This window comes from Xyrauchen texanus, chromosome 1, assembly GCF_025860055.1.
Source record: "Xyrauchen texanus isolate HMW12.3.18 chromosome 1, RBS_HiC_50CHRs, whole genome shotgun sequence".
Classification (NCBI taxonomy): domain Eukaryota; kingdom Metazoa; phylum Chordata; class Actinopteri; order Cypriniformes; family Catostomidae; genus Xyrauchen; species Xyrauchen texanus.
In genome coordinates, this window is record NC_068276.1 from 24,514,586 (window position 1) to 24,802,943 (window position 288,358).

At 40.6% G+C, this 288,358-nt stretch overlaps 1 protein-coding gene across 5 annotated transcripts; it reads left to right on the forward strand.

Annotated features, from left to right (window-relative positions):
• Nucleotides 1-2,085: 2,085 nt before the first annotated feature.
• Nucleotides 2,086-168,587, forward strand: LOC127629095 (transcription factor SOX-6-like). Of its 5 annotated transcripts, XM_052106349.1 has the most exons (18): nucleotides 2,086-2,384; nucleotides 3,933-4,058; nucleotides 23,129-23,199; nucleotides 33,320-33,370; nucleotides 55,084-55,330; nucleotides 63,956-64,166; nucleotides 84,891-84,980; nucleotides 96,252-96,424; nucleotides 97,785-97,853; nucleotides 121,311-121,431; nucleotides 126,729-126,808; nucleotides 137,677-137,826; nucleotides 139,666-139,843; nucleotides 140,503-140,690; nucleotides 150,255-150,360; nucleotides 158,319-158,492; nucleotides 162,120-162,336; nucleotides 163,342-168,587. In XM_052106349.1, the coding sequence occupies exons 4-18, from the start codon at nucleotides 33,327-33,329 to the stop codon at nucleotides 163,649-163,651; spliced, it is 2,358 nt and encodes a 785-aa protein (XP_051962309.1). In that variant the 5' UTR covers nucleotides 2,086-2,384; nucleotides 3,933-4,058; nucleotides 23,129-23,199; nucleotides 33,320-33,326; the 3' UTR covers nucleotides 163,652-168,587. The 5 variants fall into 5 exon arrangements, with proteins under 5 accessions (XP_051962309.1, XP_051962389.1, XP_051962452.1 ...); XM_052106429.1 differs by lacking the exon at nucleotides 33,320-33,370; XM_052106492.1 differs by lacking the exon at nucleotides 33,320-33,370 and having other exon boundaries at nucleotides 55,087-55,330.
• Nucleotides 168,588-288,358: the final 119,771 nt, after the last annotated feature.

Sequence of the window (288,358 nt, forward strand, 5' to 3'; positions counted from 1 at the left end):
GCGGTGGCCTTTGCATTGTTGTCACAAGACAACCTAAAATGAACTTAATTTCAAGTGTAAAATATTGTTTTGCAAATCTATATTTTGAGATGAAGACGCGTTAGATAAATAGACGCTTAACATTCTTATAAGCAGAAGTAGCTACATTAATCACCTTTGATAAAAGCGTTTGAGAGCCGTATTTTAATTTCCCTTCTGCAGTAGTATAGGATTGTTTTATTTAAATGAAGCGATGACAAAGTGTTGAAACATAAATATCATCGAAGTGCCTGTAGAGGAGTTTCTTATCAGCAGACAAACTGATAGAGTCAACAATTAACATACATCAGTATGTTTTATACATAGGCTCATTTCTGCATCCATTCCCACCTGTAAAAATAAAGAGGCAAAAAGTGTGCCATCACTTATTTTCTTTAAAAGTTAGGCTAATAAAAAAGTAAAGGGATACCCAAAAGAGTTAGTAACGCAGAGGAAGAGATCCACACCTTTACATGCTCACCTTCACATCTTCATGTCTATGGGCCAGATTTATGGATGGGCCTTCGTTACAAAATGTGCAAAATATACAGAAATCCGCGCAAAGGTTTAATACAATTTTGCACCAAATCAGAACTCGTTATGAATGCAGTGTAGCCTACATAGTTTTGATTGTAACCAAATATTTAATGTATAGAAATATACAACTTTAACTCCCTGATTATTGCAAAAATGCATTTAAAGTTATGTTTTACATACTTATGCATATAAATATGTTGTACTGTATAGCCTATTGCTCCTGATAACTGAGGTGAAAAAGTATCACCTGAGCTCTGGCTTTTACCCCACATTCTCCACTACTTAAAGTCAGTCTCTCTCTCTCTCTCTCTCTCTCTCTCTCTCATGTGTTGTCTGGGAGGGGGAGCCCTGCCTCTTCCCTCAGATCAATGCCCTGGCCACTCACTTTCTGATGTTGCACGACGGGAAATGCTTTGAATACTTGCGACATGGCCGCTTGCATTGATTGCCAAGATTGACAGCAGTAACCATCGTCCTCTCTCGCTTCTGTATTAGAGTAGTGAGCGCGATAAATATACTTACATGTGCTCTCTGCAGTTTTGACAGTTGAACTTACTATAGCCAAAGCGGGATTCCCTCTCCGGTCAGTGGAAGCGAGACACTTTAGTTTTTTTTTTTCTTTTTCTTTTTCTTTGCTTTACTATAGCATAGGCTACTATAGCACTTCATCATTTCTAACCCTTTTCAAAAGCAAAACGGGATACAGCGAAGACGAGCGTTTGTGTTTGGTGCCCTGCTCACATCAAGGTAAACTTTTCTCATTAGTAACCTGCCGTCCGTGATTTCTTGTCTTTTCGTTATGTTGTGTTGATCGTTATTCAGCGTAGTAACACCGCTTCTCACTGTTTTCAGAGGAGCGGCTACTGTTTTAGGCTATATTTGGACGTTTCCTTTACCGTTGTTATACATTAAGGCTCTAAAGTATTTGAATGTTTGGTTTGTCTTGGATTTATATTTGACGGAACAGTAGTTATCAGATAAAAGAGATGCGTATCACTCCGTATCACTCACATGGCGCGAGCGACTTCTATTGCTTCTTTCTTCAAATAAACTGCTAAAATCATGGTAATTAGCAAAAACTATTTATCCGACGATACACATAATGTTCTTCTTTGTATTCCCTGCAGTTATGATGTTTTGTTTTTACTTCATTGTCCGCTATTGCAACAACTATTGTTGTCATGTAGCTACGCACGCGCCGAACTGAAACGATAACACAACTATTGGGCAATAATAACGCGCTGTGTCTGTGTCTAACAATGTTGCTAAGACAATTCCTCCGTATGCAGTGCCATTGTACAAATCCGTACTATTTTAGAGTTGTAGACGTAGCTATAGTTGTCATCCGGACAACGGGAAACTTCCTTGCGTAGGAGGTAATTTCACTTTTGTCCACAGAGCGGTACTATTTATTGACAATAACGGGGGAACGGCCGCTATAGCTACAGCACAGGCAAGAGCCTCTCTGGTCCGTTTTGGATGTGTTTTAAGTTTCTCGCTATTAAAAATAATAATAATAAATACAAATAAGCATGCTTTGTCTATTTAAGATCGGACACCGCTTATATAAGAGATAGCTATACAGGTGTATGGTTTCTATCAAAAGTGTAAGGCCAAATTGTCCTCTCTGCGAGCCTGGGAATTGTTTCTTAACTTTCGCTTGAGGTCAGGCATACTGACCCTTGAAGAATGCATAAGCCATAAATTAAAATGAACACCTCATCCAAAGCTGATCCATTTAGAGACAATATGCAGCTTGGACAAGCAGACGCTTTTTAGTCTCTGAGCTCGAAAACGGTGCAACGAAATACACGACGTTCAGACTGAAAGTAAGTGAACTGCGGGAAATGTAATGTGTGCATTTGTTTGATCAGAATGATTGCTATTTTAGCAATGAGTGGTTATAGCGCTCATTAAAATGATCCGCCTCTTGCTCAGTGCAGCAGTTGACTATATGAAATGTATATATTGTTTTTATATTATTTCATTGTTTGTTATTTTTTTATAAAAAAATGTCATGTGGAGAAACAAACTTGAACTTGAGTTGTTTGAGTTTGCACTTACAATAGCTTAAAATGATTTCAGTAAAATATTTTTTTTTTTAACATTTGTTTTCCATTGTTTGCCATTTAATTGAGATGAGAGAGCCCACTTTGCATCAGTGTGTCTTTGCCATTTGTTTTTGTTATGCGCTACATGATGCTTTTGACATTTCCAGAAACAGTGCGAAGACGTTTTGAGAGGACAAATGGTGCGCAAAGTGTGTGAACTCCGTCTGTAAGACACAGATAGTCCTTATTCTCATGGGTGTTTCCCAAAAGTAGACTCTCACAGACACAGATAAGCGCTTTTACACTGCTGGACGCGTTGTGATAATATTTCATTAAGAAATACATCACATAAAGGAATTTAAACTCCAAAAAGAGTCACCTCAGGAGAACCACGTGTCTAACGGGAAATTAAAATAAAGCAAAACTCACGATCAGGTTTTCCACTTATTTCAGTTAACAACGCCAGAAAGCGAAACGCCTTTTAAAGCCCAGAGCAGAAACACAAAAGTTTTGCTGTTCCCGTGTAGGGACGCAACCTGACACCTTAATTAACCACAGCTTAACTTTGCTAGTTTTTCTCTCCTGAAATTGTGTCCAGTCTGTAAGAATAACAGGGTGTCTAATAATACATTCTTGTCTTAAGTGAGAGGGGACTGTTTGAAAAACAATCCCTTTGGCTTGTCCCTCTGTTGGGGTGAAGTTGAGCCCGTAATGGCATTTTGTTTTGAGCAGTTGCTGTTCCCTCATAAGGTAAGATGGCACTGGAGCCCATTGGAACATTTATAATTAGACTGCCAGTTCAGCACATTGTCCTGATTGCTATACAGGGATAGACTTCTTCACTGCCTTTGAGGAAGAGTGTCTCTTGATGGACAGCATGCGACTGTTTGCTTTACATGCAGCCTCTTTTCTCTTAAGTCACACACTCAAAAGACAAATCATTTAAAAACTGAATCGAAATTTGAATAATAATAAAAAAAAAAAAACGTGTTATTTAACAATGCACATATATAATAAAAATTAAAGCCACTTTAATAATAGTGAACCCCCTCTTTTATAAAAGCACCTCTCAAATGCATGTGCAGGGTTTTTCCTACTTCGCGGGGTGTTTAAAGTTTTTTTTTTTTGTTGTTGTTGTTTTTTTTTCCATTCCAATTTTTTCAAGGCTATGTTGAATTTTCTAAATGTTTTTTTATGAGCATAAATTAAATATGAATCAAAGTTTATGCGCAGTTTTTTTTACGATTATCATCCGATGCACTTTCATAGTCCACGAGATGAAAGCGTCCGAGACTGAGATAATGACGATCTCTATTTGTTTTGCAGGACGTTCTGCCCGTGGATTTGGGGAGGAACCTGTGTCTTTGTGAGAGTAAAGAGCATTTCCTAACTGGATCCTGCAAGCAGAAATATAGACTACCGACAGATCGCAGACGAACGCTTATGGTGCCAGTAAGTTTGAGATTTGCACCGCATTCTGCTCCGCGATGTCTCGTTTGTGTTTGAATCTCCTGTTTGATATCCCATTGGTGACTTGACAACTGAGATAGGTATTTTGAACAGTTTAGCCAATTGATATGTAAAGAATCCGCTTGTAGCAGGATTTTTTTTTTGTCAGCCCCTGACATTTGTGTGTGTATGTGTGTGTGTGTGTGTGTGTGTGTGTGTCGGCATACTCCCCCGATGAAATATTATATGCAGTGATGATAGTTTTGCATACTGTATTTAGGATTGAGGCAATGAATCTGTCCAGCTCTCGTTGTTTAAACACTATTGCAGTGAGTCTGTTAAACTATCAGACTCTATGCAGAGTGTTTCAAATACAAGCCAAGACTAATGGACAATAATCTAATTGAGAATCTTCTAAAATCTTCTGATATAAATCTTGAAATGCTTTTTTTATTTTAATAATAAAAAAAAAAAAAAAAAAAAAAATACAAATACAAATAAAAATCAACGAGGAGGTGTTTTGTAGGTCCTCCTAAATTTAAGGAAAAGTAATAGGAATAGACACTCATGTCATACCTTTATATGGGCACTAATTTTTTTATATTTGATATTCCTGGAATGAGACAATCAAAAACTGTCCATAGTTGATCATAAGTTGTGTACAGTATGTATATATGTATATATGAATGTGAAAGGACTGCTGTTGGCTTCTTCTGGGACATTAATTGCATAGCTGCCTGGCATCAGTCGAATGCATTATCACTCCTAAAATCTGGACAGTAAATTATCTTTAAATAATTCCCTTTCATGTGATTTGTTAAGCCATGCAGCCACAGTCTGTTGTTTCCAGACGTTGTCTGTCACATGTCTTAGCACTTGTGAATTATTGTCTCAGATTTCCCTAACTCTTATTTTCAGTTTTAATCTGTTTTCATTGAATTTACACGGCTCGGGCATTTACACAATTATCATTGGCTTCATTTCATTATTTACATTTTTAACGACCATATTTAGCTTATAATATCATTACTTACCCTAGTAAAGCTAAGTTTACATGGACGCCTTTTATGTTTAAAGAACATTTATACTTCTTAAGTGGATGTATATCTTAAAGATACAGTGAGGGATGAAGTGAGTAGAGAGATTTTTTTCTTTCTTTCTGACAGCGCATGGCCACTTTTAGCTTACAACAGGTTTATTAATGAATAATTTCAGAGTCTTCAAAATTATATTAAAATGAAAACAAAGACTTTTATTTTAAGATAAAATTGATACCGCTCATCATATACACCTGTTTAAAAATGTGAGTGAATATCTTTTATTGTCGTTTTGCGTATGGAATGTATGAGTGTATTATCCAACACATACACAGACAGGTATTTAGTGGAATAGAGCATGTTGAAACAGAGGAAGATGCTCAGGTGCAACCCTTGTCTGGCTGTGCCATGTATCGGAGAGGTTAGAACAGTGCCAGCAGAATTCTAATGATAAACAACACTGGAAGTAAACAACAGCAGGCCTGGTAAAGGTAAGCAGCACGCCAGCCGTAGGGGAGGAATGCATGAGGAGGAAATGTGGCAGCACATGTTGTGACATCTGTCTTTATAAGTGTTAGCTAATTTGCTGTGGAATATTTCAACAATGATCAAAACCGATGGCAACATGTTTATTAGAAGGCTTTTTTTCTTTTGTGGCAGAATCTCACAAGTTTCTGCGATGTGTTCTTGAAGCTTTGCAGCACTTTTAATTATAAGAAGTTAGGCTACTAATTAGCGAAACGAGGAAGACATAAGGAAGGCAGCATTTGCTTAAAAACATTTTTTTTGTAGTTTTGTCATGCTTAAATTGCAAAATCTTGAATTCATACACAAACTGATGTTTCATTGTGTGTAAGCAGTTGCTTTTCTCAGAGCTAAGCACTGCATTTTTGAAGAAAGACACATGCATTGTCATCAGTGAAGATGGCACACTGACAGCTGCCCAAGATCCCCAGGGTTTCCAGCATCTCCTAATGAATTACATAGACAGGAATACCGACCCTGGATGTGCAGAAACAAAATCAAAGCTGTTATCATGTTTCAACAATCAAACGACTGATAGTAAATAAGTATATTTGTAGTCTTGTGAAGACCTTTAACATTAGGAACTAAGTATTTCTTTCCTCCTGCGCAAGTACATATTATCCAACCTATACTTATTTGTGGCTTAACAACACGCCCAAATTGCAGTCTTGCCTCTGAAAAATATATGTGAAGCTATAGTTCAGGAGGCCATGTGAAATACCAATACAGTTGGGCATGTCTTTCAGCGACAGTCTAAACTGCAAAAGATTTTATTTCTAAGAGGTTTTATGTTTTTTTTGCCCTTTTGCAGCCTTAGTTCTAGACAGTACACTCGATCAAGAATAGAAAATATTATGTGTCTTTCAGACAGTCTTTGTAAATAAATGGCAGCTCTTTGACCTGTGTCAAAATGTTCATTGGTTGTCCAGTGCTGCACAATGAACCTGTGAGTGAGAAGCTTATCAATCCAAAATATTACTAAATGCATTCTTCTTCTTCTCTTCTTTAACCAGATAAAAACATTGACTGCGAGCACAGGTATAGAGCTGCTCTTTAAATTGATCTCATCAATACACACCATTGCCCAGACCATCAAAATCACATTTTCTTGAACTTGCCGACAAGGTGCATAGTGTGCCTTCAAGTCTTTGAAATTAGGTGCATGAAAAAAATGCCTTCTACATTCTTTAATATTTCTCTTTTGTTGTCTCTCCCCATAGTTTTCTTCTAAGCAAACATTCATATGTAGGTTTAATGGTAGAGATTTATGGGACTGTGAGTTTTTTTGACACTGGTTTATTTGTGGTTATAATCAGCATTATCAGATCTCGACTCTGGTGTAGCATATTGTTTTTTTTTTTTTTTCAAATCAGAAGAAGATTTCTGCTTGCAAAAGAAGATTCGGGGTCCATTTCCATTTCAAAGTTGTTCGCTGCTTGCTGCAGTAATTAAAATGCAGTGGTTTGGAGCCCGTATACACATGCTCTGGATTGGAGGGTCTGCTGGGAGAGAGTGAGGTGGTTGACTCCTGCATGCGTCTCCAAATGCACTTATAATTTTGTACAAATGTTTATGCCAATCCATGCTCTTTTGCGGAGAGCTTGTCTTCTGGCCAAAACCATTTCAAGACAAAGTTAGTTGCTTTTCCCTTAACCTTCATGTTGTGGCCTCCTCTCTCGCTCTCTCTCTCTCTCTCTCTCTCTCTCTCTCTCTCTCTCTTGCTACAGCTGCTCTCTGACACACAGGCTTTGGCACGTGTTTAACCTTTAATTGGTGCATGAATAAATAATGTGAATCAATCTTTTGATATGGACTCTGTGTTTAGGACTAGTCCTTCTCTGCTCGTGTTTGCCCTTGCCGTGAATGCTTTTTTATTTTCCATTTCACATTTTTCACCCTCTTTCGGTTCTGACCAGTTTAGTTGCAAACATTGCAAAATTGTGCAGATCAGTTAGCAATTTTTTATGTTTTGATATTATGGCATTCTTAATACTTTAGAATTTACTTGAAGATTATAAAGTGTGTGGAGGAATTTTCTATTAAGTAAATTGCTGGTTTGTGACAGATGCATGTGTCTAACTAAACATTTTATTTCTTACATTTATTACCTTGTGCCGTGTTATAAGTGAATCAAAGAAGCTTCATACATCATGCACAGTAACTGGACAGTCTGTCACAGTAGTTGTTTCTTTGTGGGACCGTTGAACTTTAGCAGCTGGCTATGGAGTCATCATGCTTATTGTGGCATAAAGAATAAGTATCGTGTACAGTTACATATTCAATTGTTATAATTGAGGCTTTGTAATTGGCCTTAACGTTTATATCTAAAACTTCACTGAACTAAATCTTCAGTTAATTTTTATTCTAGTGTTTATCAGTTTACTCATCAAATGATTCCATCTGCTGCCATAAAAATAAATAAAGTAAAGGTTTTTACTAAGTTCAAATTGTAGACTTCACTTAATGTAGTTTCATATAACATCGTCTTGTGATGGAATTCATTGTCAAACACAGATTAAGGGAATCAGGGGTGAGCTGTATTAATATACATTTTGTGGCAATTCGGGTCTTTCGTGGTAGAAAAATAATTGACCATTAACCTAAGATGCTAAGTTTGCCATCACAAAGGGATCTGCATGGTGCTCAGCAGAAAATTCTGCATTCTCTGAACACTCTGCAAATAGAAATGAGCCAGTTATAGATCAAGCTGGCAGAGAGCCTCTCTCTGTACTACTCGTAATTTGACTATAACATACAGTACATTCGGCCAAACAGATCTATATGTATTACTTTAAAATCTTGTGAATCTATCATAGAAGGAATCTCACAATGAGTTAGTTGGTCTGATTACTTGATCTAAAATGACATGGCACACAGATTTAAAAGGCCATGTCTGAAATGAGTATTGCTTTTAGAAATAACAAACCTGGCTGTTTTCCTCATTTTCATACAAACACATTTTAGTGCACACAATTGGAGATGGAATTCATCTACAGCTCTGTAATTATATAAAATACAAATTATATGTAGATTTTTATTATTAAGCTTAAAACCTTAAAGTCCCAGTGTACATAGGTCAGGCATATGAGGTATCATTTGAAAACTTAAAATCTGAACTTTTCAGAGAATACCATCCCGTTTGCATTTATGCTGCACAAAATGAGGCCTGAATATATTTGTCTCGTAAATTAGCGCCCCCTAAAGTTAACGGAGTACCCTGTGAACTCTAAAGTTGTCATTACTGTATTAAGTAATACTTTAATTTAAATTTTGGACTCATAACTCAAATATTTAAGTTCATTTAACCAATTTTTCTTAAAAATCCAGTGACATAAGATTAGACGTGTAAATAACTCAAACTATTGAGTCAAAACTGAGGCTATGGGGAATACCCACAATCCCTTGCTGCTTGAATTGTTTTTCCTTGGTCAGAGGGAAAAGATTGGGGAATTATTTATTTAATTACTAGTATTATTTAATAAATAATTGTTATCATAGACATTTTAGCTCTTTTGTTGTATTATTTATGCTTTGTTGCAAATAGATGTTTGGTGTAATGTCATTAGGGTGATCTGTGTCTCTCTGGTCAAGTTGGTCCCTGGTCACATTATCTCAGTTCTCTTTGTGCATGTGCAGCTGAAGTGCATATATGCATTTCTGTAAATAATTATTTAACAACTGATCAGTTATCATCTTTATTTGAGCTTTGCTGTTGTTTGATCTAAAATCAAATCAATTCATTAAAAAAGTAGAAACAATAACATTTATTTCAAATCTGAGTAAAGTCTACTTGTATGTAGTTAACTCAACTTAAATAGTTAAGTTCACTCTACTTGAAAACCAAGTTAATTTAAACTTAAATTTAACTTAAACTTAAATGCACAAGTTTTGGGAGACCCCATTACTCAATGGAACTGAGGGAATGAGTTTACTCAAATTAGTGCAATGAACTTATGTTTTTCAGTGTTGAAATATTAATATGAATACAAATGTTTTCATATGGCACTTAAATGGACAAGTCAAATATCAAACGAAAGCCCTCATTCTCAGGAATGTGATTGAACAGTTTGTTGCCCTAATACCACAGTTCAAAAGATTTTCAAAAGAATCACAAAATGAAATATGATTTCCATAAGTCATCAAATACATATGTCTCTTTTATGCAGCGGTCATTGCTGCTGTAAGCCTCAAATAGCTAAAAACGTTTTATCTGCTTTTACCATAGGCAGTTGTCTAAACGTTTAGCAATTTTGTACTTGTCTGTGAGCTTGCTTGGCTGAATAATCCAATATTATATCTAAGATGTACAGAAAAAAATATGCCATCCAGCAGGAAAAGCATGCTAAACAAATCATCATAAATTAATTAATGCATCAATGTTAGATATATCGTTCCAAAGATGAGGATTTCAGCTAATGATTGAGATTCTAGTCCACTCAGAGGCCAAAATATTCAATGAAACAATGAGGGTGGTGCATAAACTGAAAATGACACATTTTTGCAATTAGTTCACAGTATGTGTGAATGGTGTGCTTCTAAATTTGAGTGTGAAAAACTGCAATGGCAGCACAAAAATGTTAAGATTTAATATTTAACATTTAAGAGTTAAGATTTGAATACTGCAACGCTTATGATAGAAAGCATGGTTGTGTTATCTTATAACACAGAGATACAAATGTGTTAAGAACTGTGTCAAACAAATATCTACCCCAAACCTCAGAGCAGAGTTCATCTCCAGACAAAAGGGTCTTTGAATTCCCGGGGACTTTTCTGTTTTGTGAAAGAAAGCCGGTTGTTGTCTTCTTAAATGGTATTGTAATTGCTTTGGCTCTGGATTTTGTGATAATGTGAATCTTTTAGAATGTGTCTTGGATATTTGCTGCTCAGAAACCAGAAACTGGTGGTTAATTGCAGGGGAAACTTGTTGTTATGCAAGACTTTAGCAATAGCCATAGGACTTCTAAAAGTCTGGAAAAATATATGGAAATATTAGAAGAAATGATGCCAAAATCGTATCACCCACAGTTCTTTTAGTGGGAACTCAGGATGCAAAATAAAATTTGCAATAAAAAAATAAATAACGCAACAAAGGAGGGTGGCGTTAAGGGGGGGAGAGGTATACTGTGGCTGTGTTTCTGACAGCTGTTAAGCTGAAGTATTTCTGCCACTCTAAATCCAGCTCTTTTTGTTTCCTTATACCAAGATTATGTACACACTCGCAGTTTTAAAGGATTTTTGCTGTTGGTGAACATGTGCGTCACAAGAAAATGATTCAGCAGACCAAACCACAAGTTTGTCTCTCTCTCTCTCTCTCTCCCCCTCTCTTTCTTTTCTTTCTGAAGAATTGAAAGCCTCTGTTACCTGACTGTCAGTGGAGTAAGATGTGTATGTACACTGTACAGCAGCAAACAGACAGACTGACAGAAAGCACTTGACTGCCTTTATTGATGTGTCCATGAACAGCCTTTGATGATGGGGCAAGTGGTGACAGTAGCTGATGTGATGAGTGTGTGTGTGTGTGTGTGTGTGTCAGCGTTATCTGCCATTTTTGCATTCACAGATTAGAGAGGAAGAAACAGTGGAGGAGAGTGGCTTGTCTGACTTTGAGTGGTCTTCATGTGAAGAGACTCAGCAGTTAACGTTGTTAGTCTTATTTCAAAGCTAGGCCTCTTTGTCAGGGCCGTATGAACTTTATCTGTCTCATGAAGCTCCAGTAGGGGTCATCGTTCCTGGAGTCATAGCACTAGCAGCTTGAAGATAGTGGACAAGCAAATGCATTCTTAAACAAAGCAGTATGAACTCACTAATCATGTGGTTTATCCAAAGTGAAGTCTTTTCCTCTCTTTCTTGCTTTGCCAATATATATTAACCACACCAAAGTAAAAACACCAAGCTGGAAAAAGTGAATCTTTTTTTGTGGAGGATTGGAAAACAAATTGTAATTGAATAAAATACCATCCTCTTTTTCAGTAGTTTGACATGCTAAATCTTTGGGGCAGGAAGGGCTAGGAACATAATTCAAAGCGTTAATTTTTCTTGCAAGTAGTTTTAGTGTCACGGGAACTGTGTCAAAGAGATGTTTTGTAATTAGTAAAAGCCAAGTCAAGCTGAATGAGTGAGCTACAATGTTGTGATCTCTCTCTCTCTCTCTTTTTTTTTTTTGAATAGGATGACTGCAATCTGTTAAAATAATGGAGAAAATCTTGTGGCTTTGACTTTCATGCATCTCCTTGGAGCCTCTTCGACAATCTTTCAGTCCTGCAGCTGAAAAGAGCTCACTCATCACACACTCATAGCCTCCCTACCATGAAAGAAACCGAAACTATGACACAGGGCTAAATTAAGCCCCTGGGCCTGCCGAGATGCAAATTAGACATTTTATCAGTGCAACACTGATCGTCCAAGAGCCAGGGCTTTTTCAACGAATTAAACAAATTGTTCCATTTGACACTGGAGCTGAGAGCTGTGGATCTAATCCTGTTGTTACCTTGAAAGCACTTGTCTCCTCCCGGACCATTTTTAGCTGCTTCTACTAAGAGGATGATGTTTTAACATTATTTAATCATTGTATAAATATTTCAGGGCCAAGTCAGAGCGACACATGTCAGTGATTGGGGTTTGTAAAGGAGTCTTGGTGCGTTGAGGTGTGTGTTTATGTCTAAAGGGGATGCAAGCTTGAGTGATAATGTCACATGAATGACTTGTGGTGCAGTGTCAGAGGGGAAGAATGCTTTCTGTCTCTGATCGGTGGTGGAAAAGAAAGAGAAGTTGTAGGGGAGGTGGAGGAAGGGAGCAAAGGATGGCCCTACTCCTCTTCACTGTTGCTAAATTTACTCCATCTGCAGTGTGGAAGAGTTTGGGCTGACTCCAGACCAGAGAGAAGCTTCTAATTAAACTGTCATCATTATCAACTTGTGGTCACCGATCATCCCTGAATCTGATGGAATCAGAAAGGTTTTTCCTTCAAGTGCTGTATTGGACATAATTAGAAAGTGAAGAGCAGAATGGGAAAGTGCTACACAAGGCTGTTTTTTTTTCTTGTTGGAGTATGTCAAAAAAAGGCACTCAAGCCATTTCCACTCAGGTTTAAACAATTACTGCACATCAGAGGGAAGCAGAGGAATCTTAGCTGAGTCTGTTAGACTCATTGCTTTTCCTTCGAATCACTCTATTTCAGGGGAAACATTAGCCGTAGCTTTAGCATGTTCAAAACTGTAATAATTTCAATTAGAGCCGATGGGTATGTTTGCCATATTCAGATCATCGCTGTTTGGGAAGTGCTCCCCTTAAAGGCTGACAGCTCTTAATATGATATTCCAAGCATAGATATGTGAGTGACACTGAAGAGTGCGCTAAAATGCCTTATCAAATCATAATTACAACCCCAGTGATTAAAGGGGAAGTGACTCTGATTAGAAGAGTTTCTGGGGACATGGAAACAGGATGAATATTCAGATGTGAAAGGCAAGGAGACATATTATTTGGAGTTTTGTTCTCTCTCTCTCTCTCTCTCTCTCTCTCTCTCTCTCTCTCTCTGGAGTGATGTATGTGTCTGCCAGACTTCTGTGCAACCACAGTGCTATGATATCATCTTTACCACACAGATTTCATCTGGGCCCATTCAGCTCTGGCTATTGAGCAGAAAATGTGCATACAGATATCTGCCCATTAATGTTAATCTTATTCTCTCTCTCCCTCTCTCTCTCTTTCCGCATCTGTTAACCTGCTCATTGAGAATGTATCAAAGAATATTTCTTCTCTTGTGTTTCTCTTACTCGTTTTGCAGTGGAGTCTGATTTACCGCCACATGGGCACTGTATGACGGAAACTATGAATAGGGAAAAATGGGTGGGATGGACAGAGTTTGACTCTTGTTTTCATATGCTATCAAACTGGCATGCAGGCTTCATGCAGAGGACTTTCAGAGCAAATTGGACTTGAAACGGTGAGGAATGTGAAGGGGGGAAATGGCAAGGCCTTGCCCTCACTCTCTTTCTCTCTCCACTCTGGTGTGCTTGGAGAGCTTGATGGGTATCACACGTTTTTGTGAACTTCAAAGTATGCACTGTTTAAGCAAAGCAGATAAAAGAGCATATTATTAGCACTCGTATTCAACAAGAAGATTAGGATTGCTTTAGCCTTTTCTCCCCTCACCTCTGAGAGCCTCAAACACTGGCTGCCATGTGATAACCTCTATTTTATAAATCATTTCAGTGAGCGTTCATAAAATGTAGGCTGTGAAATAGACAGCGAGAGCCTCTCAATTTTACAATTTCACAACCGACTTCCCTCTTAGAATGACAGTGACTAACCTGACTATTACCGCTTTTGATTTCAGCAGGGCTTGGTTTTGCGCTCTGTGAGCTATACATAAAAAAGCTTAGGCCTGTCTGAATTTATATCTAAATGCTGCTTATCTTCCAGCCTTTTCACAGACTTTAGAAAGGAGTTGTATATTCGCCCTACGTCAAAATAAAATCATGGCTGTGTTATGCTTTTGAGCCTTGGCTCCTATGTGAGCAGCACAAATAGAAGCAGAGCACCATCAACTTTTTTTTGTTGCCATATTTCTCTCTAATATGGAATGTTTTACAGATGGGATTCTTTCAGCGTCGACACACACAAGCATGTAAACTGGGCACACACAAAAATTCAGATGTTGCAGGTGAAGGGTCATTTCGTGTTCTAATTATCCACATTCCCAGAGTTCTCCAACTTGTGCATGATTTAGAGAACACCCGAGCCCATAAGACTCTAAGAGTCTCCACAAATCCCCACATTTATTTATTTACATTTCTGCTTCCCTTACTTTTCTTGAATTTACCTGTCAAAGCCCATGCCGGGAAAATTTACATTGCTGCGTAATCTAAGATACATTTGAAAATAGTGTGTGTGGTGAACAGTAGTGGCGGCGGAACCCTCCTTATATTTTAATTGGAGCGTTGTCAGTTTTGCTGGAGAATAATAAGAACCATGTGTTCTGCCGGCGAGAGAAAATGAGAGACCTTTCATGTGACCCACCTGTCACGCTTTCAGTGCCGATAATGCTAACCTTATGTCACCATCGTCGGCCAAGCGAGCACAAGAACGTATGTATCAACACCAGGGGAGTGCCCAATCTAAACTGGAGCCTGGCACCTGGCTTTGACACACATTCAGAGACCTTGCAGGGAAAGACTGTTTATCATAAGAGCCAAGCATTAGTAAAAACACATCTCAAAAACATACAAACAAACATGAATGGTTCAGGCATAATATCTCACCATTTCTTTTGTTCTTTAAATTTCCTCTTTAACATTGTTTGCTCCTCAACAGTTATGAGCTTCGACTTTGCTAGGTGAGGCATTCCAAAACGTTCTTCAATTTTCACAAGGTCTTTGCCATGCTGTAATAGGTTCCCTGGGCATGACTGGAATATAATAATCATTTTATGGTATTTCTTTTACGCCCCCCCCCGTGCTGAGAAAATGCTAAACGTGCACAACCACAACTGAGCATATTGTTGGACCGTGATGTCAGTTGTTATTGCTGGATACGTAGAATAGGAAAAGTTAGATTCTTTTCCCAAAATCCACTGTGTGAGAAGCATTATGTCACAAAGGCAACATTGTAGCCAGTTGGGTGTGTTGGATGTATGTTTCTGTGTCTCCCTTCTACCTCCCTTTTTCTATACCTTGTTCAATCACCCTCCAGCCGACACTTGCGTCATGGCACTTCCCTTCTCCTATGCTGAAATCAATGGAAACAGTTCCTATAGATTGGCTGTGTAATGGAAAAGTAGCAGCATAATGGGGAAAATATATATTGCTACACATATGCCTGTCAAAGTTTAGACCACATTCTGTAAATTATATACAGTATATGAAAACATGTTTTTTCCAGTAGCACCCTTTTTTCCAGAAGTGCCTGCTTTCATATGTAGAACATCTTCTTAACATCCATTTCAGCACTGGTTGGATCATGGCTTTCTAACAATATTAGGCTTGGTAGATTATAGCTGGCTGGCTGGTTACATGAGGGCAGTGATAGAGCAACAATAATCTCACTCTCTAACTTGCCTGCACTGTCATGTGACACATGGAATTTCGCTAACAACCAAGCAGTCGCTTGGATGGAGAGGATTTCTTTAAAGCTGCCCTCCATCAGCTGCATACTGCAATCTGATTGCCTTGTGCAGAATAAGAGCATCATGGGAAAGGACGTGCATCTAATAGCTAAGTGAAGAACCGCGCATCTCCTGTTTTTCACTAATTGAATTCTGCACTAAAATATGCTGGCAGGAGCCCTTACCTTGTTTGACTTATTTATTGCCTGACTGGAGAGGTAATTTGACCTCTTCATTTAAAAGACTCTTTTTTTCTTCCTGCAGAAAAAGAGTGTTAAACTCAATTACACCACCAATCAGTGACTCAAACACTGCATTTACTTTCTTAGAGGGGGAAAGGGAACCATGGAGAAGAGAGGAGCTCTTTTGCGTGCACTCTCACTTTCTTTTTAGTCCTTGTACTATCTGAGCAGCTGTAGTGTATGAGGCTAGTACCAGAGAGAGAGAGAGCGAGAGAGAGAGAGAGCGAGAGAGAGAGAGAGAGAGAGAGAGCACTCAGGCAGCTTCCAGCTGTGTCAGCTGAGATTTTGTGTCCATTTTTAAATTATTTTTCTCTCTAGATAATTAAGAATGCCGAAAAATTCTTAAACTGACCAAATATTTTCTATTAATTTGCATTATAATATATAAAGAACATTTGTGATTTTTGAGCCAAGAAAAAAGAAGAAAAGATAATGTTATTTCTTAATGATTAAAACGATACATTAATTAAGATTTACATAAAGATCTCAGTTTTAAAATTCTTGCTGTTACTTACATTAGAATAGATGCTCAATGAAAGGCTTTTGTTATGAATTATTCCATTTTGTTCAGCTGGAATTTATGTGCAAGCTCTTGAACTTGAAAAAAGAAAAGAAAATAATATTAAGGTTTGAGAGTTTTTTTTGTACCTTTGCTCTGCCTGAAAAAAAAAAAAACATGTCAGAATGCTCCTGGATTTTCATGAAGCCACCTGACAAAAACCCTAGAGCACAATGTGCTCCTCCCTGCTTGCTGGTAAAAGAATTAAAAGGGAACTTGTGCATGAAGTATGCAAGTACCGATGAGTCGTGACCTCTTTTTTGTTTTTCCATCATTCATACTGAGAACTGAAATATTTTCAGATTTACATACCATTCAAGCCATCCTTGGGGAACCAAGGCTTCTCCTGGCGTGCTTAACCAAGGTTTCTTCTATTCTTACGAAAGAGAGCACTGAACACAACTATTTTTTCTCCTTTGTGATCTTGACCATGTCTCTTCATTTAAATTGTATCTGTTCATTCATCGAGAATGCAAACTGTGAAGGTTTCAATTAAATTGCAAATGTAATATTTTAAAAATTAGACACTCCCGTGTCTGAGCAAGAACAACGCAAATCATTTGCACACAACCAGCAGGCCTGGTTGTAACCTGATCTTTTCTGGATCAATTGAGTCCATTCTGGTTTAATTCACCATATGATTGACTTTCAGCACAGCTTACCATTGGAAAAATATCCCTGTATAGACTCAGGCCTTAAATAGCACAGTAATTTGAATACAGATGCCTGCTGCCTAAACCTTGTCACTAGAAATGATCAGAGTCAGGAGACAATTGCAGGTTGATTATGTAGCTACTGACAGAAGTTGCAGGTTCTTTGTGCATCAGATATATTTGCATTTAAATGCTCATTGTAAGCAGGCAAGGCATATGCACTCTTGATTGTCGTCTCAACCTTTATTTTTGTGGTGATTTCTCAAAGACAAACTAAAATGAATCGCAAGAATGGATAATCTAAATGGAATTATTTTTCCAAAGGTAGGATGCACATCAATCTATGTGGCACCATTTGTTAGCTTGTTTTCATATCAGTCACATTTTTCTTTCATTTCTGTCTGCATAATCCATCCTGATGTTTTGTCATCATATTGTACAGTAATTTTCTCTCTGAGTGAGTCTGTGAGGCTGCGTTTGAATGTTTAAACATTCAACAATCCTTTGTTGCGTTACACCACATACTTGACCTGTGTGTGTATGCCTTATGCCTTTATCAGTTATATATGCCTCATGTTTGGTCTGTGTGTATTGTATCATAAAAGCGTGTATGAGGCAGGTGTGTGTTTGTGTGTGTGTGTGTGTATGTGCTCCTGCTGCTTCAGGCTCTGGGTTCTTTGTCCTGCAGCACTCAGCATGTCTGCCTCCTCAGGAGAGCCAGGGCTCTCTCTCGTCTGGCCACACAAAGGCACTGCCTTTCTTTGAGGTGTTAAAAACGTCCATTTATGCATTCCCTGGACAAAAAGCTCCTGGACCCATTTTCGAGGCCATTGGCAACACCGGCAGATATTGTGCCACGCTTCTTCGGCACTCATTTCACAGATTTTAAAACTGGTATGTGGTGAACAGGATTTCAGCAGCTAAAATGCCCTGTGAGAATATGGGCGATAAGAGAGAGAGAGAGAGAGAGAGAATGGCCAACAGCCACATAAACTAGGAGATGAGACCAGGAGAATAAACACATTACCTGAGAGAGAACCAGGTTTGCTTTCATAACCCAACTCAATATTTGGGAGTGAAAGTACCATGTGCCGTGGCTAGGGAATAAACTCTCAAAATAGAATGATGCCAACTTGTCATTGTCAAAAAAGACAAGGCCCTGCTCCCTTGGTTTGCTCTATTCTAATCATGGACTGGAGCGTGTGTAGTTTGTATCGAAGAGAACCAGCGCTGTATTTTACTCGACTTGAATTCCTCACAGGCTGGATTTGAGGCCCTGAAGTGGTCGGTCAACCGTTTCTTCCCCTAATACGGAGTTTCGCTGTAGTTATTTCACAGCAAAGTAAATCACATGTAATGTATCTGCAGTGTCGGACATGAAAGTCTGGCTTGGTCACAGAGCTGTCTGCAAGTCTAAGGAGTGGAGATGTTTGATTTAAATACAGCACCCTCCCCCATCCACGGCTTTCTCCAAGATGAAAATAGTGAAATGCGCTTTATAAACACAACAGAAAACCTGCGACTGTAAGCAGGCCCTCTTAAGCAAGTGCTTTTTTTTCTGGGTGAATGGCAGATTCAAAGAGAACGATCAATGCTATATGACATCTCTTTTTTATTCCTGTGAAAGAAAGTCTTTTTGGTTAACGCTGCTCTTTTTAGTGTACCCTTGTGCATTTCTGCAAACATGGAAGGTCCCCACATATCGGGTTATTATTGCTCATCTGTGGAGAAAATCAGACACACGCACTTACTGTCAGCCAGTACTTTTCTCCCTATGTTTTTACTAGATATGTACTTAATAGCTGGTACCAAGCGTTTACATCCACCGACCTCACCTGTCAGCTGTGCACAGGCTGATTATATTCAGACAATAGGCATGCATGGAGGTTTTCATAAAACTTTGCTATTCCGCCACTGCCTTTGGCTCCATTCTGCCTTATTTTACCCTCCTCTGCCTCATCTCCCATCATCCAGTCCTGCTGTTAGTACAGAGATAACCTGTCCTCTACCAGGTAAAAGACCGTCCTGCTGATGGAGGATATTGCCTCTTTTGTCCCAATAACTACTTCCCCTAAATCCCCTCTTAACATGTTCTGGACTTGGGGAGAGTAACGGAGGAAATAGTAAATTTAAAGTGATTTTTTCTCTGAAGGATGCTGGATAAGAAGAAACCGAAGGCAAAGTTGATGCAAATGAAAATATTTCATCCTCTGTTGTACAGCACTGGGTGTACAGCATGTTCACGGTCAGAGAAATGAAGAATTTAATCTATATTTGACCCATCTGAAGCACTTTGCCTTACAGTTCGGTTGCTTAAAAACCCTAATTATCAGACCACATACTGTATGCAGCTTATTATGTAAAGCACACTACTGTATTAAACCCCTTTTTGAAAATATATTTAAAACAAGCTGCTTGCTTTAATCGAGTGTCAACAGTGGGAGAGCGTGACTCTGTTAGATTGTTATTGTGAAGCCTTGTAACTGATTCAACTGCCGTCATATGATGGTAAAAGGCACAGTGCTGTTATGCACATGATTGATTAAATCAGCCTGAAATCAGCCTACCGAAGATGAACACATGCCTGGAATTTGAAAGTTCGTTGGATTTCTGAAAACTCTTTTCTGGATTCCTCTGGATTCTTTCTCCAAGGGGAAAAGGCAAAGAGTACAATTTACAAGCTCAAGGCTAATTCACATTCATCCTGGCAAAACTAAGCAGATGAAGAAGGTGTGGCCGGATATTAAGTGAGTGTAAAACCAGAGAGAAAATGGGAGAGAGAAGTTATAAATCAACTAAAATTTACAAAGAGATATTTCTTTGCCACCAAAAGTACAGAAGGCTAAATTCCAGTTCAAGTGGATTCCCATTGAGCTTACTGTATTTCTCCGGCAAAATGTGCTCAAATTATGTCTCAGTGCTCGTTTCCATAATACTTATGTTCTGCCACATATGGATCATGGAAACATTATAGGAGAACTATGGAGGACTTGTGGAGGACCTTAATTTCTGAAGCATCAGTTCAAGTTTTACATCATGTCCTGTGTGTGTGTAGCAATTGGCTCATGCTCTTGGAGTCAGATTGGGGTAGTGTGTTCGTTGGAGGCAATAGCTGGAGTCACTGTCATGGTCGATGGATTGGCTTTACCAACACCGGCTTCAAGCACCCCACTTAACCGCTTTGAAAGATTCAGCACTGTTTTCATTAAAGGAACTCAATTCCTCATTTGATGTGGTGTGGAATATGACTAAAGGATGGTTTAACAGGAAGAAACCCATCATTAATGTTTGGGTGCCCCCCTGTCTGTCCTCATGGGGTTTAATGGGCATGAGCTTTCTGTAATTTGCCAAGAAGCTTGGCTTAGCTTGAATACTCATACAGTTTGGCGACTGGTGATGTCTCTCGTCTCTCTTTTGCTCCCGCCCTTCCTTCCTTCTTAATTTCTCTTTATTTCAGCTCCCATTTGTACAGCCACAGTTACTTTATCACCACAGTCATTGTAAAGAGGAGAGAGAACACAGGGCTCAACATGTGAGAAAGCCATAGTGGTTATTTTATATTGAGGACACAATGAATCAGTTATAAACTGTTGGGTGACTAATAAAAACAGGCTGGTGCTGATTGGAATCCTCTTTAATTAATTTATGATCAGTTTGTGTGAGTGCAGTCCTGCTTGCACATATACTGTAATGTGTGTCAAAGTCGCTTATATCACAGGTCAAGGTTTATCTCATTGGTTTAATTATTTCTATTTTTAAGACAATATCATTGTCTTATTAATCACAATAGAAATGATTATCTTCAATGAATCATGAATATGAAATTGCACCATTGTCTTGAATGCAAGCTTGTTACTTTCATCATTTTTCTCAATTAGCATCAAATTATAATTTCAAATTCCTTTTAATTTTTTTACCCCCTGCATTTGAAACAGCTTCCTATGAATTAAAGCACAACAGGAATTTGTCATATGTTGTATGGCTCACAAAGAGAAAAGCGTTTATAGAATTACCACCCCTGTCAGGGGTTTGCGTGTGTGTGTTTCTCTCTCCCAAATGAGAGCCTGCACTAGCTTTGTGAAAAACGTACGTGAGTGCACACACACAGACAAATACACTGTGAGTGTGTGCGGTGTGAACGGTGAGACAGTGTGGGGACACAGGCAGGCCATGGCATGGTCCTTTGAGAACGTGGAATAGACTGTCAGCTCAGAGGTGCTATTAAGATGACAACAGCTTTCCATTCACACAGGGTCAGACCTCCTGCCTCTTTTCTCCCATTGTCACCTTCAGCCTCAAGGTTGCCACATTCAGATCCATTGGAGACCAAAGATCTCTAAGTTTATTCTATTAACCCACCCTCCCACGCAGCCATTTACTTAGTCCATGCAGTTTGCATAGTTCTTCAACGCTTGGATGAAAATGAAGGACACATATAGATGGTTCTTGGCTTGCTAGCGGAGACAAAGATGGCACAAATTATAGGCGAATCAATTAGCTGTGACCTCAAACCCTCGTGTCTTTGTTTAATTGGTGATGCTGAGGCAGGCTAATTGTATAAATCAGTTGGTAATAAGATTCCTGCTTGTTGTGAAAAACAGAATAATGTGGAGAAATAATGTGTGAGATTTGTGCAGCACTATTTTCTCTCTCCTTTCCTGTCTTCTTCTACATCTCCTTCTGTCACATGAAGGAAATATAACGATACACATATGGTTGGATGATGGTGAAACTGGGTTTGTCTCCGTCTGTTTGTTTGCGTTTCCTTGGCAGTGCTGCCGTAGCTGGTGGACCTCAGAATACCTGCTGGAACTAGCTGAGCGTGTAACTAAATAAATCATTAGTGCTCTGCAGTGTAATAGACGTGGAGAGAGAAATTAGAGAAAACAAGTGCTTTGTATGAAAGCCATTTATTAGTAGAATCAAACAGTGCAGGGACAGATTAATGAGGTATTAGAGAAGTGGACTCTAAACATTGTCTAGGACTGAATCCCTCAGGGAGAGCAGAGTCTAACTGGAGTCCATACAGCGTTATGACTGTTTAACTTCATCTGCCGGGCCACTGACTGCCTGCCAGCACTCTCTCTCTTAACTCATCTAACATCCTGTCTCTCTCTCTCTCTCTCTCTCTCTCGCTCTCTCTCTCTCTCTCCCCACTCCACTCTCTCTTCTGCCTCCTTGTTACTCCTAAACGAATAGTTCACCCCAAAGGAAAATTCTCCTAAATTTACTCATCCTAATGGCATTACAGATGTGTATGACTTTCTTTTTTTCTGCTGAACACAAAGATTTTTAGAAGAATATCTTAGCTCTGTAGGTCCATTCAATGCAAATGAATGGTTACCAAAATGTTGAAGCTCCCAAAAGCACATAAAAGCAGCATAAAATAAATTAATGACTTATGTGTTTTAATCCATGTCTTCTGAAGTGATCCAATAGGATTTGGGTGACAAACAGACCAAAATGTAATTCCTTTTTCACTATAAATCTTGACTACAGTAGTCTCCTCTGCGATCATGATTTCAAGCTTGATTACACTTCCTTGTGCCATCTAGCGCTCTGCACATGCGTCAAGCACTAGAAAGTGTTATCGAGCTTGAATTCATGATCAGGCTTAGAGACTGCAATGGTAGAAAGAGTTGGTTACATTTTGGTCTGTTCTCACCCAAAACGTATTGATTCACTTTAGAAGACATGGATTACTTTTTTTTGCTGCATTTATGTACTTTCAGGAGCTTCAAAGTTTTTGCCATCATGCACTTGCGTTGTATGGGCCTACAGAACTGAGATATTCTCCTAAAAAGTTCCTATCTTTAGTGTCCTTCACAAGAAAGAAAGTCATATACATCTGGGATGTCATGAGTGTGAACTATTCCTTTAAAGAAGGTACAAATATAAAGAAACTCATACCAGTGTAAACCCTCATGACATTTTCTCTTTGTTCTGTTGTAGGTCATTTTCATGCATTCAGAATCAAGTCACCAGTGATCTTTGGGAGCTGGGGATCAAGTCTTTCTGTTTACGTAAGTTTAATCAGCACTTTATATTGAAATTTGTGTCTTTTCCTGCATCACTTCATTTCTTCATAAACCCCACACAGACTCGCAGACACGCATTATGTTTTTCTCCATAGTGCTGTATTATCCATTCTCTCTCTCTGCTATGATTTTAAACTCATAAAACCATTGTACATGCTTCGCTACCACAGGAAATGGTGGCCTCACTCAAATGATTAAAATGAATGAGTGTGTTTTTCTGTTCTGTCTCACTTTTCCTAGAATTAAGTTTGCTTGAAAAACAGTTGAATACCCACAAGCACAAATGAATGACTTGTAGTATATACCTCCCCAAAGTTTTTTCACACTTCCTCCCAACCAGTGACATCCATGTCATTCCTCATTTATGTGTAGTTAAAAGCTAAATATCAATGATTAAAAGAAGCTGAAACATATGATTGTATGGTTTGAATTCCATTTTAGTCCTTTCAAAACATTGAAAGTAGTCTTTTAGAGAGAAAGAGAAAAACAACGATTTGCTTGTTAGCACCTACCTCCACGTTCCACTCCAACACACACTTACATTGGCGCATATAGAGGGAATCTATTCTCTATGTTAATACCCACTATGTTATTGGTACTTTCAGGCTGCCAGTTTGCCCTAAATAAGAGCATTCAGAGTAATGAAGAAAGAGCCCCTTTTAAAGAAGCACAGACAGGGTCTTAGTAAACAGTCAATATACGGCTGCAGATTTCTGCCACAATATGTCTTAAATGGGGGTTCTTTCTTTCCAGCGTAGTAATAAAGATCATATCTGGCAATTTGTTGCTCTTGGAAATGTTGAGCAAACAAGCCTCCTGAAAGTTAAGTTCATATTAATATTTTTTCAAATGTCACTTCGATATGAGGTGCAGGACAGAGTTATTTTAGTGTCAGAGAGTCCCACTGTTGGCCCTGCATAATTAGGCCACTGAGAATGGCATAGTCTTGCTCAAAGTTCAGGGCCTCCTGCTAATGCGGAAGCTTTATCCTGTGATTTCAAGTCAAACACCGGCTTCATCTCAGATCAATATGCCCTATTACACCGGGGCATGCTCTTTTATTTTGGCTGCGGCTGTAGTGTGTCACCAATGTGTTAAGTCCATGTTGAATGGCTGTCAGAGGAAGGAGAAGCAGATCAGTGAGGTTCGCTCAGCTGAGCTGAATGGGGAAATAACAAAAGGGGCCAGGAGTGATTAAGGCTTTTATCTGCCTGGCTTGTCACACAAGGCGAGAGTCCGAATATCTCTGTCAGTCTGAAATAAGCGGCAATGGGAGCCGACACAGAGGAAGATAATGCGCTATGATATTTTTGGGAAATTGTACTTTGACAAAATATGATATTGAATATGACTATTTGTTTTTGTGATTAACCTCTGGAGGCATACCAATTTTTTCAGGGCTTTGAGTAGTAATCTCAGCTACGTTTAAAGGACGTTCTTTGTCATGTTTGTTCTAACTCCATTGGTTTTGGTAGGTTGGAATGAGGTTACATGTTCTGTGTTATGTACAATCATCCACCGCTACAGAACATCTGTGGTCTGTCCCATTCTAGGTCCTGTAAACACAGATATTCGCATTGATATGTCGCAGGGTCAGGTCTCTATTTAGGGAATGAAACGCTGATTGTTAAGCTGAATGAAGGTGAAAGGACCACTTGAGGTAGAACAGTAAACATCAGGCCTATGCACTGGCCCAGCTCCAGCACTGAGGGTAACAGTGTAAGCCTTGTACTGTACATCAGGTTGGCTTTGTGTCAGTGTTCAGGCTTGTGTGTGTGTGTGTGTCCACGTGGGTGGGTCAGTGGGTGAGAGAGTGAATGTTAATTGCTAGTATTTTATTTTCCCATATTGTGAAAAAATTATACATTTGATTGATAAATTAAAAACAATTCTATTTGTTTTCAATGCAGTTTGTTGAGACTAATTTTTCCACAAGTATAGTCGATTTAAACGACATCTAAACTATTTGACAGAAATCTTTTGATGTCAAAACTCATTTCAGTAATTTAACAGCCTTTTCCAAAAGCTCAATTTCGTATCTGTCTATATGTATTAAAAATCACAAGCTGCAGGGCATGGCGATTCCAACTAAACCAATGTCAAATGTCTCCTTCAATTCACATTGTTTGCAGTATGATGTCAAAAGAAGAACTGGGCTCATCTCTGATGCTTATGGGACCTATGAGACCTAACGCACTCATTAATCTAAATTCCTTTGCAACTTTAATCTGCATGTTTAATTAATCACAAAATGAGGGAGTAAGTAATTTGGGCATACGTGTGGAATGCGTGCGCCTGGCGTTTAATCACTCTTGTGCAAACTCATTTGAAAACACCTGAGGATGAAGCGACAGCATCTGTTTGAACAGGCAGAATACACTCTTTGTCAGTGCGTGCCATTCATCTAATAAAGCTGCCGGAGTCTGCCTTCATTTTGCATTTAGCGTGTCTCACGGTTGATGTCTCTAATGGGCCGGTGTCTCTGGGAATTATTTTCTGTAAAATGTTTTTTAAATAAATAGCTTTCCTTGACCCCTAATGAAAATGAATAACTTTTGGGTGGTTATTTTACTATCTATTAACTGTCGCTCCCCAGCTACGGTTCTTCACTGACCCTGTTCTTGATTGTTGCCAGAGAGGCTGTTCAATAGGGGTCGGCCTTTTAATTTCATCAGCTCTGTTCTCTTCTCTCAATCCAGCAAGCCCAATGGAATAAAAAATTTCATCTCTGTGAATTTAGAATCAGAATTAATTGTTGGAAATTAAATTATTGTCATGAAAGGAAGTCCTATGGACTTCAAACATCTGCAATGTTGAGATCCTTGCTAAAGTATTTAGGACACAGGATCCATTCGTTTTCTCATTAGTTCTCATGAGGTTTCCTCTGGGAGACTCCAAGAGTATCATAAGTTATTAGTTGAGGATTGCTATTTTTGTTTTTGAATGCGTGCAGGTGAGCCCTCTCAACCCTCTGAGATCTTGGGTGATTGATTTTTAACATGAAGTTCACCTCATTTGTTTGTGTTACTTTTGGGAAGTTTATTCTAAAAGACCAGATTGGCTTTTTTGGAGAATCATTGTTCATCTGGAGCATGACATTTTCAATCGTCTTCAATCACCCCGCTGTGACCTAACGTAACAAACACGCTGTCACTGCAGGGGCAGTGGCTTCTGCCAAGGATTATCCAATATAGTATTTCGTCCTTTTGATGGCTTTATATGCTTAATCAAATTTTTTGAAAAATGAAACATAATTTAGCACAGAAAGGCCGAAACCCAGTCTTCAAATGTTATGTCAATGTGTCTAGGCTAAGAAAAGTGATTTTCTCAAAGCTGTTATTATATTTAAAATATTAGTATATGCACACAAAAAATCTTGTGGATGAATAATAATTAACAAAATACTCCCTCTAAAAGAGATATAAGAAAACTTAATTTAAAATGTATTGTCAATTTATGTATTAGATCTACACAGACAATCCTTATAACATTTATTGAGAAATAGTTAATACTTAAAATGTTGCATTAGCTTCACTTGTATTACATATGTTTAGTTTCTACTAATTACATTGGAAATATAAAGATGACAGTGCAGGGACTTTGTACTTAATAGCCACCTGCATAAAGCATCTGAAAAGACAACTTGTTCTGTTGTCTTGGACACATAGCAACTTTTACAACTTTATTAGAAACAGTGTGCATGTCATTGTTGGGTTTGTCATTGATGTATCTTGTCTTATCTCATTTTTTGTTTTTGGATTGCCAAAGTATGAATATGACTTCCTGTATTCGGATGTATTTTTAGAGTTTTAAAGGTACAGTCAGTATTTAATTAAAATAGATTTACTTCTAAAGAAATGAATTGTAATTTTGAAACATATGTATAAAATCACTACTACTCAAACAAGATGATGTCAGTAACATTATAAAAGCTGTTTTATTCTACATGGGGGAGGGGCACCCTCATGGGGGCTCCTATTTTATAATCACATGACCAGATGAACACTACTCGCTTAATCTCAGTAACCATCTTGTTATCGGACAATTTCACTCTTGGATTAAATTAATCGTGGCTGGTTGTGAATAGTGAATTTCTACAAAAGCATCTGCAACTTAAAAGTATGAATGGTGCTGCATCCACCCCACTATGTGTCACTGTAAATCCAAGATGACAAGAACATAAAATTACTGAGTGCACCATTAATGGGAATCGTAAAGACTACTAGAAAGATGAGTGTGTTTTGTTAAAGAAATATAATTTTATATATGTTTAATTATACGTGCCCATTAATCTGAAGCTATCTGATTACCACTTGACTCGTAGGAATACTGTGAATATAATTAGTGCTTATGTTTCTCTGCTGCACATAATGGGGTATTTTCTCCCACTTGGTTTCTTTCACAAGTGTGCTGCCCATCCAAATGGTTAGTGGGTTAGTGAGTGTAATTCATCTTGAGTCATTTTTAAGTTTTAACGTTTTGTAAAAAAGCTTGAAACATAATTTTAAAACAAATGCAATGTTTTCAGGTTACAATGCAGCAACCTATGTGTCTTGCATTAGACAACATAATGGCCTCGACATAATCTAGCTTTTAAATTATGCTAGCTGATGCATTCGTAGAATGACCTGCAATCATATGACTCGAAATCGTAAATTTTTTCTCCATCAACTAGCCCAAATGTTGAATTAAGTTTAAAGCTGCAAGACTAAAAATATCCACCGAAGCTTCTTCAAAATGAGAATCTGCCATGCTTTAATTGATTTGTCTTTCAGATGTATGTTAAGAGAGACCTCACCTTTTGCGGGTCTTGTAAGTTTGTAAGCATGTGGTAATGTGTCCATTAGGGGAGGCAGATGTTCGCTGGTTGAGTTGTAGGGGAAAAGTGTGCTCTGTCTAACCCACTAAGTGGCTGTTTCTCTTTGCTAATATAAAGGAGACCGTGAGCCCTCATTAGCAAGTGCTGTCATTCAGACACAGAGTGTCGGTCTGATAGTTCTTTCTGGTCCAATGGCTTCACTCATTGCCATAAACATATGCTCTGTGCCCTGCTTCTTTCCATCTTATTTATGACTTTAATTTGTTGTGTGGGCTGCGCTGGAAATCAAATTTAATACAATCCTCCCAGGCACCCTGTCATATAATAACATGGTAATTTCTGTGTATCCTTTTGAAAAATGAGAAAATTAATTCTTCCTGACATGTTCTAATTATTCCAGTGTGAACAGGCAAATCCAGTCTCTCTCTCTCTCTCTCTCTGCTAAGTGTCAGAGGCAGGCGTGCAGCCTCGACGGCATCTAGGTGCTAATGCTCACCAGCAGTGCGTTTAATTTGAAACATGACCAGACACCTTTCAACACACCTTCCTAATGTTGGGTTGCTTCACACAAATTAATTCACTACTAATCAGGCGGCGCTGAGTGGGGTGTGAACGGGGGGTTGAGACTAAGGGATGGGACACCGCTGCTATTAGAAAGGGTGTATTTAATCGATGGAGGGGGGTAAGCCTTTTCTGTCACATCTTTTTTTAATGCTGTTTGGAGGTGAGTGTACACATGTGAAGGGAGGATACCCATGAGACATGTTTGGATCTGCGGACCAAGCAATTTTTTTTTCTTTCCCCAGCGTTCCCAGCACTGTCAAAACCTTTTCACACCTTCTGTGGTGCAGATGAGAAGAGATGAAATGCTAATTTAATTAAATTGTCATCAGTCACTTCAAAATAAGTGTATTGCTTTACTATAGAAATTATTGATTTCAGGATCTATGTTCTATGTCTTTTTTCTCTCACTTTTGTCAAAAATGTGTTATGCGTCTACTCTGTACAAAGCAACAATTACTTTAAAGTTTTTGGATTGTCCAGCCTAATGTTGATTATAATGTATAATGTAGACTGAATATTTGTAGGTTGGTGACAAAAGCCTGAACTCCCTATTACACATTTACATAAATGCATTTGGCAGATGATTTTATCCAAAGCGACTTACAGAGCCTTTATTACAGGGACAATCCCCCCGGAGCAACCTAGAGTTGAGTGCCTTGCTCAAAGACACAATGGTGGTGGCTGTGGGGATCGAACCCACAACCTTCTGCCTAACAGTTTAGTGCTTTAGCCCACTATTCCACCACCACTCACATTACATCCTCAATTAAACCTTGTGCATTGAGTGTCACCCCAGCACAGTGTGCTTTCAGTGAGTGCTCAGGTGCAGGCCAGCCAGCACTGGAGATCACATGACACCACGGGCCATTAATTTCATAATTTAATTTAAGCCGGGCATGAGGGTACAGCCATGCCTTTGCAATTTTTGATTATGAGTTTTACTGCGTTAATAGTCAAGGAACAGTTTATTAAACAAGGAAATGCACAGAATGTGTTTTTACATCATGCCTTTTCCGCTAATACCTGTCAGTGTGCGGCACTCTGAAGAAAAATATGCCCTTTTTTCCCACTCTAATTATGAACAGTGTCTAAAGGCCGGTGACAGGGGAAAAATAAACAAACAGAAATGGAGTGAACCTTTGGGTCGGGTTAAAACCACAAAGGCCTAATTGATTTGGTGTGTGCCCTATATGTGTGAGCGGGAGAGAAGAGAACCTCCAAATTATGACGTCATGTGCATTGAAGAATAGAAGCGCTTTATAGTCTGTGGGTGGGGTCGAGTTAACTATGCTTCCCTCCTATTCGCTGAGGAGGGGCGTCGCCACTGCAGCGCCATGGCGTCGCATTATCACATCCCACACCCTCGAGAATTAATCAGTGCCATCTTGGCTGCTGTAGGAAGATGTGGTCATCTTCACGGAAGAATTGATATGCAGTTTTGTGCACTGCAGTTCTTACGCAATTAAAAGTCTTTAGACTAAAGATGTCAGTCATTAAAGTTGGTTTGTTGCATTTTCTCTCACAAAGGCTCCGTAAATAAAAAGTAGTCAGGGAGTAAAGATGGAGCAAGTCTTTCCTGTCATCCTAAATAAAGTTCTCCGGCTTTCAGTTCCTCCCTGCCGCCTGCAGAACACCTACAAAGCAGATTGTAATAGCAGAGAGGAGCATAGGAGCAAAGTTGAGCCTGCTATAAGAAATATCTCCGGGATTTCCTTCTGTGCCTGAGCCCACCCAGTCTACATAGCACTACATTAATTCAGCCAGTCAATCTAACTGAAAGTTTTAAATGTGTGCCGCGTTAGCGAGGCGGGCCGTACAGAAGCCGTGTTAATAGCTAGGGCTTGTTGTCCATATGGTACTGTTTTAATGGAGCACATTTGTTGCAGATGGTGGGAGACTCCACTTGGGCAGAAGCGGTTCTTGGCAGGTCTTCGGCTCTTTGGAGAAAAAGGCACATGGAACTCAACTTTTTACACTGATGTCAATCTTCCCTGTTTTTGCAAAGTGCAAAAGTGCCAAATTTAAGTCTTGCCGCTTTATTTATTACTTGTAGATATGCTGAGACAATACAGAATGGCTCAGTCACTTTTTCCTCAATGCCCCCACACATGGATCATAGTTTTTTTTCTATTTTTACAATGTTTTTTTTTGGCTGCAGGGGATGACTGAGGTAGTAACGCAACAATTAGAGGGTGAGAAAATGTGGGAGAGAGACTTATCTCTTGAACGCTACTGTTTCATGTGAACTCTTACTGTATTTCATGCAACACTAGATATCACTGCTGAATCACTACTGTTATCACTACAGGATAATTCCCTCTACAGGAGGGCGAATCTTAGGAAAACTGTCAAGAACGTATCCTGGTTGTTTCTTTCAACCAAAAAATCAACATATGTACAGTATATGTATGTAAATGAAACCTATTTTACAACCATTAAGATTTTTTGTATTGAGCCCATATTTTCATGCTACAAAATTAAGAACCTCTATCAATTCTCATGCAATTCAAAATGCAAAACAACAACAATAATAATAGTAGTAATAATAATAATGCTAAATTTAGGCTTTAATTTTATATGCAACATTTTTATTTTGGAGTGAAATGTGATCTCAACATGAGTATATGAGATTTACTTATTGGACAAATGAAACAAAATGTGTAAATCACAATCATTATTTCCTTCTCAAAGTGCAATAGATGTGTACAGTATGGGCCAGTTATGAGTTTTGTGTCAGATATCTCTCCTGACACTTGTAGTTTGTTGATCAGTTGTATACAGGGCTGGACTGGTAATTTGGCATACCGGGCATTTTCCCGGTGGGCCGACGCACTTTGGGGCCGATCTGGGGTGGACTGGCCATTGGAAGAACCGAGCGGGCTGGTGGGACCGAATGGGCCACGATAAGCTAAAATGAGCTGCTGCGTTATGCAGAATAGAACACAAAATGGTGCCGCGATATGCATAAAAGGACAAACCCCCCCCCCCCCCTTTCTCTTCCCAGTCCAGCCCTGGTTGTATATAGATAAACGCAATAAAATTTGTATATGTTTACTTCTTCTCCTACTTTATTCTGCATATTTTCTTAAAGTAGAACAAACAGACCTCACATTCAAACTGCACTTCAATCTAACCTCTCTTCTCTCTTTGCTCTGAGTACACTATCCCAAAAAGACACAGTCATCTTGCATGTGTTTTTGCTGTCTTCTTGCTGCCCCCTAACAAAACCAAAAGTTGCTGAGAGAGAGGTGGAGAGTGTAAGAGGAGGGTGTGCAAGAGTGTGTGTTTTTTTTTAACACTCTCTCAGAATGGTGAGGAGACACGCTTGATTGCCTCTATTGCGTTTTAACTGTTGTTTTCTCGCGTTGTCACTGCTATGGCAGCACTGGGTATTATGTGAGCAGAGCGCCCGTGGCCGAAAACACTCCTTTCCCATCCCTCCAGACACCTGACTGTTAGAGAAGTCTCAGTGGGTCTTACGGGTCCTCTGCCCCGCTAAGTGCTGGCTGGCCTGAAAGGCGCAATGTCCTTGGGGTTCTCTGATCTCACTCCTTCCATTCTCTCAGTGGCTTTGTCTCTACCCAAACCCAGCAGCACCACTCGCCACAGTGCATGAGAGAGAGAGAGAGAGAGAGAGAGAGAGAGAGAGAGAGGAGAGGGAGAGAGACAGAGAGGAGGCAGGGGAGAAACATGGGGCAAATTACACCCATGTCGCAGAAAGCGAAAGCATTTAGGAGGCAGAAGACTGGATGTCTTTTGACTCTGATGTGTTTCTTATTTATGATGATGATGATGATGTGAGAGAGGGAGTGGGGTGTTAGCATGAGAGAAATCGCTAATTAGTTTCAGAACTTGATGAATTCTGCTTCTGCAATATTGCATTTTTAAGAAAAAAAAAAAAAACAGCTCTGGAAATGCACCATCCAGTCATCACACCAGGAGGAACTGAGATTAAGAGAGAGAATCCATTCAGATTGGGAACTTTGTACTGTTATGACTCAAGCATTTTTGTGTTTGATGTGTATTCATGGCCCTTTTAAACCACATTGTGCACTTTGCATTGCCTTTTGTGTAGCGGTTTACTTAACAAGACACACACACACACACACACACACACACACACACACACACAGAGAGAGCGAGAGAGAGTACTGTATGTGCATGTCTCAAAGACTAAAAACAGATACTATTGGAAACCTTTTGGACACGATTTCCAAACATGTGCTCCCAAATTTGCAGTGTTAGGCTTTAAGAACTGCCTCTGTGCATGGTGATATCACGACCACACATGCTCCTGCCTCCCCGTTGGGTGCGTAGCCCAGCATTGGCGCAGATTTGGCCCTGTGTGGGCCCCTATGGTCCAGCTGCTGTGGCCCTGCCACACATGGTGTACAGCTGAACCACCACACTTTGTGCTTTGGGAGGAGCAGCACCCCAGGAACCACTGTCATACGATAACATATCATCAAAAACAGCACTGGAAAACCATGTATGATAATGACAAATGTCTGTTTCTCTGAAAAGATGGATGAAAAGCTATTAGTGGAGCTGTGGGGATTGTTCCGGTTTTGTTCTTCAGTTCGGTTTGGAAGTGAAAAATGTTTCGGGGACAGTCAAGGATGTTCCGGCGGTTTTGTCTGTTTCTGTTTCTGTTTTAAAGTTGCTGTGCTAACGTGTATTCGCTAAGTTACAATGGCTTTCTGTGTATTTCTCCTGCTACAGAACCCAAATGCTGAACATGGAAGGCTTTCTTCGTAGCAGCTTTTTACTGAGGTTAGTTGCTTAAGTTCCTCTGTCATTTCCTTGGGAGCTTTCACAGCTCCAGATATCACACCACCTAGCATTAGCAAACTTGTGAGATGATGTGTTGTGTACATCTGTGTTTGTGTGTTTGCTTAAAGGGATAGTTAACCCCAAAATGTGATCTTTATTTATTCAGCCTCATGTTGTTACAAACCTGTATGGCTTTCTTTCTTCTGTGAAGCACAAAAGGAGATGGCATAATGACAGCTCCAATCACCATTCACTTTCATAAAAATGAAGTTTCTCCATACGATGAATGTAAATGGTGACTGAGAGTAAAATACTGCCTATTTAGTGTCCAACAGAAGAAAGAAAGTCTTATGGGCTTGGAACGACTTGAGAGTAAATAATGACAGTATGTAGGGCAAACTATCTCTTTAGACTCCCTGACATGTTCACACTGCCACTGTGCAGATAATCAAACCCTTCTTACACCCTCTGCCTCCCACACAACCCCTGTCAGTCAGAGAATGATAGATAGGTTTTACCCCTCATACTGCATGCACATGTCTGTCACTTTCCCCTCTCACTGATCGGACAGGTCAGGGTGGGGTAGCACTCATTTCGTGATTCTCACCATTTCCTGTTTTGTGTGTTTGTGTTATAACTGCAGTCAAAATGAGTCAGAATGCCCCTCCACCCCCTCCACCTTCCTGTGCTTCTAATTAAGAATTTCTGCTGTGTGTCACTGCACAGAGGAAGTAAATAACAGTGAGTGTGTTAGCCATTGGCTGTTCTCTCTTTGTGCAAACTACCTTCTCCAGACTTGAATTGCTAGCAAGCCTAATTAGTGATCTCTCATTAAAAACGGCAGCATCTGCCTTTCAAAGCTGCTGTCAGCCAAACTTTGCTAAAGCTAATGAATCCCCTTTTATATCTTTTCAAAAGGTAATTTATTTGATTAAATAAAAATAATATTTTATTATCTTTCTAGTTTGTTAGAATCCATACAAATGTAACAATGCTATTCAATAATTAATGTTTCTTCATTTAAAGATTATTTATATATATATATATATATATATATATATATATATATATATATATATATATATATATATATATATAAAAAGTCTTTAGAATCTTTCATCAATATAAACCCACTAGCTGTGCTGCTAAAATGACTTTCCTTTTCAGTTACCATCGCCTAGGCTGTATGGGCAGGGAAAATAGTGTTCACCAATTGCCAAATAGCTATTAAGGGATTGTTTTCAGTTACTTTGAGCCTTTCTAAAATCTTCAATGGAGCATTAATGCTGGTTAACATTAATGTAATAATAATAGATTTTTAAAGATTATAATGTGTGATACGTGTTACCATTGGGATATGTTGAGCCTCCTCCAAAATGGGTTCTGAGTTGAACACTAACATCATGATCTAATAAATTACCAGTTGATAAAATCAAGCCTGCCCCACATTTTTGCTTGATGAATATTCTATTTAATTTACAAGTATGCCACATTAAAGAAGTGGTTGTGTCATATTCGCAAAACCCATGAATGTTTTTTAAAACAAAACAAAATACAAACAGACTTTTGTTTAGTTCATATTATGTTCATACGAATATGTCTGTTCTTATTGTATATACACTATCAAGTATATTTTAAAGTGCTGAAAATTAGAGGTTATTAGAGGGAAATGTATCCTAGAGATCCCCATTGTAGTATTTTGTTGAAAGATTATTGACACTGATTGACCCTCACTGATCCTGAAAAAGTGGAAAGGAGGATCTTTGATACTTTCTGTGTTGTCACATTGACGTAGTGTTCTTCTGTGTGTTTCAGAATAATCACATGCTTTCAGGACAAACTGTGGCAAATATAAATGCATTCTTTATCGATTTGCCAGTTATATAATCTGTACAGAAACATCACTCGAGATGTTTAAATTCTCTTTATGGTTATGAAATTGTAAGTGTCCATTCAGACATCGCGGTTGCTGCTGCAAATTTGTTCGAAGACACGTGACCCAATTGTATCGCCCTCGGCAGTAGGATCTGCCAGAGCATGCTGGATTATTGTCAGCAAGATCCACCTTTTATCCACCCACCTTCCTCCTTTAATGCTGCAGAATGGAGGTTTGTCTTTGACCGTGGCCACCTGTTGAAGGAGGATAACTAGATACATTGGGGCAGGGCTGAAAGGGAAGGGAGAGGGCCGGAGGTTGAGACAGGACAGTAAGTGACACTTTATCACTTCTTCACTAATCCTTCAAGATGTTCAAACTGTTACCAAGAAAAAATTAATTGGAATAAAGATGGCTCCATATACAATAGTTCATTGATTTATCACATTAATCTGGAGTAAATGCATCATTACACTCACATAATGCACTAATCTGTTATGGTTGAATGTAATATTACATGATTGGAGGAGAGATATGTTGCCTTAGGATAGCCCTTTTTGCTTGGATATTGGTAACAGAATCGTCTTGTTTGGAGGAGTGGGGATAGAGTGGGGTCTCATGCAATTAGTAATAACAGAATCTGTAAGGAGTTTATGCAGATATTCATCTATATAAAAATGTTCCTTCTTTCTCCCTAGTTCTGTTCAGAACGGGTGAGCAGAGATAAGTCAAATTTTTTTTATCAGTCCCTAGAAAGGATTTTTCTAGTAACTATCTTTATTTATTAATCATCATTTGTGTCATTAGTCAGAGTGAGACTCTCCCCAGCAATCCATATTCAAATGCACATAGCGATTATTGTAGTCATTTCATTCTGTGCTCAGAGAATTAATCTTTAAACAGCTTTAACAATTGTCTTTCTATGAATTTTTTAAAAGTTATTTAAAGTAATCTTTTAATGCTAAAATTGTATTTCACATTTCAATTTTTTACTGAAAGTGAAACATTAAAGCCCTGTTTTCCAAACAAATATTAATGATCATTTTTAAAAGAAGTAGAATTTATTTATATTGGGTTGAGTTGCATAATGGACACTGATGTTTTTTCATTGATCACGTCAAAGAATTGATTGGCTATTTAGCCTGAGAGTGGGCTAAATAATGATAGAGGGAGGGATATATGAAGAGAGAGAGAGAGAGAGAGGGAGAGAGAGAGAGATGTCTCCAGCACCTCCAGGCTAATCCCAGAGGAGAGGACCTCCTCCTCCATCTCTGCCATTATTTTAAGTAATGAAAGGAGAAAGTGTGTAACAGCTAGATTGTTAATTAATTTACTCTAACAAGATGAAGATAAATGAAGCACACTGAAGGTTGACTAGGCGAAGGGGGGGCCCACTTAGCATCCCCTCTCCCCTCGGCCCCTGCTCACACAAACAAAGAGCCGTTCTCACACCAGTCAGCACATAAGGATTCTTATTACTAAATGCCTTCACATCACTTTCGAAAACTCATTTCAGATTTTATTCAAACTTTCAGACCCATAATGACCTAGATCTGTAAAGGGAAATAAAATCTCTTACGTTTTTAATGTGCTGTGATTTAATCGGATTCCAGCACTTCTGGCTCATTTGCTATGCTTGCTGATGATTTATTGATATTATTCTCTATGGTTAGTTATTTTGTTTATAGCCATCAGTCACTTCATTGACATTTGTGTGTTCTGTTTATGAGCCTTATTTTGTGACTGAGCTGAGCCAAGAAATTTAAACCAGGCCCTGTCAATGTTAAGCTTTAGTGAAATAAGCCAACACAAGAAGTGTGAATGGATGATTCTAGGTCATTTTTGCCTCATTCTATATAGAAACGAAGATCAACATAAAACGCTTTCTTTATTCTGTGTAAACAGGCTCAGATCTTTATGGGTCTAGCACACGGAGGCTACCTAAGCTTCCTGAAAGATGTTCTTCTGTGGCCCAGCCTCATTCACTGTATGAATAGTAGTGGTCTAATGCGGATTGGTGGTTATTTAAGCGGTGAGAGAAAGAGGCCCTGACACAAAAAGAAAGAGAGAAAGAGCATTTTTTCAAAAAGCCAGGCAATTGTCTTCATCCAAGCGCTTTTTTTTCAGGGCAAGCAGTGGTCTATCAAGGGCTTTCTTTGCCAGACAATTCTGCATGGGCCCTGCATGGCAGAGCAGACCAATCACCGTGGCACCCATTCTCTGCACCTTAATTTTTTCAAGTCACCAACAATAGGTTGTTGATTGTGTGGACAATACCAGTACAATTACCTTTTTCTGTTGTGGTGGCAGAGCAGCATTTTAATGTTCGCTCCTCGATAATAGAATCATTATTGTTATTCTTACAGCGGGGCCTCAGGAGAGGGAATAGCTGCTCCCGGTATGTCATTATTTTGCAAATGTTCGATTAGCTCATCATGAACTGTGCAGCAAGAATCACATCTAATTAGACAGAGGGAGCATCGCCGCTGGCCCCTCTAGCTCCTGAGTTAAAAGGTACCACTTGATGGGCCAATAATATAAAGAAAGGTGGTAAAAAGAGGGATTAGGGCTGTTGCCGTAGTAACTCCAGCTTCCATCTGCGAGAGGAATAATGGACTTGTGTTCCTCCACCACCCTTGATTGAAAAATAGAAGCGAAAGAGCGAGTACTCTGAAAGGACAAGATCCTTTTTAACAACAAAGTGGAATTTTGGCCTAATAGGCTCTTTAGTTAGAGTTGTTTGGGAAGACTGCTGGAGGATAGAAGAGAAGTGAGATCACCATGTAATCCGAAGGGCTGCAAAGGTCGATGTCCTCCTGAACAATAGCAGTTAGTTTTGGGTGTCCTGTTTTTTTGGCACAGTGGTGGACATGGGACCTGCAGATTGGCTCTTCTCAACACGTCTTGAAAGGAGAAAGAATAAGAGAAATGGGAGGTGCAGGGAGGTGGAGCCGAGAAAAGTGGTAAGGAAGCTGGAACAAAAGTGCTCCACGGCCAAAAGCTTCTTGTTCCTAACTGACTCTGAATAAACACCAACTAGATTAATACATTTTCCAATTTGAAGGAGCTGTCGGATGATGTTTGGACAGCTTCCAGTCATTCTCGTCTCTGTTGTCTGTGCAATGGATAGAGCGAACAGGAGAAAACAAGTTTTTGCACTGCTCTGTTTGTTCCTGCTGCTTTTTGTTCAAAGAAAACCAGGGCCTTAGCAGTTTTTCTGCTTTCACATCTTTCTATATTTACCGTACTTGTCAAACATACTGTAAATATGTGTGTCCATATATAATATTCAGGGAACACAAATTTCTGTAGTGAATATAATTTTTTTTTAGTTATGCTTAAGTCTAAAATGTTTAATTGGCTTAAAATTGCTCTTTGTGAATGTAATCTCTATAAAATAATTTCTAAAATTGATATCCAATAATCGCAGAAAAGGTCAAGGAAGTTCATTTGGTCAAAAGATGTGGACAGCCTGAATATTATTCTGACATCATACAATTATGCTAGTCGAACATCAGGCAGCTTATCGGTGTTGTCGTATCTTGTCTTTTAATAAATAGTATGAGAGTGTGACATTACTAAGTAAAATTAGACAATAAACGAGTCAGTAGAGATAAAGTGTTACCGTTTAATCCTAAAATATTTATACGTTAGTAGTTATCTAAGTTAACATCGTTATTATTTTTTCCAAACCCTTTGATGTCCTTCCAAAAACATTTGTCATGCAGTAAAAAATGAACAAAGAGCCATTAACACTTTTTGTCAGGGACAATATGTTCATGATCTACAATCTCCGTCCCTTCGTGTTCCTCGCCCATTTTATATCCCCTATTAGTGGTGGAATATGTCTGCTCACATTAACTTAATTTATGGTTAGGGGCACTGTAACAGCAGCACAGGTTAATGAATTTGGCATTACTGAGTAACTGTTATTGAGGGCTGAGGAGGAGCCCAGCAAATGCAAGAGATTATAAAGCTCTCTGCTTTGCATGACGACGGTTGAGAGGGGGATAGGAAAGGAAATGATCTGAGCACATAATGAACTCCTCTACCCACCTGCAGGACAATTGTAAGAAGCTCTTGTTTTCTGAAATGATGTCTCTGCACCATTAGGTCATCATTAGTGAATCCAGCACAAAGCCTGAGAGATATGAATGGCATTTTGATGTGATTATCGTTAATATCATTTTGGTATGGAAAACTGTTCTCAGTAAAGCCAGCCTGGGACACAGGTGTTTAGTACTCTTTGACAGTACTCTTTTTTTTCAACCCCAACCCCCTTTTCTGGCACATAGCAGATTTGCATCCTCTCATACTTTCCTACATTTTAAGCTGAACCTCAAGAGGAAAATGTTATTGGTCTTTCCAAGCTCAGAATACTTAATGAGGTTCTCAGAATTTTCATTTAAAGATCTGCTTACAAAGTTTCTTACTAAGCATCTGTCATATACATTTCTCTTAAACTTGCTTGGGGTAAATTAAAATAAAGTTGGACAAATGTTAGAATACAGTAAAAGTATATATGTGGGTTGCATAGCCCAGAAAATGTGGTCTTGGAGGAATTTGATGAACAATATTTTTCTATCTAGAAACATTTGAAAAGCAAGAGAAATTCTCCATTTGCTTTTCATGTATTCTCATTGCTATCTAGAACAAATAATTGCGATAAAAACTAGATCTTATTTGTGTTTTTTTTCTCTTTCTGGAGGGCTTCACCAACATACGAGTTCTGAAAACTTTAAGTGGTCTCAAAGGAAACTTGCATTTACAGAAGCTCTTTCAAAAGTAATAAGATGAAGAAGGTAAGAAACTTTTTGACTGAAAAGAAGTCAAATTGATGTCTTCTAAGCGAATTTGCCTCAGATGTTACCTTAACATCTATATTGTTTCTGGCTCACAATAATATGGTGTGACATGCCAAATGCTTGATGATTGGCCTTTGCATTGTCCGACACAGTGAGGCTTAAGAAAACTGCCCTGTGATGACTCACTTGTCCTTGAGCTTGTCTTCCAGCCATTTCATTTATCATTCTCTCCCTTTCTTTTTCCCTCCATCAGCATCTTTATGCCTCTCCTCTGCTTTCAAGACATGAGTACTTCCGCTCTCTCTGCCTTGACACTGTTGTGCATAGCTCACCAACCCTTTCAATTTAGATTTCAATTATCATGTTAGTTTTATGATTAGGCTTGTGTCCTCCAGGAATCAACCTCCTCTCTCTCTCTCTCTCTCTCTCTCTCTCTCTAACTCTCTCTTCCCCTCTGCAATCAGATTGGATCTGATGAATTGCTCCTGTAATTACGGAAGTTATTGAATATGCAGATCGCTGATGACTAGCAGTGTATCTGTTCATAGTGCATTAACTCTAACTGTATCAAACGAAAGGCTTGTTCAAGACCCACTCAAGTAATGAGACAGGGCCAGTTGGATGCCATTAGCCAGAAATAATAGCACGCTTGAAAGGGGCGAACTAAATTAAGACACACTCAGCCCCATTATGGTGCCTTTGTTTTATTCCCTGAGTGTATATTTGTGTGTGTGTGTGTGTGTGTGTGTGTGTGTGTGTGCGTGCATGTGTGTTATATGGAGTCTCTGGCCAGGTCAGCTGACGAAGTATTGTCACCAGTGCTTGACAATACTGGATACACAGCCAATGGAATTCTCTGGTAGCTGAATTGCTGGGACTTCATAAATTGCTCAACATGAGGTATTTTCTCCAGCTGGCCCGAACCTTGGCCAGTGACCATGATGCAAACTCTGAGAAAAAGGGGTGGGGATAAAACGAGGAATGGTGTCACAGAAAAAGACTGAAGTTCTGTTGTGAGCTTAAAGTGAGTACTTTAGCATTGTTGCTTGTCAACCCTGCCTGATGGATGAGCCTTTAGACTACTTTAGATGTCCCAACAAATCGATTTTCACTATAATTCTGAGGACATTTAAAAGTTAAAAAAGACCTAACAAGTATAGCCAAACCTGTACATACAAACTGTGGCAGAATGACCTGCCCTTCCCGTTCTTTATTGTCATTCCGCTTCTTCAGGCTGTCTTTCAGCCAGGTTTACAATGGGAGTGGGACGGAGAGAAGTGAGGTGCAATTTAATGAGCTTCGTTTGGGCAGTGGATGTCAGTGGAGCCTCATCACCACTGCCATAAAAATGCAGAGCATGCCTATCCTCTGGGAGCCGGCTTCTGTCTCCTTGTTTTTACACACTAGCTTCCTCGCACGTCTAGGAACAGAGTGGGAAGGGTCCGGTGCGATTTAGATGCATCGCCAGTCCCGCACCCTGGCCCCTCTTGCTCAAATTAGAAACGCCACTGAGGATTGGAGCATGCTTTGCGGCTGATGGGCTAGGATGCCGTTCTGCCTTTTCCTTACATGTTGTGTCCTTGGGAAGAGAGGCCACTAAATAAGCCACCTGCCCTTGCATCCCGGAAGAAGGGGAGCATGTTGCGGCCACCGGACACCACCCATTTTACATGGAACTTACCCTGTAATCAACACCCATCCTTCCCATTCACCACAAGGGTGCCAGATCCCACTTTATTTTGGACACTTATTCCCATGGACACTTTCTTCCCCATTTTAAACATGTTATGTTTATTTTTATTTCCAATAAATGCCTCTCTGAGGCCTGACGCCAAACCCACTGTGTCTGTCTTGCTCACCCGCCACAACACACACATACAGAAATACAGCTCATTCTGCCTGTCAAGCTGCTCTCCCAACAGTTTAATGGCAAGGGTGCTTACAGAGGTACTTGACTCCTGAGCTCATAATGTGACATACCACATTACAGAGAGACTAAGAGACAGACACATGCCCACTAACTGGGAAAGAGATGCTGAGTGGCTTAAAAGTGGAGGGCCCAGTGAAGTGGTAGCATTAAATTACCTAACATGTCACTCACAAACTTTCTTTTTTTTCCTCCCCCTTTTCCCCCCATGTAGCAAAAGCAGTGAGCTTCTGATAATTTAACTTCAGAGCTCTAAGCCTGAGAAGCCCCCTATATTTTAGCAGTGTTTATAACCTACAGACTTATTCCTGGACTGCCACGTCGCTGACGTGCAGAAACACCGGAACACTGTCACAAAAGGAACCTCGACTCGAGGGGACCTTACATAAAAAAAACTGTACAGTATTACATGATTTGACTGATTTATCAGCCTTTCAAATAGCTCAAAACACTTCTAATGTCCTCAAAAGTCAGTTTTTAACACGTTTCACTGTATTTATAAGGACATTTTCACTTACAGACTAATATAAAAGAATACAGTGCGTGAGTTGTCAATGGACCTAACACACACAAGTACACATGCTTAACATGTGTAGACACACTCCTCACATGCTTAAACTGTATCTGGCTAAATGGCACACTGTTAAATATTTACCTGAAAACTCCAGTCTCCATTTGCTACAGAGGTGATATCAGAACAAAACAGAAGGAGCATCTGCCAGCATTATGCTTTTATAACGCTGCATAAAACGTGTTGTTTGTCCCTTTAAAATGCAGCACTTTTATGAATAATGCAGCTCTCAATTTCAAGAGGAAACACTTAGAAGATGGATTCATAAAAAATAAATCCCTTAGTGTGTTTTGTTTTTCCTCTGTGATGACGAGAGGAACAGTTAGAAAGTTAAGTGCTGCCACATGAAATGAAGCCAGCTCGTCAAGCACAATTGTTTAGCTAGAGCGCTAGTATAGAGTTACTGTAGTCATTATCTATGCTTCTCTGTAACTGGGAGGGTCTATTAATACTCTAATTAGAGTTCATTTCAAGAGTTTCCTGCTTTAAATTTGTTTTAATGTAACGACAAAGGACTTGTTTGTTTTCAGGTGTCTAAGTGGAGAGGGTTGATGCAAGCTATCTAAATAGCACCTCCATTCTAACAAGTGCTCTGCGGATTAATTTATGACCCTATTCGGGAGCACAAAGTTCAGAGCCACAGCACTCGGTTGCTCAGAGAGCCAAAACTTGCTGTAGTTAAGTCTCAGAGAGGCTTTAGCACATGATCTCCTGGCCGCAGCAGCCTGGTTCCGTGTATATTATTAGGTTAATAGGATTGCACTTGTTTACACCAACTGTTAGCTTAGCACAGGTCAGAGAGGTGGCTTAAACTTGTGTAATTGGCTTATTAAGAAGGCTCAAGTAGCATTGTAGTAGAAAGATTAAAACACAAACTGAACCTCTCGCACAGACACCAGGGTGCCGCGCGATTCCAGGCCACGTGCGGCAAGCATGGGCTAGCTGCGTGCTCCCTGTTTTTCAGCCTCAGATAACACGCAGATTGAGAAACATGACCTTTGTCAGTGGCTAGCTATTGTTTGCAGATCGGTTGCACACTCCACAAGCTGTGAAAGACACATCTGCTGCCTTGCACACAGAAAAAGGGAGAGGAGGAGAGAGAGGGATAAAGGGAAAGAGGGAGGAGGGAAGAGCTGTGCCACACGTCACACACTGCCACAATACCTATCCACTTATCAAATATTTGTCTGGCCTTCACCACCTATTTACCTTCTGTCTTTTGGCTTTGCTTATTTAAGTCTCTCTGTGCTTGATACAATGTTAGCAAAGACTAGATGCTACAGTCTCTGTATCCCCCCTGGATTATTCACCTCCTCTCTGTCAGAGAGCACATGCTCTTTGGGGACAGTATGTGGACATTCACTTTTGTGTTTTGTCATATAGTTTGCTTTCAATTTTCTCTTTCTTATGGCCTCGTACATTGTGCTGTACATTGCCATACTCTTGGCCAGAAATACATTAGTTTTGTGGCTTGCTCTGTGTTTGATGACAAATAGAATTGGTGTTAATTTGCTCACTGCTCAGTCACTCTTCCCACTAGCCCTCTGCTGAATGGCTTCAGTTGCCAGCTCAAAACGTGTGTTTGTTTAATATGTTTTTGATTGATTCAGCGATGATGATCCATACAGTCAGTATTGAGCACACACACACACACACACACACAAACAAACACACATGTTGTGTTTCCATGTTTTATGGGGACTTTCCATAGACATAATGGTTTTTATACTGTACAAACTTTATATTCTATCCCCTAAACCTAACCCTACCCCTAAACCTAACCCTCACAGAAAACTTTCTGCATTTTTACATTTTCAATAAAACATAATTTAGTATGATTTATAAGCTGTTTTCCTCATGGGGACCGACAAAATGTCCCCACAAGGTCAAAAATTTCGGGTTTTACTATCCTTATGGGGACATTTGGTCCCCACAAAGTGATAAATACACGCTCACACACACACACACACACACACACACACACACACACACACACACACACACACACACACACACACACAGGCACACAAAAGCCCTTTTGTGCTGCTGGCAGGGCTCGTGAATTCAGGGAGAGTGGGTTAAGATTGCTCGATTATTTCATACGGGGCCAGAGCGAGTTACCGAGCCCAGTCCCGGCTGCATGGAGCGGGATGGCTGTGGTGACAGTAAACCACAACAGAGCCCAGGCCTGGCCTATATGGGAACCAAAAAGCGATGGAGACAGATATACACCACCCCTGTCACAAAATTGCGTTTTTGTTTTTTTTAAAGAAAGCAATTTAGTTAATGATTTCATTCTGAAAGGCCGTCATGATGCATGTGTCTGCCTCTGCCAGGAAAAGAGTGGGGTGAGAAGAAAAAGAGAAAGAGAATGATACACAGACGAAGGTGTTAGTCAACACGACTACACTTACATTCTAACCGCTTGTGGCTGCCGTACGGATCGTGTTACCGACTTACATACTGCTCTTTACAAATGGCTCAGTGCTAAGGCAGCCCGTCACTGACCATACTGTATTTTTTTTTTATTCAGACTAGGCTCCAGTCAGATATTTTTCCAGTTTTTTAAGAACATTTTTAAAACACTGCTGTGCTGTTTTATCTGAAACAGGAGCTTGTGACTGAGCAGAGAGCTGAAAAGCAAGTGGTCAGACACAAGGTTTAATAGCAGACGGGTGAGACATTTTCTGTGTCAGTCAGCGGCTAATCCAGTAATGTGCCTGCTTTCTGGCCTGGATGCAAATCTGCTGCACACTTTTCTGTTCAACCATGCTTGTCAGCTCCTGGTTTTATTAGGCCATGGTTCAGCGTGTTTCATATTCACTTTATCACTTGTTCCCTGTGCCGCTCCATGGGCTGCTCCATCTTAGCATTGCTAAAATATCAGCCCTTCATGTACTCTCTGAGCCAGATTTTCGTGGAAATTATACAGATCGATGGACGGACTCTTGCTCTCGTCTCCTCATCTTCTCTGTTCTCTCTCCATTTTTTGTATCAGCTGTCAGTCATATGGGGAACATGAGGGCCAGCCGTTCATCAGCAGGAGGTTTTTATTCAGCCCCCTTCACCCGACCTGTCACCCCGGCCACACACTGTTGCCCATTTTTTCCAATGAACGGAGGCGAATGAATTAGTTTCAGAGGTTTAAATCGGCAATCAATGTCACTTGCCCCAACATAATAAGGCTTAATTGTAGATCTTGAAGATGTGTCCTGGCTGACCCTGGTGATTCGTCAGGCATCTTTACATGGCCTCATCTGGGTGGAGCAAATGAACTGCCCCTGTTTTGATTTTCCGAATGACGTGTCACATGAATTGTGGTCTCTTGCAGCACTCATCTTCTTTCCTGACTCCACAGTCCTCCCTAATCTCCTCTCTTCCTGTTCCTTCCTTTACACATTTAATGTCATAGAAATAAATAATTCATCTCGGCGAGGACAATGTTGACGGGATAGTTCATCCAAAAATGAAAATTTGTCATAATTTACTCACCCTCATGTTGTTCCAAAACAGTGCAACTTTCTTTCTTACTTGGAACACAAAAAGAGTTATTCAAAATGTTAGCCTTAGTCAACATTAAATTTTTCATTGCATCTTTTTTTCCACATACAATGAAAGTAAATGGTGACTGAGGTTAGTTTTTATCAAATATTTATTTATTTATTTTATTTGAAAATATTTAGATGAACAATCCTTAATTTTAGGATGTAGCAAGAAAAAAAAACAAAACAAAAAACAAGAAAAAAAAGAATAAATGAAAGTAATGCCTTCAGAAGAATTAGGGACTAGCGATAACTAATGAGCTGTTTGTGCATATAAAAAGCACCCGGATTAGTGCAGCTCAATCAAAGAAGCATAGAAGGTAATTTCCTTATTGTTCATTTATGAGATGACAATGAAAGGGAACAAAACAGCTTTTCTTTTCATTAGACACCGCAAATTTTCCAAATTGGTTGACTGTTGACTAGCGAGAAAAAAAGCTTCCTATTTTTGGAAAAGAAAGGAATTAGGGTTACAGTGGCCAGAGAAAGCAGGGCACTGTGTGTCGGCATTCCAGATGTCCAAACGGCAGTTGTACCAACCCAGTTTTTCTTTTTTCTGGGCACCGGGTGCCAGTGATGACCTCATGAGCTCCAGGCTGAAGACTGTAGGCATACAGTTCTCGCTGACACTGGCTTGAATAGCTCTCAGCCTTTCATGTCGCCTTCATTCTCTCCAGTCCTCTAGCGGCAAAATTACTCCCTCATAATTAGCAATTGTCCTCTTTTTTTTGGGCTATTCTGAAAAAAGTTCTTTGTCTAGTCACTTTTGTGTCTTATTTTTCTTTCTTTCTTTTTTGTCCTTGCCCATTGAATTCCTCGCTTTGTTATTCTTATCTGCATACATCTTTTATAATATGTTTTTTGTGAAACTTAGTAATCCTTCCTTCCACTGTCTATCTTTAGCATTCTCACTCTATCTCTCTCTCTGTCTCTCTCTTTCTCCAGCCCTTGTCACAATGGACTGTGGGAGATTTTACACGTGATCGGTTGACTCTTTTGCTGTAAAGTCCACCGCTCTGAAGAAAACTATCTTTATAAATTACAAAGAGGACCTGTTACTGAATGGTGCTTTGTTTACTGTTTTTCCAAAAAGGGGCCCCCCACAATATTTCATCTGTCAGAGTTTCTTTTCTTTCCCCCAACAATGCTTGATTGTTTTCACAAAAAGAGAGGGACAGAGAGAGAGAGAGAGAGGAATAGGGAGAGAGAGAAAGAAAGTCAGAAAAAAATGAATTTAGGTTCCACAGACAGGAGAATTCTGTATTATTTTTTCCTGCCAAATTCCGATCTCTGTTTTCCTTCCCCTGCGCTCACAAAGGGCTCATAAGTTACTGTCAACTGTGAGAGAAACCACAAAGCTCCACTATTGCTCAGCAAATAGGCTGTGCTGCTTGATAGCTTCATTGGCTGTAAAGTTTGCTTAACTGCAGCACTGACACCAGTCACTTTGGGAACTGCAGCTCCGTAAGGCCCCGACTTCTGCACGTTTGCAGAGACAGCAAGGGACAACAAGCTGTGTTTCTCATGTCTGAGTCTTCTCTGGCTGTACAGCGACTAGAAAGAGACGCGCAAGACCTTGTGTGCAGAGGAGCTTAACAGCTGCTCTGCCAGTCTCTCCGTTCTCTGTGTGTGTGTGTGTGTGTATGAGCGTCCGTCGTTTAGCGTGGTGTCGGATATGTACTGACAAGACTTGCAGCGGCTGGGACGAACGGCCTGTTTGTGTGTGTATAAAAATCAGAAGAAGGATTTGTGGAAGTGTAATGCGCTCCAGCTCTGAAGTGGAGTGTAAAGAACAGAGAAGACCACCAGCTGCCAAACAGGCTGAGGGGGACAGTATGTGAGTCTATTCTGACCTCATACACATTCATTAACACACATACAGTATCTCACACTGACACAGTGACTGGCAACTTTGCCTTAAGTGTCTGTCTACTTCTCAAACAGAATATTATTCCTCATAATTTTCCATGCAAAAGGGTTTGCTCGATGTCTGAAATGTATTTTTTGGGGAAGACTGAGTTGGTTTTCTCCTTTTAAACTGATTTTAGAGTGCTCTTTCAATTGAACACTGCAGTGGAAATGGAACAGAAGTTGAAAGACAGTGAAAGACTTTTGTTTATGAAGTACAGTTTAAACAAATTATTTCAGATTGCTTTTAAGAGTGAAGATATTTATCTGACTGTTAGATCTCAGAATTATTATCCATAAGTGTAAAGTGTTCATTAAATCTGATCTTATAGCACTACAATATTTTAGCATTTTTTTTTTCTCGATACAGCTTTATTAAATAATAATAATAAATAATAATAATAATTATTATTATTATTGTTGTTGTTAAAGTACAAATTAAAAAATATTATTTATTAACATTTATAACAATTTAAATTGTATTATTATCACAACAACAAAAACATTATTATTATTATTACCATTATATTTATTATTGTAGTTTTTTTATAATTATACAAATCATAAATAGAAGTTATAAAATAAATCAACACATCATATTTGAAGAGCTAGGCTGAATTGAAGTTGGGAGTTCTTTAATTTCAAAAGAAATCTACTACTGATGAAATCAAAATGTGTCACATATGATGTTCTGAATCCTGAGTTCCTTTCTGAAGAACAAAGCAGTCGAAATAAGTTATTCTACACTGATCATACCACTGAGTAGCACTTCCTAATCAGAAGCTCTGGAGCATGCTTCTCTTTCTTTCAGATGAAAGTTAATGGATGAGTAGACTGCACATGCACAATGGAAGGATATAATTTAAAGGTGCTAAACACTTACAGCGGGACTGATAATTTTTCAGCCCAGGATTCACAGGTAACAGAGGGTTGACTATAGGAGGTGAGGACCCTGAGAATCTGTGCTCTGTCACCTGCATGATCTGCTGTCAGAGGTACACTCACATAAAAGCACATATGCAAGCTCATTTGCCACATTGTCTCACACTCCTGTTCTCGCTTTCTGTGGGACACTTGTTCATATCTGTGTAATTATTGACAGAAATCTCCTCTGTTATTTTTAGGATTAATGAGTGAGAGAATTATCTACATTTTAAGTGCTTTCAAATTGTAACATTGTTCTCAATAAAAATGAGTATTATTTACTCCTGCATTAGTAATCAAACGCTGACTAGCCATTAAGGCTGCAGCAGCTGCTGTTGTTTAAAAAATGTACTGCACAAAAATCATCAGCATTCAGCAACGATATTTTCCAGAAGGTGTTTTTACCGATACAAAGAGCATTTTTGTTTATTTACAAGCTTTGTAATTGCTGAGGTTCTGTTGGTATTTTTATCCTCATTTATTACTTTATGTCTGTTTGTATTCCACTGACTCACACAATTATCATAAAAGGGTGAATGTGTTATTATAAACCTTGCCACAATTACTCTGCTCAGGAATACTACAGTACACAGCTTGCTTGTTTTTTTTTTTACAGATTTCCTTTCAGGCAAAAACGCTTCTTGTTACCCTGGAAATAATTGCATTTGAGTGTCTTGTTTCAGATTTATGATTAGCCTTTTAAACTCTTATTTGAAATGTTTTATAATGGCTAATGCTCTTTATTATGTTCTTTTCCTGTTTGGGAGTTTTCCGTTGCTATGATTTTTTTAGTCTTGACTTCCCTTCAGGGGTGTAAAGTAATTTAAGAGTAAAACACTTAAGTATTATACTTAAGGATTATTTTGGGGTATTTGTACTTTACTCAAGTGTAATTTTAAATGGAATTCTTAGAATTTTACTAAATAACATTTCCAAACAAAATGTTTTTTCTTTAAACTTGAAAAGTTTTTAAGGTTAATGTCCTATCAAGTTTTAAATCAACAAAACCTACCTCCCTACCTTAAACCTAAACCTTACCGATATTGTCAGAAAAAGCAAATGTGAGATGAAAAACTAAATTTCTGAAGCAACCATGTAATTTTGTTGTGCTCCTATGACACTTTCAGCACACGTGTCTGCTCAAATGCTCTTCAGGACTCTGATCCTTTGTATCACATATGCAACACTCGACCGCGGAATTTGATCACAGATAAACAAGCTTGTAAATGTAGTTGGTTATGTAAAGCATGTGATTTAGGTGAAAGGAGATAGAAGTCATTGTTTTAGTGCCTCTAATGTTTATTCCACCAGGAAATTGTTGTGTTACGCACAAAAGGCCAGATAAAAATACATTTTTCCCAAAATTTAGTTATTGTAATATGATTCTTTGACCAGGTTGCGAATGTCAGAGACAGAAAAAAAGGCGACTTAACAAACCAGTTGAATTTAACAACATCCTCTCTCGCACAATCTCCTTTGTTGATTTCCTTCTAGTTTGGAAAAAAGGTTACTTTTTACTTGTTTAGTACTTAATTCAAATTTAATGTGAATACTTTTTTTTCTTTCACTCAAGTATGTTTTTGGCTAGATAATTGCACTTTAAATTGAGTAACATTTTCACTCAGTATCCATACTTTCACTTAAGTATACTTTCTAAGTACATTTACACCCCTGCTTACCTTTACAATTCTTGTGATATTATATAGTGTGTGTGCATGCACGAGTGTGTGTGCTTGGGCATGTGTCATTGTGTGTTCCGTTACCCGTGGAAACTTGAAGCCCTGTCATAAAGCAGCTTTTGCCATTTTCAGCTCACCCATCGTTAGCTCCCTTAACAATGGCCCTCTTGTTTTACCCTCTTTTATTTTATTATTTCTCTTCACATAGGTCTGGGTGGTGGTGCCGGAGAGAAAACTGGCCTTCTAATATTTCCTTTCAGGAGTGACTGGTGATTTAGGGGGTCTGCTGGGCTTGTGGGTTTTTTTTGTTGGGGGGGGCAACAGTGACACCATACCTCACAAGTTACTTATCACCATTGTCTATAAAAGGGCAACAGAAAGAGACAGAGGAGCGGGGGGCTTCTAACGATTGAGGGGGCGAAAGCGGATATCCCAAGACACATGGCCCCCAGTCATAAGACCCCCTAAGGAATACCACCGCGGGGTGTTTCAGGGGGGACGTCTTCTAATGCCACTAACCAATTAAACAGAGGTCAGTGCATGATGAAATGTTAGCAGTGGCTACAATTCATGAGTCAAAGCATTCCAGGCTACATGAGAACTCGTGGCGAGGACTCAACTCCTTATCCTCATAAACGTATTGCAATATTATCAGCTGTATATGGGGCCTTTCTCCTCTCCCTTTCTCTCTCTTTCGTGAACTGGAAAAAGACAAGCTGTGCTGCTCTACACTTATTGATTGGTTTGGTTTGTTAGCTGTCCATTGTTATTGTGTAATCAGGCTTGAGTTGGAGAGGACTGACAGGAATTTATACGATGCCTCTCTGGCTTAGCTGATATATTTTCTGCTTAATATGCACAAAGGGCAACACATCGGACATATTTACTGGAGGAACAGATTGAATAATTAATAAGAATAAAAGGAAGCTGTGGTGACTTAAATGACTGTATCGTGGGTGTTTCTACCTCTGCAAAGCATTCATCTGATCAATGCATAAAACTGAATTTCATTTGATGAAATATGATGCCTTATCCTGTGGCGCGGCTAGTTTGCATGATTAGTTGCCCCTTCGTCCATCATACTCTACATCGTACTGAAAAAGATTTTTGTTTTATAGCTTGTCGGGAGGAATTCAATGATTTTGTAGTGTGCTTTAAATGAACGTTCCTGGTTTAATACAAGTTATGTTGAATAAACAGCATTTGTGGCTATATATATATATGATAATCAACATTATACAAAAAAAAACTTGTATTGAATCCAGAGAAACACAACATGGAATTAGCTCTTTATTCCATCTTAACAACATTCACATTGTTCCGTTATACTAACAGTGTCGCTATAGCTGTGGGTGCAGATTAGCCTGGTGAATGTACTGAGGAGAGTTGGGGGGGATGTTATGGTTGGGGGAAACAGGGCAAAACTCATGAACACTGCCCCAGCTCACTGCACTCTGTGCTGGCTGTGCACACAGGCTGAGCCGCCCTCTCAGCTCTCCTAATGAATTATTAACTCCAACTGACAAATACTGTTACGGTGCCCTGGCTCAGATCTGTTGCATTTTCGAACAAAATTGTTGTAGACACATGTTACAAGATGATGGAGTCAGCCCCTCGCTCTCTCGCACTCTCTCTCTCTCTCTCTCTCTCTCTCTCTCTCTCTCTCTCTCCCCTTTCTCGATATCATGCCTCAGCAGTTTGACTGATGGCTGGAGACTGGAGGGAAAGGCCTGAGAGACTGAATATTTTAGAGGATAAATAATACCACTCGATTTAGTGTGTAATACAAAAGAAGTGCTTTGTTTCACTCGCACTCCAGTGAAGATGAAGGTGGGATGGGGGTTGTGCTGGAAGCTCTGGCTCTTTGGATCCATGAATAAAAAATAGGGACAGAATTACAGATATCTCTTTCTCTTTCTTACACTTTAAGTGTGTGTCTTTCCTCCTGTTCTCCTCCACTTGTCGCCAGACTGAATCCGGTGTGCCACTTCCGTACGTGGTTCCTCTCACTGTGCGCGCTCTGAACTTTGCTCTTAATTTTGATTTTCAATTAATGCTGTACAATTTCAGAGATCACTTTCTGTTTGATATAATTACAGGAAACAATTTATTGGCTGATTAAAATTGAGGGCTCGTTCTCACTATAGAATATAGGGGCATGGAGTGGTCTGGGTCTCCAGTGCCTTTCCCCTGTGCTAACTAACAGATTTAGTGTGTTTGCACAGCTGCGGTAGCCTGCTTGATTAACTTCCATTGACTTCTATTGTCCACTCTGCTGCTACAGAACTCATGGATGAGTGTGTGTGTGTGTGTGTGTGTGTGTGTGTGTGTGTGTGTGTGTGTGTGTGTGTGTGCGTGCGTGTGTGTGTGTGTGTTTTTTATATGCATCACAACATTTTTGTGCTATATCAAAGGTTATTTCTATTACTGCAACCAAGATGAGACAATATGGCTGCACAAGCCTTTTTTTAATCTCACTAACTGAACTGTATTAAACAATTCATATTGAGAGTGCTGGTTTAAGTGCTCAGCCATGTGTGCAAATTGATGGCACGTCTTCAAATGAAGTAGTCATACTTTAAAGGGTCTGAGAGCAATTGGGCTTGACAGCCCATTGCAACCCACACATCCCTCATGCGCCGGAGTGTACGGCTGCCATGCGCACGTGAACAGATTAACTCACAGTTTGGTGTTAAAATAATCTCTCCCAGTGTCAAATTTGTTTTTATCCCACGATGAGCCCCATGCCGGAAAATTTGGCAGGGCTGGGAGATGGAGTTCTGGAGGCACCTTGGGTTGCCTTCATTACCCAGGCTGCCTTTCTCTCATCTCCCTAAAGTCTCAGTGGGCAGTGGAAGGACATTAGCTCACCTGCAGCCCTTGACCTAGAATGCCCATGCTCTTTGTCCACGCTAATGTAGCTATTGGCAGCGTTTTGGCTTCCTTTGCCTCCTCATTACTGCCGCTACTTCGTGTAGACTCCAGACGTTATAGACTCGATTCAATGAGTAACACCCATCCTTTGGTGAGTGCTGGGTGTTTAGTCTAGATAACTACCTCATGTAAAGTTCAGAGTAAATGTTGGCTGGCTCATAGTGAACACATTAGGTCAGTTGGAAAGCCTTTAATTCAAGTATTTAAAGCAAGAGCTTAATTAGAATAGCAGGCTAAGTATTTATTTACCTAGTAGTATTAGAGTAATTCTGTTAGTTGTTAACACAAGTGACCTGTTGATATATATTTGTCCAGGCGCACATTTTGCACCTGTTACGCCATGTTCCCACGTATTTATGCTGACAGATTTTTGTACATTTGTTTTTTGCTGCCTGGCTTGAATTTTACCTGCTCTTTAATTCAAGTTTATTTTCTTGGAGGAAACACTCCAACACTAAAAAATGTTGCTAAGTGTGAAAAAAGTGTCATGAATGAAAAAGGAAACTTGAATTTTTCTTTAAAAAAAATGAATTTAGTAAAATTTTTGCAAAGTTACCTCCCTTATGCCACATCACAATCTAGTCCAGTTAAACCTTAAATACAATTGCACAAGCAGAAAAGCACAATTACACACAACTCTGTGTGTATTTTGGACATTTATTTACTCATTATGAATGTAAGGATTGAAATCTTGTTAAGCGTTAGCATCTCAGCGTCACAGATCTTTTTTTGCAGTTGATGGCAGGGTTAGCGCTTTAACGAGAGTGTGTTATATGGTATGGTAACCCTCTTAGCGCGGTAATCAGGCGTGGGGCGGGGGGGATCGGGCCTGCCTCTGGCAGCGCTCCAGCCGTAGCTCAGCATGCCCATTTACATTAAACAAAGGATTAAGAGGGACCCCAGTGCCTGCCGTTTCTCCTGTACCGAGGCAGAGCCGCCCTCTGAGCCATTGATAGGATCTCCGCAGCTATGATACCGGTCCAATCCTGGGGTTAGATGGGAAGCAGAGGGTCAGAACTGCAGCCAAGTTCATATGTTTGTGATGATGTGAGAGCAGAGTCTGGTATGAGTGCCCTCCAACACATGCTGCTGATAAAAAGGAAATAAATCATTAGGTTCTTCTCAAACCGTGCTCCAGCATTTCCTGTCTATGACTGACAAGGACTTCATTACTTTTCTCTATCCATAGGAAGAATCAGCTGAGATCTCTTTAAAATCTCAGTAGCTTCTCCCAGACATCAGTGAATCTTCTGAGAAAACATCTCTGTAATCTTTCATTTCTCTTCTCTAGAGTTTCAGAAGAGATCTCAGCAATGTCTCAAACATGTATCATTAAATACTAAGTGTACTTATGTCAACAATTGTCACATTTGTTTCTAATTAAATTTTAGGAAACAAAAGTTTCAAAAAAGACAAAGTTGATACTTGAAACAAATCTGAGAGCTTCTTTAAGTCTGGTGAGATGTGAAATTAAAACAATTTTGTTATTTAGAATGATGTTCTGAACATTTTGTGACATACGTGCATCCTCTGGTCTTTTCTTTCAGCAGAATCATGTCTTCCAAGCAAGCCACTTCTCCGTTCGCCTCGACCCGTGACGTAGGCGAGGATGGAGTGAATCAGGAGAGCATGTCCTGGGAAAAGGAGGAGAACTTGGAGCCGCTGGCCGCCACTCAGCTGCCCCTCCACAATCTGCTCCACAACAAACCTCCTCTGGAGGAACTCCAGCCAATCAGCAGCAGCGTGCCGCCCGAATCCGACTGGGACAGCTTGATGTCGGCCCAGCAGCGCATGGTGAGAGCACAGAGCCACTGCCAGCCCTATGCTCATTTTGCCAGTCATAGCTCATTTACCTGTGCTAACAAAGATTATATGTGTTATTTAACGTTCTTATGATGAACGATCGCATTGTTAAAGATAGGTGGCTGGTCTCAGAGAGTGAGAACTGTCTGCTATAGATGATTTGTCTAGAACTCTGGTAGGCTTCACATATTTTCTAGTGGTGAATCCTTTCCATCACACTCTCACAAAGTTAATGTAATGGTTCACCCAACAAGGAAATTAATCTGCCATCATTTCATTACTCTCATGATGTTCCAAACCTAAAAAGGACACAAAAAGGAGATGTTAGACAAAATTGTATTATCAGTCACCAAACGCAATAAAAGTGAATATATATATTAGGGGTGTAAATTGGACATTTCATCACTATATCATCTTTAATCGATTCTCTTGGGACTGCGATCTGATATTTGCCAATACTTCAAAGTCTGCCGTGAAACGATTCGATTCAGGGGCCTATATTCTGATATTAAGTGCCTATTTTACACAATCAATAAAAAAACTTTTTTTGCCCTCAAGTGCAACCAAAATATAATTTGATTATTTTATTCAGCTCTCTGTATACACATTGGGACATCCACAACAAAATAAGTTACTTCAGATGTTGAATTTGTTTTTTTTTACAGATAAATAATATAAAAAATAAAGCCACACAAAAGTGATTATCACTCATTTGATGACAGCTAATTTTTCAATTTAGTCCAATTCAAAATACTTACACTGTAAAATTTCTTCGGAATTTTTATGGTAAAACACTGTAAAATGCGAAAGTAAAAAATACGTTAATTGGTTAATGGGTAGTTACCTTAAAATATACAGTAAAAAATGATAATATATTGAAAAAGACAATGCATGTAGTTTTACGGTAAATATTTATATATATATATATATATATATATATATATATATATATATATATATATATATAATAAAATACGTTTATTGTTAAATAATATAAACAACGGTAATGCATCAAAATTGCATCTCATAAAGCCTGAAACGTGGTTACGTGTTTTTTAAAGTGAATTTCTGGCAACCAAAGCTGCCAGTTTTTTTACTGTAAATTTTACAGGATTTGTTTTTACAGTGTACCGATTAATTATTTCCAACTATCCGGGCAGTTGTATTGAAAGATTCTGTTACAGTTAACTGGGATAAATGCTAGTAATGGTGTAGATGTGTAAAGTCTTTTAACTGATGCTAGAGCTGGGTCTGTGAGGTCTGTGAGCTGCTCTGTTTTAGTCATGAGAGTTTGCATTTAAGGAGCGCCCGGCTGATGCACTCTCATGTACAGCAGAGCACAATTTGGCTTCAAAGACCCCACGCACATCCGTGTCCCATATGAAAAGCATATTTAGCACTCACATAGTCAAATGAATGTAATAAGGTTGCTTCATCGCCTCAGACAGACGAGACCGACATGAGAATATTAAAGTAATGGTGCATCTTAACAAAAATGTCTATATCGATATTTACACTTCATAGGCTATTGATAACATTGGATCGATGCATCGATCCAGATCGATGTATCGTTACACCCCAGATATATATATATATATACTGTATATATACTGTATATATACTGTATATATAATTTACACACACACACACACACACACATATATATATATATACAGTATATACCAACATTTTTGTTGGTACCAATATCAGTGAAATTTCACAATTATTGATATTTGAAATTCAATACCATAGTAAAAATAGATAATATGCTACTATGCATTTAAACACACTCCTCTATTTAAAAAGGTTAAATATTAATGTAAATATAAAGATATTAAATAAAAACAATGACATTTTTCTTTACTGTTTCTTAATTAAGTAAACACTGTGACGTAATGAAGCTAGGAAGCAAGTTGCAAGTTGACAATTAGTTTATTGACAGTCAAATTGAGAAGATAGGGGAAAAGTCGGGGTGATGGTCTAGTGGGCTAGAGTCTCCAATGGTCAGATGATCGGTGGTGAGAAGAGTGAAGAGAAGTGTTGAACAGACACGGCGAATCCGGGTAACAGCAAACAGGACACTGAAACAGGGACAACGAGAGAACTGGACTGGAACTCTGAAGAGCGAACAACACCGGACATCACAAACAACGATCTGACAAGGAGATGAGAGAGTGGTGAGAATTTAAAGGGAATGGGAATGAGTAACAGCTGGTGAGAGGAGTGATTGCGGCAGAAGCTAATCATGGTACAAACAACACGCCCACACATTCACGCACCCACACAACACACACTAAGAACAAGGCGCGAGACAAGGAAGAGACATAGGATTAAATACCGTGACAGTACCCCTCCCCTAGGAGCGCCTCCTGAGCGTTCCCAGGCTCCCTACCTGCCGATTGTAGTCATCGATAAGGGAGTGATCCAGAATGTCTCTGGCGGTACCCAACCTCTCTCCTCCGGACCGTAACCTTCCCAGTCCACCAGGTACTGAAATCAGCGTCCCCTCCGTCTTGAGTCCAGAATCACGGTTGACCGAATAAGTAGGTTCCCGTCTACGAGTCGTGGCGGGGAACCGAACCGGCGGGTTAATCGCGGGAATAAAAGGCGGGTTTTATTTTGGATACATGAAATACGGGTGAATTCTCCTGTACAGCTGGAGGAAGGTTGAGGCGGACTGCCACCGGACTAACGATCTTGGTGACAGCGAGCGGGCCAATAAATTTAGGTGCAAGTTTATTAGATACGGAGCGTAGAGGAATGTTCTTAGTAGAAAGCCACACTTTTTGACCAACGGCGTATCACGGGAGGCCTAGACCGGTGGCGATCAGCTTTGGCCTTGGTGCGTGACCCCACTTGGAGTAGAGTCTCCGGGCCCTAGTCCAAGTCGCGGTGACACCTCTGGACCGAAGCGTGGCCGGAGGGACCGCGACCAGATTCCAGACTAGGAAAAATAGGTGGCTGGTAACCTACACTACACTCAAGCGGAGATAGGCCCGTGGATGATACTGGTAGCGTGTTGTGGGCGTACTCAACAAAAGACAGTTGCTGACTCCATGAGGAAGGATTCTTGGATACCAAACATCGTAGCGTTCTCTCCAGATCCTGGTTGGCTCAGCTCAGATTGACCATTGCTCTGGGGATGAAACCCTGAGGACAGACTAACAGTCGCTCCCAGTAATTTACAAAATTCTCGCCAAAATTTGGACACAAATTGGGGTCCTCTGTCAGAGACCACATCTGTCGGGAGGCCATGTAGCCGAAAGGCGTGGTCAATGACAATCACCGCTATCTCCTTGGCAGAGGGTAATTTGGGCAAGGGAATGAAGTGGGCAGCCTGAGAACCGGTCCACCACGGTTAAAACTACCGTGTGTCCCTGTGAGGGTGGGAGGCGGTGATAAAATCTAGAGCGATATGGGACCAGGGTCTCGATGGCACCGGCAGCGGTTGAAGTAACCCGTCTGGGGGTCGATTGGAACTCTTACCAGTGGCGCAGACTGAGCAAGCCAAAACAAAACTGTGAGCGTCCACGAACCATCAAAGGCCACCAGAATGCGTTGCTTGACTAAAAACTTGGTTCGATTAACTCCTGGATGACAAGCCACATTAGAACAATGTCCCCACTGAATAACGCTGGACCGTAACCCCTCCGGCACAAACAAGCGGTTCGGTGGGCACCGAGCGAGCGTTACCCCTTCTAAGGCCGTCTTGACCTTCGATTCGATCTCCCATGTGAGTGTAGAGATGAATAGAGTCTCTGGTAAAATGCACTTTCGAGGAGTAGGCGAGCGTTGGAGTGATCAAAAATACGTGATAAAGAATCGGGTTTGATGTTCTTGGAACCCGGCGATGCGAGAGAGTAAAATCAAAGCGACCGAAAAAAGAGCCCACCGAGCCTGCCTGGAGTTTAATCTTTTAGCTGTGCGAATATATTCCAAATTCTTGTGATCGGTCCAGGCGATAAAAGGTACCCCGAACCCTCCAACCAGTGGCGCCATTCCTCCAAAGCTAACTTGACTGCCAACAACTCTCTGTTACCAATGTCATAATTACGTTAGGCCGAGGACAAGCGATGAGAAAAAAGCAGCGCAAGGGTGTATCTTGTCGTCTGAAGGAGAGCAGCTGGGATAGCACTACGCCTACCCCCACCTCTGATGCATCGACCTCCACCACGAACTGGCGTGATGGATCAGGGGTTATCAGGATGGGGGCTGAAACAAAGCAACCTTTCAGTTTGGCAAGCGCAGCCTCAGCTGCGTCTGACCACCTGAGCGTTGTTCTGGGGAGGTCAGGGCGGTCAGAGGTGTGGCTAGTTGACTGAAATTGCGAATGAAGCGCCGGTAGAAATTGGCGAACCCCAGGAATCTCAGTAGGGCCTTACGAGACTCTGGACTTGGCCAATCTACCACAGCCTTGATCTTCTCAGGATCCATCGCATTCCCTCAACCGACCACGATGTACCCTAAGAAAGGAACAGACTGTGCATGAAAAGCGCATTTCTCGCCTTGACAAAAAGCCCATTCTCTAGCAATCTCTGAAGCACTAGCGGACGTGCTGCACATGTTCCTGGAGAGAAGAAGAAAAAATCAATATGTCATCCAGGTAAACATATATGAACTGATCAACCATGTCTCGCTAGCACGTCATTGGCGAGTGCCTGGAAGACCGCTGGGGAGTTGGACAAGCCGAGCGGCATGACCAAGTATTCAAAGTGCCCCTGGGGGTGTTAAAAGCGGTTTTCCATTCATCCCCCTCCCTGATGCGGACCAAATGATAAGCATTACGTAAATCCAATTTACGTGAAGATGGATGCTCCTGCAACCTCTCAAAAGCTGAAGACATCAGCGGTAGAGGATAAGTATTCTTTACCGTGATGTTGTTCAACCCGATAATCAATGCAAGGTCGCAGAGATCCATCCTTCTTCCCCACAAAAGAATCCCGCCCGGCTGAAGAGGAAGGGCGGATGAATCCATTAGCTAGAGAATCAGAAATATATTTCTCCATAGCCTCCCTCTCTGGAATCGAGAGTGAATATAACTTGCCCTTAGGCGGAGATGTACCTGGCAATAACTCTATGGCACAGTCATAGGGGCGATGTGGAGGAGAGAAGCGCCGAGACTTACTGAACACCTCCTTCAGGTCCAGGTACTCCGCGGGCACGTTAGATAAATCCACCGCCTCTTCCTGAAAAACAGGGACAAAAACAGGCGAACAGGCAGAAACAAGACAAGACTTATGACATTGAGTGCTCCACGCTGACACAGACTTAGACTGCCAGTCCACTTTAGGGTTGTGATGGGTGAGCCAGGGATGACCAAGGACGATGGGGGCAAGAGGAGTGTCCAGTATGTAGAAGGAGATGGTCTCGGTGTGATTGCCTGGCGTGGCCGAGTGATGTCTTCAGTGGCTAGGGAAATGGTGGGAAGTTTCTGGCCATTGAGGGCGTGAACAGCGATCCGGTGAGTGAGAGACTTGAGGGGGACTTGGTGGTTGAGTGCAAAAGTGTAGTCCATGAAATTTCCTTCGACCCCAGAATCCAGAAGTGCTTTCGACAGTCGTGGCGGTGATTAGACCATTGAAGACTTACGGAAGGAGGGTAGATGTGGATGAGGTCTTCTCGGCGGAGATCCCACCCGATAGTAGCCTCATACTTGCTATCGGGCGGATCCTTTTAAAGGACAGTTGTAGGCAAAATGTCCAGCACCACCACAGTACAAACACAGTCCCTGGGATCTCCGCCTTTCCTTCTCCTCCCGGAAAGCCGGGCTCGACCCACCTGCATGGGCTCGGGATCACAGAGCAGGGGCTGAGCAGCGTCCCGCCTCCAGAACATTGACCGCCTAATCCTCTCAAGAGGCGGTTGGTTTGTACTACGCTGTTCCATTCTGGATAACCTTGCGTCCACTCTAAGCGCCAAGGCGATCAAATCGTTTAGCTTGGTGGGGAGATCCATGGCGTATATCTCCTTTTGGACGCGATCAGCCAGCCCATGCAGGAACATGTCCCACTGCGCCTCCTCGTTCCATTGGCTCTCCGCGCTAGCGTCCGAACTTCGATAGAAAAGTCTGATACAGATCTCTCCCCTGGCGCAAGTCGAGCCAGCACTCTGGCTGCCTCTCTACCGGAGACAGCACGGTCGAAAACTTCGCTTCATCTCCGCGGAGAGTGCTTGAAAAGAGGTGCAGCATTCATCTTGATTCTCCCACACGCCCGTTCCCCAAAGGGCAGCTCTCCCAGAAAGTAAGCGTCAGGACAAAAGCGACCTTGGTTCTTTCATCACAGAATGTTCTGGGTTGTAAAGAAAAATGCATTGAGCATCGTGTTAGAAAAGCTCGGCAAAAATTAGGTTCACCTGAATATAGCTCTGGAACCGGTAGGCGGGGCTCCGACTGGGAGGAGCTGGTGGTGGTTGAGGAATCAGCGGTGCTGGGTGGCGCAGTGGGAGCTTCGCAGAAGTTGAATTTGCTGGGTGAGTCCGGACACCTGCGCCACTAGAGCCTGGACAGCCTGAGCCGTGTCATTGAGATTCTTCTCCTGGTTCTCCATCACGAAGTCTGCTGTTCATCACGAATTCTTCTAGGCTGTCTGAATTGTTACTCGCTGCTTCCATCTTGTGGTCAGATCGTTCTGTGGCGTAATGAAGCTAGGAAGCAAGTTGCAAGTTGACAATTAGTTTATTGACAGTCAAATTGAGAAGATAGGGGAAAAGTCGGGGTGATGGTCTAGTGGCGCAGAGTCTCCAATGGTCAGATGATGCGTGGTGAGAAGAGTGAAGAGAAGTGTTGAACAGACACGGCGAATCCGGGTAACAACAAACAGGACACTGAAACAGGGACAACGAGAGAACTGGACTGGAACTCTGAAGAGCGAACAACACCGGACATCACAAACAACGATCTGACAAGGAGATGAGAGAGTGGTGAGAATTTAAAGGGAATGGGAATGAGTAACAGCTGGTGAGAGGAGTGATTGCTGACAGAGCGCTAATCATGGTACAAACAACACGCCCACACATTCACGCACCCACACAACACACACTAAGAACAAGGCACGAGACAAGGAAGAGACATAGGATTAAATACCGTGACAAACACTGCTTCAAGTAAATAGTCATAATAATAAAGAAGAAGCCTAAGTATTAAGTTAAGAACATAAAATTGACCACATTCACTTCCAGTGTAAGTACTTCACTGTAACCCATATTTATATATATCATTTTTATTTTAAAGAAAAGGAGGGATGAGTTGAAATAAAATGCTGTGGTAATCAACATCATGCCACAAATGCTGTCGATTGAGCTTAACTTGTATTAAATCTGGAATATTCCTTTAAATTGAGAGAAAATAGTTTGTGGAAGTCATCTGGGCCACACAATTGTATAGCTTTATACTATTACTATGTGCCAAAAATATCTTATTTGCCAACTTACCATAATCTGTAAAAAAACAAAAAACAGAAGACAAAATGTTCTGAGCTATGCTATCCACATTATTCTTAAATCTTTATATTCGTATTATATGTCAACAATTTAATCATTTGTTTTTACAATATTTATCTTATTGAATATTAAGAGAAAAGAGAAACATATGGTATAAATTTGAAATTTTGACTCTCCAAAAATCACATAAAGGTATCATAAAAGTAATCCATATGACTCCAGTGTTTTAATCCATATCTTCAGAAGTGATATGATGTGTGGGTGAGAAACAGATCAAAAGTGAAGTCCTTTTTGCTTGAAAATCTTCTCCCTGCCCAGTAGGGGGTGGTATACTTAAAGAATGTGACTCACCAAAACACAAGAAGAAGAACGTGAAGGTGACACGTGATTTCTGATTAGTATTCTGAGTGTTAGGACTGAGATGGATCATTACTATACCCATATCCACCTCTTCAAACACTTGTTTCTGTCAAATCTTTATCTCTAGTCACTAATGTGGCTTTTTTTTCAGGCTTTTGCCTGTGAGAAGTTTATGTTTCACTATAGTGTAAATACCGACTTCTCAGCCCTCTGCACTTGCACTGTCATTTTGCAATCTTTCAGTAGCATGTGAAGTTACCTGTATGCTGTGTAGGATCAGACAAACAATCACTTCTCCCGTTCATTCTGTTTTCCCTCTCTGTGTACGTGCTCGGGAACACTCAACTATTAGCTGCAGACAGAAGCCCAGTTAACCGCTTAACCACACACAGGTGGGACCGCAAAACAACAGCAGTTTTAGACAGGGCTCAGATTTATGATGGCCCGGAGGGTTCTGTAAGGAGCAGCCACTCACATGAGAAGAAAAAAATGACACTGCTCTGAATCCTGGCTCTAACACACACTCATACCTTTAGGAAAGGAACTACAGTGGGCATTCTATCACAGAGATAGGAGAGAAAAGAGCTTTTAAAACACTATTCATCTGCTATCTTGAAGACATAATGGTTTCATTTGTTGAAAAACATGCTGCCTAAACTCACTTTTCTTTGATATACAGTATGTTCATGTCTTATCTGGGATATATTCATCCTGCTGTTGAAATTAGTACTTTGGCAATTTTGTTGTTTGATGGTGGAAATAAATAAATAAATAAATACCCCTCAACCCCTTTCTCCCAATCTCGCTTTCCTGCAGGAATCGGACAGCAATAAAGTGTGCTCCTTGTACTCTTTCCGGAATAATTCTACCTCTCCACACAAGCCAGAGGAGGGGGCCAGGGAGCGCGGTGACCTACTGAGCAGCTCAGCCTTTGGAACTCCAGAGCGCCGCAAAGGAAGCCTGGCCGATGTGGTGGACACACTGAAACAGAAGAAACTTGAGGAGATGACAAAGACAGAGCAAGACGGTACGAGAAGTTTCAATGTGTTCGTGTGTGTTTGGAGGGCGGGGGAAGATGTATGTAAGGGACTTAGGAATGTACACATTGCTGTGTGTTTGTAAGTGTATGCTAACAAATGTCTTGGGTGCATCAGGAACCCACAAACCGTGCACTGATCACCCCAACCACTTTGTTTTCCTCGTTCTTTCCTCCACTCGCTGTCACTTTTCCTGGCCCTCTCTGCTCTTTTCTTTAAAACTCTGTATAATTTTTCATTCTACATGATCCTTCTCTCTTCTTCCACTACACACACACACACACACACACACACACACACACACACACACACACACACACACACACACACACACACACACAGTCCTTTAACCTGGGAGGACTGACGTGGCTATGTTTCCAGTTTGTTCTGAACCGGGTCCAGTGTGACAAAGAGTGGGTGGCACTACCCCTCAGCTTAAGTGTGGTCTCTGGGCCATGCCAAACCAAACTCTCAGACCATAAAACACACGCCACAACCTGACGCCAGGAACATTACCTTTTTATTCTTTAGTACAGACGACAGCATTCATGCCACAAAATTAATCTACAGATCAACTCAAATAGCTCCAAGAAGTCTTTTTTTCTTCCATGTGTTTAGAGCCCAGAACTATCTAAGGATTTGGCAATGTACTTTTTATGATATAAATTCGATATAAAACATATGTACAGTATAGGGTAAGAATTTTATTGTACGAAAGATTTATATTATACATTTTGGTAGGTATAAGTTATAATTTCTGGAGCAAGTTCAAAGATACTTTTTGTTTGGAAAAAAAAAAAAATCTCATTACAGAAATCAAAATTTTGTTAATTGAAAAAACTATAAAGTATGCATGTTCTTTTCATTTTGTTTACTGTTTAATAATATTAATTAACATTTTGATGAAGACCATGCCACAGTGGAGCCAGTTCTCTGGGAATACGACAGATACTGGAAAAGCTGCTGAAATTAGTTCTCTTCTTGTAATTAGTGTAAAGCAGAAACCTATACAATCAAATACTACACACACACACACACACACACACGTTGGTGCGGCTATCCTTATGAGGACTCTTTGATTTTGACATTTGGTGCGGCATGATTTTTATACTGTACAAACTATAGATTCTATAGACTATCCCCTAAACCTAACCCTCACAAAAAACATTTTTACATAAAAAAAAACATCGTTCAGTATGATTTTTAAGCAATTTGAATTATGGGGACACTAGAAATGTCCTCATAAACCACATTTATAGCATATATTGTAATTACCAGTTTTTAACCTAAAACAAATTGTCCTTGTAAACCACACACACACACACACACACACACACACACACACACACACACACACACACACACACACACACACACACACACACACACTCAGACAGAATTGCTCCTTGGGGAGATAGTCTCATTTAAGCATCTGGGGAGCTCTTACCCCGAACACTTGATCAGAGGAATAAATTAGGCTATAATTCAGTTAAAAGTATTTTAATTTTTTTTTTCTCAAATAGTTTTTCTCCTGATCTCTGTGAAGGTCTTCATATTAAGTTAATCATATTTATGGTCTGTTTTTATTATCGCCAATAGTTAGAGAAATATTTTGAATACAAAATCAGGATAAATGAAATAAATCTGAGTGAGGGGCTGTCAGTCACACCTAGACTTTTTATTCTCATATTCATAACTGATACAGAAAATTATGACAGGCCATCCATTATCATAAACGGGGTTTTTCGTTTCACGGAGCAGTGCAATGAAATAATTTAGCAGCATTCTAAATTTCTGAGAACTGATTTTAGATTAGTTTTCTCTAAATATATTTCCACCTATGATTTGCCTGTCTGTCAATTAAGGTACCTTATTAAAAAAAATGCCCCTTTGGAAATATAGCCCAGCATTCAAAATAGGAATAGCTTTTAAAAAATATAATGGTTACAGTATATTAACGGTATATAGAAACTAAGTGCTCAGTGTGAAGGACTGTGTCCTCATGGGTTCCTCTAGTTGTTTCCAGTGGGGCAGTGTTAGAGATGCGCTCTCAGCCCTCTACGGCCTGGGTGCTATGCTAATGAGCCCCAGCTGGTATGGCCAGTTGCTGCAGTAATTTAAATGGTCAAGTGCTGCTCGTACTCCTGAAGCCCCGTATGTTTAGTGCAGGCAGGAGAGGGTGCTTCACTTCTAGTGTACAGCTGTGTTAATCTGCCCTTAATAATGGAAACAGAGCCGACCTCATGCCTCCATGCCTTACACCACAAACTCCCTTGTTGCACAAAAATTAGTTCTCCAATTTGAGTGAGATTAGAGACCTGCAGAGTTCAGCACGTTAGCGTGAAGATGTAGGAATGAAGCGGTTCTTCATCCTTGAGGATATCTGGGTTTAATGCAGTTATAAGGGCAATCTTCAAGCATACAGGACTGTAAATATTAGGTGCTGCTTAAAAGCAATTGAGAGCTATGTGTTGTCTTAACAACAAAGCATGTTGTTATGTTATCCAAGACAAAGAATAGACAAGCTAAAAATAATGCTCATCACATTTGTGGCAATTAAAGGGATTGTTCACCCCAAATGAATATTCTCTCATTACTTTCTTTCAACTGCATTTTAAAATAATTGTTCTGCTCTGTAGGTCCTCACAATGCAAGTGAATGGGTGCCAAAATTTTGAAGCTGCAAAATCCACATAAAGGGAGCTTAAAAGTAATCCATATGACTCCAGTGGTTAAATCCATGTGTTCAGACACAATATGATAGGTTTGGGTGAGAAGGAGATCCATATTTAAGTCATGTTTTATTATTATTTCTCCTCCCTGCCCAGTTGGGGGCGATATACACAAAGAATGTGAATCACCTTTAAAAAAAAGGAGAATGTAAATGTGAAGGAAAAATTACTTAAATATTTAACTGTTTCTCACCCACACCTATCATATTGCTTCAGAAGACAAGGATTTAACCACCAGAGTTGTCTGGATTACTTTTATGTTGCCCTTCTGGATTTTGGAGCTTCAAAATTTTGGCACACATTCAATTGCATTGTATGCAGATAAAAGAAATGGCATGAGGGTGATTAAATGATGACATAAATGTCATTTTTGGGGGAACTAATCCATTTATTGAGTTTACTCTGCTAAACTGCCTTAGATCGCTGCTATTCTGAACGGGATATTCACCCAAAGCTTAAAAACCTGTCATCACTTATTGAGTCACATTTTGTTCCAAACTGTTTTAACTGTCTTTCTACCAAGCAACAAAAAAGGAGATGCTTGGCACAACAAAATGAGGGTGAGTAAATGATGACATCATTTTCATTTTATACAGTTCCACTTGGATGAACTATCTATTTAAAGCAAAAGTTTAACCACTCCTTTTTCTCCTGCTATTTTCCAACAAGTCTTGGCTCAAACAAATTGTCACCACTTGCTGTGAGGTATATTGTCCTAACCTTTACAGTACATCTTTGACGTAATGTGTAGGCTGCACATATTGTGTTGAAGCTTCGTGCTTTGTTCAGAAAACAGTATTGTTGGATTTCAATCAAGAGGAGATTGAGGCATTCTTAAAATAAAACGTTTATATGGGCACAGTCTCTACTTAACTGAATGTGCTCCAGGGCTCTAAGAGTCAAACACTCTCAAATTCAATCAGACCTATTAGAACTGGACCGCAAGTCAGTGGGACCGGACTGCCATCTCAGTGCTCTCCTCTATTTACCCTCTCACTAACAATCCTTAAAGTGCCTTAAGTGCTTGTGACCGCTCTAATGAATGAAAATATCCTGCCCAAGTCTAAAGGACTACATTAAGCTGAATAGTCACCTTCACTCTAAAAGCGGTATATGAGCCTGTCTTCCCTTATGATTTTGTATGCTATATATTTAAGCTGGTATTGTGAAAGTACTATTTATTAAGAGCTCTCTGGTTGGTGCTTGACAATAGTATAAAATGTCTAACTAAAGTTTAAAAAGCTAAATAAAATGAATGCAAAATAAATAAAAATTACCGACCATTATAAAGATTCAAGGTGACCTTGCCAGCAATTAAGGCCCTTTTTATGAAATGTACTTAAGTAATGGAGTTTGATATATGAATTCTTTACAGGGGTGTTTGTTATCATTGTTGCAATTACAAACACTGTTATTCTCTCTGGTGCATTTATGAACTCTCCTTTCTTTCTTTTTTCTTTTTTGATAGTGGGGTGATTTTTTAACCTTTATTTGGTTGAACTGCACTCACCCTTCCTCAACCTTGAATCGATTTGTTTGCAGTTATTGAATTCAAAATATCAGGTGTGTACATTGAGCAGCGTGCATAAACACGGCCCCATTCTCTCTCACCAACCTATTCAAAGCTTTCCAGAGGAATTTTTGAACAATACAGTCCAGGATAGTTTTGTTTTCTTTTTCTTTTACAGTCCCACAGCCGTTTGAGGCAGATGGAAAGATCTAGTCACCGCATCCGCACCTAGTCAAGGAGGCATACTGCTCTAGTTTGGCCATTAGTGAGCCACAGACTCTGCCAACTTAGTCAGCAGTCTTGTATTGGCAGGATTGGCCACGGCTCCTGGTAATAGCTTGTTAGCTGCTAATCCACGCTTAGAGCCCTGTTTCTCTGAATGCCAACATTACATTTTTCCGGCAGACCGGTGGCAGGGGTTCAGATTGGTGGCTGGAAAATAGACCATTCATGCGGGCTGTCATTCCTCTGTGAAGTCTCGTGTTTTCCGTTTCTGCTGAAGACCACACACATGGTCACACGATCCGGAATACATAAAAAAAACAATCTTTCAATTTTAAATGGTTCCTTTTATATTGTTTATAAAAATTCATCTTGCATGTCAGGTAAATTTTTTTATAAATTTTTCACATTGATTTGAGTCCTCATAGAAATTTTAAAAGACAATATCCACCATAAAAGCATTGAAATATGATGCTTAAAAACGTCACCCTCTCTGATTTTCTTAGAGGCTGTTTCTTGTGTCAGCGTCTTTTGCACAGTTGCTCAACCCTGTGCACCCTGCTTTCCCTTTTCCCTGTAAAAGTGAAAGGACAAGGTTGTTAGCCGTGTTTATCACGCACAAAGAAATATGCCACCCACCTACTCGAGCAAACAGGTGTAGAAAAGGCGCTTTCTGAAGACGAGTAAATTATGCTGCCATGAGTGACCTGGGTGACAACAGGAACAGTTGCTAATGTGGCATGGATGAGGACTCTCTCTGGGGTGGCAATCGTAACCCCTCCGAGGGGCATAGAGGAGTTCAGAGGAGGTTAGAGAATAGCACTATACACCTGGAGCTTTGTGTATTGAGTCAGAGTTAATGAGTTTAGCAGGGGGGCAGATCCTTCAGTGCCTCCATCCCAGGTAAAGCCTGCTCTCTGGGACAGAGGGATATTTCCATAACCCCCCATCACCACCACCTTGTTGGACCTTACCCATTTCAGCAGCAGGTGATCATCGGTGTGCATTTGAATAACAGCTGTGAGTGTGTGTGTCTAATCTGCTTTATATAGATATCTGTGTACCCATTCTGTGCATGTGCCTACATACTGCGATGTACAGTATGTTTGTTTTAGAGTCATTTTTGAGACACTACCCCACATCAGTAGCGATTGCTTTAAGACTACACAGGAAACACACCCTAAAGGTTCATAAGATATGCAATAATGACAAATTTAATATAATCTATTTACAAATAATCTAGATAAATTACATATTACTCTTTGTGTGTTTTAACATTTTAACAAATTAAAATTAGTAAAATATCACATATTAAGAATGCACTGCTTTAGTTACATATAATCAAATTTATTTTCTATATGAATACGTCCATAGAAGAGAGTGGATGTATGGCCCAAAGAGTTTTTGGCAGATACCTGCATAATTACAGTCAATGGCGCACTGAACACATCATTTTGGGTCCTGTCCAAACATCTTTCTTCTCTAGGAGCTTCATGAGCACTATTTGCATTGGAAACAAATGGTCTTTTTGTTTATTGGATGTTGGGCTTTCAATCAAAATATTTTCATCCTGCCTGAAAGCCTGATTGGTCGAGCTCTCAAATGGGCAAGACTTCGCAACAAACAGCCAATAATTGAAATGTTATTGACAATATAAATATATGAAATTTCCGTATGAAATGTAAAATCTCAGCTGTTCGGATATACACACACAGTTACAATATTTACAATTTGATGAAACATATTTATTACAGCTTTCCTAATCTGTTTTTGAGATTATAAATTTTGAGCTTACTTAATTATTTTCATTGAGAAATGTTATTGTTTTAGTTGTAGTTTGAGCTGTTTGAGCACCAAAAACAATTGTCTGTGCTCCCCTACTTTTAAAAAGCACCAACCCCCGCTGCCCCACATTTAGATTATTCTAACTGAAATTTGCCTACTTTTTTCTTCTTCATTTTTTCAACATCTTGCCCAATATCTCCAGGCAGCACATGTCTTTTCCCATCAAGATCAGGAGATTGATGGATTTGGCCAGCGAGAGAATTGAGTGCAGAAAGCTGTTTTACCGCATGCCATTTCGGTTGCATTTTTATGACCCCCTTGAAAGGGTTCTTGTTGAAATAGCAGAGGTGCCTGCTTTGGTCTCTGCTCTCTGGTTGCCCTGTCATCTACCTCTGATTTTTATTCCACCTAATTAATAACAACATTTGTTGTAATGATGTGTGGCACCAGCCCTGGAATTGATGCATACACAATGAAGTCAAAGGCTTGTCCGGCTTTTTTAATTACTTGGCTAGTGCCCGGGCTGGACCTGAGATCTGGAGTGTTTAGCCCATGATTCCCATATGCAGAGTATCCTGGCCAAATATCAGTCATTCAAATTATTCTCAATTTCTGCATGCTCTCCTCTGTCAGTAATGCAGTCTAGCTGCTGTCTATCTTCAGCCGGGGCTACTTGTCTCAATAAAAGTGCATGGATTTGATTAATCCACGTGTGCTTGTACAGATGTCAAAATATGTCCTGGCATGTTAGTTACTCTTCAGGGTGATGTGTGGATCTCGAGAGTTGGCAGGTAAAGTAAGTGTGTAACTGAGTGAGTTGGAATGCCTAGCCTTCTCCTTGTATAGAGAGGATCTGGCCCATCAGTTTTGTTTGAATAGGTAATGTAAATCTGCTGGGGTAGAGGAGACATGAGCTGGAATGGCTTGTTAGGACACATGATCAAAAGCTCCTCTCGCTGCTCTCTGCTCCTTGCCAGTCAACTCTCTTGCCACCCTGCGAGGCAGACGTTAACTAATTTTTTTTTTTCTACTAAGGCTGATGGCCCCTACTCCTCCTGTAATTCTCCTTAGAGAGAGCTATGCTACTGACAACCCTTCAGCAAAAATAAAAAGAAGGCAGAAAGAGAGAAAGAGTCAGTGATACAGACAAACAGGCCCAGTCCAGAACTCTGGCAACCCTGTAATGCACTGCAGCCTGTATGTTTCATAGAAGCGTATGTTTCAATCGTTCCCTTCTCGATTGCAGAGTGTGGCTCAGTGGACCTCCAAAACTCTGTCCCTGCTCCAAATAGAGTGCTCCTCTTCCACATGACAAAACAAGCAGCTGCTTCTGCCTCAATGTGCCATTCTTTGCATCTGTATCACCTTCCCTCTTCTCAGATTCCCATTAGTCAACAGTAGCAACTGCTGCAGAGCATTCCAGGAGCCATCTTCTCTCTCGAGCCTCAGCTGTTGACTCTGTCCCCCTTGTGTGGGACAAAGCACAACACATCTATTGTGCCGGTCTCTGTCATTGAGCTGGGGCTCTCCTGATAGGAGGAAATGGGTGTTTCAGGGAGACAAATCATAGCCTGGGCTCTTGAACAGAGCCCCATTTGTCTCCTCTCTCACACCAAAGGTACGTCTCTTCAGCTTTGAATGAGAAGTTCTTGCACAGCAATTCAGACACCTTAAAGACGGCATGAAAAAGTGAGCTTATACATTTTTCATAATAAATGCCACTGGTCTTAGTGTGCATGATTCAATAAGTACATGCTGTTCATAAAAAATAAAAGAATAAATGCAGTCTTGACATAACTTTTTCTGCCTCAGAAAATACTCTTTTCTGCTGGTCTAACCAAGGTTGCACAAGCTGGAAAAATAACAATTAAAGCAATAGTCTACCCAAAATGGAATATTTTGAAAGTTCATAATGTACTCACCTTTATGTTATTCCACACCCGTATGATTTAATATCTTCTGTTGAACACAAAAAGAGATGTTAGGCAGAATGTCAGTCTCAGTCACCTTTCCTTTTCATTGTATGAAAAAACAATGCAATCAAAAGTCAATGGAGACTGAAGCTAACATTCTGCCAAACATATTTTTGTGTTCCATGGACAAAAGAAAGTCATATGGGTATGGAACAATATAAGGGTGAATAAATGCTGACAGAACTATTAGTTTTGGGTGAACTATCGATTTAACATTGTAGCCTTACACATGAATGAATTTAATCATGATGAATAAAATCAGGTCCCACCCTATTATTTTACACTCTATAATCACTTTCGCTCTTATATAATTTATCGCGTTCCACAAATGCCATTTCAAGTTATCTCTAAATATAATCTATAGTGTATTTAGGATAAAAAAGTAAGGAACATTGTCTCAGCAACAGTGTTGTAATAGTGGTTTATATGTAAAGGAACACTGGAATGAAGTGGCTAACGGTTTTAATGAGCAAGCATCTTTATGTATCCCTTTCAGTATTTGGATTAGCACAGTGCAAAAAGCAAAATGCTGATGCCTGGGAAAAGAGGACCACCCCATTAATTAGCCTTAAATCTGTCACTTTGCAGCTGAGCACTGCCGGTGGAAATATCGAGACCCTTTATGTAAATTAAAAACAGGCTGATCAAGATTAGCTGGACTTAACTAATCTTGTGTATATGAGTATAGTCACAGCACCCAGCCCTACCTCCCCCTGTCACCCCCCGCCTTGTGCTCAGTTCCCAGGCAATGACTGCACATAACTGGACAAAAGATCTAGTGTCATCTGACTAGGATCAAAATAGTGTCAATGTAACTCACACCGTAGCCACAGACGGGCCGGTATGGCCAGCTAATGATTTCAGGCCACATAGCAAGGCTTGTTTTATAAGACCCAGCTACGTCACCTCCATCTGGCTGCTAATACCAACACCCTTCCCAAAATTCGCAGACTTAACAGCCAACACAAGCCCTCCTGTAAAAAGACTTACAGTACATTGTTTTCCTTCTCCAAACAATAAACGTGAACATTGTGTAACGAAGAATTGTACGTGACAGAACCATTTACGTCTCTTCTGTCTCCTTGTGTCTTTCCCTCTTGCGTTCTTACTCTCTTTGTTCAATAAGGTGTCACACGGTGCCAAGGGATGAGATGGGATGTCAGAAAAAACAGATAGAAACATGTTTTATTGCTCGCGAATGCTGCAGCACTGATCATTGTAATTATTCGCTGAACACCATCTCTCATTGAGATTGGCCCCCATATAATTTAAGTCTGTGTAGGTCAAATGGTTAATATGCTTTAGGACCCTGTCATCCATTACATGTCATGAAGGTTTAATGATAGCTAGAAGTTATGAGTTTTAATTCTAATTAATGGTTTGTTAGGAAGGAAAAATATTTTTTTCCCCATAAAATTCCATCAACTGCAATTTGTGATTTGGGCAGAAAGGCACGCTTTCCACAGGAGTGCCCTGCCTGAGAATGCATTCTCCACACTTGTCTGGGTCTGGTCTTGCACTGTGGACAAACGAGGGATATTTTCACCCGTCTGTTTTCTTTGTCTCTCTCTGTCTCTCTTTTTCCCATTCTTGAGAGGTGATAAAGAAATGAGCTTAGCTCCATGTGAAATGGCAGCGATTTTCCGTCCTCTCACAGCAGGCTGCAGTGGATATGACCCCACAGCATGGAGAAAATGGAACGGGTCGATTCAAAGGAAAATACAGCGGTCATTGTTGCAGAACCATGCAGGAAACAATGGTGCATTGAGTGTCATAGCTGTAGAGCAGCCAGGAGACTTCAGAGGAATCGTAATTCTTAACCTTTTTAAGTATTATGTTTACCAGTAACAGTGCCATGTCAACACGGCCTCTCCTCAGACTAGCTCAGATATCAAAAGATTTAGAAAAAACCTTTAAGTTACTGTCAAATCAACATTTACTTCTTACAGTGCCCCTGCCTCTGATAATGGGCAGAACTGGTCGGATTGTATCTTTTTGTTCAGTGGCACTCCATAGACGGATTCTATTCCTGTGTGCAGCTGTGTTGGCTGAACTCAGCAGTCACTGGTGGTCTGTGTGTGTGAGGCAGAGGGAGTGCAGTTACATGATTGCTGCATGTGTGTGCGAGAGAATGGAGGCCGACAGCTAAAAATAGTGACCTTTTAGACCTGTGTGTGTGAGCGCTGAACTCTGACATGCTGGTAAACAGAGTGCGCTGCACGGGACCATAAACATTTTTAATTGTTGCCTCATAAAAACTGAAAATGTCTGTGGCAGCAGTGGCAAATATGCTTCCTTAATTAGTCAAACAAGTTTTACAAAGAACGAAGATGCCTCGTTTTAACTTGCACTTTTTAATGCACTCATGCACAAGTTCAGTACAAGTTGTATTCCTGTAATGTATAAAATAGGTCTTGACTGCAAAATAGACTGCACTTGTGCCTGTAAAATGCCACTTTAGTTTATTATATACCCAGGTTACTTAAGATCATCAATTTTAATAATACTGTATTTTAATATTTTCTCTCAAACGTGCAGTGTATTTGAAACTCTTAGACTTAAAAAATTAAATACATTGTCAATTACTTTACCAAAAGAGTGCATATAAACTGAGCCATAATTATTTTATGGTTGGAATATCTTCTATTTTAATTTGAGCACCACATCATCATCTTGACGCAACACTTAAACTCTGCGTATATTGTAAGAACTCATCAAGCACATCCAAGTTGATCCAGCATTTAAGATGAAATAAAGTTTCAGTGACGACTCAAGGCAATTAGCTTCACAGCTAATTTTAATCCAATCACGTGGATCCTATCAGTTTCTTTTTGTCCTTAGCACCCATTAATTTACTAAATTACTCTGAGCTGAAATGATCGCAATACGCGTCATTATTCACACATTTTTATTAATTCAGCGTAGACTAATAAAAACGACTGTTTTGAAGCATTGATTAGTAGAAGGGTTTATATCTGACAGTTAGATTGCAGGGTAGCCAGCATAAAAAATGGCTCCTCTCCAAGGTACCCAGTAATTTATTTCTTGTACAAAATGATTATAATTTATTACAGTATGTAGACCCTAATGATTACTGACATCAAATGGAAATGATAAATTAAGATTAAATCCATATATCTGTTATTATTTAAGTGCTAAAACCTTTCAACGTTATTTTAGAACATTTTATTTCTTCCATCTGCCTTTTTTCACATTTACATTTAAAAAAAAATATTGTTGTTTGGTTTATAAAATCCAGAACACTTGAAAATGTTCAGAATGTTGTGGTAGTTTAGGAAAATAATTTTTTATTTTCATTGGAGATTAACAGAAATAAATACACTTAGCTGAATATAAATAAGATAAACTTTGAAAACAAAGAGGTACACAAGGGACATGGACAGGATGCAAAATGTTTGTGCAGAAAGGCGACACACATTTTTAAATATTTTGGTATTTAATTTTTGGCTAAGTTTTATTTTTCCTCTCCAAGTTTGCTGAAGATGTTTCTTGTGAGTAAACTAATGAGCAACAGCAGGACAGAGCAGAGCAGTTGGGGTGGGCTGCCTCGGAAGGCTCGCTCAAACTGAGAGGAGGCTAAAGAGGACAGAGGAGGGAGAAAGTTCATTTTGCTATCCAAGCATTAAATGGTCCTAGTTTTCTTAAAAGTGACCTTGTGGGGAAGGCAGAGCCGGCGAGCTCCGGCGCAGCTCCTTCCAGCTGCACACATGGCATCCATCGGGGCACAATCACGCGCAGTCCCAACACCTCAGGCTCGGACATATGTTGAGTTTTATTTCATTCTTCTGACATTAATCCTATTCACCAGCTGTTCTGCCAGCTGCCACTCTCCAGCTTAAGAGGAGATTGCAGTTTTTGGGGCTCGGAGTATGGGCTTATCTTGGCTGCTGATCTCTCCACACTAAGTTCTGATTGGATTTTTTTTCCGTCTTGTGCCTCACCTCCTCCTCCCTCCTCTTCTGACACTGTAGGATCCTTGAGTTGAACTGCTCAGACTAGCGATCTCTCTTGCTCTTTCAACTTTGCTTTAATTTTGTCTCTTTTCTCCCCCTCCTGTCGAGGCAGGGAGGCTCCAGGGGTACGTTTTAATCGCCTGCCCAAGTCTTCCTTTGGATGTCTGCCTTCAGAAGATGCTGACCCTCTGCTAGTGTCTCTGTTTAGCCCTAGCTTCATCAACATTTATTATTCAGTTTTGTTCTTTCGTAGCCCTTGCATTTGGTGCCCAGACTACCTCTCCAGAGGATGTTTTGAACCCATCTGAGGATAAAGATACTTGGCAGTCTGTCTTCCCAGTGTCACACATGCAATTAAAATAGTTTTTATCCATGGCTTTGATTTTTTTCACTGTACTTGAACAATTTTTTCTTCTACGTATTTAATTCTTTTATTTAAACATATTTCAACTTTATCTCTCCCGGTCGTGATCCTAATCAGCATGATTTCATTGTCTGATGGAATTTCTCCTTTGCCATTAGTGCTGCAAAAGTACCTTGTCATGCGTGGTCTGGCCAGTGTCAATTGATCATTGGTGGCTGCTCACTTTAATAATTCAGCCCTGAATAGTGCAGAGTCCTGCAGTAAAATGGATTGAGGAAGAGGTCATGTGGTGCCCTGCTCAAAAGGTGAAGCCTCTTGGGAGTGGTTAATTCATATATGCTTGATAGACTTGTGTCCGGTTTAGAGAGGTCAGGAATCGTGCGATTGTGGGCTCAACGTGGTCAGCGAGGTGAGCTTAGCACCTTAGATCTGCCAGATAAAGACAATAGTGGCACACTACAGCCATCAAACTGTCCTGTTATGAACTATTTCTATCTCGTTGCTTTTTATAGTTACCTGAATCTGCGTCTTCGCTATTATGATCAGGCCTCTGATCCATGATTTCCAAAAACATTTTTACGTTCGATGAAATGGATAAATTCCATTGCAATGATGCTTGGCAACCTCAAACCTCAGTGCTAAATTACATTTTCTTTTAAGGTAGTTAGAAGGATGGACAGATGGATGGATAGATAGATAGATACAATTTATAAATGTAATAAATTGTATGTAATTATTTATCTAATATCTAATTATAAAAATAAATCTGTATATTTTTGTGGCAAAGAACACTTACCTGTGGTAAAAACCACTGTAACACATTACCTCTTGTGGTTTATTGCTGTGATGTATTGTACCTTTAGATATTTCACTCAACATCACTAAAAAAACTAAAATAATAATAACTTAATCAAATTAAATAAAAGACTTGCTAAGGCTAATCAGCCTATTTTCAGCAGCTGTCGAAAGATGGAAATGGCAGTGCGGTGTTCAAGCAACCTACAGGTGACTAGCAGAGATGCTCACTAACTGGAATAATGAATAGTATTAGGTGTCAATTAAATCAAGCCTTCTCCGAGGTGCAGGTGCTCAACAATATACTGACACATCTCAAGGAGCCAAGGCCTCTTCACCCATGCATGCTAACAGCTGCATTTGCATATTAAAGAACCAAAATTATTTAACTGAAGCAAAAAAAAAAAGGAAGAAAAAACACATGAAAAAAGAAAAAGAAAAAAGGGCTTCTGGAAATGATGGAGGTTATTAAAACTGTTTACAGGGAAGGAAGGTAATTGGCAGAAAATGAGGGAAATGCTACTGTTATACAGTGCTGTGTGTGAATGCACGTGTATGTGTGTCGTTATTTTTATTTTTCCAGCACAACTCTTCTTTTTAGCTGTTAGCATTGTGCACAGTCGCCCGGGTGTGTAACCTATTACGTTTAGATTGCTCCCTTGCAATTAGTGCCCTTTTTGTCCTCACTTCAATAACAGCGTGATTATGGAGACTTCAGGAGCATTCGCCGCCGCCCCAACTAACAGCTGTTGTCTCTGGAACTAACGACGGGAACGACAAAACATGTTTTCTTGTGGCGTTTCACTTTCCTGTCTGCCTCTTGTAATTATTATACTCTTATTTTGTGTGATGATGGAGTCTTGTTTTAGTGGCTCTGTGATTAAGACATTCAGAAGATTTTCCCTTAGTGTTGTGTGTGCACGTTTACTTTTGTGTGTGTGTGTGTGTGTGTGTGTGTGTGTGTGTGTGTGTGTGTGTGTGCGCATGCATTTAGCTTGTGGCTCCAGTTTGTTTTTATAAGGAGACGGAGGGGAAATGTAAAGAGAAAGAGTTCATTTTTTGGTTTTCTATTGATTGCAGCATCTCTATATTGAGAAACAAATCCAGTTCAAGAAAAGCCTTGAGATATGATTTCAGAGGGGGACAGTGTTTTTCCAATAGGAGCCAAGGAGAATGCCTGGAATAAGTTGTTTTCCCCACTAAATTGTACAATACTCTGAAAATTCTCTTGACCTTGGATGCTTGACTATTTCTTGTTTTTGTCTAAGCTTTTTCTCTCCTAAAATTATTAGAAATGAGAGTCCTTAGAGGATAATTATTAACCTAACTGCGATACTTGCTATGAGAGTGCCCTTAAAACAAAAATACCTCTTCCTCAGTTGGGCCTTCATACGCTTTCCATTTTTTTCAGTTCAGAGAATGAACACACTTCCTCTGATTTCCCCATTGTTAGAAGGCATGTTTAGAAGATTAGGAAATTGATATTGTCATTGTCACTTGATCATTGATTTGGTAATTCTGTGTATCCTCTGAAAAGTGGACCAGAGATATGCTAAAGCGGGTGCATGCTTTTCCTTTCCTCTAAGAGGGTGATTCTCATGGAACCTGTCAAGAAATTCCCTTATCCTATTTTATTCCAAAATAACAAGAACAAATAAGAAATTATATTTATGAATATAATTTAAACTGTATATATATATATATATATATATATATATATATATATTTATTTTATGACAATCAACCAACAGCTCTGTGTCATAGCACTCTCTCAATATAATATTGATGTTTTTTGAGGTCAGTTGAGAGTAAGAGACTTAATATATTTCAGCTACAGTTCATTGGAAGTTAGATTATGGATGCAGTGTTTGGTGGACAATTGACAATAACAGGATGAGGACAATAGGGCAGTTCACTAAGGACAGCTGTAATGATGTGTGCACTGTGAAGTGGAGTGTTTCTGGAGAGAGAGTCTCTCTCTTTCTCTGTGACTCTTTCAGTCTCGTTCTCTCACTTCTCGAGTGTAAGGATTGATTGGGGGAAGAGCAGCTTCCTGTGGTGGGGTTTACAGTGGCGTTGTGGGACCTGGGGGTGCTGGCAGATGTTCTGGCTGTCTGCCACAGGGCAGGACTCATCGGGACAGGGGTACACCCTCTTCGCTCAGCACAACTGCAGCTTCAGGGGCATGACACAGCCACAACATCTCACACATGCACAACCGTAGAGGTCATTAATGATGGCAAACAGATTTTTTTGCAAAAAGACTGATCAAGTAGTTTTCAACATAACTATATAATACTAATGCACATTGAACTCGTTTGGCTTAACTGTTTTAAGGCAGTCAGATGAGATATCTAAGCACAGCTTTTCATTATATACATTTGTGCTACATTAAGGCAACATCCTGACCCAAAGTGAAATTAAAATTGATGCCATGCACATTCATTTTCTTCATTGTGAATTGTTCATCAGTGCACCTTATATAAAAAAAATAATAATAAAAAAAAAGTGTTTATAATCTTTCATCATAAAATAAAAAGACTTGCTCCACCACAAAATACCTTTTCGGCTTCTCCCCTCCAACCACCTGTCACATTCTGTAGAAGGCACTATTGATGATCCAATCAATCCCCAGTGGATGAAATAAAGTTTTGAAAAATGGAAGTGTTTCAGGTTGACTTGAAGTTGAAAGCAATAGAAAGCTATTCAAATGAAAATGTAGCAGCTTTGAGCTTAATTATCAATGCTTCCTGTTAGTGTGTTGCAGTTGCGTTTTTGTAAAACATGCACTATTGGCCCTGGGTTTCATCTGGTGATGAAAAGTGTTACACTTAACACAGTCCCTGAGTCTTTACAGAGATGCTGCTCTTTTAAAAACATTTATGCAATCTTGTCAACCAATCTTTGCTCAAGGTCTCTTAATAGAGCTGCCATTGTAAATAAGAGAAGATTTGTCTGGCAACAAACCTTGCTGTTGAGTTTGGATTGTAGATGAGTTGATAGATACACAGAGGGCAAGTGTAGATGGTCCATTAGTATGACTAGGATGCACTGGAGTGTACCTGCTGTGACTGCACTGAAATCAGTAAGTTTCTCCTCTGACTTTACAGTGGGCTCCCTGACTTTCATAGTTTATAAAGCTAATAGAGGGATTGTGGCATGCTATTTTGTTGTGATTTGGGAGAAATGGGTGTGCTGCTTTCTAATTCCACTCTTTTGATAGGGATGGCCTCCTGAGTGTGTAGATGGGTGACGCTTTAATGCAACAACACCAACACTGAGACACAAGTATATCTGGGGACGCAGTGCTCTCTGAAGAACAATCTCTCTCTTTATTGTTTCTTCTTTCATTCTCGGTTTTTGACATTTATTGTCATGAATGTGGTGCTCAAGAGACTGTAGATCAGTAGGGTGTCCTCTAAGCTCTTTCCATAGTGCAATGTCATATCAGTGAGACAGGCAGGGCCAGAGAAAGCTCCACTGGGTCCAATGTGGCAAAGGGCTAAGCCATCTGTTGAGATGGTGGGGCCATGGGAAATGTGAATAGGACAACGATAAGGGCTATTGTTTTCATTCCAATCTCGTCTGGGCTGAATTTCTTTCCCCCAAGCCACGTCACACTTTATCTTAGAGGAGAAGAGAGGATGCAAGGGGCCACCACGGGATAACAACAATAAAGTTAATGCTTGCTTTATTTATCTACTCATTTTAGGCCTCTGACAGGCCTTTCTAGACAAGTACAATCTTTTCCACACTTCCTCCTCAGTTTGCAGAGTCTATAAATCTCATACTGTCTCTGAACTGGGGATGTTTGTATTTTGAAATACAAATGCAAATATGGGGAGGAAATTTACCTTTTTCAATGGGCTGAGCTGAATATTTCAATTGAAGTAGCAGCAGCGCTGAGAGATGAATGGATATGGCTGAAGCTTTGTTTGATTTTTGGAAATGAATGGTTCACTTTTGTTTCTTTACATCGGTAATATGTTAGTGTGACATTTAAGTATTATCCAGATGTTAAGCAGTGTTTCCATTGGCATTTATACTCTCGCTGGTGAAGATGGAATGCAACTTGGGAAATTGTGCAAAAAATATCCCCTTATTATTAATCTAAATTCCTTTGAAATGTTCTAGATTTATAAGTGTACTTTGAAAAAACCCAGACGTCCGTCTCGTTAACTGCTTGTTTTCCTGAAGTATAGTCACATTAAAATATTGCAATCGGAGTCGTAGTTTCACGAGTGGACGGGTTGTTTTCTGTGGGTGTTCCTAACCATCATCCACAAATGCTGGATATTTCTCACCTCTCTCAGGTAATAATGTTATGGAGGACAGCTTCAGCACATTCCAGCTGTTGCATGTGTGTTTGTGTGTGTGTGTGGGTGGGTGGTTTTAGGTTATAAACTGGTAATTACATTTGGTTTGAGGAATTTTTTTAGTGCCTGCATTATTCAAATCGATTAGAAAACATACTAAACAATGTTTTTTTTTTTTATTGAAAAAAGGTTTTTTGTGAGGGTTAAGTTTAGGGGTAGGGTTATGGTTAGGGGATATAATCTATAGTTCATACAGTATAAAAATCATTATGGGGGGGATACTCTCACCGGAAACAGAGTGGAGCTGAATGGGAGCTGGCACTGCATTATCTCCAACAGTTGGCGCATTCCTTAATGATCAAGTGCTGGAGAAGCATCTGTGCTGAGCTCTGTGTGTGCAAGACAGAGAGGAGGAACATGGGAAAAGTCTTCCCTAAAACCATTTAACCCCCATAGGACAATTCCACCCCAGCCCTGTGCCATAAAAGGAAGTTTCTCTTTTTCCAACTCATTTTTTCAGCCTGGAGGAAAGAATGTACTGCTATTTGTTTTATAATTTTTGGTTTGTGTGTTGGGTGCTTGTGTGTACGTATGTGAGTATTGTCTGAGGGGAGTGAGTTGAGAAAGGAAGCACTGCTATTCAGGGGCAAGAGCAGCATCACAGACTTCAATCACACACACACACACACACACACACACACACACACACACACACACACACACACACACACACACACACACACACACACACACACACACATGTTGGTCTACCTATCATTATGAGGACTTTCCATAGACATAATGACTTTTATACTGTACAAACTATAGATTCTATCCTCTAAACCTAACACAACCCCTAAACCTAACCCTCACAGAAAACCTTCTGCATTTTTACTTTTTCAATAAAACATTGTTTAGTATGATTTTTAAGCGATTTGAATTATGGGGACACTAGAAATGTCCTCATAAATCACATTTATAGCATAATACCCTTGCAATTACTAATTTGTAACTTACAAAATTGTCCTCGTAAATCACAAAAACACGCACACACACACACACACACACACACACACACACACACACACACACACACACACACACACACACACACACACAGATAAAACACTGGGCCTTAGCATTTCAAAAAGTCAAGGAAACAAGGTCCTGGATTGGTAAAGTCAATAAGGAAATAATATTAGAATGATAATAGAGGCATAACTGCAACAATCAATTTTAAGGCATGAGATGGAGAGTGCATCACAGCACATTCATAAGTGCAATGATTTCACTCATCTGGAATGTTCTATGGCCTGGTGTACCTCAAGATACGACTACAATACACGCAGACACAAAGCATGCAAAGCAGAATACCCAAAGTACATGAATTGTACCCTTTTGTTAGCCAAAGTGTGTTCACAAATGATTCATTGTGCGCGCGAGTGATTTAAATACTTACGGTGCCGGAAGGCTGCTAGCATCGTGCAAGAATGTCTGCTTTAGCCCTGTGCCCTTTAGCCTTTCACACAGGGAACAAACTCTTCTCTTCCTGCCCATGATGTCATTGAACGGCAACCCACAGGCCCTCTGCAGAAGTCATGCCTGCAAAAATCTAATTCCTTAGCTCTGAAAAGGTAGAAATCTTTCGGTCGTACAGGACAAACATTTTATATCAGGATGTGACAAAGAGAAGGGCGTGGCCTGGCATCCATCGTTACGGCCTGGCCATGCCATCCTCTTCTTCACACAATACATGCTCTTATTTAATACTGTCTGTTGTTTTGGCCCAGCTATAAATCTGAGCCCATTGGTCAGTTTGCCCGATTTCTCTCCTTTCAAATCCACTGCATGTCTTTTCAGCTGGGTGTACCACTGTCCTGTGTGTGTGTTGGTGTGTTGGTGTGTTTTGTGTGATGGGAACAGGCTGACCCAGACTGCGAGCTTCAGACTCTTGCTGGTTAGCAGTGTGTTCTTTATCAACGACCCTGGGGCCGCGGCTCTGCGGATTCCAGCCATTCCTCCTCCTGATTCATTGTCTGCCAGACAAATGTTAATTGTTTTCATCATTGCCGGCTGTGTGGGGCCACTCAAGCAGACCCATCTCATACCTTCCCCTTTAATGTCTTTGTGTAGCGCCTCACTCTTATCACTCTTTCAACCTCTTTGGTTGACCTTCAGAAGACCAGGGGCCAGATCGCACATAATCCACATATCATATGTGTCTTCTTTATTTAGTTCTGTATGTGTACGGTTCAAAATTTAAGGAACACCATGCTTTCCCTTTAATGTACAGTATGTAAAACAATTAGTACTAAAGAAACTTTCATTCTCTCAGTTTGTTTTTTGGCTTGAGGTAGAAATATATTCACCTTGACGTTTTTAGAGAATGTACTGCACTTGCGCTGCATTCAAGCTTTTTATTCAGACATACTTTTATAAATGAAAACATTTTTTCTGAACTTTATACATCACCCTTAATACTCGATCAACTGGTGTGACATACTTTTCTACTGTATTACACTGCTGCTACTTATGAATTTCACGTTATTACCACGGTCCATACATCAGAACGTGGGCTCGACCATTATCGAGTACCATGGCTTTTGAAAGCCAGGTGCGTGTAACGTTCACTTTCCTAAGAAGTGGAAGGAATTTGTTTCTTTCATTTTGCTCAACACACCTTTTCAATGTGAACGTTTTTCCCTGTTTCTTTTTTTTTTTTCATTGTCTTTGAGACGCCTTTTTTCTATGAGCAGAAATTGTTTTGTTGCTCAAGGTTTGTGGGTGATAGTCAAAGATATGGATTTGAGAGAGATGCTGTGTTTCAATGAAGACTGTTGTCTGAATGCCTTTTTACTCCAGTCGTTCATAAAGTGCATTTGTTTTTATACTTTAGATGTGTATTCAATTTAACCATTTAAACCCATAAAATGTACTCTGACACAAGCTATTGAATTTGTTCACAGGATCTAGGATAAATGATTATTTTGTCCCCATTGAATATACATTCAGTTTGATTATGAGATATCCTCTTTTTGTTTCAGAATCCTCCTGCATGGAGAAACTCCTTTCTAAAGACTGGAAAGAGAAGATGGAGCGACTCAACACAGGCGAACTGTTAGGAGAAATCAAATGTAAGAAAACTCCTGTGACTTACTTACAAATCTGTCTCTATCAAAGTTAAGACTGTCTCCATTCCAATCAGAGTTAATGAGGAATATGCTCCTAGCTCTATAATATGGGAAGGATCAGAAAACAACTCTTTTTTAGTCACTCTTATCTTTCCTGTCTAAATTCTTTTCGCTACCACCCCATCTTAATTTGAACAACTTTCTCCTCAGCATGACAATTATACAGGTTTGAAACACATTATTGGGGATATCTTGCATTTTTATCACTCAGAAAAGACAATTAAACAGGAATTACTGTGTATTCAGGCAAGTGAAATGCATTTCAGTTTACTAATGGGTAGTTAGGAAACTTTACACTTTAAAAGGAAAGGGGGCTTGATGTAAACAGAGAAAAGATGAGAAGAATGCATTTATAAGAGTGTGTATTGGAAGACAGTTCAGCCCATGCACTGTTTATAACCAGTGAAGGTGTGCATGGCATGGGATGAGCATTTGGGTGTGTGTGTGTGTGTGTGTGTGTTTCTTCATGCAAGCAGGTCTTAGCACTGGCTGTTACAGAGAAATGTTTATGTAGCAAAAGAACACTGTAACAGCTCTCTGATAACACACCAGTTCACCCCAGCTCCAGCCACGCACTCCTCCCTCTCACTTTCTTTTATTTCCTCTCCCTTTCTGTGGCACATTTGGGTTTGTAGCTTATTCCTACCAACAAGAATCTCAGACACATGCAGAAACAGAGCTCCAATCAATTTGTCACATACTGTAGTAATACCGTCTACATTCCCTACTGAACTCACTTTTTACAGCCACACAAGGGTGTAGATTTGGCTTGAATACTGGGGGGTGGGCATTTACATGTTTCCATTGATCATGATATAAATATTGGGGGTTGTACTTGCTTGTTTTGATTATTGTGAGGGTTACCAACTCCCCATCCCCACTGGAAACTATGCAACCACATGTTTCAATAACAGCCTTTTCTGTTCGGCGAGGTACAGGTGTCATAACACTCTGAATATCAAATATTACAGCGTATGTCTGGGTATTTTTTAATGAAGAAGACATTTAGGAGGCAGTTAATAGCAGGATTGAGATTGCAAGGGTAATAACATTGGAGAGAAGTGTTATTGTTTTTTTGTTCCCTCGCTTAATGGCCCTCCTTTCCTTCCCTGTGCTATATAGAATTATGAATAACATTTGTCCTTGGTTTTAATTACTGGAGGAGGGGTTGAAGGGGGGGGGGGGGCATTCAATGGCAATAACCTTAATGAACCCACAAATGTAAATCACATCTTGGTAAACCAGATTCATTGTACCTGCCCCCTTATGTGGCACTGTAGATCAAAGTGCAGCGGAGAAAATGGCGAGGAATGATTTAGCCCTTTAAAAGGAGATCTTTATAAATTACAGGGTATTTTCTGTTGGATAAATGGTGTTGGGTGAGGTCATGTTTAAAAGGTATAAACAGGTAGAAGGCGTTGATAATACCTCACCGGTGGCCTCTGTCTTTATTTCCAACGAGGCTTCGGGCGGCTGCAGGGAAACAGACAGAATTACTTTTCATATCATACCGGCAGCCTACGGTTTCTAATTAGCCTCCCATTTCATATGACTGTAGACATTTCAAAGGCCTTCTTTGTGCTCCCCCTTACAAAATGTCTCTCTTTGCGTTTGAAGTCGGCCTGATGTAAATACAGGCAATTAAAAAAGAAGCTTGGGGTTGGAGACACACAAGGTCTGCTTAATTAATACACAAACAAAGGCACCAAGCTGAAAAAGAGAAAACACACACAACTTATGATTAAGATCTAAAGTGTTAGATTAATCAGAGAGCGCATTAATAGTATGTTTAAAAAATCAATACAAAGGCCATACATGCCGCTAGCTTGAAATTAATAGAGGAGAGCACTAGATAAAAGATGGCATGAGGATGAAAAGCAAGCTGTTGCCCGTTTGGCCTTGCTGTTTCTGCTCTCGTATCTGAACCGATTGCAATGTGCATTCTCGCCACAGTTCTTTTGTGCCATTGTCCCCATGCTACAAAAAACTGCCTTTGATCTTTGTTCGATAAATAAATAATGTTGAAATAGCTGCCCCCACCGAACTGTGTCTTAAAATTAAAACTATATTTCTACTCGCTTTTAAAACATATAGCTCCACTTTGAGTGTTTGACATACAGATGCTTGAGATCTATGCAGCTGTTCTTTAAAGCCTTTACATATTTTGCAAACCTGTCAAGACACTGTGCCGTGGTAAGAAACAGTTTACTAGCTGAAGAAGGTGACTGGTTGCTTGAGGGGACAAGGAACAATAGTGCTGAGTGAAAAAAAGCAATATCTCAGAGAACACAGAACTGCTTTCTAAAACACAGAAGCACGTCCAGACATGCCCAACACAACATTATCTCCCATTGCACTACAACAAGTAAACAAAATGTTCACACCAGTTCACACAGTTTTGGTTTTATCCATGTGTTAAATTAGTTATCTGTAACATTGTTCCATGATTCATTCCACCAGGTGTGTGTGTGTGTGTTTGAGAGTGTGTTTTTTGTTTGTTTGGTAAGATTAAATGGAAAATAAAAATGTATAAGTAAGGCCTGACAGGAAGGCCAAAAATTTGCTGAAATGCTTTAGAGTGTTCTCTTAAAGCCCATTGGAGTAAGGGGCAGTAGTACTGGGTACGGCGTGTGAAGCAGAGTAAGCTGTGGATCGTTTTCCACCCACTGCCGCCGGAGCGGTATGTTTGTTCTCATACCTGAGCTCAGCTGTCAATCAGGACGAATAGTGAAGAGAGAGATGAGATCTGCAAAACAAAACCACAAAGCAGGAGAAGCAGGATGTCTGGAGGACGTCCAAGCCACAGAAGTGCCTGCTCGATTGTCTGACAGAGAGAGAGAGAGAGAGAGAGAGAGAGAGAGAGAGAAATATGAACGAATAAAGAAGAACACATCAGATATATGCCAGAGAGGTTTTAATTGCCAAATTTAATGCAAAGAAGTGCTGCTGGTGCAATTAAGGCTTTTGACGTCAAATACATTTTTTTAATGGATGAGAAGCTACGGCTCACTACAGCAACATTTAATTATTCGTACAATTAAATACACTGCCACCGTTTGCATCCCTCATTAATTTTTTGATATTTGCTGGACACTTTCAAAACAATTATTTGAATTAATATTCTGGTGGAATTTTATTTTGGCTTTGTTGTGTTAAATCAATCAGAGCACTTTCAAAGCCGTTTTGTTTATCACCTTGAATGTTGAGATGTCCCTAACTGTTTAAAACATGTGATACAATGGCTAAAACTCAAACTGTAATCATGCAATCAGAGTACAAACAGCAACCCCCCTCTCCCCAACCTCCCAAAAAAGTAAAATCTTAAATGTAATATTATGGTGCGATAGCATGAAAACGGTTGATTTTGGAAAAGGCCTTTTCCTTGTTTCATCTACATGGTTTTGGATAGAACGTCCTTTGGCCAGTAGATAAGTAGAAGCTCTTTAACAGAGTAGTAGGACTGAGTGTGATTTTGATGGGTTTCGTACCTGGCTAAGATGCTCTTTGACAGAGGGCAGACTGTGAGCGTACAGAGCTCTGATTGTTCCAGCAGCTGGATTTATTGAAAACATGATTATCCAATTTAACATTGCCTTGATTCTTACTGGCTCAGTTAAAAGCAGAGAGCTCGTACCAGTGTAGATATGTGATGTGACACTTAGGAATAAGCATGAACATTTGTTTGTTTTTTATCTACAACCACACAATTGCTCAACCATTTGAGGCATCTTCGTGAGTCACTTTTTTTCACATTGCTATTCCATCTCAGAAAATGGTATGAAACATACAATATGTTAGAGAATTACAAATTATATCTATTGGCAAGATACAAAAAGTGTAATTTTATCAATAAAATGACAAAAACAAACAAAAAAAAAAAATATTCACAGTATTCAAAGAAAGGCAAAACTTCACAGGTGGCTTTTTGATATTTGATCAGTGCCACATTAGGTTGTGCACAAAAATCATTCTCTATTACTCCTTTGAGGCATTGTTCCTTACGGAGAGCGAGAGAGGAAACCTTCTCCACCCATCTCGTCGTCTAAAATATTTTTCCATCTCCCCCATCCTCTAGTGGCACGCTCTGCATTTTTCTCTCCCTAACGCCTCAATAGTCAAACTGTTTGCTCTTATGTACCCAAGTGAAATATGAGTCACTGTAAATTATTATTCTTTGGGCCACATTTGCAAGATAAATGCAGGCAGAGTTGTGCTCCGTTTCTCTTCTAATGAATTGAGGAATTTAGCTTGTGGCGTTTGGCTGGAGAAAAGCACACCTTGTTTGCTGCCTCTCCTCACATGGTGTTATTGAATGTGAACAGAAGTGTGTTTAGGGAAAACAGCCACTGAGGCAGTCCAGCATACACACACACACACACACACACACACACACATGTTGGTCTACCTATCATTATGAGGACTTTCCATAGACATAATGACTTTTATACTGTACAAACTATAGATTCTATCCTCTAAACCTAACACAACCCCTAAACCTAATCATCACAGAAAACTTTCTGCATTTTTACATTTTCAATAAAACATTGTTTAGTATGATTTTTAAGCGATTTGAATTATGGGGACACTAGAAATGTCCTCATAAATCACATTTATAGCATAATACCCTTGTAATTACTAATTTGTAACTTACAAAATTGTCCTCGTAAATCACAAAAACACGCACACACACACACACACACACACACACACACACACACACACACACACACACACACACACACACACACGTTGGTGCGGCTATCCTTATGAGGACTCTCCATAGACATAATTATTTTTATAATGTAAGAACTATAGATTCTATCCCCTAAACCTACCCCTCACAAAAAACTTTCTGCATTTTTACATTTTCAAAAAAACATTGTTTAGTATGTTGGGACACTAGAAATGTTCTCATAAACCAAACTTATAGCATAATACCTTGTAATTATCAGTTTCTAACCTTAAAACAATGTCCTCATAAACCACTCAAACACACACACACACACACACGCGCATGCACACACATACTGTTCAGACCAGAGGAAAATCACTTCTCTGGACACTAAACCACGGTTGCTTGCATTTAAGCATTTCCACTTCACAAACATTTTCATTTATTAAGCACATTTACAATGTCCTACACTGTTACATTCGCAAGTCCGGGTCTACAGTTACAGAGGTGGTGAAATCCAGTTTAACACAATTATTCACAAATTAGGAACATCTTTGCATGATGTGTGCCACTAGAACTTTAATGCACTGTGCTGCAGTTAATGTATATCAGAGGGTGGCTTGCAGAGCTAATGTTCTGCTCACAGGCGTGTAATGCCGTTTTAAGAGCTGGCAGGACCGTTGCCGGGCCGCTTTAGTGTGTGTCATGCTGGATTTCTGACTACAGAAGAGTCTCCAGATTCTGTCTCCACTCCAGCCCAAGCCCTAGGGTTCTAAGGGGAAATACACAGCTGGTAATTAAATCTTTATGGGTAGGTACACAAACACACACATATATGTTTGAATCTGCGAATCAAGTACAAGATAGGCCTTAAATGTTTGCCTAGTTTGGTTGTTGACTCTAATCTGGGCCTTTTATTCTCTCTAATGATAATAATAATAACACAGGAAGAGGTCTAGGCATCTAAGTGAGTTACGAATAGGTCATTTTAAAAGTGTGCGCACGAGGAAAGCTCTATTCTCAGCGGTGACCTCGGAACAGATCAAATTTGATAGGAGAAACATTTAAATGCACACCAGGAGCTCTCTGTCCCGTGACAATCCCGTGTGTTGTTTGGTCAGTTTGAGCTGTTATCTCAGTAGGACTCTTTAATGAAGAAGTCCGTGTCATGGTGAGGATGCTGGGAGAAGAGCAGGGCTCTTGCATTATCTTAATTACACTCGGAGCATCGCTGCTGTCGTCATTAGATTATTAGTCAGCATTAAAGTGCCCCATGAACGTCAAGAGCATGAAGTGTGTCTCTGTTTAAGAGCCACTCTGTTGACTTTTGGTGTCAATCAAGTATTTTCGAGATGGGAGGAAAAAAAATGTGTTGACAGTGTGCAGTAAGATTTAATGGCGTGTGTGTTAATACGCTTCGCACACTCAGAGTAGTATTTGCACTGCTTCGTACAGTATAGTACAGACTCTTGTGCATATATTCATAAAGTCATACATCTCATGGAATCGGCTCACTTTTTAGCATTTTCATAATAGATTTAAATTAGAATACATGTAAATATGTTGAATAAAAAGTATTATCTTCATCATCATCATAAAAAAAAAAATCCCCTTCTTTTTTAAACAATATTTATTCATTTATATTGGGGGGTGGGGCAAGGTGTCAAGGTGTCAAAATTTGTTTATGATGGGTGACGTAGAAATTATTTCGAGCTTTGCTGGAGTAGTTTCAGTGTGGGTGTAGCTATGCATACTAACATTCACAGTTAATTACATGTAAATACTCACAGCACTGTATCTGGTTTGGCACAAGTGGAAATTGAGGACAAGATGTTCTCCCTCTTTATAGCTTGGACAAGAGCTGTAAATTTGCATTATGTTAAATTTGAGTGCAGCATTGAATGGTTTCTTGAGTTGATGATTTGAGCTGCCATATGCTTGCATGTGCTAGCACATCCTGGTGCATGCTAGTTAATGAAGTTTTATTGGCAGGATCAGCAGGGTTTCGATCCTTGCATGGGGCAGCAGGCCAGGTAAAACAGCTGTTGGCCATACTATCTCAATAGCAAGGGACACTAATATTGATATAACTAAATATTTATGTGATATCACTTAAACTGCCGCTTGTCATTCAACAACAAAAATGTGCTGTTTAACACTCCACAAAATTTTAGTTATATGTTTCTCTCATCTTTTGTTTAAAACATATAGGCTATATGTATTGCTTAAAATAAGTAACATTCAAGTATTTTATTATTATTACATTAATTTTAATCAATAATTTTAGGTATCAGTTGCAGTTTTATGCAGTTTTTGGATTTACTATTGTATTTGGATATAGCAAAGATAAATATAAATGTAGGTTGAACAGAATTCTAATGAATTGCCTGACTGTCTTTTCTCCGTCTTTAATTTTTCATTTAGTTTGATCTAGTTTTTACCCTTGGGGTCTTGTCTTCAGATGCAAGAAGCTTCTGTAGGATGAAAGACTGTTAATAGTAATTTATCTGTGATCACCTTTGAGTTCACTGATAAAACTGTCAATTTGCATTTTTAATTCTCTATTATTCCTTTAATACTGTCTTATTTGTTGACATTGAAATACATAAAATAGACATTGTAGAGCTTCAATTTGAATTGTGAGATTTAACATACAAGCAACTTCAGAGTCCATATGGGGAGGATAAATTGTAGTACTTGTTTGTGGAGTATGTCTGGCCTGAAAATAATTAGTGCCTTTTTTTTGGTATAGATGAGGGAATATACCTTTTCACAGCCTCCAGCCATGACAGGCATGCCAGCTATGTGCAGCCTGCGTCTGGACCCAGCTCGGGCACAATCGCTGCTTTTAGAGCCCTCTTAATTTACTTAGGATGGGCTTGCAGCATATGGGAGCATCCACAAAAGCCGACTGATGGAGAGACAAAGAAATTCCAGTATTCGGACATTAGGGGGAAAAAAAAGTCATTCAAATGTAGTCATAATGGTTCAGCTGTCGTAACCAAAGGAAGAGAAGAGAATAGAGAGTATTTCCCTCTTTTGCTCCTTTCCTTTTTTCATGCTCTTTCGTCCTAGTGTGTGCCTGGATCTTTTATCTCTCGTTTTCACATGGGACTCTTCAAAGTAACAAGCTGCCCTCTCTTTCTCTGGTGCTGGACTTGGAACTCAAATTAGGGACTGCTTGATTAGAGGGGAAAGGGGGGGGCTTGGCCTGGGGTGGCAGAATAGCTGTTGGACAGAACAAATCGCACCCCTACAAAGTGTCTTTTATCTGCTGGCCCCTCCCTTTGACAGCTCCCTCGCTCGCTCATTCACTTCAGTCACAGTTGTTTCTCTCCAGTATTCTGTATTGTGGGAAATATCATCCAATCTGGTTTGTGACACTGAAAGGGAGAGGAAGGTAAATGTTCGAACAACGTTTCTTTAGGATTCGCACTCACTGTTTATGTCCAGTCTCGACAGCTGACAAAGGAAGCTCACGTAACTCTCTTAATTCTTCCTTTCTTCCTTTCTCGTTCTTTCTTTTTACCCCTCTTCAGCTCAGCCAAGGTTCCTGAGTGGAATCTTATGTCCTCAGCCTACCGTGATGAATTAGACAAAACTAACCTGCACTCATTATTTAGTTAAGAAGGTCTTCTGGCCAGACTTGTCTCTTGCTGGAATGACAATGCAATGAGACACCTTTACAAGAGTATCCAGACTCAGAGCAATGCTATATGCACCAGTGCCCTCTTTGTCAGTACTCTGCATACAGGCCGAGCCCACCCCAATAAAACTTTTATCTGCTTTTAAACGAGATCTATAATTCAACACAGGAAGAACAGGATTATCGCTACCAAAATATAAGGCTAGTTGCAATAGACTAAATGCCATTCAAAACCAGTAATTATCATAGCAGTGACTCTAGTCAACGTAAGTTTGGCCTACTAAATTGTATTACAGACACAAAACAACGAGAAAGGACCAGAACAGAGTAGAAATTTGAGGAGTGAGAAAGACGAGGGAAGACATTTAACATTTTGGTAGTGGGGTGGAGTTGGGGGGTTGGGGTGATCTCTGGACAATCGAGCCAGAGATCAAACAATGGAGCCTCTGTTAGTATGCTGTTGGTGTTTGTGCAGACTGGCACTCCCCACACACAGACCCTGTGCTGGGCCCTCCAGAGCCTGTGACCCCTCAGTAAGACATGGCTACAGTAACATCCGTGTACACTCGGTTACCAACAAACCAACAAACACGCACTAGTCCTTGCACGGCTGCTCATTTTTTACCAGTTGACTAACAGGTCAGAAAAGAAGCCAAGAAGGCAGTTACTCGATAATTCAAGGTTGGGTTAACCTAAATTTTTCTGCTATTTTCCACATTTTAAAAACATTAACAGATAATTCCAAATGATTTTCATACTTTTAACAGATAATACAAGAAATAAAAATATATAGACCATAGCACATCAATTTTCACTTTAATCATCTTTACTCTGGTAATGCAAATATATTACTATACAAATATATTTGCATATATCTGAAAATGTTTCTACACACAATTACACAGGACGCAGTTTGTAGATTGAGGAATTTTCGTACTGTTATTTCCATAAGGAAGAAGCACAACTAATCCATGTGTAGGCCTCCCTCTCAGGGGCCCCTGAGATACTCAGTTGGGAGGAGAATTGGGTGGGGGGAAGTAAAGCTATTTGACATCCAACATCCCTTCCGACTTTGTGGAGTGGCTCTTCCTTCATCCATTGAGAGATACTCCGCCACCCCCTACCAACCCTCTCTGACTCACCCACCTCTCTTGCTAAATTTCTCACTCTCTGGGCCCAGACTCAACATGTGGGGGGCAGATATCATTCCCGTCAGCAGCCAACGCTAAATGAGGCCCTTCATGGCTCAAGCCAAAGGTTAATAAAATCGGTAGCAAATGTATCAATTTTACAGATAAGCCATTCAAACAAGTGTAGTCGACTAAATAAAAAGTACATTTAGGCTTAGGGAAACCACATGCAGCAGTAGCACTGAATGGGTGCTTTTAGGTGCCTTTTTTGAGAGAGGATAAATGGAGCATTGCAGTCTCTCTCTCTCCTCCATTATGGTGGCGACGGCAGCACAGGGCCGACCAGTAAATTGCTTTGAATGGGGGCTGGAGGTTGACAGACCTTATTAAGACAAACGGTCTTCCTCATCGGAGAGATAAAATAAATCAGGTGTTTAGTTAAATTAAAATAGTTGAACTAGAGCGGGCCCCAGGGAGCCCCTATGGAGAAACTCAAGACAGATGTGGCCAGAGGAACACAGGAAGACACCCAGGAAAGAATTTAACACTGAGCTGGCCAAAAGCCAAGAGAATCATGCAGTTTGTATGGCTCCCTGGCTCTTCTTGTGGAGCAGCAGGTTACTCACAAAAGGGAAAAAGAGAGAGAAAGCTTGCCACGCGAGACCCAGTTACCATCATGCTTCTCACAAGCTATTATGTCTACTTTGGATGTATCACTTAGCATTGATTAGCTAAAGGTACTGCACTTCCTCCTGGATAGACGTCTACGAGGCATCCTTATTGTCTATTGTGTGTGATTATGTGTTCACTGCTATGTTTGATGTGCATGTGTATGTGTGTGTGTGAGAGGGATAATGAGAGGATGTAAAGGTGACAGTGACCCTGTTTGCGAGAGGCACGTCAGCTCTGAGGTGTTTGTCTCGGCTCCTCCCTTAATGAGAATTGAGAGCAATCATTACACAGCAGCGCCTCCAGTCAGGGCCAACATGCAACTGTCACCAGCACACACACATACAGTACACATACTTGCCCTGTATTGTCTGTCACTAATCTACCACCTTTACTCGTTTTGTGACAGCTCCTCTTATTTAATGGGAACAATTCCATTCCTCACCATCTCTCCGCAAAGCTGTGATCACCATAAGTGGAAAGAAAGAGCGAGAGAAAGAGAGAGTGGGGGCTCGCGACCTTCACACTTTTAATGAAGCTTTTCTGTTGTCAGACCAAGGCTGTTCAGCAGAGACCATTCTTGGTTTTGAAGGAGCTAGAGTTTCAGAGGACAGACCTTACATTCCTCTCTCGCTGCCCTTTGTGGTCTTTAGGAATCCTCTTGACTAAGACACAGCAGTCTTGGATGCTCAACATTTTCTGGCTCTGTCCTGGCCTCTCGCTGATCTCAGGAGCTTCTTTGTGCTTTTTATATTTCAGAGGAAGGCTACTGATGCACAAATCAATTAACAAGGGTCTGTTTTCCACTGCTTGCTTGCTTTGTTTGCTTTTCTGTCTCTAGGAAAACTGACCTTTGCCTTGATATAGAGACTATATTTAAAAAGAGGTGAGGGACATCTGGCTGATGTAACATTAGACGTAAAACTTTTTCTTCTCACTGCTGGGAGAGTGTATGAGGTCAGGGATGCTCATTTGAGAGAAGACTTTCATCTACTGGCTCCATATGCATATCCAGAAGGGAGAGTCTGGAAATGTTTGCCATTTTTGTGCACATGCGCATGGGTCAGTGTGGTTGACTGCTTGTGTTCTGGGTGCAGGTACTCCAGAGAGTCTTGCAGAGAAGGAGCACCAGCTCTCCACCATGATCACCCAGCTTATCAGCCTGCGAGAGCAGCTCCTCTCCGCCCATGATGAACAGAAGAAACTGGCCGCTTCGCAGATGGAGAAACAGCGTCAGCAAATGGAGCTGGCACGCCAACAACAAGAGCAGGTGAGAATGTGCATCCATCCCCCAACCATGTCTCATTGGCTTCATTTTGTATATGTCCTATAAATCATGTTGCTTCTTTTAAAGCAAATGAAGACATAATCAGCCATGCATCACCACTTCTCACTTTAATTTCTCGTTCATCAGAGGAGGCAATAAAAAAAAAATTGCTATTTTATATAGTTTTCTTGTTTAGTGATTTGTTTATTTTTTTACTTAGTGATATTTCACTCTTAGACAAACCTGGGCTCTGCAGTTGTAAGGAAATATGCACAAAGTAACAGTTAATATACAGTGTATAACTGATGAAATATGGAAAAACAGGAAAGTGTTTCCTTATAAGATCAAACTTGGCATGAAAAGCATGTGTAGATCAAGCAAATGAGGCATAGTGAACGCATAAGCAGATAAGCACAGCTCATGAGCTCTGTTAATGTCGCAAAAGATCTATCTACAAATCCACTGTTTTTATATCTAAACCATATAACTGCTGTAAATTTATTATGCAAATGAATGAGTGCATATTAATGTTGTCTGCATTTACCTGAAATGGATGCATACATTTATGAATTTCCCTGTTAATGTCACCCGGTTCTCCACATTAATATCCAAGTTTATGAGGATTGTATATTCATTGTATGCTTAGCTGATTTTAATAAATGGTTATGGTGGGAATTTACTGTTTTGCAAATGCTTAAGAATGTATCCCTTTCCATTAATGACAAACCGAATGGAAGGAAAGGGGAGATAGGGGCGAGAAAGAGAGAGAGAGGGGGGCTGCCTGAAGTTGGGATGTCATTTAGTCATCCAGACACGACACAGTAATTAACTGTTGACACTAGTGAAGAAGCCAGCACAAATTAATCCTGACACATTTGCAGACGGGTGATATCTTACAGTGAACACTTTGTAATTATATTTGAAAATGAAAATTAAATGACACTTAAACCTAGGCTGTCAGGCTCACTGAGGAGGAGGAACAGGGGAGTCTGAAGGGCTGGGAGAGATAGAGGGAGGGAAGGCAAGAGGCAGGGTTACATTGAATGATAAAGGCCCACCCTTGGGCAGACCAAACCAGTCTTTCACCCTGCTGCGGATTGCCCGGCCAGACCCGGGGCTGTGTATGAGGCACTGTCTCTGATTACAGCTCTTCACTGATTACAGTTATTAGGGTCAATTGGTGAACGAGAGATGTTACCCACAAGCTCTGATTGCATGTATTATCTGTCTGTATAAATACATGGTACAATGAAGCCAGTTGCACTTACATAAACATCCTTTAATGTTTCAGGCCTTTTGAATTCTATTAGAGTGTAAGTGGTCTGGCTGCATTCAGCTAAACATATATTTTTTGCTTTCTCAGATTGCCAGACAACAGCAGCAACTTCTGCAGCAACAGCACAAAATCAATCTTCTTCAACAGCAGATCCAGGTCAGTGCCCAACTTTCACATCTTCATCTTCTCTTGGCTCGTCATGTAGTACTGTCAAAAACTGTCATTTTGTTATTACAACTGTCATCAATCAAGTTACAACTGTCACCAGTCTGGATAATTGGCCAGTTGTAATTCAGAAAGTGACTATACAGTAATATGGGTAGCATAATTATCACTCCCTAATTAATGAAGAGAAAGGAAAAAAGCACACGGAAATTAGAAAAAGCTTAATGACACCAAGCAGTGCTGGTTTGCATGTTTTGTGGAAAAGTGCCCTAAGGGTTTGCGACATGAAAGCTGCTGGTAAATGCCTCTGAAAATACACTGTCCCAGTGCAGTGACGTGGCAGCGGCTTTGGAAAACAGCACAAGTGCTACTGTTAGCCCCAGTTCTCATTGTCACCGACATTGGAAAAATCACTTCACGTTAATTTTCTTTAATGCCGTCTGCATTGCGGCCAGCTATTCGGTAAACGTTCCACATAAAGTGCGTAAACCATGCCTTTTACAAATATTTGATGTTTACTTTAAGTCAGCTTGAGTGATCTTTTGAAGCTCTCTCTTTATAAGAGTATTTCAAGAATAGGCTCATTGAAAGTTTGCTCTTTGCTTAAAATAATTGAATTGGATTAGTTGCAAAGTACACAGAGTGGTCACCCAAATCCGTTTTCTTGCCACAAAGTGGATTGCACTTTTTTTTCCCTCCATCAAACAATTATGTGAAATGAAAAACTGGAAATAGAAAAGGAGGGAGAATTCACATCAGTGGGGGAAAGTAAGCTTACTAGAGCCCTAAATAAATGTGATGTTTTTCCAAAAGTGGCAGGAGAGTTGCAGCTGGAGAAGAATAAGTGTGCTTATGTGTGTGTTTGTGTAATTAGCTATCATTTGAGGACATTGTCCCTAAATGTTAGCTAAATCTGATAAAACTTCACTTTGGGGACATTTGGAGACATCTTCAATTGGACAATTGATTCATAAATAAAGTAAATATTTTTTTTAATTATTATTATTATTATAAAAATGCAAAAAAAAAAGTTTTAAGAACACTTTAAATTACAATAAGGTTGTATTCGTTACATCAGATAACACAATTGTTAACTTGACCTAACAATGATCAATACTTTGAAAGCATTTATTAATCTTGATTCATGTTAATTTATACATATTATAATACATTTTACATTAAAAGCTGTGTACATTAACATTAGATCATTTGTTATGAACTAAAATAAAAAAATAAAACAATGACCTATACTTTTAAAATAAATTAACATTAACAAATATTACTAAGTGCTGTTAAACATTGTCTATTGGTAGTTCAGGATACCAAATACTAATGCAGGTAACTAATGCATTTAAAGCAGTGCAATTAACGAATAGAACGTAATAGGTTGTGGGTTAGGGTAAGGTAAGTCAATAGTATTTAAAAATGGCTTTATATGAGACCAATAGAAGTCTATGGCAAGTCCTCATTCAGATAGCTAAGTAAATGTGTTTGTGTGTGTGTGTTTGGGTGGTTTACAACGACAATTTTTTAGCTTACAAACTGGGTATTATGGTATAAATGGGGTTTATGACATTTCTAGTGTCCCCATAATACAAATCGTTTAAAAAGCATACTAAACGATGTTTTTTTGAAAATTAAAAAATGCAGAAAGTTTTTTGTGAGGGTTACGTTTAGGGGTAGAGTTAGGAGATAGAATCAGTATATCTATGGAGAGTCCTCGTAAGGATAGCTGCACCAATGTGTGTGTGGATAAAGGATGGTTTGGTGTCTGGCATGTGTAGTTACATGAAGCAAGGTTAGTGGACCACCCACTCTGTGACATGGACATTCACTAGCTGGCCAGTGGCAGTGGTCAAGGTCTTCACACACACACATGCGCGCACGCACACACACACACACACACACACACACACACACACACACACACACACACACACACACACACACACACACACAAGCCAAGGGCACCATGAGCAGCCTGTGCCAGGAGATTCTCTCTTCGTCTTCTTCCCTGTATTTTTTTTTTCATTACGCGTACGTTTATTGGAGACAGGTACAAGTCTCCCCACTCCTCTATTCTCTCCCTTATTCATGTCCAATACACCAATAATGTATGTCAGCCAATCTTCTCTCACATTTTTCATCTGTTTTTACACACTCATTCTTTACCCCTCAGTCCTCACTTTTCACTCTCTATTTCATGTCTCATATCTCCCTCTGTGTTTGACTTACTCTTCAAAGCCTCTGAGCTTGAGGCCCAACCAACGAAATCCAAGCTGTTTTTTTCTCACGTGCCGAGAACCGCTCTAGCAATCACTGTGAGGTTAACCATCAGCCTTTCTTTCTCACTCTACTCAGAAGTGTCAGGTAAAAACAAACCACTGTCTTTTTTACATAGCCCGGAGCGGGACAGATTTATAGCACCGCTGTAAAAACTCTTTCAAGTGCACTTCTCAAGAGAAAGACTGAATCTGTTAAAGGCCCCTGCTGTTGAACAGCACACAGAACTAGCCACTGCGTAACCTCTGTGACATAGTCCACCAGGCAGTGCATGTGAGAGGGACCACACTTCGCTTTCCAGAATACATGCCCTACACGCTACTGTGTGCTCAGTTAGTAGCAGTGGAGCGAGAGTTTTAACAGTTAAATTATCTTTACGATTTTAGTCTGCTGGGTTTGGTTATTCCTAACTAGTGGACGCGCTCATATCATGCAGCAGTCTTGGGTAGTAACTAACTAAATGTTGCAACGCCACATACTTAACTTACGTTTTTCAATAGAGTGATAGTAGCTCTGCTGTTTTGAAAATTGTATGGCTTTGCATCACACAGAGTTTTACAGACAAGCGAGCTGAGCCAATAATTAAACCTGCTCTGCTAAAACCTCTCTTACTCATTTAGTGGTTTGTTCACGTTTATTACCAATTCACTAATCTTATCATGCTTTTTATCTTCTCTGACTTTGTTTTCATATATCATTACCATTGCCTCCCTTTGTGACCCATTTTAACTTCCATCTCCAGAGGCCACGGTTGGTCATAAAGAAGAAGGGAATGTCAGAAGACAAGAGTAGAATCCAATGCCATATGAGAGGAGGCTTGCTAATGCAATTCACTGGCACTCTGTTTTCATTAGAGCTAGCTCTACAAAAAATGCCCAGTGCTCTTAATAAACAACAGCTTAGAGTTAATTAGTACTCCAAACAAGCTCTTCAGCCTTCATGTAGCAGACGTAAAAGTTGAGTGGTAAAACAGCATGCAAGGATTGGGTTTCCCTGCTGTTAGCATGGAGCATGTGCGTGGTTTAAAGAGACATCCTCACCCTCAAACTGCTACTGTTTTGGCTCATGGGGGGAAGTGGCATTTTAGACAATTATTGATGATGTAACTGATCACATCACTAGACTGAAAGGGTTCCAAATAAATCCATCAAGCCTGTAACCCAATACAGTGCTAGCTCTGGCAACCAAATTCTATTTTTCTCTGGAAAAGTGAGAGAGATGGAAGCTAGCGTTGTGGAACTGTTTGTTGCCCAAATCAGCCCACTTTTAAATTGGCCTTCTCTCTTTTTCATCCTTTCACATTTTATACAAAGAGCTCTGAGAGACGGAGAGATTGAGTCTTTGTCTTTTTTCAGAATTACAGTGTCACTTGTTTAAAGATAGCAGATGTTTAGATTACAGAGTTAGGAGGCTTATCAGAACTTCCAGCTCAAGGGTTTGCTCTTATTTATTTCTTTAGCCAAAGCCTCTTGTTGAAAAATTTCACATGGCATCTAATTCTGTCCATGGACGGGATTACCGTTATGCGATTCAAGCACAAACTTAAAAGCGCCATCAGAGATTGAAGGAGAGGCTTAGAAACAATTAAAAACAAATGTCGAAAGTAAATCTTGATTTGCAAGAGAAAATGTGTTACTTATGTAAGACAAGTAAAGCTGGACAAATAAGACCATGTAAAAGCCACTGCCTTCAACAAGAAGCCAAAAAAGTCGCTAAGTAAGTCTGTGTTGTTCTTAGCCGTTTTGAATTGGTATTAATCAAGCGGAGTGATCCGGGTTCCGCTGACCTGTTTACAAAAAGCCTGTCTCCTTGACAGTTCATCTCACTGTTTTATTCGGCCTCACTGCTGTAAATTCTGCTGTATATTTGGAACCCGAAGTGAGCTCCCATATACATACAGTAGCTTCCCATGATGAAAGAAAAATCACATATAAGATTTCGGAGACATAAAGTGATTAAATGGAGACTTAAATGGTGGCAAATAGTTATTTGCTCTTGTTCATAATTTTTTACTTGAGAAAGTGACCCTATTAATCTCTCAAATGTGTGTCCTCTAAAAATCCTCCAGTGATCTTAAACACTGAAGTCAAAAGTTTGAGATTTTGAAATGAGCTCAAACATTTCTCATCAATTTCTTTCAAGACCAAATTATCTGAGCTATGATGTCCACATTCATTTTACAGCTCAAACAGAGCAATACTCTGTCAAATGATAAATGAAACAAAGAATAAATGATTAATCACTCCAACTCCCATTTGTTTTGCTTAGCTTGAGCTGCCCAGGCTGTCGACAGATGTTGATAGATATATGATGTTAGATAAAAAAAAGAATCTATTTGTACAAAAAAGTTGTCAAGAGACACTGTTCTTTGTCCTTTTAGCTTATACGTCTTTCACACTTAATACTTACTGTATAAATATAGCTGCCATGCTCAGTTAAGATTTCAAAGGTTTATACAAAATGAAGTTAAATGTTCCTATTCATGTTAAAGATTTTAGTTCCCTAATGGTTCCAGTGATGATTCCAGTAACGATTATTTTAGTACTTTTGAGAAGAATTCTTTAGAAATGAGAAATGCAATTCTTATTGGATTTACTGCACGTTGCAGCTGTTGCCAAATGATGAAATCATTTCAGATTGATTTCTACAGAGCAGATATAACAAATTTGAAATAAATTTAATACAGTTCTCATAATAGGTGTTTGCATACTTTTTAGAGACATGAATGCAATCAAATAATTTATCCTAGCTATGCATTAAACAAAAGTTCTAAACAAACAAGGAAAATAACAAATTTCATTATTTTACTTATTGTTAATAACATTCTGCTTATTACAACAAAACTTGTGTATCTTTACACATTGTGATATGATAACCAGCTCAGTACCTGCACTACTTGATTAAAGTCTCACAAGTTATTTACACAACATTTAATAAATGGTAACAGTTCAAGAGACCGTTTAGACTGTGTTATTTTGTCTAATGTTGTACTTCAGGCTTGTGCGAATTCCACAGTTCTTATTGCATTTCGAGTTGGACATTCATAACTTGCGCATCAGTATTAATACTATACTGGACTATACAGGAAGTGCCGTATGTTTCGCGCTAAGCTCATTAGAGTCATTTGTTTGAGAATCAGACTATGCTGGATGAGTTGTATATTTTGCAATGTATATAAATATACTCTATATTAAAAAAAATGTCTCTTAAGCGTCGTTCGGGAAGGGAAGGTTTTAGTAGGGTGTTCTATCTTCATCGACATAAAATTGCACGTAGGGGAATCGTTAACGGATCCGAAAGTCATGACGATCGTATGGTTCTGGTATTTTAAGAATGAAACCGATACTGAACAAGAATTGGTTCTTGGTACACAACCCAATTTATACATGTGTATATGTCTATTAGTTGGTATTAGCTCTTTCTGGGCATTGTTTGGTGATGGCAGCTCTAAATTCCCAGGCCGGACTCTTGGGCTGACGTGCATCTCTAGCGTAGTGCTGGCGTGGTGCCATGCATTCCTGCACACTGGGGCTGGTACGGTGTGAGCTGAGGTGATGCAGGGAGGAGAACACACAGCTGGAGACAGGCTCATCTTTTTGTATTCACACACACACACACACACACACACACACACACACACACACACACACACACACACACACACACGCACACACAAGCATCAAGAGAAGAATAATTCTCTCAAAGGTCAGCATGAACTTTAGATACTGAGTAGAGAGGCGAGGCTACATCGTGTTTGAGGAAAAATTCCAGTTGAGATCAAACAACTCTATGAGAATTCCATTATGACGCTCATATTATGTCTCTCATATCACTGCAAACAAGAGCTTATTTCCTCTCGTCCCATTCTTTCTCCTTAGAGACAACACTGGAAAGAGAGAGAGATAGACACTGAGCTCTGTTTATCAATGGACAGAGATGATGTTTGTCCGTGTAGGGCCATTGTTGTGCCGACCGTCGCTTCCTGTGTTTTAAAGCAAAGCACCGGTTCAAACACTCTGTCATTGTATAAGCCTGGTTCTACTTATCTAACCCCAGGACTCCGCTTCCTCTTGCTGCTCTACTGAGAGAAACCTCCACGTGGCTGTCTTCCGCTCTCCTCCAACCCCCCCTCTCTTCCTCCCACCCATCCCCCCCTCTCCCCTCTTTCTCCTGCCAACACCGGCTGGATCACACAGATCTCTTGCTCTCCGTCTCTCACCCTCTTCTGGCAAGCATCACTTCCCACTCGCTCACCGGTGCCTTATCTACTTCTCATTCTTAGACAGACATGAAATCTGCACACCTTTTCACATTTTTCCACACTGAATGTGGGGGACAATATAGGACATTCAGAATGATTGATTAAATTAAATATGGTCAAATGTGTCAATTGGAGCTGAGAGTCAACTGAATTTTTAATTTTTTTTGTCAGATCACCTAAAACAATGTGGTAACATCTAAATTAACTGATTTTAGTTAAGTAAAAATTATAATTCAACCAGAATACACAAGGTAAAACCAATGAAAGCTTTGAGTAGGATCAAGAAGAAAAAGATCCTTAAGGTACCACTTTTTATTGTATACTACACACTTGTGAGGTGAAAGCTTTATTATATTAGCTAAAAAATAGCAAAAATAAATAAATATTGACAGGATAGTATACAAGTGAAAGGAAATTAAAGGGAGACGGGGCAATATGGGGTCGGAAAACGACCCAAGCCAAATTCAAATTAAGTAGGGTCACTCACAAATAAGCACATAACATGTATGACAACATGCACTCCCATCATTTGTTCAAAGCGCTTTCAATGTGCCATTATAATGGTGAAGCAGAAATAAAAATAAATGAGGTGCATTAGGTGTTACTCTCTATTTACTCTCTCTGGACTTATCAGCATCAATTAACACTCTAAAAGATACCATATAACACGATTCTAGCTTTTGTGTATGCAACATGTTTTTATCTATATGGTTTTAAATGAATGATGAAATGATGATGGGGTAATTCTATGCATTTCAGTTGTGTTATTTTCAGCACTTCCATACATGATCTGTATAACAGCTCAATTTTAGAAGAGTGGCACTATTAAAGCTAAAGCAGAAACTGTTGTCAACATTCACTTCAAAGCAGGAAAGGTTCCCTGACATGTGGTTTTAAATGGTCTGGGGGAGCAGCAGGGAGCTGATAATAACTGATAATAGCTGCATTCAGCCACCATATTTAAGATTCTTTTTAATTCTACATGGCTATCCACCAACAAAGTAAAGCCAGACAGACTAAATACGACCTGTGCATATGACAGACACAATTTGCGAGTATGTTTGCATTTGATGTGAACACTCTGAGAGGCCGGTCGGAAGGTGGAAGTGTGAGCCTTTAGGATATTCTTTTGTTCCTGTGGACTGACAGGCAGATATCCGTAAGTGTGTGTGTGTGTGTGTGTGTGACTGATCCATCTCATATGTGTGCCATTTCCCCAAGCCACTGTGAGTGTGCCCTTATAGGCGTGTTTATCAGTGGGAGAGGCGGCCAGGCTAAAGGGTTAATCAGAGCCAGCTTTCTCTATATATCACTCACACAAACTTCACACACTTCTGGCTTGTTGGCCACAACAAACTAATTAAATCTACAATCATTCAATATGTATGCGTATATTTGACTGGGTGATAGTTCTATTTGATTATAAAACTTGATGCATACTTCCTTTCATTCAAAACGTTTTTTGAACAAGCTTTGTGAGATTATTGAATATGACGAGAATCTACACAGGTTGCATAGCACCGTTTTCCTCGTCATTTGGTTCATCTGAGCTCACAAACAGGAATGTAAATATTATAGCAGTCTGTTCTGAGAAGTTGCACAATGGTGTTCAGGTCTCTTCTCTCGCTATTTTGCAGAGCGGTGACAGGAGTCACAGGAGAAGTTGAACAAAAAGAAACTTTCTTCGCTGACAGAACAGAGCCTCCTAATTAAACAAACTAAATTTTGGGGAACTTGTTTGTTAGGCCTTTTTTTTTCTGAGAGATAAGAGATCTTACTTTTTCTTTGTGGACTTGTTCAGTTCTTTAAAACAGTATTATTAATGCAGGCCAGTCGGAATTAATACAAGCTTTGTGATTTGTTGTAATTTGTATGTGTGTGTGTGTGTGTGTGTGAGTGTGTATTTATCACTTTGTGGGGACCAAATGTCCCCATAAGGATAGTAAAACCCGAAATTTTTGACCTTGTGGGGACATTTTGTCGGTCCCCATGAGGAAAACAGCTTATAAATCATACTAAATTATGTTTTTTGAAAATGTAAAAATGCAGAAAGTTTTCTGTGAGGGTTAGGTTTAGGGTTAGGGTTAGGTTTAGGGGATAGAATTTAAAATTTGTACAGTGTAAAAACCATTATGTCTATGGAAAGTCCCCATAAAACATGGAAACACTACGTGTGTGTGTGTGTGTGTGTGTGTGTGTGTGTGTGTGTGTGTGTGTGGTGTGTGTGTGTGTGTGTGTGTGTGTGTGTGTTTAAGGAGAAGATAATTTTTTAAAATAGACTGTGGCCAGTTAACATATTTTCTATATCCCTCAGACTCATCAGGATCTGTGTTAAGAGAATTGAAATTTGGTTCCTTTACGGCAGTTTCATCTCCTCACATTCATATTACAATCACCATTATTTAACTGCTGCGTATGAAGCTAATTACCATAGCTTTGTCTTTAGCCCAGAGCCATTTAGTTTGCCTTTTTAATTCAATGAACAACAATTAAATCCAATATTTCATTAAGCTCCCTCAAATGCACCAGGCGCAATATAATGGTGAATAATTCAGCTCGGGTTTTTAGATAAATATAGGGGTGTCTAATTGAACAAAGATAATGCTCCTAATTTGCCTCTTGTTAGATGGTTTTGGTTGTCTCCCAGCACCCTTGTGATCTCTCATGCTAAAGTCTCATTTATACAGAGACAGTGCTGAAAACAAGCTATGCTAAAAAGAATGTGTTGCCAATTAGCATTGTCTGCCAGGCAAATAAATTGAAACAAGGAAGGAAATGAGCCTGGGTTGTGTGTTTTCATCTGCCTATGTGTGCTTGTGTGTGTCTCTGCGCATTGATACCCTTCTCTTCACGGCATGGAGTACGCTAGCTTCTCCTCCACCAACAAGATGAGGGCCATAACGGTCTCATCAAATCGCTCTTGGCTTGTACCCAGTGCGGTGGAGCCTGAAACATGCTCATCCTCCATTTAGCCGAGACTGTTAGCTGATGAAGAGCCCAACATGCGAGAACGGAGATAAAATAAAGCGGTGACCTGACTCATTAGCTCCCTTTGATTTAATATATTGACACTTGGATACAAATAATTCCATTTAGTGTGCTTGGTTGGTGGGTGGGAGAGGGCGGGGGATCAATTTAATTAGTTATGAAATGTGACTTCTTGTCACGAAGCAGGAGAAATGCTGACGTTAAATAAAGTCATGTGCGGTTTGAACAATAAAGCTTTCGTAGGCCCTGTTTTAAAATGTAATGATGCATAAAAATGGGCCTAATAGTTACATCCTCACCAACAGGCTATGATGCCTGTGATATTAAGCTAATGGATGAATGAATGTATAATGTTAAAAGCCAGTTCAAACAGATCCTGATATTAAGAATATAAACAGATTGCCTGGCCGGACGGAAATTGTCACGGCTCTGTGCATTTCAGAGTTTGTCTAAGGGGAATGACTAGTGGTGTCTTCAGTATTGCTTTTCACTGCATGATCAAATAATATAAATGTTTTCCTTTAAAATACTCTGTGGATCCAGGCCAACAGAAATACAAAGGATACAGAGATTGACACCCTCAGCTAGATCACGATTTAATAGAAGCATGTAATAGAAGACACGGCAGTCTGTATTCACTTTATTTGTGCATATGTTTAGGCGAAAAAACATGTTTCCAGCGTTAAGCTGTATACAGCAGGATCCTAAACATTGTAAGAGAGCACAAAGACATACTTGTGTTGTAACATATGAGAGCATTGCAATTGACAGCTCTGGAAGACACTCAATAGTAGGCAAACGGCAATTATAGTTAATTGCACACCATCTCCATGCTTTTCCTTGATTAAACGGAAAGACTTAACGCTTTTATAAAGTTATCAACTATAACTGTGTGATCAACTTCAATGTCACACCTGAATTTAGCTTGTATTAGTTATCCATTAGTATATTGCAAATATGTTCCATTCATATTGGCATAGACACTGAGGGTTGGGTCCTATTAAAATAAATAGTGCACACAAAGTATGAATTGGTATGGTCAAGTGCAATTTAATTCTGAGGTTTTTCTCCGGTAATTGTGGCATCTGCGTCTTATTATATATTTTGTTCCCTGTCAAGCAACATCGATATAAATGAAGACAGGCCATTCTTAAAAATATGGTAGTGTAAATGGGCTCTATGCAATGCATTAGAAGAATATAAATATGAACCATTTATATCTTATGTTCTTTTGCACATTAACAACTTCCCTGTTAAATGTCAGGCATATTTCTATGACAGTGACAATATTCTTATATATGTATGGAAATTAAATGCAAGGACTAATAGGATTTAGGTTGTGTTAAATTATAAAGAATGTAAGTATAATGAATATATTGATCTACTGATACACAAGTCATTGCTATTTTAAAAGTGATTAATAGCTCTTTGATATCATCTGCAGGGGGAATCCCTGCAAATGCAGAAACTGAGTTTTGACTTTGAGATGTGGTTCTTAGACAACATAGCACAATGATCTGTCTCAGGCAAATTTTACCTTTAACACATCCACAAATTGTGCTTGGAATTAGCGCTGGGCCTAGAAAATAAAAAAAATATGAAAATAGAGCCCTGAGTGTCTGAGATAACTAATAATTGTGAGTCAAAGGCATTTTGGGAGCATCTCATCTTAACTGTTAACCCAAATAATTGTCTTGGCATTGCTACGACAAACCACGGCTGAGTGGCATAAAGCGGTCGCTGTTAGGCTGACTTTCGGAATATCATCAATAATAATAATAATAATAATAATAATAATAATAATATGTTTTATTTATTAAGCACCTTTCCCACAGCTCAAGGTCGCTTTACAGTAGAATGACATAATAACAGCAAAATATGCATAAACAGAGTGACAACTCAGAAACAAACAGGAATCACAACAAACAAAACATTAAGATGTGGAAAAAAAGTACTGCAAGAATAGATACGCTATCAACTGAGACTTGAAATCCGAGATGGAAGAAATAACATGGAGCTCTAAAGGGAGTGAGTTCCAGAGATTCGGTGCCATGAAACTAAATGATATACCACCCATAGAGGTAAGATGGAATCTGGGGACAGCAAGAAGTTGAGAACCAGAGGACCTGAGGGAAATCGTTAGTCTGTAAGGCTGCAGTAATTCAGAGAGATAGTGGGGTGCAAGGCCATTGAGGTTAATATAAGGATCTTGTATTGGATTCGAGAAGAAACCGGCAACCAATGTAAGTAATGGATAATAGGAGTATTATATGCAGTACGATAGGTGTGAGTGACAATGCGTACTGCAGATTTTTGAACATACTGCAGTCTGACAATGAGTTTAGCAAGCAAACCAATCAAAAGGGAATTACATTAATCAAGGAAAGTGAATATAAAAGCTTGGATCAGCTATTCAGTGTCTTTGTGACTTAACAGTGGGCGGAGAAGTGTTATATTATGGAGGTGAAAGAACGCTTTCTTAACAAGGGAACTAACTGGTTGAAACGGATGGGTCAAAAGTGATACCCAAATATCAAATGGTTTTCGAAAGTTTGATCAATGGAAATATTCATATTTAAATTTTTTACAAGAGCTGGTAAACCAAATAAAATAACCTCAATCTAATCCATGTTCAGAACCAGTCAAAATATAGATTTGCAGATCATTAGCGTAACGGTGGTAGTTAAAGCCATGACAACGTATAATATGACCAAGGGGCAGCATGTAAATATTGAAAAGCAAAGGGCCAAGAACAGAGCCCTGTGGGACTCCACAATTAACAGGGATATTGTGACATTTAAATTTCTTAATAGAAATAAAACATAATCTATCAATGAGTTAGGACTTAAACCAAGAGAAGGCTGTTTCAGTGACTCCAACAGAATAGAGTTGAGAGAAGTATGTCATGGCAAACTGTATCAAACGCAGCACTCAGGTCCAGCAAGATTAGAAAATCAAGACACCCTGAGTCAGCAGCTAAAATCAGGTAATTGCTCATTTTCAAAAATGCAGATTCTGTGCTATGGAAAGTGTGGAAACCAGATTGAAAGCAGTCATAGAAATTGTTAGTATGCAGATGTGATTGCAGCTGCGAAGCAACAACTCTTTCCAATATTTTTTTTATGCAAAAGGGAGATTAGAACAGCCCTAAAGTTGTTCAAATCAGAATGATCCAAGCCAGGTTTCTTTATATTAGTGGTGACAGGAGCAGTTTTCAGATCTTTCGAAACAGAGCCAGATGAAAGAAAGCAGTTTATTAAATATGAGATAGGAGCTGAAATAATAGAGGTACAGCTTTTAATAAGGGGAGTAGGCACAGGGTCTAGCTGGTAGGATGATAAGTTCGATTTTCTAATTAACTAATTAATTTGGGCTGGTCGAGGTAAAACTAGAAGTAAGTGGACAGGTTGATCAGGTGGTAGCCAGTTAGTAGATGGTGCAGGAGAGAACCTGTCAGAAAGCACCTGTCAGTCGCTGACTCTCCACAATCCTTTCCCCAGATGAGGCAGGCGGACCTATACTTAGCTCTCATTGTGCTTGGGCCCTGTGAGAGGAAAAATATCAGTTGGTGGAGAACACATCCTCTAGTGTCATGTTGACTTAGTTTCCTCTCCCCTCCTGCCTGGCCCAGTGTTTTCCCTGTTAATGTTGAGCAAACTGTTTTGTCTTTGCATTGGCTTTTTACCGTGGTGCTCAGCCTCCGCAGTGGGCACACACACACGGGGGGAAAGAAGGCAAGGCATTAATAGCCTCTACTGTGTGCGGCCAGCCGGCTGTTTAGAAAGAGGGCCCGTGTTTTCTTAGGGCTAGGGTGGCAAAGCAAAGCATTCAGCCCTGTGTGTCGCAGCATAAAAAAAGGGCCGCTTTGTTTTTCATATGGGGCGGAGGAGAGTCCAAGCATTCCCAGCGGAATACAATGAATGAGCTTTTTGATCTTTCGATAATTTTTTATAGTTACTGAATTGTTGTTGTCTTTCTCCCTCTCTTTCTTTTTCATAACTATTCTTCCCCATCACTGGGTGTGCACATGATATTTGAGCGTGTTTTAAAGTCTCAACACTCTCATGTGCCTGCGATAAAGTCCCAGCTGTAACAATGTCAGCTTTCTGCTGGACAACAGAGTGCTCTCTGTTGTTCTCTGGGCCCAGCTGCTGGAAGGCTAGAGTGAAGACAGTGGCACAGTCTACACACAGATGACAGGAAGAGGGAGAAATGCTCCTCTCTCTCTCTCTCTCTCTCTCTCTCTCTCTCTCTCTCACTGGACAATGGCATTTTTAGTTAATGGGTGGTCTGACTCTGAAGCATTAGGAGCATGATATTTCTGCCATTATCCTGACGAAGGCTCCTAAATTACTTCACATTGTTTAGATGATCTAGTTTATGTTTTTACCCGCAAAAGGTAAAAGGTTTGTTTCATACAGAATTTGTGCACACTTACTAATTATTATTATTACTAATATTTTAGCAAATACTTCTTTTTATCATTAGTTTTTTTTATTCTTCATGTAGACTGTTTCTCTTTTGAATTAGGCCTTGTAATAACATTTTAACTATTTATTATTGTGTAGGCCAGATTAAGCATAAAAATAAATAGCTATTGATCATTGATGTTATTGCTTGAATATAGACCATCTTATTTCCCTCTTTACTGTTCAGGTCCCCTTAACACCATCCTGGTCCGAAAGGGTCTGACTGTATTGTGCCAGTGCCATTTTTCATATATATATATATATATATATATGGAATAATAATGTTGTCCACAGACTCATTTGTGGGTTTGTTTATTTCTGTCCTTTTCTCCCCTCATTACCCATGCTGTTTGAGCCAGTCCCCTCGGGTTTAGCCAGTTTACTGCAAACCTTTTTAATTTTATGACCAGACCCTGACATAAATATGTCCCCCCACCCCACCCCCACCCCCCTGAGGAATATGTAATGTCAATTCCATGAGTAGGAGAGAGAGAGAGAGAGGGAGAGAGGTGGATGCATTATCTGTGTGCACTATGCCACAGCAGTGCTGAGCTTAGAAGACTACTAAGCCTTAGGCTTGTCTTTGATATTTTATATGCAATACAACCCTAATTGCTTGAAATATTTACAGACTTAAATTACATTTTAGGTTCTTAGAGGCCCAACAAGAATTTGCCTTAAGAACACATTTCTGTTGAATACACACTGATCACATTTTACTGGTGCTATTAAGGGAATAGCCTTTCCCCCTCAACATTTTTGTACTGAACTAATTTACTAACTTCTCCCTCCCAGCATGAGGCTTGATTCTCCCCTCCAAATATTAAGCATGCTAGTTTTATCATTCATAAATTACAATGCTCAAATTTATTCACTAAAAAAATAGTGTTTTCTTAGTGTGTATTCTCTCTGATCATAGGGGCATAATAAAAAGTCAAGTTGAATGTGAAATGTAGAGGCCGGAGCTCAGTTGCTCGTGTATCATGCATGTGTTTTTTGCCCCAAGTATGTCTTGGGTGGACTTGAAGTAAAGCTGAAGTGGAAGGCAGAGGGGGGAAGGGGGCCATTCTGCTTTTAACAGCCCCGGACTTAATATAGATATATTGGAATGGCTCTTTTCCAAGAGGGCTTGTTTAACTGTGTAAGGAATTAGTGGAACAAGAAGTCATCTATTGGTTATTCCTCCAGACGAGCCGAGTGTAAGCCAGTGTCTGGTTTCTTTTCACCTTGCCCTGTTCACACACACACACACACACACACACACACACACACACACACACACACACACACACACACACACACATGCACACATACACACACACACACACACACACACACACACACACAGTCCTCATTTGTTCCATGTCAGCTCTGGGTCTTTTGTCAATGGGGCTAGTGGCGTAACATACATCCAAATACATGCAAAGACACTGTTTACCAGTCCCCTTTTTCAAATGCAGCCTTCCAGGATCAGGAATGTACATTTTTTACTTTTCTCTGAAAAAAAGAACAAAGAACGAACGAATGAAAGAAAGAAAGAAAACACGGAGCTGATCGACCGGTAAGCCTTTGAGTCTATGGACTAGTGGATTGTATGAGGCGGGTTGGTCCAGGTCAAAGCCACGGCCACACAAAGTCTCTTTATTCCTGGTCTGTATCTGTGTGGCTGAAGAGGGCCTCCTGCAGAACTCCTCTCTAACAGAGCAGAGAGATGAGAACAATGCGTTTAGTCTGTGGCACAGAGATGGAGACCTTGTCTTAATTCCAGCCTGGTGCTGACAGAAAGCACAGGGATCAAAGTCCGACTCTGCCCTATCGATCCACACAGCCCGATTGTCATCAGCAACTGCTGAGCAGAATATCTACTACTTTGATAACGGCCCGTGAGCATGGGTTTATATGTGTGTCTGATTAGAGCTCAAAGCTGCAGCCGGCGTGCACTGGAGGAGTGTGGTTAACTGAAAAATGACCTGTGACATGAGAGTAATGTGTACTCTGGGATCTATGGGATTGTTTAAAAAATTGACATCTTCAGATCAGAATAATATGCAGACTCCTGAGCGCAGAAGTGGTTTCATTCAGCAATGAGCTCTCTCTCCAGCACACTCGCACTTTGCTGGTTAGTTTCCAGAAAGCGCTCGTTGAGTGTGTTCACAAAGTAGCGGGTGTGAAGTTCGCGCTGTCGGGGCTCGCTGTGTGGATTGAGCTCAGTTGTCAGACCCTCTAGAATCACTTCGCCTTAAAATGGATCCCCTAAGGTGGTTTTCTTTCACAGTCATATTTGCTTGGGCGGCATTGAGCAAAGTCAAGAGAAAGTGACGTATCAGTACAGTAATAGAGAAATCTGTTTTCACTCCTGCTAAAATTAAAACGGCCCTGTGTTAGAGCCTTTCTTTTAACAAGAAACGGTAATGTAAAGTGGAATGGAGGGAAATTCAGATTAAAGTACATCACAGTGCAAGGTTGTATTGTCTCACATTCTGCTTGTTTATGGCACTCTTAATGCTTAACCTAATGCTCTGGGGGATTTGCTCTCTCTTGCTTCCTCCAAAACTCAAAGAGAAGAAGTTGGCCATGCCTCCCCATCTTCTGACTTATCTAGTCAACATTGAAAGGCATTTTCGACAAGTTAAAACAACTCCCCATCTCTTCCTTTAAAAGGGAAAGAATCCCAGACTGATGCTTCTTGAAGATCAATCTCTATTTTCATGTTAAGAGTAGTTGGGGACAGGTGGGGGGACGGGGGGCAGGGTTCTCATGAGCTCGGCGGGGCCCTTTAAAAGACAGTGAGGAGCATAGGTGCTGACAAGGGAGCTATTGAGCATGGTAATGACTTGTACATCTCTATTTTCGTGAGACAGCCTGGGACTGGATATGGCTGCAAATATACATTTACAGCTACATGGCCAGCTTTAGGACGGCATACATATAATACTGACTGTTAACAGGTGAATTTCATGAAATCTGTTAGGAACATGTCCAGGGCATGTTTAACCCCAATAATAATAATAATAATAATAATAATAATAATAATAATAATAATAATAATAAAATAAGATATTAACATTTACATTTATTCATTTAGCAGATGCCTTTATCCAAAGCAACTTACAAATGAAGAATACAGCAAAAGTAATTTATCCCAAGGAGGGAATAATATGAGAAGTGCTGCAATGCAAAGTTTCACATTGGTTCATTTGCTAATTTGATATAAGTGTCAGAAATGAACTTTTACATTAAGGGGCAATATTTGCCCCCTGGATTAGATTTTTAGGGGACATTTTATACCTTTTATATGGCTTTTTTTTTTATTTATTTTTTTATTTTGTAAAACATATAAGGTGTAATATAATGTGTAATATAATCAGTTCATGTCAAATACTCATCTTTAAAGGAGCACTTAGTAACTTTTCTATGCATGTCATCTTGGAGTTACACTGACACCAAGGGGATTGGATGCAGCATCAAACCCCCATTCATACCGAGGGTGGCATTGTCACTTGGTGTCTCTAGACTTTGCGATCTGTGTTGGTGGTGGGTGTTCCTGCTGCTGCCACCTCTCTAACATTATTGGTGGACTGCACAACCGTCCATAGTAGCATTTGAAATGCTGATTACAGATAATACTGCTGATAAAATTAAGATATCATTCTAAATAGACAAGGAATCAGTTATTTTGCCTCTGAAAATGCACATTATGCAGAGGAGAGTGTTTTATAAAATCTGCAGCAGTGCTAAATGCACAGTGCTGGGCGGATTACTGATTTCAAGGGTACTGATAACAAATTACGTGACAAAAATGCAATCTGTTATATAATCATATAGATTACATTTTTGGGATAATCTAATCTGATTATTTTATGATTACTTTCAACCTGTTTCTGTATGGTTTAATCGTCTGAGTGGTGCTTATGTCCACAAATTCAGAAAAATGATCGCAAATGTAAAAATATGAAGGAAGTTTTCATATTTTCATGTTTTCCCCTTGTGATGCTGATAGAGGTCTAGGCACTCCATCAATGACAGGTTCATATATGTTTTGGGTTTAACAGGCATTTTTATTGGAATTTCTATAATTATGGACAGGTTCCCAGGGCACGTTAAAACAAATGTGGTTATGGAATTTCGCCATTTTACAAACGCCATCCACGTATAGTAAGAGATCATATAAAAACCAGCATAAAAAAAACGTCTCAATTTAAGAAACTAAAGGTAACTTTACTGTCCTTTTCCAATTGAATATGAAATGATGGGGATTTTTGTGCAGTTTGATGTGTTTGATGGACAAAACCCCTCCAAAGACATTGCAACACCTATTACACACAGAGTGATAATTCAAATAATATTTTTAAAAAAATTTTTTGTGTTGGTTAGATTTGCAATGTAAAGTAAAAAAAAAAAAAACATGCTTCCAAATGTTCCTTTAGATTTAACATAGATTCCAGTTGACAGAATATTAACTTTTGGAAGGCAGAGTTTACATTGCACAGTGATGTTTTTGCTAAGTGTCTCCTTAAAAATGAAATTATCTCTATAGATCCTCTGTTTAAATGCTGAGATTACCTCTCCATCTTCACCTGGCTGGCTAGTAGCGAGCATCAATTTCTTAGTGCAATGCACATAACCCTCCCCCCTCTCTTCAGAAAACACTTGAAGGCTTACCGGACATATATCAGAGGTTTGCTGATTTTTTATGAAAAATTTAAAAGATTGAAAAAGGGAATAATTATAATGATCAATAAATTATTAACAATTTACTGCTGTTGACTTGTTAATATGTAATCATGTAATCTAGAAAAACTGTAGTCCGATTACAAGTATTTTTAAATGTAATTTAATCAAATTACAAGAACTTGATTTTTGTAATCTGATTACATAATCCAGATTACATGTAATCCATTACTTACAGCACTGTTAATGCATCATATCATTAAACAAGAGGAACATTATATCAATAAATGAATCAAACTATCTCAGAATGCCAACACGGTTTTCTACGCATCATTTTATTAGCTCATATCCATGTATGTGGTTACAAACAAATAATATAGAACACTGAATTCACTCACAGAAATGTTTACTTCTCCATCTTACCTGCACTCGACTCCAGTATCACAATCTCTGCCTGGAGACGGATGACGCAAGCTACTGTGTCTTCGCTCTCATTGGTAGTCGTTGGCGAATGTCGATCTTCGTTTGCTCAGTTTGTCTTGTCACTCCTGACGGTGATCTCTGTTGCCAACGGTCGAGACAGCTCATGTCGTTGGAAGCCGCTGTGCTCTCAGTAAAAATGAATTGGATCTCACCTTTCAATGACATTTTTCCCCCTAGTACCCCTTAATTTCTGACCCTGTTAGAAATTTTACTTTGCTTAAAGAAATTTAAGCTCATTTTAGGGCCATTTTGATAGTTTGTTCAGGACAATTAAGCACCCTGTCTGCAGATGAATTAAGGAATGAATGAATAATAAATACATACATACATACGTACGTACATACATACATACATACATATCATTATCATAACTGTAATAAAAAAATAATTAACAGCACTAATAACACTGATTAATCTATAGCCCCCTTTTTTACTTCAGGGGTTTTCCCCTCCTCCTCCTTTTGTTTCAGTCATTTAACCTACAGCGAGTGCACCCTGTGTCTTTAAACAGGCCTCCATTGATTCCCCTGTGCTCTTAATGGAGGGTAAAATAATGCGTGATCTAAGGGCAGGGGACAGTAGTGAAGACACGGCCCGGTGATGTGTGTATCTCTGACAGAGAGACAGATTGTGCTATGTATCACCGTAGACTTCATCAGCTGTACAGAACTTATGATATATGTAAGAGGCGGGAGGTAAAGAGGTATCTCTCTCTGTCTGTCTGTCTTTTCCTCTCTCTGTGCCTTTACTACACCCACATGAACTGGTCCACGGTGTACAGAGAGGAAGAGGCTGCCAGCTACACAGCCTGACTGATTGCTACAGATGCTCTTCCTCAAGTACCACGAGTTACATCCTTGCCACGGCAGGTCTTCGGGGACAAACAATAGCACCTGTTCCTCATAAGATGGGGCTCGTTCATGTATCTTTAATGAAGCTTTGGGGCAGATGGTGAGAAATGGCATTATCCCATCCTCTGGTTCTAAGGAGCCGATAAGACAAAGGGCAGAGAGAGGCAGGCCTACAATAGGGCTGAGTTTATGAGGTTCAGATCTTCCCAAGACCTGAGCTTTCCTCCTCACATCTGCTCCACTTCATTCTTTCACGCTCTTGATGAATTGACTGGCAATACTAATACTGCAGGCAGCTGGCTGCCTGGCACACTGACAGTGGGGAGGGGGCCACAATATCAGGACACAGATACACACATATGCATGTTGATACTTAGGCTATCTTAGGTAAAATATTCATATATGTATAAAGTATAAATCTCCATTACAGGGTTAGTTCACCCAAAACGTTTGATAATTATTTTCTCACAATCATGTTCCAAATCCGTATTAATTTCTTCAGTGGAAAACAAAAGTGTAAGGAGTAAAACAGAATTTAACTTTCCCTTTAATCAGAGATAGTAAAATTTGCATGTACTGCATAATACTTATACAAGAGTTAGAAAAATGTTGTTTATAAAAGTTTAAAAAAAAAGTACAACATGTCGTACTGCAGGACACTGCTGTTACTGCTTGAAATCCCATGCCAGTGTCCCACATACTATTTCTAAAACTTGTATACACACATGCATGCAGATATACATGCACTGTATACGTGTTTGTGGACACATGCATGATCTATGTGTGTGTATGGATTCTATTGGGAGAGGGTTAGACAGAGAGAGACAGATGGATCCAGTGACTGAAATAGACAGAGCGAGACTGATGGATATAATAAGCAAGCTTCCATACAGGATGCGATATGCAATTTATCAAAAATCCATCTGTCTAAGTGCAGACACATAATTCTATTCTCTGTCTATTAGCAGTCAAAGAAAATTGCCAGTGATAATCTTTACATCTTTATCTGTATTGTCTGCTTGGCTCTGCCAGTGTACTTTAATTGACAGGCTTGAAAGGTAACCTTCACTTTTAGTCCCCACTTTAAGGATGCTTATTTGATTTGCCACTCAAAGATGTGGTGTGTGTGTGAATTAAACATTAATGTAAAGGCCTCATTACTGCAAATCACAACTCTCAAACTGAGGGCATTTTATCTTTTCCTACCTTGCCTTTTTTTCTTGTGATATTTGCACCCTTTGAAACAGCACTAGGGAAATGTATTTTATTAGCAGATTTATTATTAGTATTGATAGTTAGTTTGTTCATTTCTAATGATTTCTAATTCTGCCTTAACTGTTATGAGTGTTCAGTCTGATTTGAAAGAAGACATTGATAATATAGTTTAAGAGAAGTTGGAGCAAGGCAGGCCAGTGGTTTTTGTCATTATGTAAGTGGGTCTCGGTCTGGGATTATATGAAATGACATGTCAAGGAACAGTTGTGCTTTGGTTCCACTTTAAAAGCAGCTGTTTAATGTAATTCTGTGGCTTCAGACTGATTCGCCTTGCAAGGCTAATGTGAATAAGGCTAATAACAATTATGTATGTGAATGACCTTAGCGGCCCACTGAAGGATACCAATTTACATGGTCAGAGGCATGCAGAGAATAATCTTGTTTTTCTCCTAAAGCACTTTGACATAAAATTTATCAGAGGAAGAAAGACATCACAGATGCTATTTATCTGTACCCCTCTTCCACCAACTTCCTCACCAGTTACATTTGGATTAATCTCAAACACAAGAGCAAACCTTTTCCACAAAAGGTCATGTTTAAGAGCCCTCTGATCCCTCTCATTCAGCACATTTAAAGTATTTGTCATGTCAGTAAAACAAAGAAAACGCTCTCACACAGTTATTTCACTTCGGCTTAGGGTTAACTCTGTAGATGCACTTTTGTAAAGTGCAACGCTCAATAAACAGAAAAGTGCCGGATTGTTCCTATTTATTTTTGCTTAGAAGAACTCACTTAGTCCGAATCGATGAAGTGGACCTGAACACTTGTTTAGCACCTGGGGAACAGGCCCTACTGAACTGAGCTCTAGTGTTAGGTGCTCAGAAGATGAAAGCGGTGTAAAAACAAGAGATCACGCAGATCTCAGCGAGAAAGTAGTTGCTCAGTGCAGGTTGATTTCATGCCCCAATGCTGCAGCAGTAATTGCGTCCATACCAGTTTTTATTGCAGGCTGATTTTAAAAAAGAATGAATGGAGAAACATTATGTAATGTTTTTATTTTGGGGGGTATGGGGGGGGGGGCTGACCTTTATTAACCCGTTCTCCAGTTGGGCTCCCCAGAGGTGGGCCGAACTGCCTGCATTAACTCTACCCTGGCCCACAGTAGCAGCCCTGCATCCTATCAACCACTGGCAGGAAGCAGGGAATGACAGCAAGATTGGGTCCAGCCAACAATCCACAAACATGTGTTTTTAGACTTCTATGGGAAGTCACTCATATCCCTAAAAGCTCAGACTCCTTTTTTCTTTGTCTTTGTTTCTGTGTATCTGTTATTACTCTTACTCTCTTTCCTGGAGACATAATCCACTTGCACACATGCATAGAGCTAAAGCTGACCTTATTACATCAATACAGTTCTGCATGCGTTTTAATAAAGGAAGAATACAAACAAACATTGTTGAGAGCATTTCAAAGGCACCACAGGCAATGACTGGTGAACTATCACAAATATACCTTTAAAATAAGCTTTTCCATCTTTTTCACAGCTGAAAGCAGGTGCAGTAAATTACTGGCCTCCAATCGGCATTTATCATCTACATAAATGATCTGACAAGACCATAAGACAAATGCTGTGTATCTGCGAGAACGAGCTGTGTTCATATGCAGTCTGTCAGCGTGACATTGAGTGCACATATTTGATGATGAATATCTCATCTGTTGGTCTTAAAAGAGAAAGGATTCTGTTTTTACAACTGTCCTGTTCTAAAGAATCAAATGCACGCTCATGACACTTATCTAACAACTGAATGCACAGTAAAGCCTCTTAGATTCCTCACGGTGAGTCTCTTGATTAAGCTTTGTAAGGAATGTCAGCCTGACAACAAAAGACAACATCTCTGTGTGTGTGTTTGAAAAATGATCAGCACGGAAAATCTCATCTGGTTTCATCATATTATTGTAAAGATTGCAATCACCACAGTACAATTAATTGGGCCTTTTCATTATGATATAAATATGCACAAACACTCCACAATTACTGTACGTCACCCCTGTGTGTGCATATGTGAGTGTGATGGCTTCTTTGAAGTGCTAAGTTAACGTGCGTTTGGCGGGTATTAACTGCAGGTATTTCTTGAGCGTGTGCAGGGTGGACCGGGGCAGAATATGAGCGCTGCTGTCAGCCTGTGTTAGACTCCTGTGTGATCTCCTCTTGCTTTGTGTTCAGCAGGTCCAGGGTCACATGCCTCCGCTCATGATCCCCATTTTTCCACACGACCAGCGCACTCTGGCAGCAGCCGCAGCGGCCCAGCAGGGCTTCCTCTTCCCCCCAGGCATGTCCTACAAGCCCGGTAAGAACACACATTCAGCTTTAATTCTTTCCTGTCATTTACGTCATCCATCCATCCATCTATCCATCTATCTATCTATCTATAGTATCTGCTGGGAAATGACCATCATTCACTGTACCACAGGAACTTGCCTCTCTTCAAAGTTTCTCATGTCTTTCACTTTTCCTCAATGTGAATTTTATTATTATTATTTCATTTCTTTGGGTTTACTGGCCAATTCATGGTTTTTAAAGAGTCTTCAGCACACACCTCTTTGGATTCTGAGAGCATCAAGCTCTCCCCGTCAAGGGAATTAATTCTGAACATTGTGAAGTCTATCCATGGTGAAGCAGCCAATATTGGCAGAATATAAACTGTCAGCCCGAATGGCTCTCAACTTCATGGCACACAAATATGCAGAGGAAGTATGTAAGGGGGTTAAAGGGAAAGGAGGCGGCGAGAACCGGCTTAACAATATAAATAATATTTAATTAAATAAAAAGACACACACAAACACATATAGGGCAGCTGCCTGTAATTCTCTCTCTCTTGAACTGTCGTCACCGGCCGCCTTTATCCCTCGTGTGCCCCATCCCCGGCGACCTGTGGGGACACTCCTCCACCCCTGGCAGAGGCCCTACCGCTCCAGGCGGTCGGGGAGTCGCTTCCCTCCTCCCCTCGCGGATGGCGGTCTTCTCTCGACCCCTCCGCGTTTCTGGGGGATTGCAGGGCACTCCTCCGCCCCTGGCAGCGACTCCATCACTCCAGGTGTTCGGGGAGTCCAGTCCCCACTCACCCTGCGGATGATGGCTGTTCCCCACGTCCATGCGGTTGGGCTACTCCATCACCTGGCAGACGGAACCGCCGCTCCCCTTGGTGGACAGCAGTGTCGAGGACTCTGCAACGGGCATCCCTCCTCCTTCCAAGGTTTTGGCACTAGTGTACGGGGGTTAAAGGGAAAGGAGGAGGCAAGAACTGACTTAACAATATAAATAAAGTTTAATGATAACCTTAAACAAAAACACCCAAACATAAACACATACAGGGCAGCTGCCAGTAATTCTCTCTCTATCGAACTGTTGTCACCAGCCACTTTTATCCCTCGCGCACCCCATCAGGCTGATTGGGGACCGGACATGCGTCATTCCAGCCCTGCCCGCCCTCCTAAGCTCTACAAAGTATTACTAATATAACACTCCAAATGTCCTCCAATAGCTCCAATAATTAGAACTAACATTAGACTGGATCTAATGTATTAAAGGGACAGTTCAACTAAAAATTTAAATTCTGTCATCATTCATTTGTGATCCATGGAAGAAAGTCATACAGATCTCTTTGACAATATGCCCCTCACCCCTGGAAATTTGTGTTTAATTTTAAAGGAGTTCAAGATCTTTAGTGAGCATTTTCTCTTTTGCGGGTTGAAGGGCCTCTAGTGAAGCTGCCTGTCATACTTGTCCTGGCAAGTCTTTCTTCTCCTTTTGTGAAAAAGAGAATTGCTCCTCACGCAAGCATTATAAATTCAAAAACAAATTAGTAGGAAATCGCTACAACATGCAGGCTGACTCACTGCCAGGCCAGTATCCCTCAACCTCATATCCAGTCATTGTTCAGAGATTTAGGGATGTGCCACTCTCATTTTCTGTAATTAAACATTTCAAAGCAAATTCCTGACTCTCAAGTGATTAGAGGCCTTTAGTCCAATCCTTATCCTTCCATTATTTTCCCTCTTCTCTTTTTGTAGTTTGATTGCTTTTTGTGAAAAATAAAAACACTTAAGTAATAAATGTCATTTTATTAGAAGTCAGCAGGTGAGTGATGGAATATTACAGGGTGTGGTAGAGCAGCTAATAAATTAACTAAAAAGGTAAATTATGGAATATAAAGTCAGCTATTTTGGAACTACAAAGGCATGACAGGTTGAACAAAGAGCCTGAGGGGATTCTTTTCCCCAGTTTGATTTTTAATATGTTTGACATGGAAAGTGTTTTAGTACAAATAACAGCAGCTGTAATGGAATCCTTGGCGTGTGTAAAGCACTTGCATTATTCATAATTTGAGAAACAGTAGAGGGAGAAAACTTTAGGAAATGGCTTATTGCCGTTAGCGTGCATGACTCGAATTATTGTCATGGATGATGCGATTGGACTCTTTGCAGTTTTTGCTACCCCGGGGGGGGGGGGTTAGCCTGGCTCAATGCAAGCGGCCAAGGCCCAGTGCTGATGGTCATAACCCTGCAGTGAAACAGCAGAGATCCCCTTTCTCGCACACTGTGCTCAATGGCTTGCTCTTGGTCTAAAGAGAGGACTCAGGTCATCCTTTTCTCAAATTGACTTGAGTAGCATAGTGGCGATCCCCCCTGTGTGGACATGACGAGAGTTATTGCTGATAGTGGCACTGCAAACCGCTCCTTGGATGTTTACGGTCATTGGAACGCAATGATCCCACAATGCCTGATTGACACCCCTGCTGACAGACAATGATTCTCCAGAACCTTGCCTGGAGGGCGCATTCGTGTGACAGAGAATGTGCATCATGTATGCGTTTAGACATTGACAAACTGCATTAGCAATTGATGATCCCCGTGTTGAGCTACTCTATAGATCCTCAGTGGATGTCGCCAGTTATTGTTCTAAGTATTTTTTTTTTTAGATATAAAAGAGTCTCTGATCTCAGCCTGAGGGAAAAGCCGTGAGCAAAACACTGAGCCCTTTAACAAAACCACTCAGTTCAAAGACAGCCCCACTCGGCTTGAATATTCCACATGCTCAGCTCTTGGCATCAGCTGGAGCAGAAGTGAAGAGGTTGCAGAAGGATCACTCTGCCAGCCGTTTCTCCCTGCTATCCTCCACCTTTTCATTAGCCTCGTGGCCCTTGCTTCATATGGAGCACCAGCCCGTGTCGGCGGCAGCAGTGCCCTGTGCTAGACCCTTGGGTCCTTCCACTTAAAGATGTCCTGTGCCAATTTGGAAGCGCATATTGGCCTTGATTTGCAGCATGATACCTGACTGAAATACACTATGAATACACTATAAAGCTCTCTAGCAATGCCTTTATGTGAGAGAGCACTTTAGCCATTATTCATCAGCTCTTCTCATGCTTGCGCATTTTTTATAAGAGAAGAAGACAGTGGAGTATTGTAGTCTGAAATGAGGAGGTTTGCCCTTCTTGCTTGGTCTCTGTGAAGAGAGCTTGCTCTGATAAGGTCCTTCTCTAATAAAATGATGCTATCACAGGGAAATTACAAGATGAAGTGTAGGCTCTGGCTTGAGATTTCTGGCCTGAGATGTGTGAGCTAAGAGCTTGTACTTAAGGCTGAAAGATACTCTACACAAGTACATTAATGCAGATGCTTCTAGCTACTCAAGCTCGATTTCTAGCATTTTTGAAATTCAGATTGTGTCAGACCACAATTTGTGATGCAACCCAAGTATATGTTGCATTCTTAACGTTACCACAAAGGGCTAAATAATGGACATCAGTAAGAAATGGCTGTTTCTACAGCCAACTACTGTAATGGCGGTGCAACGATTTGAAGATAAAAATGTTGAGCAATTAAGGTAAAGTCAATGCATTTAAAACAACACACCCTTAATAAAAACACATTCAGTTTAATGGCACAGACTTTTGAATGCAACTCTATCGCCCTCTTGGGATCTGATGCTTGTTACCACCACAGTAAAGCAAGAACACACGTTGAGCCAGACCATGTGTTGGCAATGCGTTGACCAAGTGGTCACACCTCTGTGCATACTTGTTTAAATTATGTTTTTGGCCTTACTCCTATTCTTCAATCACGGTCTGTGGTATGGTTGTGCCCTGTTACTCAGCCCTCTTTGCAGTTGATGAATCATAGGGATACTCAACCCTTAAGAGTGTAGGGAAAGGGTCTATTGGCCCCCCAGGGTGGCTGATAATAAGCTTTTGGCCCTTGGCCCTAGCAAGCTTGGGGAAACAACCCGATTGGGTAGTGGCGTCACTGGAGCCTCCCTGGCATCTACTGGCTGGGAAGGGGCATGAGACCAGCTATGCTGGAGACAGGCAGATTGGCCTTTTAAACCAGATTCACTTTCCCAGACTGACATAGAGAAAGCTGGCAGCCAACCCAGTCTACTTGAGGCACTAGAAGCCCACCCAGCCCCCAGAACATTAGCCTTGGCCTTGTGTTCTCTGCTGGCACCTGACCCGCCTATGGCTCACATGACATATCACCACAATCACCAAGAAAGACACAGAGAGAGTTAGAATGAGAGCGAGTAAAAAATCTTAGGCAGTAATGACCCCCTCTACGTCCCTTATTACACTATTTGAAATCAGTTCAATTCACTCTTTATTTACCTCTGCCACTAGCTCGGATTGAATTTCCTGGCTGAATCACAATGTGCTGTGGTCAGTGTGATTGCAAAGTGAGTGAGAGAGTAAAAAGAGGGAGGATATATATGTTTACCCCCATGCCTGTGGCTTTATAGCTCCATATGTTTGTGAGGAGAAGTGACAAGCAGAAGTGGAGGCTGAAACAGGGCCAATTGCCTTCCATGGGCACACTTCATTCAAACCTCTAGCAGCAGACCTCATCATGTCTGTTACACTCTCAGAGCCAGAGACAGGGTTATATACACCAACCACAATACAAAACACATCTCACACACTTGACACACACTCTCACAGGCACTCAATTATCTGTATAGGGTTTCTGCAGCCAGATCTTCCTATTATGGTCTATGTTTTTATCACCCTATTGTATCTGTTGTGTGTTATTATATTGTGTACGTTTGATTTCATGATGAAAATGTATTTCAAGCCATATTTAGATAAAAACTCTTGTCGTAACCTGTTGAAGTTGGCCTCAGCACACACATTTTATTGTGCCAAATCACATTGTAAAACACATAATGGCATGTAGAACAATAGTGCAACAAGTCTGCAGCCATGTCAAGCTTCGAACTGAACATGATATATCGTCCATTTTATTTACACCACAGATAGTTGTGAAGAACAGCATAAAAGCTAAACCTGTGTACAATGCATATACAGATTAGAAAAGACTGTGCAAGTGTGGGCACAGATAAAAATGAGAAGAAAAAGAAAGAAAGGGGAAAAACTGAATGTGAGAGAAAGAGAGATGTTTCTGTGCAGATCCCTCTCTGCTTTGGCCAGCTGACTCTTTTGTGAGTGCAGATGTTTGGGCTAAGTGCTGAGGCTGGGTGCAGGCAGGCCCACAGGAACTGTGTTGGCACTTGTCTGGCCTGCCGTTGGACCAGCTCATTGTCTCAACCTGTGCACATTGTTCACAACCCCCCCCTCTCTTTCTCTGACAGGTGATAACTACCCAGTGCAGTTCATTCCATCCACAATGGCAGCTGCTGCAGCGTCAGGACTCAACCCTCTCCAGCTCCAGGTATGTACAGCTACAAAAGAATTTACGGGCAGTGGGCCAAGCCCTGAGCACCGTGTGAGCACCCCAGCTGTATGTTAAATAACAAGTTAGAGCTAAATCACTCACACCGGTCCACCCCTTCTAGCTTAACACCTTCCATCTGCGATATACCCCTTTTTTGCGGGCACAGTCTTCATGCTTACACCTACATATGAACTGGGAGTTTTGTTTATGAAGGGTATTTCATGGAGTAGATTCTCCTGGACCTTAAATGAATTTTTTTTTTTCACTGTGTTCTTAGTAACTTTGTGGTATAGTAACATAACATGATGATGGAAGAGCTTCCAAGACCCTCCAGGCTGCCCTCAGAGCGATTCTCAGAGTTGCAGGCTCACAACTCTACTTGTGATCCCCACTCAGATACTATCTCCAGGCAACATGCTTTAATATAGATCCATATCTTCATTCCAACATTTTATCTTATTATGCTTGTCATTTTATTTGTTTCGAATAAAGGCTTTGAAAGGACTGGCTCAGCTTTTTGTTTCTTGAAGTATTATTCTGATCACTACTGATTACGAAAATTAAGTTGCTATGAGCTAATAGGGAAGGCAAGGGCCATTATTAGCACAGTTAAACTAATGTCAATAGTCCTTCCTGTTTACTCAAAGAAATTATGAGGTCTTATAAGTAAGTGAGTGAGAAAAATATATGCTGTCCTTTAAAACTTTGCAAAAGTTACTTCAAGTTCTTCTGAACAAAAATTGGAGTAAATGATTGAGAACAGAAGGTGAAACAGCTTACAGTCCAGCGGCGGATTCATTTATTTCTTGCTTTTATTCATAGACAGTTGTTGTTTTGTCAACAACAATGGTAAGCGGTTGATAGCAATTAGACATTAAGCTCTCTGATAGCTGGGAATGTTACAAAACAAAGCGGTGAGCAGAGGGAGGAGGACATGCGTGGGAGAGAGAGGCTAGGAGAGCGTTTTGTACCTTTTCTTCTTGCTGATACATGTGCACAATTTGTCCTTCGGAGCTTATCACTCTCAGCATTAATGAGCCTTGGCAAGTTGGAACAATGCTTGCAGCTGGAGCTGGAAAGGCCTCTGCTATAGCATGTGACTTTGGGGAGAACAATCATTTGTGTTGAAGGTGTGGGATGAGTCTCTTCATGTTAAAAAGCATGTGTAGTATGTGCGTGTAATTGTAAGAGAGCAAGCTAAACAGAGAAAGCGAGCAAATGGGGAAAAAACTGATTAAAAAATTATTGGAAAAAAATGTCTTCCCTACTCTTGGAGTAGGCAGTATTGGCGTAAACTGGGCCTGTCCTGTCTATTTATAGTGTTCTGATGGGTCAGCTAGAGTCTGGGATAGTCATATATCAGGAGGCACTGAGACCCCTCAGCCATTCATTGTGCTAATAGATTTAACCCTGGGAATGGGCTGTAACCAAGCCTCTGAGTCCATGACTTGGCTGACCTTTAGAAAATACAGTAAACACAAATGGGATACATTCCCATTAATTGAAGTTTGTCTGTCTACCACAGATTTAGATGAGCAGATTGCTATTTACTTAACGTATAATTCAGTCTAAGAAAGCCTGGCTAGTCAAACATACCCTTTCCGTCCCAATCATCACATGAATGTGAGTTCACAAAGCACAGTGGAAAATTATTAAAAATTATCAGGAAGAAGATGAAACTCATTTCAAACATGATGATAAGGTTACACAGGTAACTTTGATTCAAAAGCAGAAACAAAAGCATCCAAAATATTGTTTTGAATAAAAAGGACAACAGATATACATAATGAGGTTGTAATTTTGTGGGGAAGGGAGATATGGAAGAATCTGTACAGCAGTTAGCAAGTGCTATCTTGTGGTTGTGGCTGATTTTGTCTCGTTTCCTTTTCTTTTTTTTTGAGCAAGAATAACAAGCTTTGAATTCCCATCTTAAATCAAAGGCAGCAAATCTTTCTAAATATGTCAGATAAATGAGGGCCAGCACTAGGTCAATGTTAATGAGAGGTATGTATGGATTTGTCTGGTGTGTCTGGCTGATTATCTGTAATGGCAGTATCACTGAGTTCCCGCCGCTTATGCATCACTGATCCGCTCAGTGGGAATGACCTCACCTATGAGATCCCCACTTCCTATGCCAGTGGACCCACCCACCCCCTGCCACTGGCTGGGTGCATCTGTCTAATTAGAACATCTTAACTTGTCAGCAATTCTGGCAAGGTATCATTTTCCCTAATTTTCTAAGTTTAGACTGGGGAAATATATGAACCTTAAAAAATGCTCAGATTGAAAAGGAATTAATATCCACAATACCATGCTCGCTCATGCAGGAAGAGGGACGTCCGCTCTGCCAGTCTTAATGTTGCTGATGCTACGGCTCGCAATTTTACCATGTCATAACAGTAAGTGGGAAAGCCATGGAATCTCTCTCTCTCTTTCTTTCTTCCCTCTGTCTCTTTACCCATCAGCCAAGCCCTTCCACAGGCTAACAAAAGGCCTCAGGTCCTGGGGAGTGGAAATGAAAGCGGCCAGGCGATCTGAGAGCGTAATTTGCTTGTCAATACATTTCCCTCGGCCGCCAGCACACGCACACACACACACACACACACACACACACACACTTGTCACCGCAAAGCCCAACACAGTGAGTAATTTCACTCAGTGCATCCCTGACAGATTGACCCTCGTCTGCAAGTCACCAGAGGAAAGCTGCCCAAACTATTCCCCAGTCCGCGTGCCTCTCTTCATTAAGACCCTCTCAGGGTTCAGAATGAGTTGGGCACGGCCTCCAAACAATGGCTCCATCCCCCTGTGTTGCCTGCCTATTAGAAGTGACACCTCTCTCCTCCAAGAGGAAATTGTGTTCAGATTATAGCCGGATACCCAGACGGTCTTAAAGGAATTATCCTAATTCTACAAAATAATTTGATTTTATTTTTTGTTTGTCTGAATTGGCATGTCATTTGCCAGTGTACATCAATTGCTTAGAGGAAAACAATTTTCTTAAAGCTATTCTCACCCTGATATATTGTTTTGCCATGAGGTCTTTACAAATCTGAAGTCAATTTGTGAGAGGGCTGTTTTTTTTTTTAATCAATGGAAGCAGGAATTAGGATTTCAGCACTTCTAAAGTAAAGCATCATGGGATAAAGTAAAAAAATCTGGGGCCTTCCCGTGGCACAGAATAGAGAGAGCAAACACAAATGGGTCCTATTGACCCCCTCTCTCTTTTCTTTTCCTCTCTTCATGCTGCTTTATTATTTTTTGCTCTCCATTCTCTCTCCTCTCTTCATAACCCTTTTTTTTTATTTTTTTTTTTTACTTGATTTAACATTTCAGTTATCCTCTTACTCAATTGAAATTATATTTCTCATGCTAAATGTGCCTCAGTTAATGCTGTCAATACTGGCAAAGCTTACACATTTAAACAAATAGTTCCCACAAAAATGAAAATTCTGTCATCCTTTACACTTCCGTCATGTTCTTCCAAACCTGTATGTCATTCTTTCTTCCTTGGAACACAGAAGAAGAGGCAAAATGTTAGCCTCAGTCATCATTCACTGTCAATGTATGGAAAAAAAAGATGCATTGGAAGTGAATGGTGACTTTGGCTAGCATTCTGCCTAACATCGCATTTAGGTTTCTAGGAAGGATGGGAAGTCATACTAGTTTGGAACAACATAAAAGTTAGTAAATGATGGTAGTACTGACATTTTCTATGTGGACTATTACTTTAACACCAGAACGGTGTTTCAAAGCAGACCTGAGGTTCAAGGAAAATTCTCAGTTGAGCTGCTGGGGTTGAAGAAATGAGGGAAGAGAGGAAATACTGTGTTATCTTTTGTTTGGATGATCATGTCTCTGCGTTCCGGATGTGTGGAGGGAACAGGGCTTTCTGCCACAGCTAACAAGTGGAGCACTTTCAAATATGAGCTGCAGAAATGAGAGCGAACAGCTGCTGGTGCGATTGAGGAGGAGAGGAGAGAGGGAAGAAGGGAGGAAAGGAGTGGTGTGTGCTGTGCGAGACCGACTCCGCAGAGATAGCCAGAAGACGAGAGGCGGCGTGAGCACAGGGCAGATGCGCTAATGGGAGGAATAGGTGGACATCTGGATGGATAGAAATATGGGCACTTAGAATTGTAAAACTGAGAGTCAGATGGACAGAGGCAAGTAAACAAACAGGAGAGAAACTCAGACAGAGAGATTGGATGGGAAGAGTGTAGCTGAAGATACTTCAAGAACCTGGGTTCATATTGTATCAAAATGAGAAAAATGATTGGCACTCATTTATTCAGTTTCATTCTTTTTTGTCATTTTCTTTTTATTTCTCACAAGTAATTTTTCTCTTGAGATTTTTAAGGCCCATGGATTTTTGCCCTCTATTCTGGTAGAGTGCAGTGATTCTATCTTTTTCATCTAAATTTAGACTATCAACACATGGTTATTTGTACATGCTTGTGTAGAGGAAAATCTCAGTACCGTTAAGGTAGAGTTCACCAAAAAATGACATTTTCATTATTTACTTACCCTCATGTTGTTCCAAACTTTTTTATTTTTTTGCTTTAATGGAATGTAAAATAAAATGTTACAGTAAATGTTAACCTCAGTTGCCATCCCTTTTCATTTAATCTTTCCCTTACGATGAAAGTGAATGGTGACTACACAGCAAAAAGGATGTCTTATGGGTTTGAAACAACATGAGAGTGAGTAAATAATGACATCATTTTTATTCTTGGGGTGAACTATCCCTTTAGCATCTTTTCAAGTTAGTTAGGCAGTGTAAGGAAGCAGAGGGAAAAGCGAAAATCCAAGGATGATGGGTAGAAATGGGGAAGGGAGAAATTAACGAGGGAGCAGGCTGGATGCCAGCAGATGGGACAGATGTCTAGCTATACTGGAAAGCACTGGCGAAGTGCACTAGTGCACCCCTGCCTCTCTTTCTGACATCTGGGCCAGCCTGGGTCAGCCCACCTGCCTTGGGCAATGAGCCTGGACAAGCCTTGTGGCAAACGGGCATGGGCGCCATAATGCTACAGAAATGACAGGGTCGTCGATGCGGCAGTAACGCAGTCCTCTCCCCATGTTACCACTCAGCTGTGGCCATTCAGAGAGAGGACACACACACAAGAAGAGTCTTAGTGTTTGTAATTTAGTGTGTATAGAGTGTTTATGTTGTGACATATGATAATGTAGCAGTGGGGTTTTTGTGGCCTCATGGATTCGTTTCAGTGAGCTCAGACTGGGGCCTATGCGGATAAGTTGAGGAGAGAGAGTCATGCACCATTATAGCTAGAAGCAGTAAAATTGGCTAAATCTGCCACTGTATTTCACAGCATCTGCCAGAAAGCAGTCATCCCTTTACTTTAAGAACAAACAGGAGACTGAAGTTGTTTTTTTCCTCACGTGATGGACTACTTCATTGTCGTATGTGGTCTTGTAGCCAAAGGCTCAAATCCAGTGTTTTTAGTTTGAGTTTAATTACTTTATATCTCAGAGACAAATATTCAGAGAATTTATTTGCTTAACCCTTAAAAGTACAGTGCATTAATTATACTGTAAATTGTTATATTTAGAAGGAGAAAAATTGATCTGAGGCAAAAATATTAAGCAAGATCGCATCTTGAATATATGTAGTCTTGATTCACTTGCTTTAAGCATATACCTCATAAAATCTACTATTATTTCTTTATTTATTAATATAAGTTAATTTATACAAATTTTCTAATTTTGCAATATAAAATGGTTATTGTCCTTGTGGGTAATAAGCTGTTTGACTGTAAACAAAAAAGGAAAAAGCCTTCCCTTTCTTAGATGTATTTTTTTCTTTTCTTCTTTGTCTTGTTCAATTCAAATTTTTCACTTGTATTTACTATAAACTCATAAAATTTATTATTAAAATCATTATTTCTTAGTTAATTTTTGTTACAGTGTTAGACACAGTTAGAGTCATTGTATGTAATAAGCTGTTTGGCTTTAACAAATCATAACCATTTTTAACTGTACCTTTTCAGGATATAAACAGTTTACATATTTCTTCACAGAGGTGGAGCTCTGAATTGGCTTTGGGAGACACTTCAGCAGAGTGCTGATGTGTCCTGGAGCATGGTCTGAAAGTGTTGACTAATCTGGCTGATCTGCAATACTGTTGTTGCAGGCAGAAACAGCTAACCCTCTCATTATCTTCTGTCTCCAGAGGGGTTGCTTTTAATTATTAGAGGCTAACGGCCCGACCTTGGGCCAGACCCCACTCATTTGGAATCCACGGACTGTGAGATGGGCTTGGCTAATACAGCAGAGAGTGAGAGAGGCAGGCAGGAGATATTAACAGAATTGTGTGTGTGTGTGAGTGTTGCCTGAAGTGTGAGGACTGCGGGCAAGCGAATTGAAAAGCCTCATTTCCCGAGCCTTTCTCTCTCTCTCTCTCTCTAACTAAGCTGTATAGCAGCGAGTCATTTAATGCTCAAGTGGACAAAGGTATTACCTGAGTCACTGGGGTGGATCAGACCTTTTCTCTGCAGGCCTTTCTGAAACCACATGCTGAGAGCAGCTCAACATCTCTGACTCGTTTTCTCTCTGCCTCTCTTTTAGCCTCTCTCTTTCTCTTGAACCCCACCAGTGTTCGGTCCCCATCAGCTCCCATTTCCTCAGAGCCAGCAGCTTCAGTACACACTGTAATAGCTCTCCACTCTGTCAGATTGCTGCTTATACACCACTTTGTACATCTTTTGGTGTTAGCACATGTGTGTTGAGATAGTCTTGAAGGCAGTGCTTGTCTTTTATTCCTGTTTTTAAGGCCGTACTCTACACAAGTACATGAATTCAAATGCTTCTACTGTAGCTACACAAGCTCAGTTTCATGCAGTGTTTCTTTACGAAATGTGTTAGAAAGAAATTCATAACTTAATAAGCAAGTGGAGTTGTTGCATACTCAGTGTTTCCACAAAAGGGCAGTATAGCCGACTTCAGCGTAAACAGTCAGTTTTCTCTTTTAGGTAAACTGCTGTTATAGCAGAGGAACTTTTGAAATGAATATTCCTGAGAAAGTTTGTCGATATATTTATATCTACTCACCTAAATAATAAAGCATTCAGCTAATGGCACATACATTTGAAGGTAACTCTGTCGCCATACGTATATCAGAATGACACAAGAATGAATGCCAGCGTAGTTATGCAAGGGCATACATTAAAGAGTTAGTTCATCCAAAAATGAAAATTCTCTCATCATTTACTCACCCTCATGATATCCCAGATATGTATGACTTTCTTTTTTCAGCAGAACAAATTTGAAGAAAAATTGAAAATATCTCAGCTCAGTAGGTCCTTAAAATGCAAGTGGATAGTGATCCGATTCTTGAAGCTCCAAAAAGATCAGACAGTTAGCATAAACGTCATCTACAAGACTCCAGCGGTTAAATTAATGTCTTCTAAAGTGACACGATCACTTTTGGTGCAAAAAAGGTAATTTTTTTTACTAAATCATCCGGTCAGCAGTGGTATGCGGGTGTGATCTGTGATCTGTTTCTTTACTAATACGTCACACGAGAGAACGCTTAAACTCCACCATCTCTTGAAGCTTACTGGAAGCAATGGATTATATTTAAAAAGTACTTCAATATTGATGTATATACTGACTGTCTGTGATTTTTGGAGATTCAAAAGTCAGATCACCATTCACTTGCATTTTAAGGACCTACTGAGCTAAGATATTTTTCTATTTTTCTTCCAATGTGTTCTGCAGGACAAAGTAAGTCATACACACCTGAGAGATCATGAGGTTGAGTAAATGATGAGAGAATTTTAATTTTGGGGTGAACTATCCCTTTGAAGTATGCCAAGCATTTGTATGAAGTATTTTTCTGTCATACGAAATCAAGTGGACATAACCATATCCTGCAAGTGATTCTAGAAAGCCTGGGAACTCAAATCAAGATTTGACGGGAGAAGCTAAATAAAGTGCACAATAAAGTAATAATTTATTATCTTGTAAAATGTTAGGCTGGAACTGCTTTACCAATTCAATTAAGGTATGGGATTAACCATAGCTGTTTTTAGTTTTGTGGAGCAAGGGGAAGAATGAAGCCAGCACATCCCGACTGCCCCTCTCCCTGTTCAGCCATTGACTTTCAGCATGACCCTCGTTAGCGTTGGCCCTGTTTGCTGTGGAGACACTGCAGTATGGCTAGAGGAAAGGGAGAGCAGACCCAGTGGAGCAGCCCTGCTTTATCCTGCAAATGCCCTTCAGACAGACTCTACCACATGTGTCCTTACATCACTTTAGCAATGTCTCTCTCCCTTTGTCTTTCTATTTTTCACACCTTTCACCATCCCAACAATTGGCTATAATATTACAGAGGCCACATCACATTCTGTAAAGCTCAGTGTGAAGGCAAACACACATCTCTCTTCCTGCCCTTGACAACGAGAAGTGTGCTACATGTCACACCTCTGCAGTAGTAATGTGCTTTTGCTATGCCTATCTGGCAGAGAGGGGCTGGGCCACCTTAATTTTCACCCTGTGGCTTTGACCTCTTAATCAGGCTTCACAAAAGGCAGACTGATTGGCTATAATTTGAAGCAAAAGCCAATTACACTCCTTTTCCGGAACAATAAAGTTCTTCCCACGCGAGGTTAGAGTCCCTCTGCCCATCCACTGCAGCAACAGCAGCACTGTTAACAAACATCTGTCCAGCAGACTGGGTCAAGGACTCTCCTTCTCTTCTTTCTCCTTCTCCCAAGTATACAAACACAATCAAAGATAGACACTCAAAGAAATACACACATTCACTTATTACCTGTAAAGAGAAAGTGATTGTGTTGTTTTTTTTACTCTATGGGACAAAGGCTTTCTGTTTATGAGGCTTGGGAGCTGTGCTATCACTTTGTGAACCTAATCAGCCTGCCATTTCCGCTGTCCGTGTGCCGGCGTTTGCCCCAGGTCTCCTGCAGAAGAATGACCCTTTTGTTGGGCACTAATGTGCAAGCGTTTAACTTTGGTACCGGAGAGCATTTTAGTGTTTATATCTCCTGATACATGTAGACACAAAGTGCTTTGTCTGGGCTCAGGGTTTTCTCTCTGAGTGGCTGAGGTGGGGCAGGCCACCAAAGCTGGTGCCACTTTTTCCATTTCAGACAAATGGAGTCCTTATGTAGCCCAGTAAGGAGAGGAAATGAGAGCAGAGAGAGGGCAAATATGCTCGGGTACATACACAAGCAAAAACCCCTCTATGCTTTTTTCAGGTTTAAAATACAACAATGTTTTTTTCTTTTATGACAGGATTTTCTAATTGTATTATTTTCTAACCAGGTAAAAATGCTTGTCAGCATGTGATCCGTATTTGTCAAATCCATTCAGTCATTTAACTAAACTCATTTCTCAGTCTAAACATTTATGGGTGTCAACCATACAATCAAAACAACATCAAATACAAAAGTAGCTGTAAATATTACACAAGATATCATAACACAGTAAACACAATCTGCTAAAATGTATTTGCTTCAATAATTGGCCTATCCTTATGAAACATTTAACAGCTCTCTATTGTCTAACATCACAATAGATTTGAATGTTATTGGGTCTGTTTTCTTCACATTCATGTTTTTAAACTCATATAATTTTTTCTCCTGAAAAAATGCGTGAATGCAAAATTAATCTGACAGCTACTGTACAGGCACATAACCCAAAACTAGATCAGCCTAAATGTTGGATGACAGCTAAAATAAGAGGAAATCACAATGGGATATTTTTCCCTTGTGCCGTGGTTAATTTCTGACCATGGTCTGATCCCTCCTATTTAATGAGAAAAGCAAACGACAATTAAGCATTGCCCTTCTTTATAATCAATATTTGCCAGAAGGAAACCAGAAGTTCATACCGCTCTCTTCTCACTAGAGAGCATGATATTATTCACAATTGTTCTCAGATTCTGAATAATGCAAAGCTCTTAAACAAACATCGATATGCGCCGTTGTACAATTTGACATTCTAACCCTGGGTTTTGTATTTAATGGTTCCTTTTGATCTAATGTTGTTTTGATTTTTTTAATGGTACAGTTAATACTCTTTTTTTTCTCTCTCTCTCTCTGCCTGGTGTGCGGGAATTTCTGATCTGTTGAAGTAAAAGTCATTCTCAATTGTTTTTGACAGACGATCAGTCTCAGAGCTGAAATCTAAACCTGTTTTGCACACTTTCTCTGCACTTTTCTGGAAAGTGATTGACATTCAGCCCTTCAGCCTGCTGAATTCATACCACTGAAAGGTTGCTGATGTTAGCGAGTGTATTGAGCAGGGGCCAATGAAAATAAACAGAAGAACATGAATTCTCTTTGTAAGGTGTTCTGTCTTAATGAACACCTTTGATAAATGGAGTCATGGAAACTTGACTACCTTGAGTTTGTGTAACTTTGTTTAAGGGAATGTGTACTGTGCGATAGAAGGTGGGGGGAGCTCAGGTGTCTGTGAAGTGACTCAATAATGTGCCAATTAAAGTAAAAGAGGCTTAATAGAGAGAGAGAGAGAGAGAGAGAGAGAGAGAGAGAGAGAGAGAGAGAGAGAGTGAGAGTGAAGAAAAGCAGATCTTAGAAGCAGCAAGTTTTCAGTCTGCAAATTTTGTGTGATGAGTGGAAAAACAGTGGTTCCAAGTCTCTTGTATGTGTGCCATCGCTGTGTGGTTTTTTGGGCTGCTGTCTCTCTCTGGATCCAGGCTTTGATATACAGTTAGACCTTTGATGGAGCTTCTATGTTGAGATGGAAAGGGAAAAAGAAATGCAGGAGGGAGAAAGAGAGAGAGAAGAAAAGAGAGAAGAAAGGCTTTGAATGTTGTCTGGCTTTGAATGCTAACGCCTTGTGGGTTGTCTCTCTCCGTACAGCAACTCTACGCCGCCCAGATGCCCAGCATGCAGGTCTCTCCAGGAGCCAAGATGCCTCCACTCCCCCAGCCCCCCAATTCTGGTGGGCCCATCTCCCCGTCTGGCTTGAAGAACGAGAAGAGGGCCTCTACCCCTCTCACTCAAGTAAAGGTACGTGGAGTGGTTCTTGACCCAGTCTTTTCCACTTCCCCTGCTCACTAAATCAGCTGTGGTAGGTACTGCAGTGAGCACTCAGCGCTGGTTCTCGTCTCGTCCGAGCCCATCAATCTGAGCTGCTTTTACAAGGCACTCGCTCTCTCAAGCAGAACTCTGTGGACAGGGTTGCTATGGCTTTCCCTGCTCCTGGAGAGCAATTTTTGGAACACATGATTTCTCATCAGAGATGGCTGGCCACGATTTCCTGTTTTTTTTTTTTTTTACTTGGACAGAACAAAGGCAATGACATCACAGACACATAATCTAAATATATTGATGAGGCTAGAATGATGTGATGACTCCCTTTTGTTTCTTTTAAAAGATCAACAGTAGGGTACTCACAGTACATGGCAGGTTTCCACCAGTTTTCAGCTCTGAGCGGAGGCCATATACATCATATTTTATTTTTTTTTCTGCTGTGGCTGTAACTTAAAACACTTGCACATTTGGAAAAGTTTAGGTTAATATCACAATAGAATGGGGGATAAATCATTGAGCAGAACAGTAGTGTGTGCGTAGCACTGTAATCCTTTTCAGTCTGCTCAGCTTAGCTGCACCTCCAGGGCTTTTGGAATAGTGTCCTTCGAGAGTACTGCCACATATCAACATCTCAATGTCTTTTCAGAGCATACGGCAAGATCATTGGCAATTACACCGAGGCATCACAGAACCACATATAGTAGGATTGGTGTATTTTGACATCAAAAGTCAACATGTTAACCCCCTTTAAATCTACTAATTTACCCAACACATGCTATATGAGATACATAATGTCTTTAATCTTAATAGTGATCAAACATGTTGTATGATTTTTGCCCTGCTAGCTCCATATGTTGATATGTTGTGCTTAATTAGCTAGCAGTCTGTTTGTTTGTCTAGTTGAGGCATAATTGAATGACAAACTGTTGTTGGCAGTGACATTTTTAAAGAGCTGGGGGCAGTTGCTTAATGTGGCCCATCTGTTTGGACAGTCAACACACTGCCAATGAAATTGTATTCTAGCTTACATACACTCTGAGAGATTTACAGTTTCTCAAAAGAATATAAGCGCTACTGATTGTTGTTTGAAGAGAAGCACCTTATATGTTGAGATATTTAAAATTATTCCTGGATTGATGAAGCTGGTATACTGTTTTTTTATCATTAATGTGTTATAGTTTAAATATCATCAGATCAGTATTTACAAATGTGCAGTTATGCAACATCATGAACACACACACATTCAAACACGTTTGTTATTATATTATGGTTAAATTAAGTCAAGCTATATTACAATAAAAAAATCAACTCAATCCTTAACTTTAGTCTTTTAACATTTTAACATTACCTAAAAAATATTGCTTGCTACCTTTATGACGCTCTTTTCCTCACTGGGGCTGTAAGGTAGGTCCCCATATCTAAAATCTCCAATATTCTGTAGCAGAGAGCTTATACACTCTTAATAGTAACATGCTCATCCCCAATAACAGCCAAGAGCAAGCTTGATGGCCTTATTGGATTTGTTTGAAACAGGCTGTATGAGCTGTTAGCTGTTTCTCTGAGCCTGAGAGCAGGTGAGAAGATAAAGATGTGTACTCAGACAGAGTGGGTTTTAATTAGCCTGAACAAAGCCTGGCCCTTACTACACTGAGGAGCTACAGCATGGCACAGAGCCTGGCTATGAATACAGAACCCATGTCTTGGAGGAGTTGGTCTAATTAGTCAACAGTAATAGCTGTCTTTTATGTAAGGTGGAAAGCATGTCTCTGTAGGGCATCTCTTTTTTAACAGAAGCTTTGTGTATTTTATGTACAGGAGGAGGGAACACAGCCTCTCAACCTCTCCGCCCGGCCCAAGACAGCTGAGATGGTCAAATCCCCCACATCCCCCATACAGAGCCTCTTCCCCGGCAGCAAGAGCAGCCCAAACAGCCTGTCCAAGAGTGGAGGTATCCCCAGCCCCATCGGAGGAATAGGCCGTGGCTCGTCTCTGGGTAAAGCTTTAGATTTTCTCTCCTTTTGGTGTTCAGTCTGTTTTATCAATAGTTATGTGTGGTGTAATCTTTCATAATTATTAAAGTCATCAAAGCCGAGAGAATAATTGTATATTTCTGATTCTTTTTAGTATGAAATCAGAGAGTGCAATGAGCTTGACCCACTCCCAAGTCATAATCTCTCATAGACCTTGCCAGTTTAACTGCCTTAGTAAAGAGTAACTGATGCTGTTGCTGTATGTGTTTTTTTATTTTTAAAGCTTGTAGTTCATCTCTCATATTAAGATTTTTTTGGAAGCTGCTAGTAATAATTACTAAAACAGTCTTTCATTAAAACGACACCGTGTTGTTGAGCAGCACTTATTCCCCTCCTCCTCATGGAGTTGGGCTTTGAACACAGGCTTGGTGTTTGTTTTTCTACTATTTCCGAGATTTAACTGCCATCCGCCTCACTTCACTTTGATCCATTAATTACAGAAAGGCGACACACACTGAGATTGCTCCTTTAGTTTCCTGCTCCCACACACATGGAGTTGGCCACACTTACAGTGCACACATGCACATTGTACTCACAAGACCTCCTATATTTTGTTTCAGAATGCATCCTTGCGCATATGTTTGTTGTATTTGTGCATTGACTGAGTGATTTGTCTCAGCAGACATCCTGTCCAGCCTGAGCTCAACAACGTTGTTTGGAGATCAGGATGCAGTGATGAAGGCCATCCAGGAAGCGAGGAAGATGAGGGAGCAGATTCAGAGAGATCAGCTACACCATCATCAGCAGAGCATGGAGGCCAAACTGTCTGCCCTCACCAGCATGGGGCTTAACAACTGCAGGGCTGATAAGGTGAGATGGATAACCCCAGTGGTGAAATGCATAGGGCACTGGCCTCCTAAGCCAAAGATTGTTGGTTCGAGTCCCATCTTGGGTGAGTTTTAGCACAGTGATGCAGCGGGCCCATAATCCAGAGGTCAATGGATCAAAATCACTTCTAATATTTCTCAATTCCTTATCATTTCCTGTAGCTCAGCTGATATAAAATGCTGCTACAGTAGCAATGCCAAGGTTGTGGGTTCGAGTCCCATCTTGGGTGGGTTTCAACACGGCGATGCAGCGGGCCGTAACCCAGCCCCAGAGGTCAATAGATTGAAACTAACCTCTGCTATTTCTAAATTCTTTTAAGATCCTGTAGCTCAACTGATAGAGCATGGCATTTGCCAAAAAAATTGGTTACACGTGTAGTGATAAAAAACATTGAATGCAGTGTAATTCGCTTTAGATTAAAGTGCCAAATCCGTATGTGTAATGTTAACATGTTATTGTTAAATGAAAATTTGTTTGACTCCTTTAAAACAACAGATTCTTGTTCCTTCTCTTTTCGCCTAATGCCACAACAACAGTCAAAGCTCAAGGACTTGAGCCCACAGTGTTTCTCAGAGATGATCTTTAAAACCAATCAAGGCCTTTGAAGCATGTCCAGAGAAGACCCTTTGATTGGCATTGGCAGGGTAGATGGTGTACAAGTGTGTGTTTGCATTCATAAGCGAGGACCATCGCAGTCCTCTGGTGCCTGGCCTGTGCGGGTTCAAACTCTGATGTCTCTGCTCAATTAAAGCATACAGGCAGCCCTCTTCAGCCCCTGGTGTGGGACAAGCCCACTTTGTACCGGGAGCAGGCATGCTCTCAGGGATTCCTTTTAAAAATATCTTCAATCAATGAGTCAATCAAGGAGCAGAAAAACAGGCACCGCTACCATCTGATTGATGCCACACTGCCAGTTGGCTGTGAGATGCAGGCAGGAACTGGGAGTGGAGGCTCATTAATTTTTCAGCACCTGATTACTTTCAACCAGCATCTTAAAGTAGGTCAATGTATATGTAAAAAAGTTAAAGTGACTATTTTTCAATCAACTCAGAAGTCTGGGCAAAAGACATCTGCACCGATGTGGGTGGCATCGAAGAAAGACCAAAGCGTGTCCTCAATAAAGGGCTAGATCACAGCAAATTCCCCTGTTTTCACTCAAATAAGACAAACAATAGCAGCGTTTAACTGAATTCATTACAATCCCAATGTTTATTTGTTAATTCCCAGGATTGGGTAATTTTTTCATTGTTGCTGCTTCTCGCAGCAATTTACCTCTTTATGGCACAGAAAGGCATTGTGGTAGTAATAATCTTGTTTTCTCAAACACAATGTCCAACTCGAAGCCATTATAAAAGGAGATATCACTTAAGCTACTGTATTACACACCGTTCTTTCACTCTTTGTTTGTGTTCTTTGGAGGTGGATACGGTATGTGAAAATGCAGCCATCACCTGTGGCTGTATCCCTCCCTCTCCCTTTTCCCATTCTATCTACACCAGCCTCAACTCATCCTCTCCTTCATTCTTTACCTCCCAAAATCACTCTGGGGTTAGCTCATGGTCAGCCAAACACAAGAATATGCCGCTACATGACATGAATGTTGCTCCAACAATGGCTGAAAAGGAACATTTTTCAACAGGCAACACACACCTATGCCTGCATTGTTCCTACTAGGTAGAGCTTATCGTTTTTTCTCCTTCTCTTTTGTCTGGTCTTGGTTTTGTCTTTGCATGATTGTAAGGCCCTGCCTTTTCACATGGTTATTTGGGCTCCTCAGCTCAGGTGAGCTTTATATGCTGTTATAAGTGGGGATGAAATCAGGTTGGAGGCTGCCTGTCTCTCTCCACCACCTACTTCCCCACCCCCGATCCCCTCCTCCCCAAGCCCCCTGCCCTGGAGAAAAAGACATTAAGCTTGCTGCTAAATGTGTTTTCCCTAAAGGACTTTGATGTAAAGGCAGGGTAATTGTGGGCAGTTGGCAGGGCAGAGGAGGGAACAACAAATAATAATTAGGTGCTCTATCTGTGCGAAAATATGACTGGTATGTTTGGGTTATCATTGTTGCTATAGGTTACTGAGCACATCACAAAGACTCCTTCCTTTTTTGAAGTTAATCAAGTATCATTTGCAAAGCCTTACTCTTTGTTTATTTCTTTTTCCCTGTTTGAGTTTGCAATTGCTCTAGTATCTGAGAATATACGTTTATGACCTTTGCAGTAAAATCAGATGGAAGAAAATGGCAGACGTCTTTTGTACCATAACCTCTCTCAGAAGCCTGTCTGCATCTGATGATATCATAAAGGCAGCTCCACCTCAGACAGTTGGCCTGTGCTTGCTGCACACGCCTGACGCTAGAAAAAGGCATCTAAGTGTTCTAGATAAACGCTTTCACTTTGGTCAGTTTCAGAATATTAATATTTCAGTGCATCATCTCACCTGGCATAAATACTGGACACCCTTTAATAACTGCCTTCCAGACTGCTGTTTGGAAGTTTATCAAAGTGAAAACTTACATGGAAGATTCTGGAAAGATAATATAAATGGGATTAAGGATAGTTAAAATCATCAACTGGTGCTGTTGGTGGGTGATATTAAATATTGATTTATCCCAGAGTAACGACTGAGCTGCAGAAAAGAGCTAAGTGCTGCTTACAGATGGATCAATTCATCTTTTAGTACAAAGTGTGTCCATTGAACACAATGGAATGACCTGCATCCTTTTACCTCTCTCTTTCCCTCTCACACACAGAGACTTTCTTTTCTCGAATCTCTCTACGTTCTGCCCCTTGAGATGGTGAAGTCTCCTGTCTTTTAGGTGCATGTGTAAAATATTCATGTTTTAGTGTTTGCTTGGTTGTTTTTTATTTGTCTTTTTTTTTTTCCTTTGACATCCCATCAGTGAAATAAAAGCTTTTATGGGACTTCTAACAATTTGCCTTTTTCAAATATTTATTATATATATTATTGCCTACAGTGGGCAATTAATCTACTTTATTATTTATTCCTTATTCCAGTGCATTTTTCCCCTTTGGAAAAACACGGAGTTGTACGTTTACAGATCCGTTTTATGCACTAGTTTCAATATAATACGTTTAACTTCTTTGTTTGATTTTACATTTCAAAATTGCATTTTACAAGCTGCTTAATGATAAGGCTCCACTTTTGGAAAGAGGCCAGAATTTGATTTTAGATTTCAGCCTGGCAAGGAGATAAAATATATTCTTGTGCTGACACTTCTCAATCTGGAATCAAAGGGTGAAAGGCCAGTGTATTGACCTATTGAGCATCCGCAGACCTCCCCCGCCCCCTCCTCGCCTACGTTATTGATGAGAGGAATATTCACTTTTCTCAAATCCTATAGCACCGGGCCACACACATTTAATTGGAGCTTTGCACACTCTCCTCGAAATCCTCACCCCGTACCTTTAGACCCAAAGCCAATGTTTGCCCTCGTTCCCTCCCTGTGTGTGTTAGGGTCCTATTCACACTTCCCTTTACAAAGAATTGGGTATAATCTTCTCTGGTGTGCAGCCCTGGAAGCAATTTTCTACCCCCTTTTTCTGCTGCTGTCTTGGAAATTGCCAGCATAGGTTATTTTTTGCTGCAAAGTAAATCCTGCCAAACATGGTTTTGGCCATCCAAAATGTGATTATATTATGAACTCAGGCACTGCCCATAGCCAGCAAGTGCCATTGTTGAGAATTGCTCACATTGATTCTTTGTTTTAATTATTCAGGTGTGCAAGGGAATTAAAATAGTGCCTTTTTCTCTTTCTGAGTGGGTTTGAACATCTGTGTGTGTGGCTGTATGTCCCGGGGTAGTTCTGAAACAATACTACACACTTATTCTTCCTGTTACTTATCCCTTAGTAAGACATGAATGGAGTTTAGCTTTGTGCCGATGGCCCCTGATTTTACATTGTGGCTGCATAAAATCACAAATGTCCAAAACAGGACACTCATTCAAAAATGTAACAAGCCTCTATACCGCAGACCTGCAGAGCTCTGCTTATAGAGAGAGCTACAAGAATAGGCTACAATGAGTCATTTATGTGGCACCATATTGGGACAGAACCCCTCCGAACAAGCGCATAAAGAAGCCTCTGTCTCCCAGATCATGCGATTCTGAGTGTTCATTATTGTAAATAGATTGCATGATATGAGCAGAGAAAGCAAGGTCCCTCTTAACAGATCCTTAAGGACTCAGTGAACAGTTCAGGGTGTTATAAGTCTGACAACATATACTAATAATAATAATAATAAAAAAAGGAAACCAAAAAGAAAAACAGAGCTGGAGACTTTCTTTTACTGCAGAGAGATGGACACATATAAAATGGTTTATTTCCCTAGTGATGTTGAAGGTCAGATGTTGTGGGTAAATTTCCCTGTTTTTATAAGAGAGCACAAGTTGTCAGTTTTACATGCAGTTATGCTATAATCTACCACTGAATAGCACATTCTAAAAGCAGATTTCAATAAAAGGAGAGCATTAGGCTAAGCACATAGAACTATTAGGGCTGCCTGAATCGGGCGAAATGTCACAATGTCCTCAGATGATGTGCTTCTGGAAGGTAAAAAAAGTTCTGTGATTGGATGCCCACAAGTGGAGGGGTCGTAGACCCAGCAATGCTCTGCTTGTGCCTGCTTCTTCTGTCTGGGAGCCTGCGAGCGCAGAGTACCGCTCGGGAATAAAAACTGAGCGACCGCATGAAATACATTTTGGGCTCGCCGCACAACTGCATGTGCTTTTGACTAAACATTTCAAAACTACCAACTACTGGAAAGCTGCATCATTATAAATAACATTGTGATTGGTTACAGCAGGAATTGAAAGCAGATGAGGGGCAAAATAGCTGCACTGTGTTGTATTGAGTCTTGCTCTCAATACAGCCAAAGACGTTTTAGATGGCTGAAGCTTAAAACCTCTATTGCATATACAGAGTCGGCACTCATTGTAATAGGCTTTCAAAGCCACCCTTTATTTCTCTATTACTCGGATCTCTCAACCAGGTGTAGATCTGACACAACATGCTGTATTTGCAGCTTTCAGCGCTAAGGCAAGGACATGGCACACACACTTATTCACTGGACCATTCTGTCTTAGCAAGTTTTTTTTTTTTTTTTTGCCAGATTATGATATTAGCCTTGTGCACCTGGGCAACAGTAAAGGCAGATTACTAAGTCGACTTGCTCGCACCTGCCAAGGTCAGTAATTAGTTTTGATCAACCTTCTAATACTGTGCCTTTCTATTTCCTTCTTCATCCATAAGCAGCGGAGGCGTATGCTTCTTTGGCTCCATTTTTAAAACATCTGGACATGGATTTGAATGGCCACACTAAGCAGCACGGTGCCCAAAATTGTCTCACAATTGCCATTATCTGGACTCATGCAAACCCGGCTGGAACAATCCAATGCCATATGGCTGAAGCCAGGCTATTTATACGGGAGGAAAAGCGTCACTCTATGGCAGTGTGATGTGTAAGTACAGGGTAGACACCAGCACAATGCGCTCCTGCCCAAAATACATGCCACTGCCGATGCATCTGTGGGCAGCACTGCAATCCTCAGGCACATGTTCTGCGGCCGGCCTGATTAAAGCCCTCTCCGCTTCTCTGACATGAGCTCCTCACTCTGGCTCCGCTCCAGATGTTCAGAAGTTCCAGCAGCCTTGCCATTGCTCCTTCTGTGTTATTACTTCACCGTGCAACCATCCTCTGTATTCTATACTAAATGCATTCTGTGACCAAATTTGTGGATGAAGGGGAAAAAAGAATAGTAAAGGGAAGATTATTGTGGGTGTCTTTTTCCACTTCAGCTTAGGACTGTGCGGTTATAATTTTAGATGTGGGAATGAAGGGCTGCATGCTGAACCCATTTGAGGGAAGGGCCAGCCGTGTGCCAGAGAGGTCGCGGTTAGCATGGGAGGGGCACAACGTGTAACATGACATCTTGCATTGTTTCTTTTTTTGGCTCCCTCACCGCGTTCTCCCTTTCTCCTTCGCTCTGGCCTTCTTGTACTTGTGTAGAGTTGGGGCTCCTGCCATCTTGCTGGTGTAATGCACATTATAAATATCCTTTATAGCACAATGGTTAGAGAGATCTGCCCATGAGTATCTGCCTGGCTGGACAGGCCTCTCTTAGGATAGTACACTCCCTTTACTGCTTTTCTGTTGCAAAGTGATCAGTAAAAATTTAATGACACCATAAAATAATAAAAATGTCACTGATTTATCGCAGCACTTGATGCGGACATTAGTAAAGCCGCTTTAGACCTTTTTCAAGTCTTCAAACAAAAAGCCTGGTGTTATGCATATAAATTATCTATTTTTTTTTATTTCTGCGCAATACTAATGCTACGATATAAATTATACAGTTACAACCAATTAGTGTATAAAACATAGTATATAAAATTTTATAGAAATTCATTGTGCAACGTTTGAAGGTGTGCACATTTCGTTTTATGTTCTTAATCACTTACAGACTGTTAATGTGCACTGTAAACAGACCACTCCTGCGGTTATAAGACATGAATGAACTCTCTCCCTCAGTCCATTTAGTTACACCTGAGACACTGAGGTGTCTAATCCCATTTACATGTACTGTAATAGCTCTCTGCCAACTCATTCTTTAATTACTTTTTTGTTTCCAAGAGGAAAAGAAGAAAGTTTAGCATCCAAACAGTATTTAATGAAACTCACTGATGGATGCTTCTTGTTCCCCAAACTGATGTTTAATGATCATGACTTTATAAAAGGGGTTGATTGATCAGAGAGAGCCAGCTGAGCAGGCAGGAGGGGAGGACAGAGGCAAGTAATTTATTACACCCCTTCTAAACACACACACATACACACAGTTGTTGAGCTCTTCCCCAGTGGACTGTCCACGGCACATCGCCCATTGCTTGTGCGACTAATCGCACATCAGTCAATTTGTCATCGGGGGTTGCGCGCCTCTTTCATTAAGTGCAATAATGCAGTCTGGTGATGAATACAGCAGTGTAGGAGGCTTTACACGGAGTGTGGCGCGCCGAGCTAGCGCTCCAACTTATCTTTACAAAGCCGCCCGGGCCCAGCGGGGACCGCTACACATGTCATAATTATAAAACACTTAAATAAGCAAGGCAGAGTCAAGACAGGCAGCTCTTAATGACAGGCCATAAGCAGGTAGTGGTTAATTGTACATCAGAATCACTCAGATGGCCATAAATAATGATTGTTCCATCAAGCGTGGTGGGAAATTGCAGTTCTCTCTCTCTCTCTCTCTCTCTCTCTCTCTCTCTCTCTCTCTCTCTCTCTCTCTCTATACCGCTCCTCTCTCTGTCTTTTAGATGCTTTAGTCCTAGCCCTAATAGTATTTACTAGTAACAAAAAAAGTCAGCACTCAAAGTGCACTGAAAAGGCTTGAATACAAGTAAAACTGTACATTTGTTTTGTTTTTATACAATATATTTATGTATATATGTATTTTTTTTGTGCAAAATACACGTTATCGCGCATCATTTGCAGACAAAAAAAGATTAATCAGACGATTCTATTTCTAACCTTGCCATTTTTAAACAGTAAAAGACAGTGAATAAAGTCTATTTAAAGTGACAACAGGTGCAATGAGAACAGAATCATCCCAAGTAATCCACTATTGTCATGGGCTATTGACAACTTGAGCCGGAGAGATAATCTTTTGCCATGTGAAGAGCTTCCATGCTCCATGGCTCCCCAGTGACAAAAAGACCAGAAAACAAACAAACGAGCAAAACGGCCAAAGCAACCCGGCTGAAAGATTAATGTGTACGTTGGTATCTGTGTCTGCATGTGTGGCAGGGGAGCTGTTAACATTGTGTTGGGAGCCCGCCCGAGTGTCTGTTCAAACTGTGCATAATAGGCATTCTCTAAAGAAAAGAGAAAGACAATTCAAGCACACCTTTTGCCAGAGATTGTATGCACACCCTGGGAGAAGAACAAATGCTCTGGGGCTGACTCGATGTTACGTGCCTGGCTTTTAGTGTCTTCCAGGCCCGATCAGAGGGGGGAGAGATTTCTTGTATCATGCCGAGTCAAAGTGTCCATCTCCTCCTTGAGTCTTCAGAGAGAGCGAGACAGGTCTCCGCTAATGCCCTGCCGCACTCAAGGCAGAACTAGGTCATTTAACAATGGGCCCGAGCAGTGGTCGGCCCCTCTTCCTCTGCATAATACATTAAGTGTAATGTGCTGCAGCCATTCAGGAGGGCCCCCCAAAAGCTGTTATTTTATTCTGTAAATGAACACGGACATGACATTTAATATTGTCGCTCGGGCGAGGAATGACAGGGGTTTATTGTGCATCAAGTGCGACATGATGCCGAGTTTAATCTGAACAGAAAGCAACACGACAAAAGGGAAAACACAGCATGTTCCTCCAAGCATGGGCCTTGAATAAATGATAGACAGAGAACTCAGGGCAGCCGAGATGAGCATGTGCTGCAAAGAGGGGAAAAAAAAGCACATTTCACTGGAGGTCCCAAGCTGCATTGTGTGCACAGGATCTTTCAGTGCGTTGTTTTGAAATCCTTTTTAGAAGAGTGTTCCACATTCTTATCGGTACAAGTCCCTACAGATGAAGACATTAAAAGACTAGAGCCATGATAAAGATAGCTTGACATGAGCATATCAAAATGCACACAGCATGTGTGTCCTATGTCAAAAGGATATTTCACACAAAAATGAAAATTCTGTCACCATTTAATTACCCTCATGTTATTACAAATCAGTCACCATTCACTTTAAAGGGATAGTTCACCCAATAATGCTAATTATATCATCATTTACTAACCCTTATGATATCCCAGGTGTGTGTATGACTTTCTTTCTTCACCATTACACATTTGATTTTCATCATATGGATGAAGTTTATGCTGACTGTCTGTGATTTTTGGAAGCATCAAAAGAGAAATCTCCATTCACCTGCATTTTAAGGGCCTACTGAGCTAAGATAGTCATACACACCTAGGATATCATGAGGGTGAGTAAATGATCAGAGAATTTTCATTTTTGGGTGAACTATCCCTTTAAATGTAAATTTAAGTGAATGAAATGAAAGTTATTGGTGACAGGCTGTCAGTCCATAACATTCTGCCAGAAAGTAATATGGGTTTGGAATGAGGATGAGTTAAGTGATGACAGAAAGTTTATTTTTGTGTGAATTATACCTTTAATGTTCATGTTGTACTAGCCCACAAAGGCAAAACTCAGTAACTACCCCAACACTGAAAGGTGTCTGGTTTTAGTGTGGATTTTGAGGTTACTGCAATTTTCACACTGTTTTCTCTAAATCATAGTTAATCCAAGTCTGTCTGTCGCAGGACACATCATAGTCTAAGTGACATGATTTTGGTCATATTTAAATTTTGACAAAATGTGTACAATTCTCATTTATGCAAAGTAATTTACCTGAATAAACAGTTTTATTTATTAAACGTTATTCTGTCAAATATATATAGATAATATTAAATATCGGTAGTCAGGTAATTGTATTTATCTTGTACTTATTTTTTATTTATTTTATATTTCGCAGGAGAGGTCTCATTACGACAGCCTGAGCCATCACCTGGGTAAACTAGGCGAGGATGGAAAGATCGGTCACAGAGTCATCGACCTCACCAGACCAGAGGATTTTGAAGGTAAGTGGCACACAGCCACTGTCTGTAGTGGCACACTGTGTCAAATCATATTGCTACAGCTCACAAATTCTGTTTGCCACACTTTGTACCCTTGCAAAGCATGTGGCATATATCCAGGGTTGGAAAGGTTACTTTTGAAATGTATTCCACTACAGATTACAGAATAAATGCTGTAAAATGTAATTTGTAACAAATTCTGTTAGATTACTCAAGGTCAGTAATGTATTCTAAATACTTTGGATTACTTCTTCAACTAAAGTGATTTCAAGTTTTCATTTGTTTTGTCTATAAAAAGTCTGCCAGTACAGTAAGACAAAATACACATGTTAAAAATATTCTCTGAAAAACCTAAATATCTTATGCAGTGTTGTTTCTAAAACAAGATCAATAAAATTGATCTTATTTGAAGGATTTTTAGATGTTTTTACATGAAAACAATAAAAAAATTATTATCAAGCATAAAATGTTTGCCCTAATATCAAAGGTCTTACTAGAAAAAAATAAATTATGATCCAACGTTTTGATAAATAAATATGATTGTGTCTGGTAACATGTACATGTAAAAAGGCTAAAAATTGAATTTTAGCTTAGCGTAAAGCTGACAATTTACACAATGTTTATTTCTATTTCTTCTGCTCCAAACTTACTTCAAACTTACTTCTCTGTCTGCTCGTATGAATGTAACGTATCATAAGAAAGTGTTTCACTGCTGTTCAAATGCACTTTGGATCACATCATTTATATGTATAAATGTTTTCCATCTGAAAGGACTTAATATTAAATAAAACAAATGAAAATAAAATGCAAAGTAATCTCTTCAGCACTCAAAATAGTTTTTGAATGTAACTGTATTCTAATTACCAATTATTTAAATTGTAACTGTAGTGGAATACAGTTACTTATATTTTGTATTTTAAATATGTAATCCTGTTACATGTATTCCGTTACTCCCTGTGTATATGTGACACTACTTGCTACTCAACTACAGTGAGGAATGTGGTCACATACAGTTCAGTCACATGGTCAGATTTACATTACATGGGTGCTTGGTTAGAGTCAGGGAAAGTTAAAGGCACTATTGGAGTGTGTGTATTCTGGGGTGGACTACACAGCTGTACTTAACATTTTTCACAGCTAGTTCTGATTTGCTAGTTGATGACAAGCTAGTTGTTGTCCTCCAGACGTGGGCTCCATTGCCACAGCTCACGTTTGATATGCTGGGCACAGAGGTGTAACTTTAGATAGCACTTATATGACAAGGCGTCATCTCCTTTTGTGGCTCTATTAGTAACCAGTAGTGAGGAACACTCATATGCATCAGTGTTTTACCAATGTAAATATTTGTAACAGTTCCCATGGAAATCCAGAGCAAAGACATAGACAAAAAATAAGAAGATTATCCTAAATATGTAATGATGGGTATTATCAAATTTATAAAATGAGCAGTGAGCCTTGAACATTTTTGTTGAAGATACAAACACAATTGATATTTATTTTTTATTTTTTTCATAAACTTATATGATCAGCCTCACATAACTTTTTATGTGAGGCTGATCATTTTTAATAACGTTTGTTTATGAGCTTTCAAAAACATAATTTATTTATTTGGGCTGGGTAGAAATCTCCTCTGTAAATAGAGGTTTCAAGATGCAGTTTTTCTGGTCTGGCTGGATCTTCTCTGACCAAACCAGAGCAGATTCCCGCCAAGGAGCCTGTCCCACCCTTTTCTGATCAGTGAGAAAGTTGGGTCCTCGTGTCCTCCACAGAGTGGGAACCCATCTCCTGTGGGCACTGGAGCGGTCAAAGCAGGGTTGAGGGCACAAAGCAGCCCAAGTGATGGGGTGTTCTTTTAGAGTTCCAAGTGGAGGTGAAGGAACAGAAAACGTCCCACCAGTTAACTCCCAGTAGGGAGTAGATTATGAGTAGGCAAAGGCCACAGAGGTTTCTCATCCCAGGGGGGAGCAGTGAACAAGGCGCCAGTGCGAGCACTCTGAGCTCACCAAGAGCCATCCCAGCTCCATCTTCCCACAAACAAATCGAGATGAAGGATGTGAACGGCAATTTTATGATGATGCACCCCACATTAAATAGTCTCTTTTACAACCAGAGTGTGTTTATCCGTTGAGAAACACAGAGTGTGTTTACTTGGGCGTTTTTGTTTAGAACCTTTTTTTTTTTCTTGATAGATCAAGTCAAACAAATTCCATTACTTTCCTTAAAACATTTCAGCAATGTAAGCACTGTGGATTTGATACCTACGAATGAAAAAAGCAGTACTTCATCCATTTTATTCTGCTTATTTGCCACCAGTATCTGTTTTAGTACACTTCTGTTTAGACGTTTTGTCAATAAATCTATCTACACTTTTATGCCCTTTAAATTATTTATCAACTGACTAGGAAACTACCATTTGAGAATAAAATTTCTTGACACTTTAACAGGGCAAACAGACTCACACAGTAACTGCCATTGGGAGCAGAGGAAAATTACTGAGTGGATGTTACTGCGCTCATAACAGCGGCGTGCTCCCTGTGTGGAGGTCCTGCTTGCTGAAAAGATGCGTTATATTGAAAATGGCTCAGAGTGTAAAACAGCTCTCTGTCATTCCTGTAACTCACAGAAAGCTTTAGGTGGCTTGAACTAATATTTGCGAAGCATGCAGCAACCAAATTAACAGCTGCCAAAGTTCTAACGAGAGAGAGGGGCCGTTGGAAAATAACTGCGGGGTATGGAAATAGATAGAATTTCCTTCATTTCGCATAAAGCCACGAGCCACATGCATCAGCTCACCGCAAAGTCATTAGGTCTTTTTAAGCTCAGATGAAAAACATTATCTAATACCACAAAAGGCTTTAGTATTGCCTCTTTGTTCATTCACATATGGCAGCGTATGAGTTTTGTTTGCCGAATGGGTCGGGTCGTGCGTGTGTTTAAACTGTCTCTGTCAGAGAGGGGTCTTAGCAGAACAAAGGGCATGTTGAGAGATTCCAGGGGGCAGGAAGTCGAGGTAATATAAGCACACTTTTGTGACAATACCAGCGAAAATGAGCATTGGCTGGACTGATTAACTAGGAATGGACAAATTACTTTGTAATCTATTTACAAAATGGGCTGAGAGCTGTGTTTTTTATGTGTTTGATTGGTTAAATTGCTGCATAGTTATTAAATGGAAATCTTTTGACTGTAGTCAAAGAAAAAATAGAAAGGTTAAACAGGCATCTTTGTGTTAGAGGATTGTTTTATGAACAAGTTTTATAAACAGCATATTAATCTAATTATTATATAAAACATTACAGTTTACGATATAATTAATCATACTTAACGTAAATCAGCTCAGATAAAAGAAAAATACTTTGCACAGTTGCTCATCTGTGTATACAATAAAGAGACAAGAGAAAGCCAATGCATTGCCATTACCACTGTTGCTGTAGTCTGCATTTCAGTCTGGGTTTCCTTTAACTGACAGCCTCTGAAAAGGTTCTCAAATAATTTAGAATGCCCCTCTAAAAAAAACTTACAACATCCAGGGTGAGATACATGAGAAATAATAGCTTAAAGAAATATTTGGTGACAATCCATGCTTTTCTCCCTATACACTCACACACAAACACGCGCACACGTACCTAGCAGAATTCCAAATATGAAAACCAACAATTGGCATGTTAATGCCAGCACTGAATACCTTTATGGAAAGGTGTCTCTTTCTTTATTTGATCATGGGCAAAGGGCCCGGCCGGTTTGCGTGATTGTTGCTTGTTTCACAGAGCATTGGGAGTGGATTATTGTGTGACAGTCTGTGTGTGCCCTCGGAACAAAAGGCTAGCTGCATTGAGAGCCTGAGATGCTCAGCCTTTTGGCTCCATTCCATGTACCGTCGAGTCTGGGCCTGCTGCAGACAGGTGTGCTGGGCCGCAGGGCCCCTTTCGCTCTCTCTCTCGATCTCTGTAATTCATACAGTCCCCCTCTGCTCTCCCTCCTGTTCACCGGGAGAGACAAATTAAATGGAGATTCTTGTATCGCTCTGTCATGTTGGACAACGGGTCTCATAAATCACAATAAAGTCGATTAGAAGCCTCCTGCCGTCAACCCACCACCCAACCTTACGCACCTCAGGGGGTCTCCTGTGGCATCCCAAAACATCTGCATTTATTTACACAATAACACACCTAACTAGGTGCTTCCTAAAAGCGTTGCACGTGGGAAAGAAATGTCAATTAATGGTAATTTGTAAATGTCAGAGGCATGTAATCTCTCTTTTATTAAACAACAACAACCAGGAAAAAAGCATAGTGTTGTAAATTTAATGTTGTGGTATATGGAATGACGTTGCAAAAGGCAACCTTGCTGCCAACTCTTTAGCTGGTTTTGCTTAAGGCACATCATGATTTCAGTGTGGTGGGGGGGTGTACGGACCACCTGTTTCTTCATGCAGGGCTCCCTCAACCCCGCAGAGCACCAGCTCGCAGAGGTAGACAAGCGACAACCCCCCCCCCAGATGTAGTCTTTTGCCCCATTTAAGTCGGCTCTCATTCCTGTGGTCTCCTCAGATGGCTTAGAGTGCTGTGTCTGTGTCTACTTAGCCACCCTACAGCCTGCTGACACACGACAGCTACAACAGTTTTTTTTAACAGAGAAAAAACAGAGATTATTATTACAACCAGCCCCAGTCCCTCTCATTCACTTTCTTTCTCAGCCGCTGTCAGTGGAAAAACAGAAGAAAAGAAGCTTAAAGGGATAGTTCACCCAAAAATGAAAATTCTCTCTTCATTTACTCACTGCCATGCCATCCCAGATATGTATGACTTTCTATCTTCTGTAGAACACAATTTATGATTTTTAGAAGAATATTTCAGCTCTGAAGGTCCATACAATGCAAGTGAATGGGTGCCAAAATATTGATGCTCCAAAAAGCACATAGAGTAATCATAAACGTAATCTATATAACTCCAGTATTTCAATCCATATCTTCAGAAGTGATATGATAGGTGTGGTTGAGAAACAGATCAATAATTAAGTAATTCTTCTCCCTGCCAAGTAGGGGGAAATATGCATGAAGAATGTGAATCACCAAAAACACAAGAAGGTGAATATGAAAGTGATCGTTTTCTCACCCACACCTATCATATAATTTCTGAAGACTTTGATTTAACCATTGGAGTCTTATGGATTACTTTTATGCTGATTTATGTGATTTTTTTTTTGGGCTAAAAAATTTTGCCATCCATTCACTTGCACTGTGTGGACCAAAAGAGCTGACAAATTCTTCTAAAAATCTTAATTTGAGTAGAGCAGAAAGTCATACACATCTGGGATGGCATATGGGTAAGTAAATTATGAGAGAATTTTCATTTTTGGGTGAACTCTTCCTTTAAGGGCTGTCCAGACTTCTGAGTTCTTGCGCTAATAAAAAGCTAGATGCAGTGCAATGAATAGAACGAAATGCAGCTAAGAAAATATTATCTATTTTAAATTTACACTGTGTCCAAAAAACATGCTGCTCCCGTGTGGGATGCTGAAAAAACAGAGACATGCGGCACAACTGTCAAAAATAACCATCTGGTGCACGTTTACATAGAAAAACAATCAAAACAGAGCAGAAGAACACAAAAACGCACCCTGTGTCTCTTTTACTCATAAGCTGTTCACCTCTGCCTATATCTGCATGCATGCCAGTATATAAATTGCTGAATCAGTGTCAGTGGTAAAGTAATGGCACGGGGGTGAATCATAAATTAGACCTGGCCATCTCTACACCCTGAGCAGACAGTGGCTGTCGTGTCTGGGCGAGGTGGCTGAGTGAGTGAGTGAGTGAGTGAGCGAGCAAGTGAGAGAGCGAACGAACGCTGGCTGGCAAGGTAATGAATGCCTTCATCTTGCCCTGGCAGTCAGCAGATTGCCCAGCGTTGATGGATACTGTCAGCCCTACGCTACACTACATTTCATTGCACAATAAACATGGCTGTCAAAACCAAACAAAGTGAAATCAATTTATCCTGCACGGTGAGTGCGTGCTAAATGAAATTAATGTACTGTGCGGGGAAGGGTGCCGCTGTATAATCCCCACACCCCCAGCAGCTTGCTTGCGGGCTTCGCCGAAAGAAGGGGTTGAGCCCCAGGGCTGTGTTGTTCCACACAGAGAGAGCTGGAACTAGGCAGATATTTTTCTAGTGTGTATGGTGGCACAAATTTATTGCATGTTTGTGAGGTGTGAAGCTCCACGCAGACATATGTGAAGAGCTGCGGAGGTACTGCCTTTGCCAGACTGATGAAGGAAGATCATAGAGAGGCAAGATCAGAGAGCACCTTCGAGAGAGAGAGAGAGAGAGAGAGAGAGAGAGAGAGAGAGAGAGTGTGAGTCAGACGCCTATGGACCTGCAGTAGGGACAGCAGACCCTGACTGATGCACCATGACTGCGTGGAGCTCTAAACTGTCTGGCCAGCCAGATAAAGGGAAGCCCTTTCTGGATTAAGAATGTGCTAGTATGATTGTTAAACATGACCTGTGTAAATGGACCTTTAGGATTCTGCCCATCAGGGCCTGGGGAATAGAGCCTCCTGCTGGCTGCCTGAAACTTAGAGCTGATCTCTCGCAGGACCCCCGTCTTGCTGATTTTTGCACAAGTGTGTTTGAGAACAGAGAAGGTTAATCTTGTGAGAAGATTCCACTGTGGACTCTTTTCATGCTCCTCCCTCTCTGAGCAATGCACTGCCATCAGAATAATCGATGTATCAAACTTGCATAGCAATACAGTGCCAAGATCCATTATTTAGCGAGACCTTTTATTTTGTTTATCAACACCAGTTATAATAGAAATCAAAAGCAGGTACTGTGTGCCAAGACATGAAAGTTTCAGGGTCCTAATGAATACACATCACATGTGGATGATGAAATATTCATGGCAGATTCCAAGCCTTCTTATCCAGTTTTTGGATCATTAAAGATGTATAGTAGCATATGGAAAGGCTTTTTTGGGGGTTTGTTTTATTTTTCAAGCCTTGTTTATCAACATGTTTTTGTTTGTTGAAATATTCATACAGCTTTTATTTAATTCTTTCACATCTTACATATAAAAGGAAGCAAATGTGCATGCAAACAGAATCATTTTCACTTTGCTGTAAAGTTAAATACAGAAACTGGGGGACACACATGCTGATTGTGAATGGCCTGATTGAAGAGCTGTTGCACTTTTGAATGCAGTCTGTTTGCCCTTTATCACACTCTCGCTGTGTTAGTGTGTCAAGTTAGAAGACATTTTTATCCGAAGCAATTTACTGTACATTTATTACAGAAACAATCCCACTGGTGCACACTGGGGTTTCTCAAGGGCAAAATATATTTTTTTAAGAGTTTATCTCTTGATGGGTTTGACATAACAAGCCTTCAGTTACCAGCCCCAAATTAACCACTAGGCTTCCGCACCACCCTATCACATAAAGAAATATCTTTTGTTCAGACATTGGCACTGGCCCTCAAAATTTTACCGTACTTACATACACACCTTCATGCCAAATTCTTTATTCGGAACATAAACATTATAACAATGCAACAGCCATCCAGAAATGTTCTGCAGTTCGAACGTAGCAAAGAATTTTGAGACCCAGACAAAATATTTAAAAGGCATTATAGTCAAGCTCCTCTTCATTTGGTTTGAGCTAGTTTTCACTCATCAAGTGTTGCTCTAGCATCAGTAATATCTTGTTCTACGTTCCAAAACATGGGCTTGTCTAGTCCGGTTTGAAACAGGCAGTCTGGAGTATGAGGTACTTTATGCCTCTAGGGATCCCCAAACCCAGCTCTCTGGTTCAGCTCCAGTCACACTGATGTGCTGATGGATGCCCTGCTCTACTTAGTTGATTAATGGTTTTCACCCACTCTCTCCTTGCTCTGGTGTTCCTAGGGAGTAAGGAACTGAATGGCTCTGCAGATTAACCACATTTGTATTATTGTTGGCCAACAGGAGGCGCCAGCACTACCGAGGCACGGGTCTACAGGGAACCCCGGGGAAGGAACAGCAACGAACCTCACATTAAACGGCCCATGAACGCCTTCATGGTCTGGGCCAAAGATGAGCGGCGCAAAATCCTCCAGGCCTTCCCAGACATGCACAACTCCAACATCAGCAAAATCTTGGGTAAGTCTAAGCCCCCAAATCAATCATGATGAGCAGCCATGGCGATCTGCATTAGCCTTTCCGTTTTCATTTGGTATAATGCCATGCACCGTAAGAATAAACTGAACCTCTGCCCAGTGTCTCTGCAGTGCTGTCCAGGGAACTATTGTAGAGTGGTTTAGACACTGGCGAAAAATGTCTTTGCTTATTTTGGATCACTCTAGCTCAATGGTTTAGTTAACAGTTAATTAAAGAGTCATTCTACTTATTGGAATGGCTTTGCTTGTCTTTGGAGTAGCAGCTCAAGGAATAATTGTGATTGAGCTGAGTACACTTATTGTAGGTTTAGGATTTGTATGTATGATTTTCAATATAAAATAAAAATCAGAACACTATATTGCTAAAAAATAAGACACACTGTTAATGACAGAATGACTTAGAAAAGCATTAAGCAACACTAATCCTCTGTTGAGGTAAAGGGAGGGACTGTTTTTACCAAAATGAAACAGCCCACTGTTCTGGATCAAAACCAAGCCTTACAAGACTAAAATGTAGCTGCACCATTAACAGAGAGGGTGTGTTTTATGTTGATGGAGTACAAATTACTGCACCTTAAATTTCATGAAAAATAAGTGAATCATATCAAAGCCATTTCTTTTCTTATCAATAAGTAGACACAAATATCCACATTACAACTTCTATATTATGCAAAATGTTTTTCGTGAATATTATCCTACCTTATCTTCTTTTGCAAATAATTCTGCACAATTCAATGTGGCTGAAACCGAAGAGCACGGTTAAACTTGATGGTGTGCTGCCTGAGGGAGCAGCTCAATTAGATGGATTTAGTGGCTGTCACGTGGGCAGTGTTTGTCATGAAAAATGACAGGGCTAAATGGGTCTTGTTCCCCAGTCCAGAGAGTCAATAGATCACATCAACTAAAAGTCCCGTCAACTCGGACATTCTAAAGGCTGGAGATATTTACTGCCCTGTTTTTTCTGCTAATACAGCAATGGCAACATTCATGCAGTTACCCTCCAGTCAAAACAACAGTACTTGTTACAGAATAATGTTGCTGAATTGTTATACTTAACATTTATTGTCCTTAAGTTAATTTTGACACACTATGTACAAAAATGTAGTTTAATAACATTGAATGCTTTTAATGTATTAATAAAATATTATTAATTTGAAATAGTTTTTGTAAAATTATAGTATTGATATTCATTTTATTTCTCCCAAATGATGTTTACATACAAGAATATCTCACCCGAAAATGAAAATTCTTCACCATGATTTCACTCCATCCCAGTATGACTTACTTTATTATGCGAAATACAAAGGGAAATGCTTTAAAATCCTGGTGAGAAACAACCCGAAATGTTAATAATTTTACAGTGAAACTCTAGACATCTGTTGTGCATTCATGAGTACACGAGAGAAGCTCGTTCACAGTGGCATGCTTGATTATGCAAGAACTTGTGATGAATTTAGCACTTTATGCAAAGTCAATGTAAACAAGATTTTCTCAAAGTGTTCAAGATTGGGCATCAGATCTCAAGGTTTTCACTGAAAAAATATTTTCAATTCAGGTTCTTTCTTGTGAATTTTGTTATGGCTTGTGAGTCACATGGACTCAAGATACATATGATAACTTTAGGTTCTAAAGCCACTGTCCACTACCATTGTATTGAAAAGACCAGTGGAGTAGTGGTGACTGAAGAGGTGGGTATACTGTAAATGTATCAGTCCCCATCCACCAACCCCCAAACACACACACACACACACACACACACACACACACACACACACACACACACACACACACACACACACACACACACACACGTAGTGTTTCCATGTTTTATGGGGACTTTCCATAGACATAATGGTTTTTATACTGTACAAACTTCATATTCTATCCCTTAAACCTAACCCTACCCCTAAACCTAACCCTCACAGACAACTTTCTGCATTTTTACATTTTCAAAAAACATAATTTAGTATGATTTATAAGCTGTTTTCCTCATGGGGACCGACAAAATGTCCCCACAAGGTCAAAAATTTCGGGTTTTACTATCCTTATGGGGACATTTGGTCCCCACAAAGTGATAAATACACGCTCACACACACACACACACCACACACACACACACACACACACACACACACACACACACACACACACACACACACACACACACACAGTCTATAATAGTCATATATGTATATAAACTTATTTAAAATCTGTAATAAATATATATTTTTCATTAATAGAAAATAACTTATTGTATGGTCTGTAATCATAGTCCTTTATGAGCATAGAAAATGTGTGCTAGGGTAAGAAAGATTCTTGCTGGCATAGTGTACAGTACACAACTAAAAACAAGATAGTATATTGATATATATCTATTTAAATTAGTGCTTGGAAATTTAATGTGTTTATTTCTGTGATTAATAAAAAAAAAAAACACACATAATTTAAACAAAAAAAGGTAATTAATGCAGTATCCTTTTAAAAATATTTTCTTACTTCACACGATAGGAGAAATGTCCCGAGTTCAGGCTAAGCAGCCTTACAGGCTCCAGTTAGGGTGGGGGGTGGGCTGCAGACATCTGCTGCCTGCTAGGAACAAACCCAGGCACCTATTACATTGTACATTTGTGCACATCATTCATTACGCACAACGCATGTACCGGGCATAATAAACACCACAATGCCATATCTCTTTATATCACCCGAAAATGCTCACTATATTCATCTGAACCAGTGTAAAAACGAACTCACCCGAATGAGACCCAGCGCATGCGTGATAGATACTAACGGACCTGCCTGTTCAGCAAGGTGCAGACAGGTATACTTGTAGAGACTGATTGGTAAACTGGTCTGCACTTATATATCTTGTTATAAAAAGGCTCCACTGACAGAAGTAAAAAGCTGAAAAAATTAAATTTTTGTCCACACTGGACAACTCAAATAACTTGGTCAGCATCTGCAAAAATCTTCAAAAACTAGCACGGGTGCAGTCAGTACTTTCAAAAAATGTAATAGGAAAAGTTGTATTAAATGCATAAATATGTTCACATTTTGCAGCTAAGTAAATTCACAGCACAATGACAGCTCCAGTGCTGAAATGAATGTTCAGATTGGTTGTTGAGTCAGACTCTATATCTTTCCCATACCTTCAGGAAAGCGTTCCTGCCTCCCACTGCTCTGTGCATGTTTAGAGAGAATCTCTGTACACTTGAAAACAAAAGAATAATAAATTCATTCAAAATTCACTCAGTGTTGCTGCAGTATTACCTCAGTTGAACAACATTGAAAAGTTACGGGTCAAAAGCCTACTTGTTGTTCTGGCAGCCATACCACACTCATTTTAAATGAGCATATACAAAATCCCTGTAAAGATAGGTAAGCATACGACGAATGCTTGCATGTGCGACTACATTACTGGAAAAGTAAGACTGTGATATTCATTAAAACATCTCCTTTTGTTTTCTACATAAGATAGAATGTCATTTGGAATGACACGAGGGTAGGAAAATTATGACAGAATTTTCATGTTTGGTTGAACTATCTCTTTCATTGTTTTTAGTGATTATCTTTACAAAACATGTCCTAACTTATCACCACTTGTGGTCATCAGGATCTCGCTGGAAGTCCATGACGAACCAGGAGAAACAGCCATATTATGAGGAGCAGGCGCGGCTCAGCAAAATCCACCTGGAGAAATACCCCAACTACAAGTACAAGCCCCGGCCCAAGCGCACCTGCATCATCGACGGCAAGAAGCTGCGCATCGGCGAGTACAAGCAGATGATGAGGTCGAGGAGGCAGGAGATGAGGCAGTTCTTCACTGTGGGGTAGGTCCATCATGTACTGGCCTCTGCTTAAACCCTGTCTGCTGTTAATATAGCCGGATTAGAGCTCTCACAATAAGCAGGTAATGACTCCATGCAGTGTGCCAGTTCCTGGTGTAAAGCCAGTGACCCTCTAATCAGCTTGACTGGAGTAATTCAGCAATTTAGCGTGTTTAAGAGTGACTCTAATTTTATATGGTCCTCTCACACTTCATTTTAATCTTCAGTGTTTTAAAGCAAGCAAGCCTTTTGTCTGAGACATGGTCACTTTGTGATTATGTGTGGTGGTAACTGATATATATATATTTATTACTCAGAGGATTGAAATATATAGCCTCGGGATTTGATCTTGGGTCAAATCCCATCTGCAAAACAGGATTTTCTTTCTGCTGCTTAATAGTAGTGTTTTTTATTTTATTTTATTTAGACTGTAACAGAGGGCAGTGGGACTCTTACGGCCATTATTTTAGGATATTAGGCTTGAGTTTGAATGTAAAGAGGGCTGTGGGGCAGATGTTTGGAGCTCAACTCTATATTTTACTTTGTGTTGTGAATAAAGAAAATGCCTGCTCCAGGTGTTTCCACTTCGACAGCAAGAAAAACAAGTGCTGGAGTATCAGTCAGCCTGTTAAATATCAGGAGACCTTGTGTCTACCAACCAACTGGCTTTGTCGCCCTGAAAGAAATGAGTGTCATTTTCACAATCTTGTTGTCACTGATGATTACTGGCTTGGGATGTTCATCTGTAAAGAGCATAAGAGCCAGGGTTTTAAATATAACTGTTAAAATCCAAGAGCCTTATGTTTTTGGCCAGTGTTGTGTGTGCTTTTTTCCATTCTCTAATTCCCCAAGACTGTAATTGTTTTCCTTGAAAAACGTTAAAATTTTCATCTGTCTCTTAAAAGCTTGTAAGCTTCTCTGAGCTTGGCAGGAAGTAAAAAAAAAAAAAAAGGTCCACTGGCACTTCACAAGGATAAATCTGTCTTTTGTTCCCCACCTCTGAATCAGGCAGCAGCCACAGACACAGATTCCCATCAGCACCAGCGCCGGTGTTGTCTACCCTGGTGCCATAACCATGGCGACCGCCACACCCTCCCCTCACATGACATCAGACTGCTCCAGTGCCTCGGCTAGCCCCGAGCCCACCATCCCCGTCATCCAGAGCACCTTCAACATGAAGATGGAGCCCGGCAGCATGGTTCCCAACGACTCAGTGAATGGAGAGGATGAGATGGACATGTACGAGGACTTTGAGGATGAGCCCAAATCGGACTACAGTAGTGAGAATGACACACAGGAGCAAGTCAGTGCCAACTGAGGCAGCGAAGAATATCCTTTTATTATTGGGAATACTGAAGAACACGGAAAAGAAAAAATAACGAACAAATCTGAAATTGAAAAACTTGTTTCTGATGATATACCTTTTGGGAGCCAGCATGCAGATGTGGCTCCTGCAGATTTAACAGCTATTGGTCTTAAGTGTTTCTCAGAGTGTGGAACAATTTGATTGTGTTTTATTTTGGCTTTTTTTATTGTTATTTTATTAGTTTTTTTTTTCATGTGTTTTGATCATGAACAATTTAAGGTATTTCCTACAACATTTTGGATAATAGAACTTAACGATTGAAACATTTCATATGAATGCATAACACACAGTCTTACTTCAATTCACATAAATTTACACATGTATGTGTTAAACTCTTTTTTATTTCTTTTGAAGCGTACATTACTGTTTTTGATGGGGTTCGATATCTCACTCAGGTATGCTGTACCAGCAAACAGCTCGTGAATGTTTTTAATCAGAACTATTTAAACTGAAAAAGACAACAAAACTTCATTTGACATTTCATAATGCGCTAAAAGTCCTTACATTTGCTGAACCACAGAGGGAAAGCCTACAACTCCCCATTATTATTATTATTATTATTATTATTATTATTATTATTATTAATTATTATTATTATTATTATTATGTTTAAAAATGTCCAGATGTGCCAAACATATCATAAGCTTCCTGCTCTTAAATCTTAAAATGTAATGTCTTAAGGGAGAGACCTCACGAGTCTTAGACAATCCTTACAAAATCACAGAACTTTAAAAGCCCACATTTTTCTCCTCTCCAATGACTTCCAAGTTAAATTGCTCAGGAACTAAGAGTGTCATAGTTCTCCGGGAGTTTGAATGCAGTGATCGCCCAACAAGCAGCCTCTCTCGGCCCTCTAGTTCGGTCTTACCCTCTCAGTTCTTAATCACACTGATTGTAATCAGGCCAGAATGCCAAGGGGCCAAATGGCATCCAATCTGCAGAATTGGACAGGCAGTGAAAGGCAGCTTTGGTGTATTACAATCACAAATTGCTGTTGTACAATATGCACATGCACATTCTGCTAAACTCTTTAGCCCCGTTTTCTTAATTGACAGAAGATAGTCTTAAAGCAGTGCATGCCCTTTGGGCCTGCAGTGTGTTCAGCATTAAGTCTTAAGAGAACACCCAGCTTATCTGGATGTTTTTGGCCAGTTATTCAGAAAAACAAAAGAAGTTGTAAAGAGCAAAATATGGCACTTATTTTACAAAAAAATTATTTTGAAAATTGAGTGGATATACATACTGCCTATGTACTAAACTGAATTATATTTAAATCTAATTAAACATATGCTTAAACTAGTAGACTTGCAAAAGTATTAAGACAAATCTGTTGAATGTGGCATTTTCAATAATTTTTCTTGGATTGGATCTGTTTTGAGCACTTGAAAAAGAAAAAAACAATTATAACAATATGTTTAGACTCATTCTAACGTGCCCTTTGTATTCAAATAGACAGTCCTGCAGCTCAGCTAAATCATGCTGTTGTTCCAGCGGTAGAACTCCGGTTATTTCCGTGTGGAAGGACAGCCAAAATGCAGCTAGCGGTCAGGGCCTCTTGTTTTAGACTTTGGCCCTACTGAAAGCTCCAGCAGGGCTTGAGCGCCATTCACCTCCATTCACCTGACCTCTGCCCAGTGCACACCCTGCCCTCCAGGGGCTGCCATCTGGCTCCCATTATCAGCCCATGCCCAAGAGAAGGTACTAAACAATGGAGAAGAGGCCCATGTGGTTTATTGTGCTCTCTTTCCATCAAAGTGTATGCAAAAGGCCGCAGCCAGAAGCAGCCCACGAGGTGCTAGCGAGCAGATGGAACAAGTAGATCAAGCTGTGGGGATTATCAAAATGACTGACGAGTCTGTATCATCTGAAATACAGCATAATTAATGCATGAGTCCAGCTATTTTCCTTTTGCCCTTGAACCTGCCTGTTTCATCAGTAACCCAGAGATTAGAATAGACAGGAAATGTCACAGCGTGGCTGCTGGTCACTGCATTACCTCCAAAAGTCTAAAAGGCACCAATGTGTATTTAGCACTTATTTCCCCCAGCAGTTGAAGCATTAACTCTTATACTTAGCCCACCTCTTTGAAAAGCATTTACTTAATTCACAGAAGTTTTTAGCACTTCTCTAGAAGCTTGTATTCGTACCTTTATTTTCTTTCTTTTGTTTTAGTTTGTTGTGATTTTTACGAAAGGTACATTACTTGGCTGGATGTCCCTTGATATTCACATTCAGTTTGTTTTCTTCCCTGTTTATAAGCCAACGTTTATTTTTTAAAGCTGTTATATCTGTTTGCTGGTGGATTGGTTGATTTGTACTTGATTTGTACATATTTCCTTGACCATGCCAAGCCAGTTCTGTAGGCTGGTATTAGACAAAAGGACTGTTGTTGGGACTGAAACTTGATTGCGCTTGTATAGGTAAAAAAAAAAGAAAGCAAGAAAAAGAGACAATTTTAATCTCACATGGAGACAATGATTCTTAAGTGTTACAAGCACTGGATATAAATGGTATTTTTTATCAATTCTGACTAATGTGAAGCTGTTGTGCAAAAAAGAAAAAAAAATCAAAAAGGTCACCTGTTTGGACTCATGCGTGCACGCCTCACAGTTGCCAGATTTGAGTCATTTTTCTCTCTACATATTTTGTTAATTTATGCAAAGACACGTGATGAATGAACAGTTTGTTTAAGCTCCAATGCTGCCTAGGGGAGACAGAGCAGTATACTCGATGGAGAGGCTTGTGTAGTGACTGGCCAGACACACCAGACTTCATTATCAAATTTGAATGGTCATGTACGTTTGTGTTGTATATTGTAGTTGAAGCTCTCTAGTGCATATAGACATTTTATTGTATTTATTAGCCATTGTTGGCTCTAAAAGTGTCAGTAGAACATAATTAAAGGACAATCAGAGAACAAGAATAAAAACAGTGAAATCTGAAACCGTATTGGAAGCTCAAAACAAAGTTACTTTTTCTTTTTTCTTTAAAAAAAAATACAATAGTTCTCCATCTCATCAGTTTTAGTTTTCTTTGCATTGTAAATATAACATAGGAAAATAGAATTCTATTTTTGTTCACGGATACTTGTACTGAAGTATAAATTATGTATTTTACTTTTTTTGTGTGTGTATATTGTTGGTAATTGTAAAAAATGATAGAAAGAAAGAAAGAAATCACAAACTGACAATTCACTGTACCTCATGTAGTTGCTTAATGCACATCCCTGTTGATCGAGTAGTTAGACAGACAGCTGAGACACCCGGGCATCTCACTTTCATGTGTTTCAGTGATGAACCTCTCACTCCTTTTAGCCAGACATTTCCTATTATATTCAGGTGTCCTTCTATGTTGTAAGTGCATTCTGTAGCAAAGGACAAATCTTGAAATTAATGTACTTAATAATTTTTTTCTTCATAATTATTATAATTTTTTTCTAAATACAGAGGTACTTGCTGAAGTTTTAATAATTGGTTATGTGCCAAATTTGGATGAAAGCTTATGTAATTAAAGGGCAGCAGTTGTGGCATATCATACAGCTTCATTTGTAAACACATGCCAGCATATTGTCCAATGGGGATGTGCAAATATTTATTTTGTTTTAGTTTTTTTTTTTCACACTGCACAATACAGACCCAATGTGTGCATTTGAGTTTCTCATACAGAATTTTGCTCTGTGTTGTTTCATAGTGTTTAATAGAACATTTCACTTCCAGTCAAAAGCAATTAAGTCAATAATACATAACTTTCACTGCCATATTAATGAACAGTAGGTACAATAACTGAGGACAAAGCTTGGGTGTTTATGCTTATCTTACTGTAATGCTTTTGTTTTGTTTTGTTTTGTTTTTTGGTATGGACTTTTGTGATGTATATTGTGGGATAGTTTTTGTTAATTTAATCAGCACAATTCACTGACATGCTGGACTGATATGCTAGCTGCTGTTCAGAAGAATTCAATTTTGCTGTCAGGGGCAACATATCTTGTTGGCAATGGTACTTTGCTTTTAGATTTCTGTAGTCCCTCAAGAAACACTGTGTGTGGCTCCTCCGTCACTAGGGACGCTCTTATTTTTAATTCTGCTAGCAGCCTGATAACCCTTTTTTCTTTCATTTTGTCTTTGTGTGTGTGTGTGTGTGTGTGTGTGTGTGTGTGTGTGTGTGTGTGTGTGTGTGTGTGCGCGTAGAGACAGGTTTCTTAGCAGGTACATAGACCCATGGCAGGTATGCAGGCATTAGAAATAGTATATCTGTTGCTGCTTTTTTTTTTTTATAAAGTTTAAATTCTAAAAGTGTAAATAGTTTATCACAAAATCTTGTACAGTCCAGTGTAAAGTTTTTAATTGAACTTTAAAAAGGTTGCCATCATATTTGTGTTCACGTTCTTCTTTATACAGTAAAAAAGACAGCTATTTGCTAAGGATATTATTGTTTAAAAAAGAAAAAAAGGTACTAAAAATATTTTTGCTTGGCTTTAGTATGTGAACCAGCAAGTTATTGGTTTCCATGTGCAGTATTGACGTGAGGTAAACTAATTAATGCTACAGTTGTATGTCCAGAGCCAGTCTTCTCTGTAATGGTAGTATTATTATAACAAATAAATAAACCAGATGAGTGACACATTTAGGTTTATTTAGACACCTTAGTGGATTGTACAATAGAGGTTGTTCTCCCCACAAGCAGCATTTGGCATATTGTAATGTAACACATTTCTACAGTATATTCTCAATTCACTGATGTACGACAGCAGATGAGGGTGTTCCTGCCTGTTTGCTTATTTACCTCAAGAGTTATTCTTTTTCCATAAAAGATAGAATACACACACATCTGACAAAATCGTCTCACCATCACTCAATCTTTTGTACTGCTGTTCACACTTACAAATTAAAGAGACATTTTGTTTTATATGTTGTGTTTGTATTTTTATTTCTTTTTTACATTCTTGATTCTTGGTAATATGCTAATGTCACCATATTTAAAGTAGCATTTAACTGGAACAATAATACATTTTTACTATAATTAAAAAATTATAGATTTGGAGTTTGTTGTGCTGAATGAGTAAGTAAATGTGATGAAAATACGTGCTTTGAGCAAAATATAAGCAAAAAGCAAAAAAGCAAACTGTACAAACTAAAACAATTTGCATGTTGAACTGCAGCCTTGTTAACAGAGTTTTGTGGGCACATTCCTCTGTAAATTTATTAGGATGGGCAACAGAATGGATGGACAAGAAAGTTTGCATTTGTGGTTGACCTAATTATTTTATAATTTCTGGTTCTGTGCTGTAATACAAAGGTTAAATCTCAAAGCATTACATGATTAACCCCCCGGATTCAGCAAAGGAACAGTTTGTCATCTGTCCTACAATATTTAATGTCAGAGTAACTGTACGTACAGCACTCACCTGAACTGTGGGATTACAAGTACCCTCTAAATACTTACTATGAAAAAAGTAATATCAATGAATGTTATGACTGTTCATCAAGTACATGTTCACTTATTACAGCATGTCACAACAGTAGCTTTTGTTGTCATAATTGGAACCTGCCATTAAATAGTCTATTATAAACTTTTAGCTAAATTTAAACAAGCACTTATGAACCGGAAACAATTTGTGAAATTGCAAAAATTGAAAAGGTTAAAATTAAATAAAAATAAACAACAACAATAACAAACAAACATTGTTTTGGCCAGCAGAAATTGTAATTAATAAATTGTCTAAAATTAAAATACAATAAACTCAGGACAAATTGTCATGTAATTACTGTTGGCCAAAACAGTGGGGTTTTTTTTTATGATATTTTCCTTCAGCTAATTTGTTGTTTAGAAAAAGATGTTTGAAATCATCATACAAAAACACTGCTAGAGAAATCACATGTTTGTATAATTGGACTTTTGACTCAAACGCAGACACATACACATGCATGCCTAATATTTACTGCACATTGATTAAATTACCAGCTAAAAAGGTGTTTTTTTTTACTCTCTCTTGTTACTGGTGTCGAATGTCACATGATTTTTTACCTTGGAAATGAGATTCACCCGTGGCGTTGTGGTTTCACACATTTTATCGTCTCCGGACCATGTGCATTCATGAAAAGAATCTTTTGTATGTGAACTTGCGCAACACAGCAGTTAAAATCAGTCAACCTAGCCTACAGGTGGGTAAACACGATAAGAACCTAGTTCCCTTATGACTCAGTACACTTGACATTGCGTTTATATGGGAATTGTCTTTTCACACGACCTAGTTGAAACCTCTTTATAATAATATTAGAATAGCTGTCCATTATAAAAGTAGGTACACTTAACACCATTCCTCAGATTTTGCTTCCTTCAAGCCCTCTACTGCTTCGCTGTTGACTACACGAGTCAGCAGGTGGAATCTTCTCGGAAAAGAGAAGACACTCCGCTCCTCTGCAGTGTTCCAGCTAAAATCACTCCGCCTATCCGCTTGATGCTTTGCTTGTGAACGGTCCACTTCAGCATCCTGATACCCCACAGTGCTTCAGCAGGTGTTGTGTATCCTTACAAAGCAATTGCATATTGTGTATTGTGTGACAAATATGTGCTGAGAAAGCCCATCATATAACAATAATTCAGTATATAATTATGAAATAATTTTACATAGTTATCTTTAAATATTACATTTTATATATATATATATATATATATATATATATATATATATATATATATATATATATATATATATTCAGATAATTAAAATGCATTACATTCTTGTGGCAGAAGAGTTCATCGTTGATAAGACAATACAAAAAGCAGCTTTAGAATACAATGGATTGTTTACTACCATATTATTGATCATAAGACAATCATTGGCATACAGTTCTCAGCAATCCATTTCACAAGTGAATTTGTCAATCAGTTCAAGATTCATTATGAGGGCTTGTTTAAATGCAGAGTACGCAACCTACGTAGGACCGGTCCCCGGTCGTGGAACACTCGCTGTGTCTGAAACCACCTCCTATCATCTATATAGTGCACTATTTAGAGTGTACGCTATTTTGTAGGAGTGTCTGAATTCTGACTGACCCACTTGTTCCCTACTATTCTTCTTACCCACAATGCACTCTAATTTCAAGTGTACATTTGATGTATACTCGACACTGGTTAATTTCCCACGGGGAAGTGCTGAATGTAGTACATTACATTTAGACAAATCGTAACTTGATTAAATTAACATTATAACATTTAGAGAAACAAGACATACTGATACTTTTTAAAATGTACTCTTTATTTGATAAAATGTGTTTACTCTTTATATTAACACACAGTATATTAAAAATGGCAAAGACAATGAAGATTTATTGTATTAATATATTATTTATTAAGTAAGGCCTAAGTATTTTAAACTTTCATATGTGAAATTGTTTCTGCAACAGCACCAGAGCTCTGATACTTACATCCAAATTCACTAATTTCGTTCACTTACTGCTGAGTGCACTAACTGCCATTCACTATATAGTAAATAGTGAATGAGTAAACATTGCTGACACAGCCACTCTCTTCATACGATTGCCTCGCGCCCACACATCTCACACACGTGCACCCCGCACACCTTGCTATGCACGCGCAGAAATGCTGTCTGTTTGCGCTCCAGCTGTCAATCATGTGAATGGCAGTGATTTACACTTAACTTGGATGTTTACATGGATTTATACAGTTAATCTGCCTGAAGTAACTGTGATAGTTTCTCGCAAGGGCACAGAGTAAATGCATAAATACTGTTTATGACATGCGGGACGTGAAGTGACACTAGGGGTCTCTCTTGAGAGCCTCAGTTGCCTCTGAGCTTTGAGAAAAGGCCAATGAGAAATGGCAAACAGAATTTGCATGTCCCTCCCCCAGACATACGGGTATAAAAGGAGGGAATCGTGCATCTGTTTTGTCAGGTTTATGCACTGAGGAGCCAAGAATAAGGTATGGCCGTTACAGTGGTTGGTACGGTGTTGTGGCAAGAGGGACACAACGTCTCGTTCCCTCCATCAGGGAATGGGGTTACAACAGTAACCTAGATGTTCCCCTTCTGTCACTCACTCAACTTTGTGTCGGTGAAGTGACACTAGGGGTCCCTATCCAATAACGGCACAACACTGAACCATGTTACGTGAACTGCTGATGCGGGTGCAAGCAAGCTGTTGTGTGCCAAAGGAGCAGCCCGCGCCAGGCTGCACATAATCTTCCCCAATGCCCCATAAAAATGTCATACACTTTTTAGGTTCCCGCCATCCCTCTTCTCTTGAGGGGGGGAACGAGCGACGTGCCAAGCATGGGAGCAGGCCCCGGCAGCCGCGGTCATTTCTCTCTTTATGTTTACCATAGGGCTGTTAGAAGCGGCTGGGGCCATCTAACGCTATAACACACATTGGGGAAGATTTTTTTTTTTTCGATCCTATTCTTTTTGGGGAAACATCCTGCCCAGGCTGGGGAGGTCATATGTGGCAAATACGTCACATGGGCTTACGATCCACACATGTGGGTGGAAGTGGTGCGGTGGTAGGTCCTACCTGGCGAGGGAGGAGCTCTACAAACACAGCGACCCGGGGTGAGGGAGCTGCCCAAGGGAGACACAGGTCCACCGACGGGGGGACCATACCATGGAAAATACAACACAGGGGGTAATCGTGATGACCGATACCTATGGAGCACCAATTTCAGTACAGAGTATTTAGTACCCGTAGTGGGCCTGGTCAGGAATTCCTCTGCCGAATTCATGAGCCAGAGGTCTATGGAGGGAAGACATGCAGGGAGGGTGAGCTTTTGTGGACTCACATGGGGGTAAAAGTGCACAGGTTCGCCTCGGAAGAGGGGACTAAACAGATCCATGATTCCCTCCTTTATAACCCGTATGTCCGGGGGAGGTTCATGCAAATTCTGTTCGCCAATTCTCATTGGCCTTTTCTCAAAGCTCAGAGGCAACTGAGGCTCTCAAGAGAGACCCCTAGTGTCACTTCACCAACAGATCATTGAGTGAGTGACAGAAGGGGAACATAATTAACAGTTCTTTTATTTTGTTTGAACCGATTAACATTTGAAAAGGAGGCTGCAGAACTTCTGAACCAGAACAAAAAATACATTTTGTTTTTAGTCCCTGATTATATATATATATATGTATATATGTAATCTCATGTAAAATGCCATTTTCTTGCATTGTCAGATTTTTTATTAATAAGCTGATTTTTTATTAGTTATTAACAAATTCTTGTTCATGTAAACACACTAAGTGTTGCTATGTTGGGCTGGTCAGGACATTTAATTTCTGGGGAATCAAAATGACAACTTACATATTGAATCACCATCAAATTATTGAAAATGCGTCTGTAATTGATAATGGTGAGAAAAAAAAAAGACAAAACAATCTGTTGTTTGTAGAATAATGATCATCAAGACAAATAGTTTTTTTTCTTTTTCACTGTAATCTCATATTAAATGCTCTGTGGGGTCCCTAGGCACCCTCCCCCCAGATCACACTCTTGTTTACATTCAAGTGTTGCCTTGGCATTTACATAAATATACTTCTAAATCAGTGGGGAGGTGGTAACAATGTTGCTGCATCTAGGAAGTCCGTAATCCCAAATAATGCACCATGCCCTCGCTCTGTTGTTCGGCTTCCACTTCCATGCTAAATTAATGTTTCTGGAATGTGCTTTAGCCAACACATTAGATATTCTGTGGCTGATGTCCCTTGTGCTACTGTCTCAAAAAATGCTTATGATTTAAGAAGAGGGATGGGGGAGGCCTCCTTAATAAAAAAAATATATATATTAAATCTGCTTCCTCCCAAGTGCACAGAGGGACCTAAAGTAAACAAAGGTCAACCAAACCATGTCTTCGTTTATCCTTGCGCAAGTATCCCAGTCCCAAAAGCAAACACAGTCTGTTTAATTAAAGTGATTATCAAAGACAAATAAGATCAAGTGGGTCTGTGTAATGAATATATTATGGCACAGAAAGATTAAAAAGGCAGAAAAAGATAATGTGTGCTGCAGACGCAAAGCACTGTGTATTTCCGTTTACATGTAATGTTAACTGGTTTAGAAGCACAGGTTTACCAATTCAAGCTTTAAATGGCCCTTTCGTCTGGGTCTACTTGCATTCAGCCATCTCAAGTTGAATAAAGCAGACAAATGGCTAGAGAAACAGAATCTAATCTTTAACATTTACAAAACACTGACAGTCAGTGTGTTAAAATAATAGCAGAGCACTTCCTGCAGGATGCGATTTTCAAAATGAGAGATTTACTAAAAACAGATATCTTAGATGTAATAAATGATAATTCATCATCAACCATTGGCAATGTACTGGGGTTGTGAAAAATTTATGAATTACTAATTAATGAGGCATTCTGAGCAGATTTACATATTCATAAAGGTGGGGTTGAGTAATTGACTTATGCATGAGAGAGCTGAGTGATGGTTTTGAGATAATAACACATGCCTTCATAAGAACCTTTATTTTTCTAAATTCTTCAAAATGCAGAGGGACTGAAGATGCTTTTAAATTTCCATTACGTCTTGATTCTTCCCAAAATAAATGCAGTCAAATGCTTTCAGAGATAAATACACTGAGGGAATGCAATGATGTGAAACAGTATGTAAAATGGAATTCTGTGAAATATTGCCCAATACAGATTCTTCAGTATTTTAGCAAACGGATGTGCCCAACAACCATGCTTATAAATTCTAAACATGTGACTGAACCCAATAGTGAACACACAAATATGATTGAGGTCAGCTTTTGGAGACTCAGATGGGGCGGGTCCAAGGAGGTTTGGACAGGGTGAACGTGTATGTCACTCAGAAAACATCCATGCCATTGTTTGAAGTCATCTAACAAAAGCCTGTGAAAGCTGACCCAAATATGGTGCATTAGAAGAGTACAAAAACATTCAGATGGTTCCTAGGCTTTCTTTACAGCTATGCACTGCCGAATGACAAGTTCAACAAAAACATGTTGAGTTTTTCACCCGGGCCTATTGTGTTCCCACATTAACTTCAAGCAGAGCTCTTTGAGCCCATCCAGAGTTGTGTCTGGGCCTGCGATGGCTCTGTCAGCAGGCTTGGCCTCCACTACACACCACACCGTCTCCTTCAATGTTCTTTTCTTTCTCACTCCCATTTTCCCTTCTCTGCATCTTGGCTTCCACACACATTGAAGCAAGCGATTGATGGGGTGAGAGTGAAGTTAAACAATTAAAGATGGCCCTCTGAGCCAACTGTTTTGTGCATTAGGCTTCATGCTGAGATGAAGCCTTTGTGCTCAAAGTTATTGTTTGGATGGAAAACTAAAGATCTCATTCTCAAAGCAGAAGGACTCTGAGCTCTCTTTCTTTAGCTTGTGTGAATAATATATCAAGGTGTCTGGATATAACCAGCATTTTATCAGCACTGTGACCAGATATATATACGTATATAATGATATCTGGAATGCATTGAACCAAGAGAAACATCTGAAAAATTGTTTGGAGGAACACAACATCTGGCAACCCTGGCCAATAAGAGAAAAAACAAAAACATTTGCAAGTATATGGCAGGTCTTGTTATTTAGCAAACCATATAACAGGTGTCCTTATCAATCAGCTGCAGATGATCACTATCATACACAGGGGGCTTGACAGCAAAAGTGAAGCATTACAAATTGGGCATTGCTTTAGAATGCCGAAGTTTGAGTTTAACCTTGCAGGACTTTTGGAAGGCACATCCGAGCACGGGAGAGGCGTTTTGGCAGAGGAACAGGATGCCTGGTGGGTCCACACATCTCAGGATGCTGGTACCCCACACTAATCCATTTTATACCATCTGTGAAATTAGCAAGATTCCATAAGTCCTTCACCTCCAAGGATTAAAAAATGGCTCTGGGTCTGAGCCATCTATACATATGTATGCATGTCTGCTATCTCTGGAAGCAACTTCTGTAACTATAATCACCCCTTACCCTCTGACAGACACATATTTGAAAAGAGAACTACTTTAAAGACAATTTCACCTACGTCTCCCTCCTCGTGTATTTTCAGATGCTCTTTGAAATGTGTAGAAACTGTACTTTGTGTTACATTACATAAATATGAGCCTTCTTTGTGTGACTTACTTACCCTGCAATTCACCACACTCCAGAGTTGAATAGCAGCACGACTCTCAGCCCTGGCCTGCTGAAAAGTATGTCTAAAACAAACCATTCTAAACGAAAAAGGAAGGAATTTCGAGTCTTGAGCATCTTTTGAATGGCAGTTAGGACTAGGAGGTAAATAAAAGCCATACATAGACAAAAGTTACCTGCAATGCCTCCTTGAAACATACACATAAACAGCTTGAAAGTGCAACTCTTCCGCACTGCAGAGTTGGAGCCAAAAGCTGTACAATGAAGTCATGAGTCAAGTCTAATGAGAAAATCAGATAAATAGCAGCTGGGCTCAGGGAAACAGCCCTCCCTGACTGATTCACTGGACTCAGTGGCAATAGCGTGGAACTCAGGAGGAGCTGCCACTTCCAGAATAGTAAAATATTGTTCCAGACGACTCCCTCCAATGTTTAGTCATAGGGCCATGAAATAACAGGGCTGTCGCCTCTGTGCAGCAATACAGCATTAATTATTATTTGCAGCCCAAACACCTACATGTTTGTACTAACACTCTGACAGTTCATCCAAACAGGCCATTTAAAGGCTGCAACATAATTCTCCGTACTTACGAACACCCCCACCTAGCCTCCCCCATCAATCCTACTACGGGCTCATGCATAGAGGTACAGCACATCAGAGGGATTAACAATCAGCTCCGATGGAAATTAAAATGAACATTTCTTATTTAAAATTAAAACGTCACTAGGGCAGCCGTCAAATCTGTGTATGCGTGCACATATGCCCAGAGTAACATAAGGGCAAGTCAGTAATGCCAAGGCTGCTTTCATGGCCAAAGATTTGTAATGCAAGCTTTGTGAATTACAATAAGATTTATTGTGCAGCTATATATGTCTAATTTTCCATCTACAGCGGGGTGCTTCAGCAGCAGAGAGCTGACACAGGCGTCTATTATATGCACCACAGTTAAAATGTGGTTATTTTACACATGCTCTCAGGGGAAGGAGCTTACTGTGCACTCTATCATCGGACAAAAAATGATTGATGAAGATAACAAAAGGCACACATAAATGGTTTTCCCAAAAAGTTCCAAAAACCTTATCTTTTTGTTTTTCTAAAATTACAAACAGAGTTTAAGCAGATGATGAAAATCCTACCTCTCTATTGGGGTCAGAATTATAATTTGTATTTTGAACAATTATAGTTCTTTGAAATTATAAGTCACTAATTATTTATCACATGTCAAGAGGTGAAACTACTTGGGAGCAAAAAGAGAGAACACAGTAGCCAGGGCTGGACTGGACTGGGAAGAGAAATTGGCCTGGGATTTTACATGGTGATCCAAAAGTTGGTGTTCGCTGTCCTTTTCTGCATATCGCGGCGTCGTTTTGTGGTCCGTTCTGGATAACACAGCAGCTCATTTGGCTCATTCGGCACGTTTCGCGGCCGACCCACCGGCCCGTTCAGTTCTCCCCATGGCTTGTCCACCCCTGATTGGCCCCAAAGTGTGTTGGCCCACTGGGAAAATGCCCGGTATGCCAGATTACCAGTCAAGCCCTGCCAGTGGCAGGAATCCAAAAGATGAAATGACCCATGCAGTTCATAGGGCTTGGTTTCCACCAGGATTTCCACCCAATATGTGGCAGATGCTACAGTCAGTCAGCAGGAGCAAATGTGTATTAAGAATAGCTTCTATACAATTGCCTGATATGTTTAGGGTAAGCATATTCAGTGTACATAGATGGTCAGATATAACCTTGAACTTCCTCTAATACAGCCAGATCTATGGTTGTATAGTGCAGGAATATATTTGCACAATATGGGCTGACCATCTGTTGGGCATAAAGTTATATTTCAAGGGTTTACACATAATAACTCTTCTCAAAGATAAATAATACGCCTTGTAATAGATTCTCACAATGTCTACCCACTCTTGAGTGGCAACTAACAAACCAAACCATCATGACTAGCAAGGTTAGATAAGTAGTACAGGGGAAACAGGGCATGTCAAATAGGAAGTTGTAACAAGTGCAATAACTGAAAATGTTTGAACAGTGTTCTGAGGACATCAGTATTTCTCATAATGGACCATTTTCACACTTCCAGGTTTTGGAACGTGCAAGTAAACAATTGCAGGTGAATGGGAGACCATGGCAAACATAATTTTTGCTTACACATTTGCTCCAACATCAAAAGAAAAATGGCACTATTACGTTTCTACAACTTTCTAAATGAAGAAAAAATAGAGAGTGATGGATTACAACTGTCAGAAGAGAAAAGATGGCAAATTACTGTCACTCTCTCAGCAGCTGTGTTAGAAACCTCATTGCATCTGTGGTACCTAATTTTTTATAATAAAACCATTCTACGGTAACATAATATTAAGTATAATGTTATAAATTTACATAAAAATATTAAAAAAATTGCAAATGTATAAAAACTTGGTAGATTTATGCAGCTAAATAAGTCAAACACATCATCACAGTTGGTGAAAAGGGTCAATTTTCAGGTTAGGGCAAGTTGTCAAATGCATTTAAATGTTATAATATATATATATATATATATATATATATATATATATATATATATACATACACACTGATCAGCCACAACATAAAAACCACCTGCCTAAAATTGTGTTAGTCCTCCTCATGCCTCCAAAACAGCGCCAACCTGCATCACAGGATAAAAATACTCAAACCAGCACATCTGGCACCAACAATCATCCAATCGTGTGCAGCAGTGCATAACATCATGCAGGTACAGGTCAGGAGCTTCAGTTAATGTTCATATCAACCATCAGAATGGGGAAAAAATTTGGACCATGGCATGATTGTTGGTACCAGACGGGCTGGTTTGAGTATTTTTATCCTGTGATGCAGGTTGGTGCTGTTTTGGTGGCATGAGGAGGACTTACACAATATTAGGCAGGTGGTTTTAATGTTGTGGTTGATCAGTGTGTATATATTTATATACATGCATATGAGACCGGTTCAGCACTGGCTTCAGACTCGAGTCCTGAGACGAGCATGGTGCCGTGGCACGCATCACCCCCACCTGCCGCCAAACATTCAAACCCTGGACAGACCTCTGCTTTCTGCGGGCAGGAGTACCCTTGCAGCAGGTGTGCCAACACGTCCTGGTCACGACTGACGCCTCCAGATTCGGTTGGGGCGCCGTGTGCAATGGGTACACAGCCACGGGCCGTTGGAAATGGGTCCCGCTGCACTGGCAGATCAATTGCCTAGAGTTGCTGACTGTTTTCTTTGCCCTGTGGAAGTTTCTCCCGTTAGTTCGAGACAAACATGTTCTAGTCAGGTCAGAAAGCACCACCACGGTAATGTACATAAATCGCCAAGGTGCCGTATACTCCTGCCACATGTCGCGACTCGCCCGTCATCTCCTCCTTTCCACTCACATCCCCGGCGACCTCAATGTGGTAGCAGACGTGCTACGCTGGCCCGGTAGAGAGTGGAGGCTTCACCCCCAGTCGGTCCAGCTGATATAGGAACGATTTGGCAAGGCCCAGGTAGACCTGTTTGCCTCCCGAGAGACCTCCCACTGCCCGCTCTGGTATGCCCAAACAGAGGCTCCCCTCTGGGCAGATGCGCTGGCACACAGCTGGCCCTCGGGGCTGCGCAAGTACGCATTTCCCCCAGTGAGCCTTCTTGCACAGTTGCTGTGCAAGGTCAGGGAGGACGAGGAACAAGTCACCCTAGTGGCTCCCTACTGGCCCACCTGGTTCTCGGACCTCGTACTCCTCGAGACAGCCCCTCCTTGGCGAAATCCCTTGAGGAAAGACCTTCTTTCTCAGGGACGGGGCACTCTCTGGCATCCGCACCCAGACCTCTGGAACCTCCACGTCTGGCCCCTGGACGGGACACGGAAGATCTAGCTGGTGTACCACCTGCCATCGTAGACATGATCAGCCAAGCCAGAGCCCCCTCTAGCAGGCAACTTTACGCCCTGAAGTGGCACTTGTTCGCAAATTGGCCCACTGGGTGGTGGTGCCATTTCATTGGCCTATCACACCCAGGCAGTGCCCCCGTGGGTCTGAGCACACTCAACAAGGTGTGTTGTGTCCTCGTGGGCACTGGCCAGAGGCACCTCCCTGGCAGAAATATGTAGAGCAGCCGGTTGGGAAACACCTAATACCTTTGCGAGATTCTATAATCTCCGGGTTGAGTCAGTATCTTCCCGTGTTTTCTCAGGTCCGAGCCGGTAGAACCCGGTAACACGCTGACGGTCTGGCCGGGTGGATCGCTTGCACCTAGCGGCCTTTCCCACGGCAGAGGTAAAACTGTGTGCTTTCTCTTCCAGGAGATCCCGTATATTCGGATCCATGGATGACTCCGCCCTAGCCCTATGGGTCTGCAATTCAGCTGAGGAATTCGCTCCACAGGTTGGGACTCCTGCGTGGACTCCTCCTGTGTGTATTTTCCGTGGTACGGTCCCCTTACGAGTGGACCTGCGTCTCCCTTAGGCAGTTCCAGCTGCCCTCCAGTCGCCGTGCTGTAGCAACTCCCCCCTCCTTGAGGCAGGATCTACCACCACACCATTTTTCCACATGTGACCTGAGTGGCCCATATGATGTATTTCGCCACTTTTACCTCCCCGTTCCTGGGCAAGTGTGGTCTCCGCAGTGTCTTTTCCCCCTGAAAGAATAGGAAACTGGGTAAGACCCCCTCCCCACGATGCGTGTAAGGGCCGTTTGGCTCTATGCGAGAAACACAGAGAGAAAAGAGGCGCGGCTAGGCTTGGCCCGTTCGGTTTAGGGTAACCAGAAGGATTCCAACAACTTTTATGGAGCATTGGGTAAGGATACGTGCAGCCTGACACAACTGGTCACATTTGCACGTGAAATACTTGCCCGCTCTTGTGTCAGCAGTACACATACATGGCTCAGTGCATGGCGTGATTTAAATTGGACCCCTAGGGTCGCTTCTTCGACACAACGTCGAAGTGAGCGACAGACGGGGAACCTCTAGGTTACATACACTGTAAAAAAATGTACATGTAAATTAACGGTAAAATACTGTTAGCAGGGTTTCCAGCTGTGTACCGTAATTTTACAATTTCATTACCGTAATCTAAATTACAGCTTTTCTATAATTTAACAGTAAAATACTGGCAGCAGGGTTTCCAGCTTTGTACCGTAATCCTGCAGTTTTATTACTGTATTCTAAGATACATTTTCTTTATTACCTTTAATATCTATACTTGTACAAATAAGCTGGTATTGTAATATTTCATTTAGAAGATTTTCCCAAGGGGATAAAAAAACAGCTCAAGAGGGTATTTCTTATAGCACACAATTTATTGAGTTTAGTGACAAATAATCTGAATGCTTAGACAAAAAAAGCAAATCATAACAACTGAACCACGTCCAATAGAATAATCAGTCTTTTTGTGTTTACATAAAAACAGCCTTTAAGAAATAGTGAATTTGCAAATTTATTTTAGTTTAATAAAAGCCAAAACCTGTATTTGGTACAGGAACAGGCCAAGAATGTGTTTGGGGTGCCCATTCCCCTAACAGCCTTTACGAAATAGTAAATGGTGTGAACATTTTTGAAGTTAATTTTAGTTTAATAACAGTCAGTCAATCGAAGTCAAAACCTGGCAAATATTTGGAACAGGAACAGGCCAGGAATATGCTGGAATCTTCAAAGTGATGCAGGTGTAGTCTGAAAGATAAAAAAAAAAATGGGGGGGAAAAAACTTTAAATAAACTTGTATGTTGTTTGCTTGTAAATAAAGTGTCAAAAGAACATGACAAAAAGCAACATAATGCTACACTACAAAAATAATGACTAAGAAGAATTTAGATTAACTTGAAGGAGAGAGTAAATGGGGAGACATTTTGAGCTTGAAGAAGAGGTGACAGGCTTTTTTTATTGGCAGCAGCATGGTACAATGATGCCTGTCACAAAAAAAGGGCTTTACTGACTTAACTCTGGGTTATTGTTCTTTCTAAACCCTATTTTAACTCAGTTAAACTTAAGAATCCACAATATCATAGCGTTTGGGTCATGAGCAGCATTCAAAAATCAATGGAAATGACACCACAAATATGCAAATAAACCCTGGGTATATTATGAGCAATGCTGAACATTAATCAAGATAACCTAGGATGCTGTTTATCTGGGGTTTAGAAATGACCCATGGTTAAATGGCTAGTTTACCCAGAAAATGGAAACTGTAATTACTCATCCTCATGAAGTTCCAAACTCGTAACACTTTTGTTTATCTTCGGAAAACAAATGAAGATCTTTTAATGAAATCTGACAACTTTCTGTCACTCCACGGACAGCCTTCGCAGCACTGTCAAGCATCAGAAAGGTAGTAAAGGCATCATTAAAATACTCCATGTGACTCCCGGGTTTAACCTCAATTTTATGAAGCGAAAAAGCCCACACAAAGTATGTTTAACATGCATGCGTCATGGTGCAAGTGTTATTTTTTTCCCTGCACACAAAAAGCACTTGCGTTTCTTCATCAAACTGAAGTTAAACCGCTGGAGTCTCCTGGATTACTTTAAAGACCTTAACCCCCGGTTTCACAGACAAGCCTTAAGTTAGTCCCAGACTAAAATGCATGTTTGAGCTGTTTTCACTGAAAGAAACTTGCACTGAAATTTCTTAAAATATGTCAGAGCCTTTGTTTCGTCTCAAGATGCACACCAGTAAATGTTTTTTTTTTTTATCTATGGCATGTTTATAAAAGCTACTTAAATACCCTAATTGAACTAAGGCCTAATCCTGACTTAATCTAAGCCCTGTCTGTGAAACCGGCCCTAAAAGTAGTAGTTTTGTAGGCTGTGTAGACAGAAAGATTTCATTAAAAAGATCTTCATTTAAGTTCTGAAGATGAACAAGTCTTATGGGTTTAGAAAGACACACACTTTAGTAATACATTGTAAAGCACATCTGAAATTAAAATGAAAAGAGCTTTCAGTAGTGTAGTGTATTGTAAACTGTTCTACAAAAAAAGCTGGTATACTGTAATAACTTTAATTAAGCAGCTACATAAATTAGTGTGTACGTGCAAATTTACTTACCTAGATGAAATCCCACTCGAAATCCGCAAGATTTCTCAGTAGAGAGGCAACCTTTGGATTGACTGTGGAAGACTTTTTATTCACCACCTTGCCCGTCTTCTTGGAGACCACCTTGCCTCTGCAGGTCTTTGAACCTCTTTCTGGGTTTATTCCAATGAAGCGTCTAAAGACAGTTATATAACAAATTACCATTGAATGCAAGAACGATGCATCAAAATTCTTATGAAGATGAAAGGAAAAAAAAAACAAACAAAAAAACAAATGCAATAAGGACTTAAGTGTCATACCTTTGAAGAAACTCCAATGTGCAACAAGCCTCCTCTTGATACTGCAGGTTGAAGACGTAGTACACAGCAAAAAGTGTTGAAAGTGCAGTCAAAAATGATGACTGGGCACACTCACAAATAACACGGCCTTCAAGGCTTATCATCCATCGTACAGCATTTGTCTGCTCTCCCATACCTAAAATAAAAACAGCAAAAACAAACAAACAAAATAAATAAATATATAACAACAATAACGAAAACATTGGCACAACTCATTTAAAGATCTGCCTTTGAGAAGACTTCATTGTAAATGGATATGGATAGTTCACCCAAAATTTAATTCTGTCTTAATTTACTGCTGAACACAAAAGAATATATTTGGAAGCATGTTTGTAACCCAACAGTTGTGAGGCACCATTGCCTTCCATAGTAGGAAAAAACAACAACAGTGTGGAGTATTCAGCAGAGCAAATTAATTTATACAGGTTTGGAACATGTGGGTAAGTAAACGATGACAATTTTCATTTTTGGGTGAACTATTCTTTAACAACTGTATACAAATTAGAAATGTTTTATTTTATTTTACTGTATCTTCCCCATTTGTCAATGTTTCTTCTTAACATACTAACCCAGTAAAATAAGACGAGGACTTCCAGGTAGAAGTTTCTTCTCAACATCAGCTGCAGATGCAGCAACCTGAAGAGGACACAATACACACATCAGAATACATATCATCACTTAAAGGAGAACTCCGGTCAATAGGGTGCAAATTTTAAAAAGAGGATAACATGGTGTAGGCAACCCCAATTTTTGTCGTTGTTCTCTGTACTGACAGCACTCCAAATTTACAAAAAAAATGAGCTCAATGTTAAAATTGACCGGAGTTCTCCTTTAATAAAGTAGAAAGAAGAAAACTAGATACTCACATCTGCATGCAACACCAGTCCATCTTCATGTTCCTGAAAATGGGACATTAGAAGCTTGATATGCAGGTGTGCCATCTCTGTGTTTTCAGGCTGGGACAGGACATCCTTCACCTTTTCATTCTTTGATTTGCTCTTGAAGTACTCAACGATAGCCTTTCCGCATTCTTTCATGGACATGTCAAAGGCTTTCAGCACATCAATGTCAGTTAGCAACTTGAAGTGGGCACAAATAGACTTCTGGTGGAAGAGGTATGGCCACTGGCTCCTAATGTCTTCTACTGAAGGTGCTGGTATGGAATTTAGTTTCTGACGCTAAAAGACAGAATGTAGTCTCCATAAGAGTGTTTACTTCTGCTCTCTCTACACTGCCAATTCCCTCATGGCTGTAAATGTCATGTAGTCTTTGACGTTTGGACTCTATTGTCTCTGCAGTCTCTTCAGGGGGAAAGTGTGGTTCAAATCTCACACAGCCATAGGTGTCCGTTGGTCCTCTTTTGCATCCTGAGTTTGGCTTTGCTCGATGACAGACAAAGCTGCTCTCACGGTTCAAATTTTCAACCCTCGTCTTCACTTGAATTAGGAGTGATGTATATCCCGCTCCTATTAATGAGCCATTTGGAAATTTGTCTCCAAAAGTGTTAGGGTTCTCCCTTACAATCTTTTTACAGATTTAAGACACTGTGCACGTGTTGGGCAAAGTTCAAACTTGCGCATTTCGTCAACCAGAACTCTAACCATCTGGCGCCTTTCTGCAGGTTCCGGTCTTTTTCCTGTAGAGATTGCCGTTCGGATTTCAGGAGGCATATTGTCCCAAGGGACTTGAAAAGTTTCAGCCCACATCTTGGAAATGCTGGGCATTTGTGTGAAGGTCAGGCTTGGCCTGGAAGCCTCTAAGTGAGATGCAAGGCAAGACAGGCTGTGTGTTGCAGTTGATGGAGAAGATGAAGAACACACTGATGGAGCTGGTAGTACATCTAAATTCAGAGTAACCATCTCTGTTTCTGAAAGGGTTTCAAATATCACAGCATAGAGAAAAAGCAATAAAGATTAGTAAAGAGATTAAAATAATTAAGTTATATTTCTGATTAGCTTCAGAATATGCTGAAAGTACAACAAGAAATGTATACATGACCAATTCCACTAAAATATTTCAACGGCTCAAACTATATACAATAATTTAGTTGATGTATTTTGTTGGAAAAATGCTGTACACTAAAATAGATACTTATTTAGTTTAGATTCAGATTAAAATGTCATCATACCTGATTTAAAAATTTGAAGAAGCTTTCTGATTTGAATGACAGGTAAAATGTGCTTAAGGTCTTCTTGCTGAACATATTTGAGGTCTTCTTTGCATTCTAGTCTTGAGCTTTGAAGACTGGAAATGATCTGGTGGAGAATGTCAGGAGACAGGCTGGGCAATGCCTGAAGAATTAAATGTTTAACCTCCTCAAACCAGGTAGACATTTTTCTACAGAAAGAGAAAAGAGTGGTGCAGAATTAGTACAGGCATGCCACACACAGTGTACTCAAGCAATGGGTAATAATCCAAAATATTCCTTAGATCTACACAGCATGTTCTTTCTGCTGGTGTAATTCTGTAAACACCCATGTTTGGAAGGCGAACAGCCTGATATTCCTGAGCAACAAAATGTAAAGACGCACCCTGATGAATGAGAATTAGCTTGATCTTTCCAACTACAAGCCCCTCATCAGAGTCACTGATCAATACAAACATCAATACAAAACAAGTGTTCATAGGCTCAAAGTTCATATTTGAAACTGAGCGTCTGATGTCTTCATTGTAATCACCTGGGTAAAACTCTGTGCTTTTCTCTACTTCAATGTCTTGTGGGAAGTAGCTCCCAGCATACAGATATGCCTGAAGAAGCTGATGCTTCTCAGTGAGTGTTCGACACAAATTCTTAAAGTTATGTGATTTGCGAGCACACTGTTTAAAATAGGAGTGTTTGCTCTCAAATCGCAGTGTCCATAAACAAATTAGAGGGCCAAAGTGAAAAATCAGGTCAGGATAGTGACTGATGTAATGGTGTTTTGGTCTGAGGGGATGATTGGGAAAAGACTGCCATCGAGTATGCAAATACTCATCAATTAGAACCTGCAAGTAAGCTATCTGACCAGTGGACACAGCTGGGGCACATACAAGTTCTACTATTTCTCGTAGTTGCAAAACCAGCTGCCAAGTCTCATTTTCAGATGGGTTTACAATTTTGTCTCCAATCAATCCTGGCAACATCCTAAGAAAATACCAATTTTGAACTGCATGGCCAGAAAGTTTGTCACTCCCTGGAACAACATCACTGGGTTTGTTGCTTGCATCATTACCAAAGTATGTTAAATGATTTATTCGTCGATTTAACTCCTGGTAAGTGAACAGCTTCTCCACTGTGACAAAATTCTTAATGTACAATGCTAAATCATATGATGCAACACCTTCAAAAATATCATGTCCCAGACAGGGGGGTAGCCCAGGCTAACACACATGAAAGTAACGTAGTCCATTAAACACAGAGTCAAATTTGACACCTCCAGTGGCATTGGACGGAACTTTGAACAAGATCCGTATACGACTGTAAAGTGCGTTTACTTGCTTTGAACAAGGGATCTGTTTTAAACGTTTCCCTTTCTATATTGCAGTATCTGCAAAAATGCACACTTTTTGTGAAATTTTCCACAAATCCACCAATGCCATGGGAGCCCAGATTATCCCAACAAATTGCAGATAGCGTTCCCCTGTACACTGTTCCATCAGGCAAATTAATGCCACTTACCTCAATGTCTTTAAGGTCTTTGATGAGAGGGCTAAACACTTTGTCCTGGCCAAAATACTTGAAGTCCTGCTCCCTGCAAAGCAAAACAAGCTGCATCTGGTCAATGCGTGATCTATGATGTGGAGGAATATCTGCAAGAGTTGCATATACACAGAGTAATTTATGTTTTTTCCTGCCAGATCCCAGTGGGTTGGCTACTTCCAAAGCATCCTGATAAAGGATTAAACTAAAGGATGAGGTGTCTGTATTGAGCAGCTCATTACCTTTTAAGTTGCTACCATCCCATACATCGTGAAGAACATTGTGAGGACGTACACCAGAAAATACTTGTTTGCGATGTTCTGTAACTGTGTTAATCTGTAATAGAGAACCAATTGTATCTTTAATCGGAACATATTGAGCAAAACACTCTTTGCCAGCCTCATTTGTCCCAAGACAAAGTGGAACTGGTGCTACATAGTTGAAGGTATTCTTCAAAAATGTTTTCTTTTTTGATCAGTTTTAAGTTTTTGTGAATTACAAGTCTCAAAGAGATTTTCACTGTGCAAAATTTATGTCTGCTTCTGCAACCTCCAATGCACTCGATTTTTCTCTCAATTTAAAAAGTAGGTGCGAGTGACTCATTTCATGAATTTCCTGAAGGTGATCAACAATTATTTGAACAGTGGAGGGTGGAATCAGACATTTTGATTGCAATTTGAGATAAAATAGAGCTAGATGTCTCAAAAACTGATCTTCATCCATACTTTCACCAAAGGTGTCTTGTACCGAAGCAAGCCACAATCACTTGCTTAAATGACTGGCGTCCTGTTGCTCTGACCCCCATCATCAGCAAATGCTTTGAGAGGTTAATCAGAGATTACATCTGCTCTGTTCTGCCCCCCTCTTTGGACCCATTGCAGTTTGCCTACCGCAACAACCGCTCCACCGATGATGCCATTGCATCTACAATACACACTGCTCTCTCCCATCTGGAAAAAAGGAACACATATGTGAGAATGCTGTTTGTAGACTACAGCTCAGCATTCAACACCATAGTGCCCTCCAAGCTTGATGAGAAACTCCGGGCTCTGGGCTTAAACAGCTCACTGTGCAGCTGGATCCTGGATTTCCTGTCAGGCAGACGTCAGGTGGTTAGAATGGGCAGCAACACCTCCTCATCACTGACCCTCAACACTGGAGCCCCGCAGGGCTGTGTTTTCAGCCCACTCCTGTATTCCCTGTACACACATGACTGTGTGGCAACACATAGCTCCAATACCATCATTAAGTTTGCTGATGATACGACGGTGGTAGGTCTGATCACTGACAATGATGAAAGAGCCTACAGAGAGGAGGTGCACACTCTGACACGCTGGTGTCAAGAGCACAACCTCGCCCTCAACGTCAGTAAAACCAAGGAGCTTGTTGTGGACTTCAGGAAGAAAGACGGAGAACACAGCCCCATCACCATCAATGGAGCACCGGTGGAGAGAGTTAGCAGCTTCAAGTTCCTGGGTGTCCACATTACTGAGGAACTCACATGGTCCGTCCACACTGAGGCCGTTGTGAATAAGGCTCACCAGCGCCTCTTCTTCCTGAGACGGCTGAGGAAGTTTGGAATGAAACACCACATCCTCACACGGTTCTACACCAGCACTGTAGAGAGCATCCTGACTGGCTGCATCACCGCCTGGTACGGCAATAGCACCGCGCACAACTGCAAAGCCCTGCAAAGGGTGGTGCGAACTGCCAGGAACATCATCGGAGATGAACCTCCCTCCCTCCAGGACATATACACTAGGCGGTGTGTGAAAAAAGCTTGGAGGATCATCAGAGACTCCAGCCACCCGAGTCATGGTCTGTTCTCACTGCTACCATCAGGCAGGCGGTATCGCAGCATCAGGACCCGCACCAGCCGACTACATGATAGCTTTTTCCCCCAAGCAATCAGACTGTTGAACACTTGATCTATCAGGATCAATAATTAGCACTGCACTTTATTAATCTATAATCTCACACTGGACTGTCAACATATTCTCCTCAATATACTACTTCATATACATATATATATATATATATATATATATATATATATATATATATATATATATATATATTTCATATACTCCTTACTTATTGTATTGGATATTGTGTATTCTATATTGTGTGTATTGTACATAATTATTGTGTTGTGTAAGTATGTTGTTTATTGTAACTGGTATATGTCTCGTCACTGTCATGACTGCTATGTTGCTTGGAACTGCACACAAGAATTTCACCAACTGTTGCACTTGTGTACATGGTAGTGTGACAATAAAGTGATTTGATTTTGATTTGATTTGATTTGTTCCACACCATCAGTATCAGTATCACTGCAAAGAAAGTCCTGTGGCATTTCATGATGCTGTTCAGAGCACTCATGTATGCTATGAGGAAGTGCAACTGAATCAATCAGGTTTACTTCTGAACAATCACAGTGTTTTCTAGATACATGCGCTGTAAAAGTGGACACAATTGAAAAAGACTTGTCACATAGCTGAAATGGACATGAAACGCTTCTCCCCTCTCTAATGTGAGTTTTAAGATGCTGATAAAATATACTCATAGTGTCACACCTGACTTGACACAAGTCAACATGATACGTTAATTCAAATGAAGTCAATGGCATAGATTTGAGCTTAGATTTCCCCTCTTTGTGTCGATAACAGTGAGTTTTGAAAGCTGAAAACTTTTTGAAACTCTTATTACAAGCAGGCAATGCACAATTAAACCTGACATTCGCGACATGAATATGAATGCGCATGTGTCTCACAAATGCAGGTAAAGTACTGCATGTGTGTGCACAAAGTTTGCAAGTAAACATTTTACACTATGGAAGAGCACAATCCAGCTATCACAACACAGACATGCGTGTTTTAACTTTGAGGAACAAGTTCAAATGAAACTTAAGTGAATGTCCTCTGTTATATCGACGACGACTTAATGTACGTAACGTTAGTTGGAGCAAATTTATCGAGTGCAAAAGTATGCTGTTAAAATGATTGTGCTCATATACTGTACAAAGCCAAAATAATAACACTGACATTTAATAAGTTCATATAACTTCAAATGAGACAGACGTGTGCAATTCACTCGTGCTACAGAACCTAACGTTAGCTGTTCCACCATCCCCCACCGCGTAAAAAAAACATACTGGTGAAAGGCGGTAAATTAAAAAACCTACGGTACTTAATAAAAGAATCCAACGAACGCACTTATTTTACATTTCCCTCTATATTAGGGTAACTTGTACAATGAAAGAACACAAATATGCTGCACGCGCGAGCGCGGAGACACACACACACACACACACACACACACACACACACACACACACACACACACACACACACACACACACACACACACACTGTTGTGTTTCCATGTTTTATGGGGACTTTACATAGACATAATGGTTTTTATACTGAACAAACTCTATATTCTATCCCCTAAACCTAACCCTACCCCTAAACCTAACCCTCACAGAAAACTTTCTGCATTTTTACATTTTCAAAAAACATAATTTAGTATGATTTATAAGCTGTTTTCCTCATGGGGACCAACAAAATGTCCCCACTAGGTCAAAAGTTTCGGGTTTTACTATCCTTATGGGGACATTTGGTCCCCATAAAGTGATAAATACACGCTCACACACACACACACACACACACACACAAAAACGCTTAACTTTGAGGAACAATAAATTTAGCTACATCCACTATTTTAAAGCGTGAAATTAATAAGATTAAAATGAACACAATTATTTTAGATTCACCCGTGGTCTGGTACCTGTAAATGAGCTTCAATATGAAAGCTGTGCTTCCACCGATAAAGACGTGTGTCAGTCACTCTTGCCAACTGCCAAAGTACGTCGTTCGCGGTTCCTTCCCTCCCCCACAGATCACGTGCTATTTAACGGTAAGAAACTGTAATTTCAGAAAATGGTTCAGTACTGTACATTTCTGCTGTAAATTTACAGCAGTTTTTTACAGTGTATGTAACCCCCGTTCCCAGATGGAGGGAACAAAACGTTGTGTCCTCCCGGCCACGTTGCTGAGCCGAGCCACTGTGGTGGTCGGACCATTTCCGGCTCCTCAGAAAAATCCTGAATGAACTCGATGTATTTCCCCGCTTTTATACCTGTATGTCCGGGGGTGGGTTATGCAAATACTGTCTGCCTAATACTCATTGGCCTTTTATCATAGATAAGAGGCATATTCGGCACTCAAGAGAGACCCCTGGTGTCGCTTCTTCGACACAACGTCTCGTTCCCTCCATCTGGGAACGGAGGTTACATACGTAACCTAGACATTATACATTTTAACCGGTTAATTCTAAAAATCTAAACAATTGCTATAATAAGGTATCTATAAGTATTCACAGTATTTTTAAGTGCCCATGATAAAAATACTGTCCATGTTCATTAATGCAATTTATTAATAAATTATATATATATATATATATATATATATATATATATATATATATATATATATATATATATATATATATATATATATATATATATATATATATATATATATATATATATATTAGGTCTGTCAATCGATAAAATAATTTCTTCGGATTAATTACATGGTGTCCCGATTAATTAATCACGATTAATCGCATAAACAAATATTTGCTGAGAAAGCCCCTCATAATTATATTTCAATATGTAATGATGAAATAATGATATCTAATGACATAGTTATCTTTAAATATTAAAAAAATATAAAATATTATATATATATAAAATAAAAAAATATTCAGATAATTAAAATGCATTACATTCTTGTGGCAGAAGAGTTAATCATTAATAAGACAATACAAAATGTGGCTTTAGAATACAATGTATTGTTTATTACCATATTATTGATCATAATCCAATCATTGGCATACAGTTCACAGCAATCCATTTCACAATTGAATTTGTCAATCAGTTGGAGATTTATTATGAGGGCTTGTCAATTTACACCTGTGTCAGACATGCTTGTGTAGAATTTCGGGTGCATTGCATCATAAACATAAAATATTTAGGTCACTGTGTCAAGTTAAATATAGTTTAATACTTTGAACACATCTTGAGATCTCTTAGTTCGGATTTGCGCTCCATCAAGTGTTTTGAACGCAAGAACGTAACACATGTTTGTGTTGTTCTGCTGCTCAAGGGTGTTTTTCTTCACTGTATAAACTGTGCATTGCCACACAGCTGAAGTTTCACTTACTGCCATCTGGAGTAAACACGTTGTACAACAAGCTTTCATTTCTCAGGAATCTTTCTTATTACAATCCAGGGGCATTGTGATTAATTGCGTAATTTTTTTAAAAGCCTTATAAATTAATCGCACTGAATTAACGCGTTAAATTGACAGCCCTAATATATATATATATATATATATATATATATATATATATATATATATATATATATATTTAAGAAATATCACACGAGTAAGAGTGCAATATGGCCCTACATCAGCACTGCTGTGATTTGGCCGCAGGGCCATATAGCATGATTGTGAATGTGATATTTCTTATATACAACAGTTCAATTAACATTTCATTTTTACTTGTACGGTCATAAAAAAGAATTTGTGCATGGAACTACTTTCTTTCGTGACCGATCAGAATCTTCCATTGCTGGTTCAAAATAAATGATGTCCAAGGCTTCGTTAGTAATTAAAAAATGTCACTTCAGAAATTGTATCACGGCTTGTGCTGTGATTGGTAAACACGGATGGATGTGTGTGTGTGTGTGTGTGTGTGTGTGTGTGTGTGTGTGTGTGTGTGTGTGTGTGTGTGTGTGTGTGTGTGAGCGAGAGAATGAGCGAGAGAGAGAGACGGAGCATGTTCACCATCATCTGTTGCCACACCGAAACAGAGATGCTGTCAGCTTTCTGAAGGTCAGCATTCTCAGTGGTAAAGTAGCCATCCAAGCGGGGGTATTCCTCTCTATTTCGTGGTAGCCGGTGTGCAAGAGTAATTCCCTAAAAAAAAACAAAATGTCCTATGCCATTTTAAACAGTATGTATCCAATGTGGAAACTCCGGTAAAAGGGAAGCATGTTGAGTTCTGTAATCAATCAGTCTGTGGTGTCTCTTAGCTGTGATGAGCCTTAATGCAGAAGTTGTTATTTAAAGCAATTTAAAGCTATTTCCTAGCTTTAGTAATGTAGTAGTAATATGAGTGATCAAAGAGCGCTGTTCTATGTAAACAATGACTAACGGATTACACACAAAAATTATCTTTTTCCACCACCTGCTGGCTAACATATGTAATGTAAAAAAAAAATATATATGTAAAAGAGACACACATCCTACATTAGCGCTTAACAAATATGCACTACTCCTACACGTTAGTTTAGGATGACGAACACAAGTGAAATGATACATACAGTGAAGCGTCCGAGTGCTGATGGTGTCAGACCATCAGTGCTTATGGAATGTCTCTTGTCCAACCAGACTCGTATATATATATATATATATATATATATATATATATATATATATATTATATATATATATATTATATACCTTTATTTATTTTAGTACTGTGGCTTGACTCGACTTGACTTGAAACTAATCAGGACTCGACTTGCTTGATTATTCTGCACTGCACTTGAGACTTGACTCGAGACTTGATGGTTAAGACTTGAGACTTGCTTGTGACTTGAACATGTGTAACTTGCTCCCACCTCTGCTGATTAGTGTAACTATATCCTGACAATGGACCCTATTCACTGACTGTGATGACTGTGAAATTGACTTAAAGCCTTATTTTGCAGTATAAATGTACCAATCGTTTTTATATTTGCAATTTTTTTTTTCATTTAATTTGATCAGCCCCAACCAGTAGGTGGTGACATGCACAATGAATGCAATTGGCAAAAAACTAAAGAAGAATGTGGAAGTGAAATTGGAGATTTTTAGTAAACGAGGACTCTATCTAAGAAATATGTTTATGTTTTTTCAAAAAAACAAATTGTGATACCTGATCGAGGGATTGGTGAATATTCTTGCTTTATTGATTTTGCTTTAATTAATTTGTTGAAACATGAAAAACTAAAACCAAAGATATTTCTAAATTCAAACTGCACATTAAATTAATCAAAAAAGCAATTACAACATTGCCACAAAGTGGTCAAAAAATAGTGTATAACCAACCACCCTTCCATTTGCCGTCACGCAAATATTTGTCTATGACAGCAGATGGAAAATAACTAGTAGGCTACATATACATTTTTAAAGTCAATTCTAAATATAAACATAAAAAAAATTATAATGATAATAATCATAATTAAGGTGGACATGTTTTTGTATTATTTTATGTTTTAATCACACATGTATAGGCTATTTATAAAGTGAACCTGCATAGTTGCATTCAGAATGCATTTTACAGCTCCATGGAAATAAACAAATTAAACTTCAAGCATCTCCTGAGATAGTCTAAGGTCATTTGCAGCATTCTCATAGATGACACTATTCTTGCAAACAGTTTTCAGATGACTGGAAAAGGAAAGAAAGAAAGAGTGAGAAACTCTTTACATGCATGTGTGCATCAATGGCTTTTCTTTCGTCGGTTCTTTAAAATATAATAAAATGTGTTTCATTAAGTGCCTGTCTTTGTCTAACAGCATTTCCGAGACATCTTAGAGTTAGCCCACCCCAGTGGCTGGTAAATAAGCTAATTACTGTATATACATACACATTATATATATATAATGCGCATGACATAGGCTATACGCATTTGATGGGTACTAATTTCCTACCCTCTGCTATTTAATATATTTGGAGTGTTCCCAGCTCTGTGGTTTTGTAATTCTACAGTGCTGTTGATCATCGTTGGTCAATGAGTGTCGCAGTCAGCATTTTACCTCTGACGATTCCATCTTCCTATTGCCCAGCCCTAGACTTAAATATTGAACTTCAAAAGTTCATGTTTGAGTGAGCTAAACCTTTAAATCTGGTATAAGCAAAAATAGAATTACTTTGTAATACATACTACACCAGTAGCAGTCCATTTTAAATTGACTTAAAGTCCAGTAAATGAACAGTGACATTTTGTCAAAATTTCTTAATATGACCAATTAAACTTCAGGTAAAACTTCACCATAATAGGATTTGCAACTTGTACTTAAAATATCTCAGTTACGTACGTATCCTTGGTTTCCTGAGACGAAGGGGAATAGACAATGTGTGCTAACGCATATGGGAGTTGCCCTTCCACATGACCTAGTTGAAACCTCTCTACAATAACAGCAATATTCTAATACTGGCTATGGTGTTTGAACCCTGCCCTTGTGGGCAAGAAGCTGTCTGCTATAAAAGCAGGTGCACAAACACCATTCCTCAGAATTTTCTGACTGAGGGACAAGGAGCACATCGCTCACACCTCAGAAGAACTCAGAGTCTTGTTGTGTGGCCAGCTTTCGCAATTTCTCCTTCCCTTCATCTCAGAGAAGCGAGGTTACGTATGTTACCGAGATGTTTCCTTATGACTAAGTAAACTTGAAATTGCGTGCTAAAGTGTATGGGGAACGTCTTGGTTACTATCGTAACTTCTGTTCCCTGATGGAGGGAACGAGATGTTGTGTCAATGTAACGACACTAGGGGTCGCTCTTGGGTGCCCGAAACACCTCTGATCTTTGAGAAAACGCCAATGGGATTTGGCCAGTGGAATTTGCATGCCACTCCTCCGGACATACGGGTTTAAAAGGAGCTGGCTCGCAACCACTCATTCAGGTTTTGCGCTGAGAAGCCGAGACATGGTCCTGGCCATTTCAACGGGTTGCTCATCATTGTGGAAAGAGGGACACAACATCTCATTCCCTCCATCAGGGAACGGAGGTCATGACCGTGACCAAGACATTCCCTATCTGTCACTCAGTCAACATTGTGTCAATGTATTGACACTAGGGGTACCTATACAAAATACCACTACCAGCTGAACTGTGTTACGTGGACTGGTGGTACAGGTAAAGGCAAGCCACTGCAAGCCACGCACTGCTACTGGGAACAGACAAAACCAGCCTTGGCCTCAGGGAGGGGAAAGATGCTGGTGGAGGAGAAGAGCAGCCTCTCCTGCAGGAAGGAAAGCACTGACCCTGCTGCGCATCTCTGGGGGTCTTCACCTTGGGAAGAATGCCAATTTTTTCTTCGGAGCTGAACGGTTGTGCAGCAGCAAGCTGAGTTTCAATACTGCTCCAGTCACCTCTACCGGAACATTGCTGTTGGATCTATGGCGCATTTACAGCAGCCTTCTCCTTCTCTGGCTTCACAGCCAGTCCGCATTCTCCCTCAAGCCCCCTGAGTTGGATGATGACATCGCCGATGCATCGGAGAGCGTCCAGCCGTCTGACGTAGAAGACTCGACTGGGCTGCCACCTTTGGGTCAGCCCGCCCAGTCTGAGGCTGATGCACAGATGGCCGACATACTTTCCTGGGCTGCTGTGAGCATTGGGTGGGACTGGAACACTCCGTCCTCCCCACAGCCTTCGCGGCTTAACGATTTGCACCTCGGGTTAGGGCACTGCTCTCGGCCACGCACCTTCTGTCCCAAGGATGGGGCACCCTCTGGCATCCTTGCCCAGACCTCTGGAACCTCCACGTCTGGCCCTTGGACGGGATTCGGAAGATCTGAGTGACCTACCACCAGCGGTTGTAGACATGATCAACCAAGCCTGAGCTCCCTCTACCAGGCAGCTTTATGCCCTAAGTGGTGTTTGTTCACAAATTAGGGCTCTTCCCGGTCTGAATACTTGAAGATATGTGCAGTTCAGTCAGTGCTTTCATACTTGCAAGAGAGTTTGGAGGGAAGACTGTTCCCCCTCCACCTTGAAGGTAAATGTAGCTGCTTTTTCGACCCACCACGGCGCAGTGGATGGTAGTCCTTGGGTAAGCAAAACCTGATTATCAGGTTCCTTAGAGGTGCCCGGAGACTGAATCCTCCCTGGCCAAGCCTATTCCCCTCCTGGGCCTTCAGAGAACCCTTCTTCGAGCAGGGTTATGTATGGCCGACAGTTGCTTCTAGCACACAGCAGCTTGCTTGCACCTGTGTCAGCAGCTCATGTAACACGGTTTAGTGTATGCCGTTTTTAAATGGGACCCCTTGTGTCACTACAATTGACACAATGTCGAGTGAGTGACAGAAGGGGAATGTCATGGTTACTGTTGTAACCGCCTTTCCCTGATGGAGGGAACGAGATGTTGTCTCCCCCTTGCCACGACACTAGACCTACCACTGTAAACGGCCGAACCTTACTCTCGGCTCCTCAGTGCAAAAACCTGACTGACAGATGCACGTCCACTTCCCTTTATACCCGTATGTTTGGGGGCGGGATATGCAAATTCTGTCTCCCAATTTCTCATTGACCTTTTCTCAAGTTCAGAGGTACGCGAGGCTCTCAAGAAAGACCCCTTGTGTCACTACATTTGACACAACGTCTCGTTCCCTCCATCAGGGAACGGAGGTTACAACAGTAACCATGGCGTTCCACAAATATTGGAGTTTTTTTTTTTTTTCAAAAGTTAGATTGCTATCAAATATTACTACCTATTTTTTTTGCTGTAGAAGTTGACATTACAGTACATCCATCAAGAGTCAGATTATATTTTAGTATCTTATTTTTTTGGTTTTCGTTCCAGTGATTAGTACTTCTGTTTTATCGGAATTGAGTTGAAGGAAATTTCTAGCCATCCACTCTTTGATATAATTTATACACTGTTCACTTGGAAAATTTTGACATTTTCGAAGAAATATAAAGTTTCTTCGGCTTAACAGTGAAAACACATCGCATGGTTCCTGATAATGTCTCCCAGAGGGAGCATATAGGGAGATAAGCAGAGGCCCTGGTATATGATGGTGGGCCGGTATTTGTGGAATCTACAGACATTGTACCAGAGGCTGATCTATCTCTCTTGGTCCCAGGGCGTGTAAACACCCTCATTGATTCACTCAACCAGTGGCATGAATTTATTCAGTTTATCCAACCTATGGCAGATGGTGTGAGTGTTCAGGAAATGTGTTTAAAAACCATCCTTAATTTTGCAGTTCCATTTGCCAATGCTAATGGCACAGAAATTCTACACTTCACCTCTACCCAAGCTGAATCTGTTTATCAGAAAGCCCTTATGTTCACTCAAACACAACCCTGTTGGTAAAGGCATTGCTTAAACACAAGAGTTAAATAATGGACATGATAAAATACCAGTGTTTCCCCTTTTTAAATTCAATATGTACTGCATCTAAAATCTTGACTTTTTTGATGTGGCCATTTTTTATAGAAGAGATACACCATATTGTTGCCGGGTGCTGAACTACTTTTCAGAGTGCGCGTCCTGCTCTAAGTGGTGAGCCATTGAAAAGGGGGTCTTACAAATTGACAATTTACGGGCCTTTTCTGTAACAGCACTTACAGGCTACTGGCATCTTTTGCCTTTCCTGTGTCATTTTCTTTTTTCTTGTCTCACCCCTCCAACATAATCATAAATGTAAGTATGTTTATAAAAATGTGAAGCTGCCTGAATTACTGTTGTTACCTCCCTCGAAATTCAACACGCATCCAGCACGAAAATTAAACCAAACATGCTTTCAGATTTTGATTATCACTATGCAGTAACTCTGATGAGGGTGAATTTTAATATTTATCTACTGTGTCCTTGAGAAATAAGAGAAAGAGAGAAGGGTTGGGTTGTGACAGTTTTTTTCTTTTTTGTTAAAAAAAATATATAGTTTTGTTTTTGAAATTATACAAAATAGATTGAATGTGAATGAGTTTGATGTACTGTTTATTTTTGTTTATTTTATTTATTTATTAATTAAATCTATATTATCCAAAATATAAATAAATAAATAATGTACCTTAATGTAACCCCCCATGCTTATATTTGGTGTTACTGCCTTTGAAAAGATTGACACATTAATAAACTGTTTTTAATTAGAAACACTTTGAAATGCCGATTCCTGCTCCCCTCTATTTCGCCATTCTGATACGGGTGGCTTATTAAATCATTTGCCGCTCCTGGGTGATCTCCTTTTGAAACCAAGCCTGACCCTCCGGGCACAATTTATTTTATTTTTAAAATTATTTTTACCAGCAAATTTTGCATCAGTTCAAGAGAATTATAAATCATTATTACACAGGCAGACACTTCAAACATTTTGTAAAAAGCTTTCTGAGCGATGAGGCTTCAAAGGAGGATGCTCTGCCTTGTGACGGCTCTTCTGGTATAGATCCAGTTATTAATACCCTGTATTTCACTATGCAAGTGCTGTGAACAACTTCCTTTAAGTACACAAGGATTATTAAAAACCTTTGTTTCAACCAGGAGGAGGTGCATTATCGAAATCATATTACAGGAATTGCCAGAAGCTTTTTGTGATTTAAAACAGCTAGAATGACACGGGAGCTCAGCAAGAATCTGGCATTTCTGTGCTATCTGAATCTCATAACCATAATTCTGAAGACAACATCACCTCCCACCTGTCAGTCAGTCCACCAAGACAATTCTATAGAAAATTATTTGCTTTTAATCTTGACATCTTAGAAATATATAAACCTATGAAAATTACTACATACAAAACATGACCATGAACAGAAAAATATTATTTAAAATATTTTCTTACATTCTCCGTTTATTTGGGAGTTTGTGCGTTGTATTTTTATTTTAATATTTTTACCCATGCTCCATGTGGTTGCAGACGCGGTGGTGTATTAGCATGGTGATCGCGTCATTGGCGCCCCCTACTGTTTGGGGGTTCGAGTTGGGGGTCTGCTTTCGTTTTGGCGCCCCCTTCAGCTATGCATAGAAATGGCCCTGGGACCACTGAAGGAAAACATGTCTAAAAGTTTTTATGTTGGCAGACTGCATGCCTTTTGTTCAATAAAGCCTCAAATTGTTGGAGAAAAGCAAAGAGCATGTCTTATATATATCACATCTTAATATACAGGGACCGATACATCTTTGTTCACTTACATAAAAATTATCCTGGGTTATTTTAAAATAATGCATATCTGTGAATTATAGAAAAAAACACGACAATTATGTTTGAAATTAACAGTGATTCTAAATTCCTCTGATGATTGTTATTAACTATAAGTTAGGGAAGTTGAAACTAAACTAGCAATTGTTCACTCTAAAATCTGAAAATCAGTTTCAAGTAAATAGCTTTCAGTTTTCTTTTTCTCATTAGGGGTGAATACTGGTGAAGTGTGGAATGCAACATTTGTACATTATAAATAATTATTGTCACTTTATTGACACCACTTCATCACTATTTATATAGAAAAACTGTACATCATCGTTGTGGGTTTCTTATTCAGTAGTGGCTTGGGCCAGTCCATTACAAAATCATAGCACTAAAGCAACAAAAAATATTTTGCATTCATTTTAAGTAGATTTGTGGCTTTATGTATTTTCACAAATGGAACTTAATTTTCAAGGTGTCAGATATTTGCTTTAAACTCTTCATTTATTCCTTTCTTTATGGGCAAATGCAGCTCTATGGTCTGTTTTTTATAAAGCTTCTGTTAAAAAAAGTAGTTTACTAAATGGCAATGTAATGTTTTTCCAGAGACTCATTCTTCAAGGGTCGTTCTGGTAAATACATCATGATATGCGATTGCAGTCCTATTAGTGCTCCATTAGACCACTTATTATCATAGAATGTATTCTGACTAGGCTTTCCCACCCATATGCATGTTAAATAATATGATTGAACCTTTATAGACTCCATTCATAAGCTACATTATTATATTCCAATCTTTTCATTTACTCACAAAATGTTATTGAATTTAGTTTTTGCCAATTTTTTGATAGCATATTCAATAGTGCTAGAAAAATTATATGATTAACACTAATAGCTTTAAGCTGCTTGGTCAAATAAGGAAACAATTACAAGATGTTGGCTTGGGAATTGCTTCAACATGCCAAATAAATTTATCTTGATCCTTATCATGGTGAAAACATTTGTGGAGCTTTGCCGATCATTAACCAAAAACGGATGATCACTGAAGCATTATGTTTATAATAAAGCATTACTTTCAGATTTCTGCACAATCTGTAGACAAGTAAACTCGTTAAATAGTGGTTTCATTGTTAATCAATCAAATCTGTAGTCTCTGAATCAATTTAAATTCCAAAGTAAAAACATATTTTGAAATATTTTAAATGAAAAAACCTTATTCTCAATATGTGTTAGCTCTGACTGTGTGATATGATAAAGGAATTCTGTCTTTTAAAAAAAAAAAAAAACTTATCAAAAAGTTGTCAGTGTGATGCATGTTGTAGATGTGCAATCAAATATATTCCTCACCAGTATTCTCCACTCAGTTGTAGTTTCCACCCATATATTTGCATGCAGATGAATAAAGTACAGTATTTCAGCCATTTGAAGTTTTCCATCACTACCAGTGATCAGTGGAGGCTCACCTGTGTGCCGTGTCATAAAAGATAGAACTATTAGAACTGACTGACTCGAGTCTTTTAAGCCCCAGGCAGGAGTGCTTTCAAAAGTCCTATGTCTGTGAACCTTACCAGAAGACTTTGATTTAAAAAGACATTCATTACCATTGATGTGGCATGATGCTATGATTCCATAGCACTCAGTGAGGTTAAGAGTTGTGTTCATCTAATGATAATCAAAGTTAATGTTGATCAATTCATAATGTAAAAATTGTGAATAAAATGGAGCAAAATAATAATACACTTTGTATATTTTAGTATTTTAGATGCACATGGTCTAAAGCTCTTAGTTAAAATTTTGTTTGGTATGTTTGGATTTTCCCAAGTGCGAGTATGATGACTGTGATGATGTGTTGAGATGATGTATTCTGATGATGATTATGTTTGGAATTGCATAGTAACATTTACTATTTCTGCAGTATATAGAATGTTTACTGTGCACAGTGTGCACATTTTCTGTATGCATGGAATACTTGGATAATGTATTGCATATGTAAAACCAGTAGTCAGGAATTCTGTGCCCCTTTTACATAATATTTCTGGAATTGTTGTGGGCCCCCTGCACCTTTGGGCCCCTAGAACCGTTCCCACCTTTCACCCCAGTTGATATGGCCCTGCCAAAATGTAATATCGGCTGTGATTCATCTCTATTTTTGACCGCCAAAAGAGATTTTTTCACAAAAATAAATTATTTAGAATTCAAATTTCAACATAACTTTCCCTGTTTAACTGGATGTCACCTGATGTCTGAACTAAACATGCAATGTGAGGATGTCACATGACAACAATAACAAATAGTTTAAAATATTTTAACTTATTTTTCAAGAAATATTTCATATATTTCATATATATATATATATATATATATATATATATATATATATATATATATATATAATGATTCCCTTGATATTGTAATTGTGATTTAATTTGATCAATAGAATTTACATTAAAATGCGTATTTTGTGTGGGGCAATCACATATTCTTAATGTAGAGGATACTACACATCCAAAACAAGCTGAGGACATTTTCTCAATTACTTGATTTGCATGAAAAATTAAAAGTGTTATTTACATTTTGAATAAATTATACAAAGAAAATCAGAATAAGAATGAACTTTAGTGCCAAGCATGCTACACACACAAGGAATTTGTCATGGTGAAAGAAGCTTCTAGTACCAAGAGAATGCAATGTATATACATACATACAAACATATACATTTAAACATATATACATATAGTGACATAAAAAAAAATGATAATAATAAAAATATGATATGACAGATACAAAAAAAGAGAAATTTGTAGTAGCACAATAACACAATACTAGAATACTACGTTGTCATCACTGCCAACAATTTAAACAAATGTAAATGCTTCTGATTTGTCATTGAATTCTTGCACACAACCGAAAAATATACATTGCAAATATAACTTTTTGACATAACGGGAGTACACCTGAATTGAGTTCTGTAATTTACACTTTTCATTGTTAGTTAATTGTGACAGCTGTAACTTTAATCTTGATTTATTTTTTTAATGTGGAGCCCTAGTATACAGTATATTCTGCACTGTATTCTGCAAGTATTAAGCTAGTATTCCATTGCGACCAATGTCGGAAGTTTGGAACACCGGACACAGTCAGAATGCACCAGATCATACTTCAAACCTTAACAGGCAGCATGAAATAGCAGATCTGCTCTTGTCTTTTTCATCTCAGGAAACCAGGACAGACTGTCAGGGACAAGCACATGCCAAAGATACCCAAGTGCTGCTCTTTCAGAGTTAAGGAGGGAACCAGTCTCCCAAAGTGAATTTGTATTAGATGAAACTGCAGCTAACAACGTTTAAACTGAACAAATACTGTAACAATGAGACACTGTAGCAATACAGAAAAAAAAAGACACCTCACTGTACACACACTTATTTTCGTTTCTAATACTTATTTTTAATGCAAACTAGCTTTTTTTGACTTTGTACCCTGCATTTAATTAAATTAAATTAGAAAAATAAACAGAAATGTATTATCTAGTGTGAAACCTGATACCTAAAGGGTGTTCCCTCAGACATATCTGGAAAAAAGTAAAAAAAAAAAAAAAAAAGTCTGTCCAGGCAGAAAGAGAACAAATGTGGAGGTTTTCTATTCTATTGTCACTTGCATTTGGCTTTCATTATGTTCCTGCCCCAGGCGCCTGCCGGCCTGTGAGGGAGCCAACAGTGATTTGGTTTATAGAGATCATATGGCAAGGAAACAGGGCTTGAAAGATGTAGCTCCAAGAACGAGATTTGATGAATTTCCTATGATTTGAGCCTGGGTTTATTCTTTCCTGTTGTGAAACAGACACCCCATATAGCACACACGCCTGGACCAGGGATGAGCAGCAGAGAGGGTCACTTAAACTACAATGTAGGCTCTGTTTTCACACATCTTGAATTGCATTTCCTATCAGGACAAGAGGAGCCGGTAAGTGATCCAGAATGTTGGCAGGAAACCACACAGAGTGAAGGTTGCCTTTGTCATTAACAATTAATGTAACCGCCATGGCTGTGATCAGCTGCGAGCATGGATTTGATCCTATCTTGTGATTTAGTCTGTATTTTTATTGTATCTTGTTAAAACAGGGCAAAAGAGACACTGCGGGACAGAGAGACATGATAAAACCTGAGTTGTCTTGAAAAGAGCCCTCTATATTTGATCAAAACCAGAAAAAAGTTGACGTTTCAAGTACTGCTTGACCCTCCCTGGCAAAAAAGACAATGACTTTCTGCTAGAATGAATGCCAGTCAATGTGACCGAAATGTCATCAAGTAGTTTAATGCCCCTTAATATCACTGTATCGTTTACATTCCCGAGCATGCTAGAAATTAGTCCCAGCTGGGAATTTTTGGATGCCTGTGGGGGAGGGGGGTGACAGGCTATTTAGACGTGCGACTTCACATTGCATTAGTGTGTACAATATCAGGCACAGAAAGCCAAAGTAAGGCCAGATTTCAGTTCATTGGGCCTGGAGCGATATATCACTTATGTTAAGAAATCAAAGTCAATGATAGAGAATCTGGCCTGGAGAGGAGCCCAGAAGCCCTGAAAAAGTGTGAAACCTGTTGAAAGAAAAGAGCAACTCATTGAGAAAATCCATTAATGCTCGAGAAGTAAATAAGCATAAGAAGAGATGTCTTGTTAAATACAGTGTTTAATAAAGCAAGGCTTTGGCTTGAAGAACTGCCTCAGGGCACCGGTGATACAAGGTAATGCAAGAGATGGTTATTGATTCGGGTAGATGTTTTAAAGAGCTTCAGTGCCAAGAGAAAAAATTCAGGGTGAGACATCGGGCTTTCCCTGTGGCCTACTTGGAATCAAAGTGCCACACATGATCTGTGGTTAATACAGTTAAGACACACAAAGACCAAACTGCAAGAATTATTAGTTTTTTCCCTTCTACAAAAAAGAAGAAAGTACAGAAATACACCTACTTTTCTGAAGTATCATTATTAGAATGGAGATAGTTGGTACTTTTCCTCTGCTGTTTGATTACATGTTGTCTGGCTTGAACCCTCAATGAAACCAATAGGACACTTAGATTTGCGCCGCTAAACTGATCTCATCTTCAGCTTCATGTTCACGGCAATCATCCTCATTTTCCTGCTTGTGTCATACACTTGACTTCTTGCCCCTTTCTCTCAGATGGCCACAATGTTCAATTTTACAGTAGCTCTCAATCTGGTTTGGGACAGGAAACTACTTAATGAAATGCCTTGCGTAAACCAATTTGAAGTGACGTGTTTGAGACTAGCATTTGAAATGTGGTCAGGATGGCTTAATATTGGCCTAGATAGTTGTTATTGAAACGAGAGTACCCTTTACTATCAAGTAGAACCATTTTTGAAGAAGAGGAGAGGTATTTTGTCACCTCAGAGACAAGGTCAAGGCATCATCAGGAATGAGCCACCTGTCAGATGACCTTTGACCCTTGAATCATCTTGGCTCTCCTAAGCTGGTGGCTCCTTCAGTAGATTTTTAATGCGCTGTGATTTTTTTAAAATCTTTTTTTTGTCCTGCTGTGTGCTTGAAGACCAAGTGAAGCCAAAAAAAAAAAAAAAAGGTAAAACAAGCTTCAAATCACACAAATTTAGACAAGTTTGAAAGGCATCATAATCATTAACCTATCCTTTTGCAACTTTTTACGGATTTTGATAAGGAATGCACATAAAATAATATATACACACACATATATATATATATATATATATATATATATATATATATATATATATATATATATATATGTACAGTGTAGGATCAGAGTAGCCCGGCAGAAGGAGATTATGAAGAATTAAAACAGAATTTCACCAAGATGGCCAACAGCATCGGAAATTCCTCAGCACCATAAAACTAAGAGCTGACAAAATGGCTCCCTAAAGTCTGGCATGGCTCAGCTAAATGAGATGAACCTCATCTGGCTAATAAATGAACAAAAGAGATCTATAGACCACAAAGACCTCTACTCGTCTACTCGTCTACCTCTAAAATTTACACATTGTCTAGCCTTGCTAGATAATTCTGAAAATGACATTATGAACTGTGATCACTTTTATAAATGAAAAATTGATTACTATATCCTGATGTACCTTTTAAAATGTGTGTAGTGATTTGTAATCACTTATAACTGACAAATAATTATCCCATAATAATAATTATGTAATTATCCCATTCAGGATAAATCACCTCATGCTGAGATTATTTCTGCATTTCAGGAATGTTATCTGTTAATTAATCTTTGATATATTTAGTTGTATCCAATATATAAAATGTATGGTTACTATTTAGAGCAGGAATTTTTAAGAATCCTTTACACAAAGGATTTTAAATAAACTTTGAAAAGGACAGACAATTGACCATGTGACTCTGAAAAGCCACCTCTGTTTGGCTTAGAGCCTCTTTGCGGTGTGAACAAACTGAATGTGTAAAAAGGCAAGCCCGAAGCAAACCCCTCGAGATTTGATTTCTCTTCTTCGGCTTCTCCATGCTCCACTTCCTCTTCAGCTCCACGCTCTGGCCCACATGGCTTGACCCTGAAGTTCAATAAAATGTAGAAGTCCAGAAAGGCTTGGAGTAAAGCTCAGAGGAAGCCCTTCTCTTCTCTGTGCCATGACACACACTGTAAATCCTGCCTCATCATCCATCAATGCATCCATCCCCAATCTTAGCAGAGGTCCAAAAATATAGACAGAACCACCCAAACTTTCTACAAAGAGCCAAAGAACAAAGCAATGCAAGGGAATTCAGCAACACGCAAGTACATCTCCAGACATTTGCTGAAAGTGCTGGTGTATTATTTAAAAACTTTGGGTTATCCAATTTAGACTCAAAGAAGGATCAATGTTTCTTAAGGGATTGTCTACAGACTCCATAATGTTCCTTTTCTCTGTATAGAACATTTCCATCCAAGTCACTCTGTTCACTTTACTCAGCAACCTATTTCATTTTTGTATGTGTTATATTAGTTTTATGTTTAGAATAGCAATGAAGTCTTGTTTGTATTCAAATATAATTTGACTATGGTATACTTTGATAAATAATCTCGTCACTTGATTTGAAAGATCTGGCCCTCAAGCTATACTTAAAATATGTGTGATATTATTTTCAAAAAGCCATGAGGATAATATTACTCCAATAAATTAATTAATCATAATTCCCTTATTAAAGATCATACTTCACAATAGAAATTGTGAGTGGATACAACGAGACGTCTTATTAAAATTTTAATGCTGGAGAATTTTATTCAAACAAATAATCTAATTATTTGTCATTTATTTATACAACCGAAATTTCCTTAATTTAATGGCGTGGACATGCAGACAGTTTCATTTAATTTCTAACACGCATACTGTTCTCCTAAAACAGTACATATATATATATATAAATATATATATATATATATATATATATATATATATATATGATTCTCGTTTCAAATTAACACAATGCAGTATCCATTTTTTTCACTTGCTGAAACTTCACAAAAGTTTTTCCTCACTTCCTTTGGCTAAAATTGAAGGTACACGCTTGACTCACTGCACATCCTAGCACAGAAACTGATTGTGAGGAGCAGCGCATGCTTTTTTTTTTTACACACAATGCTTGTCTCTGGCATAATAAACATGATAGCAGATTTACTGCACAGAGAATGCTAATTTCACCAGCAGTCTGGTGAGTCTGGTGTGGAGAGATACGGACAAGCTGCTGTATCTCTTTGCATCGCCTGAAATGACTCATGTCACTATACGTTTCCACTGGCACTCTGTGAGAGATGGTGAGCAAGCATTTTCCATTAATTTCAATGGTAGCTGAGTGCCACGCACTCAAGGTGGATTATGTGATTGACAACAAAAAGTTGAGGATTCTCAGCTTTATGCAAATGAGAAGCTGAAAAATATACAGACCCATTTAAAATCCTCCTTTTGTAGGCAAGATCATTGAAATGTTGTTTTCAATCAGCCGAATACATTCTTAAACTCAAATGGCTACTTGGAAAATTTCCACTCTGGCTTCCGACAGCATCATAGCACAGAGTGGATACTCAATTATATTTTTCTAAACACTGTTTCAGGCAAAATATCAGTGCAGGTGTTATTATATCTTAGTGCTGCTTTTGACACTGTTGACCACAACATTTTCATAGACAGACTGGAAAACTGGGTAGGGCTCTCTGGGACAGTCCTCAGCTTGTTCGGGTCATATCTAGAAAGGAGGGATTACTATGTGAACATTGGTAACTAAGAATTTGAGTGGACATCCATGACATGTGGAGTCCCACATGGCTCAATTATTGCACCACTCCTGTTCAACCTGTATATGCTCCCACAAGGCCAAATAAAAAAAAGAACCAAATTGAGTAACATAGCTATGCAGATGACTCCCAGATGTACCTAGCCCTATCGCCAAATGACAACAGCCCCATAGATTCTCTGTGGCAGTGCATTGATGAAATTAACAGTTGGATGTGCCGAAACATCCTTCAGTTAAACAAAGACAAGACAGAGGTCATTGTATTTTACAACAAATGTGAAATTCCAAAGGTGAACACATAGCTTGACTCCAGGGTTCTAAAGACAAAAAATCAACTCAGGAATCTTCAAGTCATTTTGGAGTCAGACCTTAGTTTCAGTAGTCACATCAAAACAATAACTAAATCAGCCTTCTATCATCTAAATACTTATATATATATATAGAATTGGAGACAAAACATCTTATTCTGGCTATATATATATATATAGCCAGAATAAGATGTTTTGTATCCAGGCAAGACTTAGATAAACTTGTTCATACATTCATCACCAGTAGGTTGGACTACTGCAATGGACTTCTCACCGGGCTTTCCAAAAATAGACTCCTGCAGCTCATTTAGAATGCTGCTGAAAGGATTCTCACTCGAACAAATATTACTCCAGTCCTCAGGTCTTTACATTGGCTTCCAGCTACATTTAGAATAGGTTTTAAGGTACTATTACTCCTTTATAAATAAGTCAATGGCCTAGGACCTAAATACATTGAAGATATACTTGTTGAATATAAACATAACAGAGAGAGAAGCGTCTTTTTCAAGATGTCTTTCCGTTTGTGTGTGTTTCCTGGTTGCGGTCATTCTCTCTCGGAGTTTGGGGGCGTGGCTCGCGCTCCCAACCCGTCACGTTAGTTGATCAGGACAGTCCGACTCGGCTATGAGATTCAGTTCGCCAGGTGCCCGCCCAGGTTCAACGGCATCCGCCCCACCACGGTGAGAGGCGAGAACGCCGCTGCCTTGCGTGCGGAAATCGCCTCCCTTTTACAGAAGGGCGCGATAGAGCCTGTCCCTCCAGCCGAGATGAAGAAGGGGTTTTACAGCCCCTACTTCATCGTACCCAAAAAAGGCGGCGGGTTGCGGCCAATCCTCGACCTGCCAGTTCTGAACCGGGCTCTGCACAGACTCCCGTTCAAGATGCTTACAAAGAGACGCATTCTAGCGAGCGTCCGTTATCTGGATTGGTTTGTGGCGGTAGACCTGAAGGACCTCTCAGATCATTAGGATCAAGTCAGTTAGAAATACAGAGGGTTCAGTCAAAACAAGGTGAGACAGCGTTTAGCTATTATGCCACCCACAGCTGGAACCAACTTCCAGAAGAGGTCAGGTGTGCTCCAACAGTAGCCATATTCAAGTCAAGATTGAAAGCACATCTGTTTAACTGCATTTACACACTGAGGACTGTGCTGCACTCACAGATTGTACTGCATAATGTTGTGGCAATACTGATGCTGGGTAAGCAAACATGTTTTCCCCGTCTGTCACTCAGTCGACGTTGTGTCGCTGAGTTGACACTAGGGGTCGCTCTTGCAGAGCACGGCCATCTCTGATTTTGAGAAAAGGCCAATGAGAATTACCCCCGGATATACGGGTATAAAAGGAGTGACGCTGCAAATACACATCAGATATCTTTTTCGGAGCCGAGAGAGCAGTCATAGAGCTGAACTCCTCTGCTGTTCCAGTCATCTCTGCAAGCTGTTGGCTTTACGGCGCTTTCCAGCGGTCCTCCCCCTCGCACACTACGTTGTGCTGAGCATACACCCCTGGGCGCTTCAGCAGCTGATAAAAGAGTTACAGAGTGAATAACATCGTTTATATATACATTTATACTCTCGTATACATATATATATATATATATATATATATGTGACCGATCACGGAAAGTAGGGACACAAGTCGGTTTTGGGGCATTTTGAGTTATTCACATATTCTGACAGTGTAGTCTCCAAGCTTTCCAACGATTTGTAACACATGGAAATCTGACAATATTTGGAGAAGTTGTGGCCATTTGAAGGTGGGCACTCAAAAAAGCTAAAAGGGTAGAAAACGGCCTCAAAAGATTGTGCAGTTCTCACCTCTCTCTGCTGCTGGGAGTGACAATAGGGCTCATTTACATCTCATTTAGATAAGCCATACCCCCTGTAAAGCTCCCCCCTGTAAAGCACAGGGGGGAGCAAAAAGGTCAGGAAAATGTGCCATCAAAGAAAAAAAAAAGTTTGCAAACAGGTAATAAATAAATGTCTCTTAGCATCTACCGATAAAACTGTATAGGCAACTCTTATGTACACTGAGTGCTTTTCATACAAGAATGTAAAACTAAATTCAGGTGGTTGGTTGATAAAGTGACATTCCACTTTCATCGTCGCTCAGATCGTCTTCAGAATCAGTGAGCGCTTGTTCATAAGCATCCGGCTTGTCGAAGAAGTACTTCAAAACATTTTCGTTGTAACGGCCACGGTTCAGCTCGTCTCGCGACATTCTTTGCGGCGTCCATCTTCATTGAATTTTGATATCAGATAGAGCCGGCTAGAGCGCTGCATAATAAGTAGCCACGCTGTTGGGGCGGGGGCAAAAGCGCCGGCGGCTATTCAGTACGGAAATACACACAGACAATGATACGCCCCTACTGCATGCTAGAATCTCCGAAAAACAAGCCGATTTCAACCTCAAAATGTACGCTTTTAAATATACCAATACTGTTATCTCAAACATGGAGAGGCTTCTTCATGATCTCAACTAACAGATTCTGCAAAAAAGCGGAAATCACCAATTTTGGAAAAAAACACTTGTTTCTCATTTTGCTCACAAGTTGTGCTGCCGACTTGTGTCACTGGTTTCCGTGACGGGTCACATATATAAAAAAAAAAAAAAACATTAAAAGAGTGGCACAAACGGTGAAGCGTCTTTTTCAAGATGTCTTTCCGTTTGTGTGTGTTTCCTGGTTTCGGTCGTTCTCTCTCCCCGTCTGATGGCCACGATCGTTGCCTCTTGTGCCTGGGTGCTACCCACGCAGCTGCTCCCCGACTCGGTCCTTCTACCTACGGGTATGAGACGGTGTCGGCTAGCGCTGGGGGCAATATGGGGACCTCAGTGGGAGCCTCTCCGCCGGGTACAACCCCACGGACCTCCCACTCCCCGCCACGCTCGTATGCTCCAACCGAGCGCTGGGGCGCGGTTGCCGGCTCGCTTCATAGCGGACCCGCGATCACGTTCGGAGCACCTGAAGACGATGAGATTTCGATCGCGGCATCGGAGAGCGGGTTTGTCATGTCTGACGCTGAAGACTCGGCTGAGCTCCCACCCTCGGGTGCGGCGGCTCAGTCACAGGCTGACGCGGAGCTGACAGCCATGCTTGCCCGGGCAGCCGCGAGTGTCGGGCTGGAGTGGAACCCTCCGCTCCCCCCCGAACCCTCGCGGCTCGACGATTGGTTCCTGGGGCCGGAGCGCCGCTTACGGCCACGCTCTGCCCCCGTTCCTTTCTTCCCGGAGGTGCATGAGGAGCTTACGCGCTCGTGGCGCGCGCCTTTCACTGCCCGCACACGAGTGGTAAGCTCCTCCGCTCTCACTACCCTCGACGGCGGGGCGGGAAGGGGCTACACGGCGATTCCCCAGGTGGACCAAGCGGTCGCGGTGCACTTATGCCCGCAAAACGCCTCCACCTGGCGGAACCGCCCGACGCTTCCGTCCAGGGCCCGTAGGCTGACGTCGTCTCTGATGGCTAAAGCCTACAGCGCTGCTGGACACGCTGCCTCTGCCTTACATGCCATGGCACTCCTGCAGGTGCACCAAGCCAAGGCACTTAGAGAACTACACGAGGGTAGTCCTGACCCGGGTCTAATGCAGGAGCTGCGTTCGGCGACCGACTTCGCACTCCGGGCAACGAAGGTCACGGCGCGGGCTCTCGAGCAAGCGATGTCCACCTTGGTGGTCCAGGAGCACCACCTATGGCTCAACCTGTTCGAGTCGCGAGAGGCTGACAAGGTTCGTTTCTTTGACGCCCCCATCTCCCAGGTTGGGCTGTTTGGCGACACCGTTGGAGACTTCGCCCGGCAGTTTACAATGGTAAGGAGGCAGACAGAGGCTATACAGTATATCCTGCCCAGGCGGAGCTACAGGCCCCGCACCCCGTCGCCCAGCGCGTCCCCCTGTGGTACCAACACCAGCTCCACCACAGCCCGCCCCTCGGGGCCGGCCCCGGCGCGGAGCTACCCGCAGGACGGTGACGCCCCCCACCTCAAGGCCGGCCACCAAGAACCCTAAGAAGGCTTCAAAGCAGCCCTGGGACTCAGGGAACTGCACTTCGGGAGCTGGTAAGCAGACCACTCCCTCCCCCGCCGGAGGGGCGGGTGGAGAATCCTTATTTCCTTTTGAAATTTATTTCACCGCACGCCCAACGGGCTGCGGTACCCATATTTTCAAAAAAAGAGCAGTTTCCTCAGCCCCCGGGCTCCACTTCCGGTCTCCCCGTCCGTCGTTATCACGACTGCCGGCCACCGGTTCTCTTTGGCAGGTACAGCGCCCTGGAACCGGGTCTTCCGCTTCCACGCGTCCAGCCGCGGCACAACCCCGCCCCCGAGCCGACGGTCTCCACGGGCCACGAGGACGAAATTCTTCCTCCCCCATCCCAGGCTGTTCCGGGAGCGGTCAAAAGGAGCCAGTAAGTGCTTCGATGTCCCTAGACTCAGCACCCTGGGCTCCGCCCCGTCACGAGGCCCCGCCTGCCGGTACTTCCGACGCTATAGTCCCCTTGGTCCCTCTCGCTCGGAGTTTGGGGGCGTGGCTCGCGCTCCCCAACCCGTCGCGTTGGTTGATCAGGACAGTCCGACTTGGCTATGCGATTCAGTTCGCCAGGCGCCCGCCCAGGTTCAACGGCGTCCGCCCCACCACGGTGAGAGGCGAGAACGCCGCTGCCTTGCGTGCGGAAATTGCCTCCCTTCTACAGAAGGGCGCGATAGAGCCTGTCCCTCCAGCCGAGATGAAGAAGGGGTTTTACAGCCCCTACTTCATCGTACCCAAAAAAGGCGGCGGGTTGTGGCCAATCCTCGACCTGCGAGTTCTGAACCGGGCTCTGCACAGACTCCCGTTCAAGATGCTTACACAGAGACGCATTCTAGCGAGCGTCCGTTATCTGGATTGGTTCGCGGCGGTAGACCTGAAGGACGCGTACTTTCATGTCTCGATCCTTCCTCGGCACAGACCCTTTCTCCGGTTTGCCTTCGAGGGTCAGGCATATCAGTACAAAGTCCTCCCCTTCGGCCTGTCCCTGTCCCCTCGCGCCTTCACGAAGGTCGCAGAGGCAGCCCTTGCCCCACTGAGGGAAGCGGGCGTCCGCATCCTCAACTATCTCGACGACTGGCTAATCTTAGCTCACTCGCGAGACATGTTGTGTGCTCACAGGGACTTGGTGCTCAGGCACCTCTTTGGGCTGCCTTGGGCACCGCTTGGGGCTTCGGGTCAACTGGGAAAAGAGCAAGCTCGTCCCAGTTTAGAGCATCTCTTTTCTCGGTATGGAGTTGGTCTCGGTCTCAATGTTGGCGCGTCTCACCAGCGAGTGCGCACAGTCAGTGCTGAGCTGTCTGCGTACGTTCAGACAGAACACGTTGGTCCCACTGAAATCCTTTCAGAGGCTCCTGGGGCATATGGCATCATCAGCCACGGTTACACCACTTGGTTTGATGCATATGAGACCACTCCAGCACTGGCTGCAGACCCGAGTCGAGAGACAAGCATGGCGCCACGGCACACACCACGTCCTTGTCACGCAGACGTGTTGCCGCTCTCTCAGCCCCTGGTCAGACCTAGTGTTCTTACGGGCAGGAGTTCCCCTAGGCCAGGTCTCCAGGCACGTCGTGGTTACGACAGATGCCTCCCAACGGGGCTGGGGTGCCGTGTGCAGCAGGCACTCAGTCGCCAACCCTTGGACGGGCCCGCGACTGTCTTGGCACATCAACTGCCTCGAGTTGCTGGCAGTATTACTTGCCCTGAGGAGGCTTTTGCCGTTGTCACAACTTGCCCGCCGTCTCCTCCTTTGGAGTCAGCACCGACTCAAGTCGCTGCGGGCCACTCACATCCCAGGTTACCTCAACAGCACAGCGGACACGCTGTCGCGGCAGGTTACATCCAGGGGAGAGTGGAGGCTCCACCCCCAGGTGGTTCAGCTGATCTGGAGTCGATTCGGCCAAGCGCAGGTAGACCTGTTCGCTTCCCCGGAATCCTCCCATTGCCCACTCTGGTACTCTCTGGCCAAGGCCCCCCTCGGCACAGATGCCTTGGCACACAGCTGGCCCCCGGGGCTTCGCAAGTATGCGTTTCCCCCAGTGAGCCTACTTGCACAGACGTTGTGCAAAGTCAGGGAGGACAGGGAGCAGGTCCTCTTAGTGGCCCCTTATTGGCCCTCCCGGATCTGGTTCTTGGACCTCACGCTCCTCGCGACAGCCCCCCCTGGCGAATTCCCCTGAGGAAGGACCTTCTTTCTCAGGGTCAGGGCACCATCTGGCACCCATGACCAGACCTCTGGAATCTCCATGTCTGGCCCTTGGACGGGACGCGGTAGTCTTTGGTGGCCTACCTCCCGCGGTGGTAGACACGATCACTCAGGCGAGAGCCCCCTCAACGAGGCGTCTTTACGGCCTGAAGTGGCGTCTGTTTGCTCAGTGGTGTTCTTCCCGTGATGAAGACCCCTAGAGATGCGCAGTTGGATCAGTGCTTTCCTTTCTGCAGGAAAGGCTGGAGGGACGGCTGTCCCCCTCCACCTTGAAGGTGTATGTAGCCGCTATATCGGCACATCATGATGCAGTGGAAGGTAAGTATTTAGGGAAGCACGACTTGATCATCAGGTTCCTGAGGGGCGCGAGGAGGTTAAACCCCCCAGGCCACGCCTCGTTCCCTCGTGGGACCTCTCCGTGGTCCTTCGGGGCCTTCGGGGAGCTCCCTTTGAGCCCCTTGAGTCAGCAGAGCTAAAGGCGCTCTCTCTGAAGACCGCCCTCCTGACGGCGCTCACCTCCATCAAGAGGGTAGGGGACCTGCAGGCGTTCTCTGTTAGCGAACTGTGCCTAGAGTTCGGTCCGGCTTACTCTCACGTCATCCTGAGACCCCGACCGGGCTATGTGCCCAAGGTTACCACAACCCCCTTTAGGGATCAAGTGGTGAACCTGCAAGCGCTGCCCCTGGAGGAGGCAGACCCAACCTTTACGTTGCTGTGTCCGGTGCGTGCTCTTCGCATCTACTTGGACCACACGCAGAGCTTTAGAAGCTCCGAGCAGCTCTTTGTTTGCTTTGGCAGACAGCGGAAGGGAAGCGCTGTCTCCAAACAGAGGATCGCCCACTGGGTCGTCGATGCCATCACGATGGCATACCACACCCAGCATGTGCCACCCCCTGCTGGCCTACGAGCCCATTCTACCAGGGACGTTGCGGCTTCATGGGCGTTGTCTCATGGCGCCTCTCTAGCAGACATATGTAGAGCCGCGAGGCCACCTTTGCGAGGTTCTATAACCTCAGGGTTGAGCCAGTTTCGTCCCGTGTGTTATCAGGTGACACAAACAGGTAAGTTCGGGTCAGCCGGCCGGGTGTATCGCTTGTGCATAGCGCCGTTCCCCTCCCTTGAGGTGAAGACGTGCACTCTTTTCCCCAGTTGTGTTCGCAGGAAGTGTGAACCCTGGACGTTCTTCCTCCCTAGCCTAGCGGCCGTTGAGTCTTCGGAGAGGCTCACTGCCGCCCCGGTATGGGCGTCACCAGGCCCCCGTACTGAGGTAAGTGCTCCACATGTGCTGGTTGCCCCCTTCGGCAACCCTGTGTGACATATATCCCGCAAAATGGTTTCCCTACCGGCAAACCGCGTCTTCCTTGGACAGAGGGTCCTCGCCATGTTTGTAGTAACCCCTCCCCACCTTTGGGTAGGGTCTACCACGACGCCGTTCCACACGATGTGCTTCCGCTGCTGGCTGGTAAGACCGTGTGTGTATTCCACCTAAACCCCCCCCCCCTCGGGGCCGGGTGTGGTCTCCGTGGTGTCCTCCTCTTTGGAGGGACACCCCCCAGCTTGGACCATTTATAATTGGCCCCAGCCGAACGATTGTGTTCCTTTTACAGGGGAGAAAAATTGAGAGAAGGCCCCGGCTGGGCCAGCCAGTCCTTATACTTCTGAGCAGTTAGCTGTTCCCCCTAGGTGCAGGGGACCGCTTCATGCCTGCCAGTGTGTTGGGGGTAGTTATGCGATGGCTTGCTGCACTGGCTACGAGGCACACAGAGGTTTGCCCGTATCGCACCGCTTGTCTGCGTAACTCGGTTCAGCTCTGTGGCGTTTTCCATGGGACCCCTAGTGTCAACTCAGCGACACAACGTCGACTGAGTGACAGACGGGGAACGTCTCGGTTACTGACGTAACCTCCATTCCCTGATGGAGGGAACGAGACGTTGTGTTCCCGCTAACCACAATACTGAACCATCCGCTGAAAGCGCCGGGTCTTTGGCTCGGCTCCTCAATGTGATACCTGATGTGTATTTGCAGCGTCACTCCTTTTATACCCGTATGTCCGGGGGAGTGGCATGCAAATTCCACACAGCAATTCTCATTGGCCTTTTCTCAAAATCAGAGATGGCCGTGCTCCGCAAGAGCAACCCCTAGTGTCAACTCAGCGACACAACGTCTCGTTCCCTCCATCAGGGAACGGAGGTTACATCAGTAACCGAGATGATTTCTCATGTACTGAAAACAATGATAGACAATACACACTGGCTTTGCATATTACAAACATGCTCCAAACCAGCTTTCTGCCATGGTGAGATGCGTTGAGCTGATTTTTCCCACGCCAGTGGAATTACGGTTACGTACTGGCGTGTAGTGAGCTAAGCAGGCGTTTTTAATTCATTCCAATGAAAATCAACTTTGCGAGCCTGCCACTCGCATCCAATCGCAAATAATTGAAAACGCCCTCTCAGCTTTGCTCACCAAGGAGGGAGATCCAGCGTGTGCTCATTAGAGACTGAATGGCAGCCAGAGAAAATAATAGTTTTGAGGTTTTAAACTAGTAAATTAAACTTTGGCAAACAATATTTTTTATGTCTGTATGTATAGTGTCTTATAATGCATTGGCAATGTACTCGATATGTTGCTTAGCTTGATATGTATTGAATCTGGCCATCTTTAAAGTACATATTTGGCATTATGCCCTGATGTGATTTATTTGGGTGTTAATCTCTATTTAAAGACAAGATTAAGAATACAATTGGATATTTGAGCAGATTCACATAATTTGTTTGTGCTTCAGTTTATTATATTGTGCTTGTGATTGGAACAATTACTGAAGCCAATTTCCATAGAGTTAAGGAGAATTTATTTATGTTTTAATTCGAATTATTCCCCTTTCATCCCTCAACTCTCTGAGGGAGTTCCATTGTAATAGATCAAATATTAGATTCCTTGGGTACTTGGATTGCTGTGGAAACATCCTATTATCATATTTATTGAGATTCATGCATCTCAGAAAATGTATGTTTCAGGCTTTGTTAGTTCATCCAGGGTAAGTTCATTGGCAGCGGAGAGAAAATGTGAAATAAAGTTATTATTTTTGTATAAAAAGTGAAGCATGTTTTGCAAAGAAGTAAATACAATGATTCATTTTAGCTTTTTGTAATAGTTTGTACAGTGAACTTCACTATTGAAAGGCCTGTGAAATTGTAGGTGTGTCAAGTTTCAGTTCAGGCCTTTATACTGTACCTAATTTCTATGATTTTTGTGTATTTTTTAACTCACCATTAAGCCTAGTCACACAGACTATCATTCCGGCCTCCCTCACGATATTAAATAAAGTTAATTATATTTAATATTTTAAAGTGACATTTCTTGGTTTTGGCAGCATATAGGTCATTTTAAATGAAAACCCTCTATCATCAATTATCCATAATATACATACATCACTCTCAAATCTCCTTGACAATTTTAGCCATTGTGCGCTGGGTAATAAAAGTACTTTTGGAATAGTCCAAGATGACTAAAGCTTCTAAAGAATGAAAATTGTCCCTCAAATCAAATAAAAACTTGGCAGGTGCCCTAGTCCCTCTTATAATGCATTCAAATCACTTAACTAAAAGCCCAGGGATGTGTAGTGGATAAACTTAATCAGTGCAATGTTAAATGGAGTCATTTTTATTTCTGATTTGCACTGACTGCTGCTCTTTGTTTACAGTAGAATTGCCTGATATCTTAATATGTGGTTTTTATGTTTTTTTCAGTGTCATCCTTTTTTTTTCCAAGTCAGCGTATCATTAATTTGACATTATATTGAAAACATACAGTCCTCTAAACTTTATTCTTACTTTGCTTTCCTAGGAGGTATCACTTAAAGTACATCAGGCATTGAGTAACAGTTACACATTCTTTTAGAGAACAAAGAACTGAAAAAGAACTGTTGATAAATGGCTTTCCATTATTGAGTGTGCTATTAAAAACCTGTGGAATCCTGTTTTCAAGTGTAGGAAAAAATGAAAACAAAAGACGGTATTGTTGTGGGATTTAACTCCGCTTCGCCAGCCAGAACCTCAGAAAATACCATGGTGTCACATAATACTGTCAGTTTCCTATTGGAAGTGCCAGTGCTGAAGGAATGAGTATTCTGGCAATCAGTGTGTGTGTGACCATGCCTTTTTTTCTTTCTTTCTTTTTTATTTCTGTGTGTGTGATGTTGGTTGTAGTGGTCTGGATAAAGGCTCATGATACTCTTGGAAAAATTCTGGAGCTATCCCATATTTTTTGGGAATTTATTTTCATAAATCAGGAGCCATATTTGCTTTATCATTTTACCACCATGTGTAATATTTTATAAAACAAGACAGCAATATGCTTTCCAGCCATATGCTGCATGGAGAGTATGCAGTCCAGTAAAACAGCACTGACGAGGGAAATATATTTCTCCCTGCCAACGCAACATTGTCTGTATGTTTCTCAGGATGTACAGTATGGCAGCTGCTCTAATCTGTGGCTCTGGGAAACCTACTACTCAGTGGGCAAGCCTAAGTCTACTTTTGGGTGTTCCAGAATACATAGGCAGGGTGCTGACAATGAAATAGCTCACCTGTCCTAAAAAAAAATATTTTTCTGTTATATAGTGTATCCAGGATTATTGTAGTTTGATTTCCCATTCCATCACTCACTCGAAGTTGTGTCGGTGAAGTGACACTAGTGGTCTCTCTTGACAGCCTCAGTTGCCACTGAGCTTTGAGAAAAGGCCAATGAGAATTGGCGAACAAAATTTGCATGTCCCTCCCCTGGACATATGGGTATAAAAGGAGGAAATCGTGCATCTGTTTAGTCAGATTTTTTCTTTGGAGCCGAGCGCTTGTGTGTCCAGAGAGCTGGTGTTCCACGACTGTTCCACTCACCTCTACCGAGCTTTTGCGGTTGGACCTTGTGGCGCGTTACCAACGGCTTTCTCTTCTCTGCACACCCTGGGCACTTCGGCAGCGCTTCTAAAAGAGCAAAAATCCTCTAAAAGAGTAACACATTTGGCGTTGAAAGTCTTTTTAAAGACATGTCTTTTTGAAGATGCCCTTCCGCCTGTGTGTAGTTCCTGCAGATATCCGACTGTGTGTAGTTCTGGCAGATATCTATCCACCTCTGATGGTTATAGGCACTGCCTTGTGTGTCTGGGCCGCGATCACACAGAGGCAGCATTTATGGATGGTTCTTGTTCTCACTGCGAGAATTTGACCATGGCAACGCTTGCATTCACGGCTTTCCTTTCTGAAAGGAAATGTGACTCCAGCTGCCCCCTGCATTACACCTTCTTCCCACAGGATGGAGGTCGACCCGGCTGGCGATGGAGGTGATTCGGGGAGTTCAGCCGGCACGGCTTTGCCGGTTAAAACCCCACAAACTACCCTCCGCCCGCATGCTCGCTTGCTTCCGTCTACGTCCGAGGTGAGACTGGCTTGCCCCACAGCCAGTCTGATGTCTCTTTCGGACCCCCCCAGGCTGGATGATGATGTCGAAGCTGCATCGGAGAGTGACGCGGCGTCTGTCGCAGAAGACTCGAATGGGCTGCCAACTTCAGGTCTATCGGCCCAGTTTGAGGCTGGCACTGGGTTATGAACGCCATTGTGCTGGCTTTCCAGGCCCAGGCCGTGCCCGCCCCTTTGAGAATATGAGCACACTCTTCAAGGAGTCTGGCATCTTTGTGGCCACTGGACAATGGCACCTCTCTAGCAGATATCGGCAGAGCAGCAAGCTGGGCAACACCCAATACTTTCACGAGATTGTACAATCTCTTGAGCCAGTTTCATCCTGTGTTCTCTCAGGTATGAACAGGTCAGTTTCGTAATGTTGGGTAGCTGGCCGGGTGTACTGCTTGCGTATAGTGCCTTTCCCCTCCAGGAGGTGAAGTCGTGTGCTCTTTTTCTCCCATGCGAGTTCAAGAACCAGGAATTTTTTGTTGGATCCAGTATGTGTGCTAATATGCCATGTACTGGGGTAAGTGCTCCACAGGTGCTGGTTACCTCGGCAACCTCCTGTGATTTATTTTCTGTGGCATGGTCTCCCTTTGGTTGACCCGCGTCTCCCTTGGGCAAAGCCCTCGCTACACCGGTTGCTGTGTTCATAGAGCTCCTCCCCTTTGAGGAAGGACCTACTTTTGCCCCACTTCTATGCCCTGAGCCCATGTGACATATTTGCCACATGTCAGCCCCTCCTTCGGGGCAGGGTGTGGTCTCCTCGTGGTCTTTTCCCCCTGATAAAATAGGAAAGGAAAAGAACACCTTCCTCGGCGCATATAATGAGCGTTAAATGGCCCCAGCTGAATCTAGACTCTGTAGAGAGATGTGGGGAACTATTCAACGTTTTTTGAGGCGTTGGGGAGGCTACGTGCAGCCCGATTGCATCTGCTTTACACATGCAGTAGCCTGCTTGCACCAGCATAGGCAGTTTACGTTTGGTGTTTTGTATAGGGACCTCTAGTGTCACTACATCGACACAACATCGAGTGAGTGACAGAAGGAGACCGTCTCGGTTACTGTCGTAAATTCTGTTCCCTGATGGAGGGAATGAGACATTTTGTCCCTCTTGCCAAAATGCTGTACTACCCACTGAAATGTCCGGGACCTCGTCTCGGGTCCTCAGCACAAAACCTGAATAAGAATGGGCATTCCAGCTCCTTTTATACCCGTTTGTCTGGTATCCAATTTTCTTTTTTCCTTTTCTCAAAGGCTCCCAAGAACGACCCTAGTGTCACAACATTGACACAACTTCTCATTCCCTCCATCAGGGAACGGAGGTTACGACAGTAACTGAGACTTTATTTTTTTATTTTTATTTTAGTTCATGAATTTATTTTATTTTGCCATTTTCATTTTAGTTTTTGCTAAAGATTCAACTATAAATCATTAGGTAGTGTCACATTGATCAGTTCTGTATTATTAAAACTCTTTAGCTTAGAGCAATGCTTGATTGCTTTTTGAGGTAAGGAATGACGTTACAGAGTTTTGTATTTATTATAGCTCAAATGTGCTACTGTAAAAGACAAACCAATATATGCTTTACCACAATCATCATGAGTTTAACAGATGAGAAGGCTTTTCCTAAGATACTTTCCTCTCTGTTGCGTAGGGATAATAGCAAATGTAAGCCAAAATGCTAATGGCTTTTTGAGCTCGGTCTCTTTGAGAGGAAAGTTGTCATTTCCAGCAGTAGCTATGGTGCAGTCCTGCACTATTTTAATGGATCTATGGCCTCGTAACTTTACTTTTTGAATTTTCCCCTTTTACTTATTTAATTTTCCCCAGCTGATGCCAGACCATACCACAACTTAGTAAATGTGATGCATTTGAAATTACTGCAACATAGTTAAAAAGGGGCTACTTTATATGAGCAGCCAACACAGCCTTATCCATGTATTCTTGGTGCTCTTGTATCTGCACTGTATGCAATATTTTAATGTATGTGGATAAATATTTCTTTACGGAGAATTAACAACTATGGCTTATGGTATATGAAAAGCATATCCATTGAGTATAATTAATTTTCCCTGTTTGAGGATGGTAAAGCAAAATGTATGGCCAGCTTAATGAACACAGGGTTTGTATTGTGTCTTCAATTACGTAAATTTGTGTTGAAGAGTTTTGTTTTTTTTTCAGTGAGGAAAGACAAGGTAATCTGAATATAATGCTTGGGATGAAACCTGTTCAGGTTCGACTTGCAAAATCCAAATTGTCTTATGGAGCTCCTAGCACATTATTATTGACATACTTGCGATATGTAAATCTTTAATTAAATGATAAATAATGAAAACAATTTTTTTTTTGTCAATGTACCGTGCAGATCCTACCGGAAACGTTTGAGCAGCCTACTGTTTCTATGGTAACCTCCTCAGGGATTTACGAGTTCTATTTAAAAACGTCAAATTGGTGCAGGTGAAAATTCACACTCATGTTAACTTTTAATCTAACTTTTATGGTTACTAATATATTGCATGAAACTGCTGACAATTGCTGTCCTTACTGTACTAAACATTGTTATACATATTACATTAGACCACCCCAAACTTAATCAGTTGATGTTTGGCCATTTTATAAGAATTGAAATGCACACTATTTTAGTGTCACTTCCAAAATTTTCCAACAGCCTTGTCAATGGATTCAAATGTATTGTTTTATTATTTGTATTTATTTTTTTGTGATTTTTAATGATTACTATATACAATTTGTGTTTACTTAAAGTCAGAAATGTTGAGTGCATCTTATTAGCTGTCATTATATTGTATTATGTGAGAATTATTTCATCCACTCTGCTCACTATCGGCAGCAGTCATTAATAAAACCTGTATCGGTCGACCACTATTTCAAAAGGGGATCCAAAATTTGCACCCTGCTCTCTTCTTAGCAAAAGCTTGTCACTAATGATACTGAATACTGTGGTGTATGTTATCAACTGAACAGTCTAGAGACTGGACCTCCTCATATAGCATCGTCAAACTGATCTGGTATGGCCTCTATTACTTACTTACTATTCTGGCATCATGTGTTTAACCCCTGCCTCACTGCTATACATGTTATAGAGCTATATGCATGTACTCGTCAGGGAAAGGGCTGGTTATTGAATGTGACACAATAAATGCATGTAATGTGATTTCACGTGATGTGAATCGTAAGGGGCTCTCGCATAGGTTTTGTTTCTTTGGCTGGAAACTGAACAAATGCACATTGAACATAACTAAAATGATGGACATCAGTATTGAAGTACTCATAGACCTATCTTAATATTAATAGATCATCTGGTTAGAGTTCAAGGCACTGTGTACTTTTAGCCTTTAAACTTATACACAACATGCAATTTGTTACTAACATGTAAAAAGAATGTAGGCGAGCTGATTTTAACCAGCCATTGGAAGAATGAAGAAGAGGAGGAGGATGAAGAGGACAAGAGAGATAGAGAGAGGGAATCTCTCATTGCACACTCTCACTCTAATCTCCTTTGTTAACTATATTTTAATTATTTATTTAAGCCTATTTATTTAAGTTTTAAACTGCAGGGTCACATAACTCATGTCTTTTTAAATAGTCTGTTTAATAAGGACAAATCCTTTCTATTGCCATTACAATTATGCTTATCAAAGAAGGCACATATAACTTTATACTGTATTATGTGTCATGTAAATATAGACTTATCATGTCACATGCATAGACTGCGGAGACTGCACTCATTTAGAACCACTGAAATAGATCACAATGGCTTTTCAATAATAAAATATATTAATAAAATGTATGAAATGTCACATTGTCTTTAATAAACTGTGAAATATGCCAGAAAGTTCTGTTAAAATTGCACTTAATGGATTTAAGATTGGTTCAAAGCTCTCGTTAATTTACTAAAGTTTGTATTACTACTTGGATTACGATGCTTTTAGGAAACTTGCCTTAGTAATTAAGTACTACTTAAGTGCTTCTAATGTTCCAATTAGTGCTTCGGGAAACCCAGCCAGAGTGAGATGTAGGCTATTCTCTCTTGCAAACTATTATAAAAATATTAATAATAATAATTTTAAAAAAATTTATAGCTTGCCATTTGGCCTTTTTTCCTAAAACATCGTAAGATTATATAGATTGTCAAAACGATCATATGAATCATCATTGAATTATGGGCTGTTTCACATACAGTAGGCCTAAGCATCTTAATGTAAGTAGTATGCTTACTTGAAAATAGTCGTAGTGTTCTGGAGTAATTGTTGTGCTTATAAGAGCATTGTGTTTATGCAAACACCTGCAAGACAATTGCAAAATTACACTCAATAAAATGTAATGCAGTTCATGTTAAGATTGTTCAAATTTATGCAGTCATGTAATGTTAACAAGATACTTTTATTTAAATATTGTTTATTTTTCTAAATAGAATATATTAAATATGCCTCATAATATCAATTAGTCTATATTTTCTAATAGGTTATCTTACAATATAATTCTATAGTTTAAACATTCCACTGGTGAAAACATGTAAATTAGCTCTTGGCCCTGTAACACTGATTTAACTACTGCGAGTTGACATTAATGAGCAGTGAGAGAACTGGTGATTTAGAGGTGGGGCAGCCCCACTCCACACTAGGAAAATAAATGCAAACAATAGATATTTTTAGGCTGTAATTAAACGGATTGTGATTCAACAATGAAGTCATGAGCATATAATTTAGCTAGAATAAATGTAGCCTGTGAGTCACATTAATGAGTGTTATCTCCCTGCATGCAAGGCTAGCGGCAGTTCCATGGGACTACGTCGTTTTCAGGTTGGCATGCTGGGTGATGACATGGCAGGCTGCATGGACAATCAATAGGTAACCCATTGCTCTGTGCTTTATTAGGTAACACTGATTTATCTATTGTGAAAGGGCTTTTAATGGGCTAGGTAAATGGAAGCCAGAAATCTTTCAGCGGTAGTTTCGGTATCTTTAATAGAGCCAATAGTGGATGGGAAACTTGAGCCCAGTATTCCTGTATAATTATAAGCAGACATCTATAAGACATAAGACATCTTAAGCAGACATCTATAATTATACCTGTATAATTATACTTATTGAATTCACATTGCTGAATTGGACTTGTCTAATCATACATATATAGTATATACAGTTAAGTGCACAAGTTTGCATCCCTCTTTTTTTCTCATAACTTTATTGTCACATATTCCCTGTTGTCTTTTGTTTTTGTGTTTTTATATTTAAATTCTTGTTTAGTTTCCTGTGTTAGTTTTGTAGTCCTTGTAGTTTTATTCCTTGATTGATTCTCCCTGATTATTTCTCATTCCCTGACTGTTTCCCCAAGTGTTCCTTCTTTTCCCTTGTATATTTAAGTCCCCTTGGTCTCCTACCCCTCTGCCTAATCTGCTCTGGTCCCCTTGGTCTCCTGGCCACCCACCTGATCTGCTTTGGTCCCCTTGGTCTCCTGGCCATCTGCCTGATCAGAACTGGTCTCCTTGGTCTCCTGGCCATATCCCAGATCTGCTCTGGTCTCCTAGCTGCCCATCTGCTCAGCTCTGGTCTCCTTGGTGGATAGGGCGTTGTGTTCCACCTGTGACCCGAGAATGCCGCCACCTGGTGGGATTGTCTTATACTCCCCTCCAAGGCCTGTAGGATGTCGTCGTCACTGACGTCGTCACTGTACAGTGGCGCCTACAGCGGTCCTCCCCTTTGGCCTGTCTCCTTGCATCTTCACCAAGGTCACAGAGGCAGCCCTTTCTCTGCTATGGGAATTGGGCATCCGCATACTCAATTACCTCGACGACTGGCTCATTCTAGCTCATTCTCGAGAATTACTATGCGCTCACAGGGACCAGGTGCTCAGGCACCTCAGCCATCTAGGGCTTCAGGTCAACTGGGTCAAGAACAAGCACTCCCCGGTTACGAGCATCTCTTTTCTAGGCATGGAGTTAGACTCAGTCTCAATGACAGCACCCCCCTCCACCTTGAAGGTTTATGTAGCTGCTAACATGGCCCACCACGACGCAGTGGACGGCAAGTCCTTGGGTAAGGATTACTTGATTATCAGGTTCCTTAGAGGCGCCTGGAGGCTGAATCCTCCCTGGCCAAGCCTGTTCCCCTCCTGGGATCTCTCAGTGGTCCTCTCAGGCCTACATAGACCCCCCTTTGAGCCGCTTGAATCATATGAGCTCAAGGCCCTCTCCTTGAAGATGGCTCTACTACTTCAAGAGGGTTGGGGACCTGCAAGCATTCTCTGTCAGCGACACTTGCCTGGAGTTCGGTCCGGCAGATATTTACGTCATCCTAAGACCATGACCGGGCTACGTGCCCAAAGTTCCTATGACGTGAACCTGCAAGCAAGCTGCCCCGGAAGGAGGCAGACTTAGCCTTCGTTGCTGTGTCCGGTACATGCTTTCAGTATCTATTTGGACCAAACGCAGAGCTTTAGATTTTCTGAGCAGCTCTTTGTCTGCTTCGGGGGACAGCAGAAAGGGAATGCTGTCCCCAAACTGAGGCTGCCTGCTGGGTCATTGACACCATTTCCTTGGCCTTCCATTCTCAGGCCATACCCACCCCTTTGCGGGTTCGAGCACACTCGACGAGAAGTGTGGCATCCTCATGGGTACTGGCCAACGGCACTTCCTTAAGCAGACATCTACAGAGCAGTGGGCTGGGCAACACCCAATACATTTGTGAGATTCTACAATCTCAGGGTTGAGTAGGTCTCATCCCGTGTTTTGTCAGGTCCGAGCCGGTAGAACTCGGTAATACAGAACAGCCGACCGGGGGTTCCGCTTGCACTTAGCGCCCTTCACCCTTACTTCCTGGATGTTCTTCCTCCCTAGCCTTCTGGCCTGCGAATTCAGCATGGTGAACCACACCAGCATCATGGTTCAGAAAAGAGAGAGAAAGGCAGTGGCTCAGCAGTGGATGTCCCTGGTTGGTCAGGACAGTCTTTTCACTTTGGAACTGCAGCAGGAACTGCAGCTGGGCCTAGTTAGCATTAGCCCCTGTCTGTCTTTCCCTGCCAGCAGCCACATGTCTTTTAATATGATTACGTTGGACCCATTTAAGATTGGTTCTTTCTGTCCCCGGCTCAGTTTGATTCAGTACACAACCCGGGAGAGCTTGTTCACAATCTCATGAGGTCCCATCCAGTGGGGCAGAAATTTCTTTGACAGCCGATGGGAGGCTGTCTGAGGTGGATGGGTAATACAGTAACAGTAATACCAGACCCTGTCGCCCACGTCCAGTTCCTTTTGTGACACTTTCTGGTCATAATATGCTTTCAGGCATTCAGCACACTTTTGAAGCTGTTTTTGGGCAAAAGAAAATGTTCTCAGATGCCGGTGTAGTTCATCAAGGTACTGGTGAGTTGTGTAGGCTGTGACAAGGCTGAAGTCTCCCGGTCAGTACAGCAGGTGCAGTGGCAATGTCAACTGCTGCCCAGTCATTAGTTCAAAGGGAGGCATGCCGGTTGATTCATGCCGAGTGGCTCTAATGGCCATGAGCACCAGAGGAAGTTTCACATCCCAGTCTTTCTGTTGGCAAAAACATACTTTCTCAGCATACCGACCACAGTTCGATTTGTTCCTTCCAATTGCTTCGGATGAGATGGAATGGTGGCTGATTTGCAGTTGAGCTTGTACACCCAGGAGTTTCCAAATCTGCTGCATGATCTCAGCTGTAATGTCAGTGCCTCTGTCTGAGTTGACTCAGTGGCAGTCCGAACCTGGAGAATATGTTGTTCATCAGGAGGTATGCTGTGGTCTGGGTAGTGTCGTTGGATGTTGGATATTCTATCCACTTGGTGAACTGGCACATGACTGTGAGGAAGTACTTGTTGCCCCTCGTTGACCTGGGCAGGGGTCCCACCCAGTCTATTTGGAGGTCAGACCATGGGAATGTAACTCCTCTGCATTGCAGTGGGGCTTTGTGATTTGGGTTTGTCAGTTGAAATTGGCAGCAAACCAGGAACCCTCTGACATACTCTGCCATGTCTTGCTGCATGCCGGTCAGGTATGCCATTTGTTTCAGTGTCTCGTAAGTGGCTCTGGTACTGTGGTGTCCGGCACATGGTGCATCATGGGCATACATTAGCATGACCCCCTTTTGGCACTGTGGCACCACAAGCCTTGGCACTGTGAGGTCATCAGGGATAAATAATGTTGTGTTTCACATGCAGCATGTGTTTGATGTATTCCAGTCATCTAAGGCATGGGGCAGTATTGAGTTCAGACGTTGTGATAAGGTGGTTTGAGGGGGTCTAAGAGGTGGATTAGCATAGATCAGATCAGCTATGTCATTGTTGGAAATTTGTGGAGCCAGTGTAAGAGGCTGTGAGGTGGGCACTGTTGCAGGAAGAGTTAGCTGACTGTGGCTGTGGGCATACCTTGGCACACATTCTCTTCAAAGTACATGTTGGTTGTTGTAGTTTGGGTCTGTCTATGTCCAACGTTGCAGTTGGTGTGTCATCAGAGCAGCTTTGGCAAGCAGCCAGGCCATTGCCCAGCTCAGACTTGCAATTCTGGACATATCGTGCCTCAACATTGTGCCCCTGGAGGGCCATCAACCAAGTGGCTATGTGTGCAATGGTGACCACGCCATCTCGGATGTCTTGGCTGTTGAGGAACATTACAGGCTGGTGGCAGGTCTCTATAATAAACTTCTGTGGTCCGATTTAGTTGGAGAATCGCTGGATGGCCCATACAGTGCAGAGCAGAGCTTTTTCACAGTCTGAGTATTTACACGTTGGTGGAAGAAGTGTCTTGCTGGCATATACAAACACTCTTTTGTCCTGGTCATGCTGTTGGTATAGACCAGCACTGAGTCAGAGGTTGGAGAATCTAGCTTCCAAATAGAATTCCTTTTGTGGATCGGTGTAACCAGACATGTAGCTGTACACAAATGCTGTTTCAGTTCATTAATGGCATTTTCTTGAGATTCTGTCCAGACGAATTGTAGTCCTTTTTCAGAAGAACAGTTAGAGGTCATGCAATGTCAGAGTAGTTCTCGATGAACTGCTGTAAGTAGTTGCACACACCTAGAAAACTTTGCAGCACTGAGACATTGGTGGGTGGCTTAAAGTTCTGAATGGCTTGGATAAGGCTGGACTAGGGTTCAATGCCCCTTGATCTGATGAGTGGGCCCACGTAATTGACCTTGGCTTGGCACCACTGTCCTTTATGGAGGGCAATCTTGGCACCGGTGGTGGTTAATTTGTGCAGAAAGTGGTCTTCAGTTGGTCAGCAAGTGTTGTGCTCTTCATGAGGACATCGTCTACGTAAATGAGGTTACCTTGTCACACTGGCATCTGGGCATGCTTTTTTCAGGAAGATGTTGAACTCAAATTAGGCTTTGTATTTGTACAGGACTTCTCTGAGTTTTTGATGGTCTGCATTGTCCTTTATGGCATCTGTGTCTCTCAGAATTTGTTGGACTTGAGTCTCAAATCCTGGGTATGGCTCCTCTGTTGTTTTATCTGTCCTGTTGGCAGTCAGAGGCGCATATTGCAGGTGGGCTGGTTAGAGACTGTATACTGCAAGGTGTTGGTCCTCATTCTGCTCCATTCTGCACTTCTGTTCTTTGGCCACCGGCATGACAGAAGTGATTGAGATGACTTTGAAGGGTGCCATGAACACTGTGTTGTCTGGATCATCGAAGGTGGGATAAGACCAATTATTGGTAAGGTGAGGTCAAAGTCATGGAAGTCGTGACCCATTAGCCATCCCAGACGGTGGGCCTTGAGAATTCTGATGTCCGTTGCCATGCAGTTGTTGAACAGGATGTATACTACATGGGATAACACTTCAGTTAGGGGTGTGGCTTCCAGAGTGAGGCCAAGTTCCACACATTTAGGTTAAAGTTGTAAGAAGCCCAGTGTGTGGTTTAGGGTTTAACCACATCACAGGCTAAGCCGAACAGTGACTCCTTTGGTGCAAGTTGGTACCACGGTTTCCTGTTCATTGATTAGGGTGAAGACCTCTGTTATGGTCTGGCCTGACAGGAGGTTCTCGGGGTTGACAGGAACTACAAGGAGCTGTGAGGTCAGCGGGGCCCACACTACCTCATTAATAGTGTCTATGTGAACCTTGAGGCTAAACAAGATGTCTGCTCCAATGTAGACATGATTTGGTGGGTCTGGAAGGACCAGAAATTAATGGGTTAGACACCGGTCGTTCCATTTCAAGTAAAAAGTGCAGATGCTTTTGGCAGTCACCATGGTTGACAGACAGGAGTCCAAAGGGAAGTGGGTGCACTTGCTTCCAAAAGGAAGGTAATATGTGTCTTCAATGAAGGCATTGAACAGTGCCAGGCTGATGGCTGAGTTGTCTGCCCACAGTGCAAGTATAATTTCTGTTGTTGTTACATCATTCAGCTGTAGGTCTGCCATGGGGGGGGCAGTAGGAGTCTATGGTAAGTTGAAAAGTACAGAGTAGCAACCTTGAACCTTGCTCTGGGTTGGAGACTGTGTTCCCGTGGCTGGCCATGAGATTTGCCGTGACCTTTGTGACCTGATAGTCTGGCTCGGGTGATCTGGGTGGCTGGAGAGGTAGAGGTTCTTGCACTTGAGCCCATATTTAGTCTAAAGTCCAATAGAGACTCGAAGCGATCTAGCAGATCTTTCCCAATGAGGAGGGGGTATGTGTCCATTGGTGATATGTACACAGGGTGTATCAGGCTCATAGGACCAATGGTCAGGTGACTGGGAGCTATCTGTTCAAGTTGGACCTCATTTTAGCTGTATGACTGTACATTCAGCTCACATTTTTGGGATTTAAGAGTTCGTTTTTTTCTCTTTGCTTCAACTCGGAGTCTGTCAAATAGTTGGGATGACATTAAGGTGAGGTCGGCTACAGTGTCTTCCAGGGCTTCCAGTCTCACCTAATTTTCCAATGTGATGACTAGATAGAGTTTCCGGGCCTCCCTCTTTTTGATCAGGTTCCTCCAGTCTTGGTACTGGGGATTTTGTGGTGACTGGTAGGCAGTTTGGGCTGGGCTCATATGGCACGTTAGGGAGGCAGATAACATAATTAGCACTTTCTGGTACCTTGGGGTTCTAGTTGACGGTGTGATGAAGTGTGTTAACTTGCTCTGGATGGGCAGCCGTCAGCTGAGGTGGTTTTGTGACACCGTCACTTGGTGATGGTATGGCTGGTTCTGTGGTCAGTGGCTGGTAAGCAGGGATCTGGGTGCTAGGTTCAGTAGGAGGACAATCAGGTTAGATGTTGGTTTCAGGCCTTATACTTAGTCATAAGGAGACTGGCCTGTCCATTTTGTCTCAGACGTAGCTGCACTGTTCTGCTCTGGTTAGAGCTCAGACTTGGGCTTGTCCAGGGTGTGTCGATAGGTGTTCAATTGCTGGCTGTCTGGGCTTGATGCTCTAGCCGATGGGGGTCAGCTATCCCCACGTAGCTCCGCTCTTTGGGTTGTTGGATGGACGTGGCCTGTCCCAGGGTCTTTCAGAGTGCCCTGTCTGGTGCTTGGGATGGGCACCATAATGATTGAGCTGCTCTATGCTGGCTGGGAATGGTCTCAACTCTCTGCTGAAAAATCTTTCACTGTGGGGTAGTTGTGTGTCCTCTACAGACAGTTCTGAAGAGACAGGGAAAATTGCTGGATTTTTCACAGTCTTTTCAGATGCAGTCTTTTGCTTGGCATAGGCTTTATGGGCTAAGTCCTGAAGTTGTTGGATGGACATACTACGTGGGCAGGCCAGGACCCCTAAGTGGTGGCTCACTGCAGGATGCAGATTCTGGAGGAACAGAGTTCTGAAATTTAAATCCTCCTCCATTCCTGGCTCGTTCCATGCTCCGAAGTAGGCCCGTAAGAGTCTGTTGTAGTAGGCCTGTGGGGTTTTCATGTTGGCCCTGTTCAAGGTCCATAGTGGTGATGAGTCCTGGGTCTCATTCTGAATCAGAAAACTCTCTAATCAAGTCCTGTTGTAGCTGCTGGTAGTCCAATTTGACCTTTTCTGGTTGCTGATCTAGGAAACTTTGCAAATCATGGCTGGGTGTAATTTGGAGCAGAAACAATCTGTCTCGTGTGGTCACATTGGCCATAGTTTTCAAGTGAAAGTCAATGTCCTGCAAGTAGGCGTGCACATTGTGGCCTCCTGAAGGGTTTGGGGTAAAAGTAGGGATGTTTCTGGACAGCATGTCAAATTCTTTGGGAGCCATGCCATAACTAGTGGTAAGGATTCTCTGGAAGGGCCTCTTCGGCCTTGAGCTTTACCGCTGCTTCTTTTTGTTCCAGGTAGATGCTGTTCTTTTCACTTAGCCATGACAGAACGATGAGGTTGTGGGCTGGGCCCTGATTATCTTGGCCCATTCTTTGTGATTTTAGACATCAGCCTCTTCATGTCGTCATCCAGCTGCTCCCGGCTCAGGTGATGTAGGTCACTGGTTGCTTTGGGCAGGAGGGCATTGGTCATGGCACTCAGCCAGGCCTCTAGGTGATCCCAGTGGGCGGCGGGACTGGATAATTGGGACATACTGTCTCACTGGTGGCGAGAGAAAAACAGCACACAAAGGCCAATGCAAGTCCGTACAGAGTTAGCGAGCTACAATAATATTTGATTATGTAAGCTGTGTGTGTGGTTTTGACAAACTGGTACACACAGTTAGTGGGATGTAGGCCCAGACACCTATTATCTTGGCTGTGAATGGCCAGGTGTGGCTGATTTGTGTGGGTGAGCACCGGGTCTAAATAAAAATCTTTGACAGGGTGGTAGCCTAGTGGGTCACTTAATGACTTTGGCTGCCTGGGTCGTCAATCTATTATTCAGCTTTCCCTGATGGCTCTCATGGGTTCGGTCTCTATGTGAGCTGAAAGAAAACAAAAACACAATAGAACAGTCAAACAGAACACAAAAAACAAACAAAAACAACAAAATAAAAATAAATAAATGAATAAGATAAAATAAAATAAGAATACAGGACAAGCTAGAGGGGAGAAAAAGCTTACTACCACTGCTAGGGTTTATGACAGGACCAACAGAGTGGGGGCACTGTCTATTTACAGTGCCCCCACTGAGGGAGCTCGTCATACTTTTCTAGTGATAACAGATCATCGCAACCTGGAGTATATTCAGACTGCTAAATGCTTAAATCCTTGTCAAGCTCTATGGTCTCTCTTCTTCTCCAGGTTCGATTTCACCATCACCTTTCGACCTGGCTCCAAGAACACAAATGTCGATGCCCTGTCCCGCATTCATGGGTCCACTACTGGCAACAAACCTGTGATTCCATTATCACACCTACTCTCATTCCCTCTCCCGTACAATGGGACATAATGGCAGACATCACCCAAGCTCACAACCTAGAACACACTCCCGCAGACTGCCAGATAAGGTCTTTCTTTCCGGCTCTTTACTCAACAGAGATATACAGTGGGTTCCACATGTTTCACATGAACTCTGTCTATTTAAGTTCCCAGTTTACACACATAAAGTGTCAAATATAGCGCTTGTTCTGCCTAGTCTGCAATTCTTAGCGTTATTTACCATTCCTGTTTTCCTTGTGTTTTGACTCCTACCAGTTCATTGTATTTCAGCCTGCTTGTGTGTGTTTTTTGGACTTATTGCCTAAATGTTAGACAAATAGAAGCTTATAACATACAGAACTGAAATTGGCTTTGAGCCTTCAGTTAACAGAGAAATTAGTTAGCGCTGCAACTTCTCTCACTCTATAATAATAATAATAATAATAATAATAATACAGACATAGATTGACACCGAGTTGGCTCATAAAACAAAGTTTAAAACATGCCTGCATTCTCCACCATAATATATAGTAAATTAGCTCAAATGGAAATGATGCATCTAAAGATTTATAAAATGGTTACTTGCACTGGCATTGGTGCTGAACAAGAGTCCAGATGCATGTAGAATACAGAGATTTTCGTGAGTTTTATATATATTTATATAATTAAAATACATTAAATTCTTGAGGCAGAAGAGTTAATCATTGATAAGACAATACAAAAAATGGCTTTAAAATACAATGTATTGTTTACTACCATATTATTCAACATAAGCCAATCATTGGCATACAGTTCACAGCAATCCATTTCGTAAGTGAATTTGTCAATCATTTCAAGATTTATTATGAGGGCTTGTTTAAGGACCCGACAATTTCAACAAGTGTCAGACATGCTTGTGTACAGTCTCAGGTGTGTTGCATCATAAACATAAAATTTTTCGGTCTCTGTTTCAAGTTAAATATAGTTTAATACTTAGAACACATCTTGAGATCCCTTAGTTTGAATTTACGCTCCATCAACTGTTTAAACGCAAGAAAGAAAAGAATGTCTGTTTTGTGCTGTCTGGTTGTTTTCTTCACTGTATAAACTGTGTGTTGCCATGCAGCTGAAATTTCAATTACTGCCCTCTGGAGTAAACAGTTGGTACTACAAGCTTGCATTTCTCAGGAATCTTCCTTATTACAATCCGGGGGCATTGCGATTAATTGCATTAATTTTTTTGCATTAAATCGACACCGTCGTTTCCACCCATCTTTTTTTTTAAATGACCAATCATAGGTGCCAACTTTTAGCGGGAGAAATCTTCCTTTGTTTCCTTCACAGCCTATTTGCATGTTTTATGGTGGTCTAGGAATTTGTACAGTTTTACACCAAAGTATGGTAATAATAGTATAATGTATTTTATAGTAACATACTATACACCATTAAATAAGGCATAAATAGATTATAATTTCAATACCAAACTGCAGACATTAAAACAGTGATAAATACTTAAACCTGGATGTTAGCATTTGAAGTTACCCTAACATAACTCTAGAATCATAACTAGGTTAATATAATATTGGGACAAACAAACAACTCAGGGATACATCATATACATTTTGGGATAGTTTGTTTATGAGTTAAATGCAGGGAATGTGTATTTGCTTTTCAGTGTTTCTCCATCACATGACATTTCGTGCCTGGCGATGGGGTAGTCGGGGGGGTTGTGACTTGTGGAATGCTTTTGAAGATACTGGAGAGACATATAGATATTTCTAATTAGCATCTGCAAAGGCAACTAATGTGACAAAAAGGTCTTTTAGTGACCATTATCTTGTAAACTGTTGAAGCCGAGCTAGTGATTTAGTGTGAAGAAGGGGAAAGGGGAGATGAGCAGATCAAGCGTCTTGATAATGTCCTAATGTTACACTGTACACTGGCGGCCACTAATTTGGAATAATGTACAGATTTTGCTATTATGGAAAGAAATTGGTACTTTTATTCACCAAAGTGGCATTCATCGGATCACATTGTATAGTCAGGACATTAATAAAGTGAATTTACTATTACAATTTAAAAGAAAACTACTTCAAATCCTCCACGTGCAGCAATGGCAGCTTTGCATATCCTTGGCATTCTAGCTGTCAGTTTGTCCAGATATTCAGGTGACACTTCACCCCACGCTTCCTGTAGCACTTGCCATAGATGTGGCTGTCTTGTCGAGCACTTCTCACGCACCTTACAGTCAAGCTGATGCCACAAAAGCTCAATGGGGTTAAGATCCTTAACACTCTTTTCCAATTATCTGCTGCAATATCTGTGTTTCTTTGCCCACCCTTCTTTTTGTTTTCCTGTTTCAAAAATTGCTTTTTCTTTGCAATTATTACCATAATCCCTGCACCCCTGAGTCTTCTCTTTACTGTTGTACATTATACTGGTGTTGAGGAGGTAGAATTTAATGAAGTTGTCAGCTGAGGACATGTGAGGTGCCTGTTTCTCAAACTAGAGACACTGATGTACTTATCCTCTTGTTTAGTTGAAAATCTGGCCCTCCACATCTCTTTCTGTCCTTGTTAGAGTCAGTTGTCCATTGTCTTTGAAGACTGTAGTGTATTCCTTTGTACGAAATCTTTAGTTCCCTATCTGTCACTCACTCAATGTTGTGTCGATGTAGTGACACTAAGTGTCGCCCTTGGGAGCCACAAACACCTCTGATGTTTGAGAAAAGACGATTGAAAATTGTCAAGTGGAATTTGCATGTCACTCCCCCGGCAACTGGCGGAACCGTCCTAGGCTCCCATCCAAGGCATATAAGACTGCATCGTCTTTGATGGCAAAGGCTTACCATGCCGCAGGGTGGGCTGCCTCCGCTCAGCATGCCATGGCCCTGCTGCAAGTCCACCAGGTCAAGATATTGAAAGAGCTGCACGAGGGTGGTCTTGACCCAGGAGTAATATAGGAACTGCGCTCGGTTACTGACCTCACCCTGCAGGTGACGAAGGTCACAACGTGGGCTCTCAGGCAGGCGATGACCATATAGGTGGTCCAGAAGTGCCACCTTGACACCCACACCGATGTGATTTCGTTTTGGCCCCAGCTGGAATCAGGTGAGTTCTTTCTCCTGGAGAAGAAAGAAGAGAAAAGGCCGAACCGACTTACCTGCACCGTCGATCCACGTAACACAGTTGGTTGTGGCATTTCGTATAGGGACCCCTAGTGTTACTACATCAACACAAAGTTGAGTGAATAACAGATAGGGAACATCTAGGTTACTGTTGTAGGGAACGAGACGTTGTGTCCCTCCCGCCACAACACTGAACTACCCGTTGTAATTGCCCTGTCTCGGCTCCTCAAACATGAACACCAGCTCCTTTTATATTTTACATTTACGCTTTTATCCAAAGCGACTTACAGTGCAATTATTACAGGGACAACCCCCCCGGAACAACCTGGACTTAAGTGCCTTGCTCAAGGGCACAATGGTGGTGGCCGTGGGGTTCGAACCAACGACCTTCTGATTAACACCCCTTTGCTTTAGCCACTACGCCGCCACCACTCCACTTTTATACCTGTATGTCCGGGGGAGTGGCATGCAAATTTTCATTGGCCTTTTCTTAAACATCAGAGGTGTTTGGGGCTCCCAAGGGCGACACCTAGTGTGACTACATCAACACAATGTCTTGTTCCCTCCATCAGGTAACAGGGGTTACTACAGTAACCTAGATGTTTCTTGGGAAATTTCAAGCATTGTATAGCCTTCATTCCTCAAAACAATGATTGACTGATAAGTTTCTAGAGAAAGCCATTTTTGACCTAATATTGACCTTAAGACATGCCAGTCTATTGCATACTTTGGCAACTCAAGCTTAAGCAAACCAAATAGCTTTCAGCTGTGTTTGATATAATGGCAAGTGACCATTTTCTAGTAACAAATTAGCAATTTAGTATGATTACTCAAGGACAAATTGTTGGAGTGATGGCTGCTGGAAATTGGGCCTGTCTAGATTTTATCAAAATTCCAGTGCAGTTTTTTACATCAGTAATGTGCTAATGTGCTGACTATACTTTGTGATCTGTTGAATGACACTTTGGTGAATTAAAGAACCAATTTTCTTCCTAAACAGCTAAATCTGTACATTATTCCAAACATTTGGCGCCAGTGTGTGTATATATATATATATATATATATATATATATATATATATATATATATATATATATATATATGCAGTAGTAGATTAGAAGATATAGCCAATTTTAACTCTAAATACTGCTTTACCTTGGAGTTGAAGTAACATAGCTAACACATTAAATGTTTTTCATGCTTTAATGGCAATAATTTAGGCCTATATCATTTTTGAGTTGTAGTCTAAGGACTTGACAAAGTATAAAACTAAAATCATGGTCGAACAAAAAGCTTGAGTCTAGTGAATCTGGTATGATTAATTTATTAATTTGCAGTGTTGGGGAATGCTACTTTTAAAAGTTGCTACATTACTTTACAATGTTACATTAATAAAAGTTACTGTTAAATGTGTTACATTATTGCATTGCTGAAAATGAAAGTAACAATTTACTTTGCATGGTAATAAGTGTGTTAGTTACTTTCATTTTATTTTTGCATAAAAATACCAGGTTTCTACTAAGGTCAGAAATTAATAAATCCCCATGAAAAAAAGTGACAAAAGTTACCCAGATGTTTTAAATGTGGGGCAAAATCATGTCCTGTAGTGAATTTCTCTATATTTAAGCAATATCACATAAGCTAAAGTGCGATATGGCCTTACATCAGCACTGCGGTGATTCGGCAGTTTCTAACAAGTTATTGGATAAGCAAGGATAGGTGTGTGTGTGTGTGTGTGTGTGTGTGTGTGTGTGTGTGTGTGTGTGTGTGTGTGTGTGTGCAATCTCCTGTTGCCACACCCAATCAGAGATGCTGTCAGCTTTAACAGTGGAAAATAGACATCCTCTCTATTTAGCGGTAGCCGGTCCGCAAAAGTCATTCGCTATAGAAACAGCGATTTCCTCCGCCATTTTAAACAGTATGTGTCCAATGTGGAAACTCCGATAAAAGGTTAGCACTTGAGTTCTGTAATAAATCATTCTGTTGCGTCTCTCAGCATGAGCCTTAATCCTGAAGTTGTCCATTTAAAGCCGTTTAAAGCTATTTCCTGTATTTGGTAATGTATTAGTAATACGAGTGATCACAGAGTGCAGTTCTATGTAAACAATGACTAACGGATTCACTTTACGTCACCAACTGGCTCATATTACACACAAAAATTATCTTTTGCCACCACCTGCTGCCTAACATAAGTACACCAGTAACTCCTAGCAGATACACTTTAGTTTAGAACAGCATGAACATGGAGTGATACACACACAGTGAAGGTCGGAGTGCTGATGATGTCACACCATTAGTGCCCATGGAACATCTACCGTCCAATCAGATTCGAGGACCGGAACTAACTGTGGTATATTATCATTTATCCAACATTTTTTATAAACATGTAATTTAACATTATTGAATTTAAAATGCATTCTACAGCTGTGTATATTGTGTTATGATCTCTTGTGCATTTTTGACAGCTACTTTTGAATTTAAGTGTTGAGTTGATTTAAGTATCAGCCATAATTGCACAGAGAGAGATTATTATTTTTTTTTTTTTTGTCAAGTATTTGACAGAAATTGGCATCAAGCTCTGTTTTTTGGTTACAAAATCCATGCCCTCATAAAGCATCAAATCACTTAGAACACTGGATAGTACTATAAAGTGTACTTAGTTAATATATTGTAATCTATCAGTAATGTTCATTCTGTCATTAATCAATGTATTTATTAATTATTCCAATAAAGCTTTGAACCTCAAATGTGATACCTTGGGATATGTTTGCATTGTGGAACAACAAATATTGCTGCTCTTTCTCAGTTTTTCATGAGTCACACATGCAACCATTTGGGAACAAAAGAGACAGCAATTAAATATGCTATTCTGTGTTTGTGTTACTATCTTCATGCTTAATTAGAGCACAAACAAATAGAAACATGCCTGTCCTTTGACAGCTCTGTTCAGTACAAGAGATAAAAGTCACAAGCATTCAGGTTTTAGTGATTTTAGCTCAGTTAGATTTTGATTAAATTAGTCTCCCCCCTTCTTTTTTTTACCTGTGAACCCAGTATTGCACCCCTGCTGTAAAACCAGAACTAATTATGCCGTTTCCCGCTTCCAGATTTTCACACCACTGCCTGGAACATCTGCAGCCTGTCATGTAGCATCCTATTCATTTCTACTTAATTTGATCCTAATATGTGCCTACACTAGGGGCCAGATGTTGCCAGAGACTGTGGCACTCAAAGTTTTGTTTCAGAGAGTTTGAACCTTGCATGGGAATTTGAGCCCTCGCTTTGCCTGGTGTGTGTAGATGACAGGCAAGATTATTTCCATAATCATTAATATGCAATAAAACGTGGTTAATTTTTTTCCCCTTCAGTCTGTCAGATCATGAAGCAATCCATCCTAATTTGACATGCTTCCCGTGGGTGGGACTGAAATGTTGTTTTTCTGTCATTAATTCCACTAAGTTTTAAGCCAGTAACTTAAGTGTTGCACTCCATTGGCACTGACCACAAAAAGACGTTGTGAATCAAAGATATTACAATCACCACTAACATAAGATTAATATTATTATTGCATTTTAATGAGTATCTTAATTCATGTATGTAAAATAATTGAACACCAATTCATGTAAATTGAGGCCTATGTGATTTTACGTTCTATAAAGGAAAAAAGTATATCATGAAAATATGAGATTATCACTTAATCTAGCAAAATTGTGTAAAGGGGCTAAACATATTTCACATTAGAGAAATGTATAGTGTCCAAAGCTCTTTGACACTTTTCCACTATTTTGATACTTTGCATGATGGATGTAAGCTTAAACAGAGACCTGCTTGTTGTTTTCTTGTTACAGTTCATTGGGGGAGAGGGTGCAGGTCTCAGCACTTGTCTGATTAAGAAGATGAAAACCCTTGCTCTTCTCTCATAATAAGCACCATATGTTGCCCACTGGCCCCTCACTTGTGCCTTGTCATATCGAGTGGCTCCCAGACATGCCTCTTGACATGCCCTGCATCAAGCTCCTGGCCTGAACTAATGAGAAAAGTGTTTAGCGCTGGCAAGCACATCCCCGGTCCTGTGAGTGAGAGAGGTGCTTCGCTGGAGAAGATGTGGGCCATATGTCCCTGAGTACCCAGCCCCCTTTCCTCTGCATTGGCATATGTAGGGCAGCCTCCCCTGATGGCACAAAGTCCAAAAAACACAGCAGACAGACCGTTCAATGTGAGCAGCACCATCATTGCAGAGAGTCAACTACCCTGTCACTCTAGTTGTTATCTATTTGCTGAATTTGGATTTACCTTTTATTTATCATGAAACTGAGCACAGATTAGCTTTCCGTTATGCTATCCTTTTAATTACATTAATGTGGCTTGTATTCTGGCAGATAATAGTAAAAGAGAGCTGTATTAGTCACCACAAACAAGGATGAAATTAGATGAATGTAAATACTCGTGCCGTGCCAGCTCTTGATTATGATTTTGCATTATCTGTAGCAGATTGCTGTGGTAAATTGTGGAATTTTGTTATGGATTGTTATTACTCGTGGGAAGCTGAGCATTCCTGTCGAGAGAAATAGACACTTATTCAGACTTCCACCACTGAAACATACACCCATATGTCTAGAGAGGCATCTGCTCCTGTTTAACCCCATCGGTTAGCATTAACAGAAGTGGCAACCCGCACTGAGCCCACGCCCGGCCCACGCCCATCCTACGCCAAAGAACAGAGTCCGGACTTCACCTCTTGGAGGGAAAATGGGGTTGTTAGAATCCATATGTGGGTCTGAAAGCAAGTGTGTCTCCATTGCCAGCAGTAGTGACAGTATATCAGGGATGATGTCTAATTACAGACTCACTATATTTCCTTGGCTATGGTCAGATTGATAAAAAATAAAAATGCACATAACAGGGCTGATACGCTACCATGTACTGCCTACTAACATAAGACTCCATAAGCCACATGTGTCACTGATCCATTCATTTATTGTTGTGAATGCGTATGTGGGTTTTTGACATGAAATACTTTTTGAAAGTTGACTTGTCCTGCGGTGTGACATGCTATACTCTATCTAACTATTTTTAATTAGCATTTTGCTCTTTCTTGTATAATTACTATGCATGGAGCTTTTATGACCCCATGTTAACTATGGATTATTAGTATTTTTTTAAATTGAAAAAAAAAATTGTCACACTGAGAAAGTAAAAATGTGATTACAAATAATGAAAAACCAAAAAGTATTGGTTGCTAGTTATAGGATTTAACATATGCACTTTCCACCAAACTAAAAGCTTAATGTACTAGATGCATGAAACTGTATGGTCAAATTTAATATTCAATGTAATTAATACTAATTATCATTATAAAATCATAATAATCATAATGAAATAAATATAATGTCATAATTATTTATTATCAAATAAATATCTCACAATCAAGAGTGCTGTTGTACTGATTAAAATTTTGCATCACATGATTTAATACTTTGCTCTTTTGACAAAAAATGTATTAATTAATTAAAACTCCAAAGTTGTGTTTTTGATTTTGTTATTAGGATCTGCATAGAAGGACTTTATTTGACGAAAATGAGACAGTTGTATGTTAAATTAATTGTATTAATTGTTTTTATTTGATAAAATTTGTATTAATTAATTATATTGAACAGCCTTTTCATGATAGCATTCAATTAAACCTGTTTTTTAAAAAAAACATGCAATTAAAAAAATATATAAAAATAAAACCGATAAGCGGAATCTGTCAATAAATTAAACTGAATTTGGAAAAAATAAATAAATAATATAGATACCACAGGCCCCTTTTACCTCCTGCGGAAAGCATTAAATAAACAGAAATTTCTAGATTAGTGATAATAGTGTACATTTTCTGTTGAGAATTCATCAATTAAGGATCAACAGAGAAGAGCGGTTTAACCGGGTATATTCAAATGCGCAGTGTAGACAAGCACACTTTTGGCAATTTAAAGTGCTGATTCAGTGTGGATTGCAGTGGTGTTGCTGTACAGGCCTTAGTGAAGTATGCCAGATCATGGTGGTATGTTGTGTCCTCCACAACATAACAATCAGAACCGGCTACAAGGAACTGTAATTTGCAAAATTCCTTTAGTGAATCAGCTGCTAAAATAATGTAAGACAACATGTGCAAATAAACAATGATATCATTAGGCACAGTTCATTCTATTGTTCATAAATTCATTCAAACTCTCATAATTATTGATAGTTACACCCTCACGTTTATAGTGGCTTGCCCACGTCCCCCAACACTTCATAAGCTGTAGCCCACAGGGCTCAGTGTCTTCCTCTCCAGCTCTTGTGAAGTCTGTCAAAGAGCGCCAGACATGGCTTTGTGCTCTCAGTTTCAGTGCTGTCACACTAGATGACTGTGCAAGTTCTTCAGGCGAATGGGGCTGTCAGCCGACTTCACGCTCATTGTCTAACATTCTCACACACTCTGCCAATGAAAGCTTTGCCCCCTCAGGCAAAGTACATGGCAGCCTGCTTTGTTCTACATGCTACTGAAACACTGCCACTCTCCCACTTAACTGGGAGCGTCCAATGCAATTAATGTAACAGAGGAGAAATCTCACTCTGTGATGCAGAGGCAGGATCCTATGCATAAACTCTTTTTAATTAATTCTGACATACAGTGTAAATTATTGGATTACATTTAAGGTGTTGCAAAACTATACCACATGTACCTTTTTAGAGTACTGTTACACTAGATTTATACTGCAATATAGCGAAATATTAACAGAATCTATATATTTTAGATGTGAGGTATGTAATTCCTGCGCCATAAGCTTTACCAAACAGAATTGGAAAAAGAATTACTTTTTAAACAGTTTTAAAGGTGCACCCAGTACTTTTTTCCTCATTCAAAAGGTTTTACTACCAAAGAAGTGACTAGTCATTTTAAAATATAGGTATAAAATCATGAGCACTCACATGAGGTGAAGACTTCAGTCATATCAGTAACCTTATAGAAGCTGTTTTATTCTACACAGAGAGGGTCTCCTCATGGGGGCTGCCATGTTAGAATCACATAACTAGCCGAATACTACTCGCATAATCTCAGTATTTGATTCTTTGATTCGTGGATTAAATGAATTATGGCTGACTGTGAAAAGTGAATTTATACAATGGCATCGATAACTAAAAACTATTATGTTTGAAGGATGCTGCATCCACACCTCTAGGTGTCAGTGTAAGTCCAAGTTGACATATTAAAAGAATTATTGAGAGCACCTTTAGTGAACACTTTACCTTTCTTCCAATGGTCGACAAACAGATTATCCCACCCCAAACTCATGGCACTGGTTGATGCAATGTTCTTATGTTGGCCTGGTTGGGTTGCTCAAACAAATGGAGCAATATTTTGAACACACTTCAGAGCCTCAGTGTTTTTTTATTGTTATATTTTACATATGAAAGACCCCACAAAATCACTTGACGAGTGCAAATTTTCTGACATGTTTTGACATTTTTCAATATGAAACAGGAAGTTGGGGCAGAAGCTTTAGTTACATATCAAAGAGCTTTTGTTACATCACAGCCATGAACTATGATTTATAACTTTCTAGTCAGTTGCAGTTGGAATTATGGGGATGAACACTCTAAATAAGAGAGCATTCAATTTGAAAAAGGAAGGTCTGTTTACCAGAAGAGAAAGACTGTGAATTGTAAATGTGTACATCTGCTAAAAATTCATGTAGTCATATTTTAGGTGTACACTAGGACAGAGATTGCTTCAAAGCTAATAGAATCAGCATGAGCTTTATTGCCAAGTATGCTTACATTAACACGGAATTTGTCATGGTGACAAAACTTTCAGTGCATAGAGAATACAAAACAAGACACATAAAATTATAAATAAATTAAAATGAAAAAATATAGACATGGATAAAAAAGCATAAAACTACAATTTAAATTTCATGGGGTCTTTAAGCCAGGATTAGATCATATATTTTAATATAGGATAAATTACACTTCAGCTTTAACGCTGTTGTACATTTCTGATAATTTTATTACAAGTCCTTCAGGAGACTCTTATTTTCAATATGGACAGAATATTTTATGGCTTTTGCTATTTCATCTGTTTGAATTGGTTATTAATGCTGCACTCTTGATACTTTTGAAATCTATAATTCATCATCAGTCACTGTCCATCCCTGCTCTAGTGCTCCTGGAGGTGTTTTTGAGCACTTCATTATGACTGCATCTTCAGTCTTCAGGGAGAGACGCTCGGCCCCGTCAGTCTCCCTCTCCACTCCAGCCCACCCGCATATGAGAGAGCGCTGAGCAGACACAGAGAGGAGCACAGAGAGCGAAAGCACATGTTAGTGGTGGTACCATTAATAAAGAGTGTGTGTGACTAACTGTGTGTCCAAGAGGGGAAATGAGTAAAAAACATACATAAAGTACAGGAACTGTGGCAGGACCATGGTCAAGTTCAGAAATGCCATGCACATGGCCCTCTGGTTTTTATATTCAAATCTTCAAATCAATTCAAATAGATTTTTAATTGAAAATTAGGCAAGTGGATTTTGCAAATAAATTAATAATAATCATAAAAATGTTAACATAAAAAAGTTGCACCTTCCAAAGATGTTTTGCTTTAGATTGATGATACTGTCATTATTAACCCTCCCTCATGTTGCATGAAACTTGTATGAATTTTTTTTTCTTTATTAAATGTCAAAGCTTTTTCTGTTTGTACAACAAAAATGCATGGTGCATAATGGCTGTCAAGTTCAGATGCAGTTTTGCTTGGTTAAATCAAATAAAAACAAAGTCATATATTAGGATGGGATTTAAACCCATGTCCCCATGCATGGTATATTAAAACCAATTTTTTGCAGTATATAAAAGTTACTAAAAGCATGTTTTTTTTTAATCTGTTTATTTATTTATGAATTTCATCATGTCTAATCTTGCCTTGGGCATCAATTGACTGTCACGGTGCCCCTAAAAAATCTAAAATTATTTAAATAAATAAACCTAGGTTCATATTGCCACTGGTTGAGTTGTTAATAACTGACTGATCAACAGAGAAATAAGAATGACTCACTTTGTTCCTGGTGTGTGTGTGTGTGTGTGTGTGTGTGTGAGAGAGAGAGAGAGAGAGAGAGAGAGAGAGAGAGAGAACATGGAAGGGGAGAAAGGGAAAAAAAGGAAACAAAACGGAGACACATAAATATAAATGTATGAAATGGTCATTATTATTTCATACAAATGCCTTTCTTTGCTTGAAAAATTTAAGCCACAGCAGCAGCAGCAGTGCCAATGCAGCGCATGTCAGAAGAAAGCTCAGGGACCACAGATGATTTAACTAGGAGCCGAGAGCGTATGCAAAAACCACATGTGCAACAGCCAGCAGTAAACAGTAAATATGTGGTCAACTTGGCAGGACACTGCATTTTCTTTAGAGTGCACAGACAATTTGCGTCAAATAAGAAGGCAAGCGCTCTCTCACTCTCACTCGCTTTCTCTCTCTCTCTGTGGATATGAGGAAACACCCTTTTCTCATTTTGTAACTGACTATTTTGGGGCTGCTTCTAGCTTTTTGTTACAGGGTACACCCTACTAAAACTGTCTGTAATACCACTAAGCTTCCACTGTCAAACATAAAAGAATATAGAAAAAAGGATTTTGGACAATGTATGTAATTAAAAATTACTTGTATTGACAAAAATGTATTTATAAATTGATTTATAAAACACACTCAAAATAAATGTATCTGTGCAGCATTAAGCTATTATTTCCCCCCTTGGAATATTTTTAGAGCTCACCTCACAATAGCCCATTTAAAAGCATCAACCATCCTCTTTCTGTCACTTGTGCTTTAAATGGCAGTTGGTGCAGGATGTTGTCCTGCTCTTTGCTTTAATGTTGGTGCTGTTTTGATTGGAAAATGTTGGGCAAATTCTGTATAGATTCAGAACCAACCTTCCCCCCTCCACTCTGCCACTGACACCACTAAATAAAATGCAGAAACTATTTATTTGGACAAATGTGAGGAGGAGGTGATTGCTGTCGTAAATGTTTACACTTTGAGTTGGGGTGGCATTTTGAAATATGTACTTCACAGCCTTTTACTTCCGGGAAAAATGTTTGTATCATCCCTGTGTCAAGTTCTATTACTTGGCTAACTGCTATCTAAAAATGTGATTCCCCTGATCGTCTGAAAGCCAGCTTTCTGCATAATTATTTGTTGCCACAATCACACCATATGCTTTTGTGCCATGTCCTATCGATTTAGCCAATGTTGCATTTCCCATCTTCCGACTGAAGTTTTGAAAACAGGGAGCCTAATTAGAGGCCTCGCTGATGATGCTCTGTCCAGAGGTATTAACTGTCTCCATCGCAGCATTCTTCTGTCACTGCATCATTGACCATCTGCACATAAAAATAAACAAGAAAATTATTTTTTGTGCCTCTGTAGAGCTCTCACAGCAGTGGCATCTTTGATGTGTACTCCTTGATCTGTTTGGCCCATGGTGTCATATCCCCCTGTGATGTACAGGATTAATTAGGTGGAATGGGTATTTTATCTGTTAAAATCATAATACTAATTTACCCAATGCACCGTAGTGCCTCTGTGGGTGGTAGTGGTGGCTTGAAGCCTTTTTCCTTTTTGCTTGAGAAGGTGCTCTGCTTCACATGTCATACAAATGCTTTCTAAACGAAACACATCAAACCCAAATTACTGACTCTGGTCCATTCAGCTCACTGCTCTGATACTCCTCTTGGTTTGTTTGCAAGTATATAAATCAAAAAGATAAATTTTTAGCACTAATTATGAAGTTTTCTTTATATAGCACCTTTCCAAAAATCAAGGTCACTTTACAGCAAAAGAGACAAAACCACACACAAAGTACATGGGTCGCAACAAAATAGCAGAGTTATAAAATTAAGATGAATAACTAGATTGAAATGGAAACCAAATATTGGAAGAAAAGATGAGCTTATGACTAAGATTTAAATATTTGTAGGAAGGAGATAATAAGAAGGCTGAGAGTTAAGAATAATAGTTTATCAGTAATTTTATATAAGTAGATTTATATAAGTAGAAAGTATCCTTTCTGTATTATTTAATAATATAAAAAAGGTGATATTTTAATGAAACGTTTCACTGTATCACAGTATGTATAGAAGCTGCTCTTTCTCTGTTTGTTGTTAATTATCAGGATTGGAATGTGTTTTTCTCTGAGGTGGGCGTCACACCAGATTCCACCATTTGCACTCATCTCATTAAATTATGTATTAATGACTTACGACAGCTATGACTTGTCTTGCAAACACATATGTTTGTCTGCTGTCTTCTCCTGTCTCGCTCCTTTTCTCTCTCTGTCACCTACATACACACACACAACACAAACAAACACACCTACCCTACCTCTCACACACTCCCACACAAAACACTGTCAACGCAACCTCCCACCCAGCGGCCTCTCCATCAAACCTTGTTTCTTTGTGGCCAAACCAAATATAGAGTATATTGTCCAACTGTGTACAATGGGCCAGTGTGGAGCCTGTGGCTGGTCTGGTGAATGTACTGTATTCTCCAGCCCTGGGCTTTGAATGCTATCGCTGCTCTGCAGAACACGGACCGCACACTATTCCCACATCCAGACACACCGCTCTGGGGATAAGTCCAGTACAATTGATAGAAAGTGTATTCTTTTCCATAGGTTCCCACCAGCGAGCCCGTTTCCGGGGCCTTATCAAAGAACAAACTGCCTTTGAAAAGCAGGGTAAACAAAGCACCAGGAGACATTGTTGCCGTCACTTTGACTGGAATAATCTTGCTTTTACATCAGCCTACATTTGGAGTCTGTACGGCTCCACCCAGAGCTCAAGGGGTTGAGATCCAGATGGTCTCTCACCTCGACATTCTGCTAGGTGTCAATAGTGGTACTAGTGCTCAACTGGTCTTTCTATATATCAGTCTCTCTCACACTCACTCAGACACTCTGGCACAACTATGCTTCCAGCTTTCCTTTAAGAGACACAACATTCGATGTGTTCATTCAGAGTTGTCTAGAGAATGTATTTCACAATTTTTAATTGCCACGGAAATATATGCACGGAAGCATGTGTGTGTGTGTGTGTGTGTGTGTGTGTGTGTGTGTGTGTGTGTACTGTACATACTTAGCTATGGGGCAATTTTGTCCCTAGAATGAGCTACATATGACAAAACCTTCTCTTGGGGACAATACAGCAAATATTTGTTGTTGTGACTGGGGTTTTATTTTATATATTTTTTTCATTATTTGAATGAAAATGTCAAATTATTTTTGAATAAATAAATAAATACACGATGGTAGTGGTAAATATTGGCACAATTTTCATTTTTAGGTGAATAAACCCTTTAATATCTGAATATCTTAAATATATTCACACTCACAGACTCCCCTTGACAGACACGATTGTCTCAGTCTCCTATTAAGTCAGTGGTGATTTTTATTTGTATTATTTTAAGCACACTTTATTACATGAAATATAGATACTGTTTACTCAAAAACCAGTGTTAATTAATAAATCATGGTTCATTCTCACTTGGAGTAGATTTCCAGAAAAATAAAGTATTTTGAATAATTCTATATTTCTAAAACAGTAAGAGATTAAAAAAATTATAATAATCAAATTATGCATGTAATGAAGAATCAAATCGATTAATTCATATTTTCTCAATATTCTGTATTGATACATTTTGCAATATGTGAAATAAATACAGAAGTGCATCTCTGCTTGCTGAAAGAGCTCACCTTTGGGACTTAGTCATAATATAGTGCCATCTGCTGGAATATAAGAGCCCTACACCTCATTATCATAGTCTATCGCAGTTTTGTGCACACAGGGACTTCACTTGACACACTCCAACAGAGCCTTGTTGATTCAGAATACAGTTTCAAGCTTTGAGCAAGGTAAACTATATATAATTTAGACTTAAACAAATAACCGTCTTTTTCCTCTTAGGCATACATTGTAGTTCATTCCTATGTTTTAATAATAAAAAAAAAAACATTAAACTAATTTAAATCTGTTATCAGAATAATGCTCATCAGAATTGCTCATTCATAATGTACACGTTGTCAGCTTTCATGTAAATAAATGAGTATGAAACATTGCACACGTGCGGGGAGTCATTTCCCATTTTTGCTTATCCTATATCTGTGATTACATTTGCATAAATTTTCGACTATTGTAAATAATTGACTTTTCTTGAATAACACCCTGTCCAGCTTTATTTGGTAATGAAATGCTTTTGCATTTGCGTAGAAACATCTACCATAATTGGAAAACCTGTGTGATACATTGTGTCAGAATCAGCTAATTAATGTACCTAGCAAAGGCTGTTTTGCAGTTATGATTGTTTTGTCACATGAGCCAGCTCCACTGTATATTACATGGTAAGACCTCTGGTTGACTTTATGATTTTTGCTGAATATAAAACACATATTTGTAACACTTGCCTTGTCTGCCTGTTTGAGTGAAGAGGCGCAAATCTAGTTTGAGATGGAGCAGGGGAGAAAGATACTTCCTCCGCTGGCAGATGCGATGAGAGATGGATGGAAGTGCGTGAATGTGTCCCCTTTTCTCCATCTGACATGGAGAGCAATCATGATTACTCACAGTGTGACAGTTTAAGAAAAAACATGTCCTCTTGTCTCGGCCTGCTTTAAAAATACTCTTCATTATTTGCAGCCACTTTCAGTTTTAATAGCACAAATAGCATTACCACACCATATTTTCTTCTTCTGGGTCAGAAATGATCATTTAGATGAGGCTGGGACATGTCAAAGCAGGCGACATGTTTTTAGAAGACTGCAGAAAAGACACAGTGTGCAGTATATGTGTAAATTAATTGGTACTGCATTTATATGTCTGATTATAGTCTCTTCTAAAAATACTAAATATACAATTTTCTTTTATTTAAAAAAAAAAATTTGTTAGAACAAATCATTGTGTAGTCATTGCTGGTTACAGTATGAGTGTGTTTGTTATGTTTGTGTTTGACGTGCACACATTCAATGTTCTTTGTTTCAAGCTACAAGTTGGAACTTGTCTGTAAAAGTGATCTTCACCTGTACTCCACATCAAAATGTATCCTCTCATCTTGTTCTAAGTCTGTTGTGGTTTTTAATATGTTACGTATGAAACCTTGGACTTCAATAAATTAGATATAATTGGCTTTCATGTTTACGGTGGCGGCTTAGATTCCTGCGTTATTGTGTGAAGTTATGCATTCTGCTCAGCATTATAGATTTTCCGTAAGCTCCATTCACAGAGCTGAGGAGACACTGAGTAACTAGTACAAACCCCATTTGCCATTGTGCGGTGTGATTCCTGATGGGCCCGTGTGTCCAGTGAACTCTCCATAGGGCTGCTTTCTATTACAACTGCCTGAAGGCTGTTTTCCATAGCCATATTAATGAGAACATGTCCACATCTACGTCCAGCACTGTGGTGAGGAAGGAGGTGTGTGTGTGTGTGTGTGTGTGTTGGTGGGTGTGCACAGTCCTACACTATACTTATACTAATCTCACAGCCTTGATCAGGGTACAGTAAATAAACCCCCAAGGCCTCTATTGATCAGCCTTGAATTTGTTTTTCTCCAAACATGGCATCTAGCTAGTTATTACAGATGTTACTCTGTGTCAATGAATTATTTTTTCAAAACAGGTATGCTACATTAATTATTTAATTTGAAGTGAACTCTCTATCAGAGTGAAGTGTCCAGCTGCACAGGCACTTTGTGTGTGTGTGTTGGGAGGGGGGACACCACTCAGTGGAGGTCGTGGGTCAATATGGACATTGTTGGAAGCTGAGCCGTGATGGTGTTCTGTGCACTGAGCCGGGATTGTAGCAGTAGGTTACAAACTTCAATCTCTGCAAAAGCAGCATGCTTTCATTATTTATGGTCCACAAGAACACAGGGGTGGAAGAATGAGATGTCACGAGTGAGGCGCTTATGCATCTTGTTTGTAAGAGACACAGTATCAGTTTGTATTCACACTCGCACCTTTGAGATGCCTTTAGACATGCACTAATGTAATAATAGTTGTGTAGTTGATGAATGTTAACTTTTTTTTCATCAACATCAATATTTTAGGTTAAAATGAATATGTATAAAGAAATGTGTATTTTGTAGGTGCTGTAAGTTTTTAATCACCCTTTTGAAAAGTTCATTCATCTGTGGTAGGACAAATTAACTATTAAAAGTTCAAATATCCCATGTAGTCTCTATAATATGGTTATACAATGTCATACAAAGTAATTATAATAAACTGTAAAAGAACAAAATGCTGTTTAAAATATTTGAGATGTACAGTAGTATAGCATTTTTTCTAGATATAATATAGCATTTAATGTCAACTACACAGTTATGTAAGCTTACACATTTCAGATGCAACCAACTTTATACTGTTCCTTTTCTACCTTGACATTATCAGATTGTTCAATGCCATCTATTTTTGATATTTAAGTGTTCTCAAACGAGACTGTGAATAATAAAAAAATACTGCTTTTATTTTGTACAATTTATTAACTTAATGTGAAATAGGGCAAAAGAGACATTAATTTTCTTAAAAGAACATAAAACAGCAGGAACATTAATTTGATTTAGATCACAGTCTTAAATTGATGATGACTAATTTTCTCTCTCATTCTCTCTCTCTCTCATTCTCTCTCTCTCTCTCTCTATCGCTCTCTCTTTCTCTCTCTGAATTGTTCAGATGCTGCCCCAGAGGCTTTCTACTCTCACAGGTCTGTGGGTTGTGTAATGGATGACCCACTTGTTTGTTAATTGTTTCAGTGTCCCTAAGCACAAATGAAAGGTTAAATGTTGTTAAAAGCATTTCCCTTACTTTCTGTTGTGTAATTCTGTTACAGTACAGAGGAAATCTCCATTTTTATGTATCTTTTCCTGTTTTGACGAAATGCAATGTCCCATCCCAGATCCAGTTGTTGGTTTCAGGCAGGGAGATCCCCCATTTGGGAGTGGGAAAAAAATACTTTTGGAGGATCTCAGGCTCTGATCTTGACCACAGCAATGCAAATGGTTGACCTCTTGATAAAGAGGGCTCATGCAAATATTAAACATTTCAATGAAAAGCCATCATGCCAGCCCCTGCCTGTATTGTACACATGACATTCAGCCTCTCTAAATTACATTATTTCTTCCAGAAAATCACTTTTTACCATCGCTCCAAAAGGAAAGGATCACTTTGTATTTTTTTAATAGTGGAGTTGACAATTAAGCATGCAAAGTAAGCACAAAAGATGCGAACAATGCATGAATATGACATAGCTAAATTGCATATGTTCTTCATTACTTAGAAGATTATGATATATAGCCATGTTATTGTCATTTTTGTTAGTGTAAAACTAAAGTCATATTTGTTTAGTCATATTCATTGACAACTATTATATGTGTCTGTCCAACGTGATCTCATGAGAATTCATATGAATTCTTACATAAAGTTTGGTACCAGCAAACATACATTCTCTTATGTTTGCGTAGACACCAGAACGTGCAATACTAACATGTTGACAACATCTAAACATAATAATTTTACGTATGAAAACCTATAGAAAAGTACAAATGTTTGCATGTACTGTTTGAATTGATTAAAATTGAATAATTTATATAATTAATCAGTTAATTACATTTAATTGCTGTCACATTCATTTAATGCTGTTGACATTATAATATGAAATTTTAAACTCTGTAATCGTTTAATCATTTTTTAAGCATTTAATTGTATTTTTGTTTGCCGTGGGACACAAAAAGAGTTTTAAGAATATGCCAAGAAAAAAACAAACAAAAAACAAACACAAAAAACACCATAAAACAATATCCAATGTATATGTTTGAATGAGGTATGACAGCGCCGTAATGGAGTGCGCCAGGAGAAGATTTGCAGTGATAAATAATTTAAATTCCACTCTCCACCTCACACAATGCTATTGTATGCCATCAGGGAGCACATCGAATGCAGTGCACCACCCTTTGGATGACTTTTGTACAGAATTTTGCTATTTTTCTGAATGAGTCATGCAGATTACTTTTATGCTCCCTATATGTGGATTTTGGAGTTTCCAAATGTTAGCACTCATTCATTTGCATTGAATGGACCTACAGAACTGAAATATACTTTGTTTGTGTTCTGCAGAAGAGAGAAAGTCATACACATCTGGGATAGCATGAGGGTGAGTAAATCAAGAGAGAATTAAAATTTTTGTGTGAGTTAATTTAGGCAAACTATAATATAAACAAAATTCTTTTGAAGTATTAAAATAACAAGTTCTTATGCCTTACACTTATTTATTTTTTACATTTAAACATTTTACTTTTTATAATTGTAAAAAAAATATAATTAAATGTTACATGTAATGATTTAACATCATACCAAAGAAAAGTAAAATACATTATTATTAAAATGCTATCCAAACTCATAGTAAACCAAGACATACTAATTTGACTAACATAGTGACAAAAAGTCAATATACAATTATCCACATATATTACATATATCAAAATTGGCAATATTTTATGTATTAATGTTTTTGGTCGATCTCCTTTACTTGGAGAATATTTGAACCCTATCTCTTTACTTTCTATGCTTATAGGGTTTGAATGCAGTCTATAATTTTTATGTTTAATTGTCATTAAGTTGTTTCAGTAATCACATAAAGGTTTAATAAAGGTTTCCTAGCATGCTCAGTAGTCTAAAATTGCTGGTCAATGTCATTTGAGATAGCCAATCAAATAGATGAAGGCGGGAATCAAGTTCTCGTGGATTATTCCAACACCACACATCATCAAGCAGTTCAGGTAAAGAGTATCATGTAAGATGTAAGTATCTAACTAAACATTTGACCACTGTTTTGTGATTGATATTTTGTACCAGCCGAAAGTAATTTTCAAGGAAATTGAAAAATATGTCATATACAGTACAGGATTTCGATGTCATTCTTAATTGTAAATGTGAAAATATTAACAGAGCAATTTTTAGCATATCAGGTTTAAGATAAAAACTGTTGAATTGAGTCAATGTGGTTATCTGGCAAGCTTTTGAAGGAATTATTTAGAAAATTCACTTGACATTGTCTAAGAAAATGATTGATAAAACACATAGAAAAGTGTCATCACCCTCAGATTAGAACTAGACCATTAGACCTGTGACTTGTGGCTAACATTTACTTTAGATTTACTTTACTTTATAGATTGTGGTAAGGACAGTGTCATATATTTTTAAATGCAAATATTAGGAATTAATTAACAATCAATTTAAGATTTTCTATATTTCTTTATGTCTTTAATTCATTCTGAATTTTGTACTGCATCTCCTGAGAGTCTACTTTTAAAAGATTATTTTGAATATGTATTGTCAGGTTTGTGCTAAAAAACAAATAAGCCACCAGTTAAAGGAAAAGCTCATCTAAAAATGGAAAATTTACTTTTACTCACTCATTTACCTACCCTTATGTTGTTCAAAACCATTTGCTGTTACAGTTTCTTGGAACATAAAAATAGATATTTTAAGCAGCTCTATTATATAGAACTACAGTTTATAGTGAGCAGGTGCTGTCAAGCTTCATAAAGGACAAATACTATAAAGCACTATAAAAGGTTAAGTATAAAGACATCACAACAGTAGTCCAAATTACTTGTGCAATTTACTCCAAGTCTTCAAGGGCCATAAAAAAACATCTAGGTTATGTAACCTCCGTTCCCTGATGGAGGGAACGAGACATTATGTCGAAGAAGCGACACTAGGGGTCTCTCTTGAGCGCTGAATATGCCTCTGATCTATGAAAATAGGCTAATGGGAATTAGGCAGACAGTATTTGCATACCCCACCCCCAGACATACGAGTATAAAATTGGGCAAATATGTCGAGTTCATTCAGGATTTTTCTGAGGAGCCGGAAATGGTCCAGCCACTACAGTGGCTCGGCTCAGCGACATGGCCGGGAGGACACAACGTCTCGTTCCCTCCATCAGGGAATGGAGGTTAAATCCGTAACTTAGACATTCCCCATCTGTCGCTCACTTCAATGTTGTTTCGAAGAAGCGACACTAGGGGTCCAATTCAAATCACGCCATGCGCTGAGCCATATACGTGTACTGCTGACATGAGCGGGCAAGTTATTCACGTGCAAAGGCGACCAGTTGTGTCAGACTGCACGTACCCTTCCCCAATGCCGATCCTAGCCGGGCCAATTTTCTCTCTATGTTTGCCGCATAGAGCCAAATGGCTGGGGCCCTTAAACGCATCGTGGGAAGGGGGTCTTACCCAGTTGGGAAAAGACCCTGCAGAGACTACACCTGCCCAGGAACGGGTAGGTAAAGTGGCGAAATACGTCACATGGGCCACTCAGGTCACATGTGGAAAAATGGCGTGGTGGTAGATCCAGCCTCAAGGAGGGGGGATTTGTTACAGCACGGCGACCGGAGGGCAGCTGGAACTGCCTAAGGGAGACGCGCGTCCACTCGCAAGGGGACTGTACCGCGGAAAATACACACAGGAAGAGTCCACGCAGGAGTCCCGACCTGTGGAGCACCTATTCCAGTACAGGCTAGATTTGAGTACCTGCAGTGGATTGGGTCAGTGAATTCCTCCGCCGAATTGCGGACCCATAGGGCTAGGGAGGAGTCATCCAGGGATGCCTGCGGAACCAATCGAGTAGCCGTGGGGGAGGAAACAGGGTTTTCCGGTCCAGCCTCACGCTCAGGGTACCCTGAAAGCATAGCAGACCTCTGTGCGTCAGGCTCAGACTGGGCTTGCAGACCTGAAGGTGGCGGCCCAGGTGAGTCATCAGCATCAGACACTGCTGTAATGCTCTCCGATGCAGCGACGATGTCGTCATCCAATTCCGGGAGCTGAAGGGACAGGCTGGCAGGCTGTGAAGCGGGCCGCACTCATCCCGAGCTCGGACAGAAGCAAGCAAGCGTTTCGGGGAGGCGGGTGGTACGAAGGAATTTACCCGGCAAACAGAGCTCGTCATTATCCCCAAATTGCCTTCATCGCCCGCCTCAATCCCGTAGGAAGGAGGCGAGGCGCAGAGGGCGGCTGAAGTGGCTTTCTCTCATGACAAAAGAAACGTGACCGCAATGCTGCCACGGCTATGTTCTTGCACTGAGAACACGAGCCATTGGAGAGTTTTTCACTCATCCCGAGCTCGGACAGAAGCAAGCAAGTGTGTGGAAAGGTGGGTGGTTAGAGGGGATTTACCCAAACTCTAAGTATTTTCCTGCTTTTATACCCGTATGTCCGGGGCGGGGTATGCAAATACTGTCTGCCTAATTCCCATTGGCCTTTTTTCATAGACCGTACCGTTCTTCCCTGAAGTGCATGATGAGCTGACGCTGTCGTGGAGGGCAACTTTTACTGCCCGGAACCGACCCCTCCGCTCGTCCGCTCTCACTACCCTGTATGGCGGTGCGGCCCATAGGTACACGGAGGTCCCCCAGGTGGACAGAGCGGTTGCGATCCAACTGTACCCCGAGAATGCTGCCACCTGGCAGGACATACGGGACTCCCCTCCAGAGCCTATAGGATGACGTCATCACTGACCTCGAAAGCCTACAGCGCCACCTGACAGGCCGCCTCCGCCCTGCATGCCATGGCTCTCCTGCAGGTCCACCAAGCCAAGGGACTCAAAGATCTGCACTTGGGTAGTCCCGACCCCGTCGTGCTGCAGTAACTTCGCTCTGCAACCGACCTCGCTCTCAGAGCCACGAAGGTCACAGCACAGGAACTCAGGCAGGTGATGGCCACCCTCATGGTCCAGGAGCGACACATCTAGCTGAACATGGTCGTGATGCGTGACGTTGACAAGGCATGCTTTATCAACACACCCTTCACCCAGCTTGACGGAGACGATTTCTCACATCATGCCTCGGCATCAACAAACCAGCACACCCCATGCCCCGCCTGCCTGCCAAGGGCGTCCCCCTGTGGTCAAACAAAAGGCAGCTCCACCTCAACCCAGCTCTCAGCCCCAGCGTTGAGCACCTTGCAGGCGGCTCAAGCCCCCTGTCTCCAGGACCCCTTCAAGGACCAGGAAAGCTCCTAAGCACTCCTGAGATGGACAGCCCGGGCAGTCAGACGTTCGCTCCGGAGCTGGTACCAAGACCACTCCATCCCCCGGTGGAGGGCCCGGGAGGACAATCCTTGTTTCCCTTATTTTCCTTTGCCGCACAGCCTTTGGGCTGCGGTACCCACATTCTCAATAAAAGAGCGATTTCCTCACTCCCTGGATCATCTAGCTGGTGTGTGCCATTCACACGGCGTCCTGGCTCCCCGGACGCAGTTACCTCGCCTCCGGACCCACTACTGCTCAGCCCCAGCAGGCCTGCGCTGATGAGTTCCGAAGATGCCTTTCCAGGTCCTCTTCCTCTGTCTCTAATCAGTCCCCTGCCAGGTGTGCAGAGCAAGGTAAGTTCTTTGAGTCTTTTCTCAGCACTCAAGCCTTGGGACACTCTTTTGCCTCCTGACGTGCTATTACCTGCTCCCCCCCGCCACGAAGCCCAACCCGGTACATCAAAAGGGATCGTCCCGTTAGTGCCCCTTGCGCAGAGTTTGGACAAATGGCTTTCGCTGGCAACCCATCACGCTGGCTGGCCAGGACCATCCGACTCGGCTGCGCGATTCAGTTCACCTGGCTCCCGCCTCTTTTCAGTGGTATTCACTCCACCTCTGTACACCGCTGTACTCTGACTCTACTCCTCAAAAACGCGATAGAGCAAGTCCCTCCAGCCGAGATGCAGAACGGTTTCTACAGCCCTTACTAAAAAGGTGGCAGGTTGCGACCAATCTTGGACCTGCAAGTTCTCAACTGGGCTTTGCACAGACTCCTGTTCAAAATGCTCACGCAGAAAGAGATTCTTACTTGTGTTCGACAGCTAGTTTGGTTCGCGGCAGTAGACCTGAAGGATGCGTACTTCCACGTCTCCATCTTGCCTCGACTCGACCCTTCCTATGGTTCGCGTTCGAAGGCCAGGTTTATCAGTACAAGGTACTCCCCTTGGGCCTGTCCCTGTCCCCTCGCATCTTCACGAAGGTTGCAGAGGCAGCTCTTGACCCGCTTAAGGAAATGGGCATCCGCATACTCAACTAATTCGATGACTGGCTAATCCTGGCCCACTCTCGAGAGTTACTATGCGCTCACAGGGACCAGGTATTCAGGCACCTCAGCAGTGTAGGTCTTCAGGTCAACTGGGAAAAGAGCAAGCTCACCCCGGTTCAGAGCATCTCTTTTCTTGGCATGGAGTTAGACTCAATCTCAATGACAGCACGCCTCACCAACGAGCACACTCAGTCAGTGCGCAGGTGCCTTTCTCTCTTCAAGCCTGGCACAACAGTTCCTCTAAAACAATTCCTGGCTCCTGGGGCATATGGCATCCTCAGCCGCGGTCGCGCCACTCGGGTTGATGCATATAAGACCGCTTCAGCACTGGCTACATACTCGAGTCTCGAGATGGGCATGGAGCCACAGCACATACCGTGTGACAATCACCCCCTCTTGCCATCATACTTTCAACCCTTGGACAGACCTCTGCTTCCAGCAAACCGGAGTACCCTTGCAGCAGGTGTCCAGACGTGTCGTGGTTACCACAGACACCTCTCAACAGGGTTGGGGCACCGTGTGCAACAGGCACGCTGCTGCTGGCTCCTGGACAGGACCCCGGCTGTGTTGGCACATCAACTGCCTAGAGTTGCTGGCTGTATCTCTTGCCCTGCAGAGGTTTCTCCCACTAATTAGGGGCAAGCACGTCTTGATCCATTCAGACAGTACCACAAGGGTAGTGTACATAAATCGCCAAGGCGGCGTGCGCTCTCGTCATATGTCACAACAAGCGTGCTCTGTCAGCGACACCTGCCTGAAGTTTGGTGTGGCACATTCTCACGTTATTCCGAGGCCACAACCGGACTATGTTCCCTTGCTTTCTGGCCTGCGAATTAAGTGGGGCAATTCGCGTCCAGACCCACTACGAGCCACAGGTTCTCTGTACTGGGGTCGGGCTCCACGGGCTTAGTTCCCTCTTCAGGCAACTCCCTGTGATGTATTTTCCACAGTATGGTCCCCCTGTCGGCAGTCCCACTGCCCCAGGTCATCATGCTTGTAGAGCTCCCCCCTTCATTAGGCAGGACCTACCACCGCACTGCTCCCACATACAGCTTCACAACCCAAGTGGTGTATTCGCCACATGTGACCTCCCCATAGCCTGGGCAGGATGTGGCCATCTGCAGGGTCTTTTCCCCCTGAAAGAATAGGATCGGGAAAGACCGCCTTCCCCAACGCATTTATAGCATTGAGATAGCCCCAGCTGCTTCACATCAAATGTAAGAGACATAGTGAGAGAAAAGACCCCTTGTGTCACTTCATTCAACACAACATCGAGTGGTTACTGTCGTGTCCCTCATGCAACAGCACTAGACCTACCACTGTAAACTGCCGTGCCTTATTCTCGGCTCCGCAGTGCAAATCCTGACTGACAGACGCACGCCTGTCCCTTTATACCCATATGTTTGGAGGCAGGGCATGCAAATTCTGCATGCCAATTTCACATTGGCCTTTTCTCAAGTTCAGAGTTACGCGAGGCTCCCACAGAAGACCCCCTGTATCACTCCATTCGACACAACGTCTCGTTTCCTCCCTCAAGGAACGGAGGTTACATCAGTAACCATGACGTTTCCTCCAGTATCTTCACAAGGTCCTTTGCTGTTGTTCTGGGATTGATTTGCACTTTTTTGCACCAAACTATGTTCATCTCTAGGAGACAGAATGAGTCTCCTTCCTGAGCAGTATGATGGTTGTGTGGTTACATGGTGTTTATACTTGCATACTATTGTTTGTACAGATGAACGTGGTACCTTCAGGCATTTGGAAATTGCTCTCAAGGAAGATCCAGACTTGTGGAGGTCCAAAATATTTTTTTCTGAGATCTTGGCTGATTTCTTTTGATTTTCCCATTATGTCATGCAAAGAGGCACTGAGTTTGAAAGTAGGCCTTAAAATACATCCACAGATACACCTCAAATTCAGTACACCTCATATCAGGAGCTAATTGACTAATTGTTTAAAGGGTTGATATCATTTTCTGGAATTTTCCAAGCTGCATAAAGGCACAGTTAACTTAGTGTATGTAAACCTCTGACCCACTGGAATTGTGATATAGTCAATTAAAAGTGAAACAATCTGTCAGTACACAATTGTTGAAAAAATTACTTGTATCATGCACAAAGTAGATTTCCTAAACAACTTACCAAAATGATAGTTTGCTGATAATAAATCTGTTGAGTTGTTAAAAAAATATTTTAATGACTTCAGCCTAAGTGTATGTAAACTTCTGACTTCAACTTGTATAAAAGCATATTCATTCACCCACCGCCACCCGAGACAAACCCAGCAGAGTCCCTGTCAGCAAACCTAAAAAAAAAAAAAACACTTACCATAAAATACGGAAAGACACTTGTTAAATATTATTAAATGAGGGAAGTTGACTTTATTAGTGAGTTGTTTTGGATCTTTGGATATATTCTATTAAATTATTCGTCATCAATGTCAAACTTCCTCATATTTACTGAATTGACTGTCCATATTGGTTAAAACAAATGATGATCAGAGGAACTTCCTGTAAGTATTGTTACAATTTATTGTGGATACAAGCATGTCTAGTTCCTTAAAATATGGAAAAAGTAGCTTTTTTTTCATTTTACTTTTGACTGGATTGCAGAGCACAACCAGGCTAAATGCCATAATTGAATTAGTGAAACAGTACACTCACTTACCCAAGGGCTTACGGCTGACTGTGACCACACACCCTTGCCTGGCCAAAGAGCCTGTTCATTCTGCCCAGGGTGATGGTTTTCACTGAAAAACTCATTGCACATGTTTGAATAACACTAGCAGTTTTTAATAAAATTGTGCTCATAGCCAAATTGAAAAGGCTATAAAGAAGATTAGATTCAATATTTAACATCCTGAGGTGCTGTTCCATGCGATGCTGAAAAACTCTTTGGAAAAAAAGGAAAAAAGATAGAGGTACTGGACCCCCACCCCCTTTTAGATGTTTTACAATAGCAGCTTATTCAAATCCCAAAAATGTAATTTTTTAAGTGCCTTTCATGGCTTTGGCTTTGTTCTGGGTTTAACATGGGTATCAGAGGCCTATGTTTATTCAACCCTCAATTACAAAAGGCTCAGCCGGCAGGCCATTAATTGATTGCTTTAATTGATTGGTTGGGGGTAACCATGGCTGAAAAGCAGTTTATCTTAATCAGTTGAGAGGAAATGTAGAGTGGGGCTTGATTTCCTCCAGCTGATCACCCCGGTGTGGGCTGAAAGGGAGGGAGCATATGAAGGAGAAAGAGATAAGAGAGAGTGGGAGTGAGGAGGGAATATAGGTGGAAGACTAGGTGGACCTAATTAGGACATGATGAGAACGTTGATCAAAATCTTGGTTTACAGTAGTTTGCTGTACTGAAGTTGTACTATTCAGTAATGGAGTGAATGTTTTGTTGTCAACTTTTTGTCAATGTAGGCTATATATTTTGTTTAATCTTCATTATGTTGTGTGAATGAGGGAATGCAATATTTTCAATGATAATTTTTGTCTAATATATAAAGTAATTTGGGTGCCATTTTCAAGGAAAGATGCCCTGTCAGTGCTCATTTTCTCCACTCGCCCCCTCCAATCATCATTATTATCAAAAGGGAATATTGTAATCTAGATGGAGGTCAGCTTTGAAATGTTTAATGTGCTTGCTCAGCAGAGAATGACCCAAATGTGACCCTTATTGTTGAGGTTGAATTGCACTTCAAATGTTTCAATTGGCTTCTAAGCTTTTAACCAACATCTGAAAATGAAGTTCCTTGAAGGAAATTAGAAAATTGACCTCTAAAATGCCTGGCCCCCACATAAACTTGCTGGCTTCATCGATGTATCCTTGCCATTTAGTCTGTACTGGATGTTACAGCACTACCATAAGAATAGAGAGAGGATAATGGCCTGATGGACCATTTGGATGGCCAAGTATAAATTAAGCTAACCATCTGCACTCTGTTCTTTATCAGTGCTTACACATAACCAGTCACATAAATCCCAAGATTTTCCAGATGAAGGCCTTACTGTAACTTACGACAAGGCAAGAGCCTTTTCCCATGGTCTCTGCCATTGTGCTCACTTAGAAGATGTCATCTTTAATGAAGTAACATTTGTGTCTGCTCAATTGTCAGTCAGTTTTGGAGCAAAAACAGGCTGCTAAGTAAATATGTCTGTCTATAAAGAAAATGTTACATCAAACTTGGCTCAGATATTGTTGAGATTATTTGGTGAAAGGGATACCTAACTTACTGTCAGTCAGTGCTATTATTGTGAGAAAAACAAAGAACTACCATAGTTTAGTATTTGAGTTTCCCTATCTGTCACTCACTTGATATTGAGTTGATGTAGAGATACATGGGGTCGAACTTGGTAGCCCCAATCACCTCTGATATTTGAGAAAAGGCCAATGAAAAGGCCACTCCTTCAGACATACAGGTATAAAAGGTGCCGGCTTGCATTCACTCATTCAGATTTTTTCTTTGGAGCCGATCAGTGTGAATCTAAAATTCCACTGGCATTCCTTTCACCTCTGCAGTGGATAGGCTGTTGGATATAGAACGCATTTTACAGCGGGTTCTCTCTTCTAGCACATGTGCAGTTCCTGGGTGCAGTCGCTATCTTTCTGCTTCTGACGGCCATGATTGCTGTCTCACGTGTATTGGTCGTAGTCACACTGAGAGGCAACGTTGCGGTCACGGCTTTCTTTCTTTAATAGAGGGAAAGTCACTCCAGCCACTCCCTGCCCTGGTCCTTCTGCTTACACACACAAGGCCGAAGGTGGCTAGCGCTGAGGGCGACTTCCGGCTATGTGCCCAAGGTTCCCACTACCCCTTTTAGGGATCAAGTGGTGAACTTTCAAGTGCTGCCACAGGAGGAGGCAAACCCAGTCTTAAAGAGCCGCTGGCTGGGCGACATCCTATACCTTTGCGAGATCTTACAATATCCAGGTTGAGCCAGTTTCGTTCCGCGTGTTAGTGGATACGAACAGGTAAATATGCGGGAAGCTGGCTCAGTGTACCGCTTGCACTCAGCGCCTTTCCTCTCCCTGAGGGGATAACGTGTGCTTTTTTTATCCACTTGAGTTCTCGGGACTGGTGAACCCTGGATGTCTTTCCTCCACCAGTACCCTATGGCAGGCGAATTCAGCAGAGGAATTCGATGCCAGGCCCAGTACTCATGAAGTATGCCCTGTCAGATCAGTCCCTGTACATGGGATAGGTGCTCCATAAGTGGTTGTTCCCTGTTGGTCCCCATTTTCCATGGTACGGTTTCCCTGACGGCCCAACCGTGTCTTCCCTTGGGCAGAGCTATGCTCTGCCACCACACTTGTAGAGCTCCTCCCTCCCAGGTAGGACCTATTGCAGGACTCCTTTCCATGTGTGGATCTTCCCCATTGGTAAGCCCATGTGATATGTTCTCCACAAGTTAACCTCCATTCAGGCAGAATGTGGTCTCCGCGGTGTCCTTTTCTCCATTGGGGAAAAGAACACCTTCCCCGGTGCGAATACATCTTGGCCCCAGCTAAGTGAATTTTCATTTAAAAAAAAAAAAGAGAGCGAGAGAAAAGGTTGAAACAGCTGATGCGACCTTTTCCCATTGTAATTATGTATCCACCCCCCCTTTGGGATACGAGGGTCTATGCGACTTTTATAGGGTGTGGAAAGTTTACGATGGGGCTGTGTGCACTTTCTACCCGGCACATGGTAGCCTGCCTACATCTGCACCACCGATCCATGTAACACAGTTCAGCTGGTCATGGCATTATGTATAGGGACCCCTAGTGTCACTACATCGACACAACATCGAGTGAGTGACAGAGAGCTTATGTCTTGGTTACTGTTGTAACCTCTGTTCCCTGATGGAGGGAATGAGATGTTGTGTTCCTCCTGCCATAACACTGAACTATCAGCTGAAATGGCCGGAACTCTGTCTCGGCTCCTTAGCACAAACAATGCAAGCCGACTCCTTTTATACCTGTATGTTTGGGGGAGAGGCATGCAAATTCCACTCACCAATTTTCATTGGCCTTTTCTCTAATATCAGAGGTGATTTGGGCTCCCAAGTGCGACCCCTAGTGTCACTACATTGACACATCATCTCATTCCCTCTATCAGGGAACAAACGTTACTGAGACCAAAAGTAACAAGATGTTTTCCAATTAAAATACACTGAATTACTAAATACCAATAATTAATTTTGAGTTGAGTTGAGTGTAGTTACATAGTTAAATACAACAAGATACAACCATTAATTTTTGTTGTCGTTGTTTAACATGTTTTAATTACGTCCGTTAATCGATCCCTAAATATAAAATGGCAGCTCTAATATACTAAAACTAAAACAACACATAAATACACTAAAAATATATTTAATTAAATAGTAACTCTTCAAAATAAGGCTATATTTCTTAACATTAAATCACGACAATAGTTAACATGAACTAACAAGAACAATATTTTTACAGCATTTATTACAGTAGTCTTTGTCAAAGGTTAATTCATCATCTATGTTAACTCAACATTATAATAAAGTTTTAGCATTTATAGTTGCATACGTTAAAATTAATTAATGCATTCTAATTATATAACTAATATGAATGAACAATGAACAATTGTATTTTACAAAAATGTAATTATAAATATTTTAAGAATATTAGTCAGGAATAATGAATGCTGTAAAAAATGTTAGTTCTTGTTGCCGAATATATTAAGGTTCTATTAATTAACATTAGATATTTTAAAGTGTTAACAATTAAAAGTCAGAGTGTCACAGAGTGTTAACTAACATAAACAGACAAGTTACAAATACAATTTTGATCAAAACTAAATTGAAATATTCAAAGCTATTGGCTAGTTGATTTTACGAACGTTCCATGATTGTCAGACGTCACTGGTGGGCGATGGTATTTCCGGTCTAACGCTACGTTAGGTTCATCGACGACGCCGGTAACTGTCAGGTAAGACTAGGACCAGATAAACATGGCTTTCTACACCAGATCCCTTCAACATCTGCCAAGGATAACGATAAATGACTTACACCGAATAATTCAAGCGTCATCATCGGCTCCCAAGAGCAAGAGGGAAAAGGGTTTCAAGATATACGTCTCTTCATTCATTGACAATTATGAAGGTAAGTTATGCTATGTCTTTAGCTAGCTGTAGCCCTAACGTTAGCGATGATGCTAGGTGACGTTAGGCTAGAAAGTAACCTTTACAAAATACTTATTAAACGATTAATTTTAGTTGTTGGTCACATGTGGTTTATTATATGTTCATTTTACTATCTGACATTGAATAAATGTATGGGCGTTTCTTCAACAAGGGGCACTTTTAGGTTTGTGAAGTTTAATAAAAAAACTTGTTCAAAAGTCACGTAACACAGTCTCATAAGTTTAAATAATTTGTCTAGTTTTAAGGTCTGTAAGAGGACAAACTTAGATTACAAGAGAAGTTATGAGACTGTGTTAGTCTCATAACTAAGAAGTTATGAGTTATTCTGTTTTTAGATAACAGCAGTGAAATGTCATTTCCACCACATCTCAATGCTGTTATTTAAAAACAGAATAACTTATGTCAGTCAAGAATTGTCTAGGATCATTTTTGTAACTAGTTTTATCAGTTTTATGTACAATAATTATACATTTGTCAATGAGATAAATTAACTGCCCTAAGGACCAAACGGTGAACAGTACACCTGTCACACTCTGAAATGTAATATTGGTTTGGGCAAGAGCTTATTAGAAAATAAATGACTTGCATTTTTATATTAAGTAGAGCATGATCTCGTAAATTGTGGATACATGTTGAGAACTTTTTAAATATTTTTAAAAAATGTGGGTGGTGATGGAAATGACAATGAATTAACGTGAATGTAGAGAAACAGTGGAGATGTTTATTAGAAAAACAATTAAACTCATCACACTCAGTAAACTCAATTCACAAAGTCATTAAACATAACCACAACTGTTTTTAGTGTAGTGCTGAGTTTGATGTATACAACTGATTTGTCTCACAGATGAGCGGTTACAGTGCATACTGTAAATAACTGACACAACTTATGGCAAGGCAAAAATATAAGCAATAAATGATGCAACAAAATTGAATTTTCATTCATCTAAATGAAATCAATTAATATAAAAGTATAATTTAGAAACAAAAATAATATTATAATCTAAATATAAAAAGTATTGTAATGTATTATAATATTATAATATAAAAAGTATTACACAAATCTACTCTTGCAATCCATATCAATTGTACTTTGGTCATATTTTAAAAAAATGACATTTATGGTTACAAAGTACATAAAAGTGCCCATAGTCTAAGAATCACCCATATAATAATGACTTGTGTTGTGTTGTTCAGTTACATGTATTGACAGTATTTGGTTATCCCCAGTATCAAGTAAAGACAGACAGGGAGAGTCAGCATCCGTGCTACCTGTCATAGATCTTTTAGGAAACATGAGAAACCTCACACCATCAGAGTAGGATGAAAGACAGTTCAGTTGTTCATCTGATCCAACCAGTTCTGTTCCAGTTATTTTCTGGGGCTTCAATTTGGCAATGATGGGTTAAACTGGCAAACAAATGTATAATTACCTTAACAAGTTGAACATCTTGGACAACTATCTAGCTAGCCAAACGTTTGAAGTAGGTAACACTATGATGACACTTGCCTGCCCTATTAGTGTTCTAGTAGACCTACCATTCCTATATGAAACCCCAGAAGCTGGTTGTTGAGACAGTTGCTTTGCTGTTTATATTGTGTTGTGTTTAACTTACTTACTTTCTTACTAACCCTAAAGTAACCTCATTCTCTAACTCATAGTAGCTAACTTGAAAAATAATGCAAAATGCACTTTTGACTTTGAGATATCTGATCAGTTTGTGATCTCTGCTGATTATAACACACTTTTTTGTTTTTTAAAAGATTGTACTTGAAGACTCCACCCCTGTTCAGCTCTATGAGGTCGAGTGCTCCTGTGTGGCTGGCAGAGCCTTATGCAATCATAATGTTGCATTACTGTATCAGACTGTACAAAACATGTGTTTGTGTGAAAATCAATGTAAATAGTTCTCTTTAAGAAATGCACATGTATATACATAAACAACAAACCTATACAAGGTACCTTTTGTTATTATGAATTCAGTGTTAGTAGTTATTAGATTACATTAAATTTTATTGTCATTTAGCAGAGTACAGGTACAGAGCCAATGAAATGCAGTTGACATACAACCAGAAGTGCAAAGAAGCATTAAAGTACTGTTGAGTACTGTATTATGTGCAGTTATGTGGACTAGTTATCTACTAACTCATACAAAATGTCAAACGTTGCATCACAATGTTACAATTATAGGAGCCATGTTATTGTTGAGTGTAGTATGACAGCTTGTGTCTTTGTATAATAAATGTCTGAATTAACTCATGTATTTGTGTTCCTCCTGGCAGTGTAAAAGACAATAAATGACAAACGTAAACATTGTCAATATTTCAGACAATTTTCTGAAAGGTATATCACAAGATACAAAAAACAAACAGCATAGTAAATTACAAAATATATAAGCAGTATATGGAAGCTCATAGAGAAAAATACAGTCCTTGGCGCTGGTAAACAAAAATTGTTCCACTCAAAAGACATGGCACAGCTCCTTGAACAAGTTTTCAGCGTCCTGTGGTTGTTATGATGAAATCTTCTAGCTTAAAATGTCGACTGCAGACCGGGTGTTATCGGTAGGAGTGAAGTTCTCGCGTCTTATCTTGACTAGCCACTGAGCTCGTACCTCAGGCTGATCGCGGAAAACGATGAAAACTTCAGAATTATACCTCGATGAAACGGCACATCGAGGAACACTACAATGTAATTTAGAGTTGCCAATTTGATACTGATATGTAAGACGTCTCTTATTTACTGTTAACATTTTACATACGGTACTCACTGATAGCTTGCCACTCACTCTTCCACAACATCTACATCGGAAATACCGGTAGTAACCTAAACCGGAAGTCCCCCCGCCCACCACACAGATTTCGAACGTTCGTCGCGTCACCTGTGCACATAGCGAATAATAAACCTGCTGGCTGTCATAGAAAAAAGCCACATGTCCAGAATAGTGTTTATTAATTTCTTCTTCCTCACAGATAACTTCTGTAGAGCCAGAAAAGACCTAGCTGACAATATGATAACCTTTTGGTTCAAGGCTGTGGCTGGTCTCTGCGTAGAGTGAGAAAAGGTTGTGCGTTAGTGACGCAGGAATTGAGAAAGAATGAATCACTCCTCTAGTAGCATGTTGTCTGTGCAAAGCTCAGCAGTGGTGCAGTGCATGGTGCACACAGGAAGCTTATTAGCTTTGTTCAAGGTATCAGCCTAAGGGCTTTGTGTTAAGAGTTAGCACTCACAAAGCCTTTCTAAGCTTCCTGGGAATGTTAAGCTCAATGCAGCAGCACAGAGGTGCTGAAGATGCCTATGAGTGTGTGTGTTTGTGAATCTGTAAAACCAGAAAAGGGGTTTAAACAGGATCAGTTGTATGAACTATTGATTTGCACATCCTCACAAAGCTTTATATCAATGATTGGCCCATTATAATAGTTTGACATCTCACCTTGAATGATTGAAAGTTTTTCCCCCTATCCTTCTCCCTAACATTTCACAAATGTATCACTTGCGCCATATGTCATCATTGGCCGTATTTGAAAAATATGTCACATTAGAGCAGAATACTTTATATAAAAATATATGTGAATGACAGGCATTCATCGATGTCCTTTCTTTGAATTGTGTTCTCTTTCTCTCGTCTCTGTTTTTATCTATATCTCTCCTCAGCCACTCTTCCCAGATAAATGTTTCATGAGGTCCGACTCATATCCTCTTCTGGAATAACATGTCCAATAGATTATAGTAGACATCACTCAGTCACATTCACCATAGACCACAGATCTGCATGTCCTCTATTTTGCGCACATGCTCTTTGGAGGGGGAAAAGAGCAGTGGAAGTGATGGAGGGGCATATTTCAATACCCAAAAGTAACTGTCAAATAACGTCTGCATTGAGATAACTATCAAAGGATGGCTCTGTATCAGATGTGAAGGCTTAAAATGGGTCATGGACTCCCTCCACTGTGATGCCAGAGTAAAAATTCACCAGGTTATCATTATTTAATCATGCTCTAATGGAAGTGATCCCCACCCCAAATATAGGCCCCCCTCTAAACTCTGTTATTGCCTATTATGTTAACAATTGCCACTTACAATGATGCAGACAGATTCTGTCATAATTTAATTACCCTCATTTATTTCCAAACCTGTATGTGTCAGGGAATGTGAGAAACAATGGAAACAATGAGGGTTCTCATGGAAATGCTGATTCAGCATGCCAGCCGCACCTGATACACATAAGAGTAAGACGTAAACACACTTTAATGTCATGATCCTCATCAGACAAAACCCAACCTGACAGATTAATAGGACCATGATGTCACCGGAGCATGCACAGTGGTAACATGCAGACAGTGGTCCCAAACAACCAGACACTTGCGCTCACACAAAGGGGTACACAAAACACAGAGGCATACAATTCTGTCAGTATGACTTTCTATCTTATGTGGAACAAGAAAGATTTTAATAAATATCGCAGTCTGTCTTTTCAGTAATATGGCAGTGAATAGTGGAATATGAAAAAGAAAGTCATTTTAACCCTCTGGGGTCTGAGGGTGTTTTGGTCCCTGGAGAAGTTTTGACATGCCTTGACATTTGTGCTTTTTTCAGTTGCTTAAATACACATTAATGGCTAAAGTCAGATAACACTGTATTCAGCACAAACTGGGCTACAATAATATGTGAGCAACACGTGTGTACATGTTTGTATGTTTGAGAAAATAACGTTTATGCGTGGTTTTTGAAAAAACTAAATTTTTAAGTAATTGAAATAAGGCCATATAACACATACTAAACATAGAGTTTTTGTATATTCATACAAAACAATATAGTACTTTAACTTTTGTAAGACACTTTTAGTGTTGAAAGCTCATATGCAAGGAGGTGTCCTCAAATGTCAATACTCTGAATCCTGGCTGGCAAGTCTGGAAACAGTCCAACTAGTAAAATATGTACATGTTTATATAAAATAGCATGTCAACTAAAGAAAACTAAATGACTTACTCATCCGAAATTGTATCCTCGGCTGGATCAAGTCTCTCTTCAAAATAAAAACGTTCATCGGAGTCCTGTTATCTCTTCCTTCCTATCCAGGAGTTTCATCGCCTGTGTATCATTACAAACACGCAGTAAAATGAATGAATTGTTTACATCAAACCTCTGAACACTGTCGGGGGCCTGTCCCATTTCCCTTGATCGTCTCAGCACATTAGCGTATTAATGCCACAATCTGCTGGTGGGTGGGATCACATTAGAGATAATTAGATGAACCGGTAAAAAAATGTACATCGCTTTGTTTCATACAGATTACATTGCAGGAGAATATTTGTTTTAAATTTGAATTGTTTTATTTAAAAGTAGAAGTCTTATGCTTTCTTTAGACATATGTTTCGTGTTTGTGTGATAAGTATTCGCGGCGTTTCAGTTCATTTTTGTGATGTGTTTCAGATATATGCTTGCGAACCCAGAGACTGCTGAAAGCTCACCCTTTTTATTTTCTTTATTTTACAAAAGCACAAGGATTTGTTGTTATTGTGAGTGTACACAAATAAAAGTAGACCCTTTATAGTCTCTAATGATGTCTTACATTTATCTGTATGCCCCAAAATGATTTTAAGTTGTTTCCACTGTAATGATGAAAATATCCTGCAGGACGCGCTGGTGACCCCAGAGGGTTAAAGTAAAAATCTTGACATCCATTGCTCGTTCGTGAGTGCTATGAGAGAATGCACTCAAGAGGACTTTTCACACTTGAAATCGTTTACCCTGGGTTATTCTAAACTCTGGTTAAATGGAATCCTGGGTATCCAGTTTCACACTGTTCATAATTTACCCTGGATTAATTATTAATCCTGGGTGTTTATGTTCCGATGTTTTCACACTTTACATTTGTAAACCTCAGGTTAACTTTCTTATTTGCGGTAACGATAACAATGATTGGACGAATGCAGCTCGTGATGGACATGCAATGGGGCTGATCTGCTCTTCTGTGGAAATTTAGGATATTAAAACAATTGTTGGCAATATGACATGAATCTAGAAAACCCAACCTTTTTATCCTGGAATTCCTCAACGTCATAAATTAAAAGATTCAGCTCACTAGGCACCAAGAAACCTAGCTGAAGCTCACATTTTTGGCCAATAAAATGAACTAAAAAGGCTTCAACCCATTTGGTGGGATGGTGACATGGAGCATGACCTTCTGAACTCCCACACAGAGCTGAAGCAGGCTTTCTTTGAAATGTTTCCTTGTTAAAGCCCCTCATGTTTGCACATTCCTGATATGAAGACTTAATCCAAGAACATCTCACACAAAGTCACTGTACTTTGCTGAGTTAACCCTATAAAATGTACAGAATGCATTTGGAACCAAAATGTACACAATACCTAGCCTTGCTAGATAATTCTGAAAATTAATTTGACCTGTGATTAATTTTATAGCTGGCAAATTAATGAAAATAGCCTGATGTACCTTTTAAAATATGTGTAGTGATTTGTAATCACTTATAACTGACAAATCAATGATTATAATCTTTAATCTTGTAATATTCGTATCACTCTATTAAGAATGGTAACTATTCAAGGCTTAACCTGATAATATACCCTGACAATCAGGTTACTCATTATGTGTAATGTATTAGTAAAACCAATTAATTAACCAGTATGATTTGTAATCAGGGATTTTCATGTTTTGTTACTTACACGTGTAATATTCATGAAAGTATGTCATATTAGTATATAAATGATTGCTTGTTTATGTAGAGAATGTTGATGACAACGAATGTCATGTCTCTTGCACGTTACAAGATTTAAAAGTTTTTGATTAAACATTCACTAATATGAGAGGAGAATCCTCCACACAAAGGATTGTAAATCAACTTTGAAAATCACAGACCAGTTGACCATGTGACTCTGAAAAGCCACTTCTGATTGGCTCAGGACACCTTTGGGGTGCAGTCAATTTCATCTTAAAAGTTTTCTACCAAGGAAGAACTCTCTCTTGGTCTTCTCTTCACTCTTTGTTTCCTCTTCGCTCTCGGTCTTCTCTCTTCTTCGGCTCTCTTGCTCTCCACTTCCTCTGCAGCGCCACGGCATGCACTGTGTGACAATCACCCCCGCCTGCCGAAAAACACTAAAACCCTGGACAGACCTCTGCTTTCTACGGGCAGGAATGGCCCTGCAGCAGGTGTCCCGACGCGTCCTGGTCACTACCGACGCCTCCAGATTGGGTTGGGGCGCCGTGTCTAAAGGGCACGCAGCTGCGAGCATTTGGAGAGGGGCCCCACTGTGCTGGCATATCAATTGCCTAGGGTTGTTGAATGCTTTCTTTGCCCTGCGGAAGTTTTTCCCGTTAATTTGAGACAAACATGTCCTAATCAGGTCAGACAGCACCACTGCGGTAGCATACATAAAATGCCAAGGCTCCCGCCACATGTCACGACTCGCCCGTCATCTCCTCCTTTGGAGCCAGGAGTCGCCGAAGAGGCCGAACCGGGAGACTGGGCGTCGAGAAAGCGACTACCTTGTCGGTCTCACGCATCTCGACCAGGTTCGTCCATAGGTGTCGTTCCTGAACTACGAGGGTGGCCATCGCCTGCCCGAGTGACTGCGCTGTGACCTTCGTGGCTCTAAGGGCGAGGTCGGTCGCTGAGCGCAGTTCCTGCAGCACGTCGGGATCAGGGCTACCCACGTGCAATTCTTTAAGTGCCTTGGCCCGGTGGACTTGCAGGAGGGCCATGGCGTGCAGGGCAGAAGCGGCATGTCCGTGCTCCGCCGTCGAGGGTAGCGAGAGCGGATGAGTGCGTGGCTCATCATGCACGTCCGGTAAGAAAGGATCCGGGGGGTGCCCGTGGAACCAATCAAGTAAACGTGAGGGGGAGGGGACGGGAGTTTCCGGTCCAGCCTCGTGCTCGCAGTACCCAGGAATGCATAGCGGACCTCTGTGCATCAGGCTCAGACTGGGCGCGCAGACCCGAAGGTGGCGGCGCAGATGAGCCATCAACATCAGACGCCACTGTAATGCTCTCCGATGCAGCGATGATTATCGTCATCCAATTCCAGGAGCTCAAGGGACCGGCAGGCTGGCCGCGAAGCGGGCCGCACTCATCCCGAGCTCAGATGGGAGCAAGCAAGCGACCGCAATTCTGCCTCAGCTATGTTCTCACACTGAGAACATAACCCATTGGAGAGAAATCGCTCATCCCAAGCTCGGACGGAAGCCAGCAAGCGTGCCGGGGAGGCGGGTGGTTCTCAGGGGGATTTACCCGGCGAACACAGCCCGTCATTGTTCCCAAATCGCCTTCATCACCCGCGGCGCCTGCCCCAATCCCGTGGGAAAGAGGCGAGGTACGGGGGGCGGCTGAAGTGGCTTTCTCTCATGACAAAATAAAGCCTGCGACCGCAATGCTGTCATGGCTATGTTCTCGCCCTGAAAACATAGACCATTCATAAAAACGCTGCCTGTGTGTAATCGCAACCCAGGTACGCCAGGCAGTTTTTATGACCATCAGAGGTGCAGAGAAATCAACCGCATCCAGAAACTACACAGAGGTGGAAACATGTCTTTAAAAAGATGCGTCCTGAAAAGGACGTTCAACACCGCTGTGTATTGCTCTTTTAGAGAAAATCACTCTTTTAACTCTCTTAGAGTTTGGGTTTCTGCACTGTCGAAGCGCCCAGGGGCAATTTGCACTGCCATGCAAGAAGGAGAAATCGCCGCTGTAATGCGCCCTCAATCCAACAGCATGCAGAGCGTCAGAGGAATACTGGAACTGGTGTGATTTCATGCGAACAGCATGCATTTTTTGTTTTCAACATTTCAAATTTTCTGAATGAACTCTAGTATTTGCCTCGCCTTTGTACCCATATGTCCGGGGGCGGGGTATGCAAATACTGACTGCCAACTTCTCATTGGAATTTTTTCATAGATCAGAGGTATATTCGGTGCTCAAGAGAGACCCCTAGTGTCGCTTCTCCGACACAACATCGAAGAGAGCGACAGACGGGGAACTAAGGGTGGTCGGGCCTTCTCTGCTGCAGCACCTAAACTTTGGAACCGTCTGCCCGTAAATGTGAGGTGTAAATGTCCTTCACTAGCCAGTTTTAAATTGGCTCTTAAATCTTATTTGTTCTCACTGGCTTTTGATTAAGATTAATTTACAGGTTTTCTGTCTATGTTTTCTGATTTTATTTTATTTATTGTGTATATATTTTACGCTTCGTGTTTTCCTTTAATGCTTTCTTTTTATATGCTCAACGTTTTATTGTACAGCACTTTGGTGTAACTTCAACAAATGTGCTATAGAAATACATTTTGACTTGACTTTGACCCCCATGTCAAGCCCTCATGTTTGCCATTGTCCTTTGTCGAGTATTTTGATGTAATGTTGTTTAATGGTTATTCCAAGTTGTTTATGTTTGTTTGGTTTTTGATTTCATGTTTGGATTTATGGTTGTTAGATTTCACTTATGTAAATAAACTGCACCTGGGTTCGTCATCACATCATTGTCTGTTCCTGTGTCATTGCCTGCCAAATATGTTACATGTATGGAGGCTTTATTTGAATGCACCGCATAGTTTCACACTGTATACCTTTGGCACAGCAATGCGTGGTTAACCATGTAAATGTGGTACTAACCCTTTTTCTGAGTGGGGTTTCATAACCCTGGGTAAAAAGCAGTGCTATCCTCCTTTCAAAATTACAAGTGTGAAACGTTGCTTTATTTTTAACTTTATACTAAAAGATCATTAACTAAAAAAACAAATAAAAAATAAATAAATACAAAAAATCAGAAATGCACATTTTATTTAATTTGTATTGTATATACAGTAGGCTTATGGGATCAAATAATGTGTCACATTTGGATGTTTGAATTTTTACAGTATGTAGGGAAGCCAGAGAAAATCACTGTGTAAATGATTTTCATCAGTATGTTCGAGGTCATGAGAGAATGTTTGTTACCTGGTCTACTGACATTATAAATACACATAAATACACATTTAACTGACTTGCACATTTCCTATCAAACTTAAACTTCTCTCCAGTGCAATACATATTTTTTCTTTTCTGCTTTATTTCACCCAGCTGTACTTCTCTAAAATGCTTTGAAAGGTTCTCTAACCTTTTGATTTATTAGTCATAATGTTATGTTCTTTTGACCTCAAGTATCTTTCTATTTGTGTACTGTTTACTGCAATCTCACATTATCCATTGAAGGTTTCTATCACAGCAATCGACTGTTTTTTTTCTTCAGCCATATTGTGCATTAATGAACCTCATCCTGTTCTCTGGTTGAAAACTTTTTTCTTCTTCTTTTACTTTAGTACAGGTTTTCCCACCAGTCTCCTATTTTTTAAGTCCACATTTTAAATTTTAATGCAACATAACATTACCACATTCAGAATCAGATCAAAGACTTGTGGGGGCCTAGTTTTTGAAGTGTGCTCTATTTGAAGTTGATTCCAAAGACACTGCGTGTAAAACAAAAGTTTACATATATTTCGGCCTTTGTGGGAGTAGTGCGTACTGTATGCTGTATTGATCGTGCTCTTTGAAAGTGGAGAATGAAAAAAAAGAGCTTTGTTGGAATTGTACTGCTGTTCTAGCAGCAGGAACTGCAACAGGATCTGTGTTTCAATAAGAGTTGGACTGATTTCCACAGGTTGGAAGAGGTCTGGGGAGTTTTGGATTGATGTGTGTATGTTGTGACCTTGTGACTATGTTTCTGTAAATATGGCTGCAGAGTGGCCAGAAACTATTAGTGACTGGCAGAGTGCCTCTTAAGTTCTATGCAGGGAGGCAAGTGATATTCTAGGGAACGGAAAGATTTATGATGATGAACTGTCACAATGATGTGAGAACTCCTGCTTCAGATATTATACAGCCTCTCTTTATATTTCCAACAATTCTGAGGATGAGTGGTGGGATCTTAAAATAGACATTCGGATACTCAGACATATGGATTTTCTTTACTTTATTTAATATATACAGGGGCCTTGCCACCATTATAACTTAGGGGGACATGCCTCTTTCTCCCACACACATTTCCAAATGTGTGTAGTGTGTACTCAGCTATGCAGTATGTGGTAATGTTGGCTTAATACATAAATAATAAGATTATAAATGATAAGAAATTAAAAATAAAAATATAATGAATAAATTGTCAAAATCTATAGGTAATACTAATGTGGCTAATGTATACCTTTCAATGTATCTGTAGAGAAAATCAGAACTGAAATGAGAAACTCATTAATAAACTTCTAAAAGGATGCAATCACATTATTCAGGTCCTTTAGTTCAACTTTGCAAAAACGATTTCTGTCAGACTAAAGCCTTGACATGACATTTTGTAAAGTTTCATTATTGTCTTAGTTCGACTGAAATCAAACTTTTAAGTTGCAAGTAAATGTACCAATTCATTATTCTCACTTCTCACTTCAGGAACTGCATATTAACCCAGCATTTCAGTTGGAATAATGCTACATTAATAGCTGTGTTTGGCTAGAAAAACTCGCAAACGGCAGCATTTTTTTTGTATTTTTTTTTTTAAGAGGAGTATTGTCTTTCCTGGTATACTTGCTTGAACATCAGTGATTTCCTTTGGGTTACTTCATGATCACTGACTTTGTGCTTGCACAACCTTAGCCATTACTTTGGGGCTTCTTTATGACCTCCTGAAACATTGTAAGCTTTGTTCTTGATTGATTTTACAGTCTCACTCTTAGAAACAGTTGCAGTGGGGTTGAATTTCCTTTATTTCGGCGCAGCTTGTGAATCTGATCATGCTGTTTTGGGGGTCTTTAGCAAAGATTTTGTAAATCTTTCAAAAACCTCCTGAAATCTTTTATGATCGAAGTATGATTTATTTGTAAAAAATTTTTTATGAAGAACATACTCAGAGACTGCAATATAGAAAGTATACTGTATGTTTGTTGTGGGAATGGACCTTGAACATCATTCCTGAATTCCATCTCACCAATAGGCCCGTTAGACTCAAAATACCCTCTTCATTTGTTTTATGTATATGGGGCAGTAGTGGCTCAGTTGTTGAGGCTCAGGTTTACTGACCAGAAGGTTGGGGGTTCAAGCCCCAGCACCACCAAGATGCCACTGTTGGGCCCTTGAGCAAGGCACTTAACTCCAGGTTGCTCCGGGGGGATTGTCCCTGTAATAACTGCACTGTAAGTCGCTTTGGATAAAAGCGTCTGCCAAATGCATAAATGTAAATGTAAATATATATAATTAGATCAGAAACAGTTGTTAGAGGGGGATTTTAAGCTGTTATATCATCGTATATTTTTCGAGGTAGATTGCGAAAAAGTGTACGCTGTATTCATGAAACAAGACCACATATGTGTAATAGACATGTGTGAAATTAATATGAAAAAAAGAAAAATACATCAAACCCCAAGTACATTTACACAAACCAAAAAGTGTTAGTTTGTGCCCTGCTCTCCCCTACATATTTAAATGCAAACTTTCTCATACAAGTGCACTCTTTGAATAGGACTGCCTCTTCACATTATAGTTAATTGGCTTTCTTAAAGGCAAAGCTTACAAAAATTATGGGGAGGAAGCTTTGCCTTGGAAGTATGTGTTTACTGTGGATCTTATGGAAAATCCCATTTAAGATGGAACAAAGTACTAATCTTTATAGCAAAGAAGCCCTCTGATAAAGGGGGAAGTGCCTTGAAGTTGTGAAATTATGCCCCTTTTACACAGCAGAGGAAAAGGTGGTTTTCCAAGCTTTTTTGGACCAGGAGGAAATGTTCAAATATAGACTCTAGTGAAACTGCATAGAAATATTGCACGTTGTTATGCTGTAAATACACTTCCTTTCTCTTTTCTTCTCTGTCTGCAAACATAAAGTCAGTTGAGTGTCACCAAGCTTTTGACAGGCAGCCATATATTTTAGCAAAACACTTGAGTCTTGCCCTGGCAAATATGTGGGTCAGCACTTTTGAAATGCAGCCCCCCTGCTTATTGACCTCAAGTAATACATTTCATATCTGGCACTGGCGTGTATGGTCGGTATGCTTTATGGGTGGCATAAATCATGTGTCGATGACTCAGGTCCAAGGGGTGATTATGTTTAGAACCAATTTGTCAAAAGAACATGGAACACTTACCCAATCAGCCTCAATTGGAAAAATAGACTCTGAAATGAGTGAATTTAAAGCTGTATGTTTTGCAATTCATTTTGTGCATAAATGTAGAGCATCTAATCAGTATATCTTTAAGTAGGCTTAACTGCCAAAGGAGTGAAGCAAAAGAGTGAATGTGCATGCTTTATTTTTGTAAATAAATTTTCTTAAGGTAACAGTTCACCCATAAATTAAAGATTTGGTCACTATTTGCTCTCCCTCATGTTGTTCCAAAACTGTTTATTTGTATTTATTTATTCTTTTTGTGGAACGCATTACATTTTGAAGAATTGTTATGAAGTTCTTGCCAGCGCCACACATGCCAGTTCTGTCTGTGTACTGCAAGAGCTGTGTGATGATTCTTCAGAAATATTTACATTTGTGTTCCATGAAAAAAATGTGATTGTCATGAGTGTAAGTGAATAATGAAAAATGTGTCATTTGTGGATGAGCAATTCCTTTATGCATAAATCAACTTTTTTTTTTTCTGATGAAGATATACAGTAGTTGTACATTTCATAAAACTGTGCAGTATTACTTTTAATTGTACGTGGTTGTCTAATATAGTTTTCTCTTAAGGTTGCCATTGTTTTTTGGATCCATAGTAGACCGTTTTTGGCAGTCTGCTCTGCTCATCTTGCTCTATTAAGCTTTATGCATTACACATTTTTTTCCAGTAACATGAAAGAGAAAAAGCAATGTCTTTTGCATTAAAACCCACTTGGCACACCTAACCCAGCATCAGCAATGTGCCTCAAGAGTGGGGAGGATCTACAGAGAGTCAGACAAAAGATGGGTAATAATGAAACATCCTAGCCTGAAAGCCACTGATGACGCTCTCTCTTTCTTTCTCTTTCGCTCTCTTTATCTCACTCTCTCTCTCTCTCTCTCTCTCTCTCTCTCTCTCTCTCCACTCCTTCCTCCTCCATCTGGACATTCTGTCAAATCAATCCTCTTTTGCTCTAGCCCTTGAAGCTTATTAGCATATCACTTCCTTTGTGTCAGAGATGGAAAAGTTGATCCTTTCAGGCTAAAATATCCGACAATTTGTGCATTGTCAGGACTACTAAAATTATGCTCATGTAATGTCTGTCCTGTATAATCAGTAAGCACTTCTTACCAGTGCACACTGATCATTCTGCCTCCTACAAAACCAAATGACATACCACAAAATCCAAGATAAGCATTAATACATGCAGTAACATCATGCTTTTTATACATTTCTGTGCCCCAATAATCAAAACAAGCAATTGCAATCCCCTTTTTGGCACTGCACTGTTACTCTAAGTGATTTTAGGCATTTTTACTTATTTTGCCTTAAGGCAAAACACAATTAGACTAAATTAAGTTATGACCGGAATCAGGTCTGTTAAACTACTATATGACCCTGTTGATGACTAAGTCATGAAAGGCAAAGAAAGCACAAATAAAACCGGTTCACTGTTTCTCCAAGGTGCATCTAAAATTTTATTTAATCGCAAACGCAAGTTTTCGTGCAGAATTCTCAGTTATTTGAGTGGATTATCTGTATTAAAGCAGCTTTTTCATACTTCTCATCTGTGTTTATATCAAACTCACTTAAGGCCTCGATATACTTCTGGAGAAGTTCTTCTTCTTTCTTCGTTCAGGGGTAAAAATAAATTCTAATCAGAAAAGCAACAATATACTGTTTCCGAACATTTAGACACCCACCACACCGCTGCGGGATGGCATTTACAAGTACATGTAAAACCATAAAAATGTGTTATCAATGACTTTATGCATCATTCTGAGTAGAATTCACATGAAACCAGTAAAAGAGACCATTTTAACCACTATATGGTGATTTAACCATCCATCTATCCATCTTCAACCACTTATCCGAAGTCGGGTCGCGGGAGCAGCTGCTCCAGCAGGGGGCCCCAAACTTCCCTATCCCAAGCCACATTAACCAGCTCTGACTGGGAGACCCCGAGGCTTTCCCAGGCCAGTTTGGAGATGTAATCTCTCCACCTAATCCTGGGTCTTCCCCGAGGCCTCCTCCCAGCTGGACGTGCCTGAAACACCTCCCTAGGGAGGCTGTCAGGGGGCATCCTTACCAGATTCCCAAACCACCTCAACTGACTCCTTTCGACGCAAAGGAGCAGCGGCTCTACTCCGAGCTCCTCACGGATGACTGAGCTCCTCACCCTATCTCTAAGGGAGAAGCCCGCCACCCTTCTGAGGAAGCCCATTTCGGCCGCTTGTACTCGCGACCTAGTTCTTTCGGTCATGACCCAGCCTTCATGACCATAGGTGAGTGCAGGAACAAAAATTGACCAGTAGATCGAGAGCTTTGCCTTTCGGCTCAGCTCTCTTTTCGTGACAACGGTGCGATAGAGCGAGTGCAATACTGCCCTCGCTGCCCCGATTCTCCGGCCAACCTCCCGCTCCATTGTCCCCTCACTCGTGAACAAGACCCAGAGGTACTTGAACTCCTTCACTTGGGGCAATACCTCCTTCCCTACCTGGAGTACGCACTCCATCGGTTTCCTGCTGATTATGGTGATTTAAAGAAATGTAAATGCAGTAGAAAATTAATCATTTGTCTTGTTTAAATTCTGTATTAATAATGCTAATGCGCTAATGCTATGCGGTCATAATATGTGACGATTATACTTTGTCATTGTGGTTTATGATGACATTTATACTATTGCAAAGATGAGTGTATAGTAAAGTAAAGTGTTAATGTGCAGAACAAAGCTAAAACGATGATTATAGAGGCATATCTTACTTTAGACAGATGTATGATTGGATTTCACTGCAGATGGCACATGAGGGAATGGGCTCTAGAGAGTATTTGAGTAGATTTTATTCCTTCTGTAGACTAATGAAAAAAAAATTGCATGACATGGTCTGGGAAAATGCCTCTAAGTGAACGGTCATAAAGATGTAGGTACATTTCCACCAGCTCTCTAATAACTTTACATGCCTATGTGTTCATGTTGACTGATTTTGTCTCACTAAACAACGTAAAACAAATTAGCCATCAGCCTCAAGGTAGGTGAAGCTCCAGGTCACATTTACAGATGATGTGGACCAATGGCATTAAGAAGTTGTTTAGCAGCCGGTCAGAAGTTCATCCCAACGAGCTGTTAGGAACCACCGAATAAAACGCAAAAACACCTTTTTGGCCAGATTTTTTTCTAAATTATGTCACACCCATTCATTCTTCGATTTCGTAGGATGTAAATCGAGGCCTCTTAGAAGATCTGTGAAGTTCTTGTGCTGGTTTATGTATCTGATTTTTTTTATTTTCAGAGTGGATGGTTATTTCGTTTTAAAGCCACTCTTGATTAAATGCAGTGGTTGATTGACTAATGATTGGTAATGGGTGGTGCTTCACTGCTGTCTTGGATACATCAGGATTAATTAGCTTTTACACTTCAAATGCGATGTGGTCACATGTGTTTTGGACTTCTTTGTTTGTGTTTTTTGTGATTTGATCACAAAACATTTTAGGCCCTGTTTAGACCTGTTTAGAGCAGACCACTCCTGGTATTATGAAGATAGATCTTAATACCAGGTGTAATGGGAAATATAGGTGCTTTTCCATCATCAGGTTCTTGCTGTGTAACAGTGCTGTCTGTACTGATCCTTGCTGGATAACATGGTCTCAATTTCCTTTCCCACTGTGGTTGTGCGAAATCAGGAATGGGCTGACTAGGCAAGTGACCAATTGTGAGTCACCAAATTACTAAAGCAGTTACACCAGCTTGGTTCTTTATCCTAAACACCGTTAGCTAACCAAGCTAACCGTACTGGAGACAATACTTACCGTGCTAAAAACTGTTCTGCCCAAGGGTGGAAAAGAGCTTTATGACCTTTCCTGTGAAAGATAGGATTGGTCCAACTATGCTCAGATTCAGAGAAATCGGAGTAAGTCTACTTAATATTCCACGTTTGGCTGGACAATCATCCATTTTCTCTGTTTCAGGGTTGGCAAATTTACTGCAATTTGGGTATTCTTGTGAGACCAAAAATGCTCTTATTTACATCAACTTATTTACATGACTACGAAATGGAATAGTGTAACTTCCTGTCCATCATCAAATAAAAAAAAAGTCACACAGGCAAGCTGAGATAGTCACACTAAATCATCATGTTTGTTGTTCCCCTTCTGACACTCACTCGACATTGTGTTGATGTAGTGATACTAGGGGTCTCTTTTGAGAGCCTCAGTTGCCTCTGAACTTGAGAAAAGGCCAATGAGAAATTGGCGAACCGAATTTGCATGTGCTTTGCGCATTGCATGTGCATTGCTCTGGACATACGGGTTCAAAGGAGGGCGCAATATGGCTGTTCATTCAGATTTTTTCTTCGGAGCCGAGCAGTTGTGTGTTCAGCAAGCTGACGTTTCCACTACTGTTCCACTCACCTCTGCAGAGCTTTGCAGTTGGATCTTACGGCGCATTACCAGCGGCTTTTCTCTTCTCTGTATGCCCAGGGATGCTTCGACAGCACTTCTAAAAGAGCAAATAACCTCTAAAAGAGTATTTTCTCCAAAAGAGTACATACTTGCGTTGAACGTCTTTTTAAAGATGAATCTTTTTCTCGGGTACACGGAGGTCACCAGGAGGAAAAAGCGGTTGCTGTCCACCTGTGCCCGCAAAACGCGGCTGCCTGGAGGGATCATCCGGTACTCCCCTCCAAGGCCTGTAGGATGACAGGAGCCCACAGAGCCACTGGACGGGCCACTTAATGACCTGCACTTGGGTAATCCTGATCCTTGCACTCTGGGCCACAAAGGTCACAGCGTGGGCACTCAGACAGACAATGGAAACCCTTGTGGTCCAGAAACTACATCTGTGTCTGAACCTGGTCAAGATGTGCGACGTTGACAAGGCACGCTTTCTCAACGCCCCCGTCTCCCAGCTTGGCCTCTTCGGGGACACAGTTGATGACTTCGCCCAGCGGTTTTCGGTGGTGAAGAAGCAGATGGCACATCTTGCCTCATCTCGTCCTCGGCCAACCTGCCTGCTGGCCGAGGACGTCCCCCTGTGGCTAAACAATAGGTAGCTCCACCTCAACCCGGGCCCAGCTCTCAGCCGGTACGTCAAAATGATCGTCCCATTAGTACCCCTTGCGCGGAGTTTGGATGCGTAGCTTTCACTTCCCAATCCGTTGCGCTCAGCTACGCGATTCAGTTCACCTGGCTCCCGCCTCGTTCCAGTGGTGTTCACTCCACTTCCGGGCACGGCGAGAAAGCCAGCACCTTGCGAGCAGAGATTATATCCCCACTCCTCAAGGAGGCGATAGAGCCCGTCCCTCCAGCCGAGATGGAGAAGGGTTTCTACTGCCCTTACTTCATCGTACCCAAAAATAAAGCCTCTTGTCTCAATGACAGTGCATCAACGAGCGTGCTCAGTCAGTGCTCAGGTGCCTCGCTCTCTTCGAGCCCGACACAGAGGTTCCTCTAAAACAATTCCAGAGGCTCCTGGGGCATATGGAACCCTCAGCCGTGGCCGCACCGCTCGGGTTGATGCATAGGAGACCGCTTCAGCACTGGCTACACACTCGAGTCCCAAGATGGGCATGGCGCAACAGCACATACTGTGTGGCAATCACCCTTTCCTGCTGTCAGACTTTCAACCCTTGGACAGACATCTGCTTTATGTGGACCGGTGTCCTCTTGCAGCAGGTGTCCAGACGTGTCGCGGTGACCACAGACACCTCTTGACAGGGTCGGGGCGCTGTGTGCAATGGGCACGCTGCCGCTGGCCTCTGAACAGGACCCCGGCAGCATTGGCATATCAACTGCCTAGAGCTACGTGCCCAAGGTTCCTATGATCCCCTTCAGGGACCATGTCGGGAGCCTGCAAGCAAGCTGCCCCGGGAAGAGGCAGACCCAGCCTACTCGTTGCAGTGTCCAGTACGTGCTTTGCGTAACTATTTGGACCGCACACAGAGCTCTAGATGTTCTGAACAGCTTTTTGTGTGCTTCGGTGGACGGCGGAAAGGGAACACGTCTCCAAACAGAGGTTTGCTCACTGGGTCGTTGATGTTATTTCATTAGATTATCACACCCAGGCCGTGCCCTCCCCCTTGCGGGTTCGAACACACTCTACGAGAAGTGTGGCATCCTCGTGGGCTCCTGGGCTGCCCATGGCACCTCCTTATCAGACATCTGCAGAGCAGTGGGCTGGTCAACACCCAATACCTTTGCCAGATTTTACAATCTCAATGTTGAGTCGGTCTCATCCCGTGTTTTGTCAGGTCCGAGCTGGTAGAACTCGGTAATGCAGCACAACCGACCGGGTGTTCCGCTTGCACAAAGCGCCCTTCACCAAGTTGATCCAGTGCGCCTTCTATCCCAGGTTAGCTACTAAGCGTCGCTCCCTGGATGTTCTCCTTCCTAGCCTTCTAGTCTGTGAATTCAGCGGAGCAATTCGCGGCCAGACCCACTAAGAGTCACAGGTGCTCTGTACTGTGTCGGGCTCCACAGGCTTAGTTCCCTTTCCAGGCAAACTCCTCGTGACGTATTCCCTGCGGTACGTTCCCCCTATCGGCGGACCCTCTTTTCCCTCGAGCAGCCCCGCGTGCTTGTTGACGTGCTTGTAGAGTCCCTCCTCAATAGGCTGGACCTACCACCATGCCATTTCCCACATACGGCTTCACAACACTTGTGGTGTATTTGCAACACATCACTTCCCCCTAGACTGGGCAGGATGCTGCCTCTGCAGGGTCATTTCTCCCTGAAAGAATAGGACCGGTAAAGACCGCCTTCCCCAATGCATTTCATAGCGTTAAGATAGCCCCAGGCGCTTCACATCCTATGTGAGAGACATAGTGAGAGAGAAGGCCGTGGCTGCCGGGCTTGCTCCCATGCTAGTCATGTAGCACCTGTCCCCCCCCCACCCTCAGGGGTGCGGGGAACCTAAGGTCTGTATGTGACATCTCTTTGGGGGCATTGGGGGGGGCTACGTGCAGCCGACACAGGTGCCTCTAGCACGCAGTAGCCTCCTTGCACCTGTCTCGACAGTTCATGTAATACGGTCTGTGCGTGGCGTTTTTATATGGGACCCCTTGTGTAACTTTTCACTTTAACAAATCTATGGGTCATTTCACTTTCATTTTAATATAAATGTTGTTATATTTTATTTTGTTTTCACTGTACAATATGGTTCTATTGATTAACATTAGTAAATGCTTTCCTAAATTGACTGTGCATTTTCACATTGGGAATAAATGTATTCATCCAAAAGCTGAAAATGTTTGCTTTCAATGGATTTATATAGAGTTAAGATGAAAATAAAGCACATCTCTAACTGTTCTGAGGCCAGTGCAGAAAGACAGCACACTGGAGGTTAAGTAATTCACTAAATAAGGAGCAAGGGAGCAAAGGTGCATCCTATAGCTTTCCTATAGTGAAGTGCATTCACTCCTAAAATCTGACCAAAAGTTCAAATTTAGGCTGCAGATGATGCTTGGACTGCTCAAAATGTTTGGCAGACATGATACAATGATAATCAGTACATAGATTCAGAATTTTATAATGCAAAATGTTATTTTAACATGGTTGGCAGTGATTTGACGATGCTGGCCAATAATTTTAATAATAATTGTTAATTCAGCTTTACAGAAAATCACCTGTAATGTCTGTAATGTCTCAAAAACATGAATAATCAACACTCCTGGACACATAATAAACTATTTGATAAAAAATAATCTGACTTTCTGTAGCTTGGTATTATTTAAAATTTCACAACTTAATCCTGCAGGATTGATACAAAGGAAGCAATGTTTAAATATTGTATTAACATCCTGAGACCCCTGTGTAAATGCTGAGAGCATTTTCCATTTTCCTTTATGATTTGTAACTAGTAGCACCTAATAAACAAGTAAAGAAAACATCAACAACAGCAACAAAAAAAATAATAATTATAGAGCAAATACAAGGACAGCAAATTTTAGGAAAACTATTTGCTTCCTTTGTATCAATCCCAGATCTCCACTCTGTATCTCCTTTTCCACTCAAAATTTTTCCCTGTCTGGCAGTTGAACCTCTAACCAACTTCTTTTATTCTTCCTCTCAATGTCGCAAGAATAAGTCCCTTACTGGAGTTGTCGTGGACTTTGTGGGATGCCAAAGAAAACAGTGTCTGTGGGCAAGTGGTAGGCGGTTCTGGTGGATGGGGGCTGGTTGGGGAGGCTGGGAATTGGTCCTGCTTTTTCTGTGTGCTTTCTGTTCACAGAGCAGGCTTTAGATTGGAGAGATCTGTGAGCTTGCTCTGCTGGGACCCCTGTAGACACAAAGCCCATTTCTCTGGGAGATTGCTGCACTGTTTGCTGACATGAATAAAGCTGTCGTGTCCTCAGAGCTGCAAATTTGCCTAGGGACATGGCCCTCCTCCTCACCCACCTTCGATAGCTGCCATGTAGCAATTTCAGATGGATTCTGAATGGCTTTTAGAAGAACGAGTGCTGTCAAACACACAGCAGACATTAAGATGACCCCTATCATGAGAAACAAGCCTTTGATATCAAACATAAAGCAACGTAAACCAGACACAGAAATTCAGCATATTCAGTAATCCCTCAAGGGTGTGTCAATTTCTTTTTTTTTTTTTTTTATAATAAAGCTCTGCTTGTTTTTTATTTCCAGCAGTATTTGAGTATTATTTTATAAGCTCTCACAGCAACAGTTATGTCAAGCTGTTGGGAAGAACTGGCATTTTGTTCAGTCTATGAGTTAACACTTGTGCCTGGTACTAGGAAATGGGTTAAAACCACATGTGTGTTGGTCCAACACAAACAGTCCCATACATTCCTGAGCAAGCCAGTAGGAGAGGTGTGATTCTGTTGAACATGGAGTGGAGGGCCTGACCACTGAATCCACACCACAATAAAACATGTCCTCACTCTATTCTCTCATTAATCTCACACTGGGAAACACTGCTGCCCAGCTTTCTCAGACAGAGCCTACGGTATGTTGTGCCAGTCGACGGGCATTTAACATACTAACCCAGAGTAACCTCAGTTGACCTAGACACTGAAGAAAAGAAAATAAGTAATGATAACAAATGAGAAAAATAAAAGAGGGCAAACCATAGCCATATCTCTGATAGAGTGAATAGTGATTCAAAAACATTCTCATGCCCCTGAAAATGATGAGCATCAACTCTAAGGCTGGTGAACAATCCCAGAAACCCTTGCTTTTAACATTTTATTCTTGATTCTTCAGTGTATTTCTGTCACTGACAAATGAAGGTGTGTATCTTTCAGGTTAAAGGAGGTTTCAATGGGTGACCCTTTTAAAAGAGTTCTCACCATTGTGCCCTTGAACAAGGGACTTCAATTTTTGGTTGTTTAATGAAGATCGTCCCTGTAAAGTGTACTATCCACATTTTGGCAAATGTCTTGTTCATTGTCGTAACCTCCGTTCCCTGATGGAGGGAATGAAACGTTGTGTCGATGTAGTG

Coding starts and splice junctions, on each gene's coding strand:
- LOC127629095 (XM_052106190.1), top strand. CDS start 47,735: ATGAGCGTCCGTCGTTTAGCGTGGTGTCGGATATGTACTGACAAGACT. Junction 96,425..97,784: donor CACGCCAACAACAAGAGCAG/GTGAGAATGTGC, acceptor TTGCTTTCTCAG/ATTGCCAGACAACAGCAGCA. Junction 140,691..150,254: donor ACAACTGCAGGGCTGATAAG/GTGAGATGGATA, acceptor TATATTTCGCAG/GAGAGGTCTCATTACGACAG.